Here is a 288,358-nt window from a genome sequence, read left to right on the forward strand (position 1 = left end):
ATTGTTTGTCGGAAAATCATGCCATGGAGTATGACGCACGAGGATTCTGGTACAGACGTCGAGATACTGGGACAGCGCTGTTAGAGAGGCCATCGAAATTCGCGCCAATGACGACCTCATAAACCGTGACTGTGACTATAATCTTAGCAAGGCTTGGGAACCAGCGATTGGGTTAGTCAAGAGTAAATCGAGCAAACGTATAGTTGTGACGACCACGGCGGACAGAGCCATCACACCGACGTCATCTCAGACGCCGTCGCAATCTGTTCCACCGCGCGACCGTGGCGCGGGCCGCGGACCGCGGGGGGAGCGGCCGCGTGCTGAGGGTATTTAAATCGGCCGCCGCCGCGACCGAACCCAGTTCCCTCTGAGCAGCCATAGCGTACGGATCTCCGGGCCGGCACGTTCACAGGAGCTCAGCCCGTCAGTTCACCTGATGATGGCGACATGTATGGTCGCCGAAATATTGTGCCCGTTGGACACTGTAGACCGGCAGTACACCAGTGGATATTTTGATTATCAAATACGCCGGGAGAAACTCAAGAATCACAGATTAATACTTGTTCCATAGATCATGAATACGACACTTCGTAATGATGTGGAACGTGTCAGGTTAATAAAAGATGTCTGTACAAGATATTACATTACACAAAATATTGCGTGACACTTATGTTTAAGTTGTTGTTGTTGTTGTTGTTTTTTTTCCCTTAATTTATATCTAAAAATTCAGCCAACGAGTAGAAGGAGTTGTCATCTAGAAATTCTTTTAATTCATTTTTAAATGTTAGTTGGCTATCTGTCAGGCTTTTGATGCTGTTTGGTAGGTGACCAAAGACTTTTGTGGCAGCATAATTTACCTCTTCCTGTGCCAAAGTCAGATATAAACCTGCATAGTGATGATCATCCTTTCTCCTGGTGTTATAGCTATGCACACTGCTATTACTTTTGAACTGGGTTGGATTATTAACAACAAATTTCATAAATGAATATATGTACTGTGAGGTTACTGTGAGGATCCCTAGATCCTTAAATAGATGTCTGCAGTATGACCGTGGGTGGGCTCCAGTAATTATTCTGATTACACGTTTTTGAGCAATGAATACTTTTCTACTCAACGACGAATTGCCCCTGAATATGATGTCATACGAAAGCAATGAATGAAAATAGGCATAGTAAGCTAATTTATTGAGATTCTTATCACCAAAATTTGCAATAACCCCAATAGCATACGTAGCTGAACTCAGACGTTTCAGCAGACCATCAATGTGTTGCTTCCAGTTTAACCTCTCATCAATGGACACACCTAAAAATTTTGAAAATTCTACCTTCTGTTCAAAGTCTATATTTATTACTGGAGTTGTGCCATTTACTGTACAGAACTGTATATACTGTGTTTTATCAAAATTTAAAGAGAGTCCATTTGCTGAGAACCACTTAATAATTATGTGAAAAACATCATTTACAATTACATCACTTAGTTCTTGGTTTTTGGATGTTATTACTATACTTGTATTATCAGCAAAATGAACTAACTTTGCATCTTCATCAATGTGGAATGGTAAGTCATTAATGTGTATCACGAACAGTAAAGGACCTAAGACCGAACCCTATGGAACCCCGTACTTGATAGCCCCCCAGTTTGAGGAATCAGCTGTTGTTGTAACATTACATGAACCACTTTTTTCAACTTTCTGCATTCTTCCAGTTAAGTATGAATTAAACCATTTGTGCACTGCCCCACTCAAACCATAATGATTTACCTTATCTAAAAGAATTCCGTGATTTACACAATCAAAGGCCTTTGAGAGATCACAAAAAATACCAATGGGTGATGTCCGGTTATTCAGAGCATTTAATATTTGATCAGTGAAAGCGGTTATAGCATTTTCTGTTGAAAAGCCTTTCTGAAAACCAAACTGACATTTTGTTAGTACTTTATTTTTACAAATATGGGAGGCTACTCTTGAATACATTACTTTCTCAAAAATTTTTGATAGAGCTGTCAGAGGAGAGATTGGGCGGTAGTTGTTGACATCCGACGTATCACCCTTTTTATGCAATGGTTTTACAATGGCATAATTCAGTCTATCGTGGAAAACACCCTGCTCCAAAGAGCTATTACATACGTGGCTGGGAATCCTACTTATCTGTGGGGAACAAGCTTTAAGTACCTTGCTGGAAATGCCATCAGTTCCGTAAGAGCTTTTACTTTTCAGTGAGTTTATTATTTTACTGATTTCAGAGGGAGAGGTTGGTGGAATTACAGTTGTTTCAAACTGCACAGGTATGGTCTCTCCTATTAGTAGCCTTGCCTCTTCTAGTGAAGATCTAGATCCTATTTTCTCCACAACATTTAAAAAATGATTATTGAAAATATTTTCAATTTCTGAGTGTTTGTTAGTACACTTGTCATTCAGTTTTATGGCACTAAAGTCTTCCTGTGCTCTTGGTTGCCCTGTTTCCCTTTCAATAATATTCCAAATTGCTTTAATTTTATTATCAGAGTTACTGATCTCAGACATGATACACATGCTTCTGGGCTTTTTAATAACTTTTCTTAGTACCGCACAATAGTTTTTATAATATTAAACAATTTTGGGGTCAGTACTCCCTCTTGCTGTTAGATACAATTCTCTTTTACGGTTGCAAGATATTCTTATTCCTTTAGTTAGCCAAGGTTTTTTATATGTTTTCTTGGAATTATGTTTAACTATTTTCTTGGGAAAACAATTTTCAAATACCCTTAAAAATGTATCGTGAAATAAGTTATATTTCAAGTTTGCATCGGGTTCCTTATACACTTCATCCCAGTCTAGCTGCTGTAGGCTTTCCCTAAAGTTTGCAATATTTATATTGTTAATTTAACGCACTGCTTTGAAAGTCTGATTTGATATACTGCATGGAGCTATGTCATGTACTGTAACTAGCTGTGCACCATGATCTGAAAGACCATTCTCAACAGGATAAGCATTTATGTCCTTAAACTTATCTTGGTCTATAAAAAATTATCTATCAATGTACTGCTGTTTATTGTTATCCGAGTATTGCGGAAAAGGTCGATATCGTCTTGATCTACGGCTATTGTGATCAAAATGCCCAACAGGCGTGTGCTATCTATGCTGCTTGGTATCCTGGACGACATCGTCCAAGTGTCCGGACCGTTCGCACGGATAGTTACATTATTTAAGGAAACAGGAAGTGTTCAGCCACATGTGAAATGTCAACCACGACTTGCAACAAATGATGATGTCCAAGTAGGTGCTTTAGCTGCTGTCGCGGCTAATCCGCACATCAGTAGCGGACAAATTGCGTGAGAATCGGGAATCTCAAAAACTTTGGTGTTGAGAATGCTGCATCAACATCGATTGCACCCGTACCATATTTCTATGCACCAGGAATTGCATGGCGACGACTTTGAACGTCGTGTACAGTTCTGCCACTGGGCACAAGAGAAAGTACGGGACGATGACAGTTTTTTTCGAACGCGTTCTATTTAGCGACGAAGCGTCATTCACCAACAGCGGTAACGTAAACCCGCATAATATGCACTATTGGGCAACGGAAAATCCACGATGGCTGTGACAAGTGGAACATCAGCGACCTTGGCGGGTTAATGTATGGTGCGCCATTATGGGAGGAAGGATAATTGGCCCCCATTTTATCGATGACAATCTAAATGGTGCAGTGTATGCTGGTTTCCTACGTAATGTTCTACCGATGTTACTGCAAGATGTTCCACGGCATGACAGAATGGCAATGTACTTCCAACATGATGGATGTCCGGCACATAGCTCGCGTACGGTTGAAGCGGTAGTGAATAGCATATTTCGTGACAGGTGGATCGGTCGTCGAAGCACCATACTGTGGCCCGCACGTTCACCGGATCTGACGTCCCCGGATTTCTTTCTGTGGGGAAAGTTGAAGGATATTTGCTATCGTGATACACCGGCAACGTCTGACAACATGCGTCAGCGCATTGTCAATGCATGTGCGAACATTACGGAAGGCGAACTACTCGCTGTTGAGAGGAATGTCGTTACACGTATTGCCAAATGCATTGAAGTTGACAGACGTCATTTTGAGCATTTATTGCATTAATGTGGTATTTACAGGTAATCACGCTGTAACAGCATGCGTTCTCAGAAATGATAAGTTCACGAAGGTACATGTGTCATATTGGATCGACCGAAATAAAATGTTCAAACGTACCTACGTTGTGTATTTTAATTTAAAAAGCCTACCTGTTACCAACTGTTCGTCTAAAATTGTGAGCCATATGTTTGTGACTATTACAGCTCCATCTATCACAAAGCGAAAAAAGTGATCCAACTAAAACATTCATATTTCTTTACGTACTACATGAATATGTAATAAAAAATGGGGGTTCGTATTTAAAAAAACCCAGTTGATATCCGTTTGACCTATGGCAGCGCCATCTAGCGGGCCAACCATAGCGCCATCTGGTTTCTCCCTTCAAGCCAGACCAGTTTCGTTCTTTGTAGTTTTTTCGTTTGACGCTTATTTCGCGAGATATTTGGCCCGGTCACTATCAGTGGACCACCCTATATACACTTTTTAAATTTAGGTCGACCGTCGCAGTGCACTGCACAACGAAACCAACAATGAACTTTTACATCTCTAGAGGAGCGCTCAGGAAGACTCTTTCGAGTGCATCGCATGAAACCACAGAGCCCACTGTTTGGATGCTACGGCAAAGACAGTTTTGTTATCTGTGCCCCCGCGTATCTGGAGTGGTTCAGGTCAGTGCTCGCCTATCTGGTGAGGTCAGCTGTCTGGCCGCGCGAGGCCACACGGTTCACCGAAGCCTCAGTACAGCTCGAGATCCGTGGGCTGAAGAGGGACGGAGGAATTTCCACACACAATGGAAGTAAGTTGGCACAGCCCACGGCGCATGACGCTTGCGCAAACTAGTGCAGTCAAACTGGCTCCGTGTTACCACCTGATTGCGTTTAATGTACTCAAAAGAGATTCTGGTGGAAGTCGAGGTGGTGGGAATGGGTACGTAACTTGAGAAATGTCGCGTGTTAGATCTCGAGAAACCTGAGTAGTAAAATGCGGTAGAAAGATACAGGAAACGTATTTAAATCTTTTTCTTCTTTTCTTCGTGCCCTTGTCACGCATCTGCGCGGGTTCAGCATGGTGAGTAACGGATTTTGTATGGTTAGTTTCAGGGATTAGCCCTGGGGACGGAATGTGTATATACCAAACGTCTGCGTTTAGTGTTGTTTATATGAAAGTGAGTGAAAGTTATCTATAATGCTGTTCGTTGGTAAGCACATCAACTGAGAACTGCTAGACCGATTTGGCCAATTTTTTTAATAAAAAAGTTCGTATAGTCCGAATAAGGATTTGGGGGAACACAAACTGGAAAGTTTGCCCGGAATAATGTAAAATTCTGGAAAACCTGAAAGTACTTTTTTCTATGGGATTTTTGAATGAACTCAAGAGCATAAATCACGATTCGGACAGTGGACATGAGTAATTTTTATTTTGTTTTGTTCGTTATGGAAAAATTATGAAGAAGAAAAATTCGGGACGCTAAAAAAAAAATAATAATAATTTTTGTACGCACTGACGATTACAACTGAAGATAGGAGCGACATATTCGATTGAGTCTTTTATCTTCTCTTCGTTATGCTCCCAGGATGGAAGGAATTCAGTGGAATGTCTTTTACTGCTCTCGTTCTAAATACGTGTTAGTGCTACGTTTTATTTTGTTAGATAGCGAAGTGATACGTGTTTCTTTTTCTTCTTCTTCAGATTTTCCGTCTGTAGTAATTGGTAGCTATATAAAATTTAATTTATTAAATTACAGTTAATTACAAATTAAAAAATGTTGCCCTTCATCGAACACTGCTTTTTATGAGCGCACTGTTCGGTAAATTTCAGTAATCATAAACTTGTGGATTTGGATTAAGTAAGTAGAATTGTTGTATAATTTTTGTCTTGTATACTTCTAATGCCTGAAGAGCGCGCTCTGCAAAAAAATAAAATTTAATAGTAACATTTGTCGGGACTGTAACAGGAAAAATCATAACGTTAATACGTGAACATTGAAAATTGAAGACCAGTTTTTAAAATTAATCATAAAAGAGGTCAACGAAACACATATATAAAGATACTTTGCCGTAAATGTGCACAAAAAATTATTTGTGTACGTAGCCGTTAAGAGAGGTAAAAGGAAACATATATACACATTAGAAAAGTTCGCCTCTTCCTCTTACGCTGCTACCAGGTTCTACTTCGCTTACTGATAACGTGCTATGGTAGAACGAAGTGCAAAAGTGATAACGTTTCACGAAATCGTATTCTACGGACGTTCGTATTTAAATGTTGCGGATTGTTCAGCTGATGTAACACACGAATGCTTGGCAACTACAGCGCCCTAATTGCTAGGCTGTTGATGTTTTCAGCAGAGGAAAACAAAACGTCACAGTAAAGACACCTTCAGAGCAACACAGACTGTACATAACCTTGTTTACTGGCGTCGTGTTTTCGCTTACTTTTGTCTAAGAGTAAACGGAACTGAATTTGTATTCATTTGCCACTGCTGCCACAAAATTTCAACTGAAGTTCTAATTTTCAATTTCTGCATTTTGAATAGCTCCGACTTCCCTTATTATCCGGGAACTATATTGTTTTAGGCTAAGCCTCGAAGAAGAACACTACCGGGTCAGACTGAAAGACGAAGAGCTAAAGAGAAACAAGTTTTGCGTAGACGAAGCAATATGAGTCAGCTGAAAAATGCTCCCGTCGGAGCACAGAAAGGCGGATGCGTTCCTCTTTAAAAGACTCTGACAGAGAAGTGGGGAAACGGCTGCGTCAACTCTCTTGCCGTCTTCCTCACCAAACATTTTGGCGTGCGGACGTATTCTAAATTCTTTTTCGCAGTCTCTCTTTGTACTTCAGCTTTCACTCCCACTGACTGCCAGTCTTTATGCTCGTGTCTCCCGCATTGTCTCTCCAGTTGAGATTTACAGTCTGTCCCTCTGCCAGTGGTTCCTCTCTCACATACACTGTCTCCTTTTGTCATTCTCTTCCACTGTCACTATCTCCACGATACTCAGCTCTATACCCTCGTGCTTAAAATTGTGGACTTTTGTGGTTTGGAATGACGTCGACGTTCTGATTGATCCTAAAGACATACCAATCGGCCGGGGCTCTGGGTGGGCCAGACCACTTCAGGAAATGTCGTTCTCTACAAACCATTGTTCCACACAAGTTGCATTATGACAGGGTGCATTGAATACACTAAGCAGATTCAGAAGGATGTAAGTTGCAGTAAGTACTGGAAGATGAAGAAGCATGGAGAGCTGCATCAAACCAGTCTCGAGACTGAAGACCACAAAGGTTCCTCTGGTTCCAGATCTTGATGGAGAATGAGCTGCCATTGTTGTGCAGACAACCACATCCCTCACTAAGAGTGTTCCCTGGAGAGTTCGAGATCTTCTAAAGCCGAAAAGCCGACACAGTCTATATTAATTTACGCTGATAATAGGCTTTATTAGTGCACATATCTTCGTTACGTACCAAAAAATTACAGTCCCTCTGAGTGTCTTTCTGTCTGTGTGTAAAGGCTAACCTCAGGAACTGCTGTGGCGATATTGGTGCAGTTTTCACTGATAGACTGATTCACCAGGAATATTTCCGTATACAGTTTGTTACCGCTACGCCAGACGATTCGACCTGCCGTATAAACGGGATGAAGCGAAATTCACGCCCTCGCGCTTCGCAGCCCGATTTCTCATACACGAGCGATAAAAAAATGTCTGTCACAAAATTTCGTCCGGCGGTACATTCGCAGAAAAAGGTCGTTAAAGAGTGACAATCTGGCAACACTTGTGACCCCATGTATGGTAAGTATCTCTGCCATCAGATGTTAATCTGCTGTACAGTTGGTGCAGTGGATAGAGTTTTGAGTTAGCTTCCAGGAGGTTGATGGTTCGATCTTGAGGTATATGATTTTTATTTGGTAAATGTAGTCCAGGTGGTACGGTATCTAGCATCAAAAATCGTCAGCAGCTACTGCAGCGGGTTCGCTAGAAAACATCTGCACTTACATACTGCAATCGTAGAAATGGAAGCTGTGAAAGAACCCCTTTCCACGTCGTGGGACTGAATTTATTCGCACCACTTCATCTACCAGATGCGAAACCTGTTTTCTCTGTACCCTCCTCCAATGGTCCCACAGATTAGAACCAACTATTATTCTTGCCTCATTCAGGTCCATTACATTTCATTAGTGCCTTATGTTACCAGTAGGACTGGAAACGTGCTTTGTGAATCATGTCGAAACTCGGTTACTATTTGTATGTGTTATCACCATGGTCCCACTAATTATGCCTTTCAACATTGAGTCTGCTAACTGCATGTTATTTACTATGTATCTCAATGCATTATTATTATTATTATTATTATTATTATTATTATTATTCTATCGATGGGACTGTGGAAACATCACGTCTGTTACCGTTAGTGAAACAGTGTAATTCGAAACCGATCATTTCACGGCTAGCGCTGTGGGGATGAATCATGCAGAGCAATGTCCGTCAGAGGGGTAATGCGTGTTAGGTGGACCAGCCTGCAGGACTGACGGCGTGTTTATACTGTACGCTCTGTTCGCCAGACAGGGAATAGTTGCGAGCGGCGACTCCAATGTACGTACATGTACAGACGTATAGAATTTTCTCATCGTAAACCTCCAAATCAGTGTGGCAGATGTATGGCATACACAAACGATGAGTATTTGGATATGCTTCTGGTCCTTGGTGCATCTGATAACCGGGCTGGTATTGCTCGTGAATATGCTGTTAGGTATCCTCGCCAATGCTATCCAGATAAAAATGGGTTTCGTCGTCTGGAGCTGCACCGTCGGGAGTCAGGTTCTCTCCTTCCACCACCGGATGACATGGGTCATCCACGGACTCGCCGTACTCCAGCTACTGAGTAGCTATTCTGGAGGTCTTACACCAAGAACATCAGCGAAGTACACGTAGCGTAGCAAGACCAGCTGCGTGTCTTGCAAAGCGCGGTCGTTAAGGGGCTCCGGAAAGGCTCAAAATCATGAAAAGTTCAATTTTTACTTTTTTGTGTTTTCTGAATCTGCAGACTATTACCTTTTAATAGATATATAATTTATTCAATTCCGAATACTACAACTATTTTTAAATTTTTTTTGAAATGTGTTGTACATGGGCGTGACCCACTGTGGCGCTTTTAAACTGCTGTCAAATGGTGTTATTATTAACGTCCGTGTTCATCAGGTACATTTTAGCGATGTGAGATGAAGTATGTGTTGTGGCTAACCTGTGATGGTTCAATATATATCGCTGGTGTGATTGTCGATTGTTTCATGTTTATTTACTCTGTCGTTATCTCGAAAATATTCGTAATTAATTCTGTTTCTTGAGTCTCTGTTTTGTTGAAGTATAATAATGAGTAAAAGTAAAGTTATTAGAAATCCTCTGAAGGCTTTTAAGAAAAGGAGAAATGTTGGAAAGCCAAAGGTATGTGATATTACTGTAAACAATAAAGACGATAACCAAGTGAGTGAACCTAACCTCTCAAGTACACCTGTCCATAGCAGTCAAAGTGGGAAAGAAAATACTTCACAGAAGAAGCTTGGTTCAATGAGTGAAAACTATGAATGTTTTATGGGCGAATCGGATGTGAATGAAATATTTGATAGGTCGGTTCTCAAAGGAATTTTTTCATACTGTGTAAGATGTATTCATTGTAGTGAAGTTGGTCTGGAACTCTCCATAATAAAGCACGTAGGACTTGCTAGTGAAATACAACTGAAATGTGATAAGTGTTCATACATGACCACCTTTTGGAACAGTGTTGCAGTAACTGCAACTGAAGAAAATAGTAGCAAAATCTACGAACACAACAACGAGCGATGCTTGCTTTAGACAAGGAACGCCTTCGGGCTGCAGACAGGGCTGTAAAGAGTCTAGAAATACAAGCAAGAGTAAACAGGAGGAGGAACAAGAGGAAGCTCGAGGAGGAGTTTGCAGAGGATGAAGATAATCCATCCTATGGACCTGGAATGCACTAAAAAGTTAATCCAATCTTTGTCGCTCGATTCCCAAAACTTTTATTTTCTCATACTAATTACATGATTTCTAAGGATCTTCCAAACATATTTGTTTCAAACTTTCAGTAAATGTTACACAGTACCTTCTGCATAATTTAACACAGCCTTTTTCCAAAAAACTGTATATTTTTGAATATATAAATAAAAAATTGCAAAAAAATGTTGTGAATTTTCATTACAATTGAAAAAAAAATCATCTGTAATAACTGAACTAAAATTTTGTAAAATCCCTATGTTAAGTTGTAGCCCATATTCCAATAAATAATCTGTAAAAAGTTCAACTTACTACCTCAAATACTTTGTGAGGAAAGATGTAATTTATAAGCGTTATTTTAACATTGCAAGTATAGGGCGTTCCGGAGCCCCTTAAGGTGCTGCACTAGCATGGGCTGCACCCCCGTCGTTATGCTCTCACGCAACACATGCCACCTGCAGGTCGCCATCAGCGGATGTAATTCTGTGAATGGTTCCAAACAGCGAGCCAACAATGACTTTGGTAACACCTTTATATGGTTGGATGAAGCAGCATTCACTCGTTAGGGTGTCATCAGCCTGCACAATGCCCATGTTGCCTGACCGGTTGCCTGCACGAAGGTATCATGCATTCCTATCAAACTACCTGCCTGACGCGCTGGAATACGTTCCACTGCATGTTCTGCAGAGAACATGATTCCAACATGATGGTGCACCTCTACGCTCTGGAATTAATGTGCGACAGCATTTGGACACAACATTTCGAGGAAAATGGCTCGGACATGGAGGTCCAGTTGTATGGCCACAGCGTTCACCTCAACTACATCCCCTGGAGTTCTTCCTGTAGTAGGGACACCTGAAGGATCACGTGTACTCTATTCCGCCGACGAATGTGAAAGAATTGGTGGCGTGTTTTCATGCTGCTCCTGTTATGGTGGACGCAGCTTTGCTGCGAAGGGTCCGCAGCTGTAAGATCCGGCTGGTGGCGCTATGTTTGGACGTGCAGGGAGGCCGCTATGAGCATCTGTTGTTCTGAGGACAACGTATTCTGTTGTGAAGGTCATGCGGTCATTAACATGGACATTATTATAGTCTCTGGTTGCTAATGTGCGACGTCTGAGTGCTCATATTACGTGTAGTATAAATGACAAGATGATGTTGTGTTATTGTACTGCGCTATCATCCTTAGCATCTCGAAATTGATACAGTTTTTGTAGTTATTCTGTCCTATAACAGGTCATTTGTTTCAACTGTGTATTTCTAATTTGACTAACCACGTATTTGTTATGTTCAGCGTTGCAAAATGTTGTGAATTTAGGATGCAGAATGAAATTAGCAAATAAAAAATGCGCCCTATGACAGGATCGAACCCTCGATGTCGTGCATGCTCTCGCGTCCGTGGGCCGTCGTAATTTAATATATTATTATTATTATTTTGATTGTTGCCGACTTACGTGGTGGGCCTTAATAAAAATGATATTTCATTCAATTTTGGTTTACGATTACATGCTTGCGTGAAGTTCTCCTTTTTAACAATATTAATCTTAAATTATTTGTTACGTTAATAAAAGTTAGACTGGCTGAATCTTAAAACATGAGCATATAAGTTGAACAATGGAATAAACTTTTCATATTAATTTCCTCGGCTAGTCAATTCACTTTAAAGCAAAAAATTTTTAGTTATTGATTACAATTGCGGCCCACACACTCGCGAGAGTATTTTTTCTTACCTCCGTTAACCACTGCATTGTAGTCGGAGTCCTGGCTCTGGCTCTCGGATGCAGTACTGAAAATAAGAACCTTAAAGTATTTTCTGCAACGTCGGGCGGCTGTGGAGAAAAATGTATATTATGTTAATAGCGGGCGAGTATTTCGCTTCCGCTAAATTTTAAAAGTAAATATCGCCACGTAATGGCGTCGTTGGCTGCATCGGCCGCTGCGATTGTTGAACTGTAAATTACTCGAATGCAGGTTAATTCAAGGAAGACAGACATGAAATCGGGATCACCTCTTACAAATTAAAAGAGAACAATAATATTAAATCAATATATTATCTGCTTAATTAGAACAAATATGCTTATATTTGCCATCACTCGCAAGATGTCTGTCTACACGCAATCAAGACAAGAGAAGAAGTGAAGACGACTAAAAAATTAACAAAAGAGCGTATCTTGTCGTCTCTCTAGATCATTTTGTTATATTTCTTTGCCCTCGAAACTTACACAGAGAAATTATTATAATATAGAGAAAGATGTATGTTCGCCTGAGCGGCTAGTGTCCACTTATTATTCAAATTTTAAATGTCTCTTCTTTATAAATACCGTTTTTTAAGTCTTTTCGTAATATAGCACCGGAGACGCTATAATGCTAACCCAAAACTTTATCCACTGCTCCAACTGTATAGCACGACTGACAGAGATACTTACCCTACATTTGGTTACAGCGTTGCCAGATTGCCACTTTTTAACGGCCGTTTTCCGCGAATGTACTCACCGGCCAAAATTTGGTGAGAGATATTTTGTTATCGTTGCCACGTGAGGAGTCGCGCTGCGATGCCCGAGTGCGTGAATTTCGCTTCACCCGGTATAATGGCGATGAAAATGTTTCCATTCCAAGGTCACACTGACCCCTTACTTGTAGGCAAGGGGTTAGTGCTGTTTAATAATTACAGTCATTAGCCAAGTGAAATTAGCAGCAGACTATTGACTGTTCCATAAAATTTCATGTAAACTGCCAAACTTCAACTACCTGCTGCCAGGATGGGTTTAAAAGCCAACGACTGGAGAATGAAATGAGACATCGTTCTCCTATCAATTTTAAATAAAATTTGGATATCTTATCTACTTTCATGCACAACATTGCATGACCTAAAATCAACCGAACACAAAAAATTTACGTAATGCGTTTTTACGTCTGAAAACACTTACAAATTTCTTGCAGTGATTTACTTAATTTGATTTAGCTCAGTAAGTATGACGAATTATGAAAAGAAGTTCAATCCTTTATTGTGCGAAGGTATTAGAATGTAAGATGGGCAAACGTGAACTTTTTTACCAAGTAGTTTTCTTAAAATTGGGTGATGGATATTCCACAATGATCAGAACACGCTGTCGACACAGAACGCTGCGAGTGCGTATGTAGCAGTCAAATTGTTAAACGCAACACATCACTCATGCTATTAGATGTGTAACACTTGCCTGCTAATTGTTTCCTTTTAGCGTGTATGTGTGTGTGTTTTAATAATACATAGAAAACGTAGGTTTATGGATCTGTGGTAATGTTTATACAATTTTTTTATCTTTTAAAAGCCATGATTTTCTTTTATAAGTTCAGTGCGTGTTTTGAAAATTCGGTGGTAACTGCGATGCACTCCACATTGTCTTCTTTGAATACAGGTTCTCAAAATTTATGTAACATGGTTTTGCAAGAGCGAAGTTCTCTTCCTCCCATGGAATCACATGCAAGGTTCCCCAAAACACATGCAGGTTACTTTTCACCACCACCGGCTAACTTACAGCTTAAGGTCCACTTGTTAAAGAAAGTGGTTTGATTTTTGTAGAAAAATAAAACAATGTAGTACCATATATAATGTATAATGTAGAGATGAGGACCGAGCATGTAAATTGCAAACGTGCATGTTCAAACAACGCCGGCCGCGGCGGCCGTGCGGTTCTAGGCGCTCTAGTACGGAGCCGCGCTGCTGCTACGGTCGCAGGTTCGAATCCTGCCTCGGGCATGGGTGTGTGTGATGTCCTTAGGTTAGTTAGGTTTAAGTAGTTCTAAGTTCTAGGGGACTAATGGCCACAGCAGTTGAGTCCTATAGTGCTCAGAGCCATTTGAACCATTTGTTGAAACAAATCTCTGGGTGACTCCTGTACCAGACAGTCGGAAATGTGGCTAATGTGTCCCAGCCTTGTCAAATCCCCATCTTCTACACCGACTCATCTCCTCTGGCATCCTCCTTTCGCTAAGGATGCACAAGATTCAGCCCTCGGCATGGGGTCATGCTGGGGGGGGGGGGGGTGTCTGGCAGCCTCTGTGAGGGTGGTGGTGCTACTGTGGTTCCTCTCCTCTGTCTTTCAGATGCGTAGTGACGCTCGCAGTCAGGAGCGCACAGCCAGCCACTCCAGACTGCACTACTTCGGTCAGCCAGTGATGCCTTTGTGGTGAAACCCAGCACATGTGTAGTGTTTTTTTAAATAAATATGACGCTGAGAATTTGCTTCATATACGTCAGCATCCAGTGATTCGAGTAGTACATGAGGTAATAGTAATAGTAGTAGTAGTAGTAGGTTTCTAAGGGACTCGAAGCTCCCGTGACGATCTCACATGATTCCTCCATATGCTCCTGTCTTGTGCTGACTCTTGTCAGTTATTTATTTCCAATCTTTCGCATATGCAATCAATTTCATTGCATGGATCTCGCCCTTGGTCTTTTGCCATATGGCTTCTCCCTGAGTATTCTTAACACAATTCGATCTTCTTCCATTCTCATCAGATGTCCAGCCCATTGCAGTCTTCTAGCATTTATTATGGTTACTATCGTTGGTTGTTGTGGTAGCTCGTGGATTTCTATGTTGTGTCTTCTCTTCCAGAATTGTGGTTTATTGTCATAATATGGACCAAACACTTTTCTATAAACTTTATTCTCAAACACTTCTAAATGGTGGTATTCTGTTTTCGTTAGGCTCCATGTTTATGCCCCATAGATTAGAACTTGTCTGATGATTGTATTATATAACTATGTTTTAGTTTTCCTAGTCAGCAGTTTGGACCATTAGAGATTTTGTATTGCATAATAGGCTCGGTTAGCATTTTGCAGTCTCGCTTTTATTTGTACCTGTCTCTGATTCTGATCATCTATCAATCATCCCAGAAATTTGAACTCTTTAACACGCTCGAATTTGTGTTCACCAATTATTATATGTCATTGCTTATCCCATTGATCTCTACATCTTTGAACTATCATGTATTTCATTTCCTCGTCATTTACTTTCAGGCCAGGTCTTGATGCTTCTGTTGCAAGCTCCACAAATAATTCCCTAATCTCCATTTCACTGCTTCCAATGAGTATTATGTCATCTGCGTAAGCTAACATGTTAATTTTACTTTCTTGGAGGATCCCAGCAGGTGCCAGTTTGAGTTTCCTCACAACTCTTTCTCAAGATATATTGAAAAGAAGGGCCGACAAATCATCTCCTTGTCTTAACCCAGTTTTATTTTTAAAATGGTCAGACTTTAATCCATTTAGTAAAACTCTGCTTGTATTTTCGTCCATGCATACTTTTCAGAGACTTATCAATTTCATTGGCAAACCAAAGTCAGTCGTTACGTTCCACAAGATTTGTCTGTGGACAGAGTCATAAGCTTTCATGAAATCCATGAACATATAATGTATTTTTTATTTTTATTCCCAAAATTTTTCATTTATTGATTGATTGCAAATATGTTGTCAGTGGTGGATCTGTTTTTGTGTAAGCCATTTTGATAATCTCCAATTATATTTTCTGCATATGGTTTTAAGCGGCATAGCAATAAACAAGATAAGATCTTATAACCAAATGATATTGACTAATGATATTACTCTATTGTTTCTTTAGATCTTCCCTGTCTCCTTTTTTATGTATAGACGCTATTAATGATTCTCTCCACTCTCTTGGAATGTTCTGTGTTTTATAGATAGATGAAATAAACCTCTGTGCAATGCTTCTCCATATTTCAGTATCTAAGCTAGGGTGCTGTCACTGCCAGTTGCTTTACCATTTTTAGGCGTTTGATACACTCTGCCACTTCCAACATGTGGGTTCTGGAATTTCCTCACAGTTGTGACTGTTGCTGGAACTAGTAATTGATGCTTCTGGACCAGAACAATTCAGTAGGTTGTCAAAACACTCCTTGCTTGTCACTAAAATGTTTCTTTGTTCCATCATCATACTGTCATTTAAATCCTTCATCACCTTCGGTTTGTAATCAAAACCTTTTCGAATTTTGTTGATTGTACCATACATTTTCTAGATGCTGTTATTTTGATCATATTCATGAATAGATTCAGTCTGTTGCTTTAGGAATTGGTTCTTTTTCTTGCCTGCGTTTCAGCCTGCCTATAAGCAAGTTCTGTTTCAGAATTCTTATTTGTTTGCAATAATTTTTTCTGTAGTTTCATAACCTTGTCTTCAGCTTCTTCACACACTTCATCGAACCATTTTTTCCTGCCTTTCTTAGTTCTCAGCAGGTTATTAGTTGCAGCTGTGAGGATGGCCTCTTTTACATTGTTCCAGTATTCATCACTGGTATATGAATGAATGCTTAAGTTAATAGTGTTCAGTAGTGTGTCCACTGGGATTATGATAATACACAAAGACCATCACATCACATACAAATATGTCTCAGTACATCGACACCATGATATTATTCGTTTATTTAGAAAGGAAGGGAAACAACTAAACGAGAACCATTTAATGCATTGATGGGTTTACAGTACCTCTAAACAATAGAAAGCAAAATGGAATTCATCTGTAGCAAATGATGATTAGGTTTAATTGTGAAACCAACAACATCTTTCTTACTGACTGATTTATATGGGATAAAAACGATAAACAGCGAATGGTCCAAAAGTCTTCTCTATTAAATGCATGCCAAAATAAGAGAAAACAGAGCTTCGCTGAAAAGTCTTCTGAGATGTGCCCACTGCAGAGTTTATCACTGTCTGCAGTACATCTCTTTTCATGAGATATGTAGCTGTCTTCTTAACAGGAAGTGGTGATGTGTTGGAGCGAATGGCTTGGGGAGCAGGAGCACTGGATAGAGTCAGTTTCTGAGGGCCACAGCTGCAGGTAAATAACCGTCTGAACACCCACGCATGTCAGCCTCCTTCCTCACACTGCGTAACTGCATTGTGGCGTATGGCCTCTAGGATGTAAGAGCAACTGGGAGCTTCTCTGACTTGAGTACAATCCGGATGACCACTTTCAGCTGCAGTCATTGCTGCAGACTATCCAGTGGCATAAGACACGTTAGCGATGTTTTGAAACATTTGCACAATGATTTAAACATTAAATTCATGTTTATTAATGTTAAACACACACTTTCAACGCAACTGTAGCTGTTGGCTATATTTAGATGTATATGAAAGCTCCTGCCACGTGTCTGACAGTGCTGGTTGTAAGACATAGTACACCATTGGTTCAAAAAATAAACGCAGTTCACTATCTTGGTTTATTTTTTAAATTTCCCGCCATTTTACACTCACAAGAAGCGAGCTTAAGTGGAATAATTGAATTTTGGGTTTTCCCCGATAACAAGCAAGATATCTAGGATTTCGTATAATTTTTGAATTTCCTGTCATAGTTCCACAATCTTGGTGGATGGGAGCTATGAGGGTAATACGTTGGGTAATAAATTATAGCGATAAAGAAAACAACTGGCAACCTTTTTTGGCTCCTAAGTTGTACTAATCAGGTAATAGATCATAAAGATGAAGGTTATAAATTATAGTAGTGATGTAGTATATTACTTGATAAAGGTCCCAGAAATTTGGCAGCTTTGCTAACTGTGGCAGCACCCACACCCAATGGGACAAAACCCATCTAACATTTCTAAATTTCCCGCCATTTATACATTAAGTAATTTATGTAGAAGGGTGGAGAAGGGGGTGGGGGAGGGGTGACCTTAACATTGTCTGGGGAGTGGAGGAGATCTGACAGCAATGCAGGGTGTGCCAGAACTGGCTTTGGTCCTTTGCTTCTGCAGTGAGACAAACTCATTTCCTGGAGAAAATTCGTCTGTCCCCTTGATGTACACCTCCCATGTCCGCAGCCAATATCAGCAGCTGCATGCTCGCTTCACTTTGTTAGGCATTTCTTCAGTAACTCAGTTTAGGATGTAACTGCTCTTTCTGGGCAGACAAGAGAGAATATTGCTTGACATACAAGCTTGACGTTGGTGGGGAGGCTTGCGTGCCTCGACGATACAGATAGCCATACTGTAGGTGCAACCACAATGGAGGGGTATCTGTTGAGAGGCCAGACAAACGTGTGGTTCCTGAAGAGGGGCAGCAGCCTTTTCAATAGTTGCAGGGGCAACAGTCTGGATGATTGACTGATCTGGCTCTGTAACACTAACCAAAACGGCGTTGCTGTTGTGGTACTGCGAACGGCTGAAAGCAAGGGGAAACTACAGCCGTAATTTTTCCCGAGGGCATGCAGCTTTACTGTAGCAATGTATGGAAGTGAAACATGGACGATAAATAGTTTAGACAAGAAGAGAATAGAAGCTTTCGAACTGTGGTGCTACAGGAGAATGTTGAAAATTAGATGGGTAGATCATGTAACTAATGAGGAGGTATTGAATAGAATAGGGGAGAAGAGGAGTTTGTGTCACAACTTGACTAGAAGAAGGGATCGGTTGGTAGGACATGTTCTGAGGCATCAAGGGATCACTAATTTAGTACTGGAGGGCAGCGTGGAGGGTAAAAATCGTAGAGGGAGACCAAGAGATGAATATACTAAACAGATTCAGAAGGATGTAGCCTGCAGTACGTACGGGGAGATGAAGAAGCTTGCACAGGATAGAGTAGCATGGGGAGCTGCATCAAACCAGTCTCAGGACTGAAGACCACAACAACAACAACATACAAGTGCACTGTTCTGTTGTGATCTTGTTCACCTGTTGCTTTTACAGGGTTCCACAGATAGCACAACTCAGCTTCATATGGGCCAGTGGTTCCTGGTTCTGTAGTTATTAAAAATGTATTGTATTTCGTTGCCTGTCATTAACTTGTTTCTCGCGTTACAGGTAAGGGCGCCTGTGCTGCTGCTGCTGTTATTTGTGGTGTTCGGGTTGCTGGAGCCACCTCTGGAGGCGGCCGAGGTGTTGGGCCTCTTCCAGTCACCGGGCCGCAGCCACTGGGTGCTGGCGGAGACGTACCTGAGGGCGCTGGAGCGGCGCGGCCACCGCGTCACCGCCGTCACCACCTTCCCCTCCAGTCAGGGCAGCACTGCGGGCAACTGGACCGAGATCCTCGTACCCAACCCCATGAATGAAGACGGTAAAGGAACTTACTCATCAGAATGATATTTTCACTCTGCAGCGGAGTGGGCGCTGATATCAAACATTCCTGGCAGATGAAAACTGTGTGCCGCACTGAGACTCGAACTCGGGACCTTTGCCTTTCGCGGGCAAGTGCTCTACCACCTGAGCTACCCAAGCACGACTCACGCCCCGTCCTCACAGCTTTGCTTCCACCAGTACCTTGCCTCCCACTTTCCAAACTTCACAGAAGCTCTCCTGCGAACCTTGCAGAACTAGCACTCCTGGAAGAAAGGATATTGCGGAGACATGGCTTAGCCACAGCCTGGGGGATGTTTCCGAAATGACATTTTCACTCTGCAGCGGAGTGTGCGCTGATATCAAACATTCCTGGCAGATTAAAACTATGTGCCGGACCAAGGCTCGAACTGAGGACCTTTGCCTTTCACGGGCAGGTGCTCTACCACTGAGCTACCCAAGCATTACTCACTCCCCGTCGTCACAGCTTCACTTCCACCAGTACGTCACCTCCCACTTTCGAAACGTCACAGAAGCTCTCCTGCGAACCTTGCCCGCGAAAGGCAAAGGTCCCGAGTTCGAGTCTCGGTCAGGCACACAGTTTTAATCTGCCAGGAAAGTTTCAACTTACGCATCACTGGAACCTTTTCGGTAGTCCTGGTTGTGGGAAGAAAATCTTATCAAAGAAATCAGATTTACCAGCGTGACGCGTTACCTCTTTCCTCCTGCTAGTAAAGCTATTTCTTCGCAAGATTATCTACCTTCCATAGCTGTGCACTACACTTTCGAATTTGGTTTACCACGACCTTCATAAACATGCCTCAGAGACAAGCTCTTCTAGCTTTGGTGTTGATTTGTGAAGACGAGTGTTCGAATGTCGCTATTGTCCCCTCACGTCTAGGACTAAGCGGTGGAACGCTTCAGGAGAAGCATGGAGAACTACGCTTATATTTCTGACCATGTCAAATATACTCTGATAGGGAACAAATCTCGACAACAAGAAGGAGTTGTGGACATAAGCGAAAGTTGGTAGCGGTGTTTCTACTTCTGAAAGAAGACGTCCATTCATATTTCGTGCCAGTCGCAAAACTAGCGCTAGCAGTTTTTTTTAGGGTCCTTTCAATACACGCTTCAACAATCGTGAGCTTTAGGTATCTTTGAGATTGGACATGGTGAGTCGATGTTTGTCAAGAATGCCTTTAATGCGACAAAGACGCCATTAACAACAACTCACCGAGTTTGAACGACGACGTGTAATACGGCTGCAAGAAGCTGGATGTTTCTTTTGCGGTACTGCGGAAAGACTTGGCAGCAGTGTCAGGAGAATGTACGGTCTCTGAATGGCCACGTGGTACCACTGACAGGGAAGGCCATCGTGTCCAGGCTACGGCTCTGGTGCATCGAACTGCCTCTGCAGCAGTAATTTCAGCAGCAGTTGGCACAACGGTGATACAAGGAACTGTAACAAATCGCTTACTTCAAGGGCAACTCCGAACCAGACGCTCTATAGCATGCGTTCTACTGACCCCTAACCATCTCCATCTGCGACTCCAGTGGTGTCAAGCGAGAGCTCACAGGAGGGCAGGGTGGAGGTATGCTGTGTTTCCTGACGAAAGCCGTTTCTGCCTCGTTGCCAGTGGTGGCCGTGTGTTGGTTACAAGGAGCCCAATTGAGGAGCTGCAGGCAACCTGTCTGCGTGCTAGAGACACTGGACCCACACCTGGAGTTATGGTCTATGATGTGGTTTCGAATGACAGCGGGAGCATGGTTATCCAACACACCCTGACTGCGAATCTGTAAGTCAGTCTGATGATTCGACCTGTTGCGCTGCCATTCATCAACAGAAGTCATGGGGGTGTTTTCCAAGGGCCTACCGCTGTTGTGAGTCAACATGCTCTACAGAGAGCCGTCATGGTGTCTTGGCCTCTCGATCACCACACCTGTCTCCAGTCGAGCAGATGTGTGACATTATGGGACTAAAACTCCAGGATTAACCGTCCTTATACTGACAGACCAAGTGCAACAGGCATGGATTTCCATACCACAAACTGACAACCGGCACCCGTGCAACGCAGTGGATGCACTTTTCCATGCTTGCGTTCAACTTTCTGGCGGTCACATAGGTTATTTTTTGTACCTGTATTTCACATTTTCACTTCCTTGTCTGGTGCCTACATTTACCTGTAATCATGTTTATCACTTAAATATGTCACCTACACAAATGTATTCCAGAAATTTCATTACTCTACATTAATTAATTTTTGGTGTGGTCATGTTTTCCGGTCAGTGTTTCTGGGGAGCTTTCGATATCCATTGTGTAGACTAGGAGAGGCATCCGTTTAGAATTTGAGGGGAGGAGGGGAGGGGGGACAGAAAGAATCTTGTGACGTTGTATGAAAGGCGTTTTCCAGAAAAGTATTTCATTCGATCAGTTGGAATGAAAACATACTCACGAACAATACTTTTTGGATCTCTGAAAACGAAGACTCACGAAATTACCGTTTCAGCGAAAGCATAGAATCAGCGAGTACAACTCTGTTATAGTACCACTTGTCGCAGATGGACGAAAAGATAACGAAGCCATATTGCTCCGTAAACACGTCAAGAAAATGATTAGAAACCACCTGAGCAGCCACCAGCAAACATTCATCTCTTGTGAGTTGAATGGGGAAGATCTCTGGTTGGAATTCAGATGTACTGCAGGCAGTCAGTTATATCTGTTGGTGCGACGGAGGCAGTGAAGCCCCATGGTTCAAACCCAGTGTTCGAAAGCTGCTACGAAAGCGGAAAGAGGTAGAGAGCTATACAGCAGATTCTAAGTAAGCAGAATATTTGTTGACGGACAAAAGCAGAGCAAAATCAGTACCAGGGTAAGGACAATTCGATAAATTTGATTGCATGATTATACTTAGTGAGATGTCAAAAAACACTAAAACTTTTGGCCATGCTAAAAATCAGTAAATGGAACGAACTGCTCTCTCCAAATAGTCACTGGCCATGATAACATCGGGACAGAAGACTGTAAAGTCAAGATTCTGTCTTTCGAAAATGATTTACAGAATAAGATCACAACGCATATGTTACGTTCAATTGTTATAGGGATGCGAAACTGATAAAAAGAGAAAAAAGTGAGGGCGTGTTGACAAACAGCTTGAAACGCTCGATAGACGAAAGGACTCGGGACAGACGGGCTCTTGTTATATTTTACAGTGTGGTCGATAGCTGTGATTAAACAGAAATCTAAGGTCAAAATGTGTGTAACGGGAGACGGAAAAACTTGGGAGGCTATGTGAACGGCTAGTACGGGAGTCGCCATCTTGGATGCAACTCGTAATTTTAAATGAAAATTGATTCGTGTAACACATAGAACAGGTGAAGAATTACAAGAGGGAAAAAATGTGTTTTTCATTTGAGCATGGTGTTACGTCACACTGTAAAATGCCATTTCGTTGCAGCTGTTTACACTGTTTATATCGAAAATACAGGCACTGGAAGTCAAATAACGTGCCTCAACTGAATTTTTAATCTTTTTTAACTCTTAAATTTTAAACGTTTAATTGATTACTATCGTAACTGACTTTATGTCTGTTCGACGATTTAACCTGACCGCAGTGAAATGCTAGTGAGAGAATCTGCGACATAATAACTTTACTCTCGCTCATTGGAACTCTCAAGTCTTCATCTTGAAACACAGTTCTTATGTATCTTCCACGTTAAAGCAGCATTCTGCTACACATTCGTACAATGTCCTCTTTGTGTTCTTTGAGATAATGGTGAGACCATGTTGAGTGCGTCATTGTTTGTTTATGTTCTTTCTTAGGCGATTAAATGAAATAATGGACGCACACTCCTTCCTTTTGAGATCTCATCGATTGTTTCCAATTTGTTTTCGGCACTAGTTGTTACAATACAATATTACCATCGACTGCACCGCATTACTTCACTCTGTTCACCACTTTGTACACATAAATCCTGTTCGATAATTTTTTTATTTCATAGTCAATCCGATCTCATGCCCTCACTTTTCTGTCCAAAACAATGTTTGTTATTTCAGTATTCGCACAGCGCAGCCACGCCATTCGCCGTCGTCCACTCTCACGTCAAGCACACTCGACGTCCTAAACATCCCTTTCACTCAGATCCAAATGGCTCTGAGCACTATGGGACTTAACATCTGAGATCATAAATCCCCTAGAACTTAGAACTACTTAATCCTAACTAACCTCAGGACAGCACACACATCCATACCCGAGGCAGAATTAGAACCTGCAACCGTAGCGGTCGCGCGGTTCCGGACGGAAGCGCCTAGAACCGCTCGGTTACAATGGCCGGCTCCCTTTCACTGTTTTGACGCTATTGGCGCTTTACTTCCGGCAGGTTTAGGGTTGCTACTTCGAACTCTAGGCTTTCTGTCGATTTCCTCACATGTTTTCACGTAGTTTACCAATGAGTACAACATTCTTTCAAACAATTTCCTTTCCTTACCCTTGCTTTTCCTCATCAATCTTGTACACAAAATGGGGTTACGTTTAGGGTGGATGTAAATATTCATTTACCTTCACAAAACAGTTAATTACTTGTCAGTTAATAAAATGTGAGGTGACAATAAAGGTTTCTTAATATGTCGACAGTTCAACATTCTGTACAGGGAGAGGCAAATGCTGATGATGATATGTAGAGGCTACAGGATTTGCTCAACATGTTGTTGTCCATTAAACTGCAAGGTCGTTGTCATCCACCTCACCCACTTCTAATTGTAAATCTCTAGAGAAACTGGCTATTCAGGTGCGCTTGGACAGCTATCCCATACAGAGGTGTGGCTCCAAAATTTGAAATGACACCACTTCAGATAGCAGTGACGTCATATAACAGCTGCAGGCAATGGACTCCTGTTAGTGAGCCCTGACTGAAGAAGGAACAAACAATACGGGAACCGCATAGTCGACACCAAACTATCACTTTCGACGCACCCACTACCTTCGATGGACTGATCCAGCGGTGCTTCACATCTGAGCAGTGTTTGTTATTCTGTTTCTTCGCCTCTCAGTTCATACAGAAGTTGGCCAGATCTGTAAATAGTAGGTCACAGGATAAACTACTGTTTTCGTCCAACATGTGTATCACCGATTCTGAAAACTGAACCTGGTGATCTGGACCGTTCTAGGTGAGATGTTCTAACATTTACATTTCCTAAGGCTTCAATCTACATGTGGCCAAACTTCTCATTATTGATGAATGGCTGACGCGAGTTTCATGCGAGATGCGACACGTACTTCCCTCTCGACTGTCGCTGAATGATGCTAGAGCTGTGGTTGATGTTAGTCTCGAGTTACCTGCGACAGAGCCGGTTGCACGCCATATCTTGATATTTTTCCCCTCCGCTTGCAATAACTGGGTTACTACTCTCACATGTCGCCTCTTCCATTTCAGTATTACAAGCTTCATCCAAAATAACGTCTTGCAAAATTTGCGCCATGTTGCCATTGTAACCTCACAGGTTTTCCCCATACTAACTTTAAATTTCTGTTTACTTATCTGATTTTGGTATAGTAGGCCGGTTTCACACTCGGCTGTATGAAACGTCGATGGCGATAACTATTAAAATAACCTTTTGCTCAATGATAATCAAAGTACAAATATTTTACATCCGACGGACGTCGTCATTTACAGATCAGATTGCTTGAAATCGTTTACGTGAGTCTTGCATGTTATTACGCTACTGGCCATTAAAATTGCTACACCAAGAAGAAATGCTGATGAAAAGTGGGTATTCATTGGACAAATATATTATACTAGAACTGACATGAGACTACATTTTCACAAATTTGGGTGTGTAGATCCTGAGAAATCAGTACCCAGAACAACCACCCCTGCCCGTAATAACGGAATTGATACGCCTGGGCATTGAGTCAAACAGAGCTTGGATGGCGTGTACAGGTACAGCTGCCCATGCAACTTCAACACGATACCACAGTTCATCAAGAGTAGTGACTGGCGTATTGTGACGAGCCAGTTGCTCGGCCACCATTGACAAGACGTTTTCAACTGGTGAAAGATCTGGAGAATGTGCTGGCCAGGGCAGCAGTCGAACATTTTCTGTATCCAGAGAGGCCCGTACAGGATCTGCAACATGCGGTCGTGCATTATTCTGCTAAAATGTAGGGTTTCGAAGGGATCGAATGAAGGTTAGAGCCACGGGTCGTAACACATCTGAAATGTAAAGTCCACTGTTCAAAGTACCGTCAATGCGAACAAGAGGTGACCGAGACATGTAACCAATGGGACCCCATACCATCACGCCGGGTGATACGCCAGTATTGCGATGACGAATACACGCTTCCAATGTGCGTTCACCGTGATGTCTCCAAACACGGATGCGACCATCATGATGCTGTAAACAGAACCTGGATTCACCCGAAAAAATGAAGTTTTGCCATTCGTGAACCCAGGTTCGTCATTGAGTACACCATCACAGGCGCTCCTGTCTGTGATGCAACGTCAAGGGTAACCGCAGCCACGGTCTCCGAGCTGATAGTCCATGCTGCTGCAAACGTCGTCGAACTGTTCGTGCAGGTGGGTTGTCTTGCAAACGTCCCCATTTGTAGACTCAGGGATCGAGACGTGTGTGCACCATCCGTTACAGCCGTGCGGATAAGATGCCTGTCATCTCGACTGCTAGTGATAAGAGGCCGTTGTGATCCAGCACGGCGTTCCGTATTACCCTCCTGAACCCACCGATTCCATATTCTGCTAACAGTCATTGGATCTCGACCAACGCGAGCAGCAATGTCGCGATACGATAAACCGCAATCACCATAGGCTACAATCCGACATTTATCAAAGTCGGAAATGTGACGGTACGCATTTCTCCTCCTTACACGAGGCATCAGAACAACGTTTCACCAGGCAACGCCGCTCAACCGCTGTTTGTGTATGAGAAATCGGTTGGAAACTTTCCTGATGTCAGCACGTTGTAGGTGTCGGCGCCGGCGCCAACCTTGTGTGAATGCTCTGAAAAGCTAATCATTTGCATATCACAGCATTTTCTTCCTGTCGGTTAAATTTCGTGTCTGTAGCACGTCATCTTCGTGGTGTACCAATTTTAATGGCCAGTAGTGTAAAATATCACTCCTTGCAGTTATTTTCGTCTAGGCCCCAGTATACTTAAAGCTTAGCCTTATACTTAACATTTGACATATTTGTCATATTCATTGAATGGTACATGAACACAAAAATTATTTTAACGGTATTGGCTTACATTGCCGGTGACAGCAGAATTTCTAGTAATAAACTACTGAGTACAACAAAAGAGAGGGACTAGTTTGTGGTGTTGTATTTTCTGATTTTTTAAAAATCATCTACAATTAAGTCACGGACAAACAACCTTTTACAAAACTTTGATGAGATTCACTTTTCTCTCACTCCAAGTTGGGTCGACTTTGGGGAAATAGTATTGCTGTGCTGCGATGTGGGTCTTTTATCGGAAAATTTTGGCTTATAGCCTTTGGGTCAGATTAAATACTACGACTCTGAGACTGGATACCTCTTTCAACTTTAATGAGCTTTCTCCCTGACATACGACTGCGGCAACCATTCATCGAGGAAAATAGATATGGCCACAGCTTCGCACACTCCAACGAATAATTTATACACCGCTGGTAACATACATTCTTCAGCCTCTTGTAGCATCAGGTTTATTTTCTGCCGGTACTCGGCAGTGCTAAATAGCACTGTAGCGTTCCCTTTGTCCGCTGGTAGGATCGTTATATCAGGTTCATCTCTAAGGGACGGGAGAGTTGCTCGTTCTTCCGCAGATACGTTATTTTTAGGTAATAGCGATCTGCCGATTATTCTAGCAGTTTCCCGTCTGACTTCCTCTGCATCCTCCTTTGGAAGCCGACGTACTGCATCTTCCACGTTCTGGGGACGGCGGAGGAAAAAAAATGGTTCAAATGGCTCTGAGCACTATGGGACTTAACTTCTGAGGTCATCAGTCCCTAGAACTTAGAACTGCTTAAACCTAAGTAACCTAAGGACATCACACACATCCATGCCTGAGGCAGGATTCGAACCTGCGACCGTAGCGGTCGCGCGGTTGAAGATTTTGAGTTCTAATTGATACATATAAGCGATTAAGTTCCACAAGCACAAAACTTCATTATATTCATACTGGCAGGAAATCTTTCTATCCTAAACACCACTATGAGCAGTTCAGAGGCGACCTCTACAGTAAATTCCTACCAAATTGTCTTTCGCCCTGACTTCTGATAATCAAAATAAATGCTCGCCACAAAGTGGAAAATAATTGTCACCATTTGCCACGCGGATTTGATAACATTACAGACGGCACACTAACAGTTGCTTCTGCGAAATATAAGCGATCCACGACGGTGTACGGTCCTCGTGAGTCCACTTTCTATTATTAGTGAAAATATACGTTTTGTAACAGCCTGTCTCTAACATCATCCCATAACCCGAGGCAGCGAGCGCTCCAGCTTTTGAGTGACGCGGGTCTTACGGTGGCTGGGTGCGAAGTGAAGCCTAGTCTTGCCTCTCGGACTGTATTTATATATGTGACGATCCGAACGGCCAAGGGAACACCTGCCATCATCCGCCCTATGCCCACGGTAGCAGCCTCTAAACGGCCGCTTTCTCGGACACACAATATTTAATAACAATCTTATGAATCAATTTAGAATCTTCATAATTTTTGTATGAATGTAGGTAAGTTAGTTAAAATAACAGAAAAAGTTTTAGCTCGCCTGCATTAAAACTTTGCCTTCCAGAATATTTAGACCAGAACTGACAGTAGAACATGAACTGGGAACTACAGCTTTAAGAGACCTACTGGTTGTTATTAACATCAAGGTCCTAAAACTTATTATAGCTGTATTGTTTAATACACTACTGGCCATTACAATTGCTACACCACTATGATGACGTGCTACAGACGCGAAATTTAACCGACAGGAAGAAGATGCCGTGATATGCAAATGATTAGCTTTTCAGAGCATTCACACAAGGTTGGCGCCGGTGGCGACACCTACGTGCTGACATGAGGCAAGTTTGCAACCGATTTCTCATACACAAACAGCAGTTGTCTGGCGTTGCCTGGTGAAACGTTGTTGTGATGCCTCGTGTAAGGAGGAGAAATGCGTACCATCACGTTTCCGACTTTGATAAAGGTCGGACTGTACCCTATCGCGATTGAGGTTTATCGTATCGCGACATTGCTGCTCACGTTGGTCGAGATCCAATGACTGTTAGCAGAATATGGAATCGGTGGGTTCAGGAAGGAAATACGGAACGCCGTGCTGGATCCCAGCGGCCTCGTATCACTAGCAGTCGAGATGACAGGCATCTTATCCGCATGGCTGTAACGGATCGTGCAGCCACGTCTCGATCCCTGAGTCAACAGATGGGTCCGTTGGCAAGGCAAAAACCATCTGCACGAACAGTTCGACGACGTTGGCAGCAGCATGGACTATCAGCCCGGAGACCACGGCTGCGGCTACACTTGACGCTGCATCACAAACAGGAGCGATTGCGATGGTGTACTCAACGATGGACATGGGTGCACGAATGGCAAATGTCATTTTTTCGGATGAATCCAGGTTCTGTTTACAGCATCATGATGGTCGCATCCATGTTTGGCGGCATTGCAGTGAACGCACATTGGAAGCGTGCCTTCGTCATCGCCATACTGGCGTAACACCCGGCGTGATAGTATGGGTGCCATTGGTTACACGTCTCGGTCACCTCCTGTTCGCATTGACGGCACTTTGAACAGTGGAAGTTACATGTCAGATCTATTACGACCCGTGGCTCTACCCTTCATTCGATCCTTGCGAAACCCTACATTTCAGCAGGATAATGCACGACCGCATGTTGCAGGTCCTGTACGGGCCTTTCTGGATACAGAAAATGTTCGACTGCTGCCCTGGCCAGCACATTCTCCAGATCTCTCACCAACTGAAAACGTTTGGTCAATGGTGGCCGAGCAACTGACTCGTCACAATACGCCAGTCACTACTCTTGATGAACTGTGGTATTGTGTTGAAGCTGCATAGGCAGCTGTACCTGTACACGCCATCCAAGCTCTGTTTGACTCAATGCGCAGGCGTATCAAAGCCGTTATTACGGCTAGATGTGGTTGTTGTAGGTACTGATTTCTGAGGATCTATGCACCCAAATTGCGTCAAAATGTAATCACATGTCAGTTGTAGTGTAGTATATTTGTCCAATGAATACCCGTTTATCATCTGCATTTCTTCTTGGTGTAGCAATTTTAATGGCCAGCAGTGTAAGTTTCATCACGTGCTGTATCAAAACTTTCTAGCATTTATATAACGGGTACTTAATCTACTACAAATAAGGACATTTTTGTTCCAAATTTTGTTTTCAATAAATTACTTGAAAACTATTAGAGGTAGCTTAATGGGGTCAAATGTTGAACTGAAGCGCCATGCAAATTTTCATATTCCTAAGTCTAATATTTAGTGCCTTCAATTTTTCTTAAAAACGTGGATTCTGACCAAATTATTGCTTTAATCACGTTGAAACTTGCACCAGTTAATTTTGACATACATCTGCACATTATGACCAATTTCTGGCTTCTTAGCTTTATTATTTAGCGCCATTCATTTTTTTCTTAAAACGATGTATTTAGGTAAAATACGTCCGCCCCCGGTAGCTGAGTGGTCAGCGTGACAGAATGTCAATCCTAAGGGCCCGGGCTCGATTACCAGCTGGGTCGGAGTTTTTCTGCGCTCAGGGACTGGGTGTTGTGTTGTCCTAATCATCATCACTTCATCCACAGCGACGCGCAAGTCGCCGAAGTGGCGTCAAATCGAAAGACTTGCACCCGGCGAACGGTCTACCCGACGGGAGGCCCTAGTCACACGACTTTTTTTTTTAGGTAAAATATTGACCTAATCAATCTGATTCTTAACAGTTTAAACATTATTACACTAAGGCATATGCTGACAAAGTTCGAAAAAGCAACTTTAACTTTTAATTTCATTCTTAATTTATGGTGCAATACTTGTGCTCTACGCACAGACGCGTTATGGTGACGTGGCACTAGTAACAGTGAACTGGGCTGTCTCGGCACACTCGCTCGCCTCTATCTCTCAAGCGATACAGCGCTTGTTTCGCCACAAGGTGGTTAAATTTGCGCCGACACAGAATGACGTTAAGTTGCTGTAGTGGTTAATAGAAAGAAAATGGGAGAAGAGAGACCGTGAAAAAGGGAAAGAATGAAAAGAAAATCGGACTTTGTATTACAGAAAAGCTATCGGACTTCGTTATTCGGAAAAGCTATTGTTGGGGTGGTCCTTTTGGCGTTTTTGAGCAAAAGTTAAACTAATTTCCACTACAAAAGTTATTGAAAAGAAACAGAGAATAATAGAATGTCACTGACAAGGGGAAGTGGCGTGGACGAGAGATCATCCTTTACCAGATTAACTTATCTTCTTTCGGGCGGCGTCCACGTCTTCAAAAACCTCCTTCATTTCAGCGTGAAAAAATCTGCTCCGAAAGCTTGCAATAGTCCAGGGATCACTAATTTATACCAATTAAAATCATCTTGATACTGTATGCAATTTAATTCACTTTGCTACTTCCATCCACCGAATTTCTTAATAACTTCCACAATGTCTACACATTACAATCAGATCAAGATTAGCCATTAAGTTTTTACGTCAGCATCCGATCACGCCTGCCTTAAGCTACCGCTAACAAGAGACAAACAAAAAACGGATAGAAAACAAAAAAAAGTGTTACCATTTTAGTATTTTCTCTGCCGTCGAGCGCTCATACCGCTGCGACGGGATATTTTTTATCTGAGGGAACGAGTGTAGCGCGGCGAAATTCAAAGCCCCGCTACATCGCCCCCTCGACTGTCACGCTAAAACATTTAGCGTGGCAGGTTAGCAAACAATAGAATAGATATACCTAAATATCTATTATACATATTTTCCCAGAAAACGCCACGTGCATACTTAGAGGATTATCTTTGCCAATACTTGGTTTCTAAATATATATACTACATACACTTGTTACAGTTTTGATCCTTTTTAGACAATTAATATATATATGTTTACATAGTGTGTGTTTGAGCAAGCTGCTCACCAGCGCAGTTAATGTTGTGCGCTTCCAGCAATCGTTGGCTTCCGAATGCATCTCTGGCAGCATGTACTCTTTGCGCATGCGCAATAGCATCACTGAATTTCACGTGCGGCAGTTTCAAAATCGCTGTGTTATGACAGTCTTCAACAGTATTCGCTCTCACATAGTGTTCATTACAAGTTGTTATTCCAGCATAAATGGCGTGTTAAGTTCGGTGACACCATAAGATTGAGCGTGTGCGTGATCTGAAGCAACGTCTATGTCTTCTGTTACGACACAACACTCCAGGTCCTTGTGCGTTTTCATGACTATTGTTCCCGGGGCATATATGGTCGATGTAGTTTTTAGCCTCCACATCGCCTACGACAGGTGCTGAGTTTATTGTCACCAAGCATCTGAAGGCCCGCCAGGAACAACGGCGTCGATGTTCGCAAAGGTAGGTGTTTCACCACATTGTTTACACTTGCCAACAAACGTTCATTTGCAGTGTGAAAATCCTCATTATCGTCGAAGTAAATTGCAGTTTATATCGATTTACAAACAGTTATTTGGTTTATGCACCATAAGTTTCACAAACAACACAAAATTCGTCGTTTATAACGTTCACTGTTTAACACAGTTTGCAACACTTTTTGCCACATTTACATTTTAACAGTTCACTTTGTCCAAGCATGTTTACATCGTTAATTATGAAAGCTTACATTTAGTGGTCACGTTTCAAAATATGTTGACAATATGCAAAGTTTTAACACATATACAAATACATATAAATTTACAAGAATATGCACGTGAAATATTTACACTAAAAAAAATTATACTAAGTCCCTTGGCTTTCTTTTATTGGGGTATTAATTTTTTTTATTTTTATTTATTATTATATTTTTTTATTCAGGTTTGGGCGTGCCATGGGATATCAGACTTAATATATTAAAGCACAGGCTTTCCTTCATTTGTTATTTCTTTCTTTCTTTTGATTCCATATCTTGGCTGGCTAGTGGTTGACCAGGCTTGTAATGCCATCAACATTCAGTTTTCTTCATGTTTTTTTATTCATACCTGAAAGTTTACTGTCACACAATATATTCTTACATTCCATAAACAAACAATACCCAGCTGCAGGAGGTGGTAGGATAATGGAGAAAGAAAGAAAGATAGAATGGAAGAAACTATTCACTACCTAAAAACTACCTAATCCTATAGCTAATACATTTAAAAAAAAAGAACATAATACATTATAACGTTTGCATCACCTTCAAGGGGTGTGTGAAAGGGGGTGCTTACAATTTACCAAATCATGGGTAAATGTAAGTGTCCTTACGTCAAGTCATGTAGTGTAACATCATGACAGATTCTCTGTTTGTGTTCTGACTCTTCATATGACTTAGTGTATTATACCTTAACAAATCCTTGCATGAGTGAATCGCATGTCTGCTCAGTACTTCCTCAATATCTCCACTTCTTGTGGATACCATCTATACAAATGGAAAATGTATCTCAGAGATTGTCTCTCTCATAATGTGTATTATATGATAACATATCAAATTTCCTCTCAAGAGTTCAACCATGAACTTTCTTCTACTTTAGTGAAGGTTAAACATCATGTATGCAGTATATATATATCATTTCTATCTATAAATCATAAATAAAGAACATATTATTATAATTGACAGTAAAATGTCTCTTTCTCACTGTCCGTTGCTCGACGTCGGCTGCACGGATGGTCACTGCTCCTTTGCACTTACCTTGCGTAGCCTAAAAAAGTCAAATGTCTTCAACGTAGATGTAATTTTATCATCTGTTCACTTAAGTGGAGGTGTTGGACGAGTCGCAAAACGGCCTTAATAACTGTCCTATCTTTTGTTTCCTCATGGTTTTCTGTCATATGTAAGTATAAGTATAATAAAGGCTAACATGGCACTAAATTTCACTTTCGTAAAAAAAATTTTTATACAAGTGCATTCACATGAGGGCTGTGTAAAAACTATATTTCAACTTAAGTTCCTTAAAATATCATTCTCCTGTCTGAACACGAAATATAAATGTTTTCTTCCACACAGTGGCTTAACAAAACTTAATGAAAGGTTACTATGTTACACTTCTGAAATAAATTAAAGCTAATGTGTTTCCAAGTTACCTTCTTATTACATTTCTTTCAACAGCTGTAATCATCATTATGTTCACTCTGCTTTTCTTGCATTCGTTCATTTTGAATGGCACTGTAAATAGATTCACCTGTAACGCCTTGTACTCACGTGTTCTAACTCACCACAAATGTTTTCTTTCAAACTGAAATTCTTACGTAATCTTAAAGATGTAGACTGTTTACTCACTTCTCTATGTAGCACAATATTACCAAACATTCTCACTCATTCCTTACTCACATATTCATCATAATATATATATATATCCTTATACATTAAACAGATTCCTCATCAAACATTAATATATCACATACGTGGGACCATTTGTCACTTCCATTCTCATGAAACTCCAATAATATTTTCCTCAAATAATCTGTCTCCATCAACTACTTCACAGTAACTTATCTTCTTATATTAACTTAAATATTAACTCATTCATACTGATCATTCATTCTTACATCCTCATTCATTCTGCTACATACCTATGTTATTACTGATTTCAACAGCTATTATCTCCTGTTATTAGAGTGTCTTGAAATAACTAACTAATTGTTGATTCACCTTATAATTTACAATTAACAACAAATGTAACCTGTGTAGATCTCATTCCTATATGAATATCTTTTCTCATTTAGTAAGTGTACTCGCCTGGGTTTACCTTCTCTTCATAATTATGTGTACAAGTGTAACTGCAGTATATAATTTCTATAAATGAATGTTTGTGTTCTTAGGCTGTATAACTTAATGTTCGTGTATTCAATACAAATATTTATGATCTCGTTTTCACAGCAACTTGCTCATGTCCAACTTAGTTATCATTATATTATGTTGTTTTAGTGCACAAAGGGTTTCAAATGTCTGTGGGGATGCAGCCCCGTCGGCTTGTGAGATAACGGGTATTCTAGGGAGTAACAACCTTGGTGAGGTATGCTTGCTATTCTGAAAGGACCTGAATATAATAGCTGCCATTTTCTGTTCAGTTGTTTTAACTTTGTAGACTTGGGATGTGAAAGCAAAAGAACAAGGTCATCAACCTGATAGATTTGTTAATTCCTGTTCTACTGTCATTTTGTCGTCGTACCTGGGGAAACAAACCGTCTCAGCCGTTGCGCTCTTACAACACCTCACGACCGAAGCACGAGCGCTTAGCTCGGTCGTCGACTGTTTTCCGTCGTCTGCTGTGTTTGGCCGGGTTCATTGACCAGCTCCACTATGTTTACATTCCGGCCGGTTGGCGCCCACGCGTCAGCTGATGGCGCGCCGCAATTGTTATTGCTACTTCGTGGCGGGGAGTGCATGACTGTACTGGGGAACGGCGGCGGATTCCGTGGAGGGTTATGATCTGTCATGCGTGAATTTTGTGTGTTCCACATATTCTGTCGGTGATTGTTGGGTTTGTTATTGTTTTGGTGGTAATTATGTCTATTATATGTCATGTTCCTGTCAAAGTATCCCGGGTTGTACCGGTTATTCTCACGTCTCCTATTGTTGTTGTTGTACTGTCTGTAATTTTCATTTTGATATGGGTGATAATTATTGTTGTTATTATTCCACGAATTTCTGCGGTTGTTCCTACTGCCATACACGTTTCCCTTTGAATATGTTTCGCGCGCAGGCGGATGGTTCCACCAACCACCGTCACTACGGTTCCTTTGTGGTGGGTACTGATTTTGTTTACTAACATGCGTAAAATTTGAATGACGTGAATCGCCTCTGTAAACTACGTCCATTTGATCTAAGAAGTTTAAGAAAGTCTTAACGTCATTCTCCGGTACTCCTATTAATCTGTCTCGGTATGGAAAGGGTAAGTGGCTCTTTAAAGTGTCAATTATCGCTGGCAAGTCGGCTGGTTTGGACCAGTACAGTGTCTTGTCTAGGTACCTCTCAAAGTATTGTCTTAATGTCTCTTTTTTAGGGTCATAGGTCTCGGGGTTGCACACTTCTCTCCTTAGACTCTGTTGCTCATTCTCGGACCAGAATTCGTCCAAGAAGGCTTGTTCGAACTGTTCAAACGTAAGGCACCGCCGCTTCATAGCGGCACCCCACTTAGCTGCTCGTCCTCTCGTGAGATTGGTGACGTATCTGATTTTATCGACTTCTGACCAACTACGTGGAAAAACACCGTCAAATGATCTAATAAACACAATAGGGTGGACTTTGTGCTTGTCCTCACTGGAAAATGTCTGGAAATACCCATGTCTTACAAACGTGTCATCGCCCATGCCGGTTGGCATAACTGTATTGATGTGATTTATGTCACTTGCTACTCTAGGTGTGGTACCGTAATATTGATCGTTCGGTGGAAAAGAAAGCGGCACATTGTAATTTTGATTGGAAATAGGTGATTCCACAATAGGTGGTGTTCTGTCTGTGTCATTAGCCATGGTTTTAGCTGTTTTGTCGTTTCCTAGCGATGCGTTTGCACCAATCGCCAAACACGGCACAACATTGTCTCGTAATTTTGTCACTTCGTCTTCTGTGTGTTTTGTCTCGTCTTTAACATGTGTCTTTGCTTTTGAAAGTATGTCCTGTGTAATTGTTTCAAGTTTTTTGTCCAGATAGTCGTCACACAATTTACATTCATGTACAATTCTTTCGGCCATGTTGGTGTCGTTGTTTAGTGACGCGAGGTCCGCTCGGTCTTCTAATTTTTCTATCTTTTCTTTGAGGTGGGTTTGTTCAAGAACTACCATTGTGAGTTGTTGGGTAATATTTCCCACTTCGTCAGTCAGCTTTTCTTGGGTGGAGTTAGCTGAAGTGTGGGCCTGAGCTAACTCTTCCACACGGGTGTTCACTTCCTGCTGCACATTAACTATTTGAGTTAACTGATTCTCACATCGGGTGATATTGTTTTTTGTTTCGTGTGTGAATGTAACCAAAGTTTCTTCCTGTTTAGTGACTCGATCGGACAATGTCTCAAATCGCTGGCTGAGCTGTTGAGTGGTGTTATTTAATTCTGTCATCTGTTTTGTCGTCCGTTCAAAATTTTCGGTCATAGTATGGTTTAATATGTCAATTTTCTGACTAACGTCTCGTTTCATGTCTGCAAATAACTCTAATAGTCGGTCCAGTTTGTCAGTTTCCTGTGTCCGAATTGTGTCACATTGCTGAATTTGTCTCATATTCGGTTCTGACATTGATGTTAACAATGGCGCTGACAGTCTAGTCTCGCGTCTATTCCACATTCCGTCATTTAAAGTCGCCATCTGTGTATTATCACAAATGTTGCGAGTTTGAGGCAAAATCATTGCATTGATCTGTGAACTCGTCCATGGAGGGAAACGCGGACTTTCTTGTTGGTTGAAAGATGAATCTACTTCACTTAACTCATCTGCCGAAACTATCTCTACCTTACCACGTTCCATTGTAATAGGATGTATAGTAGTAAGTCAAAAAGGGAATAATATAAGTCTGATTAATAAAGATTTGACTCAAATTTAGGTTGAAATATATTCTCGTCAATGTAAATGATTGCTCTATTGCAAACAATGGTTGAGAAAGATGCAGCAGGGCGGACAAAATTTTTGGTAACAAATGACTGTTTGGCGGTCAAATTCACGATCTTCATATGCTACAACAATACTATAATTACCACAAACTACAATAGAGATAGATAATTTTGTAAAAATCTAGAAGAAAACTACAGGATGTGTGGAAAAGGAAAAATGGATTCTGCAGTTGGCTATTGAATGTTTGAATGAAACATAATTGTGTAACTCACCATTAAATTTTCTGTCCTGCAGCGGCTGGTCAAACACTTCTGCGTAAATCGTATTCGTCAAAATATGGATTTTCTTAATACATCTCCATCGGATAATCACCAAAATTCCTCAAAATAAGTTTCGCATCAATATATGCCATGAAAAGAAAAACAGATTGAATTAGTTACAAAAATTCTTTACAATATTGTGGTATCATTTGCTTAGGTACAATAAAGTTTGTGTTTTAGTTACCATTTAAAGTTCAGGATTTTTTTATATTCTCTGTTGGGAAAAAATACAAATTAAAGTTTCAAATTTGTTCGAAAACGACACATCCGAAAATTGCGTCCTGTCACGGTCGCCAGTTGTAGTGGTTAATAAAAAAAAAATGGGAGAAGAGAGACCGTGAAAAAGAGAAAGAATGAAAAGCAAATCGGACTTTGTATTACAGAAAAGCTATCGGACTTCGTTATTCGGAAAAGCTATTGTTGGGGTGGTCCTTTTGGCGTTTTTGAGCAAAAGTTAAACCAATTTCCACTACAAAAGTTATTGAAAAGAAACAGAGAATAACAGAATGTCACTGACAAGGGGAAGTGGCGTAGACGAGAGATCATCCTTTACCAGATTAACTTATCTTCTTTCGGGCGGCGTCCACGTCTTCAAAAATCTCCTTCATTTCAGCGTGAAAAAATCTGCTCCGAAAGCTTGCAATAGTCCAGGGATCACTAATTTATACCAATTAAAATCATCTTGATACTGTATGCAATTTAATTCACTTTGCTACTTCCATCCACCGAATTTCTTAATAACTTCCACAATGTCTACACATTACAATTAGATCAAGATTAGCCATTAAGTTTTTATGTCAGCATCCGATCACGCCTGCCTTAAGCTACCGCTAACAAGAGACAAACAAAAAAAGGATAGAAAACAAAAAAAAGTGTTACCATTTTAGAATTTTCTCTGCCGTCGAGCGCTCATACCGCTGCGACGGGATATTTTTTATCTGAGGGAACGAGTGTAGCGCGGCGAAATTTAAAGCCCCACTACATTGCAATTGTGTTCGTGAAGCTTCTTTTGCAACTAAATATTTACATTACATTACATTTCTCGTTTTCCATGGATCCCTTGGAGAGGAGTCTCTGGAATGTGGAAAGCGTCAAATCTTTTTCTTAAGATACTTTACTTACTCAGATACATGGATATTGTACAATTCTAATGCAGACAGAGTTATGAGCTATAATCCTTGTGAAGATATTCGTCGATGGAGTAGAAGGAATTGGCCAACAGGAAGTTCTTTAATCCACTCTGAAACCGATCTTTATCACTTACAATACCTTTGATATGCTCTGATGAGTTACTGAATATATGAGTACCCATGTATTTGACCCCTTTTTGTACTAATGTTAAGCTTTTATAGTGCTTATACAGATTGGTTTTGGTGTTGGTATTAAAATTATGTTTTGCACTATTTTGTGTAAAAAGAGAAATGTTGGAAATGACAAAGGACATCAGTGAGTGTATGTACTGAGAAGTGGGCCGAATAAACTAACTTCTTCATTTTTAAATCACCAATTTCTGTTATCATGCATACTGCAAATGTAGCTGAACTAAGGCGTTTCATTAAGTCTAGAGTGTGAGTTTTCCAATTTAGGTTGTGGTCAATTTGCAGCCCTAAAAATTTGACACTGTCTACAGCTTTAATTTCATTGTTTGAATACATTATACTTATAGGGTCACATATTCTTCGTGAGGTACTAAACTGTATGTACTGGGTCTTGTCAAATCCATTTGCTGTGAACCACCCATTGATACTTACAAATATTTCATTAGCTGATTGCTCAGTGAAATCATGGGTACTGTTTTTTATACCAATACTAGTATCATGTGCAAAAATTTGCATTTTGTGACACTGCATATGGAAGGTCATTAATATATAACAGGAACAACAAGGGACCTAAAATAGAGCCCAGTGGCACCCAGTGGCTGGTGGTTTCATATTTTGAATGACTATTATTATGTGGTAAGCCTGATACTGCTTTCCATTAAAAAGATAGCATGAGAACCATGAGCCTGCTACCTCTGTTATCCCATAATATTTTAACTTTTGTACATGGGTATCATGCTTAACACAATCAAAGCTTTAGCCAGATCACAGAATATTGCAAGTAGTAATAACTTTTGATTTATTGATTTTAATACAACATCTGCAAAAGTGAATATAGCTTGATCAGTTGCCAATTCTTTCTGAAATCCAAACTGATTGTGAATGACAATATTTTTCTGTGCTAAGTGTTTATAAAGTCTATTGTACATAACCCTTTCAAACACTTTTGAAAATATTGCCAATAATGAAATGGGACAGTTTCCCAGCGATGATTTGTCTCATTTTTTGTGTAATTGTTTGACAATAGCATATTTAAGCCTATCTGGAAACATACCACACTGGAGGGATGCATTACATAAGTAACTCAGTATGTTAAAAAGTTTTGAGGAGCAACATGGTAGTGCTGATTTCACCATAACACTGGAACATATGTTTTTAAGAGAGCTAGTAGTATTAGAAATCTCTTTCAGTGAGGTGGGATATAGTTGAATTTTGTCAAACTTCTGTGGAAATGCATTTTTTAAATATTTTAAACTGTGTTCTGACGAGGGAACCTCCCCATTACACCCCCCTCAGATTTAGTTATAAGTTGGCACAGTGGATAGGCCTTGATAAACTGAACACAGATCAATTGAGAAAACAGGAAGAAGTTGTGTGGAACTGTGAAAAAATAAGCAAAATATACAAACTGAGTAGTCCATGGGTCACATATGCAACGTCATATGCAACAGGAGCGCTGTGGTCTCGTGGTAGCGTGTGCAGCTGCAGAACGAGAGGTCCTTGGTTCAAGTCTTCCCTGTTGTTGTTGTTGTGGTCTTCAGTCCTAAGACTGGTTTGATGCAGCTCTCCATGCTACTCTATCCTGTGCAAGCTTTTTCATATCCCAGTACCTACTGCAACCTACATCCTTCTGAATCTGCTTAGTGTATTCATCTCTTGGTCTCCCTCTACGATTTTTACCCTCCCCGCTGCCCTCCAATACTAAATTGGTGATCCCTTGATGCCTCAGAACATCTCCTACCAACCGATCCCTTCTTCTGGTCAAGTTGCGCCACAAACTTCTCTTCTCCCCAATCCTATTCAACACTTCCTCATTAGTTATGTGATCTACCCATCTAATCTTCAGCATTCTTCTGTAGCACCACATTTCGAAAGCTTCTATTCTCTTCTTGTCCAAACTATTTATCGTCCATGTTTCACTTCCATACATGGCTACACTCCATACAAATACTTTCAGAAATGACTTCCTGACACTTAAATCAATACTGGATGTTAACAAATTTCTCTTCTTCAGAAACGCTTTCCTTGCCATTGCCAGCCTACATTTTATATCCTCTCTACTTCGACCATCATCAGTTATTTTGCTCCCCAAATAGCAAAACACCTTTACTACTTTAAGTGCCCCATTTCCTAATCTAATTCCCTCAGCATCACCCGACTTAATTAGACTACATTCCATTATCCTTGTTTTGCTTTTGTTGATGTTCATCTTATATCCTCCTTTCAAGACACTGTCCATTCCATTCAACTGCTCTGTCCCTGACAGAATTACAATGTCATCGGCGAACCTCAAAATTTTTATTTCTTCTCCATGAATTTTAATACCTACTCCGAATTTTTCTTTTGTTTCCTTTACTGCTTGCTCAATATACAGATTGAACAACATCGGGGAGAGGCTACAACCCTGTCTTACTCCCTTCCCAACTACTGCTTCCCTTTCATGTCCCTCGACTCTTATAACTGCCATCTGGTTTCTGTACAAATTGTAAATAGCCTTTCGCTCCCTGTATTTTACCCCTGCCACCTTTAGAATTTTAAAGAGAGTATTCCAGTCAACATTGTCAAAAGCTTTCTCTAAGTCTACAAATGCTAGAAACGTAGGTTTGCCTTTCCTTAATCTTTCTTCTAAGATAAGTCGTAAGGTCAGTATTGCCTCACGTGTTCCAGTGTTTCTACGGAAACCAAACTGATCTTCCCCGAGGTTGGCTTCTACTAGTTTTTCCATTCGTCTGTAAAGAATTCGTGTTAGTATTTTGCAGCTGTGACTTATTAAGCTGATAGTTCGGTAATTTTCACATCTGTCAACACCTGCTTTCTTTGGGATTGGAATTATTATATTCTTCTTGAAGTCTGAGGGTATTTCGCCTGTCTCATACATCTTCCTCACCAGATGGTAGAGTTTTGTCAGGACTGGCTCTCCCACGGCCGTCAGTAGTTCCAATGGAATATTGTCTACTCCGGGGGCTTTGTTTCGACTCAGGTCTTTCAGTGTTCTGTCAAACTCTTCACGCAGTATCATATCTCCCATTTCATCTTAATCTACATCCTCTTCCATTTCCATAATATTGTCCTCAAGTACATCGCCCTTGTATAGACCCTCTATATACTCCTTCCACCTTTCTGCTTTCCCTTCTTTGCTTAGAACTGGGTTTCCATCTGAGCTCTTGATATTCATACAAGTCGTTCTCTTATCTCCAAAGGTCTCTTTAATTTTCCTGTAGGCGGTATCTATCTTACCCGTAGTGAGATAGGCCTCTACATTCTTACATTTGTCCTCTAGCCATCCCTGCTTAGCCATTTTGCACTTCCTGTCGATCTCATTTTTGAGACGTTTGTATTCCTTTTTGCCTGTTTCACTTACTGCGTTTTTATATATTCTCCTTTCATCAATTAAATTCAATATTTCTTCTGTTACCCAAGGATTTCTACTAGCCCTCGTCTTTTTACCTACTTGATCCTCTGCTGCCTTCACTACTTCATCCCTCAAAGCTACCCATTCTTCTTCTACTGTATTTATTTCCCCCATTCCTGACAATTGCTCCCTTATGCTCTCCCTGAATCTCTGTACAACCTCTGGTTCTTTTAGTTTATCCAGGTCCCATCTCCTTAAATTCCCACCTTTTTGCAGTTTCTTCAGTTTTAATCTACAGGTCATAACCAATAGATTGTGGTCAGAGTCCACATCTGCCCCTGGGAATGTCTTACAATTTAAAACCTGGTTCCTAAATCTCTGTCTTACCATTATATAATCTATCTGATACCTTTTAGTATCTCCAGGGTTCTTCCATGTATACAACCTTCTTTCATGATTCTTAAACCAAGTGTTAGTTATGATTACGTTGTGCTCTGTGCAAAATTCTACCAGGCGGCTTCCTCTTTCATTTCTGTCCCCCAATCCATATTCACCTACTATGTTTCCTTCTCTCCCTTTTCCTACACTCGAATTCCAGTCACCCATGACTATTAAATTTTCGTCTCCCTTCACAATCTGAATAATTTCTTTTATTTCATCATACATTTCTTCAATTTCTTCGTCATCTGCAGAGCTAGTTGGCATATAAACTTGTACTACTGTAGTAGGTGTGGGCTTCGTATCTATCTTGGCCACAATAATGCGTTCACTATGCTGTTTGTAGTATCTTACCCGCATTCCTATTTTCCTTTTCATTATTAAACCTACTCCTGTATTACCCCTATTTGATTTTGTGTTTATAACCCTGTAGTCACCTGACCAAAAGTCTTGTTCCTCCTGCCACCGAACTTCACTAATTCCCACTATATCTAACTTCAACCTATCCATTTCCCTTTTTAAATTTTCTAACCTACCTGCCCGATTAAGGGATCTGACATTCCACGCTCCGATCCGTAGAACGCCAGTTTTCTTTCTCCTGATAACGAGTTAAGATTTTACTTTCTTTATTTTTGCATAGTTATTATCTGTCCGTTCGTTCATTGACGTCTCTGTTCACTGTAATAAGTTTAGTGTTTGTGTTTTGCGACCTCATCGCAAAACAATGCGATTAGTAGACGAAAGGACGTGCCTATCCAATGGGAACCGAAAACATTTGATCGCAAGGTCATAGGTCAACCGATTTCTCCACAGGAAAACACATCTGATATATTCTATACGACACTGGTAACGGCATGTGCGTCACATGACAGGAATATGTTGTCGACCCACCTAACTTGTACACTTGGCGAATGGGTAAAAAGATTCTTCTACCTTGCCCGATTTAGGTTTTCTTGTGGATGTGATAATCACTCCCAGAAAAGTGATGAAAACATAACAGTTTGTCACATAAACAGAAAATAAAAAATTAAACTTTACACTCGATGGAAGATTTGAATCAAGGACCTTGCGTTCCGCAGCTGCTCACGTTACCACGAGACCACGGCGCTCCTGCTTTCCCAGTGTCCTTGATGTTGCTTATCTTGCCATGAACTACTCAGTTTGTATATTTTGCTTATTTTTTCACAGTTCCACACAACTTCTTCCTGTTTTCTGAGTTGATCTGTGTTCAGTTTTTCAAGGCCTATCCACTGTGCCAACTTGTAACTAAATCTGAGGGGGCTGCGATGGGGAGGTTCCCTCGTGAGGAACTATGCAAACCTAAGTTGTCTGCTACAGAAAGGAAAAAGTTGTTGAAAGTGTCTGCAATTTTGGAGGTATCTCTAATCACCCATTTACATTTAAAATAATTTCCCCATTTGCTTGATTAGTTTTTCCTGTTTCCCTTTTTACTATGTTCCATATAGTTTTTATATTGTCATTAGAAGCATATATTTTTTCTTGAAAATAAATACATTTTGAGGTTCTCATTACTTTGTTTAGAATTTTACAATATAATTTGTAATGTGAATTAGCTCTGTAGTCATCGTTTTCCCTTGACATTAAGTACAGTCTTCTTTTTGTTTTGCAAGATACTTTTATTCTATTTGTAATCCAACGTTTTGAAACATTTAATATATTTGCTTTGATTACTTTCTTAGGGCAGCAGTTTTCGATGTGACTTATGACCATATTAGAGAAATAGTTATATTGTTCATTTATCATGGGTGAATTGTATACATCTTTAGAGTCTGAATTTCTCAAATAGTTTTTTATACCTTCAATTCCCGTTTAATTTATTCTTTGTACAGTTTCCCACTTCTTGTTATTAGTTGAATCAGACCCCACTATTTTAAACGTAAGCAACTGGGCATCATGAACTGAAAGGCCATTAAATATTGGATTTATACTATGATTTGCTAGTGTGGTAGTATCTATGAAAATGTTATCAATAGCAGTGCTGCTGGTACCCATAACCGTGGTTGGGAACTGTACTAAGGGAATGAGATTATGAGAAGTGGTAAGAGACTCTAGTATGGATCTTGAGTGACTATCTTCCAGAAAATTTAAATTAAAATCTCCACCTAGTGTGAGTCCATTATTTTTAGAAGTTAAGAAATTTAATACTGTATCAATCAGTTTAGTGAATAGTTGGAAATTACCGGTTGGAACCATGTATATTGTGACGAATTGTTTTTCTTTTGTGTGCTTCTACTTGTGTGGCACATGCTTCAAAATGCTGATCACTACAGTGTTTAAGATTGTCAATGTTTTTTTAATTGTGACCCTTTCTAATGTAAGTGGCAACTCCTCCTTTCTCCATCTCTTTTCTACAATAACTTGAAGCTAAGGTATACCCTTCCATAATAAGCATTTCAATTTCACTACCTAAATGATGTTCAGAAATACAAATAATATCAACAGTATTTTTAGACTGTAGCTCATCTAAACAGATCTGAAATTCATTAATTTTGTTTTTTAAACCTCTGATATTTTATACTAGCTTAGTGCTCGCTGCTTCACTCGCACAATCGATATGGTCTGCAAAGATTTCTTTTGTTTTTCTTCGACCAAATTATTATTTTTTCACCAATTGCAACATCATCTACACTTTTCACGCTAATTAATGCCATAGAAACATAGTCTTTTCTTATGCACTTTTGACCGAAAATCGATTCTGGTAGCTGAAGTTCAAGTTTTATGTTAATAGTGCCTTTGCGTCATTTTGGTGATATCTCCACAGGAAGTTTCATCCCTTAACACATATATCTTTGTGTCTAATCGAGAAGTGAAGTACCCGTTTTCATGGATGCAGTTTTAAAATTTTTTTAATGTAACGAAACATTTTCTTGAACATTCTCACCTGGTATTTCGCCCAAAAAAGGGTTGAATTTCCAAAAACAGGGAAAACGTAATTTTTGCATTTCCAACACAGAATCCAAATACAGATATTCATATATTTAGCTTTGAAAACGTTTTGATAACGAAATAATTTCATAAAACTTTCCATTCCATATTTCACTCCCTTAGGGGGTGAATTTCCAGAAACAGTGTTTTTATTTATGACCAAGAAAACAAATACCAGTTTCCATAGATATAACTTTAAAAATGCTTTAGTGGCTCTTTAAAAATGATTTATCTCCAAAAAACACGCATCCACTACTTTACCTCGTTAATGGTTGAAGATCCAGGGATGCTGAATTACTTTCTTTTTACTTCTAGCTGAGAAACTAAATACCAGCTTCCGTCTTTCTGTCTTCAAAATTGTCTTTATAGTGACATATTTACAAAAACCTTTCATCCCCTTAGAAGTGGAGCTTCGAACAGTCTCTTCTTAAACGACATCTACAATATAAGATCCACACGCCTCAAAATTTCAAGTTTCTATCCTTAGAGTTTTCGGGTGGACGATGATGAGTGACTGAAACAGTCTGGCCCTATTTTACCCCCTTAAGGGTTGAATTTCCCAAAACATGGAGACACGAATTTCTTTCATTTGTAACTGAGAAGACAAACAAAAATTTTCATAGATTTAGTTTTAAAAATGCCTACGCCATGGAATGTTTTCATAAAACATTTCACCCTCCCATTTCACGCCCTTACGAGATTAATTTCCAAAAATAGTGAAGTAGGTATTATTTTATTTCCAACAGAGAAGCCAAATACAAATTTTCATAGATTTAGCTTTAAAACTGCTTGGCTAAGAAACATTTCCACAAACGTATATCCGGTATTTCACCCCCATAGGAATTGAATTTCGAAAAACAGTGAAAAATTTATTTTTTATTTCTAACTGAGAAGTCAAATGCAAATTTTCATAGGTTTAATCTTGAAAATGCGTTTATAATTAAATATTTCTAAGACACTCATTCCCTATTCTACCCCATTACGGGTTGATTTTCCAAAACTGGTTGAAACTCGTATTTCTTTATTTCTGACCGAGAAACCATATACGAATTTTCGTAGGTCTGGGTTCAAAATTGTCTTGTTATTGTTGTTGTGGTCTTCAGTCCTGAGACTGGTTTGATGCAGCTCTCCATGCTACCCTATCCTGTGCAAGTTTCTTCATCTCCCAGTACCTTCTGCAACCTACATCCTTCTGAATCTGCTTGGTGTATTCATCTCTTGGTCTCCCTCTACGATTTTTACCCTCCATGCTGCCCTCCAATGCTAAATTTGTTATCCCTTGATGCCTCAGAACATGTCCTACCAACCGGTCCCTTCTTCTCGACAAGTTGTGCCACAAACTCCTCTTCTCCCCAATTCTATTCAGTACCTCCTCATTAGTTATGTGATCTACCTATCTAATCTTCAGCATTCTTCTGTAGCACCACATTTCGAAAGCTTCTATTCTGTTCCTGTCCAAACTATTTATTGTCCATGTTTCACTTCCATACATGGCTACACTCCATACAAATACTTTCAGAAACGACTTTCTGACACTTAAATCTATATTCGATGTTAACAAATTTCTCTTCATCAGAAACGCTTTCCTTGCCATTGCCAGTCTACATTTTATATCTTCTCTACCTCGACCATCATCAGTTATTTTGCTCCCCAAATAGCAAAACTCCTTTACTACTTTAAGTGTCTCATTTCCTAATCTAATTCCCTCAGCATCACCTGACTTAATTCGACTACATTCCATTATCGTTGTTTTGCTTTTGTTGATGTTCATCTTATAGCCTCCTTTCAAGACACTGTCCATTCCGTTCAACTGCTCTTCCAAGTCCTTTGCTGTCTCTGACAGAATTACAATGTCATCGGCGAACCTCAAAGTTTTTATTTCTTCTCCATGGATTTTGATACCTACTCCGAATTTTTCTTTTGTTTCCTTTACTGCTTGCTCAATATACAGATTGAATAACATTGGGGATAGGGTACAACCCTTTCTCACTCCCTTCCCAACCACTGCTTCCCTTTCATGCCTCTCGACTCTTATAACTGCCATCTGGTTTCTGTACAAATTGTAAATAGCCTTTCGCTCCCTGTATTTTACCCCTACCACCTTTAGAATTTGAAAGAGAGTATTCCAGTCAACATTGTCAAAAGCTTTCTCTAAGTCTACAAATGCTAGAAACGTAGGTTTGCCTTTCCTTAATCTTTCTTCTAAGATAAGTCGTAAGGTCAGTATTGCCTCACGTGTTCCAATATTTCTACGGAATTTCAACTGATCTTCCCCAAGTTCGGCTTCTATCAGTTTTTCCATTCGTCTGTAAAGAATCCTCGTTAGTATTTTGCAGCTGTGACTTATTAAACTGATAGTTCGGTAATTTTCACATCTGTCAACACCTGCTTTCTTTGGGATTGGGATTATTATATTCTTCTTGAAGTCTGAGGTTATTTCATCTGTCTCATACATTTTGGTCACCAGATGGTAGAGTTTTGTCAGGACTGGCTCTCCCAAGTCTGTCAGTAGTTCTAATGGAATGTTGTCTACTCCGGGGGCCTTGTTTCGACTCAGGTCTTTCAGTGCTCTGTCAAACTCTTCATGCAGTATCGTATCTCCCATTTCATCTTCATCTACATCCTCTTCCATTTCCATAATATTGTCCTCAAGTACATCGCCCTTGTATAGACCCTCTATATACTCCTTCCACCTTTCTGCTTTCCCTTCTTTGGCTAGGACTGGGTTTCCATCTGAGCTCTTGATATTCATACAAATGGTTCTCTTTTCTCCAAAGGTCTCTTTAATTTTCCTGTAGGCAATATCTATCTTACCCCTAGTGAGGTAAGCCTCTGCATCCTTACATTTGTCCTCTAGCCATACCTGCTTAGCCATTTTGCACTTCCTGTCGATCTCATTTTTGAGACGTTTGTATTCCTTTTTGCCTGCTTCAGTTACTGCGTTTTTATGTATTCTTTTCATCAATTAAATTCAATAATTCTTCTGTTACCCAAGGATTTCTACTAGCCCTCGTCTTTTTACCTACTTGATCCTCTGCTGCTTTCACTACCTCATCCCTCAGAACCACCCATTCTTCTTCTACTGTACTTCTTTCCCGCACTGGTGTCAATTGTTCCCTTATGCTCTCCCTGAAACTCTGCACAACCTCTGGTTTAGTCAGTTTATCTAGGTCCCATCTCCTTAAATTCGCACCTTTTTGCAGTTTCTTCAATTTTAATCTGCAGTCCATAACCAATAGATTGTGGTCAGAGTCCACATCTGCCCCTGGAAATGTCTTACAATTTAAAACCTGGTTCCTAAATCTCTGTCTTACCATTATATAATCTATCTGATACCTTTTAGTATCTCCGGGATTCTTCCATGTATACAACCTTCTTTTATGATTCTTGAACCAAGCGTTAGCTATGATTAAGTTATGCTCTGTGCAAAATTGTAACAGACGGCTTCCTCTTTCATTTCTTACCACCAATCCAAATTGTAATAGTAGCGACATATTTTGAAAAAGACACTTCATCGTCTGTTTCTTCTCCTTAAGGATAATACGTCTTTTAAAACGAGTGAACTAGCCCGTGTTTAAAGCTACACTTCTCGCGTGGCTGCGTGAGCGACGATGCACGACTTACGGTGTTTCTGTTTCCTTCTCCTTTCAGATAATCTCAACGCATTCGACGAGGCCGTGACTGGTGTTTTAGAGTGGGCAAAACAATACCTCGAGTTCTCAGAAAAAATGTGCCACGGATTTCTGAAAGATGAAAACGTACAGAGTCTGTACAAGTCGGGGAAAAAGTTCGACGTCATTATTCTAGAGAATATCTTCACAGAATGTTTACACGGATACGCTCACGGCCTGAAAGCGCCTGTGATCGTGCTGACGAGTTTTGGAGGTCTGGACTGGATGGCCTGGATGGTGGGGAGTCCAAACCCTTACGCCTACGTTCCGACTGCGTTCCTCACATTCGGCTCGCACATGAATTTTCTTGAACGACTGGTGAACACAGTTGTTGGGATAGGACACAACGTGCTGCGTCATATTTTATACATACCTCGACTAGATTCTATTTTACAAACGTATCTGAGAGATCCTTCGCTGCCGTCTCTGTCAGAAATCGAAAGACGAACTTCACTTCTCTTAGTTAATTACCATTTCACTCACGGAAGCCCACGTCCCCTCGTACTCAACATGGTCGAAGTTGGAGGGATGCATGTCGGGAAGCCTAAGCAGCTACCACAGGTAAGACGTCACAGTATTAACAGGAGAGACTGTAACTTAGCGGATCTGCATATGTTGTTTCATGAATGTTTATAATTTTAGTAATACGTGGGAAGTTCAATAAGTAACGCAACACATTTTTTTATCAATCGATTTCTGTTGTAAAAAATGCAGAATTTTTTGTCGGACGTCGTGGAATGTTCCCGCTTCAGTTCCTATAGTTTCCTGAAGTTCCGATAGGTGGCATCACTGTACGTAGCCTTCAAAATGGCTCTGAGCACCATGGGACTTAACATCTGAGGTCATCAGTCCCCTAGAACTTAGAACTACTTAAACCTAACTAACCTAAGAACATCACACACAGCCATGCCCGAGGCAGGATTCGAACCTGCGACCGTAGCGGTCGCGCGGTTCCAGACTGAAGTGCCTAGAACCGCTCGGCCACAACGGCCGGCCGTAGCCTTCAAAACAGCGTCTCTAAGTGAGGTACTTTTAAAGCAGAGAGCTGTTTTTGAGTTTCTTTCGGCATAAAACCAGAGCATCACAGATAGTCACAGCCGCTGGCAGAATGTCTACGGAGACGTAGCTGTGAACAAAAGCAAGGTGAGTCGTTGGGCGAGGCGTCTGTCATCATTGCAAGGAGGTCGCGCAAACCTGTCCATTCCCCAGCTTGCCAGCCGGCCGCACGCGGCTGTCACTCCTACAATGTTGAAACATGTGCGCGCTGTTGCTGGAGGTGATCGCTATATGACAATCAAAAACCGCGCTGCTGAAACGTACATCTATTATTGGTAGTGCTGGCACACTCAAAAGTGCGTCTGCACTGGATTCCTGGCCTCGTGACAGGACAAGGAGAATTGGTGGACCGCATGTGCCGAACAGCCTGTGCGTTACGAAGCTGACTGTGACAATTTTTTGTCGGGCATCGTCACAGACCATGGAACATGAGTCTCTCACTTCGAACAGGAAATGGCGGTCCATCATGGCGCTGGTAAGTTCCTATGGGACACAATGGGATCAAAGTGCTGAGGTCATCGGTCCCTAGGCTACCACGCTACTTAATTTAACTTAAAGTTACTTACGCTAAGAACAAGTCCTGAGGGAGGACTCGAACCTCCGACGGGGTGGCAGTCTCCATGAAATGACGCACCTCTGCTCTGAAGAAAAAGTTCCCAGCCACACCATGAGATGGTAAAGTCATGGCAACCGTCTTCTGCGACTGTGAAGGGATTATTCTATTTGCTATCGATCCTCATGGTGCCATGATCAGCACTAAAGTGTAATGTGCCACTTTCGGGGAACTGAAAAAACAACTTCAGCGTGTTTTTCCCCACAAAAATGCTGTAGCAGTGCTATTCCAGATTCCTATAGTCGTCAGGAGAGAGTCAGGCAGGATGCAGTGATCAGGATCTAGCCACGCGGAAAGCGCCAAGGAAACATCGGTGACAATAACGCAATACAGGATTGTCTTGGAAAGCGCCACGCTACATCCAGGCCCGGAGACCAAAACAGGGCTGTTACGCACTGGACTTGCGGTTCCGCCAATCCAGCGAAGCGTCAGGCTGTGGCCCCCGACTCCAGTATCGAGAGTCCTCTTGTTAACTTCGAAGATTTGCACTCGACAGTCACCGCCCCAGGTCCACCTATATACTGAAACTTCCCGGCAAATTAAAACTGTGTGCCGGACCGAGACTTGAATTCGGGACCTTTGCCTTTCGCGGGCAAGTGCTCTACCAACTGAGCTACCCAAGGACGACTCACGCCCCTCCTCACAGCTTTACTTCTGCCAGTACCTCGTCTCCTACCTACCAAAAAGGCAAAGGTCCCGAGTTCGAGTCTCGTTCCAGCAAACAGTTTTAATCTGCCAGGAAGTTTCATATCAGCGCACACTCCGCTGCAGAGTGAAAATCTCATTCTGGCACATAAATACTCTCTGACTCGCAGGGGTATGCCCTCAGCCCCCATTTAGTGGACAGTTGACGGCAGCATCGGTGTCTGCCGCAGGAAGAGGATAACCAGCAGCAGTAACCCCCCCCCCCCCCCTTCTTTCCGTCGAAGGCAGATGAAGGATAGCTTCCAGGTCACACAGGAGAAGCCTCCAAGGGGCTGGCCTCTGCGCCCCATCACTGCTGAGTCAGAAGTCGATAGTGCATCAGCAGCGACCTTCCGGCCAGATGCATGGCTCCATAGACGGTCGAAGACAGCGAGGTGTGGCGAGAGTCGAACTCGTTAGCCTCCCCTCTCACTGGATAGCTACAACGGACACAAAGGCTGAGACCACGGTCTGGGCAGTCAGCAATCTGCACTCAGCAACCAGACTTTAGTTAAGACGGGTGACGTACTTATGTTGGCGCTTCCCGTGCTGTCTGCAGCGGTGGGGATGGTTATGATGTCATGTGACCTGGTCTTACCTCGCTGTCAGCTCTCATAGTGGCTTCAGAGTTTCGCAGCTTCGCCTTTCAGAGGCTCTTCTTTGCTAGTTCAGTACCTGATTACTTATTGTTGCGTTGTACCTAGGCCTCCTTAGGACACTCTGCTTCGTAAAAATTTTTTGTTTATTTATAGACACAATCAGATGTATATGACACAGTCATAACCCGTTTCGGCCATATAATGACCATCTTCAGATGCTATAACAATACAAAAGAAAATTTATATTAAAACCTAAAAAATAAGTGCAATATTTAACCACGCTTGTTAGTAATGTAACTGAATTTATGCGAAGTACATATAGTTCATACCGAAAGGCGGCATACACCGAACACAGATTCATGCCTTGTCAAACTAGCTATAAAATGTAAAACACCGGTCTTATATAGATATAAAAATGTGTTAGATTTTGTTCACCGTCTTTGCGCTAGATGCGCGCGTCCTCTATAAGATAGTCATAATTTTTCAAAAGGCCAAAATGTACAAATTTACTATTAATATTTATGTCAAATGTACATAAAATTTAAGGTTACAGAACAGATCGTAAAATGTAGACTGGCAATGGCAAAGAAAGCTTTTCTGAAGAAGAGAAATTTGTTAACATCGAGTATAGATTTAAGTGTCAGGAAATAATTTCTGAAAGTATTTGTATGGAGTGTAGCCATGTATGGAAGTGAAACATGGACGATAAATAGTTTAGACAAGAAGAGAATAGAAGCATTCGAAATGTGGTGCTACAGAAGAATGCTGAAGATTAGATGGGTAGATCACATAACTAATGAGGAAGTATTGAATAGGATTGGGGAGAAGAGAAGTTTGTGGCACAACTTGACCAGAAGAAGGGATCGGTTGGTAGGACATGTTCTGAGGCATCAAGGGATCACCAATTTAGTATTGAAGGGCAGCGTGGAGGGTAAAAATCGAAGAGGGAGACCAAGAGATGAATACACTAAGCAGATTCAGAAGGATGTAGATTGCAGTAGGTACTGGGAGATGAAGAAGCTTGCACAGGATAGAATAGCATGGAGAGCTGCATCAAACCAGTCTCAGGACTGAAGACCACAACAACAACAACAAACAGATCGTTAAATCAGTAAAATAACATTTCAGAACAAGGAGAAAACATTGCTATAGACGAAAATAGTAGTAGCATTTGTAGAGTGTATTTGTGACACCGGATGGCACTGTATTTCCGGCTTTTCCTAGATATGACGATTCATAACAAAAATGGTAGACATACGTTCTAAATATTTAGGAAACCGACGGTACGGACGTGATTATCAATGCCCACGTCAGAAACATGCATATTTTTATAGAATGTTACACAGAATAGTAAAACTTCCATTATGTCAAATGGAAGTGAAAAAAGAACTTGACATATTAAGACAGGTCGCCCTTGCAAATGATTATGGACCAGATATAGTTAAGTCCATGCATAGCAAAATTAAGAGGAAGATAAAAAGGAACGAGAAACGGTAGGTAAAACCGACAAACGAAAAGGATAAGTACGCCACTATCAAATATATAGGCAAAACATCAGATAAAATCGAACATATACTCGGAAGAAACGGGGTTAAAATTGCATTTCGATAATTTAGAAAGACTAGTGCGTTATAATTTGCCACGGTAAAGTAATAAATATAGTGAATCGGGGGTCTACAAAATATCATGTCAAGAATGCGAAAAAAGCTATATCCGACAGACAGGCCGGTCCTTTGATGTAAGGTTTAAAGAACGCACGTATCCCAGTAATACGACAGCGCTAGGCTTACATATGCAAGAGGAGGGTAATAATATTGGTAACATCGACGAACAGCGCCAAATTCTACATGAAGTTACAAAAGGTAAACGATTAAACATTTTAGAACAAATGGAGAATTATGTTACGAGACGCAGAGAACCTGACAAACTCCTCAATGAACAGAATGAGTTTGCAACAGACGCATACTTCAACATTTACGACGATCTGTTCACCTGAGCGAATCGTTTTTACTACATACGCGCTGTCTGGGGCGGGCCACAACAGATGTCAACAACCTTTAAGGCAGAGGAGCGAGCCATCTACCTGCAGCAGAGCGCTACACTCGTCGTCCTGCCCGTGTCGTCCCTGTCGTACTAATGGACAACGGCACAAACAGCCAATATCCGGAAATACTGCGCCGTCGGTCGTCGGAAATACACTCTATGAGTGCTACTACTATTTTCGTCTATAGCAATGTTTTGTCCTTATTCTGAAATGTTAGTTTACTGATTTCAAGATCTGTTCTGTAACCTTAAATTTTATGTACATTTGACCTAAATATTAATAGTAAATTTGTACATTTTAGCCTTTCGAAAAATTATGACTATCTTATAGAGGACGCGCGCATCTAGCGCAAAGACGGTGAACAAAATCTAACAAATTTTTATATCAATATAAGACCGGTACCGAGCGAGGTGGCGCAGTGGTTAGCACACTGGACTCGCATTCGGGAGGACGACGGTTCAATCCCGTCTCCAACCATCCTGATGTAGATTTTCCGTGATTTCCCTAAAACGTTTCAGGCAAATGCCGGGATGGTTCCCTTGAAAGGGCACGGCCGATTTCCTTCCCAATCCTTCCCTAACCAGAGCTTGCGCTCCGTCTCTAATGACCTCGTTGTCGATGGGACGTTAAACACTAACCACCACCGCCACAACTAAGACCGGTGTTTTACACTTTATAGCTAGTTTGACAAGGCCTGAATCTGTGTTCAGTGTATGCCGACTTTAGGTATGAACTATATGTATTTCGCATAAATTCAGTTAGATTACTAATAAGCGTGGTTAAATATTGCACTTATTTTTTAGGTTTTAATATAAATTTTCTTTTGTATTGTTATAGCATCTGAAGATGGTCATTGTATGGCCGAAACCGGTTGTGAGTGTGTCATAAACATGTGATTGTGTCTATAAGTAAACATAAAAATTTACAAGAGAATCAATCACGCACTCCTTAGAAAAAATGTCGTTTTTACCAAAATCTCTGCTTTGTGACTAGTGTGACAATATCTCTTGGCTTCCATGATGTCGTTACGCTTCGCTTGCAGACTCGGGGACCCAGTCATTTGCTCATGCTGCAGTAGCTTCCATGTCTGCCACAGTTCGCTCGGCATTTACCCCCAGCTGGCAATCTACTGGTCATTGAGACAGCCAGTCTGGTTTCTGGGAACCGCCGAGGTAGAACTTGGACGAACTTGTGTTGTATGCCAGGGAAGCTACCCTGGGCCGTAACAGTGCAAGCGAACTTCTCCTTCTCCGTGACAATGCAAGGCCTCGCAGGTGAGAGGAGCTCACGAAACCTCAGTGCACTGTTCCTGCTCATCCACCCTACACGCCAGATCTTGCGCCTTCCGACTTCCACCCATTTGGTCCAGTGAAAGGTCCACTCCCTGGGAATCTCCAATGTCGACCAACAGAGTGGTGCCATGTGGGCGTACATGCCCTCCCAGAAAGGTGGTGTAAGGCCGTCGCATTGGACGAAGATTATGTTAAAAAATATGGTCTTGTAGCCAAAATATGCGAAATAAGATGGTATATTGGAATCTCAATCAAACCACCTTCTTTCAGAAAGAAAATGTTGCATTACTTATTGAATGCCCCTCATATGTGGCAGTCTTATGAAAATCTTCATTTGGCCAAGGTCTCAATGTATCTTGGACAAATAAAGAATTTAATAAAATGTACGAGATTTAAATTTACAAATCGCTGTCTCAGAGCTGACTATTTCAGTTAATCACAATTTTACTTATACTGTACATTCTCAGCGTGACTGGTTGCCCCTTCCAATACTTTTTTTAAAACTGATTCCTCTACTCTTTCCGGAATGTAAACGTGTTGCAATTGGAAACTTCATTGTTAGCAGAGGTGGAGAAATTTATGACACGTCGAGTTGAACAGAATCACATACTCTACAGCTCAATGAATGATTAAAGCAATTTGGCCAAAGGACCGGTAACTGCACAGAGCATGTAAATAATGAACAACAGACAGGTGTTTGAACCTAAAAGCTACGCTTCGTCTACTGGCACTGACGGCCCATTTAACATCGACCGAACGCCATATCGTCCTCAGCCAAGTAGCGTCATTCGGTTGTAGCATGGAGGGGTGTGGTGCCAGTACACTGCCCTCCCGGCTGTTGCCGGCCTTCCAGACCAAGTCGACTTCTCGTACAAGTGGCTCCTCAATTGGCATCACGAGGCTGAACGCTCGCCATTCCAGTGGTTCCACCAAGAAAAAATTCCGTGGCTCTACCGGGAATCGAACCCGAGTTCTCCACTGACTACCCAGTTGCAGAGGTTCTGCTCTGGCAGAATAAGCGTTCCAGTGTTTGTAACTTCGTCACGATATTCTGCTTCTTTTCATGAAGTCTCTTACTTATATGGGGTGATTTTGCTTAATAAGCATAAACAGCAGAAACGACCCCTGAGACATCACAAAAGCCTGCGTGACTAGGGGAAAGATAGATATAGCTGAAGCGAAAATTAAAAGACCTTTGGAGAAAAGAGAACCATTTGTTCGAATATAAACAGCTCGGACAGGAAGACAGTAGTAAACAAAGAAAGGAAAGCTGTAAGGCTGAGGGAATATAGAGGGTCTACAAAAGGTTAAAAAAATTTTGAGTGCAAAACTATAAAAACAGGGGGAGTGGGTGAACGTGAGATGGCAGATAAAATACTCATATTAGAATTTGATAGATCCTAAAAGGCCTACGCGGACCAAGGTCTCTCAGAATATTAAAACCTTTTGGATTGCGAGCCGTGACAAAACTAGTCAATATGGGTAACTGCTGCATACTCTGTTACCGTCTGCAAGTCCTGTTCGGTGTGATGACTTATGTAGCAGTACAGCCTTTTGTCGTGTAGGTTAACACTTCATTTTCGTCCAAATCTCAAAATGGAATATGGAAGGAGTTATACTGTCCAGAGAGCATGGAGCCACACCAAAAATCGCCAATGCGAATCAATGCCACACACAATAGCGATGGCTCGTTGCAGTCTGCAGCAACCAATGGGAGGCATTCCAGAAGACCACGCCCCCCGCCCCTCTCCCGTCTCAGAAACAGCAGCGCCCTCACCTTGATGTGAATATAGTCTCGAGCCAGAAAGAGCTCAGACCAATTCGAGACCTCAGCTACAGCAGTCAACATTATCGCATAGGACCAACAGGTATTAAAGTTGCACATGAAATTGTACTGTTACTAATGTTGAGCATTGTACCTCAAGAGAACAGTTTGTTAATTAGTGCACCAAGTGATGCTCTGCTGGTCCATGACAGTTTTAAATCAACAAGCAATCCTGTGACAAAGATATGTGGCAAAGTTAAGTAACTATTTTATTCATTCATGAAATAAAGTGAATATTTTATGTGTTCTAGTTTGATTAGGCTTCTCCCATAGCAATCAAAGAATCCAGAGTTATGGTCAGATGAAACTACACTCCTGGAAATTGAAATAAGAACACCGTGAATTCATTGTCCCAGGAAGGGGAAACTTTATTGACACATTCCTGGGGTCAGATACATCACATGATCACACTGACAGAACCACAGGCACATAGACACAGGCAACAGAGCATGCACAATGTCGGCACTAGTACAGTGTATACCCACCATTCGCAGCAATGCAGGCTGCTATTCTCCCATGGAGACGATCGTAAAGATGCTGGATGTAGTCCTGTGGAACGGCTTGCCATGCCATTTCCACCTGGCGCCTCAGTTGGACCAGCGTTCGTGCTGGACGTGCAGACCGCGTGAGACGACGCTTCATCCAGTCCCAAACATGCTCAATGGGGGACAGATCCGGAGATCTTGCTGGCCAGGGTAGTTGACTTACACCTTCTAGAGCACGTTGGGTGGCACGGGATACATGCGGACGTGCATTGTCCTGTTGGAACAGCAAGTTCCTTTGCCGGTCTAGGAATGGTAGAAAGATGGGTTCGATGACGGTTTGGATGTACCGTGCACTATTCAGTGTCCCCTCGACGATCACCAGTGGTGTACGGCTAGTGTAGGAGATCGCTCCCCACACCATGATGCCGGGTGTTGGCCCTGTGTGCCTCGGTCGTATGCAGTCCTGATTGTGGCGCTCACCTGCACGGCGCCAAACACGCATACGACCATCACTGGCACCAAGGCAGAAGCGACTCTCATCGCTGAAGACGACACGTCTCCATTCGTCCCTCCATTCACGCCTGTCGCGACACCACTGGAGGCAGGCTGCACGATGTTGGGGCGTGAGCGAAAGACGGCCTAACGGTGTGCGGGACCGTAGCCCAGCTTCATGGAGACGGTTGCGAATGGTCCTCGCCGATACCCCAGGAGCAACAGTGTCCCTAATTTGCTGGGAAGTGCCGGTGCGGTCCCCTACGGCACTGCGTAGGATCCTACGGTCTTGGCGTGCATCCGTGCGTCGCTGCGGTCCGGTCCCAGGTCGACGGGCACGTGCACCTTCCGCCGACCACTGGCGACAACATCGATGTACTGTGGAGACCTCACGCCCCACGTGTTGAGCAATTCGGCGGTACGTCCACCCGGTCTCCCGCATGCCCACTACACGCCCTCGCTCAAAGTCCGTCAACTGCACATACGGTTCACGTCCACGCTGTCGATGAATGCTACCAGTGTTTAAGACTGCGATGGAGCTCCGTATGCCACGGCAAACTGGCTGACACTGACGGCGGCGGTGCACAAATGCTGCGCAGCTAGCGCCATTCGACGGCCAACACCGCGGTTCCTGGTGTGTCCGCTGTGCCGTGCGTGTGATCATTGCTTGTACAGCCCTCTCGCAGTGTCCGGAGCAAGTATGGTGGGTCTGACACACCGGTGTCAATGTGTTCTTTTTTCCATTTCCAGGAGTGTAGTTTCGTCTGGTCACAACAGAAGTTAGGCCTAATCAGTTCACGAAGTGGTTCTATTCCACAATGACTCAGTCACGCTGGCACCTGTACATATTAAATTGAAAACAGTCGGTCAAATGTCACCTCGTTTGTCATAAAGCAGACGACGAAGCCACACAACATAAATAATAGTAGAAGAAAGTTATGATTAGTATATACAGACAAAAAATATAGTATTTTTCATTATCAAAGATAAGTTAAGATATTTTACCTCATTATATGACAAAAGCAGGGATGGCTAGAGGACAAATGTAAGGATGTAGAGGCCTATCTCACTAGGGGTAAGATAGATACCGCCTATAGGAAAATTAAAGAGACCTTTGGAGATAAGAGAACGACTTGTATGAATATCAAGAGCTCAGATGGAAACCCAGTTCTAAGCAAAGAAGGGAAAGCAGAAGGGTGGAAGGAGTATATAGAGGGTCTATACAAGGGCGATGTACTTGAGGACAATATTATGGAAATGGAAGAGGATGTAGATTAAGATGAAATGGGAGATATGATACTGCGTGAAGAGTTTGACAGAGCACTGAAAGACCTGAGTCGAAACAAGGCCCCCGGAGTAGACAATATTCCATTGGAACTACTGACGGCCGTGGGAGAGCCAGTCCTGACAAAACTCTACCATCTGGTGAGCAAGATGTATGAAACAGGCGAAATACCCTCAGACTTCAAGAAGAATATAATAATTCCAATCCCAAAGAAAGCAGGTGTTGACAGATGTGAAAATTACCGAACTATCAGCTTAATAAGTCACAGCTGCAAAATACTAACACGAATTCTTTACAGACGAATGGAAAAACTAGTAGAAGCCAACCTAGGGGAAGATCAGTTTGGATTCCGTAGAAACACTGGAACACGTGAGGCAATACTGACCTTACGACTTATCTTAGAAGAAAGATTAAGGAAAGGCAAACCTACGTTTCTAGCATTTGTAGACTTAGAGAAAGCTTTTGACAATGTTGACTGGAATACTCTCTTTAAAATTCTAAAGGTGGCAGGGGTAAAATACAGGGAGCGAAAGGCTATTTACAATTTGTACAGAAACCAGATGGCAGTTATAAGAGTCGAAGGACATGAAAGGGAAGCAGTGGTTGGGAAGGGAATAAGACAGGGTTGTAGCCTCTCCCCGATGTTGTTCAATCTGTATATTGAGCAAGCAGTAAAGGAAACAAAAGAAAAATTCGGAGTAGGTATTAAAATTCATGGAGAAGAAATAAAAACTTTGAGGTTCGCCGATGACATTGTAATTCTGTCAGAGACAGCAAAGGACTTGGAAGAGCAGTTGAATGGAATGGACAGTGTCTTGAAAGGAGGATATAAGATGAACATCAACAAAAGCAAAACAACGATAATGGAATGTAGTCAAATTAAGTCGGGTGATGCTGAGGGAATTAGATTAGGAAATGAGGCACTTAAAGTAGTAAAGGAGTTTTGCTATTTGGGGAGCAAAATAACTGATGATGGTCGAAGTAGAGAGGATATAAAATGTAGGCTGGCAATGGCAAGGAAAGCGTTTCTGAAGAAGAGAAATTTGTTAACATCCAGTATTGATTTAAGTGTCAGGAAGTCATTTCTGAAAGTATTCGTATGGAGTGTAGCCATGTATGGAAGTGAAACATGGACGATAAATAGTTTGGACAAGAAGAGAATAGAAGCTTTCGAAATGTGGTGCTACAGAAGAATGCTGAAGATTAGATGGGTAGATCACATAACTAATGAGGAAGTATTGAATAGGATTGGGGAGAAGAGAAGTTTGTGGCACAACTTGACCAGAAGAAGGGATCGGTTGGTAGGACATGTTCTGAGGCATCAAGGGATCACCAATTTAGTATTGGAGGGCAGCGTGGAGGGTAAAAATCGTAGAGGGAGACCAAGAGATGAATACACTAAGCAGATTCAGAAGGATGTAGGTTGCAGTAGGTACTGGGAGATGAAAAAGCTTGCACAGGATAGAGTAGCATGGAGAGCTGCATCAAACCAGTCTCAGGACTGAAGACCACAACAACAACAACAACAACAACATGACAAAATTATTATTCTGCCCATGTTTTAAGTGCATGGTTCCCATCAATAAAGCACAAATGAACACAGCTACACAGTGAAGTGTCGCCTGTGTTCTCATTATGACATATTGCAAGCGTTCGTCTGTAACCGAGTACTACTTGCCACAACTGCTATGCTCAAAGTTGATGGCACCAGCTTCTGTTATCTATGTTTTCATAAATATATCTCACCTTCTAGACAGTCAGCCTAAAAACTACTGTGACAAGACGAGACTGAGTGACATCTATATCAAAACACATAACAAATCGAAAATAAACAATTGTGACTGCAGTGAGAACTCGCAAAGAAAAACTGAGTAACATGAATATTAGTTCTGAGCAAGCAGAACTAACACGAATGTAAAAACAGAAAAATCCTAATTTTAGCAGTGGACTTCTTAATATCTTTCCACACAAATAAGTTCCAAGAATTATTCGAATGCCACTTGAAAATGAATTTACGACTATGTAATTATAAGAAATCTTTGACTATGAAAGGTACCCACAGTACTATAAACGTGACCAGTCTTCAAGGGTTACTCAGCACCAGTGGATACAAAAGTATTGTTTCCATGATACTTTCATGCTCCCCTATACAGCATGAAACACAAACAAAACGCATTTTCAGCACAATATCGAAACACATATGTTTTTGATAGTTGGTTAACATGTTACACATTAAGGAAATATTTGTTGTTCCACGTGTCAGTCGTTTTATCACCATCCGAAAATGTAAGTGAACATCAGAGAAGTAAGCGCTATTACCAGAAACAGTGCATTGAGTGAAGAAACACATTAAACGTAAGTATTGGGACAACCTATTTTCTGGCGCACTCTGCATTGTTGCCAGATGTATCCAAGATGGCGGCGTGTAGACTTGACAAGAGTGCTTGACATCATCTAAGATGGTGGCTGTGACATCATTCAAGATGGCGGATTTTGGCGGGAAGATAGGTCAATTGGACTACATCCACTAACCTAACCCCCTCCCCTCCCCTCTCAAAGAAAAATGGAGGGAAGATCAAACTCCAACAACAGGATAATGCATCACACCTCTACTAACCTAACAAATCACAGGAAGATAGGTGACTTGGGCTACCCCCACTAACCCAAGTGACCCGACTGCTACCTCTTCCTAGGAACTGGAGCCGAGGTTGAATTTTGGTGGTAAAGAAAGGTCACTTGGGATATCTCTACTAACCTAAGAAAATCGCGGGAAGAAAGGTCCCTTGGGCTGCCCTCACTAACCTAAGTCACCCGACCGCCACCTCCTCTTAGGAACTGGCGCCAAGTTTGAATTTTGGTGGTAAACAAAGGTCAATTGTGGTTTCTCTACCAACCTAAGGAAATTGCAGGAAATAAAGCTCACCTCCACTAACCTAAGTCACCTGGCCGCCACCTCTTCTGAAGGACTGCTGGGAAAAAGACTCAGAATGCACTGGGCTGGTGGAGAGAGGAAGGAGCGTACTTTATTAATTTTGGAACAATTTATTATTACAGTGATACAGAACACTCGCTCTGACATACCACACAGCATACAGACCTCCAAACTACTCCTAAATAACTCATATATAATGCTCTGCACACGCACTTGCTATTTGTAAACTGTCAAAATAACGCATTGCACAGCCTACAGACCTGCAAACCACTTGTAAATAATGCAATACATTTACGTCCAGAGAGCCTAACAACTCGTAAATTGTTAAAATAATTTTCCATCTAAAAGACCCTGCAAACATGCTTGCCAATTGTCAGCTGTCGAAATCATGCACCAGTATTTAGTTAAACAATTACAGAGACAGTACAGCACCACCATCCAGTGTGTTCGCGAGGAGATCTGCAGTCCAACTGTCCTAGTACACTGTACCACCAGCAGAGAGCCCTGTGGTCCATTCCGTGACGTAATCCAAGATGGTGGGGTGAAATGTCAGGAAAAGGACTCTGCCTGTAATGGACGTAAGTTTTTATTTTGCAGGCAGCCTCCCTACCATGAGATATAGAGTCCAACTGACCTAGTACAAAGTACTGCCATCACAGGGTACTGTCACCCCTCCTGTGACGTAATCCAAGATGGTGTTCTGGAGGGGGAAAATGGCGTGAGAATGACTCAGCCTGCGCTGGGCTGCTGGGGACAGTAAGGAAGGATTGTACTCTATATATTTTGAAACATTTTATTTAGGGATGGAGTATATTTAGCACAATGACACAAAACACTCGCCCTGATGTGCTTAGGGACACAATACACAGTTTGCAGACCTGAAACTACTTCTATATAATTCTCTGCAGACATGCAAACAACTCCTAATTTACCGAAATAATTTCAGCACAGACATGCAAACCCCTCCTAAATAATGCAGTAAACTGATGTGCAGACACGAAATCAACTCGTAAACTGCCCAAATAACACACAGCACAGCCTACAGACCCGTTTGCAAAATAATCCAACAGACATGCAATCAACATGCGCAAGCACCCTCCACTACCCCCTGTCCACTAGACCGCGTAGGAGGTTACAGGCAGTCCCAGCAAAGGGACCGGCCATCAGCTGTCAAACTACACACAGGTGTCCTCAAGCATGAGGCGGTGACATCCCTTTCATACTTGATACCTGAGAAATTCCCCTTGAAATCAACTAGGCATCGTTGCTGGCGAGACTGGGTGGGGGCGCAGCCGCTCCAGGGGCGAGCGCCATCACAGTTACGAGCCGCCGCTGGACGCAGGTGAAAGTTGTCTCTATTTTCGGGTATACAGTCAGTCTTATGCTGATGTTACAGAACTCCAAGGTACACTCACGCAGCTACCACAAGCGAGACACTTCCAGGTAGTACGTGTCTTTACTGTTGATGACAGAGTAGCACAGGGCGCATTGTTCCTAGCATGACATGAGAGACACGCCTATCCGTACTTAGCTGCGTAGTGTGACTGACGCAACGCCGTGCGTAGCTACATTCCATTGCTTGTGCATCTACCAATGTTACCAATGTTATACTGAAGCCGCATGGATATCTAAAATAATAACCGAGTCGACCTCGGGGAAATTGTATAGTGTCCCAGAAATAGCTAACACTCGCTTTCTTTATGTGTCAGCTTGTATGCATTGAAACTCTTGCCCTAACAGAACCTGCCGGCCGTGGTGGCCGAGCGGTTCTAGGCCCTTCAGTCTGCAACCGCGCGACTGCTACGGTCGCAGGTTCGAATCCTGCCTCGGGCATGGATGTGTGTGATGTCCTTAGGTTAGTTAGGTTTAAGTAGTTCTAAGCTCTAGGGGACTGATGACCTCAAATGTTAAGTCCCATAGTGCTCAGAGCCATTTAACAGAACCTGTTTACGAAATAGCACAGAATAACGTCGAATGCAGTCTTCCTCGTGTACCTAAGTTGGTACCCTGTCCATCACATGTTACCATTCCTGCTTTCAACACACACAAACGTTCCCACCGCTATGTAGAGGCTCCTATATCACAGCACAAAGAATGTGAATGAACCGAGCACTATGCTTGGCTCTTATCGAATTTACCCGCCGAATTACTGATGCCGCCGGTATCGAAGCACCATCCACCTTTTCTTCCTTTCTGCGGACAGGACTTTCAGCGGTAAAATTATTTTGCACAGATCCCTAAATTGCACTGATAGTTAAACCCGCGAATTTGTCTACAGATCGTCAAATACGAGGGTCACTCCAAAAGAAATGCACACTATTTTTGTAATAGTACAGTTTTCATTCTGCATGTGTGAAAGTTTTACAGTGTGTAGATACATCTTTCCTGCTTGTTTTCAAACCTAGTTCAACGTGTTCCCGTAAGTGGCGCCATCACAGCATGTCTTCAAGATGGCTGCTACATTTGACATTCGTCAGAAGCAGCGTGCTGTCATAGAATGCCTGTGCTGTGAAAACGAGACAGTAGGAAACATCCACAAGAGGTTGAGAAAGATGTATGGAGATGCTGCCGTCGATCGCAGAACAGTTAGTTGGAGGGCAAGCAGGTTACGTGATGAAAGTGGGCACAGCAATATTGACCATTGTCCTCGCAGCGGCAGGTCTCGTACTGCACACATTCCAGACAATGTGAAGAGAGTTAACGAATTGGTGACTGCTCACAGACGCATCACAGTGAACGAATTGTCACGTTACGTTGGGATAGGGGATGGAAGTGTTTGCAGAATACTGAAAGTGTTGGCGTAAAAGAGGTTGGTGCCAGGTGGTTCGCCGGCTCCGGTGGTCTCGCAGGTTCTAGGCGCTCAGTCCGGATCCGCGCAACTGCTACGGTCGCAGGTTCGAATCCTGCCTCGGGCATGGATGTGTGTGATGTGCTTAGGTTAGTTAGGTTTAAGTAGTTCTAAGTTCTAGGGGACTGATGACCACAGATGTTAAGTGGCATAGTGCTCAGAGCCATTTGAACCCGGGTGGGTTCCCAGGATGTTGACAGTGGCTCACAAAGAAACAAGAAAAACGGTATGCAGCGAACTTTTGGAACAGTACGAGAATGGTGAAGATGAATTTCTTGGAAGAATTGTGACAGGTGATGAAATATGGCTCCGTCAGTTTTCACCAGATACAAAGAGGCAATCAATGGAGTGGCATCACGCAAATTCACCCAAGAAAAAGAAATTCAAAACCACACCTTCTGCTGGAAGAGTTATGGCTATGGTGTTTTTCGATTCCGAAGGACTCTTGCTTGTGGACATCATGCGAAGTGCAACCACCATAAATTCTGTGCATATGTGACAACACTGAAGAAACTTCAAGCTCGACTGAGTCGTGTTCGACCACATCGGCAAAAGCAGGATGTTTTGCTGTTGCACGACAATGCTCGGCCACATGTCAGTCAAAAAACCATGGAAGCGATCAGAGAACTTGGATGGACAACACTGAAACACCCGCCTTACAATCCTGACCTGGCTCTATGTGACTATCATCCCTTTGGGAAACTGAAAGACTCTCTTCGTGGAACAAGGTTTGAAGATGATGACTCCCTTGTGTATGCTGCCAAACAGTGGCTCCAACAGGTTGGTCCAGAATTTTAGCGTGCGGGTATACAGGTGCTGGTTCCAAGATGGTGTAAGGCAGTTGAGAGGGATGGAAATTATGTGGAGAAATGAAAATATTATTCCTAAAGGATGTATCTAAACACTGTAAAACTTTCAGACGTGTAGAATCAAACATGGATATTAAAAAAAAAGTGTGAATTTCTTTTGAAGTGACCCTCGTACATATGAGACTCACAAGAATAATGGAAGCCAGTAACATATATACCAGTGTAACTACAATTAAATATTACGATTGCTGCTACAGTCTGACACCGGTCGATGTGCAGGTAATGTCTCCTCTTGACAACTGTGCTTCTGGAACGAATCTCAGTATCTATAGTGCACGTAATTTTCCACATAAAAAATCTCTCTCATATGCTCGCCGTTATTGATGTGCTGAATCTATACGTCCCTCACGATAGGACGCAGTAATCCTGTCTTGTCATGCCACAACATAAACCACTGTAACTTTACAATGTAATATACATTCCTGGAAATTGAAATAAGAACACCGTGAATTCATTGTCCCAGGAAGGGGAAACTTTATTGACACATTCCTGGGGTCAGATACATCACATGATCACACTGACAGAACCACAGGCACATAGACACAGGCAACAGAGCATGCACAATGTCGGCACTAGTACAGTGTACATCCACCTTTCGCAGCAATGCAGGCTGCTATTCTCCCATGGAGACGATCGTAGAGATGCTGGATGTAGTCCTGTGGAACGGCTTGCCATGCCATTTCCACCTGGCGCCTCAGTTGGACCAGCGTTCGTGCTGGACGTGCAGACCGCGTGAGACGACGCTTCATCCAGTCCCAAACATGCTCAATGGGGGGCAGATCCGGAGATCTTGCTGGCCAGGGTAGTTGACGTACACCTTCTAGAGCACGTTGGGTGGCACGGGATACATGCGGACGTGCATTGTCCTGTTGGAACAGCAAGTTCCCTTGCCGGTCTAGGAATGGTAGAACGATGGGTTCGACGACGGTTTGGATGTACCGTGCACTATTCAGTGTCCCCTCGACGATCACCAGTGGTGTACGGCCAGTGTAGGAGATCGCTCCCCACACCATGATGCCGGGTGATGGCCCTGTGTGCCTCGGTCGTATGCAGTCCTGATTGTGGCGCTCACCTGCACGGCGCCAAACAGGCATACGACCATCATTGGCACCAAGGCAGAAGCGACTCTCATCGCTGAAGACGACACATCTCCATTCGTCCCTCCATTCACGCCTGTCGCGACACCACTGGAGGCGGGCTGCACGATGTTGGGGCGTGAGCGAAAGACAGCCTAACGGTGTGCGGGACCGTAGCCCAGCTTCATGGAGACGGTTGCGAATGGTCCTCGCCGATACCCCAGGAGCAACAGTGTCCCTAATTTGCTGGGAAGTGGCGGTGCGGTCCCCTATGGCACTGCGTAGGATCCTACGGTCTTGGCGTGCATCCGTGCGTCGCTGCGGTCCGGTCCCAGGTCGACGGGCACGTGCACCTTCCGCCGACCACTGGCGACAACATCGATGTACTGTGGAGACCTCACGCCCCACGTGTTGAGCAATTCGGCGGTACATCCACCCGGCCTCCCGCATGCCCACTATACGCCCTCGCTCAAAGTCCGTCAACTGCACATATGGTTCACGTCCACGCTGTCGCGGCATGCTACCAGTGTTAAAGACTGCGATGGAGCTCCGTATGCCACGGCAAACTGGCTGACACTGACGGCGGCGGTGCACAAATGCTGCGCAGCTAGCGCCATTCGACGGCCAACACCACGGTTCCTGGTGTGTCCGCTGTGCCGTGCGTGTGATCATTGCTTGTACAGCCCTCTCGCAGTGTCCGGAGCAAGTATGGTGGGTCTGACACACCGGTGTCAATGTGTTCTTTTTGCCATTTCCAGGAGTGTATAAACATTTTACACAATGTAAGCCACAGTAACTTTACAGTACAACATATACACATTTTACACAAACAGTGCAGTTATCTTTTTTATCAGTACAGCACCCAGACGTGACATTCAGCAGCAATAAACTACTTTTCACTGATCGCCATATTACACCGACAACTAAACCATGCAAATTGCGATATATGTCATCAAATATGGAAAGACTCTTTCACAATGACACTGCTCTCCCACTGACGACAGGAGCTTGAATATTAGAGCGTGAAACTGATCTCCAACCCAGCAGTATATTACCGTGTACCTTGTCAATGTAGTAAACATGCAGTTCATATCCTCTGCCATACCCTTTTACATCAGAAAGCCGTCAGTGGATTGAAGTCACTCGGAGAACTGTTATGCAAAGACTGGCTCGTCCCCCCCCCCACCCCACATCCCTCGGTACAAACAACACGTTTACAGTTTCTGGTCCAGACCTGCCTGCTGTCTCACGTTTCTACACCCATCTCCAGACTCTGGGATTACAAGTACATATCTAATTTCGCATGGTTCACACACAGCAGTATCCTACCGATCACTCATGCAACATAGTTTTGAAGATATAAACTGAGAATTATTTCCATACAAACCCAAAACTTTAGCTAGGTGGGGCATGCCTTAGACCACTGAGTAACTAGAAACAAACAGATGAAAAATGCTGTTTCCACCCATGAATACCGATCTCCCTGATGTAACAGATTCCAAATTATCCCTATAATTTACAAGACAACTAAGTTTTTTCCAATGTCTAGAGAACAGGCAAACGTGTCTCCCACATGCCAAATGGACACACCACAATCGATCTTCTCTCAACTAAATAAAGGTCCAAAATGTGCAGAAGCAGTCAACCAAACAATTTACATGGGAGGGAATAATGGTCCAGCACGAATGCACCTCCATATTCATTCTCAAATTTCCACGGAATCACGAATGCTATCCAGCACATACTAAGTATTAGTTCGCTATTCGGTAGTCTAGAGGACAATACCTTAATTCATATACGTTCCTACACTCCAACAAACTCTCCATTCTGACAGCTCTTACCGTTATAGGGAAACGTTAATCAACCCCTCACAGGTCACTGGCGCTGCAGGCCAAGCACGCACAGGTAGAATCAATCATCCTAAGAAATTGGTCACATATATGTTTCATCCCTGTACTTACAACTAAATGTTATGATCACAGTCTCAGTTGAATGACATACGACAATGTGTGAAGTACTGGAAATATACCCTGTTGACGGCTGTATGTGGATTAAAGCACTGCCTACTTCCGATCGTTAACGGTAAACCTGTCAATACAATTTAGCGATCTGTGCAAAATAATTTTAGTGCTGAAAGTCCTGTCTGCATAAAGAAAGAAATTGTGGATGGTGCTTCGGTGCCGGTGGTATCAGTAATTCGGTGGGTAAATTCGATAAGAGCCAGCCATAATTCTTGGTTCATTCACATCCTTTGTGCTGTGATATAGGAGCCTCTACATAGTGGTGGGAACGTTTGTGTGTGTTGAAAGCAGAATGGTAACATGTGGTGGACAGGTCCGCGAGGAAGACTGCATTCGACGTTATTCTGCGCTAGTTTCGTGAATAGGTTCTGTTAGGGCAAGAATGTCAATGCATACAGACTGACACATAATGGAACCGAGCGTTAACTATTTCTGAGACACTATACAATTTACACAAGGTCGACTTGGTTATTATTTTAGATAGCCATGTGGCTTTAGTATAACACCGGGAACATTGCTGGATGCGCAAGCGATGGTATTGGTATGTACCTACACACAGCGTTGCGTCAGTCACGCTGGGCAGTTAAGTACGGTTAGACACATCTCTAATGTCACACTAGGGACAATGTGCCCTGTGCAACTCTGTCATCAATGGTAAAGACACCTGCTGCCCGGAGGTGTTTCGCATATGGTAGATGCGTGAGCGCGCCTTGGAGTTCTCTGAGTCTGTATAACACTGACTGTATATCCAAAAATAGAGACAACTATCACCTGCGTCCAGTGGTGGCTCGTGGCCGTGACAGCTTGCATGCCCCTGGTGCAGCTGCTCCTCCACCTTGTCGTGTCATCAATGGTGACAAGGTGAACACATATTTCCAAAGGAATTTCTCAGGTATCAAGTATGAAAGGGATGTCGCTGCCTCATGCTTGATGGCACCTGTGTGTAGTTTGACAGCTGATGGCTGCGTCACCTTGCTGGGGCTGCCTGTAGCCTGCTGTGTGGTCTAGTGGACAGGGGGTGGCGGAGAGTGCTTGCACGTGTTAATTGTGTGTCTGTTGGATTATTTTGTGAGTGGGTCTGTAGCGTGTGTTATGTGTTATTTGGACAGTTTACGAGTTGATTTCGTGTCTGCACATCAGTGTACTGCATTATTCAGGAGGAGTTTGGATGTCTGTACTGAAATTATTTCGATAAATTAGGAGTTGTCTGCATGTCTGGAGAGCATTATTGAGAAGTAGTTTACAGGTCTGCTGACTGTATATTGTGACCCCAAGAACATCAGGGCGAGTGTTTTGTGTCATTGTGATAAATATACTCCCTAAATAAAATGTTTCAAAATTACTCTCCCCAGCAGCCCAGTGCAGGCTGAGTCAGTTCCGCGGCATTTTCCACCTCCAGAGTACTATCTTGGATTATGTCACAGGAGGGATGACAGTACCCTCTGGTGGCAGCATTGTGTACTAGGTCAGTTTGACTCTAGATCTCGTGGTGGAGAGGCTATCTGCAAAATAAAGACTTATGTCCATCACAGACAAGGTACTTTTATTGCCATTTCACCCCACCATCTTGGATTACGTCACGGAATGGACGACACCATTCTCTGGTCTAGACCTCGTGGTGAACACATTGTTCGCCGCCATCTCGGATAATGGAACTTGCATTGTCAGCTGATGTCATGGCTGCCATCTTGGATTGTCACGGAATGGACGACAGTGCCCTCTGGTGGTGGCACTGTGTACTAGGTCAGCTGGAGTGCAGACCTTCTGGCAAACAGACTGGATGGTGGTGCTGTCTCTAATTGTTTAAATAAAGACTGATGCCTGGTTTCGACAGCTGAGGATTAGCAAGGATGTTCTTCAGAGTCTTTTAGATGGATTATTATTTTGACAATTTACGAGTTGTTTGGCTCTCTGGACATAAATGTATTGCATTATTTACGAGTGGTTTGCAGGTCTGTAGACTGTGCAATGCGTTATTTTGACAATTTACAATTAGCAAGTGCGTGTGCAGAGCATTACACATGAGTTATTTAGGAGTGGTTTGCAAGTCTGTATGCTGTGTGGCACATCAGCGCGAGTTTTCTGTATCACTATGAATAGAGATTGTTCCAAAATAAATAAGTACACTCCTTCCTCTCTCCACCAGCCCAGTGCAGGCTGAGCCCTTTTCCTAGCAATCTCTAGGAAGAGTTGGTGACCGGGTGACTTAGGTTAGTGGAGGTGAGCTTTGTTTCCTGTAATTTTCTTAGGTTGGTAGAGAAACCCCAAATGACCTTACCACCAAAATTCAAACTTGGCGCCAGTTCCTAGGAGGAGGTGGCAGTCAGGTGACTTAGGTTTTTTCTTAGGTTAGTAGGGGTATCCCAATTGACCCATCTTTAGCACTAAAATTCAACCCTGGCGCCAGTTCCTAGGAAGAAGTGGCGATCGGGTGACTTCAGTTAGTGGGGGTAGCCCAGGCGACCTATCTTCCTACCAAAATTCGCCATATTGAATGACGTCACAGCCGCTGACTTGGATGACATGATGCACTGTTGCCAAGTCTACACGCCGACATCTCAGATGATGTCATCGCCGCTATCTTGGATATACACTCCTGGAAATGGAAAAAAGAACACATTGACACCGGTGTGTCAGACCCACCATACTTGCTCCGGACACTGCGAGAGGGCTGTACAAGCAATGATCACACGCACGGCACAGCGGACACACCAGGAACCGTGGTGTTGGCCGTCGAATGGCGCTAGCTGCGCAGCATTTGTGCACCGCCGCCGTCAGTGTCAGCCAGTTTGCCGTGGCATACGGAGCTCCTTCGCAATCTTTAACACTGGTAGCATGCCGCGACAGCGTGGAGGTGAACCGAATGTGCAGTTGACGGACTTTGAGCGAGGGCGTATAGTGGGCATGCGGGAGGCCGGGTGGACGTACCGCCGAATTGCTCAACACGTGGGGCGTGAGGTCTCCACAGTACATCGATGTTGTCGCCAGTGGTCGGCGGAAGGTGCACGTGCCCGTCGACCTGGGACCGGACCGCAGCGACGCACGGATGCACGCCAAGACCGTAGGATCCTACACAGTGCCGTATGGGACTGCACCGCCACTTCCCAGCAAATTAGGGACACTGTTGCTCCTGGGGTATCGGCGAGGACCATTCGCAACCGTCTCCATGAAGCTGGCCTACGGTCCCGCACATCGTTAGGCCGTCTTCCGCTCACGCCCCAACATCGTGCAGCCCGCCTCCAGTGGTGTCGCGACAGGCATGAATGGAGGGACGAATGGAGACGTGTCGTCTTCAGCGATGAGAGTCGCTTCTGCCTTGGTGCCAATGATGGTCGTATGCGTGTTTGGCGCCGTGCAGGTGAGCGCCACAATCAGGACTGCATACGACCGAGGCACACAGGGCCAACACCCGGCATCATGGTGTGGGGAGCGATCTCCTACACTGGCCGTACACCACTGGTGATCGTCGAGGGGACACTGAATAGTGCAGGGTACATCCAAACCGTCATCGAACCCATCGTTGTACCATTCCTAGACCGGCAAGGGAACTTGCTGTTCCAACAGGACAATGCACGTCCGCATGTATCCCGTGCCACCCAACGTGCTCTAGAAGGTGTAAGTCAACTACCCCGGCCAGCAAGATCTCTGGATCTGTCCCCCATTGAGCATGTTTGGGACTGGATGAAGCGTCGTCTCACGCGGTCTGCACGTCCAGCACGAACGCTGGTCCAACTGAGGCGCCAGGTGGAAATGGCATGGCAAGCCGTTCCACAGGACTACATCCAGCATCTCTACGATCGTCTCCATGGGAGAATAGCAGCCTGCATTGCTGCGAAAGGTGGATATACACTGTATTAGTGCCGACATTGTGCATGCTCTGTTGCCTGTGTCTATGTGCCTGTGGTTCTGTCAGTGTGATCATGTGATGTATCTGACCCCAGGAATGTGTCAATAAAGTTTCCCCTTCCTGGGACAATGAATTCACGGTGTTCTTATTTCAATTTCCAGGAGTGTATCTGAAACAATGCAGAGTGTGCGAGAACATAGGTTGTCCCAATACTAACTTATCGTAAGTTATAAATTACAGTTATCAAATAACAGAAAGATGAAAAGTTTCAGTCCACTGGTTTCTAAAAATCAAGGAGAAACCACAAAAATAATGTCTGCAAGTTGTTTGTCAGATTTGAAAAATATTAAGCAATTCAAATCAACAACATCGCATTGAAAGTCTGTTGGTTCATTGTATTGCCGGAAACCTTTTCACGTGAATCACCTGAGTGCAAGTGACAGCTCAGGCAACGCGCTGCCATTTTATGCCTCCAGCTGTGTATGTGCACATCACTGTCCCACGACTTTTGCCACCCCATTGTATACTTGAAGTTTCATAATCATATGCTAACCTTCTTCGTGTCGATCTCTTGAAATATATAGACAGCGAAACATGTATACAACCAGGATCGAAAGGTTGTTGTTGATAGAGTTAGGCGCCCTGAAAGAAACTGACTTGAAATGTGCTCTTGAACAATAAAATCGTAACCTCTGGCGATAACGCAGCTAAAATTCACATACAGATAAGTATTTACAAGACACATTACAACACTTGTAACACCATTATCGATTATAAGTAGTTTATACAGTATAATTATGTGTATTTAACTTTGAAGTGATTGTTCTGTACTAGTTGAGGTCTTTGAATTGTCAGAGGGAAGTGGAAGTTTTTGAAGTATATATTGTAAAGATTTAATAGTGTTTAAAGATAATGAAACTGCATAAAATATGTATGCTCATAAAAGAGAAATTGCACTTTGAATACTGGTTCATACTTAGGGGAGCTGTATTATATAAAGGAAAAGGTATAGGGAACCCCCTCCGCTGCGGAAGGGGCTTGGTGCGTGGGAAGAGGTGGATTTGACGGTCAATCTGGGCAGCAAGAGAGAGAGAGACAGAGAGCACATTACGCAGTCAGTGGCCAGCTGTTGTACGGTCAATAACGTGGGTGCCAAGCGTCATTCGGAAGCCGATTTATGTTGAAATTGCCTAGGATGTGGTTTCGGTTGCAATATGGTGCTCTTTTATTACGGAATGGCTCAAAAATGATTAATATGTCGCCAAGAAGAAATTTGAAAAGAGCCTTAACCTGCAAGAAGTGAGACCAGATAGCTGCCACGTGCTTGCCACCACTATTGCGCCACTGCTCCGCCAACGTCAGGAAATCAGATATGTATCTTAGTATGTTTGTGGGTGTGCTTTTTCAATAATAATTCAAGTGATAATAACATATGTGTGAACTTTGAAATTGTCCTGACTATAAAATCATTTTAAGGTCCTATCCTAATCGCGCAAAAGACCAAGTATCCTGTTCCTGAATAACCACTGAATTGTTTCTAATTTGAATGTGCCAAAGCTTCAGTGTTAAAGTGTATAAATGTTGCTAGGTAAATCACATGCTTCACAGGTAATGAAAATGGCGCATAATTTGACTTACAGGAGACTTGATTTTGCTTTGACTATTACCATGAACCAATTTCTGAAGTTTTATTTGAGAATAACATTTCAGTGAATTGCTATATAGTATTGAAATACAAACAGATTCAAGTGGGGTTAGAAATCCATATTAGTGTAATGCAATGTGTCTCTTTAATAGTCACGGAATTTGCCTGTGTAGTAAATGACATTTTATTGGCCCCACTATATTCTTTTCTGTTATGAAAAAGTTAAATTAAATATTGCTTTCGCTAAAGAAAACTGAAGTATTTCCATAAATGAGAGATGGTAAAAAAGTGTTTGTACCTTGTTATTTTATTGCATCTGTGATGTTTGTGTGTTAGTTAAACCAGGGGTCTCGTCATGCTTCACTTAGTCTCGTGATGTCTGTGATAACTTTTTGGTGCTGAAATGGTTAATGATTGAGATACTGATTATTATTAACAGGAGTAAAGGACCATTCATCTTTCTGTGATTGCTAATTGATGCAAATGATAACTACTGCTATACAATGTTAAGTTTGTCTGGTAGTCGTGTGTGTTCATTGTACTTTACAAAGAGAAAAAGAATGAAAGTCCCTTTTGCAAAATAAAATTTAAGTTCTTTGAACTTAATGTTTCAAATTACTAGGCTGGCGACTGTTTATTATTTCATTCGCGAGAACTTCATTACTTTCTTAGCATCCAAAATTAAAGTCTTTCTACTAATTGCCTTTTATACGAAAATCATTCCCTCTGTCTATTAGCTAAAGACACAGTCAAACTTCAAAATTCCTCCCAGAGGGTAACACTTAATGTGTGTTTACGTCATATTTGGCACAAAGTACGTACGGAAGTGTTATGCATTTTGCGGTGTTACTGAGACTACTACCATTCATGCTCCCTCAAACTACTCTTAACTTTGTAACACTGATGTTGAATGACGTTACAAGATGTGTTAAGAAGCAATATACGAAGAGTATATGGAAAGCCCGCCATCGTAGCGACCGCTGTTACTTACTGCTGGCGCATAAGTCAGTATCTGGATGGAAAGGTTCAAGTGGTTCAAATGGCTCTGAGCACTATGGGACTTCACATCTGAGGTCATCACTCCCCTATAACTCAGAACTACTTAAACCTAACTAACCTAAGGACATCACACACATCCATGCCCGAGGCAGGATTCGAACCTGCGACCGTAGCGGTCGCGCGGCTCCAGACTGTAGCGCCTAGAACCGCTCGGCTGGATGGAAAGTAAACAAGTCGTTACGTCAGATACACGCATCTGGCACTGTTTCCGTACATCCCGTGATAACTGGCTTGCTCTTAATCTGTGCCACTAATTGTGCTGGAGACGTACATTCGACAACATAGTTCAAGATTTGATCAAAATGTGGACAATTAATCTCTGTTCAGACGGTGATAGTTAGGACCAATTAAGAAAAAGTACTCCTTGCTACGTTTCGTTTACAACAAGTTTACAAGGCTGCTGCATGTGCAGGAGATGGGAGCCATCCGCCGACAGTGCTTAGCTGATGCATTACGCACCACTTCATTACATGTAGGGTGTTTGTCGGTTCCTCGTTGCTCTCTTAAGTATACAGCTAGTTGAGAACTATCCACTGTAAAAAGATCATTGTACGGCCAATACAAGAATTGATTCAGAGCTCATGATGATCACGTTACTACCAGTAGCAATAGTATTCCTACGATTGAGTGCTTACACTATTAAGAATGTTGAATACTTTTGGATAGGTCTATTTATTATATACGAGCAATAACTTTCCTGCATTGAAAAACCTATAAATTTGTGTTGGCTGGTACTGGAAACGATCCAGGGAGCGCATGTGTCATATTAAATACAGAACTAGAATGTAATTACAGCCAATATTAAATCTTAAAAAATATTCTATTAGTTGTGTAAATGTTTTTCGTATTTTTCCTCTTCCGCAGGACATACAGAAGTTTTTGGACGAGGCCACAGACGGAGCGATATACTTCAGTATGGGTTCCAACGTGAAAAGTGCTCATTGGCCAGAGGAAAAACGCTCAGTTTTCCTGAAGGTGTTTTCCCAGCTGAAGCAACGAGTGCTGTGGAAATGGGAGACGGACTCCATGCCCGGACAACCGCCGAATGTTAAGACCGGCAAGTGGCTGCCGCAGTCCGACATACTGGGTGAGTGCCGTGTCTGCGTCACGCCGTCTCTTTATCCACTCTGCTGACTCCCTATTACGTACGCAGAAGACGTTGCAAGAAATTTGTTGGGGGAGGCTGTTTTACTTTTTAAACTTATTTCTCAGTTATACATTAAGGCCACGTCCTACACGACTGCATCGGGAGACAAAATACGACTGCAAGTTTTAGCTACGGAAGTGTCCTAGGATGATATCTGTACTGCTGCTTGTTGTTTGCTGTACCTAGTGACGTTTGAATTCAAACGCATTCGAAGTTTGTCACAACAACACGAGTGATAGTGACAACAATCTTCTCTGTGAAGCGCTCGAGCAAATGTGCTGGGTGTTATGAAATACTTATCGTCCGATTTTAAGAGAACTACGTGGCGAAAAAATTTTATTTTCTTGCATCTTAGAGCATGATGTCTTTGCTCGATGAAGGGCAGAATTTCTTTTCGTTATTTGTCGTAGTTACTGTGCTGCGCGAAACTTAGTATACTACTGCGCGAATTATTTTCTAGTTCGCAGAGATAAAAAAGAATTGTGCAGATTCTGTGTGTAGTCCATTTTGTCATACATTTCTGTAGGATGAGGAATTCCACCATATGCAAGACACCTTTTCAGTTTCGTTTCACCTAGAGATATTTCAGCACTTTTCCCGCTATCTTCAGAGGCTATTTTATTTTCTTAATGTAAAATTGTTGTTACATATTAACATTTACAGAAACGTTTGGCACAAAATGTTTAAAATTGTTAATGAATAACTGTTGCAAAACATTATACACCATTTGTTTACAGTTCCCAGTTGAGATATGAATTAACGACCTGATGCACTGTATGTTTATTCCATAACGTCTAAAGTTCTAGTTAGTGTAGATGTAGGCATTAGTTTACCTACCTTACATGAAGCTATTGGGTATTTATGTTGGTAGCTGCCGGCCGCGGTGGCTGAGCGATTCTAGGCGCTTCAGTCCGGAACCGTGCGACAGCTACTGTCGCAGGTTCGAATCCTGCCTGGGGCATGGATGTGTGTGATGTCCTTAGGTTAGTTAGGTTTAAGTAGTTCTAAGTTCTAGGGGACTCATGACCTCAGATGTTAAGTCCCATAGTGCTCAGAGCCATTTTGTTGGTAGCTAGTCTGCTACACAATCTACAACTTGTCATCTGCAAACAGCAAAACGTAATACTTATTTTCTGTTTGTTATGCCTTTACGAACGTAAATGAGTGTATAACACGTTTTTTGTGTTTAACTTACGCCTTTGACGTTGTATTGTTTTCTCATATGTTTTGGCGAGCCGGCCGAAGTGGCCGTGCGGTTAAAGGCGCTGCAGTCTGGAACCGCAAGACCGCTTCGGTCGCAGGTTCGAATCCTGCCTCGGGCATGGATGTTTGTGATGTCCTTAGGTTAGTTAGGTTTAACTAGTTCTAAGTTCTAGGGGACTAATGACCTCAGCAGTTGAGTCCCATAGTGCTCAGAGCCATTTGAACCATTTTGTTTTGGCGAGGTTAATACTTTGATGCCTGTGACTTAAGGTCGTTTGATAACACACTTTCTACGAATTTTCAAACATGGGCGGAGTTTTCGCCGTCATTACGTGTTGTTATAGCTGTGTAGTGTTCATTTGTTTCGTGGCATGTTTGTCTGGATGAGGCGAACAAGTTAGAAGTGTAATTGGCGTTTGTAGTGTTTGGTTTGTGTGTGTGTGTGTGTATGCGTTTGTGTGTGTATGTGTGTGCGTGTGTGTGTTTGTGTGTGTGTGTGTGTTCAGGACTGGGGCAGAAGAGATAGAGAATGAGTGTATTTTTTTCTCATGAGTTGGTTTGGTGTGGGTGTTATTCGTGTAGTTCTTCAATTGTGACAACGAGAGTTTTATTGCACAGTGATGTGTATTCATTTAGTACTTTCTTTCATTGGGCTATGACTTTTGAATGTGATAGTTTTCATCTACAGTTAATTTTTGTATAAGCTGCTACTAGTTTTGAGGATCTGTAAGTCAGTTTCAATGTTTGTTGGATGGTAATCGTGTGCTAACAGGTCATCTGCGAATGTTGAGTGTGAGCTATTGCTTTTCAGTGCTCTGAGGTGTTCTGTATACCTGGTTCTGAAATTCCTGCATGTTTTACTCGCATACACAGATTGACAGCAGTTGGAAATAAGATGGTAAATACCAGGTTGGCTGTATTTGTCAGTGTTGTTGGTATTTCTCCCAAGTCTGCTTTGTATTGTGTTTTTCTGTATGCTATGTTGAGTCCTTGTTTCTGTAGTAAATTACCCACCCTGAGTGTGAGTGTTGGTGTAATCATTATGTGCCATTTGTTGCTCACTGTCTGCTGATTTGTGGTGTATTGTGTTGTGTGTGTGTGTGTGTGTGTGTGTGTGTGTGTGTGTGTGTGTGTGTGTGTTTTGTGTGTGTGTTTTTTTTTGTTTTGTATTTTGTTATCTTTTTATCTACTCTCCTTGCATCACATCCATTCTCCTGTGCAATTTGTTTTATTCTGTGCAGTTCTTGTGTGTAATCATGTTTGTTCCTGAGTGTTTTGTTTAGTCTGTGTAGTAAATATGTGATACTGGTTTCTTTGTGAGTTATTGGGTGATTGGATTGGTTATGAATAAAGGTGCTGGTGATGGTGGGTTTCCTGTAGATTGTGAATTTATGTTTATTGTTTCTCTTGTGTATTGTGAAATCTAAGAAATTTTCTGTCTGTTTGTGTTTCAACAATTAACTGTATTTGTGGGTGGGTGAAGTTTAAGTTGTCATAAAATGTTCTATGCGAGTCTGTGGCTCATCTATTAAACAAATTATATCATTTGCATATCTCTCTCAATATATTAGTTTGTGCTGTTTTGGTATTACTATTTTCTCAAAGACTTGTTTTTCTATATGGTGGAGGAAAATGTCAGCTAGGAGACCACTGGTTGGGGATCCCATGGGTAGTCCATCTTTTTGAGAGTAAAATTTGTTGTTGTATGTAAACTAATGCATACATCCACTTTTTGCCAACCAAGGTGCAAATAGAACTTAGGATATAATGTAACAAACAACATACAGTGTATCACATCGTTAATACATATATCAACTGTGAACTGTAAACAAATGATGTATAATATTTTACAACAATTATTAATTCACAATTGTAAATATTTATACCGAAATCTTCTCTAAATGTTAATATGTAACAATAATTTTACCGTAAGAATAAAATAGCTCACTGGAGATAGCGCAAAAAGTGCTGAGGCATGTCTGGGTAAAGAGAAACTGAAAAGGGGTCTTGTGTAAGGCGAAATTCCTCATCCTGTTTTCATAGCAAGCACGGACATAGGAAGCACTGCAACGCCACGAGGTGATACGTTTCTGCGCGCGAAGTGTTGCCAACCTACCAAATTGCATTAGAAGTCGATATCAGACAGGTGTGTCTCTTTGTTCTCGCGATTTTGGGTTTTATATCTGGCAAACACGTGGCGCGCGTTGTGCCCAATTCCGTCCCTGTGCAGTGTGAATCATTTGGTTGTAAAAATCGTCGTATTTCGCAAGCGGTCCAAAATTTCGAAACGAGGTTTTCACAGATGTTACGAAGCAAAGAAGTACCTATTCGTCTATGATTAATACACGTGGAAAATGTCTGAGTGGATCGGAAACAAATCTCGCTACTAACTACAACACAGTTTTTTGACCGAATTTTTATTGCCAAACGAAGACAGAAATGAGCAAATAGGGAATCAAATTGACAAGCATGAGGTCCGATTTTACAAAAAAATTATTTGATTGCTTGAAAGTGGTCAGGGCAATTAAGAAAAAGTTAGTGAGTTGAGGGAACAATGATATATTTCGCTAACAACTGCATTTGAGATGTAGAAAAGTTCATCTCTTCAAGTCCTAGTTATTTTGCGCATAAAGATATATATTGGTGTAATATTTAACTGACGAAAAGGCTTCCTTCGGATGAAGCAGTAAACTAAGGACATTTCCGGAACAGATGATGCTAGGAAGGCAAACAAGATTCCTATAAGATCATGCCTTTGGAATAAAACTTGAAAAAAAAGTGAAAACAAATTGGTCAAATGTTTTGTGAAACGATTTGCTAAACGTAAGAAAGGAACTAGGTGAGAGAAACGTTTGACGTTTGATTGATGATGTAGATGATATACAGCAAATGAGGTGCATCAAAATTTCTCTAATCTATATTATTTCTTACTTACAGCCAAATCATTTGATATTTTTCTTTTCGAAAAAATTTATGCTTCATTTATGAAAACTGCTTAGATTAATTTAAACACTTGGCACTGACACTGACTGGTCAAGAATTATGTTCCCTACATTCAAATATCGATAAAATTTTTTGGTTGTTCAGTGTGTTTCATTAGAAATTTAATGTGTGTGATGTATTGGGATAGGTGCATACACACTTAAAGTACTGTACTAAATGCAATAGCAGCGAAGTACAATGCTCAATTTGTTTAGAAGGTTAAAAAATGGATAAAACACAACAAACTTGCGGCATCATGTAATCGGAAAACGACAACAACGTTCCTTGGAAGAGAAAGGAAATTTGGCTGATATACCTACACTTTTGTAGACGTACTATAAACGCAGGGTAGTAACCGAACCCTTAATTATGTGGCTGCTTCAGAGTAAAAAAAAAGCGATACCATCCAAAAGTGACGGTGCATGAAACATAGCAACTTTTGATCTTTCGCTCTCACTCTTGCGGCGCCCGTCTCTTGCACCTTTACCACCTTTGCTGTTGACATCGAGACTTACTTCAATCCACTCATTCATTCACTCATTTATTCATAATATAAAATAAAAATATAAAGTAGGTGAGCTCGTGGCTATGTCTACATAATATGCATTTATTTGATTGTATCCCTTGCAGACAGATAACTTAACGTAATAAACCGGGTTCTCCAACCTCTGTTTCCACCCTTTAGTACTTAGTACTCGTAATACGCAGATTTTTAGGCATGCTTATCGATTATAATCTGACACACAAGAATAATGTAAATAAAAAGTTAAATAAACTTCTATATTCTGTAAGAATACTTTGGGGGAACTCCATATGCAGTAGAAAAACATTTAGGCAACAAAATAAAAGATTGTTGGAATTATAATACGTGCTAAATACAGTGACTGCTGTAGACCAATATTTAAAAGTCTTAATATACTGTCCCTTCTGTGTTTACATATCTATGAAGTACTACTCTTCATAAAAGTAAACATATTAGAATAAATCAAGCAGAACTGATTTGGACTCTCATGATACTAGACAGAAGCATTACATGCATAATAAATAGATGCAAAACTTACATAAGTTCAAACTGAAAGTGAAAGATTACTTGCTTGACCACTGCTTCTGTTCTGCTCCTGAGTTTTTAGAGCACCAAGGAAATATAGTTTAATTGACCACATGTTCTTAATCATACTATTCTTTCAATCATCTAATTGTTTTAAAATTATGTTGCCAATATTCAACCGGTATTGCATGATTTTTCTAAAGCACAGTGTCTATAGACTTTTATATGCTATATAAAACCTGACTTGCCCTACATCTTTTGCACAAACTATGTACTAAATCACCATTTACAGAATGAATAAAGAAATACAAATACAAATAGTCGTGCCATCCTTGAATACAACACGATTTTTTAGCAAAGTTTCAAAAAATTACAATCAGTAAGAGAATACTGGGGATCATTTTTAGTATTCATCTCATTATTTTTCGAGAAGAGCAGCGAACTGTGGCTGTAGTAAGTTTACTTTTATTTGTCAATTTTAGCTAATATTTTGATTCTGAATTACACTGAAATTTATAAGGCAAAAGTTGTCGCAGTCTCAGAATTTTTCAGTTTTTTTACGACATCTGTTTTTATTGGAAATAACAGCAATAAAAAGTGAAAATCAGTCATTTCAGATATTGGTTACCTTGAGTGGTTTTAACAGTCAGGTTACAATGAAGAAGACAAAAGAAACAGCTGTAACCGAAAAGCCATAACCACCATGCCTACTTTCTGCTAACCATCAATTAACAGCATGCTGTTAATTGTTACATCCAAACGAAACACGAGCAGAGGATCTTCAGGAGATTTTTCATAAGACTCTTTCCTTTTGAGGACGACGTTTCTCTTCGCAATCCCCACAGCCATGCACTCACAAACCGGTCCGGCAGCCCACTATTGTGGCAACAAAGCTATTATAATAGACTCTCTTGCTTAAAAGAGGCGAAGCAGTCAGAAGGCAAGGTGGGATGTCGTTGTCACTACACGGATGTACTACCATAGGAGAGTATGAGTATGTGGAAGACGAGAGCTACAGTTCTCTGTGACTCGTAGGACGACCATCGGAGCACGGTACTGTTTCCAGAATGAGTCTTCGATCTGCGGTGTGGAGTGTGCGTTGATCTGAAACTTCCTGGCAGATTAAAACTTCTTGCCAAAACGGGGAGTCTACCCTACAATCTTTCAATTTCGTGGGAAAGTCTAAAAATCAGCGCTACCTTGTTGCGTCGAAGAGATAACATGCCGAGCGGCTGTGGGCTTGACAAGACAGCAACTTTTGCTGTCCACACAAACTGTATTAATTGACTTTTCCATTGGTTCTTGGCAGAATGTTTTATAGACCGAGGTGAAAAGAGTCATTGGATAGAGATATGCCCAAATACAGATGGTGGCGCTATCACGTATACAAGGTATAAAAGGGCAGTATTCTGAGATCCACAGTGTCAAGAGTGTGCCGAGAATACCAAATTTCAGCCGTTACCTCTCTGTCAAAGGCATTTGACTGTGTAAATCACAATATCCTTTTAAGTAAATTAAAATATTATATTGTAACAGGAAACGCTACAAAATGGTTCAAATCTTACATCTCTGGCAGGAAACAAAGGGTCTTATTAGGAAAGAGACATGTATCGAGCTATCAGGCATCATCCAACTGGGAACTAATTACATGTGGGGTCCCACAAGGTTCCATTTTGGGGCCCTTACTTATTCTTGTGTATATCAATGACCTTTCATCAGTAACATTACCAGATGCCAAGTTCGTTTTGTTTGCTGATAATACAAAAAATGCAATAAATAGCAAATCAAGTGTAGTCTTAGAAAGATCAGCTTATAAAATATTTGGTTCCTAGCCAATTCTTTGTCGCTAAACTTTGAAAAACCACACTACATGCAGTTCAGAACTTGTAAGGGGTGTCCCACGAGTATATGCCTAACATACGATCACAAGCAGATAGAAGAAATGGACAGTGTTAAATTCTTGGGATTACAGCTTGATAATAAATTCAACTGGGAGGAGCACACCACAGAACTGCTGAAGCGTCTTAACAAATCTCTATTTGCAATGCGAATTGTGCCAGGCATAGGGGATATGAAAATGAAAAAGCTGGCATACTATGCTTACTTTCATTCCATAATGTCATACAGGATTATTTTTTGGGGTAATTCATCAAGCCAAGCTTAAGTTTTCTGGGCACAAAAACGTAAGAGTTATATGTGGTGTGAACACAAGAACAATCTGCAGAAGCCTGTTTAGGGAACTAGGGATACTAACTACTGCTTCCCAATATATTTATTCCTTAGTGAAATTTCTCATTAAAAATATATCACTTTTTCAAACCAACAGCTCATTTCATGGAATCAGTACTAGAAATAACAATATTCTTCACAGGGATTTAAAGTCACTTAATCTTGTACAAAAAGGTGTGCATTATTCAGGAACACACATTTTCAATAACTTGCCAGCAGCCATAAAAAGCTTGACAACCAATGAAATTCAGTTTAAGAGAAGCCTAAAGGATTTATTGGTGACCAACTCCTTCTACTCCAATGATGAATTTCTCAGTAAAACCAACTGATTTGTATATATATATAATGTAACTTCAGTAATGTGTTCATTGTAAATAAGTATTACAGTAGTTGTATTACACATTTATTACCTTATAAATAAGCAAATAAACTTTTTTATTTTAAATTCAGTATTTGTAAAATTAGTATTTGTAAAATGACTCTTTAATATAGTGTTCATTAAAAATGACGATCATTACACTTAGGACTTGTGGAATGGTACATTAGTTTATTTGTTTTAGTTGTAAATATTTGTCATGTATTGTTGTTTTTGTGACATGTTCTACATCCTGGAGGACCTCCTCACTACGGATCAGTTGGAATGAAAGCAAATCTAATCTAATCTAATCAAACCACTGACAACGCAGGGGCTGACGACCTTCCCATAATGACTGAGAGTAGAGCCATTTGAGTAGAGTTGTCAGTGCTAGCAGACAAGCGTCACTGCATGAAATAACCACAGAAGTCAATGTGGGACATACTTCGAATGAATCCGAGAGGAGAGTGTGGCGAAATATGGCGTTAATGGGCTGTGGCAGCAGACGACCAACACGGGTGGCTTTGCTAACAGCACGACCTCTCCTGGGCTCGTGACCATATCGGTTGGACCCTAGACGGCTAGAAAACCGTGGCGTGGTCAGATAAGTCTCGATTTCAGTTGGCAAGAGCTGACGGTTGGGTTCGAGTGTGGTGCAGACCCCACGAAGCCATGGAGCCAAGTTGTCAACAAGGCACTGTGCTGGCTGTTGGTGACTCGGTAATGATATGGGCTGTGTTTCCATGGAATGGACTGAGTGCTCTAGTCCAACTGTACCGATCATAGACTGGAAAAGGTTATATTTGGCTAGCTGGAGACCATTTTTAGCCACTGATGGGCTTCATGTTCCCAAAGAACGACGTCGTATAACCTGGCCACAGTTGTTTGTAGTTGGTTTGAAGAAGATTGTAGACAATTACAGCCAATGATTTGGCTATCCAGATCACCCAACATGAATCCCATTAAACGTCTGTGGGGCGTAATCGAGAGGTCAGCTCGTCCACAAAACACTGCGCCAGCAGCACTTTCGCAATTGTGGACGGCTGTAGACGGAGCATGGGTCAATGTTTCTGCAGGAGACTTACAACGACTTGTTGAGGATACATTACATCGAGATGCTGCATTATGGCGGGCAACGGGAGGCCTAATGATGTTGGGAGGTATTCTATGAGTTATGTCACCTCAGTGTAGATTACGAGTGAAAAAACACACGACACTGGTGAAATTCGAAAATATTCATTATTTAGGAAACCTATTTTCAGCTGTGTTTTCTGTAGGATCATGAATTTTAAACTTGTTCATCTACAGAATATCTCAGTCAGTTTCCAAACATGACAATTGTTAATATCTGATTTAGGACTACGTCAAGGAGACCTATTCCAGTAATTTTTTTTGGCATTTTGAGATGTGCTGCAATAATTCCGCTACAGTTCTGCACCAGAACTGTCCACTTTAATAACTTAAGATTTTGCAGCAGCATTAGGCTATGTAGTGGAAGTGGCTGAGGACTATGGTAAGGGAGCAAACATATTCCTGTAGTTAACACAGCTTTATTGCATAACGAAATTGAGCTCTATTCAGGATTCCTTTGTAAACAAAGAACTGTTCCTAGCATTAACAAACAACAAAAAGAAAGTAAGAGTAAATTTTGCACAAAGACTAAACTTCTGGCAACAATGCAATGTGAAACAAATAGAAACAATATGTCCAGTGACCAACTTCAACAGAAAGTCTGTCTTAGAGGCACTACAAATGTATCAAGTGAACAAACTTAAACATTTCACGTTAAACACTTGGCACTGTGCGCTGTGAGCTGACCCGATGTGAGCTTTGTCAGTAAAGAGAACAGCCAATTAAATAACAGTGTTTCAGCTGATCAGTATATACACAACGCAGAAAAAAAAGAAGAAGAGAGGGCCATCTTGCTGTAACACTAATATATGTCAGATTCCTTGTTATAGAAAATATTCTGTATCTCCAATATAAAAGCACAAAGAAAGTTTCTAAAAATCCATGCATTGAGGGGAGTTAAATCGGAATTTTTTTCACATTTTCACATTTTTATCTCACTATGAAATTTGCAATTTTCCGAATAAAATGATATATATATATATATATATATATATATATATATATATATATATATATATATATATATCACTTATAAACTCACATGGAATGTATTTTATTTTATTTTTTTTAAATATAATCGACATCAGTTGAAAATGTTAAAATTTTTACATGTATCAAGATATAATAAAATCTGTAATTTTTTATATAGAAGGCTATGGATTGCTGTGTTATGAAGGTTAAATTACGTGTTTGTATTGGTCATGTCCAGAAGAGGATGGGCACCAGGTTGAGGTAGTTTAAGCAAAGTTTCAGAGACAAGAAACTTTCTGATGGTAAAACCATAAGAGGCAGGCTGACAGACAAAATGATTGAAGAACTACAGCAGTATTATAGGATGGCCATTAGAAATAACACTGGGGATTTGTTGAAAATGAAGCAGGCAGTATGGGCTACCTTCTTCCAGAGACTGCCAACTGATGAAAGACCAGTACACCACCTTTGCCCTCCTGGACCTGATTCATGGAGGAATTACTGCGATGGCCAGTACTCAAACAGTTCATACAGCCATAAACATTCCAGTCTAGCTGCAGTCATGGATGTCATAAAAAACCTGTTTACAGAGACCTGGCAAATCCTGAATTACTGGAGAAGTGTCTGCATGGTCAGACTCAAAATCCCAATGAGTTGTTCAATAATCTTAGTGGACTCACTTATCAAAAATGTTTTTGTTGGAATGAAGACACTAAAGTGATGCTGTTATTGCTTTTAATGATGGTAACATTGGTAGGGTGAAAGGGCTACAGCATATGGAAATTAATCGTGGAGCAAACTGCATAAGAGAACTTGAATGGATGGACAAGGTTCGCACTGATAAAGCAGAGTATGCAGCACAATTGGCCACTAAGGATCCCAGAAAGAAGAAAAGAAGAAAAAAACTTGGGAAAAGATCAAAAAGATGATATACAGTATGGTGCAGAGTGCTTCTGAGTGACTAAAAATAAAAAAATTAAGCACATATTGAGTTACAGTCTTTTGAAACTTTAGAATCCGTTCCTGAAAATTTACATTTTCTGTAGCATTTTCCCATAAATCTCAGAAACCACTTCGCGTAGAGTTTGTTTCTACCTGCTCTGTTGCTGTGCTGCGGCAAATTTTCAGGTAGTAATAACATATATATCCTGAGTCTACCGAACTAAAATAAGAACATAATGCTATGTGTAATGAAAATATTTACTACACACACAAAAACAGTACACGAAATTTTGACTGTGTAAATAAAACATTGTATTTCGGAAATCAGTGGCTGAAATGCATTTATTGTAAATGAGTAGACTCAGAACATACAGTTTAATATCCTGTAAAAGCTTCATCTCAATGGCTACAGTGGTTCCTGAAATACAGGGAAGCCAAGTCACTAAATTTAACATTGTCGGGGTAGGGCATTTCAACTCCTCTTGAATGCTCACTTAACCATTCTTACAACAATATAATGAGTCGTGTTTTTTTGCCACAGCACAGCAACAGAGCAGGTAGAAAGAAACTGAAGCAATCGAGATGCCCTTGGTCAATCTACTCAGTGAGTTTGCTGATCAGCAGAAGACAGGAGACTACCATACACCCATACACCTGTCTCTCCTCTGTACATCCAATGTAGAGATACTGGATGAACAGAACTGTATGACGAGATAGCCAGCTGCAACAAGCACGATGTCGGGATCGAGTCTGTTGAATCTGACGCCACAATCGAGCTGCAAGCAGGGAGCATGGCCGACTGCAGGCCACTTGAGAGCGGTGTAGTCGCCCACATCATAGAGACGCCTGCATAGAATACGACGACTCCAAAGTAGCGAGAGAAGGCTACCGAGTCACTGCTCAGAGCATTGTCTCGGATATGCAATGAGAACGCAATCTCAGAAGGGCTGCCACATGCTGGTTTCTGGGATGTAGCAATAAAGCTGTACAGCCAGATGAACAGGAAGAGGGCAACAGTTTTCATCATCGCTGTACCAGTCGTCACCAACAGTAGCGACACCGTCGAACTGCCAAAGCTTCTGCCTTTACGTGTGCAGGTGGAAGCTCTTCCACGAGGAATGGACAGTAAGCCCCAGTGTTACAGGTTCCAGCAGGAAGGTCATGTCAACAAACACTGTTGCAATGCCACAGGGTGCCTTAAGTGCTCAGGTGAGCATGACAGCAGCACCTGCGGCCATGGCATAGAAAAGTCGTCAAAGTGTTCTGGAAGTGGTAGGCCCCATGTCGCCAACTGGTCAGGCTGCCTGGCTTTCTCAAGCCGGAAACAGGCTGATGGAGGTGTCGCAGCCCTGATTAGGGCAGCAGACAGAGGAACTGTTGGCCAATTCCTCCTCCTGTGGGCAGCCAGAATTTTCTGTCAATGGTGGGGGAGACGGCCACAGGTGGGAGGCTGGGAAAAAACTGCCTGTTCCAAAGCAGACGCAGCAGCAGATGATGAATGACAATTATGCCACAATGCATGATGTAGTGAGGCAGTCAGTGAAGTAACTGCAGCCGTCAAAGCCATCATGGCGGTAGAGAGAGCTTCATTTACAGGTGTCCTTGTTGTGGAAAAAGAGGAGGTATGCTGCCAACTGCAACAGATGTGTGCAGAACTTCCTTACCACTTCCGATAAGATGAACAGGTCTGTGTTCCTTGTAGAGAGTCATCATTCCCATGGATGGAGAAAAAAGGCTCTGCACAGCACACAACAACCCCATTCGCAATTGCAGATATGGAAGGAGCCACTGGGGTTGCCACTGACAAGAAGATGGAAGAAGACGAACAGGCCATGAACGTAGCAGCAGCTGCTACCGCCTTCTGAGACAGGCTGCTGCAGGCTGAACTGAACATTGAGGAGCCCAGTGCTGATGGCTGTACTGTGCAGTAGATGCTGCTCCAAGCAGTTAGCCCTACCGGCAAGCTGCGCCACTAAGGCCCCAGTGCCCGGGCTGGTGATGAGTGGGGACCTACCATGGCCCCCAGCTGCTTTAATATGGTGGTGAAGCTGGAATCACCCAGACCTGCTGCCAAACCAATGAACTGACAAAGTTCTTACTGTGCTGTCACACAGATCTGGACTGACCTCTTTGTCATGAACAGATCACTTTACAATGGTATCAAGCTGCATAAAATCCAGTTCTAACATGAACTACCCTTGCTTGATCTGTTGCAGATAGGATGAAAATCACTACTTCTCTTACTACTTGTCCTAACTGTCATGGCGGTTCTTTTTCCCCAAGGCACTTGCCTGACACTTTTTTCCCTGCACTCTTAAACATGCTATTCTCCAACGGTTTTCGTCTACTCCATCTGGTTTTCCACATGGGCCTGTATTAATGGGTAATCATGCCCAGCTGTACTGACAACATTGCATTCCCCACATCTTGTGAGACCTAAATTCATACAATTAAAAAAAGGCAGATGTGATAGTACATCTTTTGTCATGGTCACCATGTTAGTGTGGGGATGGAGGGGCTCCATTTAAATAAAGTTATTATACAACATTGTATTCATTATCTAACTGAGAAATATGAGCTCAACACTCCCTTCCTGTTGTAATATTCTTTAAAACAATGGTCACCAGAGTTATACATTTAAGGATCTGGTAAGGCTGCCAAAATTGTTGCAAGAACTTCCCATATCAGCTTCTCCCCAACTTTACTACATTTGGCAAAATTTCTCACTTGAACTTGAGCCCATTATTATAGTGCTTAGCTTCATTCATGTGGGCTGCTTCTTTGTTTTTCCCAAAGCTACTTTTCATGAATCTTTTCATGAAGTACCTTCTTGGGCGGTAAATGATCAATAGACCATAAATTAGTTGATGATGAATTCGACTATAGAACAAACTTCATACCTGCTGGAGTGTCCTTACGTGCCTCACGTCTGAACATCAATAGACCACACATAGATGGTGATGAACTCTTCATAGATACACCCTTATGTGCCTTATGCTTGGCCTCATCCACTCAACTGCCAGAACCCAACGAGTATGATCTGGCTGGTGGCGCACAATTAGCATTTGACTCATTTACTACATAATTACATCCTTCCTGGAAGGCCAAGTGTAAACCCTAGACTGCAGTAAGTACAAGATTTTCTTAGATTTATTACCTTCACTCGCTCTCGGAAAAATTCACTCCTTCTACACAGCCTGTGAAGATAAAGGATCAGAGCGTATCTCAAAATGTATCTCTATTATCCGAAACAGTACCTTCATGAATATTGACTGAGCTAGAACCGACCATGTTCAACTACTCGGACTGACAATACCTCGATCCGTCTCCCCTAATTTTTCGCGTCCAGAAGTTTTAAGGTAACTGAAACCATGAACAACCTACTTTCTCCTCAATTTAACAGAAGATTTCACTCTCGCATGCGAGTAACTGCCAAATAACTGCAACTTACGACTGATCACCCATTAGTCCCAGTCGAATTAGATTACCACTGATAACATATTCGCCTAAGAAAAATGAACATCTCAGTCGTACTACGGCCTGCTGATGTAATGGAAGATAATGCACAGCGCACAAACTTCATCAGCACAGCACAATAGTTCCTACGAGATCAAATGCAAAACAATAAAACAAGCAAATGCAGATCAGCACTTGCAAACTACAAAAGTGTCCGCCCCTGGTAGCTGTGTGATCACCGCAACGGAATGTGATGCCTAACGGCCCGGGTTCGATTCCTGGCTGGTTCGGGGTTTTTCTCTGCTCAGGGACTGGGTGTTGTGTTGTCTTCATCATCATTTCATCCTCATCCGGCGCGCAGGTCGCCCAATGTGGCATCGAATGTAATAAGACCTGCCCCGCATTTCCATTACATCAAAAATTCGTGTTTGATGAGTCAAAACACAGTTTTGGCTAATGAGCAATGCGACACATAAACTCACCAATAATTTAATCACGGCACACTTCGTGATCATAAACGTAGCACTGTCCAAAGACTGGTATTTTCCCACCGGCCAGGGACACAATGTGTAGAAGCAAACGCACGGCGCGGCAGTAACCCCCACTTTCATGTGTTCTTCTCATTCCAGACTTCCTCTTGGTGCCTTCCTCTGTCGACCTATCGATATGGCTCCATACTGCTAATACATATCGCTTCACATTACACTTTCAAGGGTTGTGATTACATTGACTTATAGTGTTATACAGGACTACAACACATTATTCTGTTCATAGAAAATGAATTCAAACAAAATGTTTATGGGGGTAGGACGTCAAACGGGCCGACTTGGAGCAGGAGAGGCACCACAGGACATTTTAATTTCCACTGTCTATACTTTTACAAGTAAATTCGAAAAGCTTTGTCAGCATGACCAGGAAGGATTCAGGATTCACACACACAGCAGTGGAAGTGCAAAAACATAACAAAATAGTTTTTTTACATGTGAAATTTCATCATTTTTTCACTTACTATTGGGTGCATTTGTTGCTATAGGTAACTTTTCTTCATAAGTAAGAGAGACTGTTCGATGAATTTTGCACAGCATACAATCTATACTTACAGGTGTCTGAAACTCTAGAATCTATTTAATTTATGAAAAAACGAATGTGCTGTTACGTTTTAAACTTTATGTTTAGAAAAAAATTCAAATTTTGTAGTTAATTATCTCAATTTTTACCACAGTTTTTTACAAATTTGAAAAATTCTAGAGTTTCATACAACTGTAGTATGGTTTGTACGCTGTGCAAAATTCATCAAAGAATTTCTCTTACTTCTGAAAGAAAATGTACCTATAGCAACAAATGCAGCCAACATGTCCCCAATGAAGTAAATCAACGCCTGTTTGCAGCTAGGCTGTCCATTTAATTATCATTTCATTTCTAGCAAAGCTGCATGGTCATCCACGGTAACTGTTCTTTCACGAACAGATACTACCGTCATATTTAGTTAAAATATGGCTTCCCGGCCATTGACCTTCTTGTGCGAACGCACAAGCTATGCCCGAACTCGTACGGGACTTGGTAGATTAATCTGCCACAAGTAATGAGTATGATGGGCAAACATCAATTAGGCGCACTACGAACGTAGTGGTGTGGACATGTTGGGAATGTGGATCTCACGGGGAGTGTGCAAGGGTAAGTCCCTGCAGACGCACTATCCTCTGTGCCCGCGGTGGCTCAGATGGATAGAGCGTCTGCCATGTGAGCAGGAGATCCCGAGTTCGAGTCCCGGTCGGGGCACACATTTTCAACATGTCCCCAATGAAGTACATCAACGCCTGTTTGCAGCTAGTGTGTCCATTTAATTATCATTTCATGACAGAAGTATTGTCCAATTTGTTTGGGGGATGGATTCGAAGACTTCACTGAAGACTGCCGTAATGCTGATGGATCGAAGCGATTTAATGACTATGTTTGTCGTGATTTAGGAACAGGATGGATTCTGATGTCTTCCGTAGGTCAGGGAAGAAAGTAATTAGTGAATGGATTATAGTCTATGTACTTTAACACAACTGGTATAATCTAGATAATTGATTACCCTATTCGTCCAATGTACTGGAAACCATTGCTCACAGTAGTTCACCAGGAATAGAAACAAACAGCTCCCTTCAGAACTAAGTGGAAGGGTTCTCCAATGGACGCTATTACTTACCTGACTGATATTTTTGGATCGAACAGTGATGGGTGTCCTCAGACGTATGTTGGCTCAGTGGGTTTGGAATGATGCTGAGATACTAGTTCTTTACAAGGACATACGCGTGCAGTGTTTCAGTTGTGTACTGTAGCTGTGGCCACGCCTTGCTCTCCTTATGTTTCAGCCCACAAGAATGTGCGGGCGTTCATAACACACGGTGGTCTCCTGAGCAACCAGGAGGCCCTCAGCCACGGAGTGCCGCTGGTGGGGATCCCAGTGTTCGGCGACCAGCTGCTCAACATGGCGCAGGCGCAGAGGCAGGGCTACGCTGTCACGCTGGCCACGAGCAACATCACCGAGGACTCTCTGCGTTGGGCGCTCGCCGAGGTGCTCACCGTCCCCAGGTAAACAGGCGGTCTCCAAGCAAAGCGATCCCCACTCTGGCTAGGACAGGAGGAAGACTAGTCTTTCTTGGTCAAGCATAAGCACATGTAACAGCCAATCGTGTTTGCACGACGCAGGAGACATTTGCCTTTCTGAAGGTATGCACTTGTAGATCCGGAGGTTCAGTGAAAATACACCAGAAATATACTATTGCGCTCGTGCCTGCAGTATCGTGATTTTTGGGGCAGTGGGCACTTAAAAATGCGCAGAATTCAGGCTTTTTTGCCAACAGAAAATTGTTGGCGATGAACAGTGTTGTTGCTGCGGTCTTTGAAGCAGATCTCCAGCCAGATCTATCCTGTGGAACCCCCTTCATAGCTGCATAACTACTGGAGTCCCCATCAGTTTTAGTACGGTTACTATAGTCAAGCTATGATCACACTCCAGATTTCTGCACCCCCCCATATGCACATACTTTCCACCATTACTGAATTATACAAAAAACTTCTGTTCTAAACTTGTGTTAAGCGCTTACCATCCCCATTTCACTTCTATAAGAGGCTAAACTCGAAACAAATACTTTTTCAGGGAAGCAGTCTTTAAATTTTGTTCGCTGTTACAAATTTCTCTTTTTCTGATGCGCATTGCTTACTGTTGCCAGTCTGTATTTTATCGCTTCTCTACTTCGACTACCTTGAGCTATTTCGCTGAACAGTTAGCAAAAAAGACAGGAAAAATAGTTCAAATGGCTCTGAGCACTATGGGACTCAACATCTTAGATCATAAGTCCCCTAGAACTTAGAACTACTTAAACCTAACTAACCTAGGGACATCACACACATCCATGCCCGAGGCAGGATTCGAACCTGCGACCCTAGCAGTCGTGGGGTTCCAGATTGAAGCATCGGCCGGCTTACAATGTCCAGTGGGGGTGTTAAAAGGTTTGATCTGGCGCTTTGTATTTATCCATCACTGAGAATCATATCTATGTTGTCTAATTGAAACATCGTATTATATTTTTCATACATTTGGCCATCGCAAATCTGTTAACTTGCACACCTTTCTTTGTCACGAGTTCCACCCTACTTGCGGATGCCTAAGATTTGCCTCATAAAAAGTTTCCCAATTCACTTTCTTTGCAATTAATTCAAGGGTAACGAAGCATAGATACGCAGCATTTGCAATTATTTTCGATAAATGTTTTACAGCACCACTGGTAAGAATACATCACATGATACTTCGAGAGACATCGCGACGGAGACTGCGTCGTCGGAACTTATTACTTCTTCCACACCATCTCATAGATTTAGAGGTTCTTAACCACTGTAGGACACAAATGTAAACAGAAAAGGGAAATTATCTTGTAGCTAGAAGGAGTAATGATGCAGAAACAGTTATACATTATAAAAAGTACTGCACTGTATTGAGAAAAGTTATTAAAAAGCTCAGAAATATATGCATTATGTCTGGGATTAGCACCTCTGATAATAAAATGAAAACTATTTGGAATATTGTTAAAAATGAAAACAGGGCAACCGAGAGCACAGAAAGACTGTATTTCTATCAGACTCAACGAAAAGTTTGCTAACAAAAGGTCAGAAGCAGGAAATATTTTCATAATCATTTGTAATTGTTGTGGATATAAAGAGATCCAGCTGTGCGTTAGAAAATGCAAGGCTGTATATGTAACTTGATAAAACTGCTGTATATGCAATCTGATAAAACTGAAATTCAAACCACCTCTCCTACTCATATTAGGAAAATAATAAATCCACTCAGAAGTAAAAGGTTTCCAACAGAGTACCAAAAGCTTGTTCCCAACAGATAAGTAGGATTCTCAGCCACATATGTAGTAGCTCACAGAAACAGGGCACTTTTCTGGATAGAGTGAAATATGCTGTTGTAAACCATTGCACAAAAGTGGGGATAGATCTCATGGTACAACTATCGCCCAATCCCGCTTCTGACAATTTTATCCAAAATTCTTGAAAAAGTAATGTATCCCAGAGTAGCTTCACATATTTTTAAAAATGAAGTAGTAACATATCGTCAATTCTGTTTTCAGAAAGTCTTTTCAACAGAAAGTGCTACATATGTTTCCACAGATCAAGTATTACATGCCACGAATAACTGATCATCACCCACTGCGATATTTTGTGATCTCTCAAAGGGCTTTGACTCAGAGAGCCATGAATACTTCTAGATAAGTTTAAGTGTGGTGGTATGAGTGGGACAGTGCACAAACAGTTTAATTCATATTTAACTGGAAGAATGCAGAAGGTTGAAATTAACAGTACAAATAGTCTGAAAAAATTAGTACAGTCCTCTAACTGGGGAGGTATGAAGAATGGTGTACCACTGAGGTCAGTCTCGGGTCCCTTGTTGTTGTTGTTCTTGTTGTTGTTGTGGTCTTCAGTCCTGAGACTGGTTTGATGCAGCTCTCCATGCTACTCTATCCTGTGCAACCTTCTTCATCTCCCAGTACCTACTGCAGCCTACATCCTTCTGAATCTGCTTGTGTATTCATCTCTTCGTCTCCCTCTACGATTTTTACCCTCCACGCTGCCCTCCAGTACTAAAAGGGTGATCCCTTGATGCCTCAGAACATGTCCTACCAACTGATCCCTTCTTCTAGTCAAGTTGTGCCACAAACTCCTCTTCTCCCCAATCCTATTCAGTACCTCCTCATTAGTTATGTGATCTACCCATCTAACCTTCAGCATTCTTCTGTAGCACCACATTTCGAAAGCTTCTATTCTCTTCTTGTCCAAACTATTTATCGTCCATGTATGTCATCCATACATGGCTACACTCCATACAAATACTTTCAGAAACGGTTCCTGACACTTAAATCAATACTCGATGTTAACAAATTTCTCTTGTTCAGAAACGCTTTCCTTGCCATTGCCAGTCTACATTTTATATCCTCTCTACTTCGACCATCATCAGTTATTTTGCTCCCCAAATAGCTAAACTCCTCTACTACTTTAAGTGTTTCAGTTCCTAATCTAATTCCCTCAGCATCACCCGACTTAATTTGACTACATTCCATTATCCTCGTTTTCCTTTTGTTGATGTTCATCTTATATCCTCCTTTCAAGACACTGTCATTCCGTTCAACTGCTCTTCCAAGTCCTTTCCTGTCTCTGACAGAATTACAATGTCATCGGCGAACCTCAAAGTTTTTACTTCTTCTCCATGAATTTTAATACCTATTCCGAATTTTTCTTTTGTTTCCTTTACTGCTTGCTCAATATACAGATTAAATAACATCGGGGAGAGGCTACAACCCTGTCTCACTCCCTTCCCAACCACTGCTTCCCTTTCATGTCCCTCGACTCATATAACTGCCATCTGGTTTCTGTACAAATTGTAAATAGCCTTTCGCTCTCTGTATTTTACCCCTGCCACCTTCAGGATTTCAAAGAGAGTATTCCGGTCAACATTGTCAAAAGCTTTCTCTAAGTCTACAAATGCTAGAAACGAAGGTTTGCCTTTACTTGATCTAGCTTCTAAGATAAGTTGTAGGGTCAGTATTGCCTCACGTGTTCAAATATTTCTACGGAATCGAAACTGATCTTCCCTGAGGTCGGTTTCTACTAGTTTTTCCATTCGTCTGTAAAGAATTCGCGTTAGTATTTTGCAGCTGTGGCTTATTAAACTGATAGTTCGGTAATTTCCATATCTGTCAACACCTGCTTTCTTTGGGATTGGAATTATTATATTCTTCTTTATGTCTGAAGAGTACTTCACCTGTCTCATGCATCTTCCTCATCAGATGGTAGAGTTTTGTCAGGACTGGCTCTCCCAAAGCTGTCAGTAGCTCTAATGGAATGCTGTCTACTCCCGGGGCCTTGTTTCGACTCAGGTCTTTCAGTGCTCTGTGAAACTCTTCACGCAGTATCATATCTCCCATTTCATCTTCATCTACATCCTCTTCCATTTCCATAATATTGTCATCAAGTACATCGCCCTTGTATAGACCCTCTATATAGTACTTCCACCTTTCTGCTTTCCCTTCTTTGCTTAAAACTGGGTTTCCATCTGAGCTCTTGATATTCATACAAGTGGTTCTCTTTTCTCCAAAGGTCTTTTTAATTTTCCTGTAGGCTTACCCCTAGTGATATAAGCCTCTACATCCTTACATTTGTCCTCTAGCCATCCCTGCTTAGCCATTTTGCACTTCCTGTCGATCTCATTCTTGAGACGTTTGTATTCCGTTTTGCCTGCTTCATTTACTGCATTTTTATATTTTCTCCTTTCATCGATTAAATTCAATATTTCTTCTGTTACCCAAAGATTTCTAATAGCCCTCCTCTTTTTACCTACTTGATCCTCTGCTGCCTTCACTGCTTCATCCCTCAAAGCTACCCATTCTTCTTCTACTGTATTTCTTTCCCCCATTCTTGTCAATTGTTCCCTTGTGCTCTCCCCCAAACTCTGTACAACCTCTGGTTTAGTCAGTTTATCCAGGTCCCATCTCCTTAAATTCCCACCTTTTTTTCAGTTTCTTCAGTTTTAATCTACAGTTCATAACCAATAGATTGTGGTCATAGTCCACATCTGCCCCTGGAAATGTCTTACAATTTAAAACCTGGTTCCTAAATCTCTGTCTTACCATTCTATAATCTATCTGATTCCTTCTAGTATCTTCAGGATTCTTCCATGTATACAACCTTCTTTTATGATTCTTGAACCAAGTGTTAGCTATTATTAAATTATGCTCTGTGCAAAATTCTACCAGACGGTTTCCTCTTTCATTTCTCTCCCCCAATCAATATTCACCCACTATGTTTCCTTCTCTCCCTTTTCCTACTCTAGAATTCCAGTCACTCGTGACTATTAAATTTTCGTCTCCCTTGACTACCTGAATAATTTCTTTGATTTCATCATACATTTCTTCAACTTCTTCATCATCTGCAGAGCCAGTTAGCATATAAACTTGAACTACCGTAGTAGGCATGGGCTTCGTGTCTATATTGGCCACAATAATGCGTCACTATGCTGTTCGTAGTAGTTTACCCGCACTCCTATTTTTTTATTCATTATTAAACCTACTCCTGCATTACCCCTATTTGATTTTGTATTTATGATCCTGTATTCGCCTGACCAAAAGTCTTGTTCCTCCTGCCACCGAACTTCACTAATTCCCACTATATCTAACTTTCACCTGTCCATTTCCCTTTTTAAATTTTCTAACCTACCTAACCAATTAAGGGATCTGACATTTCACGCTCCGATCCGTAGAACGCCAGTTTTCTTTCTCCTGATGACGAGGTCCTCTTGAGTAGTCCCCGCCTGGAGATCCGAATGGGGGACTATTTTACCTCCAGAATGTTATACCCAAGAGGACGCCATCATCATTTAACCATACAGTAAAGCTGAATGCCCTCAGGAAAATTACGGCCATAGTCTCCCCTTGCTTTCAGCCGTTCGCAGTACCAGCACAGCAAGGCCGTTTTGATTAGTGTTACAAGGCCAGATCAGTCAATCATCCAGACTGTTCCCCTGCAACTACTGAAAAGGCTGCTGCCCCACTTCAGGAACCACGCGTTTGTCTGGCCTCTTAACAAATACCCCTCCGTTGTGGTTGCACCTACGGTACGGCCATCTGTATCGCTGAGGCACGCAAGCCTCCCTACCAACGGCAAGGTCCATGGTTCATGGGGGGAGGATTGCTCTTAATACACTATTGTTCTTAATATACTATAAATGACTTTCCACTCTATATTCATGAAGATGTAAAGCTAGTTCTTTTTGCTGTTGATACAAGCATAGTAGTCACACCCAACAAACGGGAACTAGCTGAGGAAATTGAAGACAATGTCTTTCGTAAAATTATTACGTGGCTCTCTGCAAATCGACACTCGCTAAATTTTGAGAAAACACGGTATACACAGTTCTGTACTTTAGATGACACAGCAACATTGACAAATATAGACTTTTAAAACAAATCTGTTGCTAAGGAAGAATATTCAAAATTTTTGAGTGTGGGGGCCGGTTCGAAATTAAATTGGAAGAAACACATTGATGATCTGCTGAATTCACAGCTACTAATGCTATTAGTGTTATTGCAACTTTGGTGATAAAAATGTCAGTAAATTAGCCTGCTGTGCCTATTTTCATTCACTGCTTTCATATGGCATCATATTTAAGGGTAATTCATCATTAAGAGGAAAACTAATCATTGTACACAAGTGTGTAATCAGAATAATAATAGAAAACCACCCAAGATCACTTTGCAGACACTTATTTAAGAAACTATGGATATTCACAGTACTATCAGAACACATATATTCACTTATGAAATTTGTTATTAATAATCGATCCTAATTCTAAAATAATAGCAAAGTATATAGCTACAACACCAGAAGAAATGCTGAACTTCACTATTGTGGGTTAAATCTGACTTTAGCATCGAAAGGGGTGAATTTTACTGCCACAAAAGTCTTTGGTCATTTACCAACTAGCATTTAAAGTATGACAGACAGCCAACCAAGATTCAAAAACAAATTAAAAGAATTTCTGAATCAAACTCCTTCTACTCAATAAATATGAAGTAGTAACTGTAAAAAACTTATTTCAAACTGACATGTTCCACATCATTACAGAATGTCGAATTCTTTATCTATGGGAAAAAAGTATTAATGTAAAGTAATGATGCTCCACTGCCTTACTATTTCTCTATAAACCCATCCGTTCGTCTTCTACAGTATTCCTTTCCCCAGTTACAGTATTTCCTTGTGTAATGCTCCCTTCGAAACTCTCAACAATCTCTGGTTCTTTCATTATTTCTGGTCTCATCTGCTTCGTTTCCTATGGTTTTGCAATCTCTTCAGTTTTAATTAGTAATTAATAAGGAATAAATCGAGGTCAGAGTCCACGTCTGTGTCTGCAAATGCCTTACAGTTTAAAACCTGGTTCTGAAATCACCCTCCTACCATCATTTACTCAATATTAAACCTTTTGGGGTCTTCAGGCCTCTTCGACATATGCAACATTCTGTAGTGTCCTGCGAGTGTATCCGGAGGAGAGCTGATGCTGTCTACAGTAGTGGAGTGGCTCGCCCGAATCGTAGCCCTGATGCCTGAGGATACAAGTTGGAAATAGTTTCAGACAGGGAAACTCGGTGGGAAAATATCTAAGACTCAATGAGCATGTAGGAAATAAATTTTTCTGTTGGCTGTGTTAGTATGTGCCTCATGAACTTTTACTTTATTTACATTTTTCCTTTGTAATCAATCCTCTTCCGTCATTTACACTTATGTATTTTGCCATACACATTCACTTCTTCAGTTGACCATCAATCCTGTAAAATATTTATCCTATAGGCACAATTAATCACCTATTCCTTTCAACATGACTCATTATATTCACGTACGCAATTTCTTTACTATGCATACTTTTGAACAAAGAAACTCGTTTACTATACACACATGATAATCTACTTATCGAGGACCATATACGTAACCACATTCTCACAAACACTTTATGAATACACCATTTATAATACACATATTTGCGCAAAACATATCTTTTATAACGAATACATGATGATTTCTATTTCTTTTAATTCTTGTGCTTGCACAAAGCAACCTTTATCGTAAACACATCATGATCTCTTTTTTGTCACAAACAATATAATTTTATCATGAACACTTCACAAATACACTATTTCTCTTAATGCATGCATTTGAACAAAGCAACTATTATCATAATGTCTTCTCTTGTATGCGGAACCATGCAAGAGTGTTATGTTGAACACAATCGTCTCACACGTCTGGGCCAACCTGATACATCAGTGATAGCAGAGCACTGCCTGGACACTGGGCATCGTATCTTCTAGGAGAAGACTGAAATCTTATCCCCAGCGTCATCTTCCTGGGACTGGGTTCTTAAGGAGGCCATACATATGCGTAAGGCGGACAATCTTATCAACAGGATGCAGGCACCCAACTAAGTGCCACTTGGAATCCAGCAATGGCTGCCACTAAATTAAAGTGGAAGAAACAGGAACTTTCGATTCATGACTCGACACAATGCACTGCTGAGATTTAATTCAGCCTTCAAACACAGTCATTGCCCACAGCGGCTGCCGGCGGGAGGCACTAGGAGCGCCTCTTTCCTCCAACTGCGAGCCTCTTCCCGCGCATGCGCACTGCCTGCTTCTGATCTGATACTTTTCGACCCCACTACGCGCCTAGCCTATCATCAGCTGCGCCTTGTAGCAGTGACAAAAGCATCTAGGTTCTTGGAAAGGGCCACAAGTCGCACTTTATATTTTCATCTACCAGTTTCGTTCAAATGAACAAGAGCATCATCAGAACGTACAGCTAAAAGTTGGCTGACAGCATTAAAGATTGTGTTTAAAGTTGGTTAACAGCGGTGATGTTTAAATTGCCTGTACTATAGTACTTAAACTTACGTCTAAGTACGTTTAAAGTACAATGGTAAACGATGATATTGACAGCGCCAAAGATGAAATTGATAAAACAGCATCTACCACCCCGTTAAGATGTTGTATCGACGAAACACTGTGGAATTTGCACAATATGATACGGCGGCAAACCCGAGAAGTGCATTTGCAACAGATCCGTCGGGAAAGCCTGACAAGTTCAAATCTCTACAACATTTAATCTGTCGAGAAATACACAGAATCACGTTCAAAATTATTATACTTAACCCTACGTAACTCCAAATGGGCATACAACTTAACGAAAACCCACTAAAAGCAGTCCTTTGCTGATACAAAATTTCTTTCTACAACTTGTCCAATTTATGAACTGCTGCACTTAAGTCATCTGTCTATCACATGTTCATCAGGTAATTTCAAAGTACATTCCATTATATTCCTGTTTTCTTGGTTAGCAATATACTTATACATCTATACAATTTCAAGCATAGAACTACATCAGTATTAGTGATGTCTGTTCTAATAACAGTTTCTGCTTATATCAGTTATTGGGCACCATATCCTCTACACTTACCCAGAATTTCAGTTTGCCTTACCACAAATAACTACATCAGTGGGTTCACTATCATTGCATAACACTGTAAGACTTTCATCTTCTGGTGCTACAAATAACCACTCATTACCCCTTATCTGTTTCCAGATTCTTTCATTTAACATTAAATACTTCCGAGTAAAATCTTTGGGTCTCTGCGTAACAGACTATAACAACTTTGCTTCGCACATCTTGTGATCGTATGCAGACAAAAGAACAAACGTCTGCTTACTTACACTGTGACTTTGATCTGTCTGTTTACATAGTAACTGGTCATTACTCAGCTTTACATATCGTCTTTTCGCATCATCTATAAATAGTATTTCCATCTCTGGAGTTATATATGTAAATAAATGTTTCCTTGCACAAACTTCAACAGTAAGTGGCCAAATTTAATACGTTTCAAAGGCACTGCTGTCTGCAACGGGCATATTTATTGTGCAACTTAAAATATTACCATCAATGAATACATCAAGATCTATTACCTTAAGCAGTGAATATCGTTTGCTGACCATACATCCCATTGGGAATCTCTTATGTTTAATGTCGTCTTTTATTAGCTCCAAATATTTGACTCTTTGCACAGAATTACTTCTGTGCGGTTCCGGAATACCTTTCTGCACATTTACAGTTGCTGTAATCAGCAAATCATACTCCAAATCAAGCGCATTAAAGCCGAACGGAAGCTGAATTAACTGCTCATTAATGGTTATCAGTATAACATTTCTCTGTTAGTTACTAAGAGCGCAATTCTTGAACTGTATTGCATGCTGACAGAGCCTTTTACTTCTCGCTATGGAAGGTAATGTCCGACTGAAACTTGTTAGCGTCGCTTTTTCTATTGTGAATGCTCTCTCGTTAACCAGAACAGCTGTTTTTGTTGTCCCTCTAACATATCACCGTTTGCCTTAAAATAAGAGGCATCGTCTTCACCTAGAGTTCCAGATAATATCTTACTGATTTCCCCATCAAAATTCAGTATTCAACGTCTTATGATTCTTCTTCCTTGGCAAACTAATTCTACACTCAGTCTTCGAGATATCTCTGTTTTGTCTATCTGCAATTGACATATTGTCAGTTGGACGTATGAAACATGTTTGTATGATACTTTATTACATCACAATATATATGGTGCACGTAAAGTCCGGGAACACTTTCACTTATTTGCTGCACAAGAATTAAACATTGTACGGATGTCATACATATTGCATTTTGAACAGAAACTCTGAAACTTTTTTTTACAAACATTCGACGTGCGAACCTTGAGTGACCTGGCAGATGTCAATACGGTAATCGAATTCTTGCCATACCCGTCCCAGCATGGCATCGTCGACTGTGGCAGACGCTTCCCGTATTCTCTGCCGGAGCTCTGCTACATCGAGTGGTAGATGCGGTACATACACCAGATCTTTAATGTGTCCCCACAGAAAACATTCACACGGAGTGAGATCTGGTAATCGGGGCGGCAATTTCTTGAAACAGCTGTCCCCTTCTGTAGCACGGCCGATCCGTCTATGCGGCAGCTCCGTTTGCAGGCACCTACGAACTTCACGATGAAAATGGGGTGGGGCCCCATCCTGCTGAAAGATGAACGGAGAGTCCGATTGCATTTGAGGCATCAGCCATTGCTGGAATATGTCCAAGTAGGAGTATCCAGTGACAGTGCTCTTGGCGAAGAAGAATGGTCCGTACAGTTTTCGACGTGACAAGGCACAAAAAACATTTACCTTTGGGCAGTCACGCTCAAATTCAATGCATTCGTGTGGATGCTTTGTACTCCAGATTCGACAATTATGCCTGTCCACTTTTCCATTAGTTTGAAAAGTGGCTTCATCGCTAAAAATTAAGCGATCGACAATTACATCACCATACTCATTCAATTGCTACAACTGCGAACAAAACTCAAAACGCTTGTCTTTGTCGTCGTCATTGAGCTTCTGCACTAGCTCCAATTTGAATGGTTTCATAGACAGCTTCTGTCGCAGGATTTTCCACACTCTCATTGGAGCCATTTCGAGTTCATGGGATGCACGAAGCGCCAACTTCTTCGGATTCCTTACGAATGTCTCTTGTACACGCTCCATATTCATTTCACTCACACTGGGACAGCCGCTACTCTTTGCCAGGCGCAAGCAACCTGTTGTATCGAATTAGTTGTGCCAGTGGTAAAATGGCCTTCCTTGTTGGTGGCTTTTTACCGTACTTGGTTCTAAACATCCGTTGAACAGCTGTAGCACACTTGTTGTTGTCGAACTCCAACACACAGAAAGCTCACTCCGCACCTGAACTCGCAATGTTTGCGACTAGCGCTGACTATCGGCAAATTACCAAACTACGCTGTGGCGGTATACATGAAAAAAAAAAACTTTGAGGGTTTCTCTTCAAAATGACATATGTATGATATCTGTACAATGCTTGTTTATTGTCCAATAAATAATTGAAAGTGTTCCCGGACTTTATGCACACACACACACACACACACACACACACACACACACACGTATATATGCAGTAAAACTTATGTAAAACCGTCGAATAAGTTAGTATACACTAGTGAACACAATTAATTACACAATCCACTTCTCTGTACAGGCATTTGCAAACCAAAACTAAAGTAAATCGTATTTGTAGAGAGTGACTCCTGCTGTGGCTGGCATGTCCAATGGTCTCTGCAGCTGCGGCTATGGTAATATTGAAAATTAACTGGATAAGTAAGGCATCAAATGAAGAGCTATCAGAATGAATGCATGATGAAAGGTCTTTTGGACCACATACCAGAATAAAGGGTTGATAAATCATTCATCTGTTATGGCGTCCATTAATAGCTAATAGGCCACTGTTTGGAGATAAACAGGAACCAAATAGAAGGGACAGCTGAAGACTGGGACATGCTAGCCGAAAGGTCGGTAAGCTGAAAGTATACAACACATGTAAATAAAGAAACATAATTTGTGTACATGCGTAAGTATCCTTTGCCTAGAGGAGTACAGCCCTTAGTGACAACAGGGTATGATTTACTGTCTGTATGTGATGCCTACTGAAGTATAAATATTCTATTATCTACGGTGAATCATCTATATTCCAGTAACAATAGCTGTAGTTAATTTCAAGACGTATAGTGTCTGTACCTGTTGATACTCGGTGTGCAGGTACCGCGAGAACGCCCAGCGGTTGTCCAGGATCTTCAACGATCGGCCGGTGAAGCCGCTGGACGAGGCTGTCTACTGGACAGAGTACGTGATCAGGCATCAGGGGGCGCCACACCTGAGGTCCGCGGCGCTGGACCTCGCCTGGTACCAGTACTTCCTGCTAGATGTCGTCGCCGTGCTGCTCGCCGCAGCACTGTTGGCATTCCTGGTCACCAGAGCAGCTTTCAGGGCGGGACTGCGGCTACTGAAGGGGACTGCTGGTGGATCCACAGCTAAGAGGCCCAGCAGCAAGTCCACCAAGAGGGACTGATGGTTGTCTTATTATTTATATATTGCATATAATCCGAGCATTTTCCAGTCAACCTAATAAATCGTGTTTATAGAAATATAGGATCTAACAATGATTACTCAACTCACGACAGTAAAATCTCGCCCACTTGTTATCCCTGATAATCCACCCATTTAAGCAACACTGATGCCTTCAATCATGATCCACAGCCAGTTTTTGCAGCCATTCATACCCTACATATAGACAGCGTCTGAAGGCAATGCAGTCAAAATTTCCTTCATCACCAAATACTCTGAAGCCATTCATGCCATTGGAAAAACCACGGAATACTGTATCTTTCACTATCATGCTTCCATGGAATATTTATGGACGCTGTAACACTGCTGATTTTTGATTGCCAAACGTATGAAAGTAGCCGAAAATTTGTGTTTATTATTGTGCCTAATGGCTAGTGATAACTGGCCTGACGGCAGAGGTGTTTCAATACTATTATGGTTCCATACGACTATTGATTGAATTATAGGTTGCATGACAGTTAGAGACATTGTTAAGGTTTCAAAACAGAGAGAAATATATTCCTTTTGCACACCAAATAAGAGACACTTAAAATTTACCCACTCTTCATCTCCACATACACCAGACAAATTCTGGTACTAATTGTCACACGCCACTCTGATAATACACACACCTGTCCAACGGTGTGATCCAGTCAACATGACAATCCAATAGTAGGCATCGTGGTTGATCCAAACACTGTTGTAACTTTCATTTATACTCTGCTCTACAACTCTCTTTTATAGTCATGCTAAGCAGACAATACACTTCATTGCCAGTTCGTGTAATTATTACTCTTTGCTTACGGCCCCCTTCACGGTAACCGGTTATTTGTTCAACTGTTGTTTTTGTCATTGCCTCACTGATTTCTCTCCCGCCACTTTAACAATTGAGCAACAACATTAACCACACAGTCCTATCGGTTCTTAGACTTCTATAATGGATGTTTGCGTACATTCGTTACATGTACGTGTTCACAATAGCGCTGAATAAGGGATCAACGATCCCTTATAACTTGTGATGCTCCCATGGGTTACATAGTCTATCAAACCACACTACCATTCCGCTCACTATCCAGCTACATGTCAGCGAATATGTCACGATGCGCGGAGAGGTCCCTTTCTCCCAGTGTTTTGGAGAGGCAGGCGTAGTGTTACTCCTGACATCATGGATTGGGAGGGGGGAGGCACCTGGTATGACTTCAGGCCACGCCGCGTAGTGATTGAGGGTACTCTGACCGCACAGTGATGCATCACGAACACCCTGACTCCTCATGTTTCACGTCACACACTGCAGTATGACGGTACCACTTTTCAACAGACCAGTGGTCATTCAGACATGGAACCTGCCTCTACTACCTATCTGTGTGAGGCTGAGGCACATCCGTGGCCAGTAACGTCTCCAGATCTGTCTCTGCAAGAACATGTGTGGGTCTAGCTTGGACCTCAGTTCTGTCCCAGTGTCTCTGTCGAGGATATCAAGGGCTAGTTACAGTAATTGTGGGACAGCTCACTCCGGTAGAGGATAGAAGGGTTGTATGACATCCTACCAACTGAATCACTGCATGCAACTTGGACGGAGAGGCTGGAACGTCATACTGACAACTGGCTAAAACCGCTTAGATCTTTGTAAATTTGAATCGACCTTGTTATCACTGAAGCAACATCACATACCCTCTTAACTTCTGAAGCACTCTTAATCAATGTTACTCGTTATGTCTTATTGTCTCGTCTCATTCCTGTTCAACCGTTTAAGTTGATAGTCACAGTGTGCAATCTGCCACCTTTAAAGAATTTTAGCAGTAAAACCACTTTTCTTCTACCAGAAGCTTGGGTGAACTAACTGAAGCTTTCAGTTACAACATTCCATACAGTTATATACTTCCTCTTCAGACACAACCTACTGCGCCATAGACTCATCCCAAACGTATGATTCAGACACTCCCCCTCAACTTTCATCGCTACTTTCACCACTAAAGTAGCACCATTACTATTTGGGTGTTACTGTGGAAAGTAGCAGCTGACTCACAGTAACTGAAGAAGCCATAAGCACGAGGTACCCATCAAGACTTCAGCATGCCAGTTGCAGCAGCAGGGCACTTTATGCATTGCGAGGCAGTCCAGAAAGAGCACCACAATCATGTCGATGCAGTGGAAACGTGTGTGCTCTTGCAGGCTAGGCCAGGCAGTTTCAACACTGCCAAGGCCTGGAATTGTTATTCCACATTTGGCTGTGAACAGTACGTCAGGACATCAAATGAGCTTACTCCTAAATAATTATATCTGACACCAAATGAAGTGGCACGGGTTGAAGAGCCACTTCTGTGCAGAGTTGGTTTGCAGCTGTGAGTCATGACGAGTGTGCAGGATCAGGAAAACAATATCAGAGAGTTACATATTTTATAGATCTTCTTGTTACTACACACATAACAGTGTGATGCGGCAGCCATGTCTGCTTTAGCGTTCAGCGTGGTTGACTCTTGTTGCATTGCATGGCCAGCTGTGAGCAGGTGAACCGACTCTGACGTCTGCAGCTGAGAATGCTGAACTGACAGACTTTGAACGGGGCATGGTAGTTGGAGCTACACGCGTGGGACAATCCCTTTCGGAAATTGGCAGGGAATTCGATACTCCGAGACCCATAGTGTCAAGAGTGCGCCGAGAATGCCACATTTCGGGCATTACCTTTCACCACGGACAAAACAGTGGCCAGCGGTATTCACTAAACTACCCAAAGCAGCGGCGCTTGCGTAACGTCAGTGCTAACAGACAAGCAACACTGCGTGAAATAACCGCATAATTCAAGGTGAGACGTCCGATAAATGGTAGCCGTTACGACAGCGCACGCGAAATGTGACGCTAATGGGCCGACGCGAGTGCCTTTGCTAGCACCACGACATCGCCTGCAGCGCCTGTCCTGGACTCGAGACCGTGTCGGTTGGACCCTAGACGACTGGAAAACCGTGGCCTGGTCAGATGAGTCCTGATTGCAGTCGGTAAGAGCTGATCGTTGGGTGCGAGAGCGCCTCAGACTCAACGGAGACATGGATCCAAATTGTCAACAAGGCACTGAGCAAGCTGGTGGTGCTCCATAATGGTGTGGGCTGTGTTTCCATGGCGTGTACTGGGTCTCTTAGTCCAACTTAACCGATCATTGACTAGAAACAGTTATCTTCGGTTACTTGGAGACCTTTTTCAGCTATTCGTGGACTTCATGTTCTGAAAAAGCCATGGAATTTTTAAATGAGTGGGCCACAGTTCTCACCACTGGTTTGAAGACAATTGTGGACAATTCGAGCGAAGGATTTTGGCACCCAGATCACCCGACATGAATCTCATTGAACATTTATGGGACGTAACCGAAGGCCAGTTCGTGCACAAAATGCCGCACCGGAGACACTTTCGCAATTATTTGTTTGTGCTCAGTGTGATCTGATCCTACGCTTCAGCCAAACAGACTAGAAAATGACTACTTTTTAGCAAAGTATAAGTGATACGGGCTCCCAAGAATTCACGCTTTGAAGTATTGGCTCGTGCTCCTTGCTCCTCTTTGACTGCGCTGTCTCCATACCCGTGAAAGCGTGGATAGTGTAGAAAACTAGTAGACTGATGCTGTACAGTATAATGAACTGGTACGTCGTAAAGAAAAATTAGTTAACTTGACCTCTGACTTTGACAGAGACAAGACAGATACTGCGCCTAAACTCTCTCTAGATTTTTTGCCTAGATGCATAATTTTAGAGTTCTGACCTGTTTAATATAGAAATCCGTGAAAAAATTTGCCTACAGATGAATATGTTTTCTTCGTGGCTGCTGTAAAGAGAGAACGGGTTTAGTACTGGATGAGCTGGCGGTCGGAGGTTTCCGTTTCTCCGGTTTTCAGACAACGCCAGGGAAAGTCGGGGAAAACAGCTACAACTCGCGATGAAAACTCCGTTCCTCGTGGCAGCTGAAGTACTCATATTCCCCGGAAGATTTCCTGGAAAACACTTTCAGAATGAGAAGGTTGAACAGCAGTGGCAATATGATATCTTCTGACTAACAAACTGGTCGCTTAGGGAACGTCTTTAACGCAAAAGTAGACTGCGAAATATTGCTCGTCGTTAGGACCGTGATAGCAGCAGATTCGCCCATTATTGTAAATTTGCGAAGTTATCACAAAGCACTAGAGTGCTAAACACACTAACCGTTTTATGAAGATGAATACGAATGGGTTGGGTTGTCTGGGGGAAGAGACCAGACAGCGAGGTCATCAGTCTCATCGGCTTACAGGAAGACGGGGAAGGAAGTCGGCCGTGCCCTTTCAAAGGAACCATCCCGGAATTTGCCTGGAGCGATTTAGGGAAATCAAAGAAAACCTAAATCAGGATGGCCGGACTCGGGATTGAACCGTCGTCCTTCCGAATGCGAGTTCAGTGTGCTGACCACTTCGCTACCTCGCTCGGTGATAATAGTAACGTGTCTGTAAACAGTAGACAATGCATTTTATTATATGCATACAACAAACGTGTTACGGGTCACTGATGACGTTTGGTAAATAAATCGAAGTGAAACGCCTGTGTCTGCAGCTCGTGGTCGTGCGGTAGCGTTCTCGCTTCCCGCGCCCGGGTTCTCGGGTTCGATTCCCGGCGCGGTCACGGATTTTCTCTGCCTCGTGATGACTGGGTGTTGTGTGATGTCCTTAAATTAGTTAGGTTTAAGTAGTTCTAAGTTCTAGGGGACTGATGACCATAGATGTTACGTCCCATAGTGCTCTGAGCCATTTGAAACATTTTTTTTTAAACGCCTGTGTCATAAACACAAACAACCTTTTGTTTAGTTGCATAGACAGAGGCCCCACTCTAACCCCGATCCTCTCTCTCCGTGCACCATCTCCAAGAAGATGATACTACTACTACTACTACTATTAATAATAATAATAATAACAATGTACACTGTTCGTGTTTCTAATAACACAAGAAAAGAAATATGCCAATGCCAGTAGCAGTTTTCGTATTATATTATACTTTTGTCGTAGTCCGTAATTCTGCTAAAATTACTGCTCCAGGACAGTGTTATTTGCGTTTTAGATATAGAGAATTTTAAAATAATTCCTACTAGTATCATCACCATTGCTTGTACATTTAAAGTAATGTGATGGCGTGAAATATTTCCTACCCGTAAATATATGTCAATCTCCATACAAGAAACTGCCTAGTCGTCACCTTCCGCCACTTTAAATGGGTATCGACACTACACATCTCACAAATGAATATTATCTGCACTAGCTCTCCGTGCTACTCTATCCTGCGCAAGCTTCTTCATCTCCCAGTACTTACTGCAACCTATATCCTTCTGAATCTGCTTAGTGTACTCATCTCTTGGTCTCCCTCTACGATTTTTACCCTCCACGCTGCCCTCCAATGCTAAATTTGTGACCCCTTGATGCCTCAGAACATGTCCTACCAACCGGTCCCTTCTTGTTGTCAAGTTGTGCCGCAAACTCCTCTTCTCCCCAATTCTATTCAAAACCTCCTCATTAGTTATGTGACGTATCCATCTAATCTTCAACATTCTTCTGTAGCACCACATTACAATAGCTTCTATTCTCTTCTTGTACAAACTATTTATCGTCCATGTTTCACTTCCATACATGGCTACACTCCATACAAATACTTTCAGAAACGACTTCCTGACACTCAAATCTATACTCGATGTTAACAAATTTCTCTTCTTCAGAAACGCTTTCGTTGCCATTCCCAGTCTACATTTTGTATCGTCTCTACTTCGACCATCGTCAGTTATTTTGCTCCCCAAAGAGCAAAACTCCTTTACCACTTTAAGTGTCTCATTTCGTAATCTAATTCCCTCAGCATCACCCGACTTAATTCGACTACATTCCACTATCCTCGTTTTGCTTTTGTTGATGTTCATCTTATATCCTCCTTTCAAGACACTGTCCATTCCGTTCAACTGCTCTTCCAAGTCCTTTGCTGTCTCTGACAGGCCGGCCGGAGTGGCCGTGCGGTTCTAGGCGCTGCAGTATGGAGCCGAGCGACCGCTACGGTCGCAGGTTCGAATCCTGCCTCGGGCATGGATGTGTGTGATGTCCTTAGGTTATTTAGGTTTAATTAGTTCTAAGTTCTAGGCGACTGATGACCTCAGATGTTAAGTCGCATAGTGCTCAGAACCATTTGAACCATTTTTTTGTCTCTGACAGAATTACAATGTCATCGGCGAACATCAACGTTTTTACTTCTTCTCCATGGACTTTAATACCTACTCCGAACTTTTGTTTCCTTTACTGCTTGCTCAATATACAGATTGAACAACATCGGGGAGAGGCTACAACCCTGTCTCACTCCCTTCCCAACCACTGCTTCCCTTTCATGCCCCTCGACTCTTATAACTGCCATCTGGTTTCTGTACAAATTGTAAATAGCATTTCGCTCCCTGTATTTTACCCCTGCCATCTTTAGAATTTGAAAGAGAGTATTCCAGTCAACATCGTCGAAAGCTTTCTCTAAGTCTACAAATGCTAGAAACGTAGGTTTGCCTTTCCTTAATCTATTTTCTAAGATAATCTGTTTTCTAAGATTTTGCAGCCGTGACTTATTAAACTGATAGTTCGGTAATTTTCACATCTGTCAACACCTGCTTTCTTTGGGATTGGAATTATTAAATTCTTCTTGAAGTCTGAGGGTATTTCGCCTGTCTCATACATCTTACTCACCAGATGGTAGAGTTTTGTCAGGACTGGCTCTCCCAAGGCCGTCAGTAGTTCTAATGGAATGCTGTCTACTCCCGGGGCCTTGTTTCGACTCAGGTCTCTCAGTGCTCTGTCAAACTCTTCACGCAGTATCATATCTCCCATTTCATCTTCATCTACATCCTCTTCCATTTCCATAATATTGTCCTCAAGTACATCGCCCTTCTATTGACCCTCTATATACTCCTTCCACCTTTCTGCTTTCCCTTCTTTGCTTAGAACTGGGTTTCCATCTGAGCTCTTGATATTCAGACAAGTGGTTCTCTTTTCTCCAAAGGTCTCTTTAATTTCCCTTTAGGCAGTATCTATCTGACCCCTAGTGAGATAAGCATCTACATCCTTACATTTCTCCTCTAGCCATCCCTGCTTAGCCATTTTGCACTTCCTGTCGATCTCATTTTTGAGACGTTTGTATTCCGTTTTGCCTGCTTCATTTACTGCGTTTTTATATTGTCTCCTTTCATCAATTACATTGAATATTTCTTCTGTTACCCAAGGATTTCTACTAGCTCTCGTCTTTTTATCTACTTGATCCTCTGCTGCCTTCACTACTTCATCCCTCAGAGCTACCCATTCGTCTTCTACTGTATTTCTTTCCCCCATTCTTGTCAATTGTTCCCTTACGCTCTCCTTTAAACTCTGTACAATCTCTGGTTCTTTCAGTTTATCCAGGTCCCATCTCCTTAAATTCCCACCTTTTTTCAGTTTCTTCAGTTTTAATCTGCAGTTCATAACCAATAGATTGTGGTCATAGTCCACATCTGCCCCTGGAAATGTCTTACAATTTAAAACCTGGTTCCTAAATCTCTGTCTTACCATTCTATAATCTATCTGATACCTTCTAGTATCTTCAGGATTCTTCCATGTATACAACCTTCTTTTATGATTCTTGAACCAAGTGTTAGCTATTATTAAATTATGCTCTGTGCAAAATTCTACCAGACGGTTTCCTCTTTCATTTCTCTCTCCCAATCAATATTCACCCACTATGTTTCCTTCTCTCCCTTTTCCTACTCTCGAATTCCAGTCACCCGTGACTATTAAATTTTCGTCTCCCTTGACTACCTGAATAATTTCTTTGATTTCATCATACATTTCTTCAATTTCTTCATCATCTGCAGAGCCAGTTAGCATATAAACTTGAACTACTGTAGTAGGCATGGGCTTCGTGTCTATCTTGGCCACAATAATGCGTTCACTATGCTGTTTGTAGCAGCTTACCCGCACTCCTATTTTTTTATTCATTATTAAATCTACTCCTGCATTACCCCTATTTGATTTTGTATTTATGACCCTGTATTCACCTGACCAAAAGTCTTGTTCCTCTTGCCACCGAACTTCACTAATTCCCACTATATCTAACTTTCACCTATCCATTTCCCTTTTTAAATTTTCTAACCTACCTGCCCAATTAAGGGATCTGACATTCCACGCTCCGATCCGTAGAACGCCAGTTTTCTTTCTCCTGATGACGAGGTCCTCTTGAGTAGTCCGTGCCTGGAGATCCGAATGGGGGACTATTTTACCTCCGGAATATTTTCCCCAAGAGGACGCCATCATTATTTAACGATACAGTAAAGCTGCATGCCCTCGGGAAAAATTACGGCTGTAGTTTCCCCTTGCTGTCACCCGTTTTCATTACCAGCACAGCAGGGCCATTTTGGTTAGTGTTACAAGGCCAAATAAGTCAATCATCCAGACTGTTGCCCCTGCAACTACTGAAGAGGCTGCTGCCCCTCTTCAGGAACCACACATTTGTCTGGCCTCTCTACAGATACCCCTCCATTGTGGTTGCACCTACGGTGCGGCCATCTTTATCGTTGAGGCACGCAAGCCTCCCCACCAATGGGAAGGTCCATGGTTCATGGGGGTAGGTACACTCCATATATGAAAAGCTAATTACTCTTCATCGATACAAAGCGGGTGGAAATTTATTTTCCTGAGAAGAAGCTAGTCGCTCATAGTAACAAACTTTTCAGGTTACTGTTGCGGAATGACAAAATTTGCCACCATTGAACGTACAAATCTTGTAAGTTTGCCCGACCTACTTTTTAGCTGGTAACAGCGTGGCGATGATACCGCCATTAGCAACAACCCACGTTCAACATTCAGCTGCTTCCATATCTTGCGGGATAGTCTTAGGTGACTCAAACTACTGTGCTAGGAATGCTTACGCCGCTGACATCATTCAGTAGAAATTGGCACTAGTTTTTATCGGCTTTCCCAAATGCTCTGCGTTTCCACACACTTGCACACTGTATGCTTTTCTTGTAAAACTAATGTTTTTTCCCCAGTGACGACGGTAAGAACTGAAGATAAACGGAAAAATGACCTGCTGCTAGGCTTTATATCTCGATTAAAAATATCTCTGGATGGAGCATTATCCACTGCGCACGTTCTTAGTATTGAGGTGCGATTGTCACCTGATTTCGGCATAGCGTCGTTTGTTTCCGATTTAGGCAAAAACCAAACTTAATTATTACATATACTTGCCCCGTTTGTACGCCATTGTTCAGCTGTAACTGCAGTTATGAACTGCTGTTCGTGCTAGGAATGCAAAGAGAAATTCGTGGAAGAAGGAAGCGCTTCTTTTTCATACAAAAGTACTACGAACTTATAACTGTAGTTTTACTATACTGGGTCGACTTAAGTTAATCTCTGACAGTTGCAGTGGGCTGGGTCTACCTCAACCAAGAGCGTAAGTATATTTTCTAAACGTCTCTATGGAAAGGCGTCAGAGATGTCACAGTTCTGTTTTCGCCTGCAGCCTTTAGCGCTTCGCAGTTGAAAGCTGGCAACAGCGCTATGGGCGGTCAGGGATCTACTTAATATCGTCTCGGCTTTTACTGTAACAGGCACTTGAAGAACATCGAAACACTGTCTACTGAAGGTAGCAATATCGTGGGATATTTTTGCGGTTGTATGACCATGTATTTACGAGACAGAAAATAAACTTAGTGTGTGAGAACGCACTGTTAGTAATTCCATTGAATATATACACAAATTGTGTGGTGTTATTCTGCAGTTATGGTCTCTAGAGGTCAGTGTGAATCATTTCTCCCGTTTTATGCAGATTTACAAACCATTGTGTTTATAATAAAGAAGTTGTAATAATGGTGGTGTCTGAGATGTGGAAATTGAGTTTGTGTATTTTTTTTTTTATTTTTACAGTCGTATTCACCAACTAGAATCACGTTAACAAGTTCAGTTCCTCTTCTTCCTTTGTTGTTGTTTCCTATTTCTGCAGTATTCCCTCATTTTCTCCCCATGAAGTCTCTTCCTTTCTTCTGTCCACATTGTTTCCGATTTTTATTTCTTCTGCTATGAAAGTCTTCCAGATTTAGTATTTTATTTTTATAACTCTTTCTTTCTGCTATTTCTGATCTTTCTAGATCTTTCCTTACTTCCGTAATCCATGCTATTGTCGATTTAATCTTCCAGAAATATAGGAATATTTGTTTTGTTAGTCTATATCCATCCATTCAGTAGAGGTGTCTGGAAAGGTTTATATTCGTTTAGCCATTACTTCAGATATTTTCTCTATATTTTTGTAGATCTCCTCATTACTTCTCATTTTCCAACCATCTGCAATTTTTATTGCACCAATTATTTTTCTAATTATCCTTTTTTCGGGTACCTCTAGTCTGTCCATCTTAAAGTTGGTCGTTAGGCATTCAGATCCACATAAGCATTCTGGTCGTACCACTTTGGTGTAGTGTTTTAGTCTTGTTTTTCTAAATATACATTTCTTGTTGTAAATATTTTTGGTCAAACTATATGCTCTTTCCATTTTGTCAGTTCTTACATCTACCGCAGATTTTTCTAGCTCATTCTGTTGTATAGTCTCTCCAAGATATTTAAATTTATCTACTCGCTCTGTTTTACCTATTTCTATGAATTTTGGCGCTTTTTTATGTTTTTCATGAATTTTGTTTTTTTCAGCTGAAATTTTGAGACCAGTTCTGTTTGCTATTTTTTCAAGGTTTATCTGAACAACTGCTTCTGTCAGGTTTTCTGAAAGCATTGCAAAATCATACACAAAAGCCAGGCAGTTAACCTTAATTCCATTTGTTTTCCTTCCCAGAGTTATGGGTTCAATTCTGTGATGTTTTTAGCTCCGAATTAATATTTAAATTTCTTTAAGGACGAATCAAGGTTAAAACTACGGTACCAGAAAACAGAAACAGAGAAATTTCGTCCTTAAAATTACTTTAATATGTGCTCAAAGCACTTCAGAGAAGAACGTTTCGATTTGGAGACGCTTGTAGAAGTGGGGATAAAGGCTGATCCCTTGAAGAAACCAAATGCGATTCGCGTCCGTTTGTGTGTGTGTGTGTGTGTGTGTTTGTGTGTGTGTGTGTGTGTGTGTGTATGTGTGTGTGTGTGTGTGTGCACTGAATGCGAATTGTAGTTTTGAGGAACAGAATGTTGGTATATAAGACACCAACACGAGTGTCATTCCCATATTCTCTCATTTGTTGCTGCCTCTTAGTTATTTCACTTTGCAAGCTACACCCCAGAAGTGAAATAACATTTTCAAGCTACAATTTTATTGTAAGCAATTCGTGCAAACTTCATTTCTGTGTCAGAGTGTCTATAATATGAGAGTTAAATGTACTTTTCGAAGTTAGTTGATTTTCTAGTATATTACCTCAAGTAAATTTGGAAATTTGTCGTAAAGTCTTATGGGACCAAACTGCTGAGGTCATCAGTCCCTAAGCTTAAACATTACGTAACCTAACTGAAACTAACTAACGCTAAGGACGAGACACACACACCCGTGCCCAATGGAGGACTCCAACCTGCGGCGGAGGGAGCCGCGCAGACCATGACAAGATGCCCTAAACCGAATGGCTACCCCGCGTGACCCCTCAAATCTTTGTATTTTTCATCTGATACTAATTTTATTCTGGTGTAGTGGATACTTGTGGATTGAATGAGCGATAAATACGTTAGAATGTTAACCGACAGTGTGTGCTTGCCTTGACAGAAAAATAAATATAGAAAAATCGGAAAAAATAATCGACCCGAGTTCGGTATGAATAGTTAATTTGTTCCAGATCAGCTCCAAATTCAAAGTTTTCTGGCCCACTTGTAGTGGCGCTGATAGACTATGAAGTTGACTTCGCAAAGCCATCGCGGAATAATTTATTAGGATGGAGATTTGGCAATACTACCAGGTGCAGCAGAAAACCTCAAGACCAACAGGTACAATCGATATCTTTTTCTCATAACAAAACATAGCAGCTTTTGAGCTGTGATTCTTGTCGCAAATAAGCGAAATGACCATGTGTTTCACGCTTCAAGGGTTTAAGCCAAGCTCTTTCCAGATATCCATTGGAAACTGATAACATGTCTATAAAAGATAAATAAAAACCTACATTACTTTTAAATGATATATGTTTGCACTAGCGTTGTAATGACGTTCGAATTCTGCAAGACATTCTATAAGCAAACTGTGCCGTTCCTATACACGCGATCTGGGGAGTGATGGGCTTACGTCATGGTCAAAACTTCTGTTCTGTGTATCCGAATGCTCACTCCAGAGACATACCCAATTTGTGACTTTATGTCAATGACCTCTTATATTATTCGAATGTGCTACATCCCTGCAGATTCTTGTCATCTGCATCTCCCGCCATGTTGTTTTTTAGGTAACCGTCACATAATCAGAACAATTCCTTACTTCACGCAAACTAAGAATTTTGCACCCTCTCTAGTGGTTTGTTCTTGCAAATGGTACACGGAAAAATATTAGTTTATTACACTAAAATTGTGGAAGTGTATTTACTGTGTACGGCAGCAGAAAATGGACAACATTTACATAAGTATTCTTGAAATACAGTATCTGTCACACTGTACATGAGTCTCTGCTGTCAAAACAAATCCATGTAGAACTCAAAAATGATATTTATTTTCTGAAAACTCGACACTTTGTGTTGCGCAAATAGGAAGATATTGTCATGTTTGCAGTACCTGTCTACGATAATACGAGGGCTATTTGGGAAGCAAAGAACGATTGGTCACAAAATGGAAACCACAGTGTAAATCCGATAAAGGTTTTGCACGTATGTGTTGGGCAGTGTCTCCAGTATGCCCGTAGATAACGTCACGTCTCTCTTCTCACTTCTGAGGAGGCAGAGAGCGCGTAACGATGCCTAGAACAACAGTGTCTCCCGCCAAGTATGGGCGCCTACCGAGGGATTTCGCCTGATTTCAAGCAACCCACATAACATATCTGTCATGCATTTCCTCCTTCATGACAGTTCTCGGCCGCACCTGCAGGAGTTATGGGATCACTCCCGCACCGTTTTCGATGGTAAGTGTTTGATCACCCACTACACAGCCTGGACTTGGCTCCCCTCGAGTTTCATCTCTAACAGCTGTCTCTGAAGACATTTTCGCATTGACAACGAATTGCAGATCAGTGCAGAGAATTGGCGGAAAGCACAGACGGCAGCCTTCTGTGACGAGGGTGTTGGAAAGTTGGTACAACACTACGACAAAAGGCTAAGTCGGAGAGGCAACTACGTAGATAAGAAGCTGGAAAGCGTAGCTAACTGTTGAAAATAAAACAATATTGGGTTTCACTGTGGTTTCCATCTCATGACTGATCGTTCCTTACTTTTGGAATAGGCCTCGCAAACTGCAATACTGTATATGAGGGGGAGTTGGAAAATAAGTTTTCCCTGTCGACTGTGTTGAGAGTTATGTGTGAAAGGAAAAAAAAGAGACTGACACAGTAAAGATGAGACATATCTTCGTTTTTCTATATAATTTCCAAGTACATTGAGACATTTGTCGTACCGCTTTATAAGCTTCAAAAAGCCGTCCAGGAAAAAAAATCATGGCGTTGCATACGGAAGAAGTGTTGAACAGCTTGTTTGACGTCAGCATTGCTGCCAAAGCGCCTTCCGCCGAGAGTCTTCTTCATAGCAGGAAATAGATGGAAGTCACCTGGTGCGAGATCTGGACTGTAAGGCGGATGGTGTAGGTGCTCCCAACCAAGGGTTGCAATATGGTTTTGGGTTGCCATCGCCGTGTGAGGTCTCGCATTGTCATCCAACAGCAGAACGTCAGATCTGAAAAGGCCAGGCCTCTTTTCCCGAATCACCTCTTTCAATTTCGACAGAGTAGCAGAGTCCCACAGTACTGGGAAGCATTGATGGTTGCATCATCCAAAAAGCAAGCAGCAAAACTCCTTTGGCGTTCCAGAAAACTGTGAGTAGCACTTTACCTGGAGATGGAGTGCTTTTGAACTTCTTTCGGACAGGTAATGAAGGATGTTTCCACTCCATGAATGCGGCCTTCGATTCGAGCGTGTAATGGTGGACCCACGTTTCATCCCCTGTCACAATCCGAAACAGGTCATTGCCAGATACATGGTAACGCACGAGCTGTTCCAGGCTGAACGCCATGCGTTGTTCCATGTGTGTCAGGGTCACTAGGGGGGGAGGGGGCACCCATCGTGCTGACACCTTCCTGTGTCGCAGAATGTCGTGGATGCTCTTGTGAGCCCGCTCATGTCCGATTCCAAGTTCTGCCGCTACTCCATCGATGGTGATACGCCGGTTCGCTTTAATCATGTCATCCACCTTCCTGACATTTGCATCTGTAGTGGCCGTGCGCGTCCGTCCAGGTCTCGGTATGTCCTGCACTTGCTGACGTCCATCACTGAATTGCTGACACCATCCCCGCACCTTTTTGTGTCGACATAACACTTGACCCATACCCCTCAACAAGGCGGTTATGAATTTCTGTGCCTGGTACTCCACGTGCCCATTCACAGCGGATAACAGCTCTTACTTGCGCCTTTGACCACGACTGCAAAACGCACCTTCTCTCCACAGCTCCGGGAAAAGACCGAGCGGCTGGCCTCCGCTTTGCGCAGCCACTGCGACAGCACCATCTGCTTGATCGCGGTCGACCTTTACCCAGTGGTGTGTCGGTGTCTTGCATGTGTGCGTTCACCTGCCGTGTCGTCTTTCGCCCATATCACACAACTCTCCCCACTCTCCCTCGTACATGCTAATAGGCAACGAACCCTTCACTTCAGATACAAAGAATATAAATATATATTTCGCTTTAGATTTAGAAGCATATCTTAAAATGACTTTCATCTTAAGAACCACTTGTTTAGTTCATTCACAGGTTGTGTCGTTAATATAGGTATGTTTGAAGAAACTATATTGCCGGCCGTGGTGGCCAAGCAGTTAACGGCGCTACAGTCTGGAACCGCGCGGCCGCTACGGTCGCAGGTTCGAATCCTGCCTCGGGCATGGATGTGTGTGATGTCCTTAGGTTAGTTAGGTTTAAGTAGTTCTAAGTTCTAGGGGACTAATGACCTTAGAAGTTAAGTCCCATAGTGCTCAGAGCCATTTGAACCATTTTTAGAAACGATATTAACTTACTTTGAAAGGCGACTGCGTTATTTGGGACACTTCAGTTTCGAATTACTCGTAATTAAAGATATGGGCGCAATGAGACAGGGTTGTTTGACGTGTTCCGAGTGCAATAGTTTGGCCTGTATACGTTGCAGGACGCTGAAACATCGTAGGTATGTTCATTATTTCGTGCGCTCGTGAAGCACGGTGAAAAACTTAATACTTCCATTTTGTATCATCAGGTGGAAGTATGGCACTGTAAGGAGCCAGAATGTGATGTAGGTACAGGAAAATGGGAGGAACGATAAGAAACATGTTAACGGTGTTTCTGGTACGTTTGTTAGGATATCATCGCAAGTTACAGCAAGTGTTCAATTTGGTCTACCATTTGAACATCATGCTGCCTCTGCAACGTGGCACAGTGGACAACTGCTCGCAGCGAATCCGGTGTAATCAGAGCGATGTCTCATTGCATGTCATCCTTCAAATCAGGAACAGTTCAGATACCCCCACAATCAGAAGTCACATATATTTATGTCGGGGAGTCTAGAAGCCCCCACATGTTGCAATTGCCTAGAGATGCTGGAGTCGTTACCAAAATTTTTTCGAAGGAAATCTTTCACCTAGCAAGCGACAAGTGGTGTTGTCCCATCCTGCATAAAAATAGTGGCGTGGACACAGTTGCGTTCTTGCAAAGCTGGAATCACGTGTTGCAGAAGGAGGTCCTTATAACGTGCATATGTCACTGGACACCTAACTCGAAGAAAAACGAACCGAGAACGAAGGAGCTTGTGAAACCTCAAGACACAGTGTGTTCCTGCACAACATGTGCACCTGTATACTGTGAAAAGCATTTCGTTCTATGAACACGAATTAAATGAGGGACTTGAGAAAAATATCACACAGAGCGACCATACGCTGTGTGTGTCAGCTAGGGCTGCATTATCAGCAGAAGTGAACTGTAGAGTAATAGTGACGAATACCGTCTCGAGAAACAGTTCACGACCCTTGGCGCCGATGCTGTCGTCCGACACACAAACTGTTTCCCTTCTATTTGGATAACTAGGGCGTTACGTCCGTTACGTAATGGCATCCAGCTGATGGCGCTGTGATGAGTGGGGGAAATGAAAAGAGAGAGGAAGTAGGTCGCCCTGGTATCCTCACCGCCACACAGTCCCTTGTTTGTGATCAGCTAAGCGCGGCCGAGCTGACGCAATGCATCACTGCCAACCGTTCCTCTACCAGCAGTCGATTACTGCGCCGCGAGCAGACCACTCGTCCTTCGTGCAGTGCCGAGAAAGGTACCGGGTTGGCAGTCCTGCCGTTGTGCCAAACGGGGGTCGCGCCCGCCGCCAGCCGAAACGTGGCGGTACCAACAGCTCTGCTTCTCAGAGTGAGTCAGAGACTGTGCCGCTTGCGGTCCAGCTGCGCAGCGCGCTGAGCGATGTGAGTTGGCAGCACTGCGTAGTTGCATATTCGCTGTGCAACGACCTACACATACGCGATTGGGAGAAGAGTGACAACTTTGCGCTATCACTCAGACGCGCCGGCGCAGGGCGTAATCAGGGTAGAAACCTCGAGTCAAAATTTAGTTTAAACAGAAAAACAAAACCGCGCGCAACTGTTGTGGATTGCCAGTTCATGTGATTGCAGGTAGGGGTCTGCGTGTTGCAGCTCCCTCACTCAATTGATCAATACACAACGAGCGTCTATCCCAGAGGACGATAACACAGCGAAGATAGGCGTATCGCGACGCCCGTTTCAACCAGTGGAATTCAGTTACAAGTGTGCGGTGTGATTTACCGTAGGGATAAGGCGCCGCATTGCCCTAGCTGGAAGCATTCCACGATACCACCAGCCGTTTCAAGCGACCGGTTGTTAACGCACGGCGAAACTCATTGCTTCAGTGGTAACTCCACACAACTACGTTTCCTGACAATGCGCAAGCTGTGCGACGGGCTGTGGCCACAGTGGCATCGATATCGCTGGATCCCGCCGACCACCGACATCGGCCAAAGACGGCCGATCTTTCCAGATCAGTGCGCCACTACGAGCGATGTCGTAGCCGATCTCGTCGTCCGCATGTGCAGACTTCGGACGCCAATCGGTGAAATTCAAATCAGTTCATTTTCTTCGGGCAAGATGACGGAATGCGTGCTGTGAGAAACTGAGTTTAGTCCAAGAAAGGGTGAGTCTGTGGCGTACTGAGGATTATCGGCTGTTCAAATAAGTTACGGGTTTGCTGCCGGGTGACGCCGTCGACCACCGCCGATATTTCGACAGGAGCACACCCTGCCATTCTCAAGGCACAACTGCAAGGAGGAAGCAACGGCAAAGGAATTTAATACCTCAGTTCACAGAGGAGAAACAAGGAAGATACCACACACACGACAAGTAACCACAGAGTCAACACACAACCAAAGATAACCAACATCAGAAATATCGATAGTTACCATTAATCAACAGGTGAGGTAGCACTAATTCTGTCCCTCTGTTTTCTGATCAGAGACAGAGCCAGATTCCAAGCAGCATTTCAACAAAATGCACCATCTCTGTTTATAACGTTGCTTGATAGTTTCATTTCAACAGCTTCCTTAATGACACTATCCCAATAGCTGGACGTGCAAGCCAGAATCTCCGTGATGTTGTATTCCATAGGATGACCGGTGTCAAGGCAATGTTCTGCAATAGCGGATATGATCGGCTGTTATATGCGTGTGTGATGCTTATGTTCAATACAACGGAATACAACAATACAGAGATTCTGACTTGCACATCCAGCTCTTGGGATAGTGTTATTAAGGAAGCTGTTCAAGTCAAACTATCAAGCAACCTTATAAACAGAGATGGTGGATTTTGTTGAAATGCTGCTTGGAATCCGGCTCTGTCTCTCATCAAGAAACAGAGGGACAGAATTAGTTCTGCCTCATCTGCTGATTATTAGTCACTATCGATATTTCTGATGTTGGTTATCTTTGTTTGTGTTGACACTTGTCCTGTGTGTGATATCTTCCTCGTTTCTCCTCTGTGAACCGAGGTATTAAATTTGCTTGCACATTTCTTCCTCCTTGCATTTGTGCCTTGACAATGGCAGGGTGTGGTCCTGTCGAAATATCGGCGGTGGTCGACGACGTCACCCGGCAGCAAACCCCTGAGTTATTTGAACATCAATTCGCTGGTAAAAGTTAAGGTCTCACATCATAATCGGCGTTTAGTTCGGAATCTATGGACTGAAATAACAGGTTTATAGGAAACCGGAACTAGGTAAAATCTTCATCGGAAATTTTAAGCATAAACCATAATCTCAAAAAATAATTTGTTCAAGTCAGTACGGTGGCGTTCTTACGCTTATTGTTATGGTAGTGGATGCTTTTGGTTTGTGGTAGAAAGGCATTAGGTCTCTACAACTTAATCAATAAATTTTTTCTAGGTTTGTGACCGTATTTTCAGTACGTAAAACTAGCGATTTTTCTGTCACTGTTGCAAGTGACCTTCTTCTATGTGTTTTATTTTTTATTGCTGAATGAGAAAACTTCGTTTCTTACATACCTGCAGACGTGGCTGTTATCTAATTCTAGTAGGTTCTTAAAGATGAAGGGGAGGGCAGTAGAAGTTCGTTATTGGTGTTTTTATTATTTCTCTTCATTGGTGGAAACCCGACCTTTTGATTGGTGTTTGCATTACTACTCGTGAGTGGTGGAAATCGGCGAATGGAAGGCCAGAGGCGGCAGCTGTGACGCGGCGTTGTTTTCCTGCTTTCTAGCGCCGGCCGAGGCGTGCCAGTACTCTTATGTACCTGCGGTATATATTTCGTAAACCACATCAAATACTGATGAACCGATTCCACACACCGAACGTGAGGAGAGGGGCTAGTGTAATTGTTTAATACAAATCATACAAAAATGCACGGAAGTATGTTTCTTAACACAAACCTACGTTTTTTTAAATGGAACCACGTTAGTTTTGTTAGCGCATCTGAACATATAAACAAATACGTAATCAGTGCCGTTTGTTGCATTGTAAAATGTTAATTACATCCGGAGATATTGAAACCTCCGGCGTTCAGTTGCGTGTTGTAACAAACACGGGCCACGGTCGGCGAGCAGCATCTGCAGGGACATGTTTACGATGACGACCGTGTTTACGACTGTGGCTGTAGTGCACTGTTGTGGTTTGGTCTAGCTGTCGTAGTGTGCGCATGTAGCGCTTGCTGCTATTGTTATTCTGCATTCGTCGCCGCACGCAGACCAACTGTAGTACACAGTGTTACCAGACGTCTGTGATAGTGTAGTGTTGTAGGAACTGTGACCATGGTGTATTCGATCTCTGAAAAGGCGGAGATGATACTCATCTATGGCGAGTGTCGACGAAATGCAGCTGAAGCCCGCGGGGTGTATGCAGAACGGTACCCGGACAGAGAGCATGCAACGTGCCGCACATTGCAAAACATCTACCGCGAACTGTATGCAACAGGTATGGTCGTAGCACGCAAACGGGTCCGTAACAGGCCCGTCACAGGAGAAGCGGGTGCAGTTGGTGTATTAGCTGCTGTTGCCATGAACCCACACATGAGAACACGGGACATTGCGAGAGACGGTGGACTGAGTCAAAGGGACTGAGTCAAAGTAGTGTCATGCGCATACTGCATCGTCACCGCTTTCACCCGTTTCATGTGTCGCTACATCAGCAATTACATGGTGATGACTTTAATCATCGAGTGCAATTCTGTCAATGGGCATTAACAGAGAATGCGTTGCAGTTCTACCTGTTTACCGATGAAGCGGGTTTCACAAACCACGGGACAGTGAATCTACGGAACATGCATTACTGGTCCATGGACAATCCTCGCTGGCTCAGAGAGGTAGAGCAACAGCGACCGTGGACTGTAAATGTATGGTGTGGAATCATTGGCGACCACCTCATTGGTCCTCACTTCATTGCAGGGGTCTTAACAGCTGCAACATACATTGCGTTTCTACAGAATGATCAGCCAACGTTGCTCGAAAATGTCCCACTGAAAACGCGTCGACGTATGTGGTATCAGCATGATGGTGCACCTGGACATTCCGCAAATAACACTAGGCTGACCCTTGACAGGATGTTCGACGGGCGTTTAATAGGACGTGGAGGACGCATAAATTGGCCATCCCGTTCTCCTGATCTTACACCTCTGGACTTCTTTCTGTGGGGTACGTTAAAGGACAATGTGTACCGTTGTGTGCCTACCACCCCAGAGGACATGCCGCGCGACTGCTACGGTCGCAGGTTCGAATCCTGCCTCGGGCATGGATATGTGTGATGTCCTTAGGTTAGTTAGGTTTAAATAGTTCTAAGTTCTAGGGGACTGATGACCACAGCTGTTAAGTCCCATAGTGCTCAGAGCCATTTGAACCATTTTGAACCAGAGGATATGAAACAACGTATTGTGGCAGCCTGCGGCGACATTACACCAGATGTACTGCGGCGTGTACGACATTCATTACGCCAGAGATTGCAATTGTGTGCAGCAAATGATGGCCACCACATTGAACATCAATTGGCCTGACATGTCGGGACACACTCAATTCTATTCCGTAATTGAAAACGGAAACCATGTGTGTACGTGTATCTCACCCCTCATGGTCATGTACATTTGCGTCAGTGAAAAAGACCAATAAAAAGGTGTTAGCATGTGGACGTATTATGCTGTTCCAGTCTCTTCTGTACCTTTGGATCCCTACGTAATTCGGTGCTCTCTGATACACACGATCGAACAGCGGAGGAGTGGTACTCAAGCGTCAAATTTAGGTTACAATATCTCCGGATGTAATTAACATTTTACAATGCAACAAACGGCACTGATTACATATTTGTTTATATGTTCAGATGTGCTAACAAAACTAACGGGTTTCCATTTAAAAAAACGTAGGTTTGTGTTAAAAAACATACTTCCGTGCATTTTTTAATGGTTTGTATTAACCAATTACACTAGCCCCTCTCCTCACGTTCGGTCTGTAGAATCGATTCGTCAGTATTTGACGTGGTTTACGAAATATATAGCGGTAATGTTAGGTGACTCACCCTGTATATTCGTGCGCTTCTTCAGTGGAAATTTGTGGTAAGGTAAGTGCTGAGGTCATCGGTACCTAGTCCTACCCACTACTTAATCAAACCGTGACAAGGCGCCCTAAACAGGGCGACTACCCCGCGCGGTCGCTTCTTCAGTGCTACTCCCTGATATCTTCCTTTTAGATTGTTGGTTGTGTGTGTCAATATGCAGTCATACATCGTGGGTTTAAGATGTTTCCATTTCTAGCTACTCTGCTAACTGAACTTGCTCTGTGACTGTTTCTGTGATTTGCCTCCATCTAGGAAGTAGTGAGAATGGTTTTTGCACTTTGGCAACCCACGCTCCCACTTGAGTCTGGAGCGTCATGTGGCTCATGATTTGGTGTTTTAAGACTGCTTGTGTTACGTGCTCTGTTAGCCTTAGCTATGCGGCTAGACGGATTCTCAGCAGTTTCTGCTGGAGCCGTTTTCCTGTTATCAGTGTCAGTTCGTTTCTCTACAAGCAGCTTGCTGGTGACGGTGGCTACTCGTTTGAAACACTGCTTCCTTGACTGTGCTGTGATAAACGCATTGCATTAGTGGGGTCACGAAAAGCGTCCTCATTGTTTCCAGCTGGGACGATATTGTCTACATCTGAACCTACCTAGGTATGGTTTTCGCAACCAGATCATAAAATGGAGGCTGACGTTTCGTAACATTACTTTCCGTAGGATATTTTCATCTTGGCCAGTCCTGTTAACATGGTCGGGTTGATCCCATATGAAACTCGCTGGGAGTTGTCCCAAATACGTTACACAGGCCTGATAGCCCTCTACGTTTATCACTAATGGCATTGGCTTTTTACCTCGATTTTCACTCATTGTATACCATTGTGAACGGGGAAAACAGTAGACAGCCCATACTGCGTTTCGAATGACACGAATGTCACCATAAGGTTGTAATTTTTGTCTTATAACATCGTTTGTCACTTCGATTGGTAGTACATTTAACACACTCATATTATTCAAATTGGCTTCTACCGCACTGACAAAAAACTTGGCCGTATGTCCGCAAGTTAGTACCATTTCAGAATTTTCTGAGCAGTCCCGAACAACTCGTTCGTAAATTAGGTTAGAAAATTTTTTAAAATAAATCATAGACTCGGTACTATTGAATTGTATACTTAATCTCTAGTAAGTCTGAGATAGATAGTTACATGTTGCTGGATTTCAGAGAGTACTGGCTGCTTGTTGTCCTTCGAAAATTCACATTTTACGGCATTGTTTCTGGCGTTTGTTGCCACTGCAACTGTACGTTAACTTTACATTATTGAAATACTGAAGATACACGTAAACAATACTTGTCACGCATGATCACGAACGCAAAACATTCACGAAACGAACACACTCAAGAACCTCATAGTATCGGGAAGTAAAGAACAGATACATGCTTGCGTGACTGTCCGCTGTGACTGCCAAAAGCAGACTGTGCCTTTAGGTGCAACCACAATAGAGAGGTATCTGCTGAAGGCTAGACAAACTTGTACTTTCTCATAAGGGCATCAACCTTTTCAGTAGTGTCAAGGGGAACAGTCCGGATGATTGACTGATCTGGTCTTGTCGCATCAGCCAACATGGCCTTCATATATAAATGCTGTATGGCATTTTTGACTGGGTAACCCACGGGTGTTCGTCGTTGGCGTGAAATGGCACCTTTCCATATCGATATGTGACATATGTCGTATGTGTTTTTGTGGAATGTAAGTGTAATGGATAGGTGTATAGGATAGTGTTATGTTTGTGTTTGATGATGACGGTGATGAGAGAAGGGAGAGGTGGTAACACCTTGTTCTTGAACAGTATCAAGGGCGGCCGCTCAGCTTAATGTCCCCATACGAAGGGGGGATCACCAAAAACTGTGTCACATGATCTCGCTTCGTGACACCCTGTGGAGAGGTATCGAGTTAAAATCAACGGGGATGTTCCGAATTTAAGTTTCGTCATCATTATTGAAAGAGAAGATGGTACAACAGATGACACAAACAAACGGCATACGAATCCACACCCTTTGCTGGTTCAATGACGGAAGCGGCGTCAGTGGAGAAGTGCATCAGTGCTCAGACCCCAGAGAGGAGAGAGCTTCAGCGGACGTGTACTGACGACATGGTCGCCAGTCGAAGGGCATGCTGTTATCCGGTGTGACCGGGCGCGTGGGACAAGTGTGTCCGTCATCCACGAACGCCTACAGACCGTGTGCAGTGTGGAGACCACATCTCGTCAAATAGTTGATCGCTGGTGTTGCCCTTTCATCTGTCCCCTGTGTTGAAAGCCGCACTCTCAGAATGTCACTTCGAAACCAGTGCTGAGGTGCAGCAGGCTGCGCCAGTTGTGCGTGTTTAAGAAGCGGTGGAAATGCGACTTGTACGAAACCTGGCATATAAAGACGACGAATTTCGCCTTAGCAATGCACAACACTGAGGGTGCAGGCTTGGTGCGGGGGTGTGGACCCACTGAAGGCATGGCAGCATCTGGCTCTCCAGACAAGTGACAGTCCCATATAAAATAAAAAAAATTCACAGGTTGAAAATTTGCGTTAGAAGTGTGTAGAAACGAAATCTCATGAATAGCAGTGTCTAAAAATTTCTGTAGCATAGTGGTACTCACATTCACGCACGCACTCACCCTTCATAATTATCACAATCACACCTCGACGTCACAATACACATCGTCGTCGCAATAATAACATCATAACACCTCAGTCGAATCTCAGAAACGTCGAAGCTTTCTTCAGTAATCTCAAAACCTTAAAAAAAAAAGCTCTCTTAGTATCACAGTGATTTCTCAAGTAAATATGAACAGTTCCCAAAATGCAGAAAAGGTACAATTTTATGTGTGAAGTAATCTAACTGTATAATTACGTAAATGTGTCACTGACGTAGTAAAAAAATGTTTGTCTCTCTGTTAAATAATCAGGTAGCTATGTAATTCTGTGTTAGAGAAATATGATACCGATGTGTGAAGTTGTATAAGCAAATACCATATTAGCTAGGGCTCCTAGCGCTTGCCACACGCTTAGAACTCAAAGTAGGTGTGTACCCCCTGAGGATTACAGCAACGGAATGAAATGTCTCACCGAAAACCTTTTTTGTAACTTTGTAAATCAAAAATCTTTCTAAAAATGTTCCAAGTACAAAAATTTAATGACTCAAATGCGTTTCCTGTAGAGCTAAACTGTGCGTCTTGCTATAAGATAATATCTGTCATAACTTAACGGTATAAATGTGCCAAGTGTCGTAGTTGTTGTCGTCCTTAAGCAAAGTTCTGTAGAAGTCAGTGTACTTACCTTGTAATAAAGGAAAGGGAAATGTTTGTGTATAGATATCGTAGTTATTACACTTATTGCCGTGATCAAGAAAATACTCTACTGTAATGTATTGTTGTGCTATGGAAAAGGCTGTCTCATTGAAGCTATACTACAAAAGTTACTACTAAAACCATGTTTTACTTTCCAGAAGAATACAGAAAAACTGTGCAGATATAAACAGATACAGCGCAAAAGCAATAATGTAAACTGTGTTATTCATTAATAGCGTCATGATATAATCATGTAGTAGTCAAATAAACTACCCACTGTGTCATCTGGTATCTCTCAGAAAGTTCTTTAAATCCAGAATGTCTTTTTCAAGTAAGCCAAAATGTTGCATTAAAGTCTCATTAGCAGTATATGTTCCAAATATGTAAGCCTTACAGTCGTTATGAAATCGTTCACCGAACAAGCAAGAATGTACACACAATAACACTGTGTCATCTGTTCACTATAATAATATATTCGTAATTACTGTCTAAATAAGTTCTCTAGGTTCTTGCCTGGATAGTTAACTCCAAAACACTGTTAAATGTTAACAGTTTCTAAGTGTGACAAACCGTCAAGTGAAAAACTGTATGGCAAAGACTAAGTTAAAAAGCAGATTATCTCTCAATAAATGGTTTTACATGTGAAATGTAGTGTATACATTTATTCTTCCTAGTACGCAGAGTTTCAACTTCAACGCAATTATCGTGTGGTATATATCGGATTCTTATCTTACAAAATAGATTAAGGAAAGGCAAACCTACGTTTCTAGTATTTGTAGACTTAGAGAAAGCTTTTGCCAATGTTGACTGGAATACTCTATTTCAAATTCTGAGGGTGGCAGGGGAAAAATATAGGGAGTGAAAGGCTATTTACAATTTGTACAGAAACCAGATGGCAGTTATAAGAGTCGAGGGGCATGAAAGGGAGCAAAGGTTGGGAAGGGAGTGAGGCAGGGTTGTAAACTATCCCCGATGTTATTCAATCTGTATATTGAGCAAGCAGTAAAGGAAACAAAAGAAAAATTCGGAGTAGGAATTAAAATCCATGGAGAAGAAAGGAAAACTTTGAGGTTCGCCGATGACATTGTAATTCTGCCAGAGACAACAAAGGACTTGGAAGAGCAGCTGAACGGAATGGACAGGGTCTTGAAAAGAGGATATAGTATTATCATCAACAAAAGCAAAACGAGGAGCAAAATAACTGATGATGGTCGAAGTAGAGAGGATATAAAATGTAGACTGGCAATGGCAAGGGAAGCGTTACTGAAGAACAGAAATTTATTAACATCGAGTATAGATTTAAGTGTCAGGAAGTCGTTTCTGAAAGTATTTGTGTGGAGTGTAGCGTGGACGATAAATAGTTTAGACAAGAAGAGAATAGAAGCTTTCGAAATGTGGTGCTACAGAAGAATGCTGAAGATTAGATTGGTAGATCACATAACTGATGAGGAGGTATTGAATAGAATAGGGGAGAAGAGAAGTTTGTGGCACAACTTGACAGGAAGAAGGGATCAGTTGGTAGGGCGTATTCTGAGGCATTAAGGGATCACCAGTTTAGTATTGGAGAGCAGCGTGGAGGGTAAAAATCGTAGATGGAGACCAAGAGATGAATACACTAAACTTATTCAGAAGGAAGTAGGTTGTGGTAGGTACTGGGAGATGAAGAATCTTGTACAGGATAGAGTAGCATGGAGAGCTGCATCAAACCAGTCTCTGGACTGAAGACCACAACAACATGATGTCGAATTCTGTAAGGTCCATTGTAAATCAGAAAGAATTTGTGAATCAAGTGTTTCTTGTTATGTGACAATGAATGAGCTTTAATGAGAACTTTCTGACCAATATATAGTTTCTTTGCATTTGCTTTACCGTGTAGTTTTCTCCTTTTGTGTGCAGCAGAATTAATATTTTTAATAGCCAAATCAGTTATGTCTTTGTGTCGAAGTTCACGTATATTCGGAAAAGGTACTAGCTATGTGATACTGTTCGGTGGTTTTTCATTCTTCAGTACAAGAATAGGTGGTAAAGCAGTGAATTCATGAGGCATTTCATTCAACACGTTTTGAAATAAGTGTAAATATCTGTCCCAATACAGATGCTTTCTGTGACAATAAAGTCTGCAAAGCTTATTGATTTCTTTCATAATCCGTTCAGACGGGTTACAATGTGGTGAGTACAATGAAATGAAAAAAGGTTTGATTTTATGATTCGGAAGCATGCGTGACCAAACAGCAGATCTGAATAGTGGTCCGTTTTCTGAAATGGCTTTAGCAACGTATCCAACTTCACGTAAGAAATTTTTAACAAAAGTGTTGGATACAGACGTAACACAGTGAAAGAAACAAATTCTGAAGTTAGTTCAACAGCGACTAGAATGTATGAAAATCCATTCGATGTTCTGACAAGGGATCCCAAGAGATCAACAGCAGCAAATTCTTTTAATTTAGAAAGAATGGTAGGAAACAACGGAGCACTACGTGAGATGGTAGATGGTTTAGCCTTTTGACAAAGTTTACAAATAGACAAGACCCTCCGAATTCTCTTTTCCATATTGTTAAAATAGCAAATCGTTCAAAGGACTGTTGTAAGAGCTTACTGCAGGTTCAATAATGCCCTCGTCAAGCATAGATTGTATTTCTGTTCTAACACGGTCCCTATAATGTGCCGGAATTACGTATGGTCTAACACAAAAATTAGTATGCTCACGAACATGAAACTGGTATTGAATACCTTCGTTGTTCCTGTTTTGTGGAATGTGCTTGTAAAATGTTAAAAAGGTCCTGCCTATCAATGTTATTGCAGTTCTCAATTGTTTGAATTTTATTCTGAATTAAGTCATTAGTATCAAATACGTCGTTGATATCATCCCCGTCAATACTTGCACAGTGATTGATTGTGTCAAGTTCCGCTGGAAATTCGGAACTGTTGTCTAACAAGAGGTAAAGCCGATTAATTTCCTCGTCATGATTTGAGAGCCAATCTTCAAATTTCAAAGCTATTGACTTACCTTCTTTCTCTAAACTTATTTCAGCACCGTGAAAGTTTAAGATTGCTTTGTATTCATCCAAAAAGTCTACTCCCAATATAATTTCCGTCCACAATAATGGAACAATAAGAAAGTTCATAGAGAATATGTGGTTTTGACAAAAGAATTCTAAGTTGGTTTGTTGGCGTACATCTACGCCTCTTCCAAAAATTGCACCTTGTAGTTTAATCTTACGTAAAGGAAGTGTGGGGCAATCGTTCGATTTGTTGCATTTGCTAAAAGCTGTTTCATTAATTACTGAAATGGGACTGCCAGACTCAAGTACTGCTGTAAATTTTACATCATTTACTGTAATGTGAATTACGGGATTTGCAGTGTTGTTCTGTCTTGCGTCGTGTTTCTGGAGTAAGATGTCCCTAATGTCTTCCATTTTTACGTAATTAATAGCCATGGCAGCTACATCGTCAGCTTCATAAGTACGTCTTGTGGCTGTCAACGGTGTGAGTCATTGTCTACTGTCTCTTTGTTGTCGCACACCTTGCCGAGAGGGCACTGCCTGTTTGAATCCCGCCAGTTTTGATGGAATTCAGCTCTGTCGTTATGACTATATCGTCTGTCGTCATGTCGGTAGTTCCTGTAGTTTCTGTCTTGTCGGTTAAGTGATGGAGAATTTCTCCCTGAATCGTAACTGTGTGGTGGACAGTTGCGTCTGAAGTTATTCTGTCTCCCTTGATAATAATTATTTTGGTTGCCATATTGTCTGTTTCTCTAATTGTCTCTGTCATAGTCATTACCATGGAGAGGTGATCTTTCCCTGCAAGTATTATTACTCTGCCAACGGCTGTCATACGGGTGGTGTCTGTTTTGGGCACGATTTGTGTTGTAAGAATAGCCTAGTCATGTCCAGTTATTATTTCTGTCGTCACAGAGTTGTGACAGATGTGACCTGTAATTGTTGTTCTCCTGGTTTCGCGTCCCGCTATTGTCAGTGACAATTTCCAATTCTTGTAAGAGTCCCTGAAAAGCTTCAATGTCTTCTTTGCAACGTACTACCATAGCATCATTATGATGCTATGTTTTACTCGATTTTGAGTAGCTTGAGACCAATATGCTGAGATGAAGGCATGATAAAATTCTCCTTCACTGTGACAGTCGCGAATGACCCATCGCATTCTTACAGTTGGTTCATTCTCTAAATTCTAATCTGTGCTCTAATAACCAGTTCAGAAGAAAAAAATGAGAGAATTGATGAAGCCACGCTTTTGGATGAATGTCGTTGCCGGAATTCTTAAATGTTTTGAATTTATATGTAGTAATGAACAGGTTATAATCAAAATCATTATGATGGCGAGTCGCATATCGGTCATTGTGTAATATCTCTTTATATTCGATGAATTATTCTGATACAATTCTACCCTTGAATGACGTTTACAAATTTTCTATCTTCATACTCGCAGAATCCATGCGCAAAATAGTTTCATACAATAGCTATGCCATGAGCGCATAAGTATTCCTTGTAGTACCCTCTCTGGTGGTTGTTAGAAAAAAAAAGAAAGAGAGCTTCCGAGATTGTCTTCGTGCCGATTAGCCTGAGTTTGGTTTGGAAGAACTGTAATCTGATTATTGAGATTTATCACAGAAGATAACTGATACGAACTGTACGATTAAAAGGAAAAATATATAGATGGCTCCTTCAAATAAAAGGTGTGTATGTGACATTTGGGAATTAATGATATTTATCGATATATTGCGTAGTTGTTAATCAGAAGGGACTTCCGAAAGACTGGATATGAACCTGCATTTAATAATCCAAGAGCTCCATTACTTCTTCGGAAGGTTAAACTTCATCAAAGCCAAATATCCGCTTGATCTGAGGTTTCCCGACTGATTATACAACGCTCCCAAAATTACGAGGCATTTTATTTGTATAGATTAGCAGACTGCCGCAAAGCACGTGCTTGCAGAGAAGAAGAATCATCGCCTGATTTCATTCTAACAAGTAAAATTTCAGAATCATTTTGAGTGACTGAGCTATGACTGTGTTTCCTATCATGAATGATTGATTGCTCGAACGAATTGAGAGCTACAGAATTACGTAGATAGCAGGAAAAATTACAATTGTTACGTCGTGTCGGCGGTTCCATCTCAAAATTCGGTGCACCTTGTCAATTTCTTTCATAATTTCCGAAATGCCCGGTGTTATTATTTTGTGCTTTTCCCGTATTTCCAAGTCCCTCTTCCCGTACTGGAGCGCAAGTGTCCTCTGAAATATGTAATTCTTGTATTACTTGTGCCAACTGATCTTGTACTTCCCGGATTTCTCTTTTATGTTGCATATTAAATTGATTCTGATTTTGTTTGAATTTCCTAATGTGTTCGTACTCTTCTGTGTCAGTAAAGGCTACTGGTTTTGTGTCAGTCAGATCATCATCTACCTTCGAAGATAAATTATTTAGCTGATCCGAATGTTCGACTACTTTTTTCGATAGTGTGCTGATTCCGTCCATGTGTTTTTGTGAACCAAGTTTCAGAGTGTCCATTTGTGTCAAAAGCGCTTCTACTGTGTCCTTTATGTTTTCCTGAGTTTTTGCAAGTTGCGTAACCGAATCGGTAGATGCAGCTGAGTCAATTTTAGCTTGCAAGATGTCGTGATTTTCATGAACAATAGTTTGCAGTTCTTTTATGGCTGCTTCGTGATTCTGTAATGCATTTTCATGATGCGAAAAAATACGTTGAAAATGCTCACAAATTTGTGTTTTTACGTCATTACAGACTTTTTGACAGTTATATTCGATGTCATGTAACTCAGTAGTTAAACCCTCGCGTGTTTGTTCAAGCTTTGTGTCTAACTTTTGAAGATTTTGTTCCATTGCGTCTAACTTTTGCAGCTGTTGTCCCATTTGTTGCAATAATTGTAATAACAATGCACTGATGTCTGAAACATGTTCCTCTGTACTTTTCGGCAATGCGTTTGCACCGGCAGCATTCGCATTTTGAAAAGCAGAAAATGTGTCTTGAGTTGATTGGGAAACGTCTAATGACGCAAAACCTGAATCTACAGTATTAGCAAGATGATGTCCTGTCATTTCGGATTCCTGAGGCGAGCTGTTGCCGACCGATCGATCGACAGTACTACCCTGTTCACTAGCTGTTTCACTGTCTACACCATTATTTATTGCCTGCTCCATTTCCCTATGCACAATTACCAAATTACTATTCTGAATACTTGTTAATTCATTACATGGTGGCGCTAACACACTACTCTCGTCTTCATTGTCATTTCGCAGTTTACTTTGGAGTCCAGTATTATGTTTTTCACATGCCATAATTGTCACAATATTTCACACGATAACACGGAAAGCACAATTTGAAGAGAAAAATAAGAAAACACATTAAAATAGCACTGAAAATAACATCCAATTAATTGTAAGCGCGGCTGCGAAATAGTTGGTGCAAATCTACATGCATGCCACAACTGTTTTACAGTACTACAATGAAAAACTACAACTACAAAGGAGATTCTTTCCACAATTACACTGTAGCAATAAACAATAATTACACAAACTACAAGAAAAAATCAAAAGATTCCAGTGAGGTATCGTCGGCTAACGTCCCGTTTGAAAAACTAAAAAATATGAACGTCCCCTAAGAAAAATTATGAATTACACTGCTGGAAAACTTCTACATTATTTGTTTTTCAAACAGCTGAGCAAAACTCAACGTACTCAAACAGTTTTCTCTTTACTTATTCTGATCATCTCTAAGCTGACACAAAATATTTTTAGCGCAACACAATGTCACTTTCAATAATCCATACAAAAGAATGGCCTGACTAACAATAATCTATACCTTTCATGAATCACTTACCTCACCAAAATCTTCGTTACTCGAACTACTTCAATACAGCGGGCGTCAGTACTGCCAACTAAATGAAATATTCCAATTACTGAAGGCACCAACTATTGATAGGAATAGTTAGTTAGCAAATGTAAGATTGTGATAAAGAACAAATAATGTATATAGTGACATCCAATTAAAAAAATTTACTTTTTCTGACAGACACACGTCCAGATCGTCCGCTCAAAACTCTGGCACCTCTCTCTCCACATCCACCACTGCTGGCAGCTCACTTCCAACTGCGCAACGCTACACGCTGTTCAGATCCAACTGCCCAACACTACAATAGCGAATTCCAACAATGCCACCCAGCCACAGACTGCAAACAGCACAGCCAGTGATTTTTATACAGAGCGCTACGTGGCGTTACCAACATAAAAACCTAAACAGCCTACTTACAAACGTACTATGGGCTAATAATTCCAAAGAGGTCAAAACTACTTAATTGGCAGTTTTTTTTAATATAAAGGACAGCCTCATCTTGTAAACTAATTTATTTCGATATATTAACTGGGCTCGTTTTCATTTTTACAGAGTTGGGCAGTTGTCACGTACTCAGTATACAGGTGAAAGACGTCTCGATAAGTGTTGAGTCCTGTTTCAAGAGCAGCACTTAATTAATTACCTGCCGTCTACAGACAGAGGCCCTTTGGTGACATGGTGTGTCCCGTGTCCCAGTAGCATTTTACACTATTTATCGGAAACATCGCGAACATCTCACTATTTAAAATTCTCAGTATAATCATCATTCTAGACAGTCGTTCCCTCCTGAGCAGATCTGCAATCCTTCAGAAATGACTCACGGTTTTGAATATTACAGAGGTTAAAATTTTCTCTCACTAAACCTAGTTTTAATTTTTTTTTTAGTATTCACTAGAAATTCTCGTTATTGTACATGTGATACGGTAATTCGTTATATCACCATTAATCATCGTGTTAATCTGAAATCTCGCCATCAGGAAAGTGTGGGCACTTTAATTCACTGATAGTGTGTTCCAAACTTAAGTTGGCTGGTAACATACATCCGGTAAATCGCAAAGTTTGGCTGAAGATATGAAAATTTTGTGCATACGTAACGCCACTAATCTTTCTTCGTTCGAAAAACAGATGGCTGAGATCTAAAATCGTTAACACTGTGCACTTTTGAAATACGTGACAGAGAATTTGCCTCTTCGTCTGATACCTTTATTAAACTTGAACGACTGTACGACTAACTAAAAAGCAAGATGTCGTATGAACTGTTCATCCTTTTAGTGAGAAACGTGATGATATAAGCAAACTAACCCTTGTAATGGCACATTCCGACGCAGAGACATACAATACGTTAAAGGCTGCGCCAAAGATTAAATTGACAGGGATGTAGAACACAATCTCTGTAATGTTCATACTGGATTCTCTTTCGTTTCATACTCCAAGAAGGAGTTAAAGACACTTTCGATTGTTACCTTGTAGAAGATGGACGTAATTTTTGATGTGTGCGGAAAGGCAGCCATCTTGTTAGTATGTATGGTTTGTGCGACAAGCAGAGCAAGTCTTATTGTTTTGTGAATAAAAAATAGTGAGAAGTATCGAAGTTTTATGAGAATTACTTAAAGTGACGTAGCATTGTATTCGTTGGTTTCCACCGTCTTCGTGAAGTGAACTGGTGTCGACTCAGGAAGATGCACACGGTCAACAAAGAGAAGAACATCGATGGCGACTAATGAATTAATATTGTGGCAGAAGGACTAATTCTACGTCTAAGGTGAGAACTCTGATTTAATCAACAATGACGTAGAATTCAAAAATGCAATTAATCAGACTTGTAAATTATATTACAGGCAAATTTCACGCAGCACTGAATTTGCCCGCATTCAAGCTGGTCAATACAATTCATAAAAAAGCCCGTCAAAAATTCGAAAGTTACAGTTCCATACCCATAATTTTTCCTATTTTCAAAAAAAAAAATTAATTTTTTTTATTTATTTCGCCACACCCTGCACATGGTAAAACTTTCACAACCACGCAACGGAGAAAGCAGGTCGGAACCACACAGGGAGCCAGCGCTCGGCCAATGTCTGGCGACGAGACCTGCCGCGCTCTATCAGCGGCTGCAGACGTAAGGAAGCCTCACGCGTCGTTCAGCTGCCGCAGTTTCCAAAGACGCCCGACGTTCCCCAGCTCTGGCGCGCCTACGTCCCACTGCGCGGTCACGAGCCGGCGGCGGTTTCTGGCCCAGTGGCGGTGACGTCAGCGGGTCGAGGCCGCCGGAAGAAAGCCGTACAGCCGGGTCCTCAGCGCTCTCTGTCCCTGCCCCGCCAGTGTGATGGCGCCGCGCTCCACAGCCGGCTGTCGAGGCGTGCGGGCAACGGTGAGTAGCGGACAGCTGCCGGCCGTCGCTTAACCCACTGACTGTCACACATGAGCGAACGGAAACATCGGGCAAACGTTTGTCAAATGTTTTGTCTAAAAATAAGAACTAAAATATGTTAGACAAACATTTCACGTGCCTCATTTCCTGTACATGATTTCGAGCGTCATTCAAATGTTTCTCTACTCTATTTCTTACTTTTATTGCGCTGATTACTGAAGACGTTATTTTCCTGGCATCTTCAGGTGCTTACTGTGTGCTCAGAACTGAAAAGTGCGACATGCCAGTGTAGATGGGCGTACTGCAACACACGTCCACAAAGCTTCTCTGGACATCGAAAGAAAAAAAAAGGAATGAAACAAAAAGCCTTCGTAAAATTAATGTATTACCCCTACGCACTACCCCAACCTTTAGGCAGCTAATATATGCAACATGTAATCTTAAGACTCTTTGCCATGTAAATGTTTCCTCTCATACAATCACTCTTTCCTCTCCCTCCCCCCCTCCAATCTCTCTCTCACTCTCTCTCTCCCCCCCCCCCCTCCCTTTCTCACAGACACACACTTTCTGCCTCTCTTCCTCTCCTTCTGCCTCCAGCCCCTCACATCTGTTTATTAATCCCAATCAAAGAGTGTCGTCTATGTATGATTTCACTGCTGTAGCCAATATGATCATTGTATTTCAAGTCTGTAACATTTCACCTAATTGTTACTAACAAGTATGAAGTTTAAGGCATTTTAACATTTACCTGATTGTAAATACGAGTACGAATGTAAATACGAGTACCCCTACGCACTACCCCAACCTTTAGGCAGCTAATATATGCAACATGTAATCTTAAGACTCTTTGCCATGTAAATGTTTCCTCTCATACAATCACTCTTTCCTCTCCCTCCCCCCCTCCAATCTCTCTCTCACTCTCTCTCTCCCCCCCCCCTCCCTTTCTCACAGACACACACTTTCTGCCTCTCTTCCTCTCCTTCTGCCTCCAGCCCCTCACATCTGTTTATTAATCCCAATCAAAGAGTGTCGTCTATGTATGATTTCACTGCTGTAGCCAATATGATCATTGTATTTCAAGTCTGTAACATTTCACCTAATTGTTACTAACAAGTATGAAGTTTAAGGCATTTTAACATTTACCTGATTGTAAATACGAGTACGAATGTTTAGCTGTTTAAACTTGTCAAAATTGGATTTATATTTATCACCGGAAGTACACACACATATATTCGACACCTCAAAACAAACACCTCCAAATGCTTTATACAGTTATTCTGTAATAATGTTGTTATGATGTATATTCTTTGCACTTTGCGATTATGTCTTCTCTTCTGCTATACGAACCTTGCACCCAGCTTATTCCAGACGCCATATTTGTTTACAAATGTGGCAGTATACATGTGATGTGTTACGACAGCAAAACGAACCTGTGACCACTGGAGGTACTCTAGTTTACTCTAGTTTAATGATTATCATTACCATTAGATATTAGTTTATTTTTTTGTCAAAAGTAATCCTAAACCATATTCTGAAATAGTGTCTTGTCTCTCCACTAGGCAGTGCCACAAGTTCCTCCAAAAATCGTAACATAACACACACACAAATGTAATACTAACTAATGTAAATCCACCCGATGATGGAGGTTTAAACCTTCGAACCGAGTCGTGGAAATAAATAAAACGATGACTGGTAACAGTAAACTTGTTGTTTCATTTAATGTCAGCATCAGTCACGGTAAAGACTAACCTAAAAATGTTCGCATTTAAAGCCTTCGTAAAATTAGAATGACGCAACTGGCAGGATGAGATAAATCGCTTGATGAGGAAAGAAAATCAGCAGTATCTCGGGTAGGTCCGTTCTGGAACTAGCCAGCTCACTGAAGTCTGGTGTGAACTTCCAGATGGTGCCCGCGTGGTCGCTGTGCGTCTTTCTGTGTCTGGTGGTGCCGCCGGGTCAGCTGGAGGCCGCCCAGGTGTTGGGGCTGTTCCAGTCGGTCGGCCGCAGCCAGTGGGGGCTGGCCGAGACCTTCCTGAGGGCGCTGGAGCAGCGGGGCCACTACGTCACCACCGTCACCACCTTTCCCTCCAGCCGGACGGACGGCAACTGGACGGAGATAATCGTAGCCAACCCTTACACTGCCGCAGGTAAGCCACACTGCTGGACATAGAACGCTGGTTTCCCTAGAGCAGGCATCTCCGAACACCACCAATTCGGCCTGTGGTGACGGGTGAGTCGTGCATGGTGTCCTGCACGCCGTAATTTCTTATACTACAGTGGAACCTTAGCTACCGTGCACCTCCCATAACGAGGGATTCACACAATGAATAAAAGAAAATGCAAGAATATGACTCGACTAACGAACGATATTTCGCATAAAGACTCCATTTAGCATAATTTTTGCAGCCTTTCATAATCATTCCGAAAATCACCTAGATCGTTCACTGAGGCTGCTATTAATTAACACCAAGTCACATGTTCTCCTACAAGCTACAACTTAGTAATGTAGAAACTCCGACAATGGTGTATTCAGTCAGCTGTACTGATAGCAGTGTGCCACATGCTCTAGTTGTTGCCACCCCTGCTCTGCCTTCCGTGACAATGTTGTAAATACTCTGCAACGATGTTGCCAGATCTTTTCTTCGCCACTGTGTAGTATTCCTTTCCATTGCAATATGTGTTTATGAATTGCAATTATGATTTCCTATCGTTAACTAACACGAATTTACTAAAGATGACCATAAGGCACTAGCTAGGCATGCCATCAATTTAATTAACGACAATCCTAACTTTTTCGACAAATTTTGAAGCTGGGATATTAATATACATTATTAGATAACTTCCTTCTAAAACAGCGTGTACTGTACTACAAATAACAACTGCAATGCTATATAATAAATCTACTACAGTACTTAGTTTTAAATTGAATAAATTGAACTGTTTTACATAGATTCTTATGTAAAACAGTGTTTCACATCACTAGTGTTAATTACTACTAAGTTTCAGGAAAAAATCATATCATCAAATTAAGTATGGTGTAAAATTTACAATGTAAATAAATAATACTAAAAATATACAATAATCAGCTGCTTTTCAAAACCTAGAATATTTTACTCAGACATGCCACCACAGATTCATCAATATAATTTTAACACTACTACAAGTCTTGATGAAAAAAAAATAAAAAGCATGTATTCAAATCTTACATCTGCTTCAGAGGGATGTAATAGACCGGAAAATATAGTATCTGATAGACAGATAATTGAATTTACGTTTATAGCTGGAGATGAGCAAAAATACACAATTTTGAATATGATTTCAGGCTTAAAAGAATTATTATTGTTGGTAAGAATATAATCAGAGATTGGAATTTGACGATTTTTATAATACAGTAAGTGTATCTAATAAACTATATGACATAAATAATAATAATCAATCATTGTACACAAATCAAATTTTCTAACTGTAAGATTCAAGGATAAAGTAAAAACTGTGGCAGTTGATGTAAAGTTAATGGTATTTGGTGAAATAATTAAAATGTTAATAAAAGTTTATTCTACATAAGTGGAAACCATATCTACTCATCGAATTGTAAAAAGTTTGCTGAAACACATAACCCTTACAGAGTAACAACTCAAAATGGAAGACAATGAATTGAGGGTCTTTGTACAGTATGTAAAACTAAAAATAGTAAATTCATCAAAAAAATTTTATATTTGTGAAGAAATTGTTAATGAATTACATAAACCAATGAGAAAAATTTTAAGCAAAGAAATGTAATTTATTTTAGAATCGATGATTTATAGCAAGCTGATTTAGTTGAAATGTACTCAGGTAATCTGAAAATAATTTAAAAAATAAAGAAAGGATATAAATATTTATTAATTGTTATAGATGTGTTTTCAAAATTTGCTTGGGATATTCCAGGTAAAGAAAAAAGGTAAAAATGTAGTTAATTCATTTTGAAAAAATATTTAGAGTAGGTCCCTATCCAAAAAATTTACAAATATATAATGGTAAAAAATTTTATAATAAAGATTTTCAAGAATTGGTGAAAAGTATAATATTAATCATTATTCAACTTTAACAAAATTAAAAGCATCTGTTGTTGAAAGGTTTAACAGAGCATTGGAAGGAAAGACATGGAAAAAATTTCTCTTCAAGGAAATTACACATAGGTTGATTTAGTCTCAAAATTAGTTGACAAATATAATAACACAAAACATTCAATTATAAAATGAAACCAACAGAAGTTAATGAAGGAAATTACAAACGAACTGTTGTTATAGCTAAAGATGAAAATAAATTTAAAAAGGCGCTAACGTTAGAATCAGTAAACATAAGGGACATTTTGAAAAAGGATATGCAACTAGTTGAACAACAGAAATTTTTGAAATCCAAGATGTTATTCATTCTGGGGACAGCGAAAACAGTCTTCAGACTGTCTTATACTATCACATATAAATTGAAAGATTAAAATGGTGAAGATGTAAAAGAAAATTTTTATAAGTGTGTATAATAGGAAACAAACTATCCTGATGTATATCTTCTTAAAAAGGTTTTTATAAGGAAAGATAATAAAGTATATGCTAAATGGTTAGGACCTGATAATAATATAACAGTTTGGTAAATAAAGATGCAGTCTTTGGACTGCTTTAGGTGTCACAATATAATATTATCTTATAAGAATTTTCATATAAATAGAAGCCTTTATTGAAACTTTAAATCAGTTTGATACTAGTTATAATATCTGTTCTGCTACCTGTTTTCTAAAAGAAGATAAGCTGCAGCTAAAGCAATCTTTGGGCTGCATCCGAGTGTATTAGCAAAAACAATTCAATCTCAGAACCATTTGAGGATTTTAAATTAGTGTTGATGGAATGAAATACTGGATTTGGTGACTTTTGCTTGTCAAACGTACATAAAAATAGTTATGAATGTTATGTAAAATTTAATTACAAAAAAGTAATTGAAAACTTAGTTTAATAATTAATTTGTATGTATGAAGACCCTTGTTCTTCATATTTTCATCATCTTCATCATCTACCTAAATTTAAAAACATTTTCTAAAATTTATATATATAGGTTTACCAAACACTACCAATGAGAAAATTATCTCATTTTTTTCTCTCTGTATGTTGTCCTCATGACAATGAAAACATAGTATCTAAATTCATAACTCAGTTCACTGATGAAGAAACTCATATTGTTTATGAATACTTTAAAAAGCAATTGTAAGTTATTTACTGTGGTACTTAAAATTATATTAATTCAGTCTCATGAAGACTAATTATATCCATTATCAATTGTTCTTGAGTATAGCCATCCAAATATTGAAATCATTGATGACAGCCAATCTTCAAATTTTCTTTCATTCTTTCATATAAATTTATTGAGTTAGGATTCTATGCAAGTCTTGACATATCTTCACCATCTGGATATCTCTCTATAATTCCATATAATTGCCTCTGTAAATTTTCTTCTTTGTATTCTAATGACATAATAATCGTATTCAGAGTCACCATCAATTAATTTTACAAGACTAAACATATGTTTCAAATTAATATGTTATGTTGATGCAACTACATGCAGTTGTTTTTCTCTAATTATTTGATATTTCTCATGAAGTTTTCAGTGTCTTCTCTTCTTTTCTTCAAAACAAATAGTCATTTCTTGACCAATTTGTAAATCTTCAATTTATTCTTCTAAATTTTCAATTGTTGAATGCAGTTTGTATTGACCATGTTTTCTAATGGTTGGTAAAACTTCTTTAGTTACTGATTTAGTAAACATTTCAGCAAAAGGCATATTTTATTTATATATCAACTTGTGTAGTCAAGATTTGTTGATAAATATAGTTCTTTTTCATCATAAATTGAACCTAGTAATTCGTTGGGCCTAGATATATTTTCATATTTTACTTTATCATCGATATCTATATGTCTTCGAATTGCATCGTCAGTATATTTATGCTCTAGTAACTCTTTAAGATATTTGGATTTATCACAGATTACTCTCTTTATCATTTAAAACAAGAACGTGTTTATTGTTATAAAGAATCCTGCTTTATTCTGAATAAATTCAAATGAATTGATGCAGTCTGAAGTCTTAAGTCATGTCATGATATATGATTCTGGATTAGATATCAAAGAAATTGCCACCATTTATTAAAATAATTTTATTGGCCTTTTAATTTTTAATAAAATTAGATTTTCCTATCTTAGTTTAGTGATCATAATATTCGATTGCTAACTTTCGTTTAAATTATTTGATGTTTTGTATGTTATCAAATATTTGATGCATTGAAAATTTATATTATTGCAGGTAGGTAAATATTTACCCACTAGAAAATAGTCATAAATAATGTATAAAATTTCATCTGCTTTGTGTTTCCAGGGTCCTCCATCTGGGACCCTGAATATCCATAATGAGTAAAGTTTAAGATTTGCAGGAGGGAGAAGCTCCTTTCTGAAATTTCGTAATGAATAAAGTTTAAAATTTTCGCAGGGATTATTGGATTCCTCTGTAAAATAATAAAATCCCATTTGTTTAAATTTTTCAGAGGTGTTGCTCTACACCTGTGGTTTTAGTATACTTTAATTTTCAGAGAGTGGGACGCCACTCTCTGAAAATATAAACTCAATTTGCAATATGTAGATTTATTATATCATTAATCAATTGCCCCTGAGTGTAATAATTTAAAATATTAAAATAATTATGACAACAAATAATTCTTAAAGCTGCTTTCATTCATTGATATAAATTTACTGAATTGGAATTAGAATTAAGTCATAACATTTCTTTACAATTTGGAAGTCCTTCTTCAGTCCTATATAACTGTTTTCATAAATTTTTTCTCTGAGTTATTATAACAATATAGTAAGTGTACTCATAATCTTTGTTAAATAATTTCAAAAACCGAAAGTCATTCTTAAATTTTCACTAACTGTTTGAGGGACAACATGAGGTAATAACATATTTTCTTCCTAATTTCGTTCATATATTATCTATGATGCAATAATAACTGTTTATCTTCAATTTTCTATTAGTTCCCCCTATATTTTATTGCTTTCTTCATTTTTTATTTATTTTTTTAGTTGTTCTATACAATAATTTTTATGGTTTAACTGATCTTTATATAAAGATATTACTTCTTTTTTAATTTTATATTCTCCATATTTTCTAATTGATGGTAAAACTCCTTCATAAACCCAATCTTGAAAATTTTCTGGTAAAGGCCTTTTTGATCTGATAACTAATGAATATAGACCTGGTTCATTGATTTTTTATTTTGTAAATATTTAGGTAGTCCTGCGGTAGGAATAACAACACTTTCAAATGATTTACAATAATTTTGTTTAACAAGGTCTTGAATTGATTTCCTTTCTCAAACATATCTAAAAAATTCAGTAACATGATTTTCATAATACCTTGGCTTATTCTTTTCATCAGCACTCATAAACACTTGATTATTATTATATTTAAGCTTGTTGATTAGATCTATAATTGACTCCATTGAAGAGAGAAAATTTTTATTAGATTTTATTTTCTTACATTTAAAAATTAATTGATACAATCCCAGTTCATTAATGAAATTTATATCTGAATGTAAGTGTAGCTGTTGGCTTAGTAATCAATATAAACTTTTTAAACCAGTTTAAAATTTTCAGACATGACATTTTTCCTGTCTGGTGTCACATATGGAAAAGGTTAAAGTGTAATTAATGTATTTCTTTGTTCAAAGACTGGAATAATTTTTAAGAGGAAAATGATACTTTTTCAATTTTAATTTTTTTACTAATCTAATAAAAATTATTTCTACTACATGGTGAGGCTAAATAGTCTGAAAGTCAATGAACTGAAAAATACAGCAAAGGAATTAGGACTTAAAGGGTATTTCAAACTTAGGAAACAACAACTTATTGATCAGCTCCTTGAGATTAGTTCATCTTCAGTGAATGATCTCATTAATAATCATAATCTTAATGAAGAAATGAATAATAATATTAACAAGCGAAGTATGAACTCTTGCTGTTGCAATGAAGTGGATCAATTAAAAACAATGATATGACTTGTATTTAACAAATGAAACATATGGTAAAATAGTGGTCGATTATATTAGAAAGAAAAATCCAATTAGTGAATTTGAATAGAAATAATTAATTTCGAGATTTTATAATATGGTCAAAAAATTTATAAGAGAATGTCGAGATAAACTGAATTGGAATCATATATCAAGGTGTCAAAAATTATTTGAAGATTTTATTAAGGAATTTCAGGATAAAATAAATTTCAAAGGAATGTCAGGTAATCAAACATTATCTGAAGGTTTTATGAGAGAATTTCAAGATAAATGAGAAACAGAAAATACATCAGGTGAACAAGAATTATCTGAAGAAATATATAATGGAATTTAAAGATAAAGTTAGTTGGAAAATAATTTTAAAATATCAGGAACTATCTGTACAAAAAATATTTAAACCTTATGAAATACTGATGGAACCATAAAAAATATGAATGTCCTATATCCTTAACTAATGAAAATCATCAGTTTATAAAAACGATGCAGTGCCACTACCGTTTGGGATAGGAAAAGTCAGCTTTGGTGGAATATTTAGGAGTGCACAAGTTACAGCCAGGTGCGGGCCTGTTGACAGTAAGTTATGCTACCAGCGGTTCCGAAGTAGAATGGAGGCCACAGGGCCGTATACCTACTGAAGAGAGTAAATGCAGTGGTCTGCAAGGCGCAAGTTACAGGCAGAAGGGGCCCACTGGCCTACCTAGGTGTTACAGTACGTGACTGAGAGCGCCGTGTTAGCAGAACAGAGATGCACAGCCACGTATAAATAGGTGCGGGTTTCTAACGAAATTCATTCAAGTGTGGCAGCTCTCCTGGATGGCAGGGCTTGTTACACCACCTACTAAAAGCATCAGCAGATGGGGCGCCAGTGTTCCAGTCCACGGTAGGTCGCTGGTTCGACCCTCTGAGGCCGACGCAGGGTCGGTAGCCAGCCAGCCAGCAATGGGTCACTCTTCGGCTCACTACTGCAGACAGCCATCTTGGCTCCCAACGCACACCGGATGCATCCCAGGGCGAGGGCCGCAGATTCGGATGCCGTATTGTGGGCGCTTGTGGTCGCCACTATCTCAGTCACGCCGGTGAGAAGGACACAGCCCCTGCAGCTCACACTGAGAGGCATTGAGTCAGCAGGATCGCCAGTCACTGAGTCGACTGCCGGCACCCTGAAGACACCACAACTCTGCTGTCATACGAGGTTGATACACAGCAGTGTGTTGCACTGGGTCGCTGGTGCGGTGGCCTCAGCATTGCGGGACCCTGTGACACAGACTGAGGTGAACGGGGCAATGTAGTTGAAACAAATAAATCATTTGGAAACGAGTCTTAATACAGTGCTTTCTACCCCTCTCCACCTCATTTGGTGTCCGACTAGCGGATGCCGTCTGCCCAGTATGACATTCTAGCCCGCTGCCTGCATTATGGTCACAAGATGTCACAGTTTTCTTTTGTGTGTTGGACGTTTTGTTTCTTGTTTGTATGTTGAGTATGGCCTGGCAGGAGCCACATTTTAGATGTTTTGGGTAGGCACACTATTTTTTTTTTTTGCCAGAATAAGTGTTAGTGCATTTGGGCAGTAAGATTTATTATTCTTTTCGTGGCATATAATTACTTTTGTATTGGTTTTGTGTATGATGTTACCAAGTATGTTGATACTGAGGTGAAGAGAGCCGGGTTATTCTTGTACTTAAATGTTTTGCTTCAGGACAAAGTGGGAATGAAAGCAACACAATGGCAGAGTCAGGGATGCGAGGTGTGTCGGAACCAGAAGCGGTACGGATTTTGTTGGAAAAAGTAGCAAAACTGACAGCAGACAATACGCAGTTGAGAAATGAATTAACATCTATAAATGAGCGGGAAACCGCATCTGATGGGTCGTTGTTGCCTAGGGTGCAAGAGACCGATCCAGCTGCTGCGAGTTTGATTATTCTGTTTTCTGGCAAGGCATCTGAGGATGTGCGTTCGTTTGTGGAGGATTGGAGGGTTCAGCGGTGATGAATGGTTGGTCTGATGAGCAGTTGTTAAATATAGCCAAGATTAGATTAACAGGTGAAGCGAAAACATATGTAAGGTGTTCTGCGGCCTTAAGGAAGGCAGGACAAATAATGGCTCTGAGCGCTATGGGACTTAACTGCTGTGGTCATCAGTCCCCTAGAACTTAGAATTATCTGAACCTAACTAACCTAAGGACATCACACACATCCATGCCCTAGGCAGGATTCGAACCTGCGATTGTAGCGGTCGCGCGGTTCCAGACTGTAGCGTCTAGAACTGCTCAGCCACTCCGGCCGGCTGAAGGCAGAACAGTTTAGGCAGTTAAAGGAAGGGCTTTTAGAAAGGTACAAACAACAGAATTGAGCTCGGTACTTTAGAGAGGATTAAGTATAATGTGAAAGAGACAGGGGGAGACGATGGAGAAATTTGAGGACAGGATAAGGGAAATTAATGAGTACACTTACGAGTTGGGTCAGAATGATGAAGCGAAAAGTGTTCTGTTGCAGTAGGCCGAACAAAGGGTACTTGATGTATTTTTGAGAAGGTTACCGGCGCATATGTCACGGAAAGTGCCTGAAGGAACTCTGGAAGAATTGTATTCGGCCATTCAGCTGGCAACTGAATGTGAGGAAATAGATGTGGCAATAGGGGTACGCAAAAGGCAAATAGTGTTTACAGCGGGTTTGAAATATTGTAAGTGTGGTCGTATGGGACATATGCAAAGGCAATGTATCCAGTCACCGAGGAATAAAGGAAGGGGTGGAAATCGGCAGCGGGGAGGATGGAGAAGTGGAGATAGGAGAGAGTGGACAAGCATTAAAGGGCAGAGAGGGTCCAAGACCCACCTAATGGAGCTCCCGTTTAATTTCAATGCTACGAATACATATGGAGAGGTGAAATGTTCAGTGGTAGGATCTGTAGGAACTAAAAAGTTTAAGATTTTGTTGGACACATGGGCGCAAGTGTCAGTGGTTACTAGGAATATAATGGGACAAAGGAAGCTAGACCCACCATGTTGTAGGTTGCGTGGAATGGGGAAAAGGAAGTGACACCTTTGGTGTCGGAGACAGCTGACTTTCGAATAAAGGAAGTCCGATTTAATGCAATCATGGAGGTAATACCATGGGTAAGCGAGGGCTACGACATGATTCTAGGAGTAGATTTCTTGCATCAACATCATGCCAAAATTGACCTTGGACAACGAATTGTGGAACTTGGTGGAATCTTATTTCAGACAGGGGAAACTGTTGTCAATGCAGAGCTGTTGCAAGGGAGGTTCAACGTAATGAACAAACCAACTGAACAGCGTACATTAGCATTAAGGCTTAATTCGCATGAGTGTGTGTCTAGTGGCACCAGAATGTTACTTTGGTGAAGTGTGGATTCAAATCTACCTGTGGGTACAGTATGTGTTATTGAACCATTGCAGGATAATGAAGTTTTGGGTCCATTGGGTTGTTTTGTGCAACGTAGTGTTGTACACGTACAAGAGGGGAATGACGGGCGAGTAGTTCACGTGATTGTGGATAATTTTAACGCTGTAGACGCGAATTTGAGGAAAGGAGTTTTAGTAGCAAATTTGGATGTGCCAGATGACGAATACTGGTGTTTGGGAGGTAGGCGAAGCGATCAACCATTAACTGCCGATATAACTGCATTGTGTGACAAAATAAAGCATCTGAAAGGAGGAGAAAGAGAGCATATGGAAGAATTATTGTGGAAATTTAAGGATTTGTTTTTTCCACAAGGGCCGTTACCAGCAGCTCCATTAGTTCATCATAGGATACCAACAGGGAATAAAACGCCTGTTCAGAAAGAGTCAAGAAATATAAAAATGTTGATCTTGATCAGAAAACTGAAAATTTTGAGTGGTCTGTAGTGGTTTATTGTATTCAAAAATTGTAAAGAAATTTAATATATCTATCAATGTGTATTCATTTGATGAAAATATGAAGTGAATCCATTAAACATAACGAAAAGTAAGAAAGAGGAACTTGTAACCCTCCTTTATTTTAAGAAAGGAAATAATTCACACTGTTTTATCTAGCCTTATTTTAAGTCAAATTAATAAACATGAAGAAGTAAAATTCATTTCTGATATGTGTTTAAAAGTAGAATTCCCAGAGAAAGGTTCCTATGTACATATTAAAAATTATTAACATATACAGGAAGTTCCAGTTGTTATTTATACTGATTTTGAATGTTTACTATGGAAGATGGACAACTGTCAACCGAATCACACAGTAAAGGTGTGCCCTGCCCTTCAAAGTAATCCAGAAAATTCATGTACATTGAAATATCAAAAACATGAAGCAAGTGAATTCTGTTATTACATAAAATATGTAAATTAACACAATAAAGATCCTGTTGTTTATAGAGTATCAAATTGTCATAAACGATTTATTGAATATATAAAAAAAAGAGGTTGAAGAAATTGAAGGACTTATTCTGAAGCTGAAGAAATGAAACCACTAACTCATGAAAAACAATCAAGATATGCAAGATTGAAAAAAAAATTTACATTGTGTAACTGTCATTATTCACAAAAAATTTAAAAGCTTCATCATCATGATCATTTGACTGGAAAATATATAAATTCATTTTGTAATGAATAAAATTTAGAGTTAAAAGATTCGAATTTGGTATCAATTTATTTACATAATTTTTCAGGATATGAGTCACACCTGTTTCTGAGAGAACTTGGTTATGATAGGAAAGAAGCAGATTTCATTCTGAACAATGAAGGCAGGTATATTGCTTTTTGTAATAAATAGAAAGTTTAAAAATGAGATTTATAGAATCTTTTAATTTTGTGGTTTCTTCATTTGAGAAACTTTCAACAAATTTGAAAAGACATCAAAGGAAAAGCATTAGAAAATTTTTCCCAGAAGAATTATTTTATTTAGTGATGAGAAATGGTACATATTGTGGGCTTTCAAATTACAAAATGAAATAACGTGGTGGTGGCCCTCAACTATGTACCCTCTGACTCAGAGTTGAAATAATAGAAGTTTTGGCTGGTTTCATTGTCTAGGGGCTCAGATATGTAGTTGCCACATTACAAGCCAAATACTGCTGAGACTACAGCATACAATATGAATAGATACATGAATCGAATGGTCGAAGGTTCCTATCACTTTTCAACTATTGCTGCAAAACACTTATTGGTGTCGAAGCAATAGATTCCTACTGCACGTAATTAGTTATGAACAACAACATAGCTCACGAGATATTCACTTCTAAACGCATACTATGTCTTCACTGCACAAGCCACAGAAATGATACAAGAACACAAGTCAGCACTCCAAAATATCCCTCGACCACATGCAAACTCCTCAACTCCCCAAGTCTTTCCTGCAACTGTGTGTCCATCACGCCATACTGTTCAGAACTCCCCATGTCCTGCAAGACTGTCCCTCACGCCTCACTGTTCAGAACTGTCTCGTATCATCTCCGGAAATGATGCCCCTCCCCAACCTCAATATGTCTCTCCACGTGTCCTTCTTGGAAATGATCGCTGTGATTGGCTAGAGCACTCCTGCCCTGTCTCCAAGCCAACACACACTCACAAACATAATGAAACACATTCGAAATACTAGATTTACGTTTAAATAGCATGAAATGAAATAAACATTCCTATGGCTGGAGCATAAACACACATTATTAAATACATAAACAAATTAAATAAACAAATATCAAAGGAATAGCAACAAAAGGTAGGCCAGTAGCCTAATGTCTCTTTGCTTTCTAAAACACAGTAAATATTTAACCAATTACTTCATGAATAGTATAAAAAAGGTATAACAAAGACATAGACAAATAAATATATTTATAAGCATGCTGCTATCGTGTTTTCGTGTAACTGTGGAGTACTTACAGCCTGAAGCGTTCGATAGTAATCAGCCACTTCGACCTCCAACAACTCATGTACTATTCAAGTTACATGCCTGTAATGCATGCCAATTTAGGTTTACACTAATAGCTTTCTAAAGATATGTCGATCGACAAAATCGGATGAACCCTTTCGATTTTGGAAATTCTTTGCTGGGTATTACTTGTATAATTTATCGTCAGATACTGAACTTTAAACTAATAAAGATATTGAAAATCTGATTACACCATCAGAATCGTTGTGCAAATAACGGTAATGTACATTTTTCTTTTTGAGATATCATTATTCATCTGGCTACTGTTAATTTCTATACAAACTGTGAAATGTCTGCTATTACAGTTTCATGAAGTCCATCATCTTTGGCACATCCGGCATACAAATCTCCTTCATCAACACAGCACCTTCCACAAGGAAGTGTTAACATGGAATTCCCAGCCACTTGGTCTTGACTACATGCTGGGACTATTCCTCTTGCTCTGGCTAATGTACGGCACTACACAGTCGCTGATGAGCCCCAGCATCCCAATCCGTATGCACCCACACCAACTCCGAACTTAGAATATTTTCAGGGCGTCACAACTCGCCCATTACCTCACAATATCCATACAATTAACACTGAGTGTGGTGGCGCATTGGTTAGAACACTGAACTCGTATTCAACAGGACGACGGTTCATTCCCGCATCCGGCCTTCCTGATTTAGGTTCTCCACTCCAGGCAAATGCCAGGATAGTTCCTTTGAAAGGGTATGGCCGACTTCCTTCCCCATCCTTCCCTAATCCGATGAGATCGATGACTTCACTGTTTTGTCTCTTCCTCCGAACAACCCAACACAACACAAGATTACATGGATTCTTAGAAAAAATTTGAAGAGACACAATTACCAGGAACAGAAGAACTATGTCATAAACTGAATGATTGTGAGATAAGTGATGAAGATTATAAATATGCAAAAACAGTTTGGAAAAATTTACTATTAAGAATTTAGGTGAATATCATGATCTATATCTTAAAACTGATGTATTGTTACTGTCTGATATATTAGAAAATTTTAGGAAAACTTGTATAAGAGCATATAAATTTGATCCATCTTGGTATTTTGCTGCGCCAGGATAATCTTGGCACCAGGGATTCAATGTTGATAATGTCTAAACAACCACTTGATTCATTATATGATTATGATATGATTTTAATGCTTGAAAAGGAAATAAGAGGAGGAATATCACAGTGTTGTAAAAGATATTTTAAAGCAAACGATAAATATGTGAAGTATTTTGACAGTTAAAATATATCAAATTATCTGCATATTTAGATGCAAATAAATTATATGGTTATCCTATGAGTTAGTATTTACCTTTTGGGGAATGTGAATGGGATAATCCAGATTCTTTTGATAGTGAAAAATAAATGAAATTTCACATACTGATAAAATGATATTTTTGAAGCAGATTTAGAATATCCAAAACAACTCCATGATTTTCCTGAAGATTTACCGCTCATTCCTGAAAATAAAATTGTAGCTGGAACAAAAGAAATCGAATTATTAACTACTTTAGAAACCAAAATTAATTATGTAGTTCACCATAGAAATTTTAAACAGTATCTGTCTCTACGAATGATATTAACAAAAATACGAGGTGTGTTCAAGTTCTAAGGCCTCCAATTTTTTTTCTAATTAACTACTCACCCGAAATCGATGAAACTGGCCTTACTTCTCGACGTAATCGCCCTGCAGACGTACACATCTTTCACAATGCTGACGCCATGATTCCATGGCAGCGGCGAAGGCTTCTTTAGGAGTCTGTTTTGACCACTGGAAAATCGCTGAGGCAATAGCAGCATGGCTGGTGAATTTGCGGCCACAGAGAGTGTCTTTCATTGTTGGAAAATGCTAAAAGTCACTAGGAGCCAGGTCAGGTGAGTACGGAGCATGAGGAATCACTTCAAAGTTGTTATCACGAAGAAACTGTTGCGTAACGTTAGCTCGATATGCGGGTGCGTTGTCTTGCTGAAACAATACACGCGCAGCCCTTCCCGGACGTTTTTGTTGCAGTGCACGAAGGAATTTGTTCTTCAAAACATTTTCGTAGGATGCACCTGTTACCGTAGTGCCCTTTGGAACGCAATGGGTAAGGATTACGCCCTCGCTGTCCCAGAACATGGACACCATCATTTTTTCAGCACTGGCGGTTACCCGAAATTTTTTTGGTGTCGGTGAATCTGTGTGCTTCCATTGAGCTGACTGGCGCTTTGTTTCTGGATTGAAAGATGGCATCCACATCTCATCCATTGTCACAACTGACGAAACGAAAGTCCCATTCATGATGTCGTTGTGCGTCAACATTGCTTGGCAACATGCCACACGGGCAGCCATGTGGTCGTCCGTCTGCATTCGTGGCACCCACCTGGATGACACTTTTCACATTTTCAGGTCGTCATGCAGGATTGTGTGCACAGAACCCACAGAAATGCCAACTCTGGAGGCAATCTGTTCAACAGTCATTCGGCGATCCCCCAAAACAATTCTCTCCACTTTCTCGATCATGTTGTCAGACTGGCTTGTGCGAGCTCGAGGTTGTTTCAGTTTGTTGTCACACGATGTTCTACCTTCATTAAAATGGCGCACCCACGAACGCACTTTCGACACATCCATAACTCCATCACCACATGTCTCCTTCAATTGTCGATGAATTTCAATTGGTTTCACACCACGCAAGTTCAGAAAACGAATGATTGCATGCTGTTCAAATAAGGAAAACGTCGCCATTTTAAGTATTTAAAACAGTTCTCATTCTCGCCGCTGGCGGTAAAATTCCATCTGCCATACGGTGCTGCCATCTCTGGGACATATTGACAATGAATGCGGCCTCATTTTAAAACAATGCGCATGTTTCTACCTCTTTCCAGTCCGGAGAAAAAAAATCGGAGGCCTTAGAACTTGAATGCACCTCGTACATAGGGTTTTGAAATATAAGCAATTGGATTGGTTGAGGAAGTACATAGATTTAAATACAGGAATGAGAACTAGAGCCAAAAATGATTCAGAAAAAGAGCTTATAAACTATGAATAATACATTGTGTGTACATAAAATTAGATTCAGGTGGAGAAAAATGTGATAAATTAATAACAAAGCCAAACTTTAATGCAAGAACTATATTTAATGAAAATCTTGCTGCTATTGATGTGAATAGGACAAAATTCACATTTAATAAACACATCTATGTCAGTAGGAATATACTTGATTTATCTAAAGAACTGATGTACTATTTTGACCATAGACTAATGAAACCGAAATATGCAAAAAATTTTGAATTGTATTATCAAGATACAGACATATCAATAGCATACAAACTGAAGATTTTTATGAAGGTGTGAAATCGATGATTGATATATTTGACACTAGTGACTGTCCTGAAGATAATATTTATGGTATTGCATAAATTAACAAGAAAGTTGAATGAAAAATGAAAGATGAATGCAATGGAAAAGTAATGGAAGAAATTTGTTGTTTAAAAGCAAAAGTGTATGCTTATAAAGTTCGTTATAAAATAGATACAAAATCTAAAGGAGTTAAGGAATATACTGTCAAAAATATAATAAGCTTAGAAGATTGTAAAGATTGTTTGTTTAACAATATAGAACAGTTCAGGAGAATTAATATTATTCAAAGTGAGATGTACCAAATACACACAGTTAAAATAAACATAAAATGATTGAGCCCCATATAATGGCAAAAGATACGTTTTGGAAAATAAAATAGACACATTACCATATACACATTACGAAGCCACTGCTAGAGCAGTCTGTGGACTGTGTCCAGTCTGAGACTTACGTCACTTTACAAATTGCAAAAAATCTAATAAAAATTTATCTATACAAATAGAGGATCTAATCAAGAAACTCCACAACATAAGTGTCTCGAAAGAGATCAAAATCTAACTGAGTTAGAGACAAATGTTGTATATAATGTTACTGGATGTGAATATTTATGTACTAGATATGGAGAAGATTATTTTACCATATAGATATTCTGAATTAATTACTGTTTGGGATTTTCAATTACCTGAAAATGAACAGATGAAACTGAAATATAAAGGAGTGAAGGAAAATAAAAATTGAAATAATGATAGAATGATACTGAATTTGAAAAGTGAAAATTTTGGACTTTTTGATACTGAATCTTTTATTTATTTATTTTTTTGCATTCACCCTTAATTCATTTGATTTATTTTGTTATGTTCATATTTATAAAACAATATTTAATTTTGTTTTCTTACATTCACCTTTTATATGGAAAAAATAATTATTCAGAAAATTCGTGAATGTGATACAAAAAAATATTCATTATTATTAATTTTTCTAAGTAATTTAAATGAAATTAAGTGAGATAGACATGAAAAGTGGATTATAGTAGATGTAAAGTGTAGGGTCTAGCTAAGTTTTCGTTTTCTAGTGAAGGAGCGAGTGAAATGAGTGAGTGAGGTAGAAAATGGAAACTGCACTAGAACCTACACTTTTTATCTACTTATAATGAAGCAATGACAACAAAAGCGTTACAGAATAACTTGCATTATTTGTTAAAGAACAACCTTCATTGTGTCTTTCAGAAGTGGCAGTGGACCATATGCAACACATTCAGTGGTTAGCATACAGAAGATAACAAAGTTTCAATTTGTCAATTTCTGAAATAAAGATTTTAGAAAATGAGTGCCAGTCTTTGCTGAACATCCCTCATGTTTTCTAGAGTGAATCAGATTTTCCTGGCTTGACTGATGGTTTCTATTTTGCAGGTGACTTCAACGCCTTCGAAATACTACCGTCAGGTTTCCTCGGAACACTGAAGATATTTTTTGACTCTGGAGATGCAATGTGTCACTCGATTCTGGGGGACGAAAACGTACAAAATCTGTACAGATCTGGAAAGAAGTTCGACGTGGTCGTGCTGGAGCCCTTCTTCACCGAGTGCCTGCTGGTGCTCGCACACAACTTCAGGGCGCCCATGGTCGTGCTGTCCACCTTCGCAGGGACTGACTGGATGGCCGACATGGTGGGCAACCCCACCCCGTATGCCTACGTTCCCAATATTTTCCTCGAACTTACAACACACATGAACTTCCTTGAACGGGTACAGAACACCTTGGCTGGTGTAATTCCAAGTATTGTTCGGCAATTATACTATCTGCCAAGGCTTGACGCCATTGCACAAATGTACCTGAACGACACGGAATTGCCCAAGTTATCAGAGATTGAAAAGCAAGTATCTCTTTCATTAATTAATTACCACTTCACGCATGGATGTCCAAGACCACTGGTGCCAAACATGGTGGAAGTTGGAGGTCTGCACATAAAATCGCCGAAGGCTCTTCCTGAGGTACGTTATCATACACGACAGATACCACTTAGCTGCAATTGGAAGTAGTTGTCTAAACAAACTTCTTGCCTAGTGTCAACGCTCTAGTAACTATAGAGTATAGACAGTTTAAACCAGTTATTTCTGTTGACTTAGCCCAGCATTTAATGCTCTTCCCCCAGCCTCTTCTGCTCTTTTCAAGACTACTTTATTGCTTCACTTAATACTTTCGTCTCATTCTACAATCACATTGCTTTAGGTCGAATTATAAGTCACTCCTTTTTTTATGTCAGTTCATACTTGATGCTCCAGTTTGTTATGGAACTCACACCATGTGGACGAAGCTTGCCATCGCCACAGAGACTGCGCTGTACGTGGCCTCAAGTAATCACTATGTGGTGTCTGAGTGCAGACGTAATACATCAACACCAGAGAACCGATTCTGAACGTGTGAACGAAGACGAGTGAGTGAGTTCAAAAAGAGTACCAACGTTTGCCACCACTCGTAATATCTCAGAAATTCTGGAGAAGATACTTGTGCGACATCTACATCTATACTCCGCGAGCCACCTTACGGTGTGTGGCGGAGGGTACTTATTGTACCACTATCTGATCCCCCCTTCCCTGTTCCATTCACGAATTGTGCGTGGGAAGAACGACTGCTTGTAAGTCTCCGTATTTGCTCTAATTTCTCGGATCTTTTCGTTGTGATCATTACGCGAGATATATGTGGGCGGTAGTAATATGTTGCCCATCTCTTCCCGGAATGTGCTCTCTCGTAATTTCGATAATAAACCTCTCCGTATTGCGTAACGCCTTTCTTGAAGTGTCCGCCACTGGAGCTTGTTCAGCATCTCCGTAACGCTCTCGCGCTGACTAAATGTCCCCATGACGAATCGCGCTGCTTTTCGCTGGATCATGTCTATCTCTTCTATTAATCCAACCTGGTAAGGGTCCCATACTGATGAGCAATACTCAAGAATCGGACGAACAAGCGTTTTGTAAGCTACTTCTTTCGTCGATGAGTCACATTTTCTTAGAATTCTTCCTATGAATCTCAACCTGGCGCCTGCTTTTCCCACTATTTGTTTTATGTGATCATTCCACTTCAGATCGCTCCGGATAGTAACTCCTAAGTATTTTACGGTCGTTACCGCTTCCAATGATTTACCACCTATGGCATAATCGTACTGGAATGGATTTCTGCCCCTATGTATGCGCATTATATTACATTTATCTACGTTTAGGGAAAGCTGCCAGCTGTCGCACCATGCATTAATCCTCTGCAGGTCCTCCTGGAGTACGTACGAGTCTTCTGATGTTGCTACTTTCTTGTAGACAACCGTGTCATCTGCAAATAGCCTCACGGAGCTACCGATGTTGTCAACTAAGTCATTTATGTATATTGTAAACAATAAAGGTCCTATCACGCTTCCCTGCGGTACTCCCGAAATTACCTCTACATCTGCAGATTTTGAACCGTTAAGAATGACATGTTGTGTTCTTTCTTCTAGGAAATCCTGAATCCAATCACAAACCTGGTCCGATATTCCGTAAGCTCGTATTTTTTTCACTAAACGTAAGTGCGGAACCGTATCAAATGCCTTCCTGAAGTCCAGGAATACGGCATCAATCTGCTCGCCAGTGTCTACGGCACTGTGAATTTCTTGGGCAAATAGGGCGAGCTGAGTTTCACATGATCTCTGTTTGCGGAATCCATGTTGGTTATGATGAAGGAGATTTGTATTATCTAAGAACGTCATAATACGAGAACACAAAACATGTTCCATTATTCTACAACAGATTGACGTAAGCGAAATAGGCCTATAATTATTCGCATCTGATTTATGACCCTTCTTGAAAATGGGAACGACCTGCGCTTTCTTCCAGTCGCTAGGTACTTTACGTTCTTCCAGCGATCTACGATAAATTGCTGATAGAAAGGGGGCAAGTTCTTTAGCGTAATCACTGTAGAATCTTAAGGGTATCTCGTCTGGTCCGGATGCTTTTCCGCTACTAAGTGATAGCAGTTGTTTTTCAATTCCGATATCGTTTATTTCAATATTTTCCATTTTGGCGTCCGTGCGACGGCTGAAGTCAGGGACCGTGTTACGATTTTCCGCAGTGAAACAGTTTCGGAACACTGAATTCAGTATTTCTGCCTTTCTTCGGTCGTCCTCTGTTTCGGTGCCATCGTGGTCAACGAGTGACTGAATAGGGGATTTAGATCCGCTTACCGATTTTACATATGACCAAAACTTTTTAGGGTTCTTGTTTAGATTGTTTGCCAATGTTTTATGTTCGAATTCGTTGAATGCTTCTCTCATTGCTCTCTTTACGCTCTTTTTCACTTCGTTCAGCTTTTCCTTATCAGCTATGATTCGACTACTCTTAAACCTATGATGAAGCTTTCTTTGTTTCCGTAGTACCTTTCGTACATGATTGTTATACCACGGTGGATCTTTCCCCTCGCTTTGGACCTTAGTCGGTACGAACTTATCTAAGGCGTACTGGACGATGTTTCTGAATTTTTTCCATTTTTGTTCTACATCCTCTTCCTCAGAAATGAACGTTTGATGGTGGTCACTCAGATATTCTGCGATTTGTGCCCTATCACTCCTGTTAAGCAAATATATTTTCCTTCCTTTCTTGGCATTTCTTATTACACTTGTAGTCATTGATGCAACCACTGACTTATGATCACTGATACCCTCTTCTACATTCACGGAGTCGAAAAGTTCCGGTCTATTTGTTGCTATGAGGTCTAAAACGTTAGCTTCACGAGTTGGTTCTCTAACTATCTGCTCGAAGTAATTCTCGGACAAGGCAGTCAGGATAATGTCACAAGAGTCTCTGTCCCTGGCTCCAGTTCTGAGTGTGTGACTATCCCATTCTATACCTGGTAGATTGAAGTCTCCCCCTATTACAATAGTATGATCACGAAACTTCTTCACGACGTTCTGCAGGTTCTCTCTGAGGCGCTCAACTACTACGGTTGCTGATGCAGGTGGTCTATAGAAGCATCCGACTATCATATCTGACCCACCTTTGATACTTAACTTAACCCAGATTATTTCACATTCGCATTCGCTAATAACTTCACTGGATATTATTGAATTCTTTACTGCTATAAATACTCCTCCACCATTGGCGTTTATCCTATTCTTGCGGTATATATTCCATTCTGTGTCTAGGATTTCGTTACTGTTCACTTCCGGTTTTAACCAACTTTCCGTTCCTAATACTATATGCGCACTATTTCCTTCAATAAGAGATACTAATTCAGGAACCTTGCCCTGGATACTCCTGCAGCTTACCAATATTACGTTGACTTTTCCTGTTTTTGGTCTCTGAGGACGGACGTTCTTTATCAACGATGATAATGTCCTCTCTGGTAAGCCGTCAGGTATTTTATCGTTTCGCCCAAGGGGGGGTCCCTCTAACCTAAAAAACCCCCGTGTGCACGCCACACGTACTCTGCTACCCTAGTAGCTGCTTCCGGTGTGTAGTGCACGCCTGACCTGTCTAGGGGGGCCCTACAGTTCTCCACCCAATAACGGAGGTCGATGAATTTGCAACCATTATAGTCGCAGAGTCGTCTGAGCCTCTGGTTTAGACCCTCCACACGGCTCCAAACCAGAGGACCGCGATCGACTCTGGGCACTATGCTGCAGATATTAAGCTCAGCTTGCACTCCGCGTGCGATGTTGGTTGTCATTCAGAAAGTTTTAAAATAGCCATCGCAGATCAGTCACAAGGAAAGCGCTGATGATAAACACCAAAATCCAAAGCGACTCTGTAAACCAGGTGTCAGCCATTTTAACCAGCTCCGCATCTTTCACAGGATTTTGGTTCCAGTCCAAGTGCAGGACTCAGTGGCACAAAGTTTGTTCCAGAAGTTTAGGGCTCAGTTTTTTCTTCGAACTCAAGTTTTTCATGAGACTGTTGGAATTGGTTGATCGCTTAAGAACCAGAGACGCTTGAGAAAATTATTTAAACCATAGCATGTTGTGCACACCATGGTGAGTTTGTTCCCACATCAGCTCAGTAATATTGCCTGCTACAAAGCAAGCACAGCGGAATGATTTTCTTGATGCGCTGCCCACTGCAGCGCTTGCTACACGGCACATCCGCTAGTAAACAAATCCGGCACCATTTCTCTACCATACTGCTAGAAGCAGAAAAGATATTCCGACCACTGGGCGACGAATATGCCCAGACAGTGAAAAGAAACACCACCGAAGAAAGTCTTCCAAGCCATTAGTTAAATGTCTGGAAGCTTTGCTACGAAGATATTGGAAACTTTTGGTCAATAATTAGCCCTACTTCTTGTCAGACCATAGCGAAGGCCAAATTACACTACTGGCTATTGAAATTGCTACACCACGAAGATGACGTGCTACAGACGCGAAATTTAACCGACAGGAAGAAGATGCTGTGATATGCAAATGATTAGCTTTCCAGAGCATTCACACAAGGTTGGCGCCGGTGGCGACATCTACAACATGCTGACATGAGGAAAGTTTCCAACCGATTTCTCATACACAAATAGCAGTTCAGCGGCGTTGCCTGGTGAAATGTTGTTGTGATGCCTCGTGTAAGGAGGAGAAATGCGTGCCATCACGTTTCCGACTTTGATAAAGGTCGGATTGTAGCCTATCACGATTGCGGTTTATCGTATCAGGACATTGCTGTTCGCGTTGGTCGAGATCCAATGACTGTTAGCAGATTATGGAATCGGTGGGTTCAGGAGAGTAATACGGAACGCCGTGCTGTATCTCAACCGCCTCGTATCACTAGCAGTCGAGATGACAGGCATCTTATCCACATGGCTGTAACGGATCGTGCAGCCACGTCTCGATCCCTGAGTCAACAGATGGGGACGTTTGCAAGACAACAACCATCTGCACGAACAGTTCGACGACGTTTGCAGCAGCATGGACTATCAGTTCGGAGGCCACGGCTGCAGTTACCCTTGACGCCGCATCACAGGCAGGAGTGCCTGCGATGTTGTACTCAACGACGAACCTGGGTGCACGAATGGCAAAACGTCATTTCTTCGGATGAATCCACGTTCTGTTTATTGCATCATGATGGTCGCATCCGTGTTTGGCGACATCGCGGTGAACGCACATTGGAAGCGTGTATTCGTCATCGCCATACTGGCGTATCACCCGGCGTGATGCTATGGGGTGCCATTGGTTACACGTCTCGGTCACCTCTTGTTCGTATTGACATCAGTTTGAACAGTGCACGTTACATTTCAGATGTGTTAGGACCCGTGGCTCTACCCTTCATTCGATCCCTGCGAAACCGTACGTTTCAGCAGAGTAATGCACGACCGCATGTTGCAGGTCCTGTACGGGCCTTTCTGGATTCAGAAAATGTTCGACTGGTGCCCTGGCCAGCACATTCTCCAGATCTCTCACCAGTCTGGTCAATGGCGGCCGAGCAACTGGCTCGTCACAATACGCCAGTCACTACTCTTGATGAACTGTGGTATCGTGCTGAAACTGCATGGGCAGTTGTACCTGTACACGCCATCCAAGCTCTGTTTGACTCAATGCCCAGGCGTATGAAGGCCGTTATAACGGCTGGGTACTGTTTTCTCAGGATCTATGCACCCAAACTGCGTGAAAATGTAATCACATGTCAGTTGTAATATAATATATTTGTCCAATGAATACCAGTTTATCATCTGCAATTCCTCTTGGTGTAGCAATTTTGATGGCCAGTAGTGTTTTTGGTCCTGTAACTTTGTTTTTCGTTTATTAAGTCCCTCACTTTTGTTTATGGCATAGCGTAACAAAACCATTTAAACAATAAACGTGTGAACGGGCATAATGCTTATCCTGATTACAGTGTGACGAAAATATTCATGGGATCCCTGGTAACATCGTCTCGGACCTCCTTTTGCCCAGTGTAGTGCACCAGCTCGACGTGGCATGGACTCAACACGTTGTTGAAAGCCCCCTTCAGAAATATTAAACCATGCTGATACTACACCCGTCGATAACTGTGAAGGTGCTGCCATTGCAGAACTTTGTGCACGAATTGGCCTGTATGTCCCATAAATGTTAGATGGGATTCATGTCAGGTGACCTGGGTGGCCAAATTTTTCGTTCGAAGTGTCCACAATGTTCTTGAAATCTATCGCGATTGGCTGAAAATGGTACCCAGGTTGTGGAACGTAACCAGGACGCCGTCCATTTAGTGTAAACGTAGCCTGCGCCATTGTGGAGCCCTTACCAGCTTGCACAGTTCCTTCTTGACAACTTGGGTCCATGACTTCCTGGAGTCTGCGCCGCACCCGAACCCTAACATCAGCTCCTATCAGCTGAAATCGAGACTCATCCAACGAGGCCGCTGTTTCCTCGTCGTCTAGGGTCCGGTCATGAGCCCTACTGTTAGCAAAGGCACTCGCGTCAGTCGTCTGCTGCCCTAGTCCATTAACGCCAAATTTCGCCACAGTGTGCTAACGGAACTTCGTAGCTCCCACCTTTATTGCTGCGGTTATTCACGGGGTTTTGCTTGTCTGTTGATACTGACTACGCTGACGCTGCTGCTCTCGGTCGTTAAGTGAAGGCCGTCAGCCACTACGTTGAGCGTAGTGAGAGGTGATGCCCGAAATTTGGTATTCTCGGCACACTCTTGACACTCTGGATCCCGAAATAGTGAATTCCCTAACGATTTCCGAAAGGGAATGTCCTAAGGGCCTCCCAAATGCTATTCCGCATTCAAAGCCTATTAATTTCCGTCGTGCAGCGATATCCACGTCAAAATCTTTTTCACATGAGTCACCTCAGTTCAGCCAATCCACTGCCCTTCTGTACCCTGTGTACACGATACTACTGCCACCTTTGTATGCACTTTTCACTATTCCATGACTCATCACCTCAATGAATATTGTCAGACCAGAATGAAACCGACTGTTGAATGTACTTCACAACTCAATACACAGTGCAGATCCTAGTGAATTGGCACCAGTGATAGTGACATTCGCCAAAAGGGCAGAATATACCTATGGTGAATGGAGCAAGGGAAAATAAGCGCCCTCATGCATTGACTCAAATGGAATGTGGTGCACCAAGAATGCCTTCATTGAAAACTAGTACACCAATACTCTAGTATCTCCATGTCTGTGGGATGCATAGATTATAATTTGAACTTTATGCGGATTTGTTTTCAGTAAAAAAAAAGTATTTCCAACAGTAGAAGACCTGTGTGTCTATGTGGAGACTAATGACGTTGTTGAGACTTTTCGTGTGAAGACTGCAACACTGTAAATCTGGAAGACGTACACATGCAGCGTACTTCCATGTCCCTGCACAGGTCCAATCTACCAGTACCGACTTGGAATGGGCCGCGTTGCACAAACAGAATGTTGACGACAGTACAGTTGTAAGGCATCATGGTCTCCTGACCTTCATTGCTTACATATTCCACCCTCACAATCATATTCCACACATCAAGACACTTCATTCGAACCCAAACTCGATAAGATAAATTCAATGTTGTATGAATTCATGTAAACGATATGCAGTACACACATACATTCCAGACACGACGGTCACAGAAGCTTTTAGTTCGGGAGACGCAAACCGCAAGCTGGGGGGCCGGTCCCTTCAGAGGACGAGTCAACCTTGACCGCCCGTATAGTGGACAGCGTTTGCCCGCGTGAAAGGAAGAATTACCCCATGTTCGGCTCAAAAGCAAATTCCGCTACATTGTGTGGGAGCGCCCAGCCTATGCATTCTTTACAAGTATAGCACACAGTTTCAGAGATTTTCACAGGGAGACAGCAAACGCCAAATGCCGATGCTACAGATTTCCGGATAGGTCGCCTTACACGAAACGTCATTCTCCCGTTTTAGAGGAGCAATGCTGATTGGCAGACGATGTTTCTGACGCCTTGAGCTGAAGGAGTAATGGGAGAGAGCGTAACAAGAGCGTGCGCACTCGTATGTGTACTCAAAGAGTGAGGAACAAGTCTCTCCTCAATACTTCACTGGGAGAGAACCTCTGACAAGAGCGAATCGGAGTGCGACTCTATATTCAGTCCTTGCGCTTAAGCATTGTTCACTGTTCACAATAAAGGATGGCAGCCAAAAACAGTTGCAGGATAGAATTTTTTTATTAAAATTCTTGGCTGCCATCCTTTATTGTGAAGAATTTTAACAGTTGCTGCTGCAGCCATGTTTAAAATCTTGAAATTGTTCACTGTGTTGGCCGCCACATTTATTGTGTGGTGTGAATGGACAGAGTTATAGTTAAACGCCTGCGAGCGAATTTTTGAGTGGCATCACGGTGGACTGGTTATCTGACCAGTGTACCACGTGAATAGTTAAACTAGGGGCGAATAGGAGTCCTTGACTTCATCAAGACGTAGGGAGAGTTTGATTGGCGAAGGTCAATCCAGATAGAACGAGAGGTATCTTACTTGTCAGCAGCGAGCAGCGCAGACAGCAGTCATCGCAGCTTACGGTATTGTGCGCTACAGCTACTGCGAGCCCCATATTTCCTCCACAACAGTACACCTCACTGCATTTCACACACGACAGCCTCGACCGTACCTAGCAACATTCTAAAGGATAATTATTCAAGTTGAGTAGGCCCAGCTCTCAGACATTCTGCCAAGTCAATAACAATCTTAAGATTTGCATAGCAATTTCATTAGCGAATCCTATCCTTGAGAAGTAACTCCACATTCCGGAAAGAATCCGGAAATAGCTTGTTCACTTCATAACTAAAGGTGCAATTGTGATTTCTCAGAATTTTAGCAAAATAAATAATAATTTTCGTTAGTTTCATGTTTTTCTTACACTAACTACCACTACTCCAGTACGCAAGTATCCCACTAGTTACGTAAGAAATTTTGTGAATTTTTGTGTCATTTCCTTACAGTGGACGACTCCAGAAGATATTTATTGCTGAAAGTTTTTCAGGCATTTCTCTTTAGAACGTTAGGAGCGTCTGTCTGACTTCTGTAGTAGTGTGGGGGTGGAAATTGCATCTTGCAGGAGCCACAGGGTAAAGGGTACATCTCAGATGTATCCGTTGCACAGAATAACAGAATAGTACGCACACGCCACTCACGCTGTTATGCTGTGTTTTTCCCTAATTAACCTTTTCAACGCAGTCGAGGGGAGTAGAACGTCCTTGGTTGTTTGCTGTTGCTGTCGAGGATCAGAGAACAATGTGTGAGTGGGACTGTGATCTGACAAACTAGCAACACGATGTGATTTGTTTAAATAAGTGTACGCTGCAGCAAAACCAGGATTAAATGGTTCAGTTGGCGAGAAATCTCATCCCACAAAACTTGAAGCAACTTGGAACAACACAAAAATCCAAATTCAGTTATATTTAAGCTTATACATATCGCAGTGGAATATGTTTGGGCCCTTTATTCTCCTTCCGTTTCGAGTTATTACTTAACTATGAACTTGCCAGTTTCTTCCCATCTCCTCTCACGTATTCTTAGGTCATCTATATTTGATGGGACGTGTTTCAAGAGTAACCGTAATCGTATCACTGGGGCATTAATCTGTGTTTCCACTTTCTCACAACAATCTGTGTTCAGCTGTACATTTGATATTACATCTCTTCTAGTGCAATTTGTCTGGGTCATTTGACTGAATACATGTTAGATCTGCGCCCACAACAACTCTTCTAGAGTTCTGTTATTCATATTTCATTGATTGAAATGAGTATGAGTATGTATTACACAATACAATCATATCTTTCTCATTAGGAACTACATAAAACCAGTCGGTGGCACTTAAGTGTATGTGTATAAACTCCTATTCAATAAATTATTTTCTTAATACAGTTATCAGGTAAGAAATTATAATAACCTACCTTATGGCTGTCTTGGTAACACATCTAAACTAACACAAAAGTATGCTTAGATATTTTCTCCCTCTTGACCATTTCTTTACAGTCTAAATGGTCAGTTAATTCTTAGAGCTATGTGGCTATAAACAATCTTTCTCTGGCTGTGTATATACGTACTGTTCCTTTCCCACTGCCTGGTCAAGATAACATTTTATACCTATGTAACTCCCTGCTCTCAATTAATGGAATATTAAATACGTAGGCTGACACACAATTGGTTACAAGTATATCTGGTTCCATTACTTTCAATGTTATGTACGTATCTTCTTCCATTAGAGTCATTGAAACGTTACACCTGTTAATTCAGCTTGGACTAGCCTTAGATATTGTGCAAACTGTACTGTACTTACTATGTGTGGTGCAAGAATTCCCTTCCTGTGACTGAAGTGGCATTCACTATTAGTTCATATTCTATAATTAATTCGCTAAGCAACGTTTGTTAATGTAGGAGTTGTTCATTGATCGTCACGAATGCTGCAGTTCCCTAAATGTATAGGTCTATAGGTCTCAAAGAATTTGTGACGAAGTGTTCCAGTTTCGTCATTTCATTCGTGAGCAATTGCTAATCTGTGGCAATCGAATCTACGGTCTGCACAACACAGAGGTGACCTACTGAGAGGATAATTCCCGGACGTTGCAGGACATCCAGCGGTTTCTGGACGGGGCGGACGCCGGCGCCGTGTACTTCAGTATGGGCTCCAACGTGAAGAGCAGAGACTGGCCCGAGGAGAAGCGGCAGGCCTTCCTGAGGGTGTTCTCCAGGCTGGAACAGCGCGTGCTCTGGAAGTGGGAGGCCGACTCCCTGCCTGGACAGCCCCCGAACGTCAAGACAGGCAAGTGGCTGCCGCAGTCGGACATCCTCGGTGAGTACACCGCCCTGGCAGCCGCGTACTGTGTCGTCTGAAGTGACCAGGTAGACGGGAGGGGGCTTCCACTCTGCAGAGGAGCACGTGACGATCTGAAACTCCGTGGTGGGCTGCGACTCCATCGCGGCCAGGAACTACCTTCTAAACTTGTACTCGGTTTAAGTCTGCCAGGAAGTTTCGGTCTACCGCACACTCCACTGTAGAGTACTAATTTATTCTAAAAACGATCCCCTGAGTTCTAGCTTAGCCGTTTCTCTGCAGTGTTATTTATTCCAGCAGTGCAACACCCGCATGCCAGAGAACGTGTGTGGGGTCTGGAAAGTAGGAGATGATATACTGGCAGAACTAATGCTATGGGGGCGAGGTAGCGGTCATGCTTGGATAGCTCCCTAGGCAAGAGCACCTGTCCGTGAAAGGCAAAAGTTCCGAATTCGAGTCCCAGTTTGGCACACAGTTTTAATCTGCCAGAAACTTTCACTTAGCAAAGCGCTCATTCGATTGTGCAGTATCAGAAATGTTTAATGCATCAGCTCTGGCTCAGGTCAGTGACCTTAGTAAAAGTGTGGAAAGCAGTTAAGCAGAAGGGTAGTGCAATATAACAAATTAGGAAATAATTAAGGCATGATAGGAAAGCTTACATACGCTGAAAGTGCAGGGGAAGAAAACGTGGATGCCATAGCAAATACTTCGGCTTATGGGTGAAGGGAGAGGATAATGTTAACCGATTTCTCTGTAGTGCTTGACAGTTGTGTAATACCTAAACAACTACATCCCAGTAACATACCTTTTTACGTTTTCTCGTTATTAATTTGTATGAATGTTTACTTTTCCTCATTAGTAATAAGAAATTTGTACATTGCCGCAGAAAACGGCAGAGATAGGCTTTTAAAATTATCTTTGTAACAGAAGAGCAACGTCTGGACATTATTCTGTTTTTTTAACAGCATTTGTGCCAGTCTCAGTTGAGAGTACTCATTTTTTAGATGTCACACAAAAAGGACGTTTAATTTTTAATAATGCATAAACAATGTGTGTAGTAAATGCTAAGTGTATATAAAAATGCAATATAAAATCATCACAGCCGCAACAATATTTTTATTTGATTCGTTCACAAGTATGGCTATGGTCTGCAGTCATGAGAAGAGGCAGTAATTTCTTCCAGCCTGCAAGATATCTTAAAATATACACTCCTGGAAATGGAAAAAAGAACACATTGACACCGGTGTGTTAGACCCATCATACTTGCTCCGGACACTGCGAGAGGGCTGTACAAGCAATGATCACACGCACGGCACAGCGGACACACCAGGAACCGCGGTGTTGGCCGTCGAATGGCGCTAACTGCGCAGCATTTGTGCACCGCCGCCGTCAGTGTCAGCCAGTTTGCCGTGGCATACAGAGCTCCATCGCAGTCTTTAACACTGGTAGCATGCCGCGACAGCGTGGACGTGAACCGTATGTGCAGTTGACGGACTTTGAGCGAAGGTGTATAGAGGGCATGCGGGAGGCCGGGTGGACGTACCGCCGAATTGCTCAACACGTAGGGCGTGAGGTCTCCACAGTACATCGATGTTGTCGCCAGTGGTCGGCGGAAGGTGCACGTGCCCGTCGACCTGGGACCGGACCGCAGCGACGCACGGATGCAGGCCAAGACCGTAGGATCCTACGCAGTGCCGTAGGGGACCGCACCGCCACTTCCCAGCAAATTAGGGACACTGTTGCTCCTGGGGTATCGGCGAGGACCATTCGCAACCGTCTCCATGAAGCTGGGCTACGGTCCCGCACACCGTTAGGCCGTCTTCCGCTCACGCCCCAACATCGTGCAGCCCGCCTCCAGTGGTGTCGCGACAGGCGTGAATGGAGGGACGAATGGAGACGTGTCTTCAGCGATGAGAGTCGCTTCTGCCTTGGTGCCAATGATGGTCGTATGCGTGTTTGGCGCCGTGCAGGTGAGCGCCACAATCAGGACTGCATACGACCGAGGCACACAGGGCCAACACCCGGCATCATGGTGTGGGGAGCGATCTCCTACACTGGCCGTACACCACTGGTGATCGTCGAGGGGACACTGAATAGTGCGACTCTCATCGCTGAAGACGACACGTCTCCATTCGTCCCTCCATTCACGCCTGTCGCGACAACACTGGAGGCGGGCTGCACGATGTTGGGGCGTGAGCGGAAGACGGCCTAACGGTGTGCGGGACCGTAGCCCAGCTTCATGGAGACGGTTGCGAATGGTCCTCGCCGATACCCCAGGAGCAACAGTGTCCCTAATTTGCTGGGAAGTGGCGGTGCGGTCCCCTACGGCACTGCGTAGGATCCTACGGTCTTGGCGTGCATCCGTGCGTCGCTGCGGTCCGGTCCCAGGTCGACGGGCACGTGCACCTTCCGCCGACCACTGGCGACAACATCGATGTACTGTGGAGACCTCACGCCCTACGTGTTGAGCAATTCGGGGGTACGTCCACCCGGCCTCCCGCATGCCCAAACCGTCATCGAACCCATCGTTCTACCATTCCTAGACCGGCAAGGGAACTTGCTGTTCCAACAGGACAATGCACGTCCGCATGTATCCCGTGCCACCCAATGTGCTCTAGACGGTGTAAGTCAACTACCCTGGCCAGCAAGATCTCCGGATCTGTCCCCCATTGAGCATGTTTGGGACTGGATGAAGCGTCGTCTCACGCGGTCTGCACGTCCAGCACGAACGCTGGTCCAACTGAGGCGCCAGGTGGAAATGGCATGGCAAGCCGTTCCACAGGACTACATCCAGCATCTCTACGATCGTCTCCATGGGAGAATAGCAGCCTGCATTGCTGCGAAAGGTGGATATACACTGTACTAGTGCCGACATTGTGCATGCTCTGTTGCCTGTGTCTATGTGCCTGTGGTTCTGTCAGTGTGATCATGTGATGTATCTGACCCCAGGAATGTGTCAATAAAGTTTCCCCTTCCTGGGACAATGAATTCACGGTGTTCTTATTTCAATTTCCAGGAGTGTATATGCCCGAATCATCAAGATTTAGTGGCAGCACTGTATGATTGGTAAACAGAGAATATTAGAGGTAAATTAATGATGTCTGCGTAACCTAATAGCGACGTTTGCTTTCTGTTAATCACTAAGTTTTGCGCAGATTCAGACATTGTAAAAATCTACATCAATAGAGTAAGGAAAATTATCCTACATGCGTTATTCATTTTTGCACCTTCAGTATCTGTATGTTGCATTGTATTTTTCTTACATTGCGAGGAATACTGCTCATGTCACTCATTTAGTTGCAACAAGAATCCATGCTTTAATTTCAGTACTGCAAGTAGCAATTAACTCTCATTACGTAAATTTCATGCCGATTCGTACTCTATGTTAGTTGTTGGGCTGCCTGCCAGCACGGTTATTTCATATTCGACGAACAGACCAACACACGGTAGACGATAGCAATATTAAAGTCGCTTCACCTTTTTTGATATTCTGCAAGTATTATTTGATCATGAACTGGCTTTCGGATTCTTAAACCTGCCAGGCGAAAAATTAATGTCGCTACTTTCTCCTAGGTATTACTATTGAGAGAACTCACTTACATCGTCGAAAAGGAAACAAAAATTAAACCCAAAATTGCCGTTGCTTTTGCGGACAAAGATATACTGGTCCCACCCAATTCCAAACTACCATCATTTGATGTCACTCCCGTATTTACAAATGTTTCCACAGCTAACTGTGTAGACATATTAACATCTCTTTTTGCAGAGACCCAAAATAAATAGTGTAGGATTACATGACAATAATATTTGCTCAAAAACACATAAAACAGAGTTATTTTCTGTTTCAGAACACTTTTTCGGGTCTAACTGCCTAGCTAAGGGCGCCCCTCTTAGTCCTGTACTATCTTAAATTTTGGTGAACACTTTTGAAAAGGTTTTCTTACAGCAAGAGCTACTGTGTCTCAGAATTAAATTGTATATCAGATATGTGGACAAGGAATGCCACCAGTACAGAGTTAAATATATCCCTACATTTAAACTCTCAACGCAATACTGTTTAGTTCACAACTGAACTGGGAGACTTTTCTTTAAATTTGATATCCCCTCATACAGACATTAGCACAAAGAAACAATAATTTGGCACTTACAGCAAAACAATATTTACCGATACCAAAAATCCTGAAAGCTCACAGCACCCACAAAGTCACAAATGTTCCCGCTTTCATTCCCTTTTCCGTTGTCCGAAAGTCCCTTTCAAACCGAACTGCAGGGACTCACACTTATCCGTTGTAAACTGCTCTCTAAAATGTTCCACTAAAGAAGAGAGAGACAAATTTAAGTCGTACTTGACGACCATATTGGTTTCAGGAAGGAGAAGTAATTCTGATGTCTCGTTGTCTTTCCTCGCTAGATGACGATGGAAGTCATATTTACCGAAACGTCGCGTAATTTCAAACTCAATGGGCCGAACAACCGGGGACTTTGTTTTTAAAAATTGTGACGTTGCACTTTGTAGAGGAAGGTATACTGGAGAAAAAAGTCAGGAAACTTTCCTAACGATTCTGAACCCGGAAAAAACATCGATCATGTAAGCTGGAGTACGATGTAGACAATTCTTACAACACTGGGACAAGAACAGATAGAAACGAATAACCTACAAAAGACTTGGATGACCTACAGGAAACTGTGTACAACATACTTGTCAATGAATGGGTCTAACGGCAAACGAAGAAAAGAGGAAGATGATGATGTGTTATGGAAACGAGAACAACAGCTCACTCAGCATTACAGTTGGGAACTACACGTTACTGGAAGGAGTGAAAGAGTCGTTCTGCGTAGAAAATAGGATTACACAGATGGCCGAAGCAAGGATAAGTGACTGAGGATAAAAAATCGGGATAGGTACAAGAGTTCAGGTATAATTTACCTTATATTTGAGCAACTGAAAAATCCAATAAACTGATCCTTCACTGTACAATTCGTATATTTCTTGGTACATTTTTAGTGATTGCGCAATGTGGTGGCGAGTGCATGTTGTTGGATGGAGATGCAGATAGACAAGCTGGACTCTGTCATTTCTTGGTGGTGAAGGTAGATATTAATTCCACAGTAGAATTATGTATAGTAAGTTTTGTCCCCTCCAAATTAAGCAAGGAATTTAAATAATAAAGACAATACATTACATATGATTAAACCAGGACATCAAAGTTTCTACAAAGGAAAAAGTATACATTTTTATACAGTACCGAATTAATCATAGAATAATTACAGAAGCTCAACGATGGAATGTTGAACAGAACAGAAAGCAAAATGAATCAACAAAAGGTATGTAGTGTCTAAGCTATGGTGTTACAAACTGATAATTAGGACTTCATATCCCATTCTTGTCCAATACGAAATAAATAGCTAGTCGAATGGGAAGATGACCCCGAATCTTCCTTCCTCCTTTCTTTGCACTCTGCCCTTGTGAGAGCACTTGAGGAGCTACACGACTGAGTAGCGTCCCCTGTCACTGAAGCTGACAATGGTCGGGAGAGCTGTGTGCTGACCACATGCGCCTACATGTCCACACGGCTGAGGATGACACGGCGGTCGGTAGACACCGTTGGGCCTTCTAAGGCCTGTTCCAACCGAGTTTACTTTTATTGGTCCACCATGATTTGCGGTGACAGCAGTCTAATTCTTGTCTTAGAATAAATGTGTCATTTGTGTCTGTCTCACTGCATATTTATTTTAGTTATCTTCTGTGACATTGTGTAGTAGATTTTTCTATGAATTGTCCACGTTTCGTCGACCTGTGTTACTTGGCAGAAACACAGCAAGCGAAAGCTACTTTTGTCCTTCAGCTTTTCACAAGTGTACTTACTCGTTTTAGATGTTCTAAAGTTCATGTTCCTGTAACAGAACATCGTGGGTGATCGTGTTTCGGTTTGTGATTTGACACTTTACTATGATGAGAAATGTAGAGGTCTGCTTTTCCAGGCGCTGCAGTCTGGAACCGCGCGACCGCTACGGTCGCAGGTTCGAATCCTGCCTCGGGCATGGGTGTGTGTGATGTCCTTAGGTTAGTTAGGTTTAAGTAGCTCTAAGTTCTAGGGGACTGATGACCTCAGAAGTTAAGTCTCATAGTACTCAGAACCATTTGAACCATTTTGCTTTTCCAGCAATGAGTAAGGAAATTCATTTAAAAGTCGCTGTTAATTGATAAGCTGTCAGACAAATAACACACGTTCCATTGAATTCCTGAAACAATTCCGGTTAAATCAATATGTCACAAGACACAGTTACATGAAAATTTTATTGATATGAAAATCAAATAAACAACCTGACTTGTCGTGAATATAAACCACTAACAGTCGCACTATGAATTGCACAGAAATAATTTCCCAGACCCAAGCTAAGAGACACAGTTCTGAGGAAAGGAGAATTTTGCAACGGCAAAGCCCGTCCCATGTTCGGCCGAAACTTTCACAGCGGGACATAAAGCGGACAAAATGCAATGTCGTAGTGACTATGCAGACCACCGGCAACAGCCGTCCTTGTCCCTGGAAGACACCCAATAAATCTACTTTTTAACAATGATCATTCGGAAAGCCTTTAGCAGGAACACGGCTCGAAATGGCAGATAAACGTGCAGAAAAACCCAACTTAAAACATTGGTGACCCACTTTGTCCAACAGCGTTAAAACCCACGTGGAAAACAGCTGTTTGTCTCAGCATTACGTAGCAGAAATTAGGCTGTGCCTTTCGAAAGAAACGATGCCTATGATAGGCCACAGAAGCTCTAGTGGGTGGAGTTATAACAAGTACGAACACTCTGACTCGCCAGAAAGAAAAAGTGTGACCACCAGCAATGATGCAGGCAAAATTAAGACAGAAAAGTCCTCTCTTCTCTTGCAGCAAATCGTCAAGTGTTTGAGCAAGGTGACTCGTGTATTTTTGCCGTACTTTCAGTTATACCCTGTAGTTAAACATATTCACGAGTGTCGGGCTTAATTGAAGCAAAATCATGAGATATCCAATTTAATGAAAAGAATTGTTCAGCCACTGTAGAGTACTTTATGCTCTGAAGTTATTGAATGGTTTTAATTGTGTACTTCTTTTTGATTGCTCTTTACCAACCCCATCCATTATTTGGTTATTGTAATCGTGAATTATTGCAGTTGATGTCTCTGGCCCCAATTGTATTTAATTTGTTTGTATTCTACAGACCCCAGATATCGTTAACGACCAGACTACTATTAAAGAATTCTGGAGTTAGGAATTGATATTAACAGTTTGGCAATACCCATCATATAAATGTTTCACCATCATGTATGTATTATAATTATGATTGCTGTATCGTCAAGTCATACTGACTGCAAAAACAAACCTTAATAATGAAGAAACCCTTTTAAATTACTCTTTGCTAACAAGCAGTGACACCATGAACCAGTACACGTTCAAGTGTCTTTCACAGGGTGTGTACTGGAGCCGGTATTGAGATCATTGTTAGAAATTTGCAGAACGTTGCAATTTTTGTCACTACTCTGGTGGTAATACAATCGGCAGTGACTACATAACATTATACTTCTAACTGGAACGCAAGTCACGAACTGAAACTCGTTAATTGTAATGCAGATCACAGTTTAACAACACTTCTCGCCAATAAATGTCCTGAGATATTTGCGCTGTTTCAGACTGCGAAATTCTACAACCAGTGACCTGGCAGTCACGGCAGCTGTCATCAGCGAATTCCTTCCTCAGCCGCAGTGCAGCGCCTGTCTTTTTCCTTTTTGGGAGATCAGAGGCCAGGAATGACTGCGCTACCACGTAAGGTCGTGCTGCAAACAGCCCCTGAGACGTGGAGACACTGTCTCCATGTCAACAGTCCTGACTTCGCTCGCTACGCGATATGCTATTCAACAATAGGGCTTGAGACATATTCTGCAACATCACAACTCGCCCTGGACCAATTAGCTATACATATTATAACTGATTCATGTGATTTATGTTCATTACAGTGCACCGGAGTCCACGAGTGTGTGTAAGGTACCTGTTTGTATGACTGCTTTAAAGTACCACAATTAGCGCGGTGTGGCGTGGCGTGTTGCAGCCCACAAGAACGTGCGCGCGTTCATAACGCACGGCGGACTGCTGAGCACGCAGGAGGCGATGGCGAGGGGTGTGCCGCTGGTCGGCGTGCCCGTCTTCATGGACCAGAAGCTCAACGTGATGCTCGCCGCCAAGCAGGGCTACGCCGTCAGGCTGGAGCTCCACAACATCACCGAGGCCTCCATTGGGTGGGCGCTCGGCGAGGTGCTCAACGTCCCCAGGTGAGCGGTGGGCACTGTAAGGGGCTACTTCAACAGGCTACTGTGTGTGTGTGTGTCACATCGCAGTGCGGGCTAGGTAAATACAAAGATACAGAGTGTGAGATGGGGAGGGGTTGTGGAGAGAGGATTAGCAAGGATGCTGGAGGGAAATCAATCTGCTTGTGCAAGACGAAAGGTAGGAGGGACACACCTCCTTGTACCCAAGAATTACAAGGTCACAAAGTTTCAGTGCCATTCAGGTACGGTCAGAGCTCAAGGACAGTAGTTACACATAGAAGGAAACTGGGTGTGATCGTCTGTCGGTGGATGGACAGAATGGTTCAAAATTATAGCTTCGCCCATCCCCTTGTGATGTAGTGTGCACTATAATGGGGAAGCTCACAACATCTTTGGAATATATTTGTGGCTACCCCGAGCAATACCCAACAGTGTAAGTAGTGTTGTGGTATCAGGCGCCAAATGTGGTGTGAAGACACCAAATGTAGTGGATGGGTGCCAGTAGGTGCAGTATTGAAACTAGACGACAACTTTCCAAATGATTTATTTGCTTCCACTACAGTGCTCTGTTCACCTCGGTCTGTCTCACTGGGCCCTGCAATGCTGAGGAAGCACCCCAGTGGCCCGTGTAATGCAGTGCTGTATCGAGCCAGCCTTGTACACCAGCAGAGTGCAGCATCATCAGGACGTTCCAGTTGACTGGGCGGTCTGCATCCCTGCCGACTCAGCGCCGCTCAGTGTGAGCTGCAGGCGGCCAGCTGCGTCCTTCTCCTCGCCGGGGTGGCTTAAATCGCAGCGACGAACAAGCGTCTGCCATCCAGCATCCGAATCTGCAGCCCTCGCCTCGGGAAGTCTCTGGCGTGTGTCGGGAGCCAAGACGACTGCCCGCCGCAGCGAGTCGAGGAGTGGCCTGCTGCTGGCTGGCTGCAGACCCCACGTCGGCCTCAGAGGGTCGAACCAATGACCTGCCATGGAATGGGAGGCTGTCACCCATCTGTTGCTGAGTGTAGCCCATCATGTGACACGTCTCGCCGTCCAGGAGAGCTGCCACACTTGAATGACTCTCGTTAGAAAACAACACCTATTTATACTCAGCTGTGCGCCTCTCTTTTGCCAAGCGCGCTGGTTCACGTCATGTACGCGTAACACTTAGGTTGGCCATTGGCCCTCTTCTGCCTGTGACTTGCGCCGTGCAAACTGCTGTGTGCGCTCTCTCCGCAGTTCTACACCCCTCTGGCCTCTATTTGCCTTCGCAACTGCTGGTATGCGTAGCTTACTACAATCCGGCCCACACCTGGCTGTAACTCGTGCTCTGAATATTGCACAAAACTAACTTTCCCTATCCTAAACGGTGGGGCCGCTACATTACTCCCCTCTTCGGAAAGACCCAGTTCCCAGGTCGTCCTTTAACTAACTCTTTATCTTATTTGGATTGTCACTTGGCCAGCCGAAGTGGCCATGCGGTTAAAGGCACTGCAGTCTGGAACTGCAAGACCGCTACGATCTCCGGTTCGAATCCTGCCTCAGGCATGGATGTTTGTGATGTCCTTAGGTTAGTTAGGTTTAACTAGTTCTAAGTTCTAGGGGACTAATGACCTCAGCAGTTGAGTCCCATAGTGCTCAGAGCCATTTTTTTGATTGTCACTTATGGCATACTTACTTACTATTAGAAAACTTAAATGTGGTCTAGCGCCCATTAAAACCATGGCATGAAACGAAATGTAAAAATTCCTCACTGGACGACCACTCCTCTATCAACCTCTTACCTGCTCGTCTCACGCCCTCGGAATTCAATTCACTGAGACTTGGACTACCCTCAGATCCCTCTGGGAATTGGTTCTCCACCTGATCAGAAAGAAAGCAACTCATAACAAAAGGCTTCGATGACACTTGGCACGGAGGTGCTCAAAATGATCGTTATTTGCCGTTGCTTTCCCTATACTGAACGACATGTTGAACGAGCTGTTCGGCTGATATGCGCCCTCTTGCTCTAAAACAAACTGGTTTACGTATCTCAACAGACCTGGCTCCAGAGTTTGATTTAGCAAGGTCAGATTCTGCCTTGGCAAAAACTGTAAAGTGGTTTCCGGCCAGTACAGCTGTGGCTGCGTAACATTCAATTGCGCGACTCCTGAAACTGACGCAGGAAGGTGGAAGATTGGTCCTATTATGTTACACTTAGTTCCATTGATTACAATTCCGCTCCCCTCGGGCTCTATACGTTTCGCTTCTGCAAATACTCCCCGCTCAAAACAACTTGCTACTACTACCAAATTCTCGTAGGTGGAGAACATCCAGTGCATCCCGACCCTTTGCAAGCTCAACTTTGGCTCCGCGATGTCCCTTGGACAGTCTATTCCTTTCCCCCTGGCTGAAAATGATTGAAACGTGCATGTGTCCCATATTTTTAGCTTCACAGATTTTCCTGCAACAATCACTATTTTTGATCCAAACCCAACACCGATTGTGTGACTACTTCCATCCTTAAATTTACATTACATGAACTGGTGCAATAAACTCGACTTTCCTGACCCAGCTCTGCCGATAGCCAAAAATTTAAACAGGAAATCGTACGACGCTGACATCGTTCAACACATATTCATTACAACTTTGCTGCAGAATTTACTCAGACGCATTTATTTCTCCAGAACTACGTTTGATTTCTCCTCCAACAACTCTCCACATACGTCAGACACTACACTTCCCTTTTAGTAACCTGAGGTCAGGGATCACCATCACCCTTCCCCCCTCTTCAAAAAGACTGCTGCCCCTAGCAGGCTCACAGTACTCGAAAACGCATATAAAATACAATGCCCAATTAATCTATGCAAACTCAATGCTACATGACATGAAAATAAAAAGAAACTGCAAATACTCTACTACTTTCTTGATCGCAAAGCATACGGTACATCATGATGTACTCTCTATTCCTGGTTTTACTCTGTGCTTAGCACCTCTCTTCACTCTCTTTTTCTTCCTCTTTCCTTCCCGTGACACGCCTGGAATCACATCCGGGCAACCCTTAAATGGCCGTAACTGCCCACGTGTACTATCATCGTTCTAGTTTAGTTGGTAGCTCCAGCTTAACGTTAATGGGAGATGTGATTTCAACAACTTGGCATGGCCCTTGATACCTCGTGAGGAACTTCTTCGTTTTCCCTTTTTGCGTGTAGGGGCTGGACAGCATTACCCATTGCCCCACTTTATACTGCGGTAAACTTCTTTTCCGCTTTACTGCGTCTTCTTGCCTTTCCAAAGTTTTCGTATTCGCCTTTTTTACCCATTTCCAAACATCCAAAATTGTCCTTGCGAATTGACGTGCGGATTCACCGGTCCTTCCTTTCTGTAGCTTCACTAAATCAAACGGTGATGGTATTTTTCACCCATACACTACCTCATATGGAGAGAAACCGGTGTTTGTATGGACTTTTGCATTGTATGCGCATACAGTAAGCTTCAAATACTCGTCCCACTGATGGTGATGAGAATCCACATAAAACCTCAATATCTTCCCGATTGTTCTGTGTACCCGTTCAGTCATTCTGTTGGTCTGTGGATGCAATGCGCTCGTCCTCAACTTCCTTACATTCAACAATTTACACAGCTCCTTCATTAAATCCGACATGAAGTTGGTCCCTTGGTCAGTAATTATTGTCTCTGGTACACCAAACTTCAAAATCCAGTTGTTTACTAACGCTTGTGCGACCATTGCTGCCTGTTGATTTGGCATAGCTACCATCTCCACATACCTCGAAAAATGGTCTATTATTGTCAGAACGAATCTGTTCGCCGATGTTGTTCGCCTAAAAGGTCCTAAGGCATCAATCCCCAGAAAAGAAAATGGACATGTCGCTTCTAGTAATCGTTGTAGCTGTATCTGTTTCCAACTCAAATCTGCTCTCTGTGCTCATGGTATGCAATTCTTGACATACTGAATCACATCTCCTTTCCTACCTCTCCACCAATACCTCTCCGCCACTCTCCTATTCGTCGCTCTACACCCTCCATGACCGGATAACACGTGATCATGTGCTTCCTATAAAACCTCGTCCTTCAGTTTCGCTGGCGCTACTACCCTTGCCCTAACTTTGTTTCCCTGCACAGAAGACCGTCGTAGACATTACACTGTGGCTGTGTCCGACGCAATTTACAATCGTTGTCCACGTCCTGTAATTTTTGCCATACTGCGAGGTCATAACCTGTGACTTCCACTTTTTCCACCTTCCTACTTAGTGCATCCGCATTACCGTGCTTCCACCCAGGCTTGTACACCAGCTCGTAGTCGAATTCACTAAGCCTCACAGCCCATCTAGCGAGTCTAGTGGACGGATCCTTCAGTACCAACAACCACGTCAATGCAGCATGATCTGTCACTACCCGAAATCTTCTCCCATATAAACAACATTTAAAATATGTGATTCCATAGATTATGCTAAGCATCTACCTTTCTGTTGTTGAGTAATTCTTCTCTGCTGCATATAACTGCCTAGACGAATAAGCTACAGGATGTTCTCAATTTCCTAAGAACACACCCTAATGCTTGATTCAATGCATCACATGCTAGTATAGACTCCTTCTCAAAATCTGGAAACACAAGAACCGGACTTGATGTTAACACTTCTTTCTGTTTGTCAAACGCTTTTTGACACTCTTCTGTCCACTCAAATTTCACACCCTTCCGTAGCATTCGCGTCAATGGCTATGCTATATCTGAAAAATCCTTCACGAACTTTCGATAGAAATTGCAAAGTACGTTGAAAGACTGCACTTCCTTCACTGTTTTCGTTTCCCGAAAATCCCTTACAGCCTGTACCACCCTCGGATCTGTTCACACTCCGTCCTTACTGCTAATATGACCCAAATATTTTACTTCTTCTAATGCTAAATGACACTTCTCTAGGCTCAACGTCAAACGAGCTGCTCTTAACCTCATAAAGACTTCCCTTAACCGCTGTCTATGTTGCTCCATACTACTTGAAAACACTATAATGTCATCCAAATAGACAAGACACTGTCGTGGTTTCAAACCCGTCAAGACACTGTCTAGCAACCTCTGAAAGGTTGCCGGAGCGTTTTTCAACCCGAATGGCATTCTAATGTACTGGTAATAGGCTCTAGGTGTAGAGAAAGCAGTTTTTGGACGATCCTCTGGAGCCACTCTAACTGATGATAACCACTTGTCAAATCCATCGTAGAAGAGCGCTGGCACAGTCCTAAGTGACCCAAAGTCTCCGATATGTTTGGAATGGGGCATGCGTTCGTTACTGTCTTGTTACTGAGGTATCGGTAGTCACAACAGAACCTGTATTTCTTAGTTCCATCCGCAGATTTTTAGGCACAACGACAATGCCCACTCCCCAGCAACTAATCCTATTCTCTGTTATACCGTCCGCAAGCTGCTGATCAATGAAATCTCCACAATCGGCTGCAAATACCTCGGTATTCTGTATGGTTTAGGGTAAACAGGCGCTTCATTCCCTGTTGGTATCCTATGTTGAACTAATGGAGTTGCTGGTAACGGCCCTTGTGGAAAAAAACAAATTCTTAAATTACCATAATTATTCTTCCATATGCTCTCTCTCCCCTCCTTTCAGATGCTTAATTTTGTCACGCAATGTAGTTCTGACGGCATTTACTGGTTGGTCGCTTCGCCTACATCTCGAACACCAGCCTTCGTCATCTGGCACATCCAAATTTGCTACTAAAACTCCTCACCTGAAATTCGCGTCTACAGCGTTAAAGTTATCCACGTTGACGGGAACTACTCGCCCGTCGTTCCCCTCCACTACGTCTCACAAAACAACCCAGTGAACCCAAAACTTCATTATCCTCCAATGGTTCTGTAACACATACTGTACCCAACAGGTAGATTCGACTCCAAACTTACCCAAAGTGACTTCCTGGTGCCACTGGACACACGCTCATGCGAATTAAGCCTTAATGCTAATGTACGCGGTTCAATTGGTTTGTTCATTACATTTAGCGCCCCTCGCGATAGCTCTGCATTCACAACAGTTTCCCCTAGCGGAAATAACATTCCAACAAGTTCTACAGTTTGTTGTCCAATGTCAATTTTGGCATGATACTGATGCAAAAAATCTACTCCTAGAATCATGTCGTAGCCCTCGCTTACCAATGCATGCATTAAATCGGACTTTTTCTATGCGAAAGTCATTTTTCACCGACCCCAATGGCGTGACTTCCTTATCCCCCACTCCACGCAACCTAAAACTTCGTTCGTCCCTTTATATTATTAGTAGCCACTAACACTTGCGCTCTTGTGTCCAACGAACTCTTAAACTTTTCAGTTCCTACGGATCCTACCACTGAACATTCCACCCCTGCATACTTATTCGTAGCATTGAAATTAAACGGGAGCTCTCTTAGGTGGGTCTTGGGCTCCCTCTGTCGTTTAACGCTTGTCCCCCTCTCCTATCTCCACTTGTCCATCCTCCATGCAGCTGATTTCCACCCCTTACTCTATTCATCGGTGACTGGGTACATTGCCTCTGCACATGTCCCTTACGAACACACTTATAACATTTTATACCCACTGCAAATACTGTTTGCATCTTGCGTACCCCTGTTGCCACATCTATTTCCTCACATTGAATTGTCTGCTGAATGGCTGAATACAATTCTTCTGGAGTCCCTTCACGCACTTTCCGTGACTTATGCACCGGTAACCTTCTAAAAATACATCAAGTGCCCTTTGCTCAGCCTCCTGCAACAGAACACTAATCGCTTCATAGCTCTGACCCAACTCGTAAGTATACTCAGTAATTTCCCTCAACCTGTCCGCAAATTTCTGCGCCATCTCCCTCTGACTCTTTGTCATTGTACTTAACCTCTCCCTAAAGTACCGAGCGCTATTCTGTTTCTTGTAGCTTTGTAAAAGCGCTTCCTTTAACTGCTTAAACTGCCCTGCCTTCCTTAAGGTCTCAGAACACCTTACATATGTTTTCGCTTCACCCGTTAGTCTAATCACAGCTATATATAACAACTGCTCATCAGACGACCATTCATCACCGCTGAAGTCTCCAAGTCTCCACAAACGAACGCACATCCTCAGATGCCTTGGAAAAAAACGGAATAATCAATCTCATAGCGGCTGGATCAATCTCATGCTCTCCAGGCAACAACAACTGATCAGATGTGGTTTCCGGCTCACTTCTAGATCCTAATTCACTTCTCAACTGTGTACTGTCTGCTATCAATTGTGCTACGTTTTCCATCAAAATCCGCCCCACTTCTGGTTCCGACACACATTGTGTCCTTGACTCTGCCATTGTGTTGCTTACGTTCCCAATTAGTCGTTTTGTTCCAGGATTAAGCACAAGAATAACCTGACTTCCTACAGCTCCATATCTTCATACTCAGTATCATCATAAACCATTACAAAAGTAATTAAATGCCACGAAAAAATAATAAATCTTACTGCCTTAATTACACTAACACCCTGACAACAAAAAATAATATGCCCACGCAAAACATCTAAAATGTGGCTTGCCAGGAGCCATACTCGAAAAACCAAAAAAGAAAGAAAACATCCAACAATCAAAAAGGACAATTTTGTCAACACTCACCACATCTTGTGACCGTAATGCAGGCGGTGGGTTCGAACGTCGTACTTGACAGACGATATCCGTTATTCTGACACCAAATGTTCGGTATCAGACGCCAAATGTGGCATTAAGACGCCAAATGTAGTGGGTGGTTGCCAGGAGGCGCTGTATTAAAAAGTGAGAACCTTCAAATTATTTATTTGCTTCCACTACAGTGCTCTGTTCACCTCGGTCTGTGTCACTGGGCCCTGCAATGCTGAGGAAGCACCCTAGTGGCCCGTGTAGTGCAAAGCTGTGTCAAGCCAGTCTTGTACACCGGCGGACTGCAGCATCATCAGGACGTTGCAGCTGACTGAGCGGTCTGCGTCCCTGCCGACTCAGAGCCGCTCAGTGTGAGCTCCAGGCGGCCAGCTGCGTCCTTCTCCTTGTCAGCATGGCTGAGATCGTGGCGACGAACAAGCGCCCACTATCCGGCGTCCGAATCTGCCGTCCTCGTCTCGGGAAGTCTCCAGCGTGTGTTGGGAGCCGAGACGACTGCCCACAGTAGTGAAACCGAGGAATGGCCCGCCGCTATCTGGCTGCGGATCTCGCGTTGGCCTCGGAGGGTCGAACCAATGACCCACCGTGGACTGGGACGCTGTCGCCCCATCTGTTGCTCCGTGTAGCACGCAGTGTGACACGCCGCACGGTGCAGGAGAGCTGCCACACTTGAATGACTCTCGTTAGAAAACAACACCTATTTATACTCAACTGTGCGTCTCTCTTTTGCCAAGCGCGACAGTTCGCGTCATGTACGCGTAACACTTAGGTTGGCCAGTGGCCTCCTTCTGCCTGTGACTTGCGCCATACAAACTGCTGTGTGCGCTCTCTCCACAGTTCTACACCGCTCTGGACTCTATTTGCCTTCGCAACTGCTGGTATGCATAGCTTACTGCAATCCGGCCTGCACCTGGCTGTAACTCGTGCTCAGAATGACGCACAAAACTAACTTTCCCTATCCTAAACGGTGGTGCCACTACAGTAGTATGGCTAAGAGGGTAGCATCTCGATAACCCCTTAAACTAACCATGCCAGATTCGTTAACAACAACACCGATACTCTGCCAATGCATGTCTAAGGCACAAGAAAAAGAAGAGGAATAAGTATGACTATGAGGACTTAGGAGCATCTAGATTTGTGATGTCATAAACAAAGTCTAGTATTAACCCCCCCCCCCCCCCAACACACACTCACAGACATTGCACAATGTGTATTAGTTCCCTTTCCTCTCCTACAGTCAGAGCCTAGTAATGTGGCCATCATTAAAACAAAAGAGCCAATTAGAATGTTGCCCCACCTGACCTGTGCTCAAAAGTATCAGAACAACCTCATTTATTTTTCAAAACTACATCACATACTTAGAAAAGTATCTGAAGAGGGAATAATGATGAAAGTGTTGTCAACTATGTTTTCATTGTTGACTTCAAAACGTTTATGGATTGGCTGACCAGTTGCGTCGGTAAATTTTATAGAAGTTAACCCTTAGTGATTGAGCGTTATTGTGAACCTAACATGACCAGGCTTCTAACTGCCAAAAACACATGTTAGTTAAAATACTGCACAAAGCAAAGCAAATATGCTGTCTCATTTACTGGTACAATGTAATTAATTAGACCTCTTATTGGTATAGGTGACAATACACCATCACATTAAGTATTTCCACGTCCAAATTGTTCTCAAGCATCATTTTAGTAGGGACAAAGATAATGCATTATAAAATATAGCTGATGAGATTGATCATTCTTGCTATAAATGACTCTGGCCTACTAGTGGCTATGCACAGTAGTAATTTTCGGCAGAGAATGCAATATTTACCAATGAACTATGGTCCAAGGCTCTCTATACGTTTATGGTCTGTATTTTCTATATTGAACTATGAAATGACACCCACATCTTATAAAAACACACAATGTGAGAACACACTTTCACACACACTGCACAGTCAAAACTTTTAACCCATAACCTCTAATCCATAACTTGTAGCCCATAACCCATAAGTACTGTACTCATCCTGTGGAGAATATTTTGCAATTAGAAAATCAGACAAAACGTATGGGTGACGGGTGATGGGCTATAGGTTACAAGTTACAAAGTTCAAGGTTGTTACAGGTTAATAGTTACCAGTTGTGGCCTATGGGTTACAGGTTGTGGGTTAAAGGCTATGCATCAGAGCTTATGGGTTACAAGTTACTAGTTACAGGTCATGTCTCATTGTCTACAAGTTGTGGTTATAGGTTACATGATCCCTGACCACTGGTCATGATCACTGATTACAGCTTACCATCATCAACCACTAATTCTCTTCATTGACCATTATCCCATGTTTCAGCAATACTACAACAATTGAGACTCCTCACTCCTATTCAAGATCTAGTAGTTGATATGCCCAGCAGCTATAACCTATCCCATTCCCTGACACATTCAGCAGCTGTCACCCTCATCTATAGGCGATACTCCCAGTCACTGACACTCAGTAAATGAAACACATGACAGATACAAACTGATTTTAATTAGTTACACAATATTCCCTCTGTCTCTATTGCTTACTTTAATGAGGCAATAACAGTGTAATATACATTTCAGAGAGAATGCAGTTTTCCAATTTGTAGTAGCGGAAGATGCTAGTGGTAGACATCTTGATAATATTGCTTCGCAAAGTGCATTCCAATGTATATGGCACCTTTTGCGAAGATGTCATTTGCTAATTTTCAGTGTACATTTAGCTGTAAGTTAGATCTCCAGTAGTGCTCTAGGTAAATTAAATGATGTCTTTAAGTATGATGTGTGTATTGTAATAAGTTATACAGACAACTCAGATGCACTAATACACTCCTGGAAATGGAAAAAAGAACACATTGACACCGGTGTGTCAGACCCACCATACTTGCTCCGGACACTGCGAGAGGGCTGTACAAGCAATGATCACACGCACGGCACAGCGGACACACCAGGAACCGCGGTGTTGGCCGTCGAATGGCGCTAGCTGCGCAACATTTGTGCACCGCCGCCGTCAGTGTCAGCCAGTTTGCCGTGGCATACGGAGCTCCATCGCAGTCTTTAACACTGGTGGCATGCCGCGACAGCGTGGACGTGAACCGTATGTTCAGTTGACGGACTTTGAGCGAGGGGGTATAGTGGGCATGCGGGAGGCCGGGTGGACGTACCGCCGAATTGCTCAACACGTGGGGCGTGAGGTCTCCACAGTACATCGATGTTGTCGCCAGTGGTCGGCGGAAGGTGCACGTGCCCGTCGACCTGGGACCGGACCGCAGCGACGCACGGATGCACACCAAGACCGTAGGATCCTACGCAGTGCCGTAGGGGACCGCACCGCCACTTCCCAGCAAATTAGGGACACTGTTGCTCCTGGGGTATCGGCGAGGACCATTCGCAACCGTCTCCATGAAGCTGGGCTACGGTCCCGCACACCGTTAGGCCGTCTTCCGCTCACGCCCCAACATCGTGCAGCCCGCCTCCAGTGGTGTCGCGACAGGCGTGAATGGAGGGACGAATGGAGACGTGTCGTCTTCAGCGATGAGAGTCGCTTCTGCCTTGGTGCCAATGATGGTCGTATGCGTGTTTGGCGACGTGCAGGTGAGCGCCACAATCAGGACTGCATACGACCGAGGCACACAGGGCCAACACCCGGCATCATGGTGTGGGGAGCGATCTCCTACACTGGCCGTACACCACTGGTGATCGTCGAGGGGACACTGAATAGTGCACGGTACATCCAAACCGTCATCGAACCCATCGTTCTACCATTCCTAGACCGGCAAGGGAACTTGCTGTTCCAACAGGACAATGCACGTCCGCATGTATCCCGTGCCACCCAACGTGCTCTAGAAGGTGTAAGTCAACTACCCTGGCCAGCAAGATCTCCGGATCTGTCCCCCATTGAGCATGTTTGGGACTGGATGAAGCGTCGTCTCACGCGGTCTGCACGTCCAGCACAAACGCTGGTCCAACTGAGGCGCCAGGTGGAAATGGCATGGCAAGCCGTTCCACAGGACTACATCCAGCATCTCTACAATCGTCTCCATGGGAGAATAGCAGCTTGCATTGCTGCGAAAGGTGGATATACACTGTACTAGTGCCGACATTGTGCATGCTCTGTTGCCTGTGTCTATGTGCCTGTGGTTCTGTCAGTGTGATCATGTGATGTATCTGACCCCAGGAATGTGTCAATAAAGTTTCCCCTTCCTGGGACAATGAATTCACGGTGTTCTTATTTCAATTTCCAGGAGTGTATTTACTTTCGAGGTCCATTGTGTTTTCAAAGAGTGGTATCAATGTGAGACTTTTTATTTTAGAGAACGTTTAGACGTGAGAGTAACATTGGTAATGCTTGGTACATTTTAGGCTGTAAGACAGATCTATAGCAGTGGTCATGTGTGAGTTTTTGCAATCACATTTAGATCAGTTTATTGCATGGCACAAAGATGAAAGTACTGTGAAGTACAGTTGTGTATTAACCAATAATTTATTCGAGTGTCAATATCTGAGTTATGTGCAATTTAATAAGTAATACAGACAATTTAGAGATGGGAATATTTAAGGTCCATAGTGGTTATATAGTATGCAAAATCATACATACTGCATGAAATAACACAAAGTTATTTTGTAGCCAATCTTTCCTGTTTTTCGTCGTTTTTCGTGTTAGTTTCCATATTTGTTGTATTTCATCGTTACTTCTTAATTTCAGGCTTCTTCATTTAAATGTCCTCATGTTTATTCCTCTAATATTTCTAGTTTAATTTATAATTCAGTTCTATGCACTCTCTTGTGTAGATCTGTTTTGGTTAAAATACATTATTTTTTCATTTCTTGGTAAGTGTACACCTGTAAATATTTGTTTGTTGCATATTTCCTTTCAGTTTTGTATATCCTTCCATTTACGCTAGATCTTTCTAATAATTTTTTTTCAGTTTCCTCTTATAGATAGTTCAGCGTTTTGATCTATTCTCTTTGACATATGCCCATTGTAATTACTCATATTTTGATGCCTTTTTATGTTAGCGAGACATTGGCTTTTCTCTGTCGAAATTCCTTTACTTTCTCTATTGCCTAGATTACCCCAAAGATTATTTTGCATTTCTGCATCTCCTAAAATCTGCAACTGTGAGGCAGTTTACTTGATACACTGTTTTTTCTTCCCAGACTTCCTGATGGTACACATTATCTTCTTATTTTTCATTGCATGTTCTTAGTATATTTTCTAATACACAGTCGAAGAGAAATGGACAAAAGCCATCACCTTGTCTTAGACATGTATTTGTTTTAAATGTATTTTATCCATAATGAATGCAATTGAACTCTGTGAGCGTTCCTTCACATGATGTGGAATGATAATCGCTACCAGTGACTGTTTGATAAAGTAGGGAATGAGGAGGTTCTCTGCAGAATTGGTCGAGAAGGGAATATACGGAAAACATTGGCAGGAAGAAGGGACAGGATGATAGGACATCTGTTAAGATATCAGGGAATAAGTTCCATAGTACTAGAGGGAGCTGTAAAGGGTAAAAAATGTAGAGGAAGTCAGGAGATTGGAATACATACAGCAGATAAGTGAGGATGTAGGTTGCAGTTGCTTCTGTAAGATGAAAAGGTTGGCACAGGAGAGGAATTCAATACAAGGCGATTTTATCGAAGAAATGACTGGTTTTGGGGTTCAGGTGGTTTACAATCAGTTACATGTTTCCACACTCAGTGTCGGTGATCAGTGTTGAAATCAAAAACAAATATAGTGATGATCACGAAATAGACACAAATGATACATTTCGAAGTGGCTAAGCGACATGTGTTGCAATACTTGATAATACTTATAGTGGAAGGGTGGAGGGCATAGTTAACCATTGTATCTATAACAGTAATGCCCCATAATGGAATGATTCTTTGCTGTGGGTGCAAGGTCAATCAATTGCCTTGAGTGTGGCCTATATACGTCACTAAATCTACAGTGTGTTACAAAAAGGTACGGCCAAACTTTCAGGAAACATTCCTCACACACAAATAAAGAAAAGATGTTATGTGGACATGTGTCCGTAAATGCTTAATTTCCATGTTAGAGCTCATTTTAGTTTCGTCAGTATGTAATGTACAACGTGATCAAATTGTAAATTTTCACAATCAACATGTTTGGGCTGACGAGAATCCGCACGCAATTGTGCAATCACGTCATCAACACAGATTTTCTGTGAACGTTTGGGCAGCCATTGTTGGTGATGTTTCGATTGGGCCCCATGTCCTTCCACCTACGCTCAGTGGAGCACGTTATCGTGATTTCATACGGGATACTCTACCTGTGCTGCTAGAGCATGTGCCTTTACAAGTACGACACAACATGTGGTTCATGCACGATGGAGCTCCTGCACATTTCAGTCAAAGTGTTCGTACACTTCTCAACAACAGATTTGGTGACCGATGGATTGGTAGAGGCGGACCAATTCCGTGGCCTCCACGCTCTCCTGACCCCAACCCTCTTGACTTTCATTTATGCGGGCATTTGAAAGCTCTTGTCTACGCAACCCCGGTACCAAATGTAGAGACTCTTCGTGCTCGTATTGTGGACGGTTGTGATGCAATACGCCATTCTCCAGGGCTGCATCAGCGCATCAGGGATTCCATGCGACGGAGGGTGGATGCGTGTATCCTCACTAACGGAGGACATTTTGACATTTTGAACATTTCCTGCAACAAAGTGTTTGAAGTCACGCTGGTACGTTCTGTTGCTGTGTGTTTCTATTCCACAATTAATGTGATTTGAAGAGAAGTAATAAAATGAGCTCTAACATGGAAAGTAAGCGTTTCCAGACACATGTCCACATAACATATTTTCTTTCTTTGTGTGTGAGGAACGTTTCCTGAAAGTTTGGCCATACCTTTTTGCAACACCCTGTATAGTATTAGCTTTGAGGATCTTGGTATTGAGGATTTGCTGTGGGGTTTTTGGGGCAGTAGCAAACTGTACCAATGACGTGTTGAGCCCACATAGTGACTGTTGTGGAGGTGTTTTTATGGACGCCGGCTCCACCGTTTGCAGGTACCGTGAGAGAGCCCAACACCTGTCCCGCATCTTCAACGACCGGCCGATTCACCCTCTGGACGAGGCTGTCTACTGGACGGAGTACGTGATCCGCCACCGGGGAGCGCCACACCTCAGGTCTGCCGCGCTGGACCTCTCGTGGTTCCAGTACCTGCTGCTAGATGTCGTCGCTGCGCTGCTGCTCGCGCTCCTGGTGGTCAGTTGTGCGATAAGAGTCGTCATGCGGCGTCTGTGCAGAGTTACGGCTCGAACTGGATCCAGAAGAAGAGGAAAATCGACCAAGAAAGACTAACGGTGTCGTGTTCGTCACAGGAATTTTTCCCAGTGTGCGTGTGGTGTAAATGTGATGTCGCCGTTGGACGGTCTTCCAGAGTAGACGCAGTAGGCAGTTGCTCCGAGTCGCTTGTAGTGCCCTGCAACTAGGCCAACTAGAAACGACTCCCTTTCTACGCAAGGAAGTAAGACAGAGCTTAAGTTCTACTCGTGATGGCACTTCACAACTTATGTGGACCACAACAAAATTTCTCTCGTTTATCCACTGTACTAAAAGAACTTTGCATAAGATTCGAGTTACCCTGTCTGTAACTACCTACCTTCATTAAGGAATACCTAGTACAGAAAATCATCGATTACAGCTTTGTTGGTGTATCCATGACAATCGTCACACTTTTACAACACTTTCCTGCATTATGGAGTGGTTTGTGAGGCCACATACTGCTAGTTAGAATGAAAAAAATTTCGAGAGATTGGAAAAAAAAATCAGCCAACAGCCTGCAAACCAAAGGTTTATTTAGCCCTTGACCTAGGTTTCGATATTTCTAAAAATATCTTCTTCAGGAGGAGTGGGCCTTGTTACATCGCATGGTGGTAAATTACATTAGCTGAAGCTGAGCGGCTGTTGTCATATATGAAATTGATATGAAAACCAGAAAGATAGTGTGGTACTGTGAAAAGTGGCAATCTGTTTATCTACATCTAATAAACTACAACAAAAACTAATACATAATATTAAGTGTAATCATGATCCATATTCAGACTCTGGAACATACAAGATAACATGCCAGGAATGCTCCATGTTCTACCCGTGACAAACACGCCGAAATTTGAACAGCAGGTACACAGAGGACATTAAGGCTTACACGTACAACCGACTTACTACATCAGCCATAGCAACACACATACATAATACAGGACACCATTTTGGAAAAATAGAACAAAGTGTCAAAGTACTCCACCGACTAAATAAAGGATATAAAACGGATTTGCTAGAAGAACTGGAGATATATTCACATTACAGAAAATATGTAGAAAATATTAAACGAAAAACTTGAAAGTGAATCAGTGAATTTCTTCAGATGTTTCAATAGTATACTTACATAAAAATAGTGACACATAGAAATAAGCACAATTGTAAAATCGATATAAGTAAATTATGATCCAAATTTTTAAGGTAAATAACCTCTGTTCAAAAACATATCATACTCTGTGGAACACCTATAATGTTATCTCTGTTGACTACTTGTGGGAACATCTTTGTAACTGTTTTATTTATGTAAGATATTTTCGATGTTTAAAGTGTACAGCAAGTTATGTGTGATGTTTAGTAAGTATGAGACTCTGCACAAATGGAATAAGAAAAGTCAAAGTACAAATTCTTCTAAATTTCGCCACTAACTTCACAAAAAGATCGACAACCAACTAAAAATCGCATATTTCTTATATACTGCAGTAAAGTCAACGACATGAAGCAGACTCTGCCACAAAGACATCTCAGAAATAGCATAACAACCACAAAAAAACGTACTTGATAATGGGAATTATTTCTCGAGACGAGTCGTGTCAAAAATAACATATTGAAAATCATGACTGGTAGCAGAAGAATTATTTATAAACAAACCTATTGTTTTCACTGTCGCAGGCTTTCAGAACCATTTATAATGGATCAAATCAAATATATTGAGCCCTGTTTCAAGAGCGGCACGTAATTCATTAGCTGCCATCTACAGACAGAGGCCGTTGTGTGACACGCCTGTCTCCCGTGTCCCAGTACTACTTTGTACTATGTACCATGGACCTTGCCGTTGGTGGGGAGGCTTGCGTGCCTCAGCGATACAGATGGCCGTACCGTAGGTGCAACCACAACGGAGGGGTATCTGTTGAGAGGCGAGACAAACGTGTGGTTCCTGAAAAGGGGCAGCAGCCTATTCAGTAGTTGAAGGAGCAACAGTCTGGATGATTGACCGATCTGCCCTTGTAACACTAACCAAAACGGCCTTGCTGTACTGGTACTGCGAACGGCTGAAAGCAAGGGGAAACTACAGCTGTAATTTTTCCCGAGGGCATGTAGCTTTACTGTATGGTTAAATGATAGTGGCGTCCTCTTGGGTAAAATATTCCGGAAGCAAAATAGTCCCCCATTCGGATCTCTGGGCGGGGACTACTCAAGAGGACGTCGTTATCAGGAGATAGAAAACTGGCGTTCTACGGATCGGAGCGTGGAATGTCAGATCCCTTAATCCAGAAAGGTAGGTTAGAAAATTTAAAAAGGGAAATGGATAGGTTAAAGTTAGATATAGTGGGAATTAGTGAAGTTCGGTGACAGGAGGAAGAAGACTTTTGGTCAGGTGAATACAGGGTAATAAATACAAAATCAAATAGAGGTAATGCAGGAGTAGGTTTAATAATGAATGAAGAAATAGGAGTACGGGTAAGCTACTACAAACAGCATAGTGAACCTGTTATTGTGGCGAAGATAGACACGAAGCCCACGCCTACTACACTTGTACAAGTTTATATGCCAACTAGCTCTGCAGATGACGAAGAAATTGAAGAAATGTGTGATGAGATAAAAGAAATTATTCAGGTAGTGAAGGGAGAGGAAAATTTAATAGTCATGGGTGACTGGAATTCGAGAGTAGGAAAACGGAGAGAAGGAAACATAGTAGGTGAATATGGACTGGGGGTAAGAAATGAAAGAGGAAGCTGTCTGGTAGAATTTTGCACAGAGCATAACTTAATCACAGCTAACACTTCGTTCAAGAATCATAAAAGAAGGCTGTATACATGGAAGAAGTCTGGAGATACTGACAGGTTTCAGATAGATTATCTAATGGTAAGACAGAGATTTAGGAACAAGGTTTTAAATTGTAAGACATTTCCAGGGGCAGATGTGGACTGATCACAATCTATTGGTTATGACCTGTAGATTAAAACTGAAGAAACTGCAAAAAGGTGGGAATTCAAGGAGATGGGACCTGGATAATCTGAAAAAACCAGAAATTGTACAGAGTTTCAGGGAGAGCATAAGGGAACAATTGACAGGAACGGGGGAAAGAAATATAGTAGAAGAAGAATGGGTAGCTCTGAGGGACGAAATAGTGAAGGCAGCAGAGGATCAAGTACGTAAAAAGACGAGAGCTAGCAGAAATCCTTGGGTAACAGAAGAAATATTGAATTTAATTAATGAAAGGAGAAAATATAAAAATGCAGTAAATGAAGCAGGCAAAAAGCAATACAAACGTCTCAAAAATGAGATCGACAGGAAGTGCAAAATGGTTAAGCAGGGATGGCTAGATGACAAATGTAAGGATGTAGAGGCTTATCTCACTAGGGGTAAGATAGATACTGCCTACAGGAAAATTAAAGAGACCTTTGGAGAAAAGAGAGCCACTTGTATGAATATCAAGCGCTCAGATGGAAACCCAGTTCTAAGCAAAGAAGGGAAAGCAGAAAGGTGGAAGGAGTATATAGAGGGTCTATACAAGGGCGATGTACTTAAAGACAATATTATGGAAATGGAAGAGGATGTAGATGAAGATGAAGTGGGAGATAAGATACTGCGTGAAGAGTTTGACAGAGCACTGAAAGACCTGAGTCGAAACAAGGCCCCGGGAGTAGACAACATTCCATTAGAACTACTGACGGCCTTGGAAGAGCCAGTCCTGACAAAACTGTACCATCTGGTGAGCAAGATGTACGAGACAGGCGAAATACCCGCAGACTTCAACAATAATATAATAATTCCAATCCCAAAGAAAGCAGATGTTCACAGATGTGAAAATTACCGAACTATCAGTTTACTAAGTCACAGCTGCAAAATACTAACGCGAATACTTTACAGACGAATGGGAAAACTGGTAGAAGCCGACCTCGTGGAAGATCAGTTTGGATTCCGTAGAAATGTTGGAACACGTGAGGCAATACTGACCTTACGACTTAGCTTAGAAAAAAGATTAAGGAAAGGCAAACCTACGTTTCTATCATTTGTAGACTTAGAGAAAGTTTTGACAATGCTGACTGGAATACTCTCTTTCAAATTCAAAAGGTGGCAGGGGTAAAATACAGGGAGCGAAAGGCTATTTACAATTCGTACAGAAACCAGATGGCAGTTATAAGAGTCGAGGGGCATGAAAGTGAAGCAGTGGTTGGGAAGGGAGTGAGACAGGGTTGTAGCCTCTCCCCGATGTTATTTAATCTGTATATTGAGCAAGCAGTAAAGGAAATAAAAGAAATAATTTGGAGTAGGTATTAAAATCCAGGGAGAAGAAATAAAAACTTTGAGGTTCGCCGATGACATTGTAATTCTGTCAGAGACAGCAAAGGACTTGGAAGAGCAGCTGAACGGAATGGACAGTGTCTTGAAAGGAGGATATAAGATGAACATCAACAAAAGCAAAACGAGGATAATGGAATGTAGTCGAATTAATTTGGGTGATGCTGAGGGAACTAGATTAGGAAATGAGACACTTAAAGTGGTAAAGGAGTTTTGCTATTTGGTGACCAAAATAACTGATGATGGTCGAAGTAGAGAGGATATAAAATGTAGACTGGCAATGGCAAGGAAAGCGTTTCTGAAGAAGAGAAATTTGATAACATCGAGTATAGATTTAAGTGTCAGGAAGTCGTTTCTGAAAGTATTAGTATGGAGTGTAGCCATGTATGGAAGTGAAACATGGACGGTAAATAGTTTGGACAAGAAGGGAATAGAAGCTTTCGAAATGTGGTGCTACAGAAGAATGCTGACGATTAGGTGGGTAGATCATGTAACTAATGAGGAGGTATTGAATAGGATTGGGGAGATGACAAGTTTGTGGCACAACTTTAGAAGAAGGGATCGGTTGGTAGGACATGTTCTGAGGCATCAAGGGATCACATATTAAGCATTGGAGTGAAGCGTGGAGGGTAAAAATCGTAGAGGGAGACCAAGAGATGAATACACTAAGCAGACTCAGAAGGATGTAGGTTGCAGTAGGTACTGGGAGATGAAGAAGCTTGCACAGGATAGAGTAGCATGGAGAGCTGCATCAAACCAATCTCAGGCCTGAAGACCACAACAACAACACCTGGAGACATGGCGAACAGCTCATTATTTGTAATTCTCAGCATAATCTTAATTCTATCCAGTCCTTCCCTCCTGATCAGATCTGTAATCCTCCAGAACTCGCTCAGGGTTTTGAACACTGTAGAGGTTAAAATTTTCTTTCATACGACTCCGCTTTATAAATAAAAGTTGAGTAGAAATTCTCGTTATTGTACATGTGTAACGGTAATTCATTGCATATGCAACGAACTGAAAACCGCACCATTATTCATCGCGTTTATCTGAAATCTCGCCATCAGCAAAGTGGGCGCACTTTGTTCACTAATACTGTGTACAGAAATGATACTGACTGGTAACATCCGTCCAGTAAATTGTAAACGAAATTTAGCTGAAGCTATGAAATATTTGTGAATGCGGGATGTCACTAATCTCTGTCTTCGTTCGAAGAAACAGATGGATGATATGTAAAGGCGATAATACCGTGCGCGTTTACAGTATGTGACAAAGTTTACCTCATCGTCTGATATGTTTGTTAAACGTGAACGATTTTTCGGCTAACAGAGGCAAAATACCGAATGAACTGTTCATTCTTTTACTGACAAACTCCGCAACACAAGTAAACTAATCTTGCATATGGTAAAACTGTTACTAAGCCGCAACGGGCAGAGCAGGTCAGAACCACACAGAGAGCCAGCGCACGACAAATGTCTGACGGTAGGCCTGCGGAGCGTTGGCGATACCTCACGCGTGGCTGCAGCGGTAAAACGCTATGCACGGATTGGGAGGCGTGTGGCGCGGCGCAGCGCAACGCGCGTTTTTGTAACTTCACAGGTTCAAACGGAACCGCGCAAATTGGGACGCGACGCGACGCGGACGCGACGGGGCCGCGACGGGGACGCGACGTGGACGCGGCGGGGACGCGACGGGGACGCGACGGGGACGCGACGGGGACGCGACGCTCGCCTGCGCCAGGTCGCGCGCCGTTGTGGTTGCCGCACAGTTTCTCGCGGATCGCGTCGCGCGAACACCGCTCGAGGGGAGAGGTGGGGAGCGGGAAGGCAGTCCTGCCGTATGCTCACTTCGGCATGGCGCATACGGCCAGTGGAAGTATTGCCCATCCGAAAAACAGGGCCTTACAGTACACTGAAAAAAAAAAAAAAGATTCAAATGGCTATGAACACTATGGGACTTAACTTCTAAGGTCATCAGTCCCTTAGAACTTAGAACTACTTAAACCTAACTAACCTAAGGGCATAACTGGTAACCCATTAGCCACCAGAATTATATCTTCTATCTCCGGAATGTTACAGATTGTAATAGAGCAGACGATTCATCGTGAGGGAAGCGAATAAGGAAGTAAGGAATATTAGAAAATCAAGTGATCTAGAAGCAAGGTAGGAAAGTAAAAGAGGGTTATCTACTTGCTGCCAGTTACGCTGACTTATCTCTACGATCAGTTGCAAAATGTCGAAAAGGGGTATTCTCCACAGGTATGACCCGACCCCTTTGTGCTTCTGGTGAAAAGCGTCCAAGATATGAAGTACATAAGTTTCGCTATCGTTGGATGTGGATGTCACAACAGATATTATGCTATGTACATGTAGTTACCACATTTCCGCTGCAAGCTAGAAACAGTCTAGAAGCCCTCACGAATAACTATGTTTTAATTGGCTCGCCGTAACGAGAAAAAGTATTTCAGTGGTTGGATACACATTGTCAGCAGTAATAATAAAATGATGCAAATGGCTCTAAGCACTATGGGACTTAACATCTGAGGCCATCAGTTCCCTAGACTTAGAAGTACCTAAACCCAACTAACCCAAGGACATCACACACATCCATACCCGAGGCAGGATTCGAACCCGCGACCGTAGCAGCAGCGCGATTCCGGATTGAAGCGCCTAGAACCGCTCGGCGACAACGGCCGGCATCAGCATTAATAAACTACTTACACAAATGCTACACAAATGAAAAAAAATGGTAGGTAGTATTACGAAAGTATGACTATCCTGAAAGAGTGTGGTGACTGGATTGCTGACGAAGAGAGATCTACTTTCATGAGAATGTTTTTCGAACGACGTGAACTTCCGCTCACAAGGCACGTTTGGCTAGGCTCAGCATTTCGTCGCGCGCGTTATTCTCACAAGGGAACCTCCCCATCGCACCCCCCTCAGATTTAGTTACAAGTTGGCACAGTGGATAGGCCTTGATTAACTGAACACAGATCAATTGAGAAAACAGGAAGAAGTTGTGTGGAACTGTGAAAAAATAAGCAAAATATACAAACTGAGTAGTCCATGCGCCACATAAGCAACATCATGGAAAAAGTGTTCTTAGAAGCGCCGTGGTCCCGTGGTAGCGTGAGCAGATGCTGCACGATAGATCATTGGTTCAAGTCTTCCCTCGACTGAAAATTTTACTTTCTTTATTTTTGCATAGTTATTATCTGTCCGTTCGTTCATTGACATCTCTGTTCACTGTAATAAGTTTAGTGTTTGTGTTTTGCGACCGCACTGCAAAACCGTGCGATTAGTAGACGAAAGGACGTGCCTCTCCAATGGGAACAGAAAACATTTGATCGTAAGGTCATAGGTCAACCGATTCCTCCACAGGAAAACACATCTGATATATTCTATACGACACTGGTGACGGCATGTGCGTCACATGACAGGAATATGTTGTCGACCCACCTAACTTGTACACTTGGCGAATGGGTAAAAAGATTCTTCTACCTTGCCCGATTTAGGTTTTCTTGTGGATGTGATAATCACTCCCAAAAAAGTGATGAAAACATAAGAGTTTGTCACATAAACGGAAAATAAAAAATTAAAATTTACACCCAATGGAAGATATGAACCTGTGACCTTTCGTTCCCCAGCTGCTCACGTTACCACGAGACCACGGCGCTCCTGTATTCCTGCTGTCCTTATTGTTGCTTATCTTCCCTTAAACTACTCAGTTTGTATATTTTGCTTATTTTTTCACAGTTCTACACAACTTCTTCCTGTTTTCTCAATTGATCTGTGTTCAGTTTTTCAAGGCCTATCCACTGTGCCAACTTATAACTAAATCTGAGGGGGTGCGATGGGGAGGTTCCCTTGTCAGTTGCTGACAGTACACTGACCCTTGTGTTGTGCGACAGATCGATTGTTTATTTTTCTCATTAACAACTACGTTATTCGCGAATCACACGTTGTCAGTTTGACAAGCCGTAGGTGAGTAACCAGCATCTGGCACCATTCCGCCTGAAGGGAGAGCTCGTCATTTTACTGCTGCTGAGATCGAGAAAAAGAATAAAATCCTTTGGTAAGTTTCCACTCCAGTCATTCAGTGTTAAAAATACGATAGGTTACAGGGATTCAACGAAAATTTCAAAAAGAGCTGGCAGTTTATATTTGTGTGAATTGTTAACCTTTTCTCGTTCAAAGAAGCATCACCATTTATGGATCAAATGGCTCTGAGCACTATGGGACTTAACATCTGAGGTCATCAGTCCCCTAGAACTTAGAACTACTTAAACCTAACTAACCTAAGGACGTCACACACATCCATACCCGAGGCAGGATTCGAACCTGCGACCTGTAGCAGCAATGCTGTTCCAGACCGAAGCGCCTAGAACCGCTCGGCCACAGCGGCCGGCTCACCTTCTCTTGTTGACAGGTTTAATTGTACTTCCTTTGCCAAAACGCAGTATAATTTGCACAAATTCATCTTACAGCAGCTATTGTGACAGAATTCTGAACAGAGGGCGTCATTAAACAAGTAATTGGCAATCAGTGAACTCAGTAGCTTACGAAAAACCTCATGGCGTCGGTTTGCAGTAACATAAGGAAAAAAATTTCATGTTTATTTTTTTACTCGGACACGCTTGTTTCAGTAGCTGTCGATGATTCTAAAAAATTACACTCACTGGAGTGAAAAAAATAAAAAAGGAAGTATAACTACTGATATACCTCCATAGGTAAGAAAGTTCCGTGTGTTCACGAATTGGCAAAATATTCTCCTTCTTGTGTGCTATCATTCGCCAAAATCTCTTTTCGATGTCTCGAACAGTCTAGGAGATATGAGAGATGTTGTGAATATTTCATTATGGCACTGTTGCTGCTGGGGTATCGGCGAGGACCATTCGCAACCGTCTTACCATGAAGCTGGGCTACGGTCCCACTCACCGTTAGGCCGTCTTCCGCTCACGCCCCAACATCGTGCAGCCTGCCTCCAGTGGTGTCGCGACAGGCGTGAATGGAGGGACGAATGGAGACGTGTCGTCTTCAGCGATGAGAGTCGCTTCTGCCTTGGTGCCAATGATGGTCGTATGCGTGTTTGGCGCCGTGCAGGTGAGCGCCACAATCAGGACCGCATACGACCGAGGCACACAGGGCCAACACCCGGCATCATGGTGTGGGGAGCGATCTGCTACACTGGCCGTACACCACTGGTGATCGTCGAGGGGACACTGAATAGTGCACGGTACATCCAAACCGTCATCGAACCCATCGTTCTACCATTCCTAGACCGGCAAGGGAACCTGCTGTTCCAACAGGACAATGCACGTCCGCATGTATCCCGTGCCACCCAACGTGCTCTAGAAGGTGTAAGTCAACTACCCTGGCCAGCAAGATCTCCGGATCTGTCCCCCATTGAGCATGTTTGGGACTGGATGAAGCGTCGTCTCACGCGGTCTGCACGTCCAGCACGAACGCTGGTCCAACTGAGGCGCCTGGTGGAAATGGCATGGCAAGCCGTTCCACAGGACTACATCCAGCATCTCTACGATCGTCTCCATGGGAGAATAGCAGCCTGCATTGCTGCGAAAGGTGGATATACACTGTACTAGTGCCGACATTATGCATGCTCTGTTGCCTGTGTCTATGTGCCTGTGGTTCTGTCAGTGTGATCATGTGATGTATCTGACCCCAGGAATGTGTCAATAAAGTTTCCCCTTCCTGGGACAATGAATTCACTTGTGTTCTTATTTCAATTTCCAGGAGTGTATGTATATCACGGTAAATATGCCAGTTAGCGAGATGATGGGCACTCCGCCACCAAGCTGACATACAACGCTAAAAACATGACAAAAATCAAATATTTTTATTTGAATAGTTTCCGCAAAATCCTTTGAAAACCATGACAAGGTGTGTGTGCTTCGCTTCTGTCAGCGCAGGGTGTCCCCAACAGGTGCAAGCAAAGTACGAGGTGCATTCAAGTTCTAAGGCCTCCGATTTTTTTTCTCCGGACTGGAAAGAGATAGAAGAAACATGCACATTGTTTTAAAATGAGGCTGCGTTCATTGTCAATACGTCCCAGAGATGGCAGCACCGTACGGCAGATGGAATTTTAGCGCCAGCGGCAAGAATGAGAACTGTTTTAAATACTTAAAATGGGCCATGTTTTCCTTACTTGAACAGCGCGCAATCATTCGTTTTCTGAATTTGCGTGGTGTGAAACCAATTGAAATTCATCGACAGTTGAAAGAGACATGTGGTGATGGAGTTATGGATGTGTCGAAAGTGTGTTCGTGCTACGGTCGTAGGTTCGAATCCTGCCTTGGGCATGGATGTGTGTGATGTCCTTAGGTTAGTTAGGTTTAAGTAGTTCTAAGTTCTAAGGGACTGATGACCACAGATGTTAAGTCCCATAGTGGTCAGAGCCATTTTAACCAAAGTGTGTTCGTGGGTGCGACAGTTTAATGAAGGCAGAACATCATGTAACAACAAACCGAAACAACCTCGGGCTCGCACAAGCCGGTCTGACGACATGATCGAGAAAGTGGAGAGAATTGTTTTGTGGGATCGCCGAATGACTGTTGAACAGATCGTCCCCAGAGTTGGCATTTCTGTGGGTTCTGTGCACACAATCCTGCATGACGACCTGAAAATGCGAAAAGTGTCACCCAGGTGGGTGCCACGAATGCTGACGGACGACCACACAGCTGCCCGTGTGGCATGTTGCCAAGCAATGTTGACGCACAACGATAGCAAGAATGGGACTTTCTTTTCGTCGGTTGTGACAATGGATGAGACGTGGATGCCATTTTTCAATGCAGAAACAAAGCGCCAGTCAGCTCAATGGAAGCACACAGATTCACCGCCACCAAAAAAATTTCGGGTAACTGCCAGTGCTGAATAAATGATGGTGTCCATGTTCTGGGACAGCGAGGGCGTAATCCTTACCCATTGCGTTCCAAAGGGCACTACAGTAACAGGTGCATCCTACGAAAATGTTTTGAAGAACAAATTCCTTGCTGCACTGCAACAAACACGTCCGGGAAGGGCTGCGCGTGTCCTGTTTCACCAAGACAACGCTCCCGCACATCGAGCTAACGTTACGCAACAGTTTCATCGTGATAACAACTTTGAAGTGATTCCTCATGCTCACTACTCACCTGACCTGGCTCCTAGTGACTTTTGGCTTTTTCAAACAATGAAAGACACTCTCCGTGGCCGCACATTCACCAGCCGTGCTGCTATTGCCTCAGCGATTTTCCAGTGGTCAAAACAGACTCCTAAAGAAGCCTTCGCCGCTGCCATGGAATCATGGCGTCAGCGTTGTGAAAAATGTGTACGTCTGCAGGGCGATTACGTCGAGAAGTAAGGCCAGTTTCATCGATTTCGGGTGAGTAGTTAATTAGAAAAAAAATCGAAGGCCTTAGAACTTGAATGCACCTCGTATTTGTACGCGCCTCAGTATGCGTTGGACCAGAGAGAGACGTGCGGAACGTGCGTGTCGCGCTGTAGCGTCGTGTCACGTCACACGTGCTTTTTTTTAATTATTATTTACCTTTTGAGTGTGTACTCAATTTAGCCATCGGCAACACATAGTGACAATGTACACATAATTGAATAAACAAATACAGAAATGCATATTTACAAGAATAAAAAGCTTAACTGTTACAGTTTTGTACATAATGTTTTAAAAATTGAATTGAATTGGAAAATAATTAAAAGTGTCTTGGCTTACAATTCACACCAATTCGTGCTTTGTGGCAATTTGTGCACAGCCAGACCCTGACGTATCGGGGTAGCATTCATTTCACGCCAAGTGAGGAGAGCCCTACGTCATAGTGACGTAGGCACGCGTCATCATGTTTCACGAGTTGTCCGATCGACTGTTGTGTGTATGCTGTATACATCGACTGTTGCGTGCCTCTTTGATCTGCATTGCTATTTGTTTGTGCGGTTCCATTCTCCTCTTGTCCGGTGTTGCTCGCCTGATCGTCGTTCTGAACAACGTTTCTGCCCACACGAATTTTGTACAATTCATCGGCTTTTATAAAAATACGAAACACTTTAATATCCCCCTATTTCACGTCTTTATCCACATGATTTACGCACGATTAATCGGATTTTAAAAAAATGGCTAGACGCTTTTCTTGACTTTCGTTATGGTTATGATTCCTTCATTCAGATATTCGTTGTGTTCGTGAAACACAATAAAATTCCAGTTTCTTTGGATTGCAGCTTAATAATTAATTATTTCTCGTTACCGTCCACACGATTTATGCACGATTCATCGGATTAAAAAAAAAGTTTTTTTTTTTCCTTATGGTTCCTTCCTTCAGACATTCGTTAGGTTCATGATACAGACACGTTTCTGTACACACAATTTTTATACTTTCGTTATGGTTCCTTCGTTCAGACATTCATTCAACTCGGATAAGCATATCACACAACTCCTGTCACTTCGATTGTACACATGCATTTACATTTACCTTTGACGTTATCGGTACAACTGCAAAGATCGATATACGTACTCATGTAGTCGATTTAGGTTATTTACGTCACGATGACGCAAACCTACGCCACTATGACGTAGGGCTCCCCTCACCTAGCGTGAAATGAATGCTACCCGACGTATCGTTCCGGTCAGGCGTGGCTCGTAATTAAAGGCTCTGAGGCGGAGCCGCTCCAAAATCTATGTTAAAGTAAATTTCGCAAGAACGTATTACATTATTTAAATTATCAGGACGAATTGCGCGTCCCGAAGGCTCTGAGCTTGCAGCCTAAGGGTGTCATACCAACCACCACACGTTTTTCACGTTCCACTATCTATGTAATAAAGGAATGTAGAGTGGCCGAAACTTTGCTATCCAATCTCTGTCTCTGCACATCTCTACTACGCTTCGATGCGTCATTAATCGATGTTTGGTATTATTGTTTTGATAATGTTTTACATAGTTGTTTTGTTTCTGCCATTGGCTATTTTATCCACATTTAGAATAAGTTTGCAAATATCCCGCCAGAGTGCACTAGACTACAGTAACATAACAGTACTGCCATCTAGCGAGAGTTTCATAAGTGATTAGAGGACAAAGCGCGTGAAATTTGTCCCATTACTTTACTTTCCTTGCTTGCTGATGCTGACTGCTTTTGTTGATATCGTGTGATATTAGCAAGTTTCTTTTTCGGAGTGTATTTTGCAAGATTTTAGTGAGTTTTACTTGCACAAGACCTGTAACGTTACCAAAACATCACAGTATCGTCATGCGAACTCGTAAACTTCGAGCTTTGGAGGTAAACCACAATAAACGCCTTAAGTTTAGAACTGAAAACACTTCAAATATTAAGCAGCCGCAAAGTTAATATTCACAGCATTAAAGATCTCTCCGAAACGCGTCTTTTCATATGATTTGCTGCAAAGTGTCAGAAAATGTAATGATGACGTTTAGAAACACTAACCAAAGATTTTAACTTGAAGTTAGCTTCTAATGATATTTAATACCTGATTATAGAAGATACAGTACGTAAAATTAAGGGTAGAGAGTGATATGCTCACCCCCCTCCCCCTGAATTCTTAGTTTTTTATGTCAGACTAATCTGTAGCGTAACCCTAGGTCTACGTTGGCTCCGATCGATAAATACCGCAGCCTTCCCCAGTATACAAACCACGAAATCTCCGAATACGCCTGACGTTCCCCCAGCTCTCGCGCGCCGCGGCGGCGGCGGCCTCTGACCCAATGGCGGTGACGTCAGCAGGCCAAGGCCACCGGAAGATACCCACTCAGCCGCGCCTCAGCGCTCTCCTGCCCTCAGCAGTGAGTCTGTCTCTGCTCCGGCAGTCTGCTGCGGCCAGGTTCTACGTCGGGCTGTTGAGTCGTGCAGACAACGGTGAGTAGCAGGCAGCAACAGCCGGCTGTCGCCTAACGCAGTCACGGTCGCAGATCAGCGAAAAAAAAAAAAAAAAAAAAAAAAAAAAAAAAAAAAAAGTTTGAACTGGCTCGGTCGATTGGTTGTAGCGTTGCTATTGTTTATCTTTGGGCGTCCTTGTGCTTTTCCAACTGCGATAGAAACCAAATAAATCTGCCTGCGAGATTACAACAACAATTTGGCACTGTTTTATAATCTTTCTAAAAAATGTGGAAACCGATTAAATCCTGGACTTTCCTATTAATCTCTTCAATTAAACAAAGTGGTCGCGGTGCGTTAATGACCTACCTAATAAAGCTGTCCAACGAAATGGTCCCCTGTGTGCATTGATAATTTTCGTAGCAAAATGATCCTGAAATGTAAATATCTTACCTCGTAATGTAATTGCTTGGAAACGCGGTGCTTGCTCCTCTCTGTGCGCCAGCTGCTAATTGCTAACAACAGTTGCTGACAGCTTAGTGCAGAGTTCCACACAAACAAAAATGGTTCAAATGGCTGTGAGCACTATGGGACTTAACAGCTATGGTCATCAGTCCCCTAGAACTTACAAGGGAACCTCCACATCGCATCCCCCTCAGATTTAGTTATAAGTTGGCACAGTGGATAGGCCTTGATAAACTGAACACAGATCAATTGAGAAAACAGGAAGAAGTTGTGTGGAACTGTGAAAAAATAAGCAAAATATACAAACTGAGTAGCCCACGGGCGACATAGGCAGTATCATGGAGATAGTTAGCTCACGAGCGCTGTGGTCTCGTGGTAGCGTGAGCAGCTGCAGAAAGTGAGGTCCTTGGTTCAAGTCTTCCCATCGAGTGAAAATTTTACTTTCTTTATTTTTGCATAGTTATTATCTGTCCTTTCGTTCATTGACGTCTCTGTTCACTGTAATAAGTTTAGTGTCTGTGTTTTGCGACGCATCGCAAAACCGTGCGATTAGTAGACGAAAGGACGTGCCTCTCCAATGGGAACCGAAAACATTTGATCGCAAGGTCATAGGTCAACCGATTCCTCCACAGGAAAACACATCTTATATATTCTATACGACAGTGGTAACGGCATGTGCGTCACATGACAGGAATATGTTGTCGACCCACCTAACTTGTACACTTGGCGAGTGGGTAAAAAGATTCTTCTACCTTGCCCGATTTAGGTTTTCTTGTGAATGTGATAATCACTCCCAAAAAAGTGATGAAAACATAAGAGTTTGTCACATAAACTGAAAATAGAAAATTAAACTTTTCACTCGATGGAAGACTTGAACCAAGGACCTTTCGTTCCGCAGCTGCTCATGTTACCACGAGACCACGGCGCTCCTACGTTTCCGATATCCTTGTTGTTGCATATCTTGCCATGAACTACTCAGTTTGTATTTTTGGTTATTTTTTCGCAGTTCCACATAACTTCTTCCTGTTTTCTCAATTGATCTGTGTTCAGTTTTTCAAGGCCTATCCACTGTGCCAACTTATAACTAAATCTGAGGGGGGTGCGATGGGGAGGTTCCCTTGTTAGAACTACTTAAACCTAACTAACCTAAGGACATCACACAACACCCAGTCATCACGAGGCAGAGAAAATCCCTGACCCCGCCGGAAATCGAACCCGGGACCCCGTGCTCGGGAAGCGAGAACGCTACCGCGAGACCACGAGCTGCGGACTCCACACAAACAAGTAAACTGTTTTATACACATCACTGAGTGAGACATTCCTGTAAATAAAATGCGTTGGATCGAGGACGTCGACAATGCTGTTAGGTGAAGTATTCCTTCAATAAACTGTTTTTAAGCTATCTGATATATTATTAGACTGTATGAAATTTACGTTCAACACTCATTAACATTGACAAATGGCAACATTGATATCAAACTCTTATTCTCGTTAAAGTCAGACAAGTAACTGACAAACAAAAAAATACTTTACAGGGAAAATTACACGATCTTTAATGAAAAATCTAAAGTCCCCTGATACGGATGTGTCATTCAAGAATGAATCCTCACTACGCGCGACTGCAACGCCACTAAATGAAAAATATTAGCTTTAAAAAAAATGTTCAAATGTGTGTGAAATCTTATGGGACTAATTGTTAAGGTCACCAGTCCCTAAGCTTTCACACTACTTAACCTAAATTATCCTAAGGACAAACACACACACCCATGCCCGAGGGAGGACTCGAACCTCCGTCGGGACGAGCTGCACAGTCCATGACTGTAGCGCCTTAGACCGCTCGGGTAATCCCATGCTGCATATTAGCTTCATTCCTCTTCATACTCTATTGTTAATATCCTTACGTCTCATTTCATTCCGAAACACTAAACAAATCTTTCTCCTCTGTTTCACAATATTCAAACATAAATGAGTTTACACAGATGCACTTAACTTTACGTCTACATTGCTCAACATCTGCTCTGACGACAGAACTCCCGCGCTCCTCGCAGCCCAGCATCGATGACAAAACAAACACGTCTTCCAGTGACACATCTACTCCGGCCAAAGTCTGTGCCCGAATAATAAGTGATTCACAATTGTCGCTTAGCGTTTGAGACATCCAAATTATGTAGAAATTTCAGAAATGCAAATAAACTCCCAATAGACTTGTTTCAAAACGATCTGTCTGAAAGTAATAAGTAAATTATGTTAGAGAAACATTTCACAGACCTCATTTCCTGAACATGATTTCGAACATCATTCAAAGGCACGTCAAATGTTTCTCTAATCTACTTGATTTCTTACTTTTAGACAAACCACAGAACATTTCACAGTATTTTTCAATACTTCTTTATTTTTGAGTTTTGTTCATAAAGCATGATCTTGTAGACACCTGTTACTGTACGTTATCCGTCTTGAGCTGACTGCAGTTTAATTAAAAAGAATTTGTACATTTTTGATTGTTTTAGGCTAAAAACAGCGTTTTCCTTATAAAGTTGGTCTACAGTCAGAACTGTACAAACATATATATCCAATATGTAGAATAACCACGGACTATGCTTTATAAATAAAAGCGAAATGCGTCTAGTGCAATTATTTTAATTAAACTGCAGTCAGCTCAGGACGGATAACCGTCGGTCGGCGTGGCTGAGCGGTTCTAGGCTCTACAGTCTGGAGCCGCGCGACCGCTACGGGTCGCAGGTTCGAATCCTGCCTCGGGCATGGATGTGTGTGATGTCCTTAGGTTAATAAAGTTTAAGTAGTTCTAAGTTCTAGGGGACTGATGACCTCAGAAGTTAAGTCCCATAGTGCTCAGAGCCAGTTGAACGCATAACCATTACTGATAGATTTTGCCGCGCGGGATTAGCCGAGCGGTCAGGCGCGCAGCAGTCACGGTCTGTGCTGCTGGTCCCGGCGGAGCTTCGAGTCCTCCCTCGGGCATGGGTGTGTTTGTCCTTAGAATACTTTAGGTTAAGTAGTGCGTAAGCTTAGTGACTGATGACCTTAGCGGTTGAGTCCCATAGGATTTCACGGACATTTTGAATATTTTGACAGATTTTAACAGCTGCTGCGGAACTTGGCGACGCAAACAAACTAACTTCATTTCGGTTGATTTCTACTTCTGTCGTCGAAAACACTTCTGACCTTGCTGTAGGTTCCACGTTCAGAGCGTCCAGACAGCGACGGGCTAGGGCGCCGTCTGACTGCATTCAGCGGAATCTACAGCTCCGAACATTAAGGGCAGGTCGAGGGCTTCCATGCAGTCACTCACTGATCAGTCTGGCCTGGCAACGGAAGACAGCAAAACGAAAGCTGAAATTTTAAATTTAGCATTTGAGAAATCTTTCACGCAGGAGGATCGTACAAACATACCGCCGTTTGAGTCTCGTACAAAACAAAAATGGCTCTGAGCACTATGCGACTTAACATCTGAGGTCGTCAGTCGCCTAGAACTTAGAACTACTTAAACCTAACTAACCTAAGGACATCACACACATCCATGCCCGAGGCAGGATTCGAACCTGCGACCGTAGCGGTCGCTCGGCTCCAGACTGTAGCGTCTAGAGCCGCACGGCCTGAGTCTCGTACAGATTCCCGTATGGAGGACATGGTGATAAGACATCCCTGGGGTTGTGAAGCAGCTGAATGGGTTGAAAATAAATAAATCGCCAGGTCCTGATGGGATTCCAATTCGGTTTTACAGAGAGTACTCTACTGCATTGGCTCCTTACTTAGCTTGCATTTATCGCGAATCTCTTGCCCAACGTAAAGTCCCGAGCGACTGGAAGAAAGCGCAGGTGACGCCTGTATATAAGAAGGGTAGAAGGACGGATCCTCAAAATTACAGACCAATATCCTTAACATCGGTTTGTTGCAGGATTCTCGAACAGTTCGAATATAACGAATTTCCTTGAGACAGAGAAGTTGCTGTCCATGCATCAGCACGGCTTTAGAAAGCATCGCTCCTGCGAAACGCAACTCGCCCTTTTTTCACGTGATATTTTGCGAACCATAGTTGAAGGGTATCAGATGGATGCCTTATTCCTTGACTTCCGGAAAGCGTTTGACTCGGTGCCGCACTGCAGACTCCTAACTAAGGTACGATCATATGGGATTGGTTCCCAAGTATGTGAGTGGCTCCAAGACTTCTTAAGTAATAGAACCCAGTACGTTGTCCTCGATGGTGAATGTTCATCGGAGGTGAGGGTATCATCTGGAGTGCCCTAGGGAAGTGTGGTAGGTCCACTGTTGTTTTCTATCTACATAAATGATCTTTTCGATAGGGTGGATAGCAATGTGCGGCTGTTTGCTGATGATGCTGTGGTGTACGGGAAGGTGTCGTCGTTGAGTGACTGTAGGAGGATACAAGATGACTTGAACAGGATTTGTGATTGGTGTAAAGAATGGCAGCTCACTCTAAATATAGATAGATGTAAATTAATACAGATGAATAAGAAAAAGAATCCCGTAATGTTTGAATACTCCATTAGTAGTGTAGCGCTTGACACAGTCACGTCGATTAAATATTTGGGCGTAACACTGCACAGCGATATGAAGTGGAACAAGCATGTAATGGCAGTTGTGGGAAAGGCGGATAGTCGTCTTCGGTTCATTGGTAGAATTTTGGGAAGATGTGGTTCATCTGTAAAGGAGACCGCGTATAAAACACTAATACGACCTATTCTCAAGTACTGCTAGAGCGTTTGGGATCCCTTTCTGGTCGGATTGAGGGAGGGCATAGAAGCAATTCAGAAGCGGGCTGCTAGATTTGTTACTGGTAGGTTTGATCATCACGCGAGTGTTACGGAAATGCTTCAGGAACTCGGGTGGGAGTCTCTGGAGGAAAGGAGGCGTTCTATTCGTGAATCGCTACTGAGGAAATTTAGAGAACCAGCATTTGGGGCTGACTGCTGTACAATTTTACTACCGCCAACTTACATTTCGCGGAAAGACCACAAAGATAAGTTAAGAGAGATTAGGGCTCGTACAGAGGCATATAGGCAGTCATTTTTCCCTCGTTCTGTTTGGAAGTGGAACAGGGAGAGAAGATGCTAGTTCTGGTACGAGGTACCCTCCGCCACGCACCGTATGGTGGATTGCGGAGTATGTATGTAGATGTAGGTGTAGAAGGGCCGCCACAGCCTGATCTTGCTGCTGTTACAGTTCACTGAAGCTTTCGTGGAGATAATATGAATGTCAGATCTCTAGCCATGCCTACTAAATGTGGATTTATAAGGCGCCATAATTTTAAGCCCCGTGTTGGCCCAGTATTACTGCCGACAATATCGCTGCAGTGTGGCTCCAATAAAGGGCAACATCTCGTACTTATTTTGGCCACCTGCCATCTTTTCTTCCAGCGACATGACCAGCCCACTGCCATTTCAAGGTGTCCACTCTTTTCATTACCATCATCATTTCATCCCCATCGACGCGCAGGTCGCCGAAGTGGCGTCAAATCGAAAGACCTGCACCAGGCGAACGGTCTACCCGACGGGAGGCCCTAGCCACACGACATTTCCATTACGTCACTGACCTGTGTTGTCAGTCTAATATCAACTGCTTTGTTTCTCTCTTTCTTTGTGTAGCTCCGCAACGGCTTTCCATTCCTCTTTGACTAGTAATGAAAACGTACTCGTTCTCGGTTTCGAACCGCGCCACCGCTTAAATTTTGAGTAAAAAGGATTCGCAGTGGCGGTCGAAGACTTCCGGCATTCAGCCAACGGCCTTGTCAAAGAGAGCGGTGCAGAGGACAGAGGTTCGTGGCACTTTTTTGCCGCTCCGGTGGGAAGCTCCCCTAAATGAGGAAGAATCAGCAATGAACAACGGTATGAGATGCAGAAGGCAAGGAAAACCACTCCATTAAAGGCACGTAGTGTGTATCAACGGGTCATGTGGCCTATAATTGAGTGTCGTGACGATATCGCCATTGGCAAAGGATTCTCCATTCGGATCTCCGGTAGGGGACTGCCAAAAGGGAGCTGACCATGACAAAAAGATTCAACAACCAACGAAAGGACAACGTTCTACTAGTCGGGGATTGGAATGTCAGAAGTCTGAACGTGGCAGGGAAGCTAGAAAATGTGAATAGGGAAACGCTAAGGCTCGGTCTAGATATATAGTGGAGGACAGTGAAGCGAAATGGACAAGGATTTATGATCAGATGAGTACAGAATAATATCAACAGCCGCAAAAAAATGGTGTAACGGTAGCAGGATTCGTTATGAGTAGGAAGGTAGGGCAGAGAGCGAGTTATTGTGAATAGTTCAGTGAAAGGGTTGTTGTCATAAGAACCGACAGCAAACCAACACCGACAACGACAGTTCAGGCATACAGGCCGACGTCGCAAGCGGAAGATGAAGAGAGATAGAAAGTATATGACGATATTGAAATGGCAATACAGTACACAAAGGGAAATGAAAATCTAATAGTCATGGGGAAATGGTGTGCTGTTGCAGGAGGAGAAGTAGAAGATAGGGTTACAGAAGCAAACAGAGGAAAAAAGACAATTTGAGTTCTGCAATAAATTTCAGTTATTAATAGTATTACTCTGCTGAAGGACCACAAGAGGAGGAGGTATACTTGGAAAAGGCCGGGAGATGCGGCAAGATTTCGGTTAGATTATATCATGGTCAGGAAGATATTCCGAAATCAAATATTGGAGGTCAAATGGCTCTGAACACTATGGGACTTAACATCCGAGGTTATCAGTCACCAACAACTTAGAACTATTTAAACCTTACTGACCTAAGGACATCACACACATCCATGCCCGAGGCAGTATTCGAACCTGCGACCGTAGCGTTCGCGCGTTTCCAGACCGTAGCGCCTAGAACCGCTCGGGCGCAGCGGCGGGCAATCAAAATTGGATTGTAAGGCGTACCCAAGAGCAGATGTAGACTCAGATCACAATTTAGAAATGATGAAGAATACATAGTATTTGAAGAGACTAGTCAGGATGAATAAGGGCGCAAAGAATTGTGATATGGAAGTACTGAGGAATGAAGAGGTAAGCTTTAAGTTCTCTGAGCCTATAGATACTGCGATAATGAATAGATCTGTTGGCAGTTCAGTTGAATGGATGTCTCTAATAAAAAGAGCATCACAGGGTCCCGGGTTCGATTCCCGGCCGGGCCGGGATTTTCTCCACCCAGGAACCGGGTTTTTGTGTGTATTCTCATCATCTTTCGGGAACTGCCGAGGCTGGAAATGGAAAGATTTGGAACTTGTACAGGCGCTGATGACCACGATGTTGAGCACCCCACAAACCAAAATCATCATCATCTAAAATGAGCAATTACAGAAATCGGAAAGCACGACGTAGTTATAAAGAATGTAACTGCGAAGAAACCATGGTTAACAGAGGAAATCTTCGGTTGACCGACGAAAGAAGGAAGAACAAAAATGCTCAGAGAAATTCAGGAATACAGAGATACAGATCACTCAATGAATAAATTAAGTAGGAAATGCAGGGAGCTACGAGACTGAAGAACGTAGAGAAATCTAGAAAGAAGTGGTCAGAACGACTTGCTCAACATATAGCAAGTCAAAACAACCTCCGGTGAATTTAAAAGCAGGGGTGGTAACATTAATAGCGCAATGGGATTTCCTCTGTTAAATGGAGAGGAGAGAGAGCATATAGATGGGAAGAGCATGTTGAATGCCTTTCTGATGTGGAAGACTTGTCTGCTATGATACACTCCTGGAAATTGAAATAAGAACACCGTAAATTCATTGTCCCAGGAAGGGGAAACTTTATTGACACATTCCTGGGGTCAGATACATCACATGATCACACTGACAGAACCACAGGCACATAGACACAGGCAACAGAGCATGCACAATGTCGGCACTAGTACAGTGTATATCCACCTTTCGCAGCAATGCAGGCTGCTATTCTCCCATGGAGACGATCGTAGAGATGCTGGATGTAGTCCTGTGGAACGGCTTGCCATGCCACTTCCACCTGGCGCCTCAGTTGGACCAGCGTTCGTGCTGGACGTGCAGACCGCGTGAGACGACGCTTCATCCAGTCCCAAACATGCTCAATGGGGGACAGATCCGGAGATCTTGCTGGCCAGGGTAGTTGACTTACACCTTCTAGAGCACGTTGGGTGGCACGGGATACATGCGGACGTGCATTGTCCTGTTGGAACAGCAAGTTCCCTTGCCGGTCTAGGAATGGTACAACGATGGGTTCGATGACGGTTTGGATGTACCGTGCACTATTCAGTGTCCCCTCGACGATCACCGGTGGTGTACGGCCAGTGTAGGAGATCGCTCCCCACACCATGATGCCGGATGTTGGCCCTGTGTGCCTCGGTCGTATGCAGTCCTGATTGTGGCGCTCACCTGCACGGCGCCAAACACGCATACGACCATCATTGGCACCAAGGCAGAAGCGACTCTCATCGCTGAAGACGACACGTCTCCATTCGTCCCTCCATTCACGCCTGTCGCGACACCACTGGAGGCGGGCTGCACGATGTTGGGGCGTGAGCGGAAGACGGCCTAACGGTGTGCGGGACCGTAGCCCAGCTTCATGGAGACGGTTGCGAATGGTCCTCGCCGATACCCCAGGAGCAACAGTGTCCCTAATTTGCTGGGAAGTGGCGGTGCGGTCCCCTACGGCACTGCGTAGGATCCTACGGTCTTGGCGTGCATCCGTGCGTCGCTGCGGTCCGGTCCCAGGTCGACGGGCACGTGCACCTTCCGCCGACCACTGGCGACAACATCTATGTACTGTGGAGACCTCACGCCCCACGTGTTGAGCAATTCGGCGGTACGTCCACCCGGCCTCCCGCATGCCCACTATACGCCCTCGCTCAAAGTCCGTCAACTGCACATACGGTTCACGTCCACGCTGTCGCGGCATGCTACCAGTGTTAAAGACTGCGATGGAGCTCCGTATGCCACGGCAAACTGGCTGACACTGACGGCGGCGGTGCACAAATGCTGCGCAGCTAGCGCCATTCCACGGCCAACACCGCGGTTCCTGGTGTGTCCGCTGTGCCGTGCGTGTGATCATTGCTTGTACAGCCCTCTCGCAGTGTCCGGAGCAAGTATGGTGGGTCTGACACACCGGTGTCAATGTGTTCTTTTTTCCATTTCCAGGAGTGTAGAAGAAGAAACAGGAGTCGATACAGAAGGAGCAGGGGATATAGTATTAGAATCAGAATTGAAGAGAGCTTTGGACGACTTAAGATCGAATAAGGCCATGTGGATGGATAACATTCCATCAGAATCGTATAAAATCATTGGGGGAAGTGGCAACAAAATAACTACTGACTTTGGCGTGTAGAATGTATGAGTCTGGCGATTTACCATCAGACTTTCGTAAAAATATCATCTTCATAATTCCGAAGATTGCAGGAGCTGACGAATGCGAGAATTATCACACAATCAACTTACCAGCTCATGCATCCAAGCTTCTGACAAGAATGATATACAGAAGAATGGAGACGAAAACTGAAGATGTCTTAGATGATAAATTTGGCCGTAGAAAAGGTAAAGGCGTCAGAGAGGCAGGTCTGGCGTTACTGTTGATAATGGAGTAAGACTGAAGAAAAATCAAGACACGTACGTAGGATTTGTCGTCCTGGAGGGAGCGTTCGACAATTTCTAGTGGTGCAAGATATTCAAAATTCAGAGAAAAAGTGGGGTAGCTATAGGGACGGGCGGGTAATATACAGCCAAGAGGAAGTAATAAGAGTGGACGACCAAGAACGAAGTGATCGGATTAAAAAATGCGTAAGACAGAGATGTAGTCTTTCGCCCCTACTGTTCAATTTATACATTCAAGAAACAATTACGGAAATAAAAGAAAGGTTCAAGAGTAGAATTAACATTCATGATGAAATGAGATCAATGACGAGATTCGTTCGTGACATTGCTATCCTCAGTGAAAATGAAAGACATTAAGGGGATTTGCTGAATAGAACGAACAGTCTAATGAGTACAGACTATTGTTTGAGAATAAATCGAAGAAAGGCAGAGGTAATAAGAAGCAGCAGAAATGAGAACAGCGAGAAATTTGGCACCAGGATTGGTGGTCACGAAGTGAATGAAGTTAAGGAATTTCCTACCTAGGCAGCAAAGTAACCAATGGTGGACGGAGCAAGGAGGACATTAAAAGCAGACTAGTAGCATAGCACTGGCAACAGGTGGCCTTAATTTGAGGAATAAATTTCTTAGAATGTGCATTTGGGGTACAGCACTGTATAGTAGTGAAACATGGACTATGGGAAACCCGAAACAGAAGAGAATCGAAGCATTTGAGATGCCATGGTATAGACGAATGTTCAAAATTAGGCAGACCGAAAAGGAATGAGGAGATGCTCAGCAGAATCGGCGAGAAAAGGAATATTTGGGAAACTATCACAAGAAGGAGAGAAGGAAACATAGTATGTGAATATGGATTGGGGGGAAGAAATGAAAGAGGAAGCCGCCTTGTAGAATTTTGCACAGAGCATAACTTAATCGTAGCTAACACTTGGTTCAAGAATCATAAAAGAAGGTTGTATACCTGGAAGAATCCTGGAGATACTAAAAGGTATCAGATAAATTATATAATGGTAAGACAGAGATTTAGGAACCAGGTTTTAAATTGTAAGACATTTCCAGGGGCAGATGTGGATTCTGACCACAATCTATTGTTTATGAACTGCAGATTGAAACTGAAGAAACTGCAAAAAGGTGGGAATTTAAGGAGATGGGACCTGGATAAACTGAAAGAACCAGAGGTTGTACAGAGTTTCAGGGAGAGCATAAGGGAACAATTGACAGGAATGGGGGAAAGAAATACAGTAGAAGAAGAATGGGTAGCTCTGAGGGACGAAATAGTGAAGGCAGCAGAGGATCAAGCACGTAAAAACACGAGGGCTAATAGAAATCCTTGGGTAACAGAAGAAATATTGAATTTAATTGATGAAAGGAGAAAATATAAAAATGCAGTAAATGAAGCAGGCAAAAAGGAATACAAACGTCTCAAAAATGAGATCGACAGGAAGTGCAAAATGGCTAAGCAGGGATGGCTAGAGGACAAATGTAAGGATGTAGAGGCTTGTCTCACTAGGGGTAAGATAGATACTGCCTACAGGAATATTAAAGAGACCTTTGGAGAGAAGAGAACCACTTGTATGAATATCAAGAACTCAGATGGCAACCCAGTTCTAAGCAAAGAAGGGAAGGCGGAAAGGTGGAAGGAGTATATAGAGGGTTTATACAAGGGCGATGTACTTGAGGACAATATTATGGAAATGGAAGAGGATGTAGATGAAGACGAAATGGGAGATAAGATACTGCGTGAAGAGTTTGACAGAGCACTGAAAGACCTGAGTCGAAACAAGGCCCCGGCAGTAGACAACATTCCATTAGAACTACTGATGGCCTTGGGAGAGCCAGTCCTGACAAAACTCTACCATCTGGTGAGCAAGATGTATGAGACAGGCGAAATACCCTCAGACTTCAAGAAGAATATAATAATTCCAATTCCAAAGAAAGCAGGTGTTACCGAACTATCAGTTTAATAAGTCACAGCTGTAAAATACTAACGAGAATTCTTTACAGACGAATGGAAAAATTGGTAGGAGCTGACCTTGGGGAAGATCAGTTTGGATTCTGTAGAAATATTCGAACACGTGAGGCTATACTGAACTTACGACTTATCTTAGAAGAAAGATTAAGGAAAGGCAAACCTACGTTTCTAGCATTTGTAGACTTAGAGAAAGCTTTTGACAATGTTAACTGGAATACTCTCTTTCAAATTCTGAAGGTGGCAGGGGTAAAATACAGGGAGCGAAAGGCTATTTACAATTTGTACAGAAACCAGATGGCAGTTATAAGAGTCAAGGGGCATGAAAGGGAAGCAGTGGTTGGGAAAGGAGTGAGACAGGGTTGTAGCCTCTCCCCGATGTTATTCAATCTGTATATTGAGCAAGCAGTAAAGGAAACAAAAGAAAAATTCGGAGTAGGTGTTAAAATTCATGGAGAAGAAGTGAAAACTTTGAGGTTCGCCGATGACATTGTAATTCTGTCAGAGACAGCAAAGGACTTGGAAGAGCAGTTGAACGGAATGGACAGTGTCTTGAAAGGAGGCTATAAGATGAACATCAACAAAAGCAAAACAAGGATAATGGAATGTAGTCAAATTAAATCGGGTGATGCTGAGGAAATTAGATTAGGAAATGAGACACTTAAAGTAGTAAAGGAGTTTGCTATTTGGGGAGTAAAATAACTGATGATGGTCGAAGTAGAGAGGATATAAAATGTAGACTGGCAATGGCAAGGAAATCGTTTCTGAAGAAGAGAAATTTGTTAACATCAAGTATAGATTTAAGTGTCAGGAAGTCGTTTCTGAAAGTATTTATATGGAGTGTAGCCATGTATGGAAGTGAAACATGGACGAGAACTAGTTTGGACAAGAAGAGAATAGAAGCTTTCGAAATGTGGTGCTACAGAAGAATGCTGAAGATTAGATGGGTAGATCACATAACTAATGAGGAGACGTTGAATAGGATTGGGGAGAAGAGAAGTTTGTGGCACAACTTGACAAGAAGAAGGGATCGGTTGGTAGGACATGTTTTGAGGCATCAAGGGATCACAAATTTAGCATTGGAAGGCAGCGTGGAGGGTAAAAATCATAGAGGGAGACCAAGAGATGAATACACTAAGCAGATTCAGAAGGATGTAGGTTGCAGTAGGTACTGGGAGATGAAGAAGTTTGCACAGGATAGAGTAGCATGGAGAGCTGCATCAAACCAGTCTCAGGACTGAAGACCACAACAAAAACATCACAAGAAGAAGGGACGAGGTGGTAGAACATCTGTTAAGACATCAGGTAACAATTTCCATGGTATTAAGGTAGCGGCAGAGGGTAAAAGCTGTAGAGGGAGACAGAGATTGGAATACATCCAGCAAGTAATTGAGGAATTAGTTTGCAAGTGCTGCTCTGAGATGAAGAAGTTGGCACAGGAGAGCAATTCGTAGTGGGCCACAACAAACCAATTCGAAGACTGATGGTACAAAAAAAAGAGGCACGAATAAAGTCAGATGTTGAGCGATGACTGGGGAACAAGCAGACGCAGCACACTCGTGTGTGACATCGTTATCAGCACCTGATAGAGTTTGAAGCGTGGCAAATTGTGGGCTTGTATTTCGGCGTCTGGTCGCCTCGTGCATTACCAGATTTTTGTGGCATTCAGATGTGACAGCGGATTATGATGGATTTTATGGGAACGTGAGGGCAGACACACGAGGGCAGTTCAATAAGTAATGCAACACATTTTTTTTCCCGGCCAATTTTGGTTGAAAAAACCGGAAATTTCTTGTGGAATATTTTCAGTCATTCCCGCTTCGTCTCGTATAGTTTCATTGACAGGTGGCAGCGCTGTACGGAGCTGTTAAAATGGCGTCTGTAACGGATCTGCGTTGCAAACAACGGGCAGTGATCGAGTTTCTCTTGGCGGAAAACCAGGGCATCTCAGATATTCATAGGCGCTTGCAGAATGTCTACGGTGATCTGGCAGTGGACAAAAGCACGGTGAGTCGTTGGGCAAAGCGTGTGTCATCATCGCCGCAAGGTCAAGCAAGACTGTCTGATCTCCCGCGTGCGGGCCGGCCGTGCACAGCTGTGACTCCTGCAATGGCGGAGCGTGCGAACACACTCGTTCCAGATGATCGACGGATCACCATCAAACAACTCAGTGCTCAACTTGACATCTCTGTTGGTAGTGCTGTCACAATTGTTCACCAGTTGGGATATTCAAAGGTTTGTTCCCGCTGGGTCCCTCGTTGTCTAACCGAACACCATAAAGAGCAAAGGAGAACCATCTGTGTGGAATTGCTTGCTCGTCATGTGGCTGAGGGTGACAATTTCTTGTCAAAGATTGTTACAGGCGATGAAACTTGGGTTCATCACTTCGAACCTGAAACAAAACGGCAATCAATGGAGTGGTGCCACACCCACTCCCCTACCAACAAAAAGTTTAAAGCCATACCCTCAGCCGGTAAAGTCATGGTTACAGTCTTCTGGGACGCTGAAGGGGTTATTCTGTTCGATGTCCTTCCCCATGGTCAAACGATCAAATCTGAAGTGTATTGTGCTACTCTTCAGAAATTGAAGAAACGACTTCAGCTTGTTCGTAGGCACAAAAATCAGAACGAACTTCTCCTTCTTCATGACAACGCAAGACCTCACACAAGTCTTCGCACCCGAGAGGAGCTCACAAAACTTCAGTGGACTGTTCTTCCTCATGCACCCTACAGCCCCGATCTCGCACCGTCGGATTTCCATATGTTTGGCCCAATGAAGGACGCAATCCGTGGGAGGCACTACGCGGATTATGAAGAAGTTATTGATGCAGTACGACGTTGGCTCCGACATCGACCAGTGGAATGGTACCGTGCAGGCATACAGGCCCTCATTTCAAGGTGGCGTAAGGCCGTAGCATTGAATGGAGATTATGTTGAAAAACAGTGTTGTGTAGCTAAAAGATTGGGGAATAACCTGGTGTATTTCAATGCTGAATAAAACAACCCCTGTTTCAGAAAAAAAATGTGTTGCATTACTTGTTGAACTGCCCTCGTACTTGTCGTCAGGGTTCCAGTCAACCACGTCTGAATACTACGAGGGAAGATGGCCGTATTCTGTACCAAAGACGTCGTACCCCCTTCACGTCTGCACTTGCCATCCGACAGCAAGTAGTGGAGTCCCCGCAGCATTCTGCGTCACACCAAACCACTGGTCAGAGACCGGCGCCAGCCAGACCAGGGTAGCACTGTTCCCATGTGTACTCGGCTACCAACACCACGACAGATGCGGCTTCGTCTGGAGTGGTGACATTGCGAGGTGCCGGGGATAGCAGTGTATTTAACACTAAATTCTTATAGAATCTTCATATGGAAATGATGCTCTAAGCCCCCCCCCCCTTTTCTAACTTTGACTTTTGCTGTTGCACATGAATTAAGAAGAAACGCGAACTGACTGTAAACGACCCTGCAAGTGAAGCAGAAAAGAGTTTGGCAACTCCAATAATTTAATTGGATAGAAATTAATTTGATAAAGTAAAGTTTTATTAACGTAGTGAGAAATGAAAGGATTGCTCTACCGATCAACAGAATGAAAGTTCTGTCCAAAATAACAATCTGATTTATTATGACTAAACTCAAAATAATAAACAAAACACATCAAACATTTACAATACGACAAATTGGATGCTCAAATAAATGCTGTGAAATAAACTTGTTTGTGACATTTATGACCAAGTGGTATGTGGAGCCAATTCCTTGCAACTCAGATCGTAAGAGAAACACCCAGCCAACCCAACATTAATTGCTGCTACAGTAGCGAGAACGCAGACAATGAACACCCAAGACAGAACAACGTTAGAAAAGGGAACAGGCGCGCTCTGCTGAGCTCTGATTGTCACATAACTAAATTCCCTAATCTGAGGGTGCCACGGACGTACATTACCAAGCTGTCTTCTTAACTGCAAGGACACGATCTGGCATACTGGACGCGATGGCTGGTTGCTTCGACGTCCCGTCGTGGTGATGATAAAGTCACGAGTATAGTCCAAAACAAAAAGTATCCTGGTCTGGTTGTTCCAGACTAAAGACTTCCTAGCAACACAAATGCGCCTCTAAGGGAGACGAAGAAGGCTCGCTACACTATCACTGACGGTACAGTGATTGATTTTGACAAGAGAAGTCGCACAGTAACTCCAATACAGTCAATTTTAGCCAAAACTGCTCAAGACAGACAACATAGGCCGCTTGTACGCAGAACGCTCAATTGCCAACTCTACTCCGAAAGTTATATTGAAGTCGAAACTTCAGCAACTTCGTCAAACAGTTACAATTAAATGAAAGTATATTAGACAGCCAACAGAAGGCAGGCTGTCCAGAGCAGCGAGAGCTCAGTCTTGTAACCTACTCCGACCAAAAGGCGAGAGACGACTCTCTCAAGAGCACCCGTACAAGCCGAACACAGAACATTCCCGCCCCCACGACAGTGGCCATGGTTAAAACGTCCCAATCAGCAACTCGAAAACCGGCGGAAAATTCCACTCTATTGCCAAAGCACTACTATTCCATCAATGGAGATACTTGGCGCCAATTTCTGCGCCGATTTTGCTACGTCACGGAGCTATGACCTGAGCAAGCCAATCACAGTTATGATTTTGCAGGAAACGCGGGAATTTGCCCGCCAAGACTGCCTGGGAACACAAGTCATTCCCACGCCTCGCTGGTAGCCCGTCAGAAAGTATTTTCACTAAGTTTCTGCGAAGTAACCGAATCTCTAGCTCCAGCCACTCCTTCAGGTCCCTGTGGGCGTGTCGCCCCCACTCTTATGACAATGTCGGCATCTGGACAGCATCCACTCGACTCCCTCAAACCCATCGGCATAACCCTTTCAAGAACAGCAGAACCTGTCTGTCACCTGACCACCCGGGTGACGAGAGATGCTGCATGGGAAGTCCCCGTGTGAAGCAATAGCAACTTTTCACTACATGCCATTAGAGAGGAAAATATTCATATCTTCTGAGTTCTCAATACTAGCATTGTAATGACAATACTCGGCCATACTTCCTCAAATCGAATTACTCAGAATAAGATATAAATATGAGAGGGAGCAAGTCACTGTGTGCATCTTAAAGGCATGACACCTCTCAACATAGCTGTGGAGCACGGAGTGCTGACGAATGGAGTGCTGTGTGCTGAGTGATGAATGGCGCTTCTGTACCACTGTGTGTGACCATCGCCCGTGAGTGTGGCAGTGTCCTGCTGAGAGGTCCCCACTCTACCCATGTGTTGGAGACACACAGCGGTGTTACTCCTGGCACCGCAGTGTGGGGAGTCACAAGTATGACTTCAGGTCACGGGTGGTAACGTTTGCTGGAACTCTGACAGTACAACGGTGTGCAGTGGACATGTCCTACCTCCCACGTGAGAGTATCATGATGCCCTTTATCAACAAAGCAATGCTCGTTCCCACATGGCACGCGTATCTGAACTTTTTGCATGACGCTTTGGTGCTACTGTGGGCAGCAAGAGCACAGGATAGGATAGGACAGGATAGGATGTGTCCCAGACAGAACGTGTGTGGAACCAGCACGGCCGTCAACCCTGTCGCAGTGCCAGTGTGCAGGATGGCAAAACTTGTGGGCCGGCGTGCCTCATGAGAGAATTCAACTGCTTCGCGACACCCCGTACTGGTAAGTGGGTGGTCACGCTGCCAGTTCTAAGTCTGATCACTTTTGTGGCCACTGAAATAACCTCACACATCTTGCAACACGTGTAACTTCAACTAGTTACCTCCTCCACTTCTAGCTCCTTCACTTTTTTTGTCCAGTGGTGTGTGTTGTTGACGAAGATGAAGAAGAGACCGGAATTAAAATAGCCGTGATACATGTAAATAAACAATAAATGCGTATATATACAGGGTGTTACAAAAAGGTACGGCCAATCTTTCAGGAAACATTCCTCACACACAAATCAAGAAAATATGTTTTGTGGACAAGTGTCCGGAAACGCTTCATTTCCATGTTAGAGCTCATTTTAGTTTCGTCAGTATGTACTGTACTTCCTCGATTCACCGCCAGTTGGCCCAATTGAAGGAAGGTAATGTTGACTTCGGTGCTTGTGTTGACATGCGACTCATTGCTCTACAGTACTAGCATCAAGCACATCAGTATGTAGCATCAACAGGTTGGTGTTCATCACGAACGTGGTTTTTCAGTCAGTGCAATGTTTACAAATGCGGAGTTGGCAGATGCCGATTTGATGTATGGATTAGCAAGGGGCAATAGCCGTGGCGCGGTACGTGTGTATCGAGACAGATTTCCAGAACGAAGGTGTCCCGACAGGAAGACGTTCGAAGCAATTGATCGGCATCTTAGGGAGCACGGAACATTCCAGCCTATGACTCTCGACTGAGGAAGACCTAGAACGACGAGGACACCTGCAATGGACGAGGCAATTCTTCGTGCAGTTGACGATAACCCTAACGTCAGCGTAAGAGAAGTTGCTGCTGTACAAGGTAACGTTGACCACGTCACTGTATGGAGAGTGCTACGGGAGAACCAGTTGTTTCCGTACCATGTACAGCGTGTGCAGGCACTATCAGCAGCTGACTGGCCTACAAGGGTACACTTCTGCGAATGGTTCATCCAACAATGTGTCACTCCTCATTTCAGAGCAAATGTTATCTTTATGGATGAGGCTTCACCCAACGTGATTAGATTGTAAATTTTCACAATCAACATGTGTGGGCTGACGAGAATCCGCACGCAATTGTGCAATCACGTCATCAACAAAGATTTTCTGTGAACGTTTGGGCAGGCATTGTTGGTGATGTCTTGATTGGGCCCCATGTTCTTCCACCTACGCTCAATGGAGCACGTTATCATGATTTCATACGGGATACTCTACCTGTGGTTCATGCACGATGGAGCTCCTGCACATTTCAGTCGAAGTGTTCGTACGCTTCTCAACAACAGATTCGGTGACCGATGGATTGGTAGAGGCGGACCAATTCCATGGCCTGCACGCTCTCCTGACCCCAACCCTCTTGACTTTCATTTATGGGGGCATTTGAAAGCTCTTGTCTATGCAACCCCGGCACCAAATGTAGAGACTCTTCGTGCTCGTATTGGGGACGGCTGTGATACAATACGCCATTGTCCAGGGCCGCGTCAGCGCATCAGGTATTCCATGCGACGGAGGGTGGATGCATGTATCCTCGCTAACGGAGGACATTTTGAACATTTGCTGTAACAAAGTGTTTGAAGTCACGCTGGTACGTTCTGTTGCTGCGTGTTTCCATTCCATGATTAAGTTGATTTGAAGAGAAGTAATAAAATGAGCTCTAACATGGAAAGTAAGCGTTTCTGGACACATGTCCACATAACATATTTTCTTTCTTTGTGTGTGAGGAATGTTTCCTGAAAGTTTGGCCGTACCTTTTTGTAACACCCTGTATACTAATATAAGAATAAATATAACATAGAAAAGGTAATGTAAAATAACAGACATAATATGAAATAATAAAAAAATAAGTTATGGTAACATGTATAACAAATACATATGCAGATGATACCATACGAATGGCACAAGATGAAGAGTTAAGGATCGTCTTACTGGAGGTGAAGGAGGGAAGAGCAAAGGCTGGCCTAAGAATGAATGTGAAGAAAACGAAAATTATGACGACTAAAGCTATCATATGATGGTATATAGGAGAATAAATAATGAGGTAGTTCCTGTGTTCAAGTACACCGACTCCCAGATCTCTGCTGATGGTGTCTGCAGCCACGAAAGGTGGAAAGACAATGTCCACCCTTGACAGTGTTTCTAGACAAAGTTCCGTACAGTAAGGGGTATGGTCTTTCCATTTGTGATGTACAGACGTCGGACCTAGATAAAAAGGCTGAACGGCGTAGAATAAGCACCTTTGACTTGTGTTGAAGGAAACTCCTTGGTGTTGCAGCAAATGAAACCGTATTGCTCCTTGAGAGATCTAATACTGAAACTAAAACTGGCGTACTTCGGGCACACTAAGAGAAGGCATGATTCACTGGAAAAGACGCTAATGCTGGGGCAGATGGAAAGCAGGAGGAGAAGAGGGTGGAAAAGGATGAGATAAATCGATGGCATCACGGAAACGGTGGTTTAGGACTCTAAATTCTGCTAGAGAAATAGCAGGACCGAAACAATTGGCGTGCTTCAGTTCATGGGTCAGGGAAAATGGAATCGATAAACGAAAACAGATGGAGTATGTTGTTGGGCGCAAAACATCTGGGTCTTTCGAGTCCTTACAAAAATTTTTTAGAAACGAGTTGGTGAAGTAAAATCGATAAAGATATCAACGAAAATTAAAGTATACCAGTTCTGTAAACGGCGAGATCAAACACACAGACTATACTAATGAAACCATCAACCCTAAAGCTATCAACTAAGAATAAAAAAACGCAACGAAAAATAAAAAAAATGGAACGGTAGAAATGAAAGCTGGCTGACCACTGTACAAACAAAAGATGAAGCAGCCACTGCGTAACACACTTAAGCCTTATACTTATACGGGTTTATGCTAGAGTATTTACAATTTACAAAATGTTACAATGCAGACCACACTCGTCAACTGTTAAAATACGCGGTATGTCCCCACGTAAATCTGCCTCTCACCTCTCATCGGAATAAAAAATGCACTCCCTGAAAATGTGATGGCGGAATTGCGTACTTCGCAGGCATCACAAACAAATCGGTCTTCCGGCAAATTAAAAAAGTCACGTGTAAGTGGGCTATGTAGGCTGCGCCCGCCCTGCTAGGAATCGACGGAGTAACACATCGTCCCGCCTGTGTGAGCGCAAGGATTAACACCACGGACATAGGAGTCTGTGCAGGATAACGTGGCACTCGCGCAGAACTCAGTTCACAGCCGCCTGCCGACGGTCTGCTTGCTGACCATTTGCTATACAGCGAGGTACTGTTGTCTCCGCACACCATAGAGCAACGAAAGTTTTTCGTAATCAGGAACGTGTGATTATATGCATTGCCATTAAATTTACGTCAGAAGAGGCAAACGAGGAAGTAGAAATCTCATCAAAACTGTACTTGAGAACAGATTGAGGTTTTTCACTCTGCAGCGGAGCGTGCGCTGATATGAAACTTCCTGGCGGATTAAAACTATGTGCCGCACCGGGACTCGAACTCGGTGGTGCACTTGCCCACGAATGGCAAAGGTCCCGAGTTCGAGTCTCGGTTTGTACTTGAGAAGGTTACAGGAACAGCTAGCGGTTCGATTCACAAAATAAAGTGAATAAAGGAGGGATGTGAAAAACATAGCCGCAAGTACTTCCCAAGGCTTCACTACTACCGAAAGACCCAGAAGAGGGGGAATAAACTTTCATTTTCGGATAACATCATGTCGAACATGTTGTCAGGATACTGACACACAGTTTCCGTTTAGTGTGTTCTTCAGTTTAGTAAGGGATATTACTTATGCTAAATACACTCCTGGAAATTGAAATAAGAACACCGTGAATTCATTGTCCCAGGAAGGGGAAACTTTATTGACACATTCCTGGGGTCAGATACATCACATGATCACACTGACAGAACCACAGGCACATAGACACAGGCAACAGAGCATGCACAATGTCGGCACTAGTACAGTGTATATCCACCTTTCGCAGCAATGCAGGCTGCTATTCTCCCATGGAGACGATCGTAGAGATGCTGGATGTAGTCCTGTGGAACGGCTTGCCATGCCATTTCCACCTGGCGCCTCAGTTGGACCAGCGTTCGTGCTGCACGTGCAGACCGCGTGAGACGACGCTTCATCCAGTCCCAAACATGCTCAATGAGGGATAGATCCGGAGATCTTGCTGGCCAGGGTAGTTGACTTACACCTTCTAGAGCACGTTGGGTGGCACGGGATACATGCGGACGTGCATTGTCCTGTTGGAACAGCAAGTTACCTTGCCGGTCTAGGAATGGTAGAACGATGGGTTCGATGACGGTTTGGATGTACCGTGCACTATTCAGTGTCCCCTCGACGATCACCAGTGGTGTACGGCCAGTGTAGGAGATCGCTCCCCACACCATGATGCCGGGTGTTGGCCCTGTGTGCCTCGGTCGTATGCAATCCTGATTGTGGCGCTCACCTGCACGGCGCCAAACACGCATACGACCATCATTGGCACCAAGGCAGAAGCGACTCTCATCGCTGAAGACGACACGTCTCCATTCGTCCCTCCATTCACGCCTGTCGCGACACCACTGGAGGCGGGCTGCACGATGTTGGGGCGTGAGCGGAAGACGGCCTAACAGTGTGCGGGACCGTAGCCCAGCTTCATGGAGACGGTTGCGAATGGTCCTCGCCGATACCCCAGGAGCAACAGTGTCCCTAATTTGCTGGGAAGTGGCGGTGCGGTCCCCTACGGCACTGCGTAGGATCCTACGGTCTTGGCGTGCATCCGTGCGTCGCTGCGGTCCGGTCCCAGGTCGACGGGCACGTGCACCTTCCGCCGACCACTGGCGACAACATCGATGTACTGTGGAGACGTCATGCCCCACGTGTTGAGCAATTCGGCGGTACGTCCACCCGGCCTCCCGCATGCCCACTATACGCCCTCGCTCAAAGTCCGTCAACTGCACATACGGTTCACGTCCACGCTGTCGCGGCATGCTACCAGTGTTAAAGACTGCGATGGAGCTCCGTATGCCACGGCAAACTGGCTGACACTGACGGCGGCGGTGCACAAATGCTGCGCAGCTAGCGCCATTCGACGGCCAACACCGCGGTTCCTGGTGTGTCCGCTGTGCCGTGCGTGTGATCATTGCTTGTACAGCCCTCTCGCAGTGTCCGGAGCAAGTATGGTGGGTCTGACAGACCGGTGTCAATGTGTTCTTTTTTCCATTTCCAGGAGTGTATTTTACGCCTTTTTTAAACAAATTTCCTTTCAGCAAGCGTGTGGTGAGACTTGTTTTAGCTTCTTTGATCCTTTGTTTATGCAATAAAATCTTTTCCGGTACTCTACTGAGAAACTCTTGATTTTGAACCACTTTATTTATTGAATTACTAATCGCACTAGCATAATCTGTTATTACAATTTTCGGGGGAAGGGGGTGGGGGGCACTCATCCATCACAATAGTGGAATGTAACTTCTGACGATACGAATGTACGGACAACACAATACCCCGTCCTTGAGTAAAGAAATCTAGCTCTGACAATGCACCATGTTGACTACGCAGCTGCGGAGGCTGACAATACAACACTTTGCGGAGTCGCTAGTCTTACCTTCGTCCGCCCCTGGTAGCTGAGTGGTCAACGCGACAGAATGTCAATCGTAAGAGCCCGTGTTCGATTTCCTGCTGGGTCGGAGATTTTCTCCGCTCAGGGACTGGGTGTTGTGTTGTCCTAATCAAAGTGGCGTCAAATCGGAAGACTTGCACCCGGCGAACGGTCTACCCGACGGGAGGCCCTAGTCACACGATATTTACATTGTTATTTAGCCTTACCTCCAACTAATCTTCCTTCCAGGCGTCCATAACCTTCCAGTTCTGCGGTGAATCCACAGTCTGTAGGACCATGCTGCACTGTCCAATTTTGCCTGCCCCATTTACCTACATTCCCATTTGCCAAAGTGCCCATCAGAATACCACCACCTTTCCATTCTCTTGCAGCAAGAGAAGAGCGTTCTCAATATTCTGCACCTCTTTTTTCTGCTCTGTGTATTTGCTGAAGAGCCCGGCAGGCGAGGTGATGAGAAACAAAACAGATACAGCACATCTTGGTGGACTGTAAACATATGTGGTAGGCTGATCCCAAGACACTATCAGAGAAAACTGTGGAGCAGTCAAGGAATTTTCCCTGTTTTTATCCATCTGCAAATACCAACATCAAATTGCAACGAACGTCTAAAATAAAAAATCTAACATATATCTGAAAAATTACGCTATGAGTGCCTTCTTTTCTAGAATTAGTCAAATTTAAAATAAATTTTGGCTGCTGACGAAGCTAGAGTGGTGATTTATTCCACCCACTCCGTAAAACATTAAAATTCGTCATGCTCATTTGTAAAAGATGACGCTTTGTTCGGATCCCAGACGGCCTCTTTGCTCGCGAACGACTAATGAAAATTTACTCCGTGGGTGAGCTAACAACGCGTAGCGCCAGACCCGTACACACAATCCTATACTCTTGCTACACTTACAATAATTCTTTCATTTTTTTCTTTTTCTCCAATAATATGATTGTCATAATTTCGATGCAAAACCTTTCACGTTGTAAAACTCTATACTTTCATAAACTTGACTGTGAATGTGAAGCCGTCGCTGGCACATTGCTCAGGTTGAATAGATCGACTTTTCCATTGTGTATTGTATTGTATTGAACTGGGGACCTAGAAACGACGGAGAGGCTTCGTCACCACCGGAGCCCTCAGCAGTACACAACCCCACAACAGGCTACAGCAGTCCCCCCACCCCACCGCCGCCCCACACCGAACCCAGGGTTATTGTGCGGTTTGGCTCCCAGTGGACCTCCCTGGGAACGTCTCACACCAGACGAGTATAACCACGAAGTTTGCGTGGTAGAGTAATTATGGTGTACGCGTACGTGGAGAAAGTGTATGCACAGCAATCGCCGACGTAGTGTAACTGAGGCGGAATAGGGGGAGCCAGCCAGCATTCGCCGAGGCAGATGGAAAACCGCCTTAAAAACCATCCACACACTGACCGGCACACCGGACTTCGACACTAGTTCGCAGGGCGGATTCGTGTCGGGGACCTGCAGGTCCCCGGTACGAGACGCGATTAATAAGTGTTCTTATCCTAGATTGATGAAAGGAGGAACTACAAACATGTTCCGGGAAAATCAGGAATACAGAAATACAAGTCGCTGAGGAATGAAATAAATAGGAAGTGCAGGGAAGTTAAGACGAAATGGCTGCAGGAAAAATGTGAAGACATCGAAAAAGATATAATCGTCGGAAGGACAGACTCAGCATACAGGGAAGTCAAAACAACCTTTGGTGACATTAAAAGCAATGGTGGTAACATTAAGAGTGCAACGGGAATTCCACTGTTAAATGCAGAGGAGAGAGCAGATAGATGGAAAGAATACATCGAAAGCCTCTATGAGGGTGAAGATTTCTCTGATGTGACAGAAGAAGAAACAGGAGTCGATTTAGAAGAGATAGGGGATCCAGTATTAGAATCGGAATTTAAAAGAGCTTTGGAGGACTTACGGTCAAATAAGGCAGAAGGGATGGAAAACATTCCATCAGAATTTCTAAAATCATTGGGGGAAGTGGCAACAAAACGACTATTCACGTTGGTGTGTAGAATATATGAGTCTGGCGACATACCATCTGACTTTCGGAAAAGCATCATCCACACAAGTCCGAAGATGGCAAGAGCTGACAAGTGCGAGAATTGTCGCACAATCAGCTTAACAGCTCATGCATCGAAGCTGCTTACAAGAATAATCTACAGAAGAATGGAAAAGAAAATTGAGAATGCGCTAGGTGACGATCAGTTTGGCTTTAGGAAACGGAAAGGGACGAAAGAGGCAATTCTGACGTTACGGCTAATAATGGAAGCAAGGCTAAAGAAAAATCAAGACACTTTCATAGGATTTGTCGACCTGGAAAAAGCGTTCGACAATATAAAATGGTGCAAGCTGTTCGAGATTCTGAAAAAAAGTAGGGGTAAGCTATAGGGAGAGACGGGTCATATACAATATGTACAACAACCAAGAGGGAATAATAAGAGTGGACGATCAAGAACGAAGTGCTCGTATTAAGAAGGGTGTAAGACAAGGCTGTAGCCTTTCGCCCCTACTCTTCGATCTGTACATCGAGGAAGCAATGATGGAAATAAAAGAAAGGTTCAGGAATGGAATTAAAATACAAGGTGAAAGGATATCAATGATACGATTCGCTGACGACATTGCTATCCTGAGTGAAAGTGAAGAAGAATTAAATGATCTGCTGAACGGAATGAACAGTCTAATGAGTACACAGTATGGTTTGAGAGTAAATCGGAGAAAGACGAAGGTAATGAGAAGTAGTAGAAATGAGAACAGCGAGAAACTTAACATCAGGATTGATGGTCACTAAGTCAATGAAGTTAAGGAATTCTGCTACCTAGGCAGTAAAATAACCAATGACGGACGGAGCAAGGAGGACATCAAAAGCAGACTCGCTGTGGCAAAAAAGACATTTCTGGCCAAGAGAAGTCTACTAATATCAAATACCGGCCTTAATTTGAGGAAGAAATTTCTGAGGATGTACGTCTGGAGTACAGCATTGTATGGTAGTGAAACATGGACTGTGGGGAAACCGGAACAGAAGAGAATCGAAGCATTTGAGATGTGGTGCTATAGACGAATGTTGAAAATTAGGTGGACTGATAAGGTAAGGAATGAGGAGGTTCTGCGCAGAATCGGAGAGGAAAGGAATATGTGGAAAACACTGATAAGGAGAAGGGACAGGATGATAGGACATCTGCTAAGACATGAGGGAACGACTTCCATGGTACTAGAGGGAGCTGTAGAGGGCAAACACTGTAGAGGAAGACAGAGAATGGAATACGTCAAGCAAATAATTGAGGACGTAGGTTGCAAGTGCTACTCTGAGATGAAGAGGTTAGCACAGGAAAGGAATTCGTGGCGGGCCGCATCAAACCAGTCAGTAGACTGATGAGCCAAAAAAAAAAAAAAAAAAAAAAAAAATCCTAGACTAGCGGCCACTCATTACACACTTAAATGTAGTAAAAGTATATTCCAGAGATTGTGTGTTGCTTCCACTTGCCTATAGCACTGAATAAACCTTGTCGTGTGGTAACTATCACAATTCACTCTCAACATAGTCTGGTCAAAGAGAACAGTTCGAGTTACTAATGTTTAGATATGCAAGCACCTTCCAGTACGAAAGAAATATGGCGCATCACGAGGAGTTGCTCCTTGGTGGGGAAGTGCGCGCAAAATCCTCACCGTACAGGCTGGGAACTGGGCTTGTTCTAAACGCTACTGTGGCCAACCTAATGCATTCATGAAATGTATTGGCAGTTGCTATACTCCATTCATCATAAGAATGAACCTGATAGTAAATAATCACAAACGCGATGAATGGTCAGAAGCTGTAGCATACGTACACTGGTGGTGTTGTGCTCTTGGAAGTAGGTACTACTTACGTTTTAGAAGTATTAATACTAAGTTACGTTAAATTAAACTAAGATATTCAGATGTATTAGCAGCCATCAACGTATTTCTTAATCAAGCTTTAGCTACGTAGTTTTTATTTCAAAAATGGTGTACAGTGACAGACTCTGCGCTGTTGTGCTCCGGTTGACGCGTTGTCAGTACGCAGTACGAAAATGACCGAGGCTGCTTCCTGCTCCGTAGTGAAACACGCGCGTGGAACAAGACCAAAAAGTGCCGAGAAATAGGTTGTTCTTAATTAGTATCATAAATTTACAGAGATATAGGGCTATGAAGTTTTCAGAGCGACTGTACTACAGACAGTTGAAACCCACCTGCACATTCGTGTATAGCGGAGCCGGTAGCGAAGTACCTTGATTCCTGATTGCAATAAATGGTTCCTTCGTTCAAGTGTCGCCCATGTCAATTTTTTGTTCTCGTTCAATTTGAATTACCTACATCTCGTAATTGTAAAATTCATCATTTTTTATGAATAATGCACGTCTCCTTGTTTTTAATTACATGTTGCACGCGAAATTCCTGTTTCCATTACAAATATAAATTCTCAGTTACTGATATTTTGTGAAAGAGTGTTAATAAAGTTACTGTGAGCGTGGAGTTGATCTGTTATTCTGCGCAACGGATTAATCTGAGATGTACCCTTTACCCTGTGGCTCCTGTAAGATGCAATTTCCACCCCCACGCTACTACAGAAGTTAGACAGACGATCCTAACGTTCTAAAGAGAAATGTCTGAAAAACTTTCAGCAATAAATATCTTCTGCAGTCGTCCACTGTAAGGAAATGACACAAAAATTCACAAAATTTCTTACGTAACTAGTGGGATACTTGGGTACTGGAGTAGTGCTAGTTAGCGTAAGAAAAACATGAAACTAACGAAAATTATTATTTATTTTGCAAAAATTGTAAGAAATCAGAATGTCACTTTTAGTTATAAATTGAAAAAGTTATATCCTGGTTCTTTTCGGAATGTGAAGTTACCTCTCAAGGATAGGATTGGCTAACGAAATTTCTATACAAAGTTTAAAATTGTTATTGACTTGGCCGAATTGCTGAGAGGCATGCCAATTCAACTTGAATAATCATCCTTTAGAATGTTGCTAGGCATAGCTGTCGCATGTGAAATGCAGTGAGGTGTACTATTGTGGAGGAAATATGGGGCTCGCAGTAGCTGTAGTGGACAATACCATAAGCTGCGATGACTGCTGTCTGCGCCGCTCGCTGTTGACAAATAAGATAACTCTCCTTCTATCTGGATTGACCTTCACTAATCAAACTCTCCCTGCACCTTGATGAAGTCAAGGATTCCTATTCGCCCCTAGTCTAACTATTGGTGTGGTACATTGGTCAGACAATCAGTCCACCGTAATGCCACTCAAAAATTCGCTCGCAGGCGTTTAACTATAACTCTGTCCGTTCACACCGCACAGTAAGGGTGTCGGCCAACACAGTGAACAACGCTTAATCGCAAGGACTCAATATAGAGTCGCACTCCGATTCGCTCTCGACAGAGGTGCTCTCCCAGTGAAGTGCTGAGGACAGACTTGTTCCTCGCCCCATGAGCGACAATGGAACGGCGCCTCTCCATGCCAGATGTGAAGGGGTATATCTTTCGGTCTGTTCCATTACTCCTTCGGCTCAAGGTGTCAGAAATATCGTCTGCCAATCAGCATTGCTCTTCTAAAACGGGGAATGACGTTTCGTTTAAGGCAACCAATCCGGAAATCTGTAGTATTGGCGTTTGGCGTTTGCTGTCTCCCTGTGAAAATCTCTAAAACTGCATGCTATGTGTAAAGAATGCGTAGGTTGGATGCTCCCATACAATGTAGCGGTATTTGCTTTTAAGCCAAACACGAGGTCGTTGCCCCTTTCACTCGGGCACACGCTGTCTACTCCACGGGCAGCCAAGGTTGACTCGTCCTCTGAAGGGACCGGCCTCCCAGTGTGTGGTCTGTCTCTCTCGAACTAAAAGGTCCTGTGACCGTCGCGTATGGAATGTATGTGTGTACGCCAGCCTCGAGTATTTCAACCCCGGTTCATATAACATTGACTTTATCTTATCGAGTTCGGGTTCGAATGAAGCGTCTTGATGTGCAGAATATGATTGTGAGGGCGGAATATGTAACCAATGAAGGTCAGGAGACCACAACATTACATTACTTAAATTCAGAAAACACAATTTAATTTTTTTAGGCAGAAATGAAAACCTAAATACTCTCTATTTGGACTGTGTCCATTGTTTTATACCACAGATGTAGATATATGTCGTAGAGACGTGAAAAACAATCATTTTCACAGGATCGAGTACACTCCACAGATGCTGCATTTTTATATTTTCCACTGTACCATTACAATATGAAGCCAACAGAACTGATCTGGAGCGAAGTTAAAGAATTTGGCTCGAGAAATAAAAAGACTGTTAAGCTGCGAGACGCGCTGGAACTAACACACGCAGCTTATTCACATGTCACTCCCGAACGTAGGCGGGATATAAAAGAAGAGGAGAAAATGCGGCGCCTGGTTGGCTTCGTGGATTCTGATGTTGATCGACTCGTTATCAACGTAGCAGGTGACAGTTCCAGTACTGAAATGTATTTCTCGGACTCGTATAAGGATGGAGCTAAGGGATTACCTGACGACTGGCTATAATTAATATAATGGCTTTAGTATTCAACACTATGGTGAAATCCCTGCAGTATGCTTTTGCATCACACGTGGCTCGCCCAGAAAAATTACCCTGTGCTTGTGTTAGGAATTTTCATCACTCTTGTTTGTAATTAGAGTGCTATGTCAGGTGACAACGAGAGCATTTTATGCTTTTCGTCTGGTCACCAAAGAAGCGCGCGGTAATGTTGAAGCTTTGCCGAATATTATTTCATTCTCGCTAAAAATTAAATGATGTTCGAAGTTGTGTTGTTTCTTTGCTCGTCTCTTTTTACGTCTGAACTGTAACTACTGACATCATTGCAAGCTAGTTGAACTGCTGGCTGGCCAGTGCTGTCCAAGTTTAATGCGCCGGTAAAGCTGTTGTCCCGCATTATCGCTCGGTGTGCGTGTAACACAGCATAAAACGTATCCTTACGATCGTACTTGACTGTACTGGTCACAACTTGGCTTCTGCTCCACGTGAAACGAAATCCAGTGAGATTCAAGCAAACGCGGAAGAATACACGGCGCAATGTTTACATTAGGTCTATTCTTATGATGAACAGAGTATAGAACCCGGATTTCCCGCTGGTCGTGAGCGGTCGCCTTACCATTTCGGCTATCTGAGCATGTCTCACGGCCAGATCCAAACTTTCGTATGTCGTTAATCATGTGTCCACATCATGTTCTTTTACATCCATTGTGTGTGTTCCCTTACAGTGGAGACATTTTAATTAAAATTCGCTTGGTCGTTGTCGGCGGATAAATACGACAAATATGATATGCAAACACGTGGTTGACGAGATTTCGGAAGTTCTGATAGCCAAATGGTGAGGCGACCGCTCGCCATAAGCGGAAAATCTGGTGACAAATTTTCATTGTCGTCATTCCACTGTACAACCGACCATTCATATTCGCAACTGCGAATACGTTTCACGTATTTCATTACGGCCGTAGTCGCCGCAGCCCCTGTTCCTTTGGACATGCGTGCATGTCGGAAGTAACTTTGCATCGTAATACTACAATATCGTATAATGCATTCGTGGTGGACTACATTCAATGCCTTCAGGCATGACGGTGTAGCACACCTGTACAAGCCAGTGCAGGCTGTTTAGATTTTTATGTTGGTAACGCCACGTAGCGCTCTGTATGAAAATCACTGGCTGTGCTGTGTGCAGTCTGTGGCTAGTTTGCATTGTTGTCTGCCATTGTAGTGTTGGGCAACTGGATGTGAACAGCACGTAGCGTTGCGCAGTTGGAGGTGAGCCGCCAGCAGTGGTGGATGTGGGGAGTGAGATGGCGGAGTTTTGAGAGCGGATGATCTGGACAGAGACAGTAAATTTGTAAGACTGGATGTCATGAACTGATATATATAATATGACTTTTGAACAATATTAAGGTAAATACATTGTTTGTTCTTTATCAAAATCTTTCATTTGCTAACTATGCCTATCAGTAGTTAGTGCCTTCAGTAGTTTGAATCTTTTATTTAGCTGGCAGTAGTGGCGCTCGTTGTATTGCAGTAGTTCGAGTAACGAAGATTTTTGTGAGGTAAGTGATTTGTGAAAGGTATAGGTTAATGTTAGTCAGGGCCATTCTTTTGTAGGGATTATTGAAAGTCAGACTGCGTTGCGCTAAAAAATATTGTGTGTCATTTTAGTGTTGATCAGAATAAGTAAAGAGCGAAATGCGAAATGTCTGAGTACGTTCAGTTCTGCTCAGCTGTTTGAAAATCAAATAACGTAGGGGCTTACCAGCACAGTAATTCATTAATTTTTCTGAGGGGACGTTACACCAGGACTACACAAAAGCTCTGTAAAACTGTGGCAAACAAGCTTGATCTGCTCAATGTGCCCTACGCGCAACACGTCTCAAAATGATGGAGGACTTAGGGGATCGAATTCTCAAGTTCCTCAGATGTGGAAACCACGAAACCTTCTCAGGTGATACTGAGGACCAGTTTGGTTACCAACTTCAGTATTTGAAACGGTGACCCTCAGTTTAAGTTCTGGAAGATTAGAAGAACGCCGGTAACTTTTTTAGAAGAAAGTGCGTACTTTAGCACTTAACAACCAGGTTTTTTAATCCACTCTTATCTGTAACATTGCAACAGATAGTGTCTGATTGAAGCAGTGAGTCGAGCCTGTGGTGAGTGGTCACGTGTCTTATCAGATAAGAGAACTGCTTGTCGCACATCCGGTTCTCAACCTGCATGATACACTCAACTGTAGAGTCAAAAGTGCGCTCCGATCCGGCACAGTTAATTCCCACGAATTCATAACAGCTTCACAGTGTGCATCTTACATTATCTATATGCGAGAGCTTTTCTTTTTCTGTTTTATTTATTTACTTTTTCGTTCTCCATAGCTCGACTCCTAGGAGTGGAGCTAGCTGTTCTAGCGTTAAAAGGTTTTGCTTTTCTCATTTAACCAAATATAACATTGATGATGATAATTCATGGCAATGTTTGCCGACAAGATAAAGAATGCAACCTTTTAACACTAGATTGCGTACTCACGGCAGTTCTCCTTGGCCGTTTTTTTTGGTACGACTTGGAAAGAGAGAAAAATTAATGAATGATCGACGATGCGTCGGTTCTCGATTGTGTTCGGGAGACGTACAGATTGATTGCGTGAAAATAGTTTCTCAAATGACCTCTTAACCCAGATTGCTTTCACGCAATCAGACTCTTCAATGAAATTACCTAAGGGACCTATTTGAATAATAAAAAAAATTGGAAATGAATGCAAAACAGTGAAATTTTCTAAACAAAGTTGTCAGATCGGAAATTGAACACATTAATGGTCTCCCAAATACAATCGAGACACCGCAATAAAGAGCGAACCTGTAACAAAGTTCATTTAAACATAAACATTATTTGTGGTTAATTTAAAGAAAAGAATAAGCATAGATTTTCTGTACAGTGAAGCATCAATATCTTCTCAAAGAACAAAGGCGTTAAACCATAAACATTAACACATTTACAATGAATAAAAAACTTACATTTTTATGTTTTTCTCATACATGGAACAGTCCAACAATCGCTGCTTTTGTATGTGTGATATTTTGTAAAAATTAAATGTCCTGGCGTGCGCGTAAGTATTTTTTATCGTCACAAGGTTTACAAAAGCGTTTTTTTTTCTTGGTGATAACGTGGTTTTTCACACTAAATGAAATATAACTTGTAGCGGTGCTACACATCACGTCTTAACAAGTCGGCGACCAAACATCAAAGGTAATGAAGTACATGTTAACATATCGGCGACCAGAAGTAAAACTACCTATAAAGACTCTAGAATTTTCTAAGAAATGACAAATTGTTCTTCCTTCTGTTTCGCAGCTTCTTGCTATCAAGCGCTGCGGCAATGATTTTAAATATCTGCGCCCAGCGAGTCATAGTGTTTAAAAGTACCTTTTAAACGCTGGGCGCGCGTCTTGTTATGGGCGCACGTTATAAACAGATTTCGTTTCTTTACTCTCGCGTTGTCATGCTTAGTATCATTACAAACTACAACTCGATGGCTGTCCTTGTCTCATATGCAAAATGTCTGAAATCCAATAATATCACACTGTTCAGGAACCAGCTCCTTAATAATCACGCTTCTATACAGCCAAATATCAAACAAGCTGATACCGGGGCGAATGGGTCATCCGAATTGGGAATAAACGGTAAGGACTTACCTTTTCCGGCATACGCCTTACAGCCAAGTGAAACCTGCCGAAAACCTTCGTCGGAACATGGGAATTGGAATCAATTTATTTCTAGGACCTCATCCTTCGATCTGGTTGTTGTCCCACCAAAAACAAAAGTGTTGTGTGTGTGTGTTAGTGTGTGTGTGTGTGTGTGTGTGTGTGTGTGTGTGTGTGTGTGAGTGTGTGTGTGTGTGTGTGAGTGAACAGAGTGCAGTGTTGTGAGTGTGCATGTGACGTGTAGTCATACATTGAGTTATCACCTAGAAAAAATTCAGCTGCAGGCATGAAATATGGTGATGTCCGTCCTTCTCCATATATCTACATCTACACTCTGCAAACCACCGTGAAGTGCATGGCAGAGGGTACGTCCCATTGACCCACTTATTGGGGTTTCTTCCCATTCCTTTCAATTACAGTGCAGAGAAAGAATGATTGTCTGAATGCCTCCGCGCATGCAGTAATGATTCTAATCTTATGCTCGTGATCCCTGTGTGAACGGTATTATGGCGTTGTAATATATTCCATAGACTTTTTCGGGATAGTCTGCACTTACCTTCAGGAGTCTTCCAGTTCAGTTCCTTCAGTAACTCTGTGACACTCTCCCATGGATTAGACTATCCTGTGGCCATTCGTTCTCCCCTTCTCGTTCAACAGCCCCTGTATAGTCCTATTTGGTACCGGTCCCACACACTTGAGCAATATTCTAGAATTGGTCGCAAGAAAGATCTGGAAAAAAATCTCCTTCGTAGACTGATTGCGGATCCCCAGTATTCTACCAGAAAACAGAAGTCTACCACCTGCTTTACTGACAACTGATCCTATGTGATCTTTCCATTTCATATATCCCCACAAAGTGTTAAACCCATGCATTTGTATGAGTTGGCCAATTCCAACAGTAGCCCATTAATATTATACTCATAGAATACTACGTTTTTTCGTTTTGTACAGTGCACAAGTTTACATTTTTGAACAGTTAACGCAAGTTGCCAATCTTTACACAACTCTGGAGGCTCCTGCTATGGTGGGCTGACTACACACCAATCTGTAGTCACTTTTCCCGTGCAGCAGACGTACGACGGAAACGTTCCTGTGGTGCATGTCCCACTGGTGTATACGCCATGCTGAGAGTGCTCTGTCCCCATCTGGTCACTGTCGTGTCCCATAAAGTCCTATGTCGAGTTGTACACTGGTTCTGGGCTGCCAGTTAGGTAGACCCTCTGGTCCGTACGATGCCCAAGTATCAGAGCAGCTCGAGCCCTGCTCTGGAACAGCGCTGGTGGACTCATGGACTGTCCATCCCCGGCAGCTTCCGGCCTGGACTCCAGTGTCAGTTATCTGTGGTCACAGAACAGCTGTCATCATCCAGGCAGTGAGAGTACGCCTGGCACAGTGTGACACTACTGGAACAGTCTTACATAAAATGATACAACACAAACTAAATAGAGACTCTAGTGCCACCGACCCTACTGATTAGATGCCTGAAAACTAGCTGGTTGGGGTATTTGCACTGAAATGACGAGAGGTTTTGCTGTGAGACGTCATCTGTAATGGCCGAATCAGTTCAGTTTATTACGAGTGGTCAGCGGTCTCTAGCATCGCTACTTTTGCTTGTTTCAGTACCGTAACTACTCCGTCAGGTCCCTGGTACGTGTTGTTGCGTCCTACCTTAGTGCGTCTTGCTTAATGTTACGAGGGCAATGAAGGCAGCTCTGCGCGTGCTCGTCTTACACTTTCCCACCGAGCTCACGCGCACTCTCTCACACAAGAGTCGATGTCGCACTCTTGATGACTGATTAACCGTGTCGAAATGTAGTGAACACATAGTGTGTAGCCTGTTTACGCCTTGTGGCTGGCTTTGTTGACACGTCTGTGGGCTGAAGCACTGCTGGGCTATGGGAACGTTTCCAGGCTATCTCAGTGCGCAACAATTCAGTCAGTCCTCGTATAATTTTCGAACAGATGTTTCTTTGAGCAGGTAGGTTTTTTCACTGCTTTCTGTGAGTACTTTTATCTGTCTTAACCAAACATCAAAACTACGAGGTATGTCCACAAAGTAAGTTCCGTTTGGTTATATAAACGAACGTGTACATACACAGAAAAAATATTTATTGTACAAAAATCTACAACTGTTAATCTACTTTTCTACATAACTTCCGAAATTTTGTAGGCACTTGTCATAGTGTGGCACAAGTTTTTGTATACCTTCTTCTTAGAAGATTGCCGCCTTTGTATTCAACTATGTGGTAACATGTTCTTTCATCTCGCCATCATCGTCGAAGTGTTGACCACCAAGGACAGATTTTAGGTGTAAAGAAGAGATGAAAGTCGCTAGGAGCGAGGTCCGGCCTGTACAGAGGATGATCAAACGCGTCCCAGTGAAATTCCCGTAAGAGTTGTTCGGTCACATTCGCCGTGTTAGGTCGGGCATTATCGTGGAAAAAACACAACACACTCTAACCATTGAATCACTCATAGCATTTTGTCCGTAAATCTCGCAGATTTGCCGATGAATTTTCTTTGGTTTAACATTCCTTGCATTTAGAAAAAGAATCACAGATCTGATCTGACACGCGGCGGCATTTTCAATTACGGCTGACATTATAAGGAAGCACTACAAAGCACACGTCGCCAGCAGCGATCTGAAAATGGCGTACGTGTCTTCTCCTTGAGTCAGAGTAACTGCCGCGCATGCTCGGAATTGCGATCGTAGCGCTGCCGCGGATAGAAATAGAAACGGAACTTACTTTGTGGACGACCCTCGTAATTGAAGAAAAAACGTTGCATACCTTAAATGGCTACAAGTCAAGACAACAGAAATCAAAGATGAGTATAAAAGACTAACAAATGAAGTGAAGCAACTCTGCAGGCCAGTTAAGCAGGGCAGCTGGGACAGATTCATGTCACAAGTAATCCAACTGGAAGCCCTGTATCCCTGTACCGTACATCACCAGCCATGGCCCAGTTGAAAGTCTGGAGGCCAAAGAAAGGAAGATACGAAGGGTACTAGGAAAGTTTTGCAATATAGCTTTATATGCTTAATTTTTTCGGAGTCATCTCCGCCGCACTAAACACGCCTCTCCAACCTCCGAGAGCAGTCCCTAAACCAGTTCTACCAAGTTCCTCTAGGGAGTAAGGCACACTCATTGTCCCAAGTCCTCAGAAGGTCCTAATCACTTGAAAACTGCACTCATTTCGGCATCATTTTCACGTGCGAAAACAGTGCAAAGTCACGAGGAGCAAGGTCTGGACTGTAAGGAGGATGCTCAAAAAGTTTCAGTCCTGTACCCCACAAATATTCGGTTCATGCTTTGGCGCGGTGAGCTGGAGCGTTGTCATGCTGGAGGAGCCAAGGGCCCATTCTTGACTTCAGTCGCAGGTTCTTCAAAAATTGGACGACTTTGCACAGGCACACTGTTCAGTGTTCCACTCAGATGTGATTGTCTTCTGTGTATGCGAAACAACACGCTCCACAATTCCGCTCTGTTTGAAAAAAGTAACTATCATTTTCTTCTTTACTGGACGGGATTTTCTGACAGCTACCGGTTTGTCGTCATCTTCAAAGCCAAATCTTTGTTTTGAATCTTAGTCGGCACGTCGTAATAGTACAGCCACATCTCGTCACCTGTGGCGATGTTATCCACATACTGAGATCGTCCCGTAGAAAACTTCTTTCACATCTTCCGTCACCAAGTTACACGTCGTATTATCTGCTCTTCCGTCAGTCTATGCGGCACTCGGGGACAACAGAGTGTCTTTACTTGCAAATGATTATGGATAATCGAGCGAATTGCTGATGCATTTAGCCCTTATGTATCCTTTATCTGCTTATAGGTCACTCGCCTGTCTTCGTCTAGCATTTTCCTCACAGCATCAATGTTTTCCTCCGTCACTGATGATTATTAGCGTCCTCCAGAGTGACATTTCCTGAATATAGTTGTATGATGTGGACAGACATCACTGAGTGCAAGAGTTATTTCTTCAAAGCACTGGTCTACGTTAAGCCACGCGCGAAGAGTACCGCAAAACTGCCCCAACTCACTTCGTGACCCCGATGCCATAGCAAGAACTTAAAACTATCCCTGCTAGTCAACGATTGCGCTCACAGAATTGCCACGGCGACCACAATGAAAGTATGAAGTGTTCTCAGAACACAGCAACAATCAGCCTCCTGCGACTTCTTGTGTAGTATTGCAAGACTTTGCTAATACCCTCTGTATTGAGACAAATCCTCAGCCCCCAGACTCCACAACAACAGACTCATCCATATCAGAGATGAATTCCTTTACCAAACTACCGAAAAACTCGCAGACAGAGTGAGGGAAACAAGAATTGATTTCTTATGGACGCATCCTGAGAAAGAACATAAATAGATTACCAAAAAATATTTTGGCTACTTCTGTCACAAAATAGCCACCCAAATTGCTTTAAAGAAAAAGAGAAGGACTAAAGAGAACTCCAAATCACATAAATTATTCTCACAAAAAAAAAACAAAGACGAGAGAGAAAAGTTTAAAGTCAACATCAGCATTAAAACCGAACTAACGATTCAAATCTCTGAAGAAGAATGAAGCAATACTGAACTAATAGAAAGACACAGAACATTAACAGCTTATTGATTTAACGTATCCCAAAATCGGGTGAACTGAAAGAAGAAGAAGATATAAATGATAAAATAAATAACGAATTGATAAGTAAGTTAGATAAGATTATTATAAGAAGCTTTCGACAAAAAGTACCAATGAAAATTTAGAACAGCTGAAGAGAACGAAATATAGCAAGATGTAAATAACAGAACTATAGAACGTGTTACGAAAAATGAAAATCTGGAAGACACTAGGAAGCAACAATATGAACACAAGACCGATCAAGTATGATTCTCTTGTACAAACGACACATTTGTCATCAGACAAACAATTGTTAAGCTTTTAAAATTTAATTGAGAAACATCTACTTATTGATTACGTGAAAGCATTTGTCAATGTAGAAAGGACAATGTTTTGTGGAATACTGAGCGGGAGAGGCATACCCCGCGTTCACTAGGAATAATCCAACAATTGTACCAATCCTTCAAAATTGTTTCGGCAGCAAAAGAGAAAGTAACAAAAAATCTAGTAACGATGAGGGCGCAGTTTGCCTCCGATTACTTTCGGTATGTTTGTAAATTACTATTATTATTGTTATTATCTTTGCACATTTTTGCCTCCAGGTCAGTGATTAACTTGAATGTTACGTAGTTATTCACTTTTTCTGTTTCCTTCTTCTTTTCCTCTTCCCAAAACCTCTTTATTCTTTGGCTGTCTTCGCGTTTCCTTTGCTCTGTCCATATTTTGCCCGTTTTCTTCCTTTCCTATTACTTCAAATTTCTTCATAATTTGGTTTCTGAATTTGTCACTTTCATTTATCATTTCAGATCTGATCCCTGCTTGTTTTAGGTCCTCTTCTATTTCTTGGAACCAAATGGTTTTTTGATTGAACTGTTTACTACATCAAAAATCCTCACTGTGAGTCTGTTGTCGTTCATTCTATGTATGTGTCCATAGAATTTTAGTTGGTGTTTTCTGATCGTGTCTGTGAGCCTATCTGTGTGTTCGTATAATTCTTTGGCTGGTCTCTTCATACATATACCATCACTGCGTACTGCCCCCAAAAATTTTCTGTGTATTTTACGTTCTATTTTTTGTATCTTTGTGATGCCTAATGCTCCGACTGTGGTCGTTTCTGATGCGTAGAGTGCTTCTGGTAGCACAATTGTACTGTAGTGCCTGTCTTGAAATATTTCTTTTATTGGTAGTGCGTCCATGTCAATTTGTATGCTTTCAGACGTTTTTCTTTTCTTCGTATTTTGGATGCCTTGGCTGATTCTCCTATTTCTATGTCTTCACCAAGATATTGGAATATTTCCGCTCAGTGAACCTTTCCATATTTTGTGTACATGGCTTGGTGATTGTTCTTTGTTTCCACGAATTGCGTTTTCTTATACGATATCTGTAGACATGTTTTGGCAGACCCTTTATGTAAGTATTCCAGTACTTGTTGTCAGTTGTTGATGAGTATTGCCAGGTTATCTACAAATGCCGGGCATTTTATGATCGTCCTTTCTGCACATGTTCTTTCTAAATGATTTCCTTTTACCTTTTTCCCTATTGTTTGATAATTTTGTCGAAGACAAGTTGAACAAAAGCGCTGAGAGTCCATCTCCTAGTCTGACCCCTGCATGTACTCGAATGTGTCTGAGATATCTCCCATAAACTTTGTTTTGGATGTGGTGTCTGTAAGTGTCTGTCGTATGAGTGTCCTAGTTTTTCTGTATAACGCATTCTTTCAAAGAGACTCTGCCTGTCTATGGAGACGCAGTCCTCCTTAAAGTCTGACCTTCAGGAGCGTTTGCAGGTTCCAAATTTGTTTTAAACAGGACCTTCCTTTTCTGAAGCCTGCTTGCCATTGACCTATCTTTATATCAACTTGTGGTTCTAGGCAGTTGAGTAATGCCTTTGAGAAAATTTAGTAGGTGAGCGGTAATAACGAGACACCTCTGTAGTTATTGGGGTCTCTCCCGTCGCCCATTTTGTGGAGTGGCTAAATCAACACACATCTCCATTCCTGTGGACTTTCCTCCATATTGCGCATTTCTGTAAGAATTTCATGGATTTCCTTTGTGACAGTTTCGTGTTTGAGTTTCAGATCTCTGAGAATGCCGTCTTCTCCTGGGGCTCTTGTTTTTTAGTTGTTTATAATCTCTTCTACCTCTGTTACTGAAGGCGGCTTTGAATCTGGGTTTGATACTGTTTTCGAGATGAGTAATTTTTCTTTAGGCTTCTCACAGTTAAAGCGATTATCAAAATAACGTTTAAAAATTTTGCAGCTTTCTTCACTATTTGTTTCCAGAGATACGTCTGTTCTTTTAAAGCAAATATTTGGAGGCTGATATGCCTTTATATTTTCCATAAAAATTCTGTAGAAATTTCTCGTGTTATTTCTCTTGGAGTCTTCCTCGATTTCATTTAGTCTATTTTTGTCCTGTGTTAATGATTCCTTAACCCAGTGCTTAAAAGAAGTTGATTGTCACTTCCGTAACTTTAACGAACGGAATTATTTATTGACAACGCTCTTTGCAGGTTATCTACTTCTTGCAGCTTACAGCGAGGATACGTTTCAAAAATCCAAATACATACCTAATATTACTACCAAGCGCTAAACTTAACAATTTCGATCAAAAAAAAAACAAGTAATGGCTATTAGAAGTCACAACCTGGTCCAAAGGAAGTTTTGTAAACGACGAGAAAAATAGAGGGAATCAATTCAGATTCCTGAGAAGTATCTCCTTCTCAAACGAAAAAGTTATACCGAAAAGTATAAAAATTCAGTTATATTAATGAGAACACAAGTCTCACGCACCAGCAGTGTGTTTGCATTTTGTAGCGTGCGGTTCCAGCTGTACCGGTTATAAAGCTAAGTACTGTCAAAGTTGTTTGCGCAATTTATTCGAATATTAAATTTAGTAGTTTTGACTCGTTCATTTAAATTAGCAGTGCGTTTACATTTCGCGGTGTGCAGTGGCAACTGTAACTGTTTTTAAGATCTGACAAAGTCATTTGTGCATCGTTATACAGTTATTAAGGCTCAACGGTGTTTCGTGCTGTTTGTGGAGATAACGGTTTAATAAACTTCTGTAAACGTTCGATCATTGTCTTTTTTAGAGTTCTCTGTGCGCTGAAGCCGTTTAGTAAATTTCGTGCGGTACTTTTCATCTGAATTTTGTTATTTTTTATAGTGAAATATGTTGTAGACGCTTCAGTCTGGAACCGCGTTACCGCTACGGTCGCAGGTTCGAATCCTGCCTCGGGCATGGATGTGTGTGATATCCTTAGGTTAGTTAGGTTTAAGTAGTTCTAAGTTCTAGGGGACTGATGACCTCAGATGTTAAGTCGGATAGTGCTCAGAGCCATTTGAACCATTTATGTCAGTAAAATATTCATTCACTGTTGTAACTTCGTTGAGTGTTCCAGTGGCCGCTTGAATTTTTGGTTTTAGCTACGAAATCGTGTGAAGTTTTGGTGGTATTGGTATTAGACATGGGTGAGTAGTACTAATAAAAGTTGTTACTTTCTTAATAGAGAGATAATTTCGGGTCCACTATTGTTACTTCTACAAATACAGTAGTTCTACTGGTGTAACTGAACTTAGGTAACGTAGACATTTAGTTTCTTTCAGTAACTTTAAAATTTACCATGAGTGAGAAGTGTAGGCTTTGTCGTAGGTTTGTGAGTAGTGGGTTAGGGTGTGGGATTTGTTCAAAGTACACTAGTGGCGATTAAAATTGCTACACCAAGAAAAAATGCAAATGATAAACGGGTATTCATTGGACAAATATATTATACTAGGACTGACATGTGATTACATTTTCACGCAATTTGGGTGCATAGATCCTGAGAAATCAATACCCAGAACAACCACCTCTGGCCGTAATAACGGCCTTGATACGCCTGGGCATTGAGTCAAACAGAGCGTGGATGGCGTGTACAGGTACAGCTGCCCATGCAGCTTGAACACTATACCACAGTTCATCAAGAGTAGTGACTGGCTTATTGTGACGAGCCAGTTGCTCGGCCACCATTGACCAGACGTTTTCAATTGGTGAGAGATCTGGAGAATGTGCTGGCCAGGGCAGCAGTCGAACATTTTCTGAACCCAGAGAGGCCCGTAGAGGAACTGCAACATGCGATCGTGCATTATCCTGCTGAAATGTAGGGTTTCGCAGGGATCGAATGAAGGGTACAGCCACGGGTCGTAACACATCTGAAATGTAACGTCCACCGTTCCAAGTGCAGTCAGTGCGAACAAGAGGTGACCGAGACGTGTAACCAATGGCACCCCATACCATCATGCCGGATGAGACGCCAGTATGGCGATGACGAATACACGCTTCGAATGTGCGTTCACCGCGATGCGTCAAACACGGATGCGACCATCAGGATGCTGTAAACAGAACTTGGATTCATCCGAAAAAATGACGGTTTGCCATTCGTGCACCCAGGTTCGTCGTTGAGTGCACCATCGCAGGCGCTCCTGACTGTGATGCAGCGTCAAGGGTAACCGCAGCCATGGTCTCTGCGCTGATAGTCCATGCTGCTCCAAACGTCGTCGAACTGTTCGTGCAGATGGTTGTTGTCTTGCAAACGTCCCCATCTGTTGACTCAGGGATCGAGACGTGGCTGCACGATCCGCTACAGCCGTGCGGATAAGATGCCTGTCATCTCGACTGATACGAGGCCATTGGGATCCAGCACGTCGTTCCGTATTACCCTCCTTAACTCACCGATTCCATAACAGTCATTGGATCTCGACCAACGCGAGCAGCAATGTCGCGATACGATAAACCGCAATCGCGATCTTTATCAATGTCGGAAACGTGATGGTACGCATTTCTCCTCCTTACACGAGGCATCACAACAACGTTTCACCAGGCAACGCCGGTCAACTGCTGTTTGTGTATGAGAAATCGGTTGGAAACTTTTCTCATGTCGGCACGTTGTAGGTGTCGCCACCGGCGCCCAGCTTGTGTGAATGCTCTGAAAAGCTAATCACTTGCATATCACTGCATCTTCTTCCTGTCGGTTAAATTTCGCGTCTGTAGCACGTCGTCTTCGCGGTGTAGCAATTTTAATGGCCAGTAGTGTATGTTCATTGGGGGGGGGGGGGGGGGGGAATGCAGTGTGGAATCCAGTGGGCATTCTAACCAGATCCTCCCCTGGGAATGCAGAATCTTTAGAGGAGCAGGAGCGTAAGATCTGAGCCCTCTTCGTGCAGTTATAATACGCGAAAGCTGTGGTAAGATCTTATGGGACCAAACTGCTGTCAACGGTTCCTAAGCTTACACGCTACTTAATCTAACTTAAACTAACTTACGCAAAGGACGATACAGACACGCATGCCCAAGGGAGGACTCGAACCTCCGACGGGGGGGGGGGGGGGGGGGGAGGAGGCCGCGCGGATCTTGCAGGACGCTGAGACCGCGCGGCTACCACGCACGGCGAGCTAAGGAGGAACTAAACTAGGTAGGCTGAGGAGGGTAAAGGGTGCTGGGGAATGGGAACTGGCAGTTGGTAAGAAGGCAGCTCGGAGGAGGAGGAGGTGTCCAGACAGTTACACATTGCGTACATGCAATAGATCTGACCAGCTGTCAGAGTTGAGTGGAGAGGAGCCTCTTCTAGCTGTAGATGTAGACGACCTGCAGGAGTCCTCAGCAGTAAGGAGGCCTAGGTCAGTTGCAAAGTGTAACAGAAAGAAGAAGGTTGTGCTGCTAGGTAGTTCGCACAGTAGAGGTGCAGGCCAGCAACTGCAGGAAGCGTTGCGGAGTGAGTATCAGGTCACCAGCACTGTGAAGCCTAGTGCAGGATTGGCTCAGGTGAATGACAGCATAGGGGAGTTACGTAGGAATTTCACAAAAGAGGATCAGGCACTGATTGTGGGTGGAGCAGGGAATAGACTTGACAGGGACGGGGAATAAGATGTAGGTGCTGACCTGGTATAGATAGCTACTCAAAGTGGTGGCAATAATGTGCACTTCGTGCAACTGTTTCAGCGTCTTGATCAGCCTCATCTTAATGCAGCCATTAGGTGTGTTAACATCGCCCTTTAGAAGACACCGATGGCAGAGGGCATGGCTCACATTGTAGTGGCGGCAGTTGGGTCTATCAGTAGATTGGGTTTCACCAGGTATGGCCTGCACCTCAATAGGTATGGGAAGGGGAGGCTGGCAAAGCTTATAGGTGACAATGTAATGGGTGGTGGGGGCATCACTCATGGAAAAATTCCTGTAGTAGTTGGTGTTGGAGCTGCGCCTTTTTGAGATTGAAGTCAGCTGACTGGTACACCTGCTTACAGGAAATCCCTCTAACTAAAGGCTCACCTTCAGAGGAGGTCATGTTTCCAAGTAGAGAAGGACCTAGTGTGTTTCATCAAAATATAAGAGGTGTTAAAGTTAGTGAACTGCTTATAGATGTTGACTCTGTTATTGGTATAATGGAGCACCACTTAAATAATTTGCCAATTCAGAGGCTTCCTTTACCAGGGTAAAGATTACCTGTCTGTTTTTCAAGGAGTTCCTTGTGGAGTGGGGGAGTGGCTATGTATGTAAGAAAAACAGTATTCCGTTTGAGTCAATAGACGTATCACGGCACTGCACTGAACAGATATCTGAATGTTGTTCAGGGGCAGTTGAATTTAGTGAAACTAAACTTGTAATTGTTGTTGTTTATAGGTATCCTAGCTTAGTCTCTCTGCTCAAGCTAGAGAGGGTTCTTGGTTCACTTGATAGGAAGTACCACAAGTTAGTTATATGTAATGACTTCACTACTTATTTTTTATATGATTGTGGAAGAAAAAGGATGTTGGTAGATCTCCTAAATTCATACGATCTGATGCAGACTGTGTTTTTTCCTACTAGGGTGCAGGGGAACAGTAGCACAGCCATAGGCAATATTTCTTTCATTCTTCATTACTAGATGCGCATTCTGTTAGTAAAAGCGTGGATGGCCTTTCGGAGCATGATGCACAAATTTTAACACTAAAAGGCTTTTGTACTCAAACAAATGCCACATATAATTACAAACCATGTAGGAAAGCTAATCCAACGGCAATAGAGAGTATTTGAAACCTCGTCAAGGAGCAAGAGTGGCAGGATGTTTATAGTGCCTATAACACAGATGACAAATACAATGCTTTCCTTAACACATTTCCCATGCTCTTTGAGAGTTGATTTCCATTAGAACGTTCTAAACGGGGTACTAGCAGTAAAAGGCAGTCTGGGTGGCTGACTAGAGTGGTAAGGATATCATGTAGAACACAGCGAGAATTATATCAAAATGTTAGAGGTAGTCACAACCAAGCTGCAGTAGCCCGTTATAAACAGTATTGTTATTAGGAAGGCAAACAGTATGTGGTATGCAAATACAATAGCTAATTCACAGGATAAAATTAAAACCATATCGTCAGTTGTGAAGGAAGTGTCTGGTCAGCAGCACAAAGTCGGCGATATAAAGTCAATTCGTAGGAAAACAATTTCTGTTGCTGATAACTCACATATATGTACAGGATTTAACAACCATTTTCTATGCATTTCTGGTGAGTTAAATAAAAACTTAGTTTCTACAGGGAATCATATAAGTCTCTTGGAAAATGCCTTTCCGAGACTGATGTCTGAAATGCTCCCCTGTGATACTGACAAGGGGGAGATTGAGTTAATAATTAAAATCACTGGAGACTAAGGGCTCTCATGCATATCATGGAGTGCCCAGTAGAACATTATAGTTCTGTGCTGCACGTGTTAGCCCTTTACTTAGCCATATTTGTAATTTTTCCTTTAAGAATGGTCAATTTACTGAACGATTACTCAGTAGTAAAGCCACTTTATAGAAAGGAAGAAAGGAATAATGTAGATAATTATAGACCTATTTCTATGCCATCAGTGTTTGCTAAAGTTATTGAAAAGGCTGTGTATGTAAGGATAACTGATCATTTTATATCACATAATTTGCAACCAAATGTACAGTTCAGCTTTAGAAGTCTTTTAACAACTGAAAATGCTATATTCACTTTTCTCTGTGAGGCACTGGATGGATTAATCAAAAGGTTTCGAACGCTAGGCATATTTTTTGATTTAACTAAGGCATTTGATTGTGTTGATCACAAAATATTGCTCCAGAAGTTGGACCATTACAGAATACAGGGAGTAGCTCATAATTGTTCACTTCTTACTTTAATGACAGATGGCAAAAGATCATTTTTCTCCGTGTTGAGAATGGCTGTGATATGAGGTCTGAGTGAGGTATGGTCAAATGGTGGGTGCCTCAGGGATCAGTGTTGGGGCCATTCCTGTTCCTTATTTATGTAAATGGTATGCCCTCTAGCATTCATTCGCTTATGTTGTCTGATATTATATTTTGCGGCAACTCTTTCCATTCTAAATTCTAAATGGATATTTTTGGCTCAGAGACTGGCTGTTTGGGCAATACGTGGTGTGAGTTCACAACTCTCTTGTCGACCCCTGTTCACTAATCTGGGTATTTTGGCATTGCCCTCTCAATACATATATTCTTCACCATCGTTTCTTATTAAGAACATCAGCTTATCCCCAAGAATTGACAGCTTTCACTAAGTCGCACTTCCGTAACTCTCGTGCAGAAAGGTGTGCAGTATTCTACTGCAACCACGTTCAATAAGCTACCACAACAATTCAAACATGTTAGCAGTGATCGACCCGCTTTCAAACAGTTCTAAAAATAATGTCTGCACCACCTATAGTGCACTACAGTGAAACCAGGAAAATAAAAATTGGAAAAAGAGAACGAATACAATATGCGGAAATGCGTTTGTTAAGAAGGGCAACTGACTGTAGATCATATGATGTGATAAGAAGCACAACAGTGAGACAAGAACGTGGACTTAGAAGCAGAAATTAACAGGTCAAAGACTATAGAAATAGATGCATAGATCATGTCACAAAAATGAACGAAAATAAAATGTTTAAAATAGCAAAGAAATATAGACAAATAGGGAAAAGATCAACGGTAGCCTAAACAAGAGGTGGAAAGATCACATAGTAAATAACCACAGTAAACAGAGGCAGTGAACAAGGGGATATAACAGGCAAATAAGCAACACATAAAGAAAGAAAGGAGAAGAACAAGAGGCAGAACAAATTATTTCTGTAACTAGGATACACAGTAGAAGAATCTTGTAAGCAAAAGCTTTAACTTTAACTCGTCGATCAGTAGTAAGTTGTCTATTTCGCTATTGCACAGTCGGTATTACTATTTTCAAGAGTGTGAGTATCGAGTATGATGAGACGAACCTTGTTTAGATAAGTGGACGTTGATACATCGTGTTCTTATCTGATGACAGCACGTGTGAGTACCTTATCTGAAGATGTCCGCAATGTGTGTGAGACTTTGAATTCTTGCTAAACAAGTCTTGGCGTGCTCCCATGTAGTAAATCATCGGTACCGCTATTACATTAAAAACACTTTGTGTACGATAGGAGCAGCACTGCACGGCGTCGGATTCTCTTGATTAGACTATAAGTCTAATAGACAGACGAGAGGTTCTGGTACCGCTGTTTGCTGAAGGCATCAGTAGTAGAGGTGTGGTTACCAAGAAATACTTAGGTCAGAGAGAGATAGCAGCATTTATCAGGAAAAGAAACTGTCGGCTGTAGTGTCTTTCGGTAACAGGATGAAAAAAGGAGTATAAACTGTTGTAATAATGTTACCTCATTTTATGTGTCGCGATTGGTATTTCATTCTGAAATACGAATTGGGTGCATAGAGTACTACACAATACTGAAAGAATGCACGCAACGAATCGCTTAGTGTTACTTTCGAAAACATGACTTTCCCGTGTTTCTCATTAAGAGGAATTTCTTCGAAGGTTGTCTTATGAGCATATATTACATAATAATACACATGTTATTTTGTTGTTGTTGTTGTTACATGCTACATCGCTCACGACATTATGTGAATCTTTCTACTTTCTGCGTCGTCAATACCATTTGTAATAGGCAGAGCTCCACCCTTGAGTTAGCAACAATTTTTTTGTATTTCAGCGACCAACTGCCCATTGTGTTACTGTAGCTTATAATGTTCCACATTTCGTTTTCTTACTTCATTTTTTCGTGTCTTATCTTCCTCTACTTATTTTCTCTTTTGTAAATACTTACGTCCTTTACTCTGCAGTTACTACTTCAATTACGAGTATGTTTATCATGTAAATGTCAACAGTAACGTCTTTTGCAACTGAATGTTTATGTTTTAACAAAACGTGTTTGAATTATACAGGGTGATTCAAAAAGAATACCACAACTTTAAAAATGTGTATTTAATGAAAGAAACATAATATAACCTTCTGTTGTACATCATTACAAAGAGTATTTAAAAAGGTTTTTTTTTTCACTCAAAAACAAGTTCAGAGATGTTCAATATGGCCCCCTCCAGACACTCGAGCAATATCAACCCGATACTCCAACTCGTTCCACACTCTCTGTAGCATATCAGGCGTAACAGTTTGGATAGCTGCTGTTATTTCTCGTTTCAAATCATCAATGGTGGCTGGGAGAAGTGGCCGAAACACCATATCCTTAACATACCCCCATAAGAAAAAATCGCAGGGGGTATGATCAGGGCTTCTTGGAGGCCAGTGATGAAGTGCTCTGTCACGGGCTGCCTGGCGGCCGATCCATCGCCTCGGGTAGTTGACGTTCAGGTAGTTACGGACAGATAAGTGCCAATGCGGTGGCGCTCCATCCTGCTGAAATATGAATTGTTGTGCTTCTTGTTCGAGCTGAGGGAACAGCCAATTCTCTAACATCTCCAGATACTGTAGTCCAGTTACAGTAGCACCTTCGAAGAAAAAGGGACCAAAAACTTTATTGGCTGAAATGGCACAGAAAACGTTCACCTTAGGCGAGTCACGTTCATACTGAGTTGTTTCCCGCGGATTCGTTCGAAATGCACGCTGAACAACTGTCGTCGATTCACTTCTGCCGTACTCAATAACACAAAAAGCTTTCTGTTGAGCGATCGCCATCTTAGCATCAACTGACGCTGACGCCTAGTCAACAGCGCCTCAAACGAACAAATGTACAACTAAATGAAACTTTATAGCTCCCTTAATTCGCCGACAGATAGTGCTTAGCTCTGCCTTTTGTCGTTGCAGAGTTTTAAATTCCTAAAGTTGTGGTATTCTTTTTGAATCACCCTGTACATATGACACATCATCTTTGGACTATAATATAAAAATATTCAGTTATACATATTTTGTTAGGAGATGTACAGTGCTTCCTGGCGACACATTTCAATTAACGGACTGTTTAGAAATGTATGTTTGTGGTTTATGGTTTTCATTTTTCTGTTCGTTTCCCGTCTCCATTGGTTCTTGTGTAGGCATTAGACGCACACAATACATGTTTCCAGTTGATAAACCGTCATATGTCCTTGTCTACATATCACTAACTTCGCTACACAAACGTGTTGCAAACTGCACATGGCCTACCTCACTCACTGTAAGGCTGGCTGAGGGATTATGGGAGCTACAGGGGGTGCTGGGTTGGTAATGGTGGAACAGAAAGTGATGGGATCATAGAGAGTTATTGTGCGTGTATTTTTTTAAATTTTTCAAATTGTTTATTTACTTTTTAATAATTTTTATAAGTTTTTAATTTTTTTTGTGGCAAGCTGTGAAATAGTGAGGATATTGGTCTGGTGTTAATCGTTTCCTTGTCATTGACTATACGTTTTTATCTAGGGTGCTCAGTATGAAATGTTTTACTTACAGAGTTGGCACTCCCTTTCTGTTGTTATTATGGCATAATGTCTGATTTTTATATGCTATGTCTCTTTATATGCTTAGTGACACACAGCATTACGAAATTTCGATATCAAGTTAGAGGCTTATAATGTTACCTGTGAGCACAAACTTGGAAATCTGATTTAAATAATTTTACGCTATACCAAATGCAATGTTTATCTGGATGACTTTTATTATTTGATCATCTTTGTATTAGATAAATTTTCATGAATCCTTTTTCTCAGTACTGCAATAGTGCCTGTGATTTGATTTTTTGGCAGTCAGAAACTGAACTTCATGTTCGTTGTCTCCTTCTTTGTCTCCTTCGCCGTAAAGAAGAAGACGACTGAACTGAGAATACGGTCACAGCTAATTGCTCTCATATAATGTATGGTTCTTCATGTCTTTACTCAAAAATGGTCATTGGAAAAGAATTGTTAGATATTACTCAATCAGATTCAGCGATGGAGGGGGAAGTGAAGAGATTTATTACATCTCCCTGCAATGTAGGTAGGAATTATGCAATTAAAAATCATTCCTGCCTAGGTTCTGACACCTGTTCCACGATTAATCTTTCGTTCATTGCTTGGGCAGTAAAATTGAGCTTGCAAAAAAAAAGTGTACTTTAATGACATCACTCTACAGTTTGTCTCTTTATGGAAGCAAAACATGTTATTAATAAGATCCCACTATCATAAAATAGGACTACATAGAAGTACATACTGTTAACATTCGAGGGCACGTAATTCTTACAGTTTTATTTGTACTCAACTTTGACATAATGTTCGCTTACAGTGGCAATAAAAAATTTCTTTGTACTTTTGGTAATATTGCACATAATATTATACATCGTTCAGTTTCTTGTGAGGGCAGTGATTACAAGGATGCCAGGAATAAATTCTATGGTCTGTTTATCATTTTATTATGGTTATGGATGGAAACTTCTGCTTCGCCCTGGAAATCGCGCAGGTATCATCGGGAAATCACCCAAGAACCAGCGTCATGGTGAAGTACGTCAGGATGTGCGTGCAACAAATTGTCAGACACATATTACTTAAAAATATGATAAATAATATCGTTGTCCCGCAAAACAACAACGGGAACACGAACGCACGACATCCAGCTTAGGTTTTCTGTGCAAGAAAATATATAATACAAGAGTAGCAGGAATGTCAAAAGAACCATTCTTATAAATGTTCTTTTAAACCTAAAGATGCAATTAACAGCACTCATTAAACATAATGACATTCCGTGCTACCCTATAGAGATAGAATGCAGTTACCGATTTGTCCTTTTATGGGTGAGCTTAAGAAATCCTTAATAACTTTTTTCACAAAACTGCTCTTGTATTGCCCATATCGCATCAGATTTGTGCGACAATGTTTCCGTTTAGTATCGGCTACGATACAACAGAAGCAATCGGTTGAGAGGGATGGCAGAGAGTGTGAACTTAACGAAGGAAGTTTGGAATCCCACTCCTTCACGCCTGGAACGTTACACGACTTCTGTTGCAGCCGGCTGATGAGACGGTGGCTTCGACACCAGGCGCCGTCTTAACATTATGGCACCTCAGCTTGAGTGGGTTAGGCCCTTCTGGACGTCACGCTCTTCCACTGCACAGTATTAATCCGTCATTTAGTCGCCCGCATTAATCGGCGCACGTTCCGTTACAGGCACTTAATCTTTGATGCCGCTCTATCTGATGTCTGCTGTAGGTGACAGAATGGCATCTGTTCATATGAAACGTGAATTTTGTCTGGCGACTATCAAAATGACGCAAATTACATTGCGTAACAGTTATTCTGTGAACCTCGCTGATGTTGTACGCTGTTCACATCACTCGCTATAATGAACATTAACCAGAGCGTTAGCTGTTACAAATACGTACGGATGAATCGGCTGACTTATTCGCAGACTTTCGGAGATGGCGCGCCCAAGTTGAAAATCGAAATAAGATTGACTGGATATATCACTAGTTTTTGTTTAGGTAAACAGTTTCGACGTAGTGCACAGTTAGCCTGCAGGTCCGAAACCAGGGCTTTCGTCAACAAGACGAGTTTGAGACAGTAAAGTACTGGAGATGTTGAATGATTCTGTGTATAAAGATGGCATGCGCATGAGGTTACATCCTGTTATCTGAATAAAAATGTAACGTAGGCGGTGTTATTTTCATTATACTGAAAGTTGGTTGGTTGGTTGTTTCGGGGAAAGAGACCAGACAGCGAGGTCATCGGTCTCATCGGATTAGGGAAGGACGGGGAAGGAAGTCGGCCGTGCCCTTTGAAAGGAACCATCCCGGCATTTGCCTGGAGCGATTTAGGGAAATCACGGAAAACCTAAATCAGGATGGCCGGACGCGGGATTGAACCGTCGTCCTCCCGAATGCGAGCACAGTGTCTAACCACTGCGCCACCTCGCTCTATACTGACAGTGATTACGGCTTCCCTACGACGTCGTATCTTCTATTATGGTAAGAAGAAAAGGAACACTCTGAAACGCAATTTTTTTCCTTCTGTTGGTGATGGGCGATTTCTGTTATCATGGCACATTAATTTACGCAGAGCGTTTCTGGAAGCCGCTGTCTTCTACCAAAAGGTAGCCGTCACCAACAGAACTGTTCAGAGAAAACTGGGAGAAACTCGGGAGTAGGTTTCCTGATACTGCTATTGTAACCGGGGCAGGATACGTCGATTTACTAGCTGTAAGAGGGGAGTCATGCGATCAAAACTGCTTCCAGAGACAGGGATCAAAGTTAGAATTTTCAGAATGTCTTGTGTGAAACTTACTTCGAACAGTTAATCGGTTCATCACCACAATAGCTTAGATTTCCAAGTATCTAACAGTCCCGTGCTTTCCAAATCAGCTTACGTAGAGGAGAGCATCAATGACCTGAAGCCTACTATAGCATCAGTGACTGCAGGTGTTACAAGCAATGTGAAGGAAGAGAGCAGAAGTGACAATAAACTAACTACAGAATACCTGGGCAGTTCAGTACGGCCAGCCGCGTTGGCCGAGCGGTTCTAGGCGCTTCAGTCCGGAACCACGCGGCTGCTACGGTCGCAAGTTCGAATCCTGCCTCGGGCATGGGTGTGTGTGATGTCCTTGGGTTAATTAGGTTTACATAGTTCTAAGTCTAGGGGACTGATGACCTCAGATGTTAAGTCCCATAATGGTTAGAGCCATTTGAACCAACCAGTTCAGTACGAAATATTCAGCTCTGAGAAGATGTGGTATAAAAATGGCCAAAATTCGAAAGCGTTGTACGACGGGCTACTCAAAAAATTCAATAACTTCGTTTAAAAAATCACACTGCAACTATTAGCCTTTTTAGTAATTGAAGAAGTGGTCAATCACACATGTTAGCTGAAACTGCTATTGTAAAGAGTGCCAAAAGACGCTTCTGTAAAGCAGGCCTAATTAATTGTTTAAACAATATTTAAGGGCCATTTGCTGTCATCTAACATGAGCGCATTTGCGCAAGAATGCTGGCTTATTTATTTATCAGCAAACTAATATTTATATTTATTCTGGATGATCCGAGTGTCACTGTACGTTTACATTTCTTTATTTACATATTGTTATACTACATTATTTCAGTGTGGGAAGTTTTGAAGATGAGTCAAATTATGTCTGCAGAACTTAAGAACGATATATTTTCGGTGCGGTTGGCCTCCAACCAATGGAAAAGCACGCAGTGGCAGAACACCACTGGAGTCAAGCGGAGACAGACTTTTCTTCACTTTTTTTTCGTGTCGTGTGCTCAAGGGACTGATTTTGGACAGTTCTTGTTTCGATCCGTTGCTTCTCGAAGAAGGCAGATCTGCCTGTGATATAGCGCATTTTTCAGTCGAGTGGTATAATTGATTCTGAGCGGTGAACGGCCACCACGAAACCTTAACTTTTGATGACACGTTTACACGAGTTCTTGAAGAAGGCAGGCGTGCCTGTGGTATCGTATTTTAGTCGTCTGGGTGACTGACTGTGGGCGCCGAACGGCCGCTACAGCACTCTAAGCTTTTCCGACTTCAAAACGAAATTGAGGACAGACAGACTTAGTTTCTACTAGTTATCTCCCGTGTGTTAATTTGGAAATCGTCAGGCTGAACTCTGAACTACTTTGAGCTGGCGAATATTTCGTGTACTGTGATCGCAATGTGGACTTAGTTTTGGCGCATCTTGGATGACTAGTTAGCTTGGGGATTCTGCTACCAGTCTCATAAAAATCTCAATGCTACTCTCCTGCGTTTGATAACATTTTTTCTTTCTGTATTTTACTTAATTATCATAGGACCACTTCCCGAGTACTTGATATACTTTCATGAATAAACATAACTCAACATAATGCTCTGCTGTGGTGCGCGTCAGTTACACATGTTAGAATAGAACACTTTTTATTAATTATTCATTTACCTTTTATTTCGTATGTCTGTTTATTTCATTAATTCACAATTCTAGCCAATGCACAGACTGTTTAACTGCAGGATCACAGCTTCACGTTATTATTTGCAGCGAGTTATCTGCTGGGCATGAAACAATACGTGTGCGGTTAGACCCTACGACTTTATCGAGATATCCTTTCAAACAGAGTCGAGTATACCCCAGTTATCTAAGGCACTAGCAACATCAGGTAAAGTCTCAGTCAGTTTACTCGTATCGACTGCTGGTTAGATAGCAGCTACTCGGGAGATAACAGGTACAGTCGTAATGTGTCACATTTCGACTGCAACAGTGCATAAGTAATAAACAGGTTGATGTATTCAGAAGTTTTACCTGTGAATATTACAGGCTATATTCAGTAACAGTTTTCTCTTTTCTCTCTCTACGTCTTTATTTTCCAGCGATTTACCTGTAAAAACTATTGTACATGCCGAAATGCCAATAATCTCAAAATCCGTTCTACGTACCTGGAGAAATACAATTTCAATTAGCGGCAAAATATGATCAAAACTAATTCAGTAGACTCTCCACGAGGACGGAGCGTTAGAGAGACCTAGTTTCAAATCTCGGGCCGGCAATCTAGATATCCGTTTCATGCAGTTATCTAAATCACTCCATGCAAATGGCGGCATGGTCCCTTAAAACGTTCATACCTTCCCCTCCAGTAGTAAGAAATCTCGGCAAAGCTCCGTCTCTAATATTCTTAGCTGTAGATGGGGCGTAAAAAACAAACTTCCTTTCTTCTTTCTTGTTGTGTCTGGATATTAAATGAGCAAATCCAAGGGAATCGGTCTTGTGAACAAATGTGTCCGAGAAATTACCAAGTCGAGAAATTGCGGTCGGATTGTGGCGCGTTACGCACTGAGGTGACAAAACTCACGGGACCTCTCCTAATATCCTGTCGGACCTCCTTTTGCCCGGAGTAGTGCTGCAACTATGCGTGGCATGGATTCAACAAGTCGCTGGATGCCCCTGCAGAAATACTGAGTCAGGTTACCTCTATAGGCGTCCATAATTCAGAAAGTGTTGCTGGTGCAGGATTTTGCGCACTATCTGACCTCTCGATTATGTTGGGTGATCATTCGCTCGAATTGTCCAGAATGTTCTTCAAACCAGTCGCTGAGAATTGTAGCCTGGTGACATGGCGCGTTGTCACCCATACAAATTGCATCTCTGTTTGGGGACATAAAGTCCACGAATGCCTTCATGTGGTCTCCAAGTAGGCGAACGTAACCATTGCCAGTCAATGATCGGTGCAGTTGGGTCAGAGGATTCAGTCCATTACGAGTAAACACAGCTCACACCATTATGGAACACCACAGCTTGCAAAGTGCTTTCTTTGTTGACAACTTGGGACCGTGGCTTCGCGGGGTTTGCGCGACACTCGAGCCCCACCGTCAACTCTTGCCAACTGATATCTGGACTCATCTGACCAAGCCAAGGTTTTCCAGTCGTCTAGGCTCTATAGTCTAGTAGAAATAGCATTCAGATCTGAAAAAATTGCTACAAAAGGTTTTATTGTTTTAATGGCTTCGTTTGTGCTCCAGTATGACTATCCTAGGTTTTCCCCCTCGGCGGAGTTGTTGTGGAAAAGTAGTGGGGGGATTATATCTCGTAAATGACTCACAATATCGAAAACCGAGTAGGATTAAAAATTGTAGGGCATGGAATTCTGCATTGAATGAGACCATCCGCATATTTTTTGGACAACCCATTTCCATACTAGTGCTCTTCAAAATTGGACTAATTTTACATGTTCATGAAAAATTTTCATTTTGATCTCTGTTTGTTTGGCAATATCGTTGAAACTAACCCAATTATCAATAATGTTCATAAAAAAGATTGGAGAAAGAAATTCTGCATTCGATGAAACCAAAAGTGAATTTACTGGACCGCCCATTTGTGTACAGCTCTTTATTATAGTTGGACCATTTCTCATCATCAATGAAGACAATTTCAAATGCAGTTCTTCAGTAATTCTTATGTATGCTCTTTTAAATACAGAACTATAGCAACCCATTGTTTTGTACTTATTTAATATAGTAATAGTATAAAATGTTAAAATTTTGAAAAATTTCAAAAATAAAGTTAAAAAAGTTTTTCTTATGTCGAGGGTTAAGAACTGAGAGCTCGTATCTGACAGATGTCAGAAAAAGTCCTGGCTTAAAAAAACTTGTAAGTGAAAAAAAAATATGTTATAACAAAATCATGCAAAAAAGACAACGCACAACCCGAGAATAATAAATGATTATGCTCTAAATAAAACAATCAAAGCAATCAAAATTTTTATTAAGAAGTTATGTTTTTTAGTCCCCCTGTAAAATTTGACTTTTGTCAGATACGTGGTCTCCATTCTTAACCCTCGATATAATATAGTGATACCCATTCAACTGATATGAAGGAGGCAGGAAGAGTGAGACACTCCTTGAAATTAAGTAGTTGGTTGGTTGGTTTGTGGGATTGAAGGGACCAGGCTGCTAGGGCCATCGGTCGCGAAATTAAGTAGTTGTTATTATATTTCGTAATTACAAAAGTTTACACAAATGCATGAGATGAAAAGGGTAAAAGTAGGTATGTACACAAATTTCACATAAGTCGACATTTGACACTGCGAACCATGCAGGAGAGCTTCTGTAAAGTTTGGAAGGTAGGAGACGAGGTACTGGCGTAAGTCGTGCTTGGGTAGCTCAGTTGGTAGAGCACTTGCACGCGAAAGACAAAGGTCCCTAGTTCGAGCCTCGGTCTGGCACACAGTTTTAATCTGCCAGGAAGTTTCAAGTTGATTTCTGCTGTTCTTTCACGCTGTGTTGCTTGTCTGTTGGCACTGACAACCCTACGCAAACGCCACTGCTCTCGGTCATAAAGTGAAGGCCGTCGGCCACTGCACTGTCCGTTTTGAGAGGTGATGCTCGAAATGCGGTGTTCTCGGAACGCTATTGGCACTGTGGATGCCGGAATATTGAATTACCTAACGATTTCCGAAATGGAATGTCCCATGCGTCCATCTCCGACTGCCGTTCCGCGTTCAAAGTCTTAACTCCCGTCGTGGGGCCATAATCACGTCGGAGCCTTCTCACTTGAATCACCTGAGTACAAATAATACATACACCAATGTACTATACTTTTATACCTCGTGTACGCGATAGTACAGCCATCTGTATACCAGGTGTACCGGTATGAAATGAGCGTTTTTTTGTGAAAATGAAACACTAATTTTGAATTGAAAAGTAAAAACATTTTATTCAAAGTACTGACCATTGCTTTCTGTACATTCTGACCACCACGCCAATAGAAATGTTCGTCTTTTGAAGCACCAATCAGACACCCAATTTTCGATTTCTTCTTAGGAATCAAAGTGTTCCTCAGCCAATGCGTGTCTCATTGATGAAAACAAATGGTAGTCGGAAGGGGCCAAGTCTGGTGAATACGGCGGGTGGGGTAGCAGCTCCCAGCCAACTGTTTTGATTGCATCCTGAACCAGTTTTGCTTTGTGTGCAGGTGCATTGTCGTGTAAAAAAATTACTTTCCCATGTCTTCTGGCCCATTGTGGTCGTTTTTCGATCAATGCGTAGTTCAAATTGATCATTTGTTGTCTGCAGCGATTAGTATGCACAGTTTCACCGGGTTTTAGAAGCTCATGAAACACCACACCTTTCTGATCCCACCAAACACAAAGCGTTGTCTTCTTGCCGAATCGATCTGATTTTGCAGTCGATGTTGATGGTTGTCCCGGATTAACCCATGATTTTTCCCGTTTAGGATTCTTAAAATAAATCCATTTTTCATCGCCAGTAACAATTCGATGCAAAACTGATTCTTTTTCATGTCTTTGAAGCAAAATTTGACAAATGGTTTTTCGGTTTTCCATCTTCTTTCACTCAATTTATGTGGCACCCATTTTCCACACTTTTGGATCGTTCCCATAGCTTTCAAACGGTCAGAAATTGTTTGTTGTGCAACATTTAGCATTGCTGCCATTTGCTTCTAACACAAAGTATCATCTTCATCTAATATTGCTTGCAATTCGGCGTCTTCGAACTTTTTTTGGTGGTCTTGCACGTTCTTCATTTCTTACATCAAAATCATTATTTCTGTACCGTTGAAACCATCTTTTGCATGTTGCTTCTGATAGAGCGTGATCACCATATGCCTCGACAAGCATTCGATGTGACTCTGCAGCACTTTTTTCAAATGAAAACCAAAAATTAATGCTTTCCGCAAATCATTACTTTCTGGAACAAAATTCGACATTATTAACACGATGAAAACACATGATGTTGTTTGTTCCATGACTTGATGTATACTAAATATTTTTGACAGATGTCATACCAACCAAATAAAAAAAAATTAAGGCTCGTTCACAACAGATGTTCCCTATCGACACATTTGTATCTTAACGCTCATTTCATACCAGTACACCTGGTATTTACTTATCGGTATCCCATGACTTTGGTCACGTCAGTGAATGTTTGTGCGGGAGGAGCCGTTCAAGCCTTCGCACCAGCCCTACATTGCACTATGTAGGTGTGTACACTTCCAGTCACCTAATGGCACAAGGATTTTTTTTTTTTTAAGGGCCGGTTTCGACATGACATAATCGACCAACCCGTTGTGACCGGTAATTCGCATAATTTTATCCTGTCTTCCATTCTCGACCAGCGTTCACGCCCCATCGCGACGGAAACGCGGTCTAGAAGTGGGCACACAGCACTTGTTACCATGTAAGGCAAGTGAAACTAACACTGCAACCGCATTCGAATTCCACCCTGACACATTAAGCGGCAGTAAAATATTTAACTTTGTGACATTTTGGCAGTGCACACAGCACCGACTTTCTCGGTTTCAATCTTCGGCCTCGCACAATGTTGTCGGCTTGTTACAGGATGTCTGTCCACCTTCTATAGCAGCTACGCCAGTACACACCGAACGCGCACGCGTCGTGTGTTCATTTAACTTGCCACGCTGGGCTACAAGCAGAGTGCAGCCTGCACTTGCGCTATGTCCTGCGTACTACATACGGACTACTTCACTGAAGAAAAAATGAGCAACAATGGAGTTAGTGACCCCAATCGTCGATTCGAATTCCTACGCGACACATGATAATAACGGAAAGGAGGCTAGACCTAACGTACCGCCGAATTACGGGACAGTAGATAAGGCGCGAAGTATCAGCTGAATGGGAAACTAATTTATCCGAGACCCGATGTAGGAAACACTACGGCATTCGCCTAACGTGATTTCGGCACAAGTTGGAGAAGCCGACACGAGCGCAGTTGGACTGGTACCCTGACGAACCCTTCGAAGTCCAAGCTTGTGCTTCGCCTAGTTTAATCGCCTCCTGTTGTAAAATGCCTTGCAGGTCACGTGGCTCTTGCAGAGGGATCAGCCTTATCTTCTGCCTGCCGCTCGCACGAGCGAGACTCTAAAATAAGTCACCGTAAGAACCGGCTTCCGGCCACCGCCTAGTTTTATCTGCTACTATAGCACCTGACCGGGTCAACAGGCACGTACAGACAATGACGGTTGCAAACTCGCTGCAAGGCCGGTCAGGTGCTCGCGACTAAAAGGATAAAAGTTACTTACGCAGGCGAAATATCAAGCAACAAGAGTTGCACTGTGACGCTACTGTGAGAGTCGATACGAGAGCAGAGACTTGTTGCAGGCTGAAGAACGTCCACAGCAACGACTACATGCAGGAACACATCATGAAGGCCCAATGAAAACACAACAACCGATAACACGTGATGCCGGAGAACTGCAAGTTGCTTATGGATATGCCAGCAACTTTTTTTTCCTCCCTTCCTTCCTTCCGTTAATCCTTTGTTATCTTTCTTACTTTTGTAATATAGCGGAGATGCTTAGTCGCAGAAAGGCAAAACAAAAAGACTGTCACACAATTAGCCTTCGGCCAACAAGGCCTTTGTCAGAATTGGACAACATACACACAGGCACATACTCACGCAAACGCAACTCACACACACATGACCACAGATCTGACAGCTGGAGCCAGACATTGTTACATTCCATCGTGGATTTTCCATTGTTCCATTTTGTAAAAGTTTAGTAATTCCCTTCTCGTGTTGTAATACAGTTATCTATTTCTTCCTGTCCAAAACATTTCTGTGCTGGAAACTTTTCCTGGTAGAGTCAAAGTTTACAACAGTTCGCATATTTGCCTTCCGTTTGTCTGCTCCACCCACCGCCAACACACTACGACTTCGTTTTTAATCCGCTGTCCGTTAACTGCTCCCCGCTGCTGTTACGGATTTCTTACGCCCTCTGTGACTCTCCCAACATCATCAGCCAAATTTAAATTTTCAGTCTCCTTTTGTAACACAACATATTAATTCTTTCATTATATAAATGAGAAGCCCAAAATTGTGTGTGCACTACATTAATTTATCTAGTTAACCGAATTTTTCCTTACAAGTCCATTATAAGACTATTATTAACTATTGTCATCTAAATGCTAAATGCTAAATAGCATTGAAAAATATATCAAACATGGAGAGTGTGATGCAAAGACAGATTAAAAGACATTTGACAGTGCAATAGAAAGACAATACAAAATGTTAAACACTAAATAAACGTTCCGCGCGGGATTAGCCGAGCGGTCAAGGCGCCTGCAATCATGGACTGTGCGGCTAGTCCCGGCGGAGGTTCGAGTCCTCCCTCGAGCATGGGTGTGTGTGTTTGTCCTTAGGATGATTTAGGTGAAGTAGTGTGTAAGCTTAGGGACTGACGACCATAGCAGTTAAGTCCCATAAGATTTCACACACATTTGAACATTTGACATAAATGTGAAAGGAACACACCAGCAAGCAGTGAGACTAAACATCGAAAAACTGTGTGTGTCTGTGTACGTGAATGTTGCGTAATAGGAGATCGACAACGTGAAACAATTACACTCAACAGAAGAGAAGATGAGAGTGTGATACAACAATTTAACAATTTAAATTGAAGTGACAATAGTCGATATTAACTCCAGCGTGTGGTCTCGATGGCGACATGTTGTAGTATACTTGTTTTCCTATGGTGCAGCAATCTGACTACTGGATAATAGCTTGGAAAGTTACTGTATACAGAAGGTGATGAAGACAATGAGTAAAATACATAACGTATTAACTGAAGACATGAAGTCCGTAAATGAGTTCGCAATCATTTTTGGCACTTTATTTTCACAAGTCCGTCGCGATCACACAGGTTTCTTATACTTTACTACCAATTTCAGCACACTGCCATCCAGAGATCTGTTACAAAGATAAATATTGTGTAAGCGACAAGTTCAATAAGTTAACGCTAAATCTAACAAGTCTTAGTCATACATAAAATATAAAATTATAAAATGTTTATAGTCACGTATAGCGGCCATACTTGTCTAATCACGCTTAATTCTTCCACGCTTCCAGGAAATAAAGGATACTACGACATGTCGCCATTGAGACCACACGCTGGATATAATATCGACGATCGATATTTTGGCTTCTAACGTATAGTTACTATTTTATTCATTGTACTACAATTACGTTTATGGTAGCTGATCTGTCAGGCTGGAAGATTTTTTAGATATTCTATTTTATTGTTACACTTTTTATACTAGCTTATACAGGTTATATGTTTTACCTAGTCAGGCTAGTGGCTGTATTATATTAGTATTTGTACTTTTTGTGGTATTTTAAGTATGAATTTAATGTCACATCAGTTACGTTTTATTGTCAGACGCTCGTTTTGCTATGGAAAGTAATTAAAAAAATTTAAACTAATGACTGTGCTTGCCGCAATTTAATCGTCACATTGGCGACACTGGTTTAATATGCGCTCTAGCTAAAGTGCCCCCTGCTGGCATTAGTCTCTTGTAGAAATACCATACGCAATCTGAGTATTACCAGCACGTACCATGTGCTCACATGTTTAACTTGACGATAATTTACATCGGAATATTTTAATCGTATGTATGGCTCCTATACGTGGCTATAAACATTTTACAGTTTTATATTTTATGTATCACTAAGACTTGTTAGATTTAGCTTTAACTTATTGAACAAGTCGCTTGCACAATATTTATCTTCGTAACAGATCTCAAGATGGCAGTGTCCCAAAACCGGTAACGAAGCGTAAGAAATCTGTGTTATCAAGACGGACTTGTGAAACTAAAATATGTAACGTAGTTGGAAATATGTAAGTTAAACTGTTTATCAGTAAGTACGAAGAACTGTACTTACTGCAGGGAAGAGATGTGTGATGTTCTATCCCACTTAGAGAGAACTTGCAGTCGCTGCAGATTTTGAGCATGTGTCTGCTGCAGTCTCAGTGAGGTGGCCAAAGGTCAACGTGAACTTCCACGTGCTCTTGTAACGTGTGCCAGTCTGCAAATTTGTTTTTAGGTACTTTCTAGTTCCCAGCTAGAAAAGGAGTTTTTCGGCATAATTATTTGATCACATTGCATTTCGAGTCATCTCTAGGTAACCTCCTACATACCATTACCGTAAAAATTAACAGATGTTTAAACAACACAGCGCTACACGATTACTCTGTTGCTGCCTTAGAAAATATTGTTATATATTTGAACGGAGAATTCTTACCATCTATGTGGAAAAACACAGTTCACTAATTGGATTTATACTGGTTTAAGCAATAGTTTTGGTAGCCTACATACACGTATGTTTGTATACTTTTGGTCCTTGTCTGTATACGATGTGTACACACCACGAGAGTAATAAAAATATGCAGCTGAGGTGTTGCATAACGTGTTCGTTTCCAGTCGGTGAAAGAAACTATGTGATGGCGAGTGGATAAACGGTAAACGAAAGCAAGTGTATAAACGGAAACAAAAGGAGCAAATTCGATTCTGTAAGGCTTTGATTGCAGTATGAGGGAATTTTGGAACAAGGTGCTGTCCAGTTTATTCATCAGAAAATAAAAAACTAGTTGCAACGGATCTGACTGCGAGGGAGTCGCTAGTTGGGCGCGAAGCGGAAAAGCATTGGCTGAAGTGGAAATCGAAATGAGCGTTTGGCGTCATAGGCCAGGTGGACCCTTTCGGGGCAGGTCCGGCCGCTTTGGTGCAGGTCTGTATTATTCGATGCCACATTTGGCGAAATGCGCGCCGGCTGGGGATGAAATGATGATAAAGAGAACACAACACCCAGTCCCTAAGCGGAGAAAATCTCCGACCCACCTGGGAAGCGAACCTGGGCCCGCAGGGCGGCAATCTGTCACGCTGACCACTTTTTTTCCCTTTATTAAAACAACCATATATGTACATAACCACAAAAACAAAATAATGAAGTGCTGGATCTGTTTCAACACGAATTGTATCCTACAATAGACTGAAGAACACATTTCAATATAGTGCCATTTGTAAGCTTAGTCCGCAGTTCGTGGTCGTGCGGTAGCGTTCTCGCTTCCCGCGCCCGGGTTCCCGGGTTCGATTCCCGGCGGGGTCAGGGATTTTCTCTGCCTCGTGATGACTGGGTGTTGTGTGATGTCGTTAGGTTAGTTAGGTTTAAGTAGTTCTAAGTTCTAGGAGACTGATGACCGTAGATGTTAAGTCCCATAGTGCTCAGAGCCAACCATTTGTAAGCTTACAAAATAGAATAAAAGTAGTAAACTGACAATAGCCTCTTCAGTCCAGACAGAGACATAGAACCAAAGCGCAAACATACACTCCTGGAAATTGAAATAAGAACACCGTGAATTCATTGTCCCAGGAAGGGGAAACTTTATTGACACATTCCTGGGGTCAGATACATCACATGATCACACTGACAGAACCACAGGCACATAGACACAGGCAACAGAGCATGCACAATGTCGGCACTAGTACAGTGTATATCCACCTTTCGCAGCAATGCAGGCTGCTATTCTCCCATGGAGACGATCGTAGAGATGCTGGATGTAGTCCTGTGGAACGGCTTGCCATGCCATTTCCACCTGGCGCCTCAGTTGGACCAGCGTTCGTGCTGGACGTGCAGACCGCGTGAGACGACGCTTCATCCAGTCCCAAACATGCTCAATGGGGGACAGATCCGGAGATCTTGCTGGCCAGGGTAGTTGACTTACACCTTCTAGAGCACGTTGGGTGGCACGGGATACATGCGGACGTGCATTGTCCTGTTGGAACAGCAAGTACCCTTGCCGGTCTAGGAATGGTAGAACGATGGGTTCGATGACGGTTTGGATGTACCGTGCACTATTCAGTGTCCCCTCGAAGATCACCAGTGGTGTACGGCCAGTGTAGGAGATCGCTCCCCACACCATGATGCCGGGTGTTGGCCCTGTGTGCCTCGGTCGTATGCAGTCCTGATTGTGGCGCTCACCTGCACGGCGCCAAACACGCATACGACCGTCATTGGCACCAAGGCAGAAGCGACTCTCATCGCTGAAGACGACACGTCTCCATTCGTCCCTCCATTCACGCCTGTCGCGACACCACTGGAGGCGGGCTGCACGATGTTGGGGCGTGAGCGGAAGACGGCCTAACGGTGTGCGGGGTCGTAGCCCAGCTTCATGGAGACGGTTGCGAATGGTCCTCGCCGATACCCCAGGAGCAACAGTTTCCCTAATTTGCTGGGAAGTGGCGGTGCGGTCCCCTACGGCACTGCGTAGGATTCTACGGTCTTGGCGTGCATCCGTGCGTCGCTGCGGTCCGGTCCCAGGTCGACGGGCACGTGCACCTTCCGCCGACCACTGGCGACAACATCGATGTACTGTGGAGACCTCACGCCCCACGTGTTGAGCAATTCGGCGGTACGTCCACCCGGCCTCCCGCATGCCCACTATACGCCCTCGCTCAAAGTCCGTCAACTGCACATACGGTTCACGTCCACGCTGTCGCGGCATGCTACCAGTGTTAAAGACTGCGATGGAGCTCCGTATTCCACGGCAAACTGGCTGACACTGACGGCGGCGGTGCACAAATGCTGCGCAGCTAGCGCCATTCGACGGCCAACACCGCGGTTCCTGGTGTGTCCGCTGTGCCGTGCGTGTGATCATTGCTTGTACAGCCCTCTCGCAGTGTCCGGAGCAAGTATGGTGGGTCTGACACACCGGTGTCAATGTGTTCTTTTTTCCATTTCCAGGAGTGTATATATAACTGACTGTCTTAACTAGAATGACGGTTCTGTCATTTTATTCATAACCGTCCAAACTCAAACTCATTTGGAGCATTAAAACGGATAACAAGACATGCACAGGAAACATAAATTAATGAAAACGTCATAATGAAGTTAATGACACCATTGAGAAGTCGGGAGCAGTCCTAGGAACAGGTGTAACCCCTTATTCGTTGTGTATTTTGTTCGCTACATAGTCTTGCATGTGATTTGTGTCCTTACCGGCATCGAGAATTACCCTACGCCTTGTTTTTCAAGAATTATGTCTAACATGTTAGCGAATATCTTCCTGTAATTTCGGTAACGTTTCATCTTCCAACGTGCCGTTCTCATGTAAGCCTCGAAACTAATGAGATTATCTTCACTATTGTGGAAGATGATATACGTCACAAACTGTCCTAACAGCCACATCACGGTGTTGTTCTTGGTAGCTGGAAAATGTTTCGCGTCCGGCCAGAGCAGGATGTCGGTGCAGTGGCTGGCTGGGCTGCTGCGGGTAATCAGGCCCAGCCTCTGCTGCACCCATCACCAGTTACTGAGATGACCGCCACAAGTGAAGCGATGGCGTAATGTGTCGACCAGGCCACAGCGGACGCGTTAATCACTGTCACTTAAACCGATTCTATGCAACCTTTCATTAGTGGGTATAACATCGTTTACCACTTTATACCATGTGGACGCCACTTCAGCAGTGTGGACGGTTAAACTTATGTTGTCCCAAACTGCCTTCCAATGGACACTCGAGTATTTAAGTTCAATGGGATTCCGGACTATTGGAGATGTCCATCTTTTTAATAACAGGTGCGTCGTCGGTAAATCCTGTGTGAAATAATGTCCATCAGTATAGCTTACTTCAAGGAAAAACTGCTTGACATGTCGTAGTTTGTAATGTATTTTACCTACATCAATAGGTGGGTGCATATCGGTGGGTTGTAAGGTTCGGAAGAGCCAACTGGTTACGCTGAGAGGTTCCTTGTCCAACAAATGGGTGATTCGTTTAATATACAACGCAGTACACTTTCGGTTAATGTCAGGCATGTTGAGTCGGCCGGCCTGTCTGGAAGACGTCAGCGTGGTGTATTTCACTTTGAACAGATGCCCTTGCTAGATAAATCTATTAGAGAGTTTCATCACGTGTTTGGCCTGCATCTTGGGGACTGGAAATAGTTGGGCCATATAGTACACTTTACTGAATATATAACTGCTGGGGAGTCGTATGCGTTGGAGAATGTCAACGGACCGCCTTTGTCATTAAACACCGGGACAGTGCGAACACAGTCCCGACTACCAAAAATTATGCGCCCGAGTTACTCGCATTTGGAGTAATCGCGGGGATCAGCTCGACCGAAGTGCAATGGACAAGCCTCACCCCGGAAGAACCGCTTTCATGATCATGGTATCGTCTACGCCAGGTAAGCTATCGGGGCAGACGCTGGCCGAAGTACGCACACGCCGCAACTTAACGTTCCCAGCACTCGCCATACGTCCACAGTGTGGTACCCAAGGTCAATACAAACTTTTTTCTCTTTGAAATCAAACCAGTTAAAGGCACTGTTGTCATTGCAAGCACACCTCGCATAACACAAATTACAGCCCGTGCGCGAATAACACCTGCCTCGTTCTTTAGACTCGTTCAAAAGAGATAGGCCCAAGTGCGTGTGAAATGGACACGAGGAACCTCAGCGCCACTTCTCCTAGCGGCCTCTTACGTAATGACAGGCGGTGACGTCTGTTTTGAGTCTCCGAACTCACGAGTCGCAGTGCTCGCGAGTGTGTGATAAGGCGTCCTCCGGCTGTGTTAACGCGCCCTTATCGCAGTGTGGACACCGTATAAAAGTTATGCGCCTCTAGCCGTGTATCAGTGGCCCCGTGAACCGGCGCGCTAAAAATACGCGAGCAGAGTCACTTGCTGTAGGCACACACACACAGACGCTACGGAGGTGGGTTGATTGTCCTAAAAAGTATGCCTACGATTTTCCAGTTTGGTGTAATTGTGTCAGTTGCTAAATGATATATTTTGCATGTACTCGATTGATATATATGTGTGTGTGATGCAAACTTTGTGCAGTGAACAACCACGCGCATATCTATTTCTTGAACAGTTTTGGTACTGATTATTTTTTTATATGTTTGTGTACACTGTCAGATGCTCTGCCCACGCCGAGGTGGTCAGTTGCTGTTGCAGCGTATTTGTGGACTCAAAAGGACAAAAGGACATTTATTTCCAAAGATTTTTCGAGATAATGTGTAAGTAGGCTGTTTAGGTTTTTTTATTGGTAACGCCACGTAGCGCTCTGTATGAAAATCACTGACTGTGCTGTGTGCAGTCTGAGGCTGGTCGGCATTGTTGCCAATGTTCGCCATTGTAGTGTTGGGTTGTTGGCTGTTAAAAGCGCGTAGCGTTGCGCAGTTGGAGGTGAGCCGCCAGCAGTGGTGGATGTGGGGCGAGAGATGGCGGAATTTTGAGAGCGGACGATCTGGACGTGTGTCTATCAGAAAGAGTAAATTTGTAATATTGGATATCATGGACTGATATATATATTATGACTTTTGAACACTATTAAGGTAAATACATTGTTTGTTCTCTATCAAAATCGTTCATTTGCTAACTATGCTTATCAGTAGTTAGTGCCTTGAGTAGTTTGAATCTTTTATTTAACTGGCAGTAGTGGCGCTCGCTGTATTGCAGTAGTTCGAGTAACGAAGATTTTTGTGAGGTAAGTGATTTGTGAAACGTATACGTTAATTTAGTCAGGGCCATTCTTTTGTAGGGATTATTCAAAGTCAGATTGCGTTGCGCTAAAAAATATTGTGTGTCAGTTTAGTGTTGATCAGAATAGGTAAAGATCGAAATGTCTCAGTACTTTCAGTTCTGCTCAGCTGTTTGAAAATCAAATAATGTAAGAGATTTATCAGCACAGTAATTCAATAATTTTTCTAAGGGGACGTTTCATAAATGTTATATTTCATTCCTTGAAAAGCATATGTGTATGGCATGAAATGTTTATGTACACGAGAATATGGTTCCATTTTTTGACGTGTTCTTTGCAACAGGGGTAAGAGTAAGTATTGAAGGTACTCAGTAATGTTGAAATTGGGGTGTAAGAAAATGGACTGTGTACACAGTCGTAAGTGGTGATACCAGATAAAAAGGGGCGTGTTTCAAAAGAGTATATTTGTGTCACAGATTATGATCACTAATCCTATGTGACTATTTATCCACCTTGCTCTGATCAAGACACATTCGGTACCTACCAAGCTTACCTTCATAATACAACATTAGTGTATGGAGTATGGCCTGTAATATGTATCACTGATGATAACTTTCACAACGGATAACTAGGGCACTGACGAAAGCTTGTAGTGGAAGGCGACGCTACAGATCTAGGGTTGGGTTCTGATAACAGAACATCCTTTAAATGACCTTATTCAGGGTACACACATACATCTCCCGTTGAGGGGTCGGGAACAGACTACGGAATGGAACAGGAACCGAAATTACTGTATAAAGCAGCAATGAAGTAATGACTCAGTTCTCTGACTCGATTCGCGATTTCCGGTCAGAAAGGTCGTAGTTCGTAAAAACTGACGGAAAGTCACCCAGTAAAACGGAAGTAGTATCTGGATTCCCCAAAGAGATCTTACGTGCTCTCTACTGTTTCCTCATGTAAGTAAGTAGTTTAGGGACAATCTGAGCACACATTAGGTTCTTTGTGTATGGTGCTCTCAATTACTGCTTAGTAAAGTCATCAGAACATCAAAACCAACTGCAAAATAATTTAAACAAAACATCTGTAGGGTGCGGAAAGTGGCAATTGGCCCTAAATACTGAAAAGTGTGAAATCGTCCACAGGAGCACTGAAAGGAATTCGTTAAAGCTCGGTTATACGATAAACAACCCGAATCTAAAGGCTCTCAATTCAACCAAATACCTAGGCATAGCAGTTATGAACAATAAATTTGGAACGATCACATAGACAATACTGTGGGGAAGGCGAACCAAAGATTGCGTTTTATTGGCAGAACACTTTGAAAACGCGACATATCCACTAATAAGATTGCCCACGCTACCCCACTTATGCGTCCTCTGCTACAGTGCTCCTGTGCATTCTGGGATGCTTAACAGGTACGTTTGGCGGAGAACATGGAAGAAGTTGAAAGACGGGCAGCCCGTTTTGTATTGTCACGAAATAGGGATATGATACGCGAGTTGGGGTGGCAGTTATAAAACCAAAAGCGGTTTTTGGTTGCGGTAAGATCTTTTCACGACGTTTCAGTTTCCGATTGAATGGGACCCACGTGCCTAGGGAGAAGTCATCGTAACGAAATAAGAGAAATCAGATCTCGCACGGAAAGATTTAAGTGTTCGTTTTTCTCGCGCACTGTTCGAAAGTGGAATGGTAGAGAAATAGTGTGGATGTGGTTCGACGATCCTGCGTCAGGCAGTTGAGTATGAACTGAAAAGTAGTCATGTAAATGTGAGTAGTAGAAGGTAAGGGAGAAATGACAGAGGTAACACGTTCGTCCTATCATTCAAACACAAAGTGAGGAAAAAGACGGCGTTAATTTCTAACAAACCCTTTAGGCCCTACAACGAATCTATTCAGAAACCAAGGAGGGAAGGTATGGGCTAGTAATATGTGTCACTACAAACTGTTACAAATTTCAAATTGGAGGCTCTGAGCACTATGGGACTTAACAGCTATGGTCATCAGTCCCCTAGAACTTAGAACTACTGAAACCTAACTAACCTAAGGACATCACACAACACCCAGCCATCACGAGGCAGAGAAAATCCCTGACCCCGCCGGGAATCGAACCCGGGAACCCGGGCGTGGGAAACGAGAACGCTACCGCACGACCACGAGATGCGGGCTTCAAATTGGACAATGGAGATAAATTCCATACTCATGTAGGTATTCATACCGAATGAAGGTTCACGAACTGAAAGAGGAATAACAGCGTAATGCAATAGCTAACGAAAAAAAAATGCTTGGTCATGTCTCAACAAAGACAATTCGTCCATCTCCAGAATCCACAAGTATCTTAGCATTCGGAAAAAAAACAAATAAATAAAGGGCCATGATGCGACGAAGAACGATCGCGGAGGTCGCATGCAATTTAATACTCGATTGTTTGAGGGGAAGTTCAGTCCCACACTAGCAACAGGGAATAATGGTCTGAAATCTCATTAAACAATGTTAATTATGATGGAATAAATGTAGCACATCTTGCGAGAAATCAACACATCGTGCCAACTTACTATCTGCATTCACAAAACGGCAAAAAGAACAGAAAAGGACGCAGGTAACTCTCCCTAATATAGGACAGCTGAAAGAGATATATGAAACACCTTTAAGAATTAATAACCCACATTGCAATACCGAAATCCAGAAATCAACTAAACATCTCAAGAGTGCAAGACCTACCGAAAAGTAAGTGTGCTCCGTGCTCACTCACCGTTTGGATGGTAACGGGGGAGGGCATATGAAGTGCCGTTGGTGAGGTTAGACCAATTCCACTCCTTGAATGCGCCAGAACTACGGATGTAAAACTACCATAGGTTATCGTGGAGCGTAGACTAGAGAAGTTTTCCTACTGGCTTTGGTAAGTTAAGGTCGTCCCCGCATTACCTGTACATTTGGTGTGTTGCATACCTGTCAGGCATTACCTTATAACGGCCACGTTCTACACGTATGCGATTATTGTCTTACTACATTCCCCTAAAAACAGAAAGTGATGAACCATCGAGAAACTGAGTGAGAATGTATAAAGGGTTGGCTAACCTATGGAACATTTTTGTTCTATCTGTAGCTATCCTCCTGTCTGTTACTTAAAAGTAGACAATATTTATAGCAAAATTAAAACTCAAAATTTAATTCAGGTTTTATTCGAAAATTGTTGGTTTGTAACGTGAAAGAGAGGGATGTTGTAGAAAAAAAATAAAAAACACTATTTTCTCAAGAAAAAGGTGAAATACAATAATCGCAAAACGTTGCTATGTCAGTCATCAATAATCCATTGAACTTATATACAACGTGTTTTTGTTATTGATAAACAACTTTCGCATTTATGAATAACAGGAAACTCTTACCTTTGATCATGAAAAACGTTCTGTTGAGTGCAAAAGACTATAAAACTGTCCTTGCATCAAAAGTAATTGCCTTGGTTCCATAAAAGTGCAGAAGCTACGCGATCAAATAATTATTATTACTTAGAAAATGCAATTTGTATGATGTAAGCACATAAAATGCACAATGGATTAACATTGAATGTTGTGTGGCTCTAATTACGTGCAAAAGAAAGCACGAAACAAAAAAAAACAAAGAAAACTCGTCGGTTCCCGCTTTCCTTCTTACACATTCATTTACGTTTCTTTTCCTACCAACGTTACCAATACTGCAGATAATTCTACCATTTACTACATAGTTTATGTAATGTACCAGACCAACCTCTCTGCTATGTCCCTTCATTAGCTGAGTTGGCGGGTTTCATACACCTTAGTGCAGATCTAGCTTGCACTTGGTAATTCTGAAATAAAATCACTCATTCTGTACAATCACCCATTCATAAAACCAATCAGCAGAAAGGTGTGAAAAGACGCTATGAGAACACAAATAACTCCTTATAACACCTTGTCTTTCCTCCAGAGACTTGGTGTCGTCTTAGCTAAGTAGTAAGTGGAGTTAAATCTCTCGTGTGTCCATACTTGCAGCCCTCATTTTTGTGAAACGGCTCTGATTGGCCCGTTTCAATGTGACCAATAGCTCTAGTACAAAATCTTCAACCGGATAAATCGGTCTGAGGTCGAAATTTTTATCTGGCGATTCAGATTAAGCAAGGGGGACGATGGTGAAATTGTTGTCATTCAAAAAAACGTTAAGTATTGTGTGGTACACGAGTCATGCAACTTTGCGTACGCAGAGACGAGGAGAAATTCCAGTGCCTATGCAGGCAGCGTAATCATCATGAATGCCGCTGTTTGTCGCTGATTTGCCTCATACTCTATGCCCGTATGTGATCCCTTTCGAATGGATGTGCCAAACGAGTTAGACATGTCTAGGTAGATATAAAAAGTAGAAGACGAAGAGAAAAAGAAACGCTTGATAGGACTACTCGTACGAGGATCAAATTCGTGGTACACTGGCGTAATACGAATACGAGCAAAAGTTCAAGGTCCTCACTCATGGCCGGCCGCTGTGACCGAGCGGTTCTAGGCGCTTCAGTCGGGAACCGCGCTGCTGCTACGGTCGCAGGTTCGAATCCTGCCTCGGGCATGGATGTGTGTGATGTCCTATGGTTAGTTAGGTTTAAGTAGTTCTAAGTTCTAGCGGACTGATGACCTCAGATGTTAAGTCCCATAGTACTCAGAGCCATTTGTACCATTTGAGCTCCCATTGTACTGCGTGCCAACTTCCCCGCCACGTTCAACTGCGTTTGTAGCACCTTCCTAGCTGTGTTCGAAAGGTGTTTACATCAAGAGTCTAAAGTGACATCGCCGGCCGCGGTGGTCTCGTGGTTCTAGGCGCGCAGTCCGGAACCGCGGAACTGCTACGGTCGCAGGTTCGAATCCTGCCTCGGGCATGGATGTGTGTGATGTCCTTAGGTTAGTTAGGTTTAAGTAGTTCTAAGTTCTAGGGGACTGATGACCACAGAAGTTCAGTCCCATAGTGCTCACAGACATTTGAACATTTTTTTCTAAAGTGACATCGGGGTACTTTAGCTTACCGTTGTACTTGACTATGCCACGACAGCCAAACCGTAGGCTGATGCTAGGCGATTGGAGAGGTGGAAAATACATACTTCTGTTTTATAGAAACTGGGTCTAAGTCCCTATATCTTAAAATATTCGTAAAGTTTAGTGAGGCTGTTTCTTAGTTGTTATTCACAATCAGAAAGTTCTAAGTCTAGGAGACTGAGGACTTCAGATCTTAAGTCTCATAGTGCTTAGAGCCATTTGAACCATTTGAACCTCACTCATGGAATCAAAGCTCTGGCCCATTAGCTTTATGTGGAGTTAACACAATCTGTAATGAGTGTATTCATATGTTACGCTATGGAACCAAAGACCAAACTGTCCAAATTGGGGATATTTTCTGCCACGCCGGTTGCACATTTCACCGTTGGTGCTGAGAACGCAACTGACACCTGAGCATTAGCATGTGTACGAAGTGTGATCAAAAAGGAACGGGAATTTTTTACTGTCATGGGCTTTGTACATTCGATTTTCAAGTTTTTGTTAGCTTGTTCATACACATTTTCTTGACATATGTTTGCATTTCAGCTGTTTTGAATATTGAGTTTATTGTTGACAATCGAAAAGGTTATGCTCGTTTTCGAGCGCTCGACGTATTTTTACTTTCGAAAAATGTGGATCAAAGAATTTGCATTAAATTTTGCATGGAAAACGGAATAAACTGCAGCGATGCATTCGAAAGGTTGACTTTAGCTTTTGGTTGATATACTACGAGTAAGACAATAGTTTACGAATGATACAAACGTTTCAGAGAGGGTCGAGAAGGCGTCGGAGGCGACGACCGCCATGGACGCCCTAGCACATCAATTACTGATGGCAGTGTGGAAGATGCGAACAAGAAGGTTCTGGAAAACCGCCGACAAAAATGGTTCAAATGGCTCTGAGCACTATGGGAATTAACTTCTGAAGTCATCAGTCCTCTAGACTTAGAACTACTTAAACCTAACTAACCTAAGGACTTCACACACATTCATCCCCGAAGCAGGATTCGAACCTGCGACCATAGCAGCAGCGCGGTTCCGGACTGAAGTGCCTAGAACCGCTCGGTCACAGCGGCCGGAGAAAACCGCCGAATCACCATCACAGGGCATAATGATGTCATAGCCTTTGGTTCATATCAAGCAACTTTTTTGGTTGTGTAAGCCGCTTCGGCTGTATTTACTCCAATATCGGATCACAACCGGTTTCGTGGCTCTAAAAGCGACTTTTTCAGGTGAACATCTGTATAACAGTAAATCGAGAAGGAATAACAGCCTCCGATATACGCTGGTACGGTAAATTATTTTAAGATTTTTAACAAAATTTGAATGGTATTAAAAACTTTTACATGAGAATTTTAAGATGTTAGTACTGATATAACCGAATAGCTCGGGGCTTTGTATCCTACATTCGTTGTCCGTCAGAACAAAACACCACTAGAAGGCGATATTGCATAAAATAAAACAGCCAGATTCCAACACAGTGGATGGGTCCTAAACAAATCATACCATACTGATCCATTGGTAGGACGAAATAAATGAAAAACTATTAAGACCTAATTGCCACAAAATGGAGGGATTTTCTACCTGGCGCAAAACCGTCAAGAAAAAGATGGAAAAGCAGAACTTGAAAACCGCCCTTAACGCTTTTCCGGTCTGTACACAATCGCGAGCAGGGGACGCAGCCGCTTGCGTTGGTCATACTGACGGGAGGAAAGTAAACAACTTGCCTGTAGACGCGGCTCGCGCATGCGCTGATGCTGCACGGGCTCCATCGAATGATTGGTGGTCTTTTGCGGGATACGCGAATGGTGAATGAGAACAAGGAATATTGGGTAAAAAAGCACAAAAACGTTTTTGAAAAGCAATCTGTAGAATATGATAGTGACAGTTTGTTGTGGACTGGCAAGACAGCCAATCCACTATGACGGGAAGCCGAAAGGCACGCGTTTAAGCTCACGCAGGCTGGCGTGAGGTCTGGAACAGGACAAGGAATTTATAGTAGCAAAATTAGTACGTAGCTGTTGGAATACTTAACTTTAATCCATAATTGGTGAACATCGGTCTGACGGTACATGCATCACAAGATAAATAGCAAATGATAATGGCGCCTTGCTAGGTCGTAGCAAATGACGTAGCTGAAGGCTATGCTAACTATCGTCTCGGCAAATGAGAGCGTAATTGGTCAGTGAACCATCGCTAGCAAAGTCGGCTGTACAACTGGGGCGAGTGCTAGGGAGTCTCTCTAGACCTGCCGTGTGGCGGCACTCGTTCTGCAATCACTGATAGTGGCGACACGCGGGTCCGACGTATACTAACGGACCGCGGCCGATTTAAAGGCTACCACCTAGCAAGTGTGGTGTGTGGAGGTGACACCACATTCCTCCCCCGCAAATCGGCGTACGGTGGTGTTATAAGGCTTCCGCCCGCCGTGGGGAGGACCCCATGTTGACGTATGCGACTAGGTGGGGAGCCTAACAACAGGCGAGGCTGTGCCACCCGCACCCGGCCATTCGGTCCGAGGGGAGCTAGGAAACGCCTGAAAACCTAGTCCAGGGTGCACGTCAACATTCGGTGTATGCGCCCGTAGAGAGACAGGAGGGGTCGAAGGGTCGACCTCCATCGGGTCGAGGCACCCGACGGGCGAAGACGCCATGTGGTCCGGAGCGGGCAAGAAGTCCATGTCGGAGGACATCTGGTCACGGGAAGCGATCGGCGGCGCGTGACCCAGGGAGGCGCCCGGCGGTTGCAACGACGCGTCCACTGCGGGCGTCGCCGGCGGGAGAACAGGCGGCGTCGGCGGCGCGTCGCCATGGGGCAAAATGGAAGGCAGCATCGGTAACACCTGGGGCTGAGGCGAGCCAGTAGATGGGTCCCCAGGGCGCTGACCGGACGGCACCGTCGCTGAAAGCAGACGGGGAGCGGCAGAACCCGTGCGACGACAGAGGCGCAGCTGGTTGAGATGCCGGCGCACCTCACCAGAGGCCCCCAAAACCAGATACATAGCGCGGCCGAGGCAGCGAAGAATGCGCCCTGCGAGCCAACGCCGTGAACCTCGACAGTTACGATAGCAGACAACGTCGCCTGGAGCAAAAGCAGGAGTCTGCCGCTGCACAGGAACCTGATGCGGCGGATGTAGCAAAGACATCAAGGTTCGATGAGGACGACCGTGGAGCAACTCAGCCGGCGAGCGACCATCTCGGGGCTGAGAGCGATACAAGGACAAGAAGAGCAATAATGCGTCCTCCCGAGAATGCGACTCTTTTAACTTCAACATCTGTGACTTGAAAGTCCGAACCAATCGTTCAGCAGCACCGTTTGACTGAGGCGAAAACGGCGCGGTTGGCATATGTTGAATACCATTGGCCTTGCAGAATGACTGAAATTCTGCGGACCTGAATTGTGGGCCATTGTCGGAAACAATAGCCTGTGGCAGACCTTCAATGCAAAAGATAGCAGATAACGCGTGGATGGTGGCAGAGGACGTCGTGGAAGACATCCTGACAACAAAAGGAAAATTACTGAATGAATCTACCACAACCAACCATCGAGCATTCCAGAATGGACCAGCAAAATCGATGTGCAAGCGTTGCCAAGGGGAAGTGGCTTTCGGCAACACAAAGAATTTCCGCGGTGGTGCGGATTGTTGTTCGACACACGCCATGCAAGAAGAGCACATATTCGTAATCGCAGCATCGATTCTGAACCAAGTACAGTACTGACAAGCAAGTTGTTTCGTTCGCACCATACCCCAATGTCCGTGGTGGAGAAGCTGTAAGACAGAGGACTGTAACGAACGTGGGACCACTACCCTGGACTGATCATTATCAGAACGCAACAACAAAACATCACGTCGTACAAAAAGTCTCTTCTTGTGAGCAAAAAATCGGCGAACCAACGGATCCCTGATCCGTGACTTTGACAAGAGCCATTGCGTAGCAACAAAACGCAGAACGGTAGCAAGGACAGGGTCAGCAGCTGTGGCTGTAGCTACACGACGAAAATCAATCGGAAACGATTCGACCACGTCATCGGTTTCCGCATCAATGAACATGCAAGCAAGTTCGGAGGAATCGAATGCTCTATCCTTAGCAACAGGCAAACGGGACAACGCATCGGCATTTCCGTGCTTAGCAGTGGACCGATACAAGATATCGTAGCGGTACTGCGAGAGGAAAGTAGACCAGCGAATGAATTTCTGCGCTGTACGTGGAGGTACAGGCGCGTTCGGATGAAAAAGCGATGTCAAAGGTTTGTGGCCTGTGATGATGGTAAAGTGACGACAAGAAATCATGAAACTTAGTAATACCAAATACGAGAGCCAAAGCTTCTTTCTCGATCTGCGAATAATTTCTTTGCGCAGACGAGAGCAATTTGAACGCAAAGGCAATAGGGCGATCATGCGATCCATCTTCGTGCGCAAGCACAGCACCGATCCCGAAATCTGAGGCATCCACCATCAACAAAAGGGGTCTCTGGGGATCGAATGGCGTATGGCAAGTATTGGAAAGCAACGCCGATTTCAACTGGCGAAAGGCGCGTTCGCATTCCGTCGTCCAGACGAACGGAACACCTTTACGGCGTAAGCGATGAAGCGGAGCTGAAATGGAAGGGGCGTGGCGCACATAGCGATGATAATAATTGATTTTTCCCAGCACACTCTGTAGCTGCTTCAAATTCTGCGGCTAAGGCAAGTCCTGTATGGCACGCAGGTGCTCTGGACTCGGATGTATGCCTTGTGCATTGATGACATGTCCCAAATATGGTAAGTGACGAGCAAAAAACACACATTTGTCCTTCCGCAAGCGAAGACTATTTTGTCGCAAGACCTGAAATAATGTTCTGAGATTGGCTAAATGTTCTTCTTCTGTCTTTCCGGAGACCACAATATCGTCCAGATAGTTTGCTGCAGTAGGGGCCGACGCACAAACAGTTTGTAGATATTGCTGAAACAATGCAGGGGCGGATGCACACCCGAATGGCAGTCGTTTGAATCGATACAAACCAAGATGCGTGTTAACCACCAAAACGCGATGGGATTCTTCGTCCACCGGTATTTGCAAGTACGCATCTGCTAGGTCCAACTTCGAAAAATATTTACCAGGGCACAGTTTGTCAAAAAGATCTTCCGGGCGGGGTAAAGGAAAATTTGCAATCACTAGTTGTGGATTCACTGTTGCCTTAAAGTCCAAACAAAGTCTCAATTTTCCAGAAGGTTTTGGCAAAATTACTAAGGGTGATGCCCAGAGAGAAGCCTGCACACGTTCAATTACACCTTGCAATTCCAAATCGTTTAATGTTCTTGCGACCTCATCACGCAATGCGTGGGGAACATTGCGCGCTCTGAAAAATTTCAGTGGCGCGTTGACTTTCAGTTCCAATGTGCTTTGTAGTTCTTAGCGCAACCAAGGCCCGGTGCAAAAATGTCTGCAAACTCTTCACATAGACGAGAAACGCTGTCTGAAGGCACAGTCAGGTTCACTGATAGGACCTGATTGACTATAGACAAGTTAAACAACTGAAATAAATCTAAACCAAACAAGTTCACTGCAGAAGAAGAAGGACGTAAAATGACACAAGTTTTGTTTGTCCCTTGTATGTTGCAAAAAGGCTGCACTGTCCTAACACAGGGATAGCTTGTCCTGAATAACTACTTAACTTAACATTTGCGGCACGCAATGGAGGTGAGCCCAGCTGTTTGTACGTGTCTTGATTGATCAGTGAAACTGCAGCTCCGGTATCGAGCTGGAATGTTATCACTTTGCCGTTAATGTCCAAGTCGACAAAAAGTTTATTGTCCTGCTGACGACAAGAGCGACTGTCTCGTGCAACGTGAATGGACACTGGTACAGAATCACTTGCGACTTGACGGGATTTCCATCGATGTCGACGCACACTATTTGTGGGACGAACACTGTCACTGTTAGAGAGAGTGGCGCTGGGCGGAGTTGAATGAACTACATGAAATTCCATGGGCGAAGGTTCACGAACCTGAGTATTCTTGGTTCGATTCTGGCCCGAAGCAAAGGGCCTGGAATGGTTGCGAGTGTCCGATCTGAGCTTTTTCTGGCAAACACTCTGAACATGTCTTTTTTATTACAGAAGAAGCAAATGGCTTGGCATGACGGGCAATTCTCACGCTAATGTCTAGTAGCACACCGCAGGCATGATTTTAGCACTGCATTTGCTTGCTTGCGCGGCACATGTGGCGGAGAACTTGGCAGCAGCTGGCGGACGGGCGTGAGGGCTGTTTACTGTTCCGGGCAGCTCGCCCGGCGGGTCGGTTAACGTGACACACGGCCGGTGAAGTTGCAAATGATTCCTGAGCAAAGTCAAGTGTGTCCTGCCGATCCAATATGTCTATCACTTGTTGAAGGGAGGGATTGACCAGTTTCAAAATCTGTTCCCTTATACGAACATCAGAAATGTTCTGTGCAATTGTATCACGTACCATAGTATCTGAATAAGGGAGTCCACATTGACACTCAAAAGCGCAATCCCTAGTAAGGCCTTGCAAGGTTGCAACCCACTCCCAATTAGTCTGACCTGCCATACGTTTTGTATGAAAGAAGGTATACCTTTTTGCAACTATATTGACTGATTCTTTGAAATATGCATCTAATGCAGACAAAATTTCGTCTTAGGACAGAGTTGCTACATCGCGTCGGGGAAATAACTTCACTATCATATGGTACGTCTGGACGCCTACGGCAGAAAGGAGAAAAGGCTGCCGCTCTTTACCTTGAATTCTGTAGGCGGCGATATGGAATCCAAATTGGCGTGACCACTCCGTCCAGCTTTCCAGTGCAGCATCAAATGGACAAAAAGTTGGCGCAACAGCGTGTTGTGGCTGCGGTAGCGGTGGAGCGGCGGCTGCCGCATTGCTTTGCATCGCACGTTGACCCTGGACGAGCTGTCCAAGGGCATCCAATAAGGCCTGCGTCTGCTGATTCTGCAAGCGATAAAATTCGGACAGTACATCTGGAGATTGTGGCGAAGCCATTACACAAGTAAATCAGGGCAATATAGTTACGAACGCAGAATTCTCGTCGCCAACTGTTGTGGACTGGCAAGACAGCCAATCCACTATGATGGGAAGCCGAAAGGCACGCGTTTAAGCTCACGCAGGTTGGTGTGAGGTCTGGAACAGGACAAGGAATTTATAGTAGCAAAAATAGTACGTAGCTGCTGGAATACTTAACTTTAATCCATAATTGGTGAACATCGGTCTGACGGTACATGCATCACAAGATAAATAGCAAATGATAATGGCGCCTTGCTAGGTCGTAGCAAATGACATAGCTGAAGGCTATGCTAACTATCGTCTCGGCAAATGAGAGCGTAATTTGTCAGTGAACCATTGCTAGCAAAGTCGGCTGTACAACTGGGGCGAGTGCTAGGACGTCTCTCTAGACCTGCCGCAGAAAATGACCAGAATTGTGACAAAACCACGTGTGCAAATTTCGTTCAAGATAATACTTCCGTCCACATCTCAGTGCTTGTTCATGTTTTTTTTGGCAAAAAACAGAACCATTATGTTGCCTCAGCCACCGTATTCTCCGGACATCACCCCCTGCGATCTGTTTCTATTCCCAAAGCTGACGGGAACCATGAAATGACGTCATCTTGCAATCTTGAAATAATAAATGTCTTGTGATCAGGGCCTCCCGTCGGGTAGACCGTTCGCCGGGTGCAAGTCTTTCGATTTGACGCCACTTCGGCGACTTGCACGTCGATGGGGATGAAATAATGGCGATGATTAGGACAACACAGCACCCAGTCCCTGAGTGGAGAAAATCTCCGACCCAGCCAGGAATCGAACCCGGCCCTTAGGATTGACATTCTGTCTCGTTGACCACTCAGCTACGGGGCGCGGACATCATGAAATAAAACCCTGCTCCAGGGCCCTAGTAGCTGTATCAGACTTCGGAAC

At 42.5% G+C, this 288,358-nt stretch overlaps 3 protein-coding genes and 1 non-coding gene across 16 annotated transcripts in view; 3 read left to right on the plus strand and 1 right to left on the minus strand.

The window, feature by feature from the left end:
• Window positions 1–4,819: 4,819 nt before the first annotated feature.
• Window positions 4,820–106,137, plus strand: LOC126419832 (UDP-glycosyltransferase UGT5-like). The gene is made up of 6 exons (XM_050087064.1): window positions 4,820–4,888; window positions 18,887–19,139; window positions 48,884–49,464; window positions 76,440–76,662; window positions 93,398–93,617; window positions 105,752–106,137. The coding sequence occupies exons 1-6, from the start codon at window positions 4,883–4,885 to the stop codon at window positions 106,059–106,061; spliced, it is 1,593 nt and encodes a 530-aa protein (XP_049943021.1). The 5' UTR covers window positions 4,820–4,882; the 3' UTR covers window positions 106,062–106,137.
• Window positions 106,138–122,634: 16,497 nt separating this feature from the next.
• LOC126419831 (UDP-glycosyltransferase UGT5-like) lies at window positions 122,635–194,475 on the plus strand. 2 transcript variants are annotated; one of them, XM_050087063.1, is made up of 6 exons: window positions 122,635–122,671; window positions 141,742–141,985; window positions 158,593–159,173; window positions 169,687–169,909; window positions 177,987–178,206; window positions 192,850–194,475. In XM_050087063.1, exons 2-6 carry the CDS (start codon window positions 141,742–141,744, stop codon window positions 193,142–193,144), a joined length of 1,563 nt encoding a protein of 520 aa, XP_049943020.1. In that variant the 5' UTR covers window positions 122,635–122,671; the 3' UTR covers window positions 193,145–194,475. The 2 variants fall into 2 exon arrangements, with proteins under 2 accessions (XP_049943020.1, XP_049943019.1); XM_050087062.1 differs by lacking the exon at window positions 122,635–122,671 and adding an exon at window positions 139,744–139,838.
• Window positions 194,476–207,198: 12,723 nt separating this feature from the next.
• Window positions 207,199–288,358, plus strand: part of LOC126419835 (UDP-glycosyltransferase UGT5-like) — a 640,482-nt gene continuing 559,322 nt past the window's right edge. For 2 of the 12 annotated variants that reach the window (XM_050087076.1, XM_050087071.1), the window contains exon 1: window positions 274,529–274,631. The gene's annotated coding sequence lies outside the window, so the exon portion shown is untranslated. Of the gene's footprint in view, window positions 207,277–274,527; window positions 274,632–288,358 lie in introns of those variants that run through there. The other 10 variants (XM_050087072.1, XM_050087070.1, XM_050087074.1 and 7 more) reach the window with 9 other exon arrangements.
• On the minus strand, window positions 273,949–274,111 carry LOC126420148 (U1 spliceosomal RNA). The gene has a single exon (XR_007576024.1). It is a non-coding gene; the product is annotated as a U1 spliceosomal RNA (small nuclear RNA).

Source organism: Schistocerca serialis, chromosome 9 (assembly GCF_023864345.2).
Source record: "Schistocerca serialis cubense isolate TAMUIC-IGC-003099 chromosome 9, iqSchSeri2.2, whole genome shotgun sequence".
In the NCBI taxonomy this organism is placed as follows: domain Eukaryota; kingdom Metazoa; phylum Arthropoda; class Insecta; order Orthoptera; family Acrididae; genus Schistocerca; species Schistocerca serialis.

Coding starts and splice junctions, on each gene's coding strand:
- LOC126419832 (XM_050087064.1), top strand. Junction 49,465..76,439: donor AGCCTAAGCAGCTACCACAG/GTAAGACGTCAC, acceptor CCTCTTCCGCAG/GACATACAGAAGTTTTTGGA. Junction 76,663..93,397: donor GCCGCAGTCCGACATACTGG/GTGAGTGCCGTG, acceptor CTTATGTTTCAG/CCCACAAGAATGTGCGGGCG.
- LOC126419831 (XM_050087062.1), top strand. CDS start 139,794: ATGGCGCCGCGCTCCACAGCCGGCTGTCGAGGCGTGCGGGCAACG. Junction 159,174..169,686: donor CGCCGAAGGCTCTTCCTGAG/GTACGTTATCAT, acceptor CGGACGTTGCAG/GACATCCAGCGGTTTCTGGA. Junction 178,207..192,849: donor GAGGTGCTCAACGTCCCCAG/GTGAGCGGTGGG, acceptor CACCGTTTGCAG/GTACCGTGAGAGAGCCCAAC.